Source organism: Rissa tridactyla, chromosome Z (genome assembly GCF_028500815.1).
Source record: "Rissa tridactyla isolate bRisTri1 chromosome Z, bRisTri1.patW.cur.20221130, whole genome shotgun sequence".
Lineage (NCBI taxonomy): Eukaryota > Metazoa > Chordata > Aves > Charadriiformes > Laridae > Rissa > Rissa tridactyla.
This window is the reverse complement of record NC_071497.1, coordinates 78,035,418-78,299,331: the sequence shown is the minus strand read 5'-3', so window position 1 is coordinate 78,299,331 and position 263,914 is coordinate 78,035,418. Positions and strand designations below refer to the sequence as shown.

General features: G+C 41.0%; 3 protein-coding genes across 8 annotated transcripts; 1 reads left to right on the top strand and 2 right to left on the bottom strand.

The window, feature by feature from the left end:
* Positions 1-54,793: 54,793 nt before the first annotated feature.
* KIAA1328 (KIAA1328 ortholog) lies at positions 54,794-230,747 on the bottom strand. 4 transcript variants are annotated; one of them, XM_054184650.1, is made up of 11 exons: positions 230,455-230,701; positions 226,615-226,650; positions 224,828-224,967; positions 220,726-220,820; positions 212,027-212,142; positions 161,108-161,235; positions 113,722-114,407; positions 110,745-110,840; positions 91,626-91,810; positions 84,488-84,596; positions 54,794-58,193 (listed from the first exon to the last, which is right to left on the bottom strand). In XM_054184650.1, exons 1-11 carry the CDS (start codon positions 230,564-230,566, stop codon positions 57,980-57,982), a joined length of 1,917 nt encoding a protein of 638 aa, XP_054040625.1. In that variant the 5' UTR covers positions 230,567-230,701; the 3' UTR covers positions 54,794-57,979. The 4 variants fall into 4 exon arrangements, with proteins under 4 accessions (XP_054040625.1, XP_054040626.1, XP_054040628.1 ...); XM_054184652.1 differs by having other exon boundaries at positions 58,058-58,193; positions 84,476-84,596; XM_054184651.1 differs by lacking the exon at positions 226,615-226,650 and having other exon boundaries at positions 230,455-230,747.
* TPGS2 (tubulin polyglutamylase complex subunit 2) lies at positions 230,713-252,529 on the top strand. Of its 3 annotated transcripts, XM_054184654.1 has the most exons (7): positions 230,713-230,901; positions 235,507-235,586; positions 243,602-243,689; positions 245,497-245,628; positions 247,252-247,365; positions 248,874-249,034; positions 251,040-252,529. In XM_054184654.1, exons 1-7 carry the CDS (start codon positions 230,829-230,831, stop codon positions 251,265-251,267), a joined length of 876 nt encoding a protein of 291 aa, XP_054040629.1. In that variant the 5' UTR covers positions 230,713-230,828; the 3' UTR covers positions 251,268-252,529. The 3 variants fall into 3 exon arrangements, 2 of the variants coding, with proteins under 2 accessions (XP_054040629.1, XP_054040630.1); XR_008463671.1 differs by lacking the exons at positions 248,874-249,034; positions 251,040-252,529 and adding an exon at positions 246,319-246,412; XM_054184655.1 differs by lacking the exon at positions 248,874-249,034 and having other exon boundaries at positions 251,040-251,182.
* A 132-nt stretch (positions 252,530-252,661) lies between these two features.
* Positions 252,662-263,506, bottom strand: LOC128902183 (aquaporin-7-like). The gene is made up of 6 exons (XM_054184657.1): positions 263,391-263,506; positions 260,153-260,279; positions 257,743-257,880; positions 256,886-257,004; positions 255,282-255,499; positions 252,662-254,420 (listed from the first exon to the last, which is right to left on the bottom strand). Exons 1-6 carry the CDS (start codon positions 263,478-263,480, stop codon positions 254,261-254,263), a joined length of 852 nt encoding a protein of 283 aa, XP_054040632.1. The 5' UTR covers positions 263,481-263,506; the 3' UTR covers positions 252,662-254,260.
* Positions 263,507-263,914: the final 408 nt, after the last annotated feature.

Genomic DNA, 263,914 nt, shown 5'->3' with positions numbered 1-263,914 from the left:
GTAACAGTAGTTTGAAAACTGTAGCAATCCAAAAAAAAGCAACCCCAAGAAAAGCCTCATTGTATGTCTTTTCAAGAATTCCTAATTCTAAGGTTCTGCATTACAGCAACTCCAGCCAAAATTAATTGCTCAGGGGGAGGGAGGGATTGTTTTGAGTGGGGAAAAAAACCCATACAGATCAAAAACCAAAATGCATCTTTTTGTTTACAACTGAAAAAGGGTCCTTGACGAGTGTTTTTTATTTTTTTATTCTATTATTATTTTTGGTGTTGTAATTGTTTAGACTGCTGTGTACGGTTTGCTGTTTGTTGAACCAACAGTGTGAAAACCTGCCAGCATGGATTGATATTCCGCATGACACTTTTCCACCAGAGTGGACCTTTTGCAGTTTCTAAGTTTCTTGATGTAATAAATCACCGAGTGTATAAGAAGAACCTGCTTGCTAGAAAGAGATAAGAGCTAATCCTTAATGATTAAGCATCCTACTTAAATGTCAAGCCTAGTCGGATCATGATTACATTTTTTTTAAATAACTTTTTTATTTAATAAATGTTAGCTTTACATTTTTTTTGCAAAAAGTTTATTCTAACAGTCTTTTTTTTTATTTAACCTCCTATAAATTGCCTGTTCAAAGTCCTACTTTCTGACATTCACAAAGGAGCAGATGTTAGTGGCAGCTATGTCTCCACAGAAAGCTTATACACTGTCATAGATGGCGCCCCGTTAAAACGTAGAACAATTATTTCTCGATGCCTTTCACACTACAAAAGCCCGCCAAGCAAGATTGTGATCTGGCATTGTAAAGTGGCACTTAAAAATAATTAAAATGTGTCTATCTGCACATACATAGTGATACAGATTTACGTGGACATGCCCTACTATTATTTTGATTTATTATTATTACTACTACTACTACTACTACTACTACTACTACTACTACTATTACTACTACTACTACTACTACTAGGAACAATTGTATTTTTCTCTATCATGATCGTGACTACCTTGCTCACTTTGGGTTTGATCCAGTTCTCACTGAAGTCAAGGGGAATCTTTCTGTTGACGTTGAGTGGGAGCAGAATCAGAGCCAATGCCTCCAAAAGCAAAACACCAAACCAGAAGCCCCATCCTGCCCAATTGAAGGGAGAAGAAAACAGCCCTTACTTTCAACAGGAGCAGGATTGGGCCCAAAAGAACAGGCTTATTTTTAATGTCTCTTTTATTTTTTAGGTCTTTTTCCCCCCATCCCAAATACCCCCACCTTCCCTACTTCCCCCTACCCTTTTTGATTTAATTTGCAATGATCTTCTTCATTTTTTTAGGGCAGCAGCTGAATGGGCCACATTTAGGAAAAAAAAAAAAAAAAAGTATATATATTAAAAAAAACGGGAACTGTTGGATTACACCTTTGACATATCAGCAAATATCAATCAAGCTGAAGACTTCAGACTTATTCTCTCTTTGATTGTTTAGACTGTAACATTTCTTCAAGAAAAGTATCACATCTGCTGACTTCGAAGGACATGCGCTTGAAAACAAACAAACACATAAGTAAAATCAGAACAGGAACAAGATCAACCAGGATTTTTGAAGAGACACTGATATCACCACAGCGGCTTTTCTTCAAACAGGAGATGCAAACCTGGATACTGACAAAGGAGTGCCTGTTTGCCACCAAGGATGCGGTTACCATGCGTGACCCATGGTAACAGTCACTGAGCATCTTTATCTGTCATTCCTTAGCTATATAGGGACCAAAGGACAAAACTTTTTACCGCAGACTTGTAGCTGTATGTAAAATATGGAAGTTCTTTCCTTTTCTCTAAGCTGTTCCTAAAACAGTTTTTGAGAGCAATTATATGAAATATATAAAAACTAAAAAAAAAAAATAATAATAATAATGCTTAAATGCTTTTAAAACAGCAAGATAATAGTTCTTTGATACTTTGGGAGGTTCTTTGGTTATACATTAATTAGAGTCTATGAAGCTTTCCTATGGTTTTCTGTATAATACGTAAGGATTGTGATGTTAAAGCAGGTAAGATGGATATCTATGAAAAGCAAAAAAAATTAAATAAATAAATACATAAATAAATACGTAAAAAGGCATAGGGAAGAGAAAGGAAAGATGGTTGATATTAAATGGAAAACAAAAAAGGTTTGTAAATGCTTCTAACTCTCCCCATTTAAAATCCTAATAGTTGTACAGAATTTAAAAAAAGAAAGTTTAAAATACCTATATAATAGAAAAAATTAGACAACATAAAAATAAAAAAAAAAAAAACAAAAAAACCAAAAAAAGCAAAAAAAAAAAAATAATACTACATAGAAGTTAGCGTTAATGCTAAAAACAAAGATGTTGTAGAACTGTAATTTTTGTAGAGTTTAGATTGAGCATAAATTCCTACTCTTTGCCAATTGCTGTTGGATGCTGTTATTATTTATCAAGGAGAAAAAGGAGATAAATGGCTACTTTGGCAGCTTTTTTAACTGCAAGCATTCCAGCTATTAAAAAAAATAAACACAACACAACTCCATTCTGTAGACAATGCAAACAGGAAACAAAACAGCTGTCTTTTTATCAGACGCTAGTTCTAACTTGAACAACAAAACACAGCTAAATGCTTCATGTCTTCATGATCTGCTGTCCGCAAAATTCCCATCATCCTATGCTTAAGTAGCTTCCATATTTGCTCTAGAAACCTTCAGGGCAAGGGATTAGCCTAGTACCTTAATCCTAAAAAAAAAAAAAAAAAAAAAAAAAAAAAAAAAAAAAATAAAAAGAAAAACCAAAAAAAATACAAGATACAAGAAGAAAAAAACAATCTCTTTGAAGATTCTCTGAAACTGTTTACAAGGAATTTTGAAAAACAGGGGGATGTTTAAAAAATAAAAAAAGATGCTGGCTCTCTGTAAATAAATTTGCATATTTTGTAGGACTTTTAATTGTAATGATAGAGAAAAAACAAGGAAAACTATTTAATGAAAGCACGATATTTATCTTTGGTAAATGACTTTAGAGCAGTTAAAAAATAAGACGTTGCTTTAAAAAATCTGACTCAGAAAAAACAATGAATTATTTAAGAACACATATATTTTAAAGTATATCATATTTATTATAATTTATTTTCACAGTCTTAAAACTTGATTTACATCATTCTCACACTTGTTTGCATCGACTGAGCAGTGTGATAATTGTTTCTGATTATTTGGTTTTACTCTGGTTTAATGTTCTTGTTTGTTTTTCTTAGTATTTTTTATCTCGATCTCGAACTTTCTTCCTTTCTCTTTCTTTTATTTTTTTTTAATTTTCTTTTAATTTTAATTCCCTATTGGGCCTGATCTTACAGTCCTTACTCTACCAGAACTCCCACTGGGATGTAGCGGGTATTTTGCCTGAGTAAGGACAGCCAGACTGAGCCCACAGCTAGGAAGTACAGATGTGTAATGCAGCTGCAGTTCCATACAACTGCTCTTTCACTGTCAATTCCCTAAAACTCCTTGTAATCTTCTGTAATTATTGAATGACGCTTTCCAGCTTAGCCCTAAATAAAGCACAGTTTAAAAAAAAAATACCATGTTCTTTGCTTCTTGATGGCTTTCCTTAATGTGTTTGCTTTGAGAACAAAATGAATCTATTTCGACTCTTTCATTAATATACATTGTTTGAGTATCAGAACAAATCCCTTTGTTATATAAAACGTAACTCATTGGATTGAATTAATGACACTGTTTCATTTAATGTCTGCTTGATATTCCACTGTGGTTTACCTTAAACCTAGTAGGTTAGAAGATCAAATAACGGTACATACAAATTAGAGTCATTGTAGCTCCCATTTGAAGCCTGTTGTTTGATTTCAGGCTCATGGTTTTTTCATGCTGATAAGTATAGAGGCCAAAGCTCAGGACATTGCTCCTTTTGCTGCTTTGGGACAACCTTGTGAAATTCAGCAGTCTCCAGAGATGGGGTTCAATTTCTTCCTGAGCATCTCTCACATCTTGTCTTTTGAATTATTATATTATTCCCCCTGAAATGGCTGTACCAGACCAGCTGAGCTGAGGACAGGGATGAAATCAGGAGCCTTTGCATTTGCTTCTCAGTTCTTGCAGTTGCGTCTGCGTTTGGACAAGTTGAACCAGCTAAATCCATCTCTAAATGGGGCTAATGGTGCTTGTCCATAATTTGAACTCCACAGATGGAAGGAGTTCTATTAGTAGAAACTCCTATTATTACTATTATGAGTTACTAATGTCTGTTCAGAGCTATAGAAATAAATGAAATGTAAATCAGGTGATGAATATAAGGAGAGAATATGGTCAGTATTTTCTTTTCCTCTGACGGCAAAGGCAAATACAGAAGAGCACATACATCAACCTCATCTCTGCCTTTGTCAGAAAAGATGCTCTGTAGAAGGATGAGTAGGCTAAAGATGTGGGAATTGGCCTCAAATGTCACTGAGCTAGAAAATGAAGACTAGGTCCGGTAGGAAGAGATTTCTGCTCCAAAGACCATTCAGTGTCCAGCTCTGAGCTGCAGGGATGAAGAGGACAAACAGAGACACATCCTCTGACCTGAGTCAGTTGGAGAATTAAGGGGGGGCTGGTGAAGATCATCCTTTGAAGAAGGAAAACCCCACAACAAATAGGCAAGGCTCCATTTCCCACAGTGGCACAGCAAAGGTAGCACTAAAAGATGTTGCCTGATTCCCTCCCCTCAGCCCCCCCCGAGACCTTTTTTATCCCCCTTGAGGTACGTCCTGATGTATCTGCAAGGACATGGCCGTATGGTCAGAGTAGGGTGGGCTACATTCCTGGGGCATGCAGCTGGGGACACCTCTGGCTGCCGAGACACAGCTGGGGGCTGTTGGCTGATGATTAGGAGACAAGATTTTGACTTTTTTTTGATGATTAGGAGACAAGATTTCAGACTTTTGTTTCAGGTACCCTGCAATACACAGAGATTAATGTATCCAGTGCTAGGGAGCAACCAGCTCCCAAGGGAAGACCAGAAAACACTGTTAAAGCTGCCTCTATGGCCCAGGGCAGTACCCCTACAAATATTTGACTTTGCAGAGACACCATTGAGGTGACTGGATTGGGGAACTGTGAGGACCAGCAGGGAGAAGCAGTGAAACAGGAGGGACCTCACCTTTCTCCCAGTACTTCCCCATGCATCATACTGACAAGCTCAAAGAGTGGGAAAATTTCCAGGTCCAGTCCCCAAAAAGAAGGGAGGCCCCACTGGAGGTTCATTTACATTGGTGTGCTGGGGAATGCACTGCTGCGACCACACTGCTGCCTGAACTAAGTGACATTTACTTGCCACGCTCAACTTTCTAGTTACAGCGGAGACACAGACTGAAGTAGGGTGGGCTGAAGCACAAATGTAGATACGGCCTTATGGTTGATTTAAACACCTTTCTCTGGGCTGTACAAACATACCAGCCCCCATTTAAGATTTAACTGCTTGTCATACAGAGACTCCATCCTTCCTTCCAAAGGAAGTGCACCCCTTGGTACTGTACGTGCTGTAAAGCAAAACAAATAAAGCTTTGCAGCACAGACCTGTTTTAGCATGGGACTCTATTGCTGGGTCTGGCAAGTAGCCAAGGTAAGAGCCCAGTCTGAAGCAAAGAAAATGAAGAGAAAGGCCAAGCCAAGCTGAAAGCCTGCAGCTGCCTGCCCATGCGCACCAGGATACAGTGGATGGGGAACACCCTATTACAGAGGTTCAAAAGCCACTGGCTGTTTGATGCTGGCTCCTCTCTCTTATTTGTAGCTGCTAAATCACATCGCGTGAAACTAAAAGTTTACTAAAGGTCAAGCATCCATCCTTTGCCAAGGTGCTCCTTGGCACCTGTGTGATTACAGTGAACTGTAATCCCATCCCCATGAATAGACGGGGGAAACCTTTGGTACAAGTACAAGGTATGGTTTGCAGGCATGCTTTCTGGAGTCCCATGGAGACACCTCAGCCAATAATCACATTTCTGTGTCTCTAAGAAAGAAGAAAATCCCTTCTTGAAGTCACTTTTCCACATCGGCGTTTCCTGACATAGCCACAGAGCCACTCTTCCTTTGCACACACAAGAGGAAACGATTCTTCTCCCCACTTCCACCCCATCCCCACTCCAGGCAGACATCCATTAGACAACTTTCTTTTATTAAGAGGTGATCTAGGCTTTGAATGAGGCTACAGAGCTCTGCCTGTTGTTCTTCCATTTAACTAACACTGTGATACAATTTGGAAATGTCCTTGTGAAGCAAGGTGATGACTTTTCCACCTTGAATATTCCAGTTTCCAAAAGCACATTTCCCCCGGTCCTGAATACAGCAGCATAGCAACGGCCCCATGGGTCTAGAAGCATGCAAGGTATTCACATTTGTGGTCCCAGGAAGAACTCACGCATTACAGGGGTTTGGCAGATGGGGAGACACATATCACTGGATGCTTCAGCACGATGTGCAAATGCTGCCCAAGCAGTTTGGGCAAGCTTGTGTACAGCATCTCTTGGAGAAGGAAGCTGCTGATGCTGTTGTTTGGGAAGGCCTCTTAACAAACTTGTTTTGAAACTGCCTGGCTTGTCCTGCCACTCCAGAGGTGATGAATAGGCCACAGTCTCAAGTCAGCCAGCTGTGGAGCCTGAAAATGCATTTTGGAATAGCACTGCTGTCCTACTTACTGAGGAAATCAGCCCTTAAAACAGGTTTCAATCCCATGGCTTCCCTCTCGCTACAGTAAGCACTCACAATAGGGCAAACACAACCCAAAAACACAAATCAGAGTCCTTGTGCTCCATTTATTAAGGGAATGAGGTCACTCTGGTGTCTCATAGAACCACAGAATCATAGAATAGTTTGGGTTGGAAGGGACCTTTAAAGATCATCTAGTCCAACCTCCCTGCACTGAGCAGGGACATCTTCAACTAGATCAGGTTGCTCAGAGTCCTGTTTCTTTGGACACTTGCACTCACCACAGTATTGTGCAAGGTTGAGTTAGTGCCCACTCAACCTTAAACGTTCCCTCATTGCTGATGAGAAACCTGTATAGCACTATTACTGGTAAACACGCAACGGGTTCTGGAGGCAAGGAACACCTGGGTAGCAAAAGTCCTCTCACCATGGCACTCATAAACCAACCTGAATTCTGGGTCTCAATCCAGTAAGTTCTGAACTTGGCGTGGACCACCTCAAGCAAGCACAGACTGGGGAAGGAGGTTCTTTGGACACATATACAGGTAAGCATGCCCCTTTCCTGTGAGCAGCAGCCTCATGGTGTACAGTGCATTCACACGGGATACAACAAGCACAGGTTCAGACTCTTCCTCTGTCCATCTGGAAGCTGGGATTTGTCCCCTGAGACTCCCATGACACAGAAGATGGCCCTATTTATACAATCATGGAGTAGTCCAGGGAGGTATTCACAACTCCTCTCTCTTACCTGCCTCATTTTGTTTAAAAGGTGGAAATAGAAATGGAAATGGAGCGAATGACTCCATAACTTCTCCTAGGAGACCCAGGCTCCTAACACTGTCCCCATGAGCGTGATGTAGATGGTACAGCACACAGGACACCTCGCCAGGAGAAAGGGACACAGATCCCGCCTTGGTACTCTTTAGTCTGCCTCTCAGGGCACTCTCCTGGGGCACATGCGTTGCTGGGTTGCGGCTATTGCTTTCAGCTCTTAAAAAGAAGAAATACGAACACACAAATTTGCAGGCAGCTGGTGAGTGGGTGGGTTGACTCTTCCCAGCGGGGAGCCACAGCATGACATCTCAAAAATGGGCACTTCTCCAAAGAGACAGAGGCCCTAAACTTCTCCTCACCCTTTGAGGCAGATTGAATCACGTGTTTTACTTTTTCCATGCACAGGGCAGAGAAAGCAATATCCTAATTCAGTGTTGTGAGACCTACCAGATAGCAAAGCACACACAAATTAGGCATCATGACTGTGATTCCTCCTTTGTGAGTCCCTCCTCTGGAGGGTAAGGGAGACGATTCCACTTCAGTGAGCTACAGAACAGACTCCAAAACTGGAACAGTTGTCAGAAGGCACATTGTACACAGATCCTCCTACCAATTCCTACAAGAAAAGATTACCTTCTTTCAGCTAGAACAAAGAGCTATTAAGAGAGACAATGGGCCTAGAAGTATTGGTGAACCATCTGTCATCAAGTGTTAGACATTAACAATATCTTTTTTAAGCCAAGCCACTGTTACAATGGCATGTAAGCACAGATGAAAAGCGTCAGCCCAGTTTCTCCTTGTTTTAACTCCTTCTGCTCCATCTGTTCTGTTATCGCTTCTTTCTGGAACAACCCCAGAGCATGCTGGAGCATGCGAATTTCGCACAATAATCATCAAGCTAACACTTTGCATCACATTTCGCACAAGTGCACTAGAGTTGGCTCTGGGGAGCAGCCTGGTTGGGTTTGAGGGCAAGCAACCAGGAGACTGATGACAAAGAGATAGTTGCCCCTCTAGACCTGACTCTCCCAACCCCAAGGGACAGCTATCCAGGATATCCACATTAGCATTCCACAGCCCAAATGCCAAACACAAAGGGGGGTCCGACTCCCTGTGCATACCTTCACTAGCTGATAAGCAGCAAGCAGCCAAGTTTAGGATATGAGAAGAAATGTGAGAATAGGCTGAGACAGATGGCAACCTGAGAAGAACAGGCTGGCCCTATGCGTGGTACCAGTTACTCGCCGCCTCTGCCCAGCCTGAGCACCCCACTCAGGAGATGGTTTGGTGAATGACATCAAAACATCAAAACCCCTCTTCTGGATGATTGGGTTGCACAGAGCAGTCCAAGCCAAAACAGGATAAAGAAATAGAGAACTGCCTGGGTCTGTAGATTAAGCTCTACAGTTTAAGCAGGAGTTGTCCTATATCTGGCTTATTTATATCTTTCAGTTTCTAGCCCAAAAGCCTGGTCTTAAAGGTTTACTAAGTAAATATTTTCTCTCCTTGACTACCAAGCTCTTGCAGTGCTGGGAGAAAGCTGAGTTTGGGTGAAATACTGGACATTTAAGGTGTTTTATTTTCTGAGAGGCAGAGAATCCACGTAAAACAACACACTTGCCGAAAGACTTACAGTCCAGATCCAGCTTAATCGGAGGCTAGGGAATTTTTCCTTCCATGAAGGGGCTGATACCGCCAAATGCTGAATTTTAGGAAGGGGTTTCATCCATCAGACTTAAAGGAGCACTCCTTCCCCACTAGCTGCAAATGGTGAAGAAAAGTGGGTAGAGGTCTTTGCAGCTGGGGACAGCTGGGGAGAGAGGACAAACTTGGCCTGACTGGGCCTTGCTTTGCCTCTATACCAGATCACTAGTGATAGCTACTTGCCATCCAGCTGGTCAGGAAGCCTTCCTACGTGAAATTTTTTTACGATCTTAGATCAGAGGGGTCTGTACCACTGCTCATTAGCCCAGCTGGTGTTTTTGTTGCAGTTTTAGCAGAGAAGCCAAGAAAAGGGTGAGATCTCACTTCTCAGAGATTAGTTCTTCGGGGCTTGCACACACAGATTCACCTTGCCTGTCCCACAGGTGATGGACGGATGGTCATGACCAAGCATTACACCTGGCTGAATTAGGAAACACTTCACTTCGGTGCAGATGAAAACCACTAAATTCCAGCTGGGAGGTAGTAACTGAGAGAAGCCAAGTGCAGCGGGAAGTAAAACAGATTAGCCATGGTTTGTGCTTACCATTTGAAATAGCCTCAGAGAGTGCACACATGGCCAGGTTCTGCATACTGAAGAGAAGTGCTGGAGTTTCTGTGCACCTCTTCCATGAGATGAGCAGTAGCCACTTCCAGCCAAAAGGCTTGAGGCGCTTTAAGACAAAGAGACCCCAGGTTCACAGAAAACAGGTTTCAGGGCTGTCAGCATGGCTTCTTTCCCTGTCAAGAAAGTTATTTCAAAGACAAAGACAAATATAGACCAGTTTAATAAAACAAAACTGCAATATGAGCCAGGGGGGCAATTATTGTTCATTTTCACCTGGCAGGAACAGAAATGATGTGGAACAGGGACTTTGAGAACTTCAGCCATTTGACTGCATGATTAACCTGTACAAAGTGACCGATGTGAAGACTGAGTAGGTGTGACAGTGGCATGGATAATTGCGCATGCAAAATAGATAACATGGCTTTTATATGGACTGCCCTGGTCACTGTGAAGTTGCACAATTTTCATGGTAACTAGAAATGCAAATGAAGAAGCATTCTGTTACTCACATTTTTCCAGTGGCTGATCCTTTGTGAAGTTCCTTACAGGCTTCTGCAAGTGGCGTTGTCAAAAGCATTCAGCAATGGCCTCTTTTTCTGCAGCAAAAAAAAGAAGTTAATAACACCATTTACAACTGCTTTCAGTGAACACCTTTCAAAAGTCAACAAGAAACTGCAATTTCTTTCCAATGTAAAGGTCATTTAGCATTGGATACAGGCATTTTAGTGTGTCATAGAAGCCAGAATATCCTGTCCCAACATGCCCATCTTTTACCCAAGAAAAACCATGATTGGTGTGACAAGTTGTAATAGACAAACAGCTATGCTCTGCCATTCTTCTGTGTGAAAAACTCCTTTAGCCCCTTACTTTATCAGGCCCAAAGTCAGTCCTTTGGCAATAAGATCAACAGAAAACTCTGCATTTTTCTTCCAACAGTTAAATTATTTATGAGCTTTGAAAATAATCCCACTTTGTCTTCTAACCCTAGTTTTGCATATATACATGTCTTTTTCCATGTCGACCCCTGTGAATTCTTCAGCTAAAATATGCATTCATTAGAAAAACATTTCAGGGTATTTTTTCTCTCCTCTTTATCTACTTGTTTGAATATGTTGTAAACTTGATTAATGTTGCCTTCTAATCTCTTTTTTTCTAGAGAGAACACCTGGAGCTCTTTTAACCTGCCTCAAATAAAAATAAAACTCAAAAGCCAAACAACCCAAGTTGCAATGTCACAACTTCACAAACCTTTCCTTTCCCTGGCCATCCGTTGCTCCTTTTCAAAGAGGGTGGACATATGGGCAAAACTTGTGGCAATGAACCTACAGAGTCCTGGGTTTCTTCTAAAGCCCCCTTCCTTATGCTCCCAGTAACCTGCTTAGCTTTTAGCCTCTCTCTGACTAGAATAGTTTGGGGAGATTTATGACAGCAATTCTTCTGGTTCCTTTCACAACGTGTTTTCCGTTATTCTCATCTATCGCTCTGCCAACATGCATCATTTATTTAATACCAGTCAGTAGCCACATTAAACTTTTTTTTTTTTTTTGAGGACATTTCCTCCTGTACCTGGGGAAATTGTGCAGGTAAATAAAGTTTGAGCCAACATTCTTGGACCTGCCTTTTCTGCCTCCATCCAAAGCCTTCCATGGGCATCAATCATCCTTGAACTAGGATTCTTCTCATTTTAATTATGCTAATATCACCATAATTTCATTCTCGTTAACAGCAATTGAGTTTCAGTCTCTGCAGATGGTGGAGCTGGACAGTTACCAAGCCACATGCCATCTTGAGAGGAGTGTATGGACCAGTTCTTAGCCTATGGCAGTGTTACTCATCATCGTTTCTGGGTTGCATCACTTCACTTTACCCATTTTTGAAATGACATATGCCTTTGCCTCTTATTGGCTTTGAGGTTTACAAAGGAGGTTTTTAAAAATGCAAATGAGAGTCCATTGTGCAACTAGCTCATTCTTGCTAAAATACTACCTTACCTGCTTTGATAACTTCAGGTGAAGGCTGTAGAGGAAATGTGTTATCGATTTAAAGTGTGACTACAAAGAAGATGGAGACCCTCTCTTCACAAGGAGTCATATGGGGAAGACAAGGAACAATGGCTACCGGTTGCACCAGAAGAGGGTTCACCTTGATATAAGAAATTTTTTAGAGTAAGAACAGAATCACAGAATCACAGAATCTTAGTGGTTGGAAGGGACCTCTGAGATCATCGAGTCCAACCACAAAAAAAAAAAACAAAAAAAACCCCAACACACCCACCTACTAAACTCCACACCCACAACCCCACACGCAACACCCCACCACAAACAATAATCTTGGGCACTAGAGCATGCCCTAAAGAGCCATATCTACACGTTTCTTAAATACCTCCAGGGATGGTGACTCCACCACCTCCCTGGGCAGGCTGTTCCAGTGCCTGACCACTCTTTCAGTAAAGTAATTCTTCCTAGTATCTAATCTAAACCTCCCTTGCCGCAGCTTCATACCATTTCCTCTGGTCCTGTCGTTATTCCCTTGGGAGAAGAGGCCAACCCCTGCCTCTCTACAGTTTCCTTTCAGGTAGTTGTAGAGGGCAATGAGGTCTCCCCTCAGCCTCCTCTTCTCCAAACTAAACATGGCCAGCTCCCTCAGCCTCTCCTCATAGGACTTGTTCTCCAGACCCCTCACCAGCCTGGTAGCTCTCCTCTGGACACGCTCCAGCACTTCAATGTCTTTCCTGTAGTGAGGGGCCCAGAATTGAACACAGTACTCGAGGTGAGGCCTCACCAGTGCCGAGTACAGAGGCACGATCACTTCCCTACTCCTGCTGGCCACGCTATTCCTGATACAAGCCAGGATGCCATTGGCCCTCTTGGCCACCTGGGCACACTGATGGCTCATGTTAAGCCGGTTGTCCACTAACACTCCCAGGTCCTTTTCTGCTGGGCAGCTTTCGAGCCACTCTTCCCCAAGCCTGTAGCATTGCCCGGGGTTGTTGTGGCCAAAATGCAGGACCCGGCACTTGGCCTTATTAAACCTCACCCCATTGGCCTTGGCCCATCGATCCAACCTGTCTAGATCCCTCTGTAAAGCCTTCCGACCCTCAAGCAGATCAACACTCCCACCTAGTTTGGTGTCATCTGCAAACTTACTGAGGGTGCATTCAATCCCCTTGTCTAGGTCATCAATAAAGATATTGAACAAGACTGGCCCCAAAACTGAGCCCTGGGGGACACCACTGGTGACCGGCCGCCAACCAGATTTTGCTCCATTAATCACAACTCGCTGGGCACGGCCATCCAGCCAGTTTTTTATCCAGTGGAGGGTACACTTGTCTATGCCATGATTCTCCAGTTTCTCCAGGAGAATGCTGTGGGGGACGGTGTCGAAGGCCTTACCAAAGTCCAGGTAGACAACATCCACAGCCTTCCCCTCATCGAGAAAGCGGGTCACATGGTCATAGAAAGAGATCAAGTTGGTCAGGCAGGACCTCCCTTTCCTAAACCCATGCTGGCTGGCCCTGATCCCTTGGCTGCCCTGCACTTGCCTTGAGAGCTCACTCAGGATGATCCTCTCCATGATCTTTCCCGGTACCGAGGTCAGGCTGACAGGCCTGTAGTTTCCGGGATCCTCCTTCCGGCCCTTCTTGTAGATGGGCGTCACATTGGCCACCCTCCAGTCATCCGGCACCTCTCCTGTTGACCAGGATTGTTGATAGATAATGGAGAGAGGCTTGGTGAGCTCTCCTGCCAGCTCCCTGAGAACTTTTGGGTGAATCCCGTCCGGCCTCATAGACTTATACGTCTCCAGGTGCATAAGCAAATCATTAACTACTTCCTCCTGGATTACAGGGGGGTTGTCCTGTTCTCCATTCTTATCTTCCAGCCCAAGAAGCTGAACACCCTGGGGGTAGCTGGTCTGACTATTAAAGACAGAGGCAAAGAAGGCATTAAGTATCTCAGCCTTCTCCTCGTCCTTGGTTGCAAGGTTTCCCCCCGCATCCAGTAAGGGATGGACATTCTCCGTCACTCTCTTTTTGTTGATGTATTTATAGAAACTTTTTTTGTTGTCCCTTATGTTAATTGCCAGGTTGAGTTCCAGCTGGGCTTTTGCCTTCCTGATTTTTTCTCTGTATGACCTAACACGATCTCTGTACTCCTCCTGAGTTGCCTGTCCCCTCTTCCAAGGGTGGTAAACCTTCCTTTTTTCCTTAAATCCCATCAAGAGCTCTTTGTTCATCCAGGCCGGCCATTTTCCCCACCCTTTAATTTTGCGCCTCATGGGGACAGCCTGCTCCTGAACAATCAATTACTGTAATCTCTAGGGACGTGGTAGAGTGCCCTTCACTGGAGATTTTCAAGATGCAATTGGACAGGGTGCTGGATAATCTCATCAAGGTTCCCTTTCCTACAAAAGGTTGGACGGGGTGATCTTTCGAGGTCCCTTCCAACCTAGGGTGCTCCCTGATTTTATGGTTCTCTGTTTGCTATAGATGTGCATGTTACTACTATGGATACCACCCCTCTAAACTTCCCCAACAGAACAGGTATAGAACCCAAATCACAGCAATGTTGATGGGAGGGGACCTCTGTGGTATTCTCATACAACCTCCTGCTCAAAGCAGGTCTGTATTCTGGCCCTTTGTTATTGCTATGAAATAAAACTATCAAAGGCTATACAGGTAGATTTGCACAACCTCAATTATACCTACATTGTGGAACAGACACCAAATGCAATCCTCTGCTCACCATTGTCCAACCTGATAGATTTACCAGGTTTTACTACGTCTCCTTTCTGGATTGGGTTTCTTTTCAGGAAAACCAATGTTTTACCCAAAGAAATGATAGGGCGTACAGATGGACAAGGACTTCAGTGCGAACTGTGAGGAACTACCCTCTCCTGCACGATAGTTCCAGTTCCACCTAGTGGAGAAGAAGTGGTTTCCCACATGCACATTGGGTAGCCTATCACTGGCTTCCCTCATCAGGCCAAGTCCAGCCTTACTAACTGTGAACTGAAGCCAGGACATGGTGCATGCACAGCCCTGATACTAGTGGTGTACTTTAGAAGGTAACGAAGCCTACCTTCTAAGGCAGAATTCACTGAGCAAGAGCAAAGAGCTATAAAAAGATTACAAGCCCTTGTGAAACAGGACACTTTGTATAAACAATACGCGCATGCCTTGCTCATGAATATACCCTTGAAAAGGAACAGAAAGCTGATAACAAGGGAACATCCTTCTGCAGGAAGCACCAAAAACCAAGAAACAAAGATCTGCAGTAACTGGGGGAAAGGTAAAGGCACAGCAGGAGACCGTGACCACTGAATCAATTAGAGACTGAAGATAACTACCACCCCACACTGTACTGGAGCATGCGCACGTCAATTAAAGGACATTGTAGCTTTAAATAAAAGTGAGAGACTGTATTAACCAATAGAAATTGTTAAGATAAGGTACTAACCAATAATTCTAATTAAGGGTACGTATTTCTGTGTTTTGAATCATATAAATATTCTGAAAAGTTTGTAGGCCAATGTGCTAGCTTTGTGGACTACCACCTAGCACCTATCTCTGTAGAAACAGTTTAAATAAATACCTGTGCTCTGTGCATGCATTGTCGTCTTGCACACTGGGTAAACGACCCCACTTTTGGGACAACACTAGAACTCATCTCTAAGCTGAGAGAAGGGTGACTTAAGGAATGGTAGCTATGCCTTGGCTGATATGCAGAGGGAACTCGAACTTAGACCTGTCTACCAGTCAAAAATCAGTACAGCGTAGACCAAACAGCACCAATCCTGCAGGAATGGCTTGACATCGTGACTGCAAGTATGAAGAATGATATTACATGGATTCAATGTTTTTTTATGCTGAGTACAAATTCTGGTATAGCTGATAGACATTATGATGGACTACTGCAGCCTTCTGGGCTGGAGAACACATTAAAATCTCTTCAGGAGGTGATATCTGACCAGCTTCTTATGCAACTGTTGCCTCTTCTTACTCCATTTGACAGCTGACTGCCCCAGTACTCTGGAAAACTGCACAGCTGAGGTAGACATGAAGTGGTCTCTGAAAGTTTAGAAGAGTCACAGTCTTCCTGTCCCTCTATGCTTAGAACACCCTAAATCAAACAGCAGTCTAGGATCCCAGACAGACCTACCTCCCACAGGCATTGAAAGCATGCGTGGAACGAAGAGGCACTGCAGTTGGAAGGATGGGAAAGTTTCACTCAGATTTTGTGTTGCAGCAGGTCTTCTGCAGACACCTTTAGGATATATTTTTAATCCATGTCAAGGACTTTGATTTTCTTTTATAGTTTCATATATTTTGTAAACGCACCATATGCAATGAGAGCGAATAAATGATCTACTAGTGCACAAAAGCTGGAAAAGGTGTGACATGAAGAGCAGCACAAAACCAACCATCTATGTCTCAGGTATAAACCAGTGGAATGTGTGTCTGCACTTTGAGGTAGCTGATTTGGTAGGAAATGAAATAAAACATGGGAGAGAGTCACCTTTTAAGGGCAAAAGGTCTTGAATTCTGCTTGCTGATCAGGATGATGCCCGTATTTATGCTGATGACCAATAAGGGCGTTTCTGACTCCAATTTCATTTCCAGAAAACATTAACACTACCTCACGGTGCATTATTTGAATCAGCACACGTTGCCAGAGGTTGAATAAGACGGTTTCTCCACACTTCACGACGGAGTACCGACACTTACTAAATTATGCTGTTAAATACTGTAGTATGGCTATAAAATACAATGAAGGCCCATGGAAAGATGCCAGCCCTTTTCTGAGAAAGAAAGAGCACTTTTTGGAACCCTGCCTGTGGCCCGTAATTTTCACTTCCTCCCACTACAACGTGAAGTGACATGAAAGGACTTGTAAAGTCAAGTCCAGGAGACTGGTCGGGATTTGAAGGAGTAAAGCTAAAGTTAGATTATCAATGGTAGCATTTGACCCACTGTAACTTTTTGGGGAAAGAAGGAGAGCGCCAAATCTCCCACACATCCCCCTAGCAGACCTCACTGGAAAAAAAAACAAACCCTGAATTCTATTCTGCAAAACGTACAGTTTTCAGCCCAGAAGGTGCCAGAATGTTCAAAATACAGAAACTTTTAATGGAGTAAACTGTTCATTCACAAGCTGTAAAACTTTTCTGGAAAGTTTGCAATTAGGAAGATATTTCAGTATTTCATGGGAAATAGAGTTCAGTGAAGAAGGACCAGTGGCAGCGGATGGAAGCCCGGCTTACGCAAACTGAGGCTCCTGTTAGGTACTGCAGCTGTTCACATGGACCATGACACAGGAACCAACAACAAAGTCCTTTGAGTCTGGCAGACTCAAAATGAATTTTTTTCTTATCAGTAATCACCAAGGAGGCGAAGGATGGAGGAGGAGTCAAGACTGACCTTTCTTTGTGGAAAATATTTCAACGGGGAAGATTTCTCCTTTTCCAGTGGCCACAATCTGACTTGTAACGCTGTATGGGTGCCTAAAATCCTTCATTGCAGAAACACAGGCCAAATGATGGTGCCTGATCCACAAAGCTTAAAATCTAGCTGATGAGTAACAACAACAACAACAACAACAACAGATGCCAGCTCTTCAGGTCAATAGAGTAAAACCTTACGACAGTGACTGACAAACAACAGATACAGTATGCTGCCTGCCTGTTTGCTACCATATTTCTACAGAGGATGGTTAGTTTACCAGGGGAAGGATGAATCAGAGATACAGAATTACGAGGTGGAGATGGGTGAGCAAAATTCCATGGGACTTGTCTTCCTAGGTCCATACATTACCTTCATGTATATCTTATATTCCTTCACCTGTAAATTTATACACAAATCCATCATCCAGTGAATCTCTGGAAATAGAACAACCACTCAGCTTAAAATGTGTATCCTTAGTGGTCTTGGGTGAAGCCTTCTTGCAGGTTGTCAAAACTGGAGAGCAGCAGAGTTTTCTTAGTGACAACTTTTAAACAGAAGTGGACTTGGACTTGCCCAAAATGCCCTACATTCATTTGCTGGGCCTGGTGTTGGCTGGAGTTGACTCTTCATTAAACACTGTTTCTAGAGCAGACCAAGCTTGAAGCATGATTTTCAAATTCATTACAAATTCAGAACAGCTCTGATGGCTGCAGAAACTCTTCTTGGGATTCCTAGGGATAACTGTCAGCAAAGCTCAGATCTACCTTATTCCAGCCAACCCACTACTTAAAACTGTCCAGTCCAGGCACATGTGGGCAGTGATTGCCAGAAGTACTTCTTAGGAAAAGGATTTGAAAGGAATTATTAAGGTTACTGATACAGGGCAGAGTAGAGAGCTCATGCCCAGACCTTCCTGCCATTACAAAGTATGAAAATAACACCAGAAAGCTCTTTGCCTTAGAGACAGGATTCCTGACACATTCACAAAACATGCACATATCACACAGGGAAACAGCTGCGATGAGTGGACCTAAAACGCAGCAAATGACATTCAGGAAGATGTTAAACCCTATCACCCAAAAAAAAAAAAAAGGTAAAACCAAACAAAATTCCCCGTGCCAGCAGTGTAGGAGTCACCTTCCTTCTCTCTCTTCAGCATTTTCCTCACCTCCACTGCACTCGTGGAGCAAAATTCTCGGTGCAATTGGTCAGAGCAGTTCAGCTGGGGACAGAGATGAGTATCAGGAGAGGAACAAAGTATGCAGGAGGGTCTCTCTTACATTTTCAGAGACACAGATTGCATGTTCCCCTTTCCCTCAAGCTCCATCACTTTGACTACAAGCGTTACTTGTAGTCAAAACTCCTACAAGTAGCACTTGGAGAGCAAAGAAAGAGGGGGAGAGGTGTGAGAAAGCTGAGCGGTACGCCTGGAGGAGAAGAGGGAACTGGCGCACTGGCAGATGAGCTCTGCAGACATTGCCATGGTGTCCTCAGGTCCTGCCATGTGCTTCTGCGTCCTCAGCCCTTGCCACGGGCTCCCTCAAGCATGAAGGGTGGTGGAGGAGGGTCCTGGAATGCTGGCCAAGGTCATCGATGAGATGCCAGGCTGGCAGAAACAGGCAGAGGTTTCTATCTCTGCTGCAGGAACAAAGGGTTGGTAATAAACCGCTGGGGATAAATGGCAGCACCTTCCATCACCACTGCTGTCTACTGCATGAGCAGCTGTTGGACCGTGACAGCGAGGGCAGAGAGAGGGATTTAGTGAACAGCTATGGTCTCCCTGACGGCATGCATCAAAAACACCCCCGTACACCAGCTGTCTGCAGGCAGGACTAGTCTTGGTCCCTGGTTTGTCCGGCTGCAGGATGTCATTTATTTCTCTACCTCATACTTCCCAACTTGACAATTTCCTTTTAGCACGAATCTCTTTCCTCCCCTCCTTCTCCCCATTATAAATATATGAGTATGTGTGTTTCTTATTTTTTATGTGATCTCTCATAACTGCCAAAAAAAATAAATCTCTTGACATAAATCCTTTTGGCTCGGGTTTCCTGACAAATATGCGCTAGTTTTTCTCTACCCCTCACATCTCTCTCCTCTCCACAAACTCTCAGCAAGAGTTTCTGCAAACTCTCAGCTCCCAAGTCCTCTTCATGAAGCAATCAGGAGAAGGCACTGTGCTGAAGCTAGGGCAGGAGAATGCTTCCTCTGCCCGTGAAGAATGCATGGGACAGGGAGAAGGCATCTGCAGCATACTCTCTCAGTAGATATTTGGTTTCCTACATTGCATACATCCCTCCAAGCACAGCTATGGTGAAAACGGTCCCATTTAGCTTCCAGTGCCTACACACAAGCCTCAGATCTACACCAGCAATTGGGAGAGCAGATGTCTCTAGCCAACAGACCTAGCTGCCTCATCCAACGGCACGCACAAAACCTGTGGCAGAACCGAGCTCCAAACCCCAAACCTTCACATTCTCCTTGAGTGATGCAGCCATGGGGCTTCTCCTCTCTGCCCTTCTTGGCTGCAGGCTGAGATGCAGCATTGAACTGTCCACCTGAACTGACCCTTCCTCGGAGGATTTGACACCAAGTTGGCCCATGCAGTGTAAGTCTGTATCCAAGCATTTCCCTCTGCGTGTGAGAGTAGGTAGTAAAGTAGAAAGCAGACAGAACAAGTGCGGCATAGAAAGAGAGGAAAGGAGGTCCTCACCCCTGGCATCGAGGAGTTAGCAGAATTGCTCAGCATCCAAGTGGACCAGTCAACAGTTTTAAATCCCCTACTGAAATTCAGACTGAGCTTACAGACCTCACTGGCATGGAGGAATGCAGTAGAGGAAGAGTTTTGCTGGGACTCCCCTGCACCTAATTTCTGGGTAGTGAATGAAGGAAATGCCTAAATTTCCTGTCTACTCAATAGAGAGGGACGAGTATTTTTCAAGGCCTCGGAGAGACTTCTGTTACTTAAGCGGGCAGACAGGATCTTGAAAAAACACTCTCTCTGATGGCTGGATAACAAATGCCAATGCTTCCGCGAGGGCAATGCCTTCACTATCTACCTAAAATACAGATGTAAGCCCGGTGCCTAAGCCAGGCAGGCCTGTTAATACTCAGCTTTTGTATTTTAACCTCACCAGAAGCTCCAGTTACGGTGAAATATATGGGGCAGCAGAGCACAGCAGCAGAGCTAAAGCCCATAGATCATGGAGTTAAATATCCTACTGTGGGCTAAAAGCGAGTGCACACAGTTTCAGCCCACGTGTTGGTTGAAGTTATGAGCATGCGAGAAAAGGGGATTTATAATGAGAATGGCAATTCAACCTCAATTATAGTGCGCCACTGTCTGCACACTATAAACTGGATGTTTAATAATGAGGCAAGTAGGCTGAAGGAGAAAATTTCATTGTGTCTGTTTCACAGCCTGGAATTCTTACTAAATTCATCAGATCACTTGAGTTCTCCTGACAACTGTAGCAGTATAACTAATTTTAAAGGGGTTTATTGTACATTAAGACCGCAACAAAAGATACAGGCAGAGAAAACCTCATAGCGAATAGGAACTCCAGATTGAGGACTATAATGTATATGAGATTTGAAAGAAGTAAGTGCTAAAAGATGTAGACAGCAGTTTTTCAGGGTCCTTAACCTTGATGAATAAATGAATAAAATCCCTTAAAAAATTGCAGTGTTTCTTTCAAGTGATTTCCAGCATGTTAATGATCAAGAGAAGCTAAGAAAATTGCTGGGAAAGGAGATGACTTTCCTCAATATGCTTTTACCACAGAGACTATGAGACAGACCTGAATTGTAAGCAAATAATATGCATTGCAAAATATGACAGAGGAAGGGAAGAACAGAGGCTCTTTAGCTGTCCATAGTGCATTTGCATACAGGTGTGTTGACTGCAGGACTTTGTGATGTTGCCAAATCAAAGCTTTAATGGAGACTTGGAGCCTTGCAGTTCTTCCATATCCAAGTACTTAGACAAGGCTCTCCTGTATCATATTTGTTTACCTTACTACCCCAAAAGAATGAGAATAGGACCCAAATTGAAAGAGGGCACAGAGAATACACAGAAGCCTTTATCTACCACTCTAAGCATCCCGTCCACTACGTACAACCCCCCACCAGCTAATAGTGAATGTCAAAGGGGCCTCAGTTGCCCACCTCCCTCATTTCTATCAGCAGAGTCTCCTACGTAAAGGAAAAGTTAAAGACACACCAATAGGAAGGACAGCATCTCACCCCCCAGTGCAGTCCACAAAGGAGGCACCTCAACGCCTTCTGCAAGACAGTCAGGGAATGTCTTGGTGTCCTGGAATGGCCCTGCCCCAGGAGATGCCAAGGAGTGGAGGAAGGTGCAGCTGAGGCAGGGAGCATCAGGTACTGATGGCAACTTGGCTGCTGAAAATGTGGCTGCTCCCAGATTAAACAAGCTGTCAAAGGAAATAACAAATGAAAAATGGCTGCTGAAAACTGAAATTTTGAAGATATCATCTCCAACAATATTTTCAGTTCTCAGTTTTACTGTCTGACAGTGCTTGCAGACAATATTCGTGTTTCTCTCTGTCTCTGAGCCCTCCCCAGCACCCACATCGCCCACACACCCCTTTTTCCCTCCTGGTCCCACCAACCTCTAGCTAATAATGTAGCTGATTAGATCTTTCATCATTTTTATTGTTATCCACCCGCAGATTAATAAAACAGCTCTCCGGCTGTTTCTGGCTGACCACGTTCCCTAATTTATCATAAAGGCTTCGCCTGGAATACTTCCATGTGACATGCGAAGAGAGTTGCAGTCCCTCCCAGCCAAGCATATCTTCAAGAGAGCATAGCACAATGGTCCTCAGTGATATAGCCGTATTCTCACCACACAGAGCAGAAGTTAACACTCCGCAACCAAGCCGCTAAAGAAAAATTACCAGAGATTGGTACCAGAGGCACAGAGGTGGAAAAATGGGGAGTTAACTCCAGCTCACTGGAGCACACTGCTTCATACCTGTACCATCTCTTAATACAAGGGAATCTGCTTTTAAAGCACTCCAAATTTTCTGTTTAAGACAGTAATTACAAGGGTGACTTAGCATGGCCTGAGGGACTACCCTACAAGAATTGGAAAACTTGATCCCTTAAAAGTCAAGAAGCAGGAGGAATCATGAGACCGGCAATGGATATTTTTTTTCCTAACTTTCTTCTTCTTCTCTCCTCCCCTCCTCTCCTTTCTGCTTGCCTTGCACTCCCCCTCCCTCCCCTCTTCTCCCTTTTCCCTCTTCTGTTTCTCTTTTTCCTTTTCCCTTCCCCTTCCCCTTGCCCTTGCTCTTCCCCTTCCCTTTCCCCTTTGCTTGTCTTGCCCTTGTCGTCCCCTTTCCTTCCCACTTTTCAGGGTACTGACTTAAAGAAAAGCAAAGCTCAGGTGTCTTGCAGCCCAACAGAGGATTTGAGCCCACAAATTCAAAAACAATCCCCACAAAATCACACAGAGCTCTGTTGAACTAATAGTATCATCCATTTACTTTGAGCACATGACATTCACTAGATGAAGCTGAGTTCATCTTTGCATGGCCGGTGTTACACTGGGGGCAACTGAGACCTACTCACTATTTTCCAACCCAAAGTAAGAAAAAAGTGAAAAACTTCTCTCAGCTAGACATTTTGTAGGACTTTTCCAGTTTTAAACTGAACATAAACCATTTTCAAAATACCAAGAGAGGAAACAAAACCAAAAGGTAAACAACTTTTTATTAAATAAAAAATGGAAAAATTCTACAGAACTGATAATGTTTTATAGAAAGATTCCATTTAATGAAAAAGTCCATTTTCTGCTGAGAAATATTTTCAGGGGATACATTTCAGGACTGTGTTACTTGCCTTTCGACCGCTGACTGATGCCCCAGCTCACATCCCCCATGCTAGATGCTGTGCAAAGACACAATAAGCAAGCTTTGGCTTATGGAGCTGGGACCTCATTTTGGGAAGAGCTGAGTGTAGCAAGAAGTGGGGTGGAGGTACAATAAGGAGATCCCAACATGTGAGAATAATCCATGGGTAGAACAGTTTGAAAACAAATAGCTGCCTTCCAGGCAGCTATGCCTTGGTTGACCCCATGCAGGTAATGTCAAAGATGTCTTCAGTGGGATCCAACGAAAAGTTTGAACTGAGAAAGGGTCTGTGACTTTTCAAGGCAGTGTAGTGCCAGCAATGTACAGAAGGACATGCAATGAGGATGGGGCAGGAACTAAAAAAACTCTAGAGCCCGGGCAGCAGTCATTGGATTTGCACAATGGGCAAACAGAGATGTGAGCTGTCTCCTCTTCCCAGACACACCTCCAGTTGACTTGCACTGCTCCTTGGTAAAGCCAAGCATCCTTATCCCCTGTAACACAAGGCCATGGAGAACTGCCATGATTGCTGGTCTCATTAGGAAAAGGTGAACATATCTCTGTGCGAGCTGAGAACAAGCAGGATAAGCACAGAGCCGTCAGTCTCTTCTAAGGAAAATAATTTTTCATCATCCTCAGATATCCAAAATATTAACCTCACTTGGATCAGCTTCTGGTGCAGTTGTACATTCCTCCCTTCTTTCTTTCATTTTTCCCTATTCCTGTGTCTCCTTTTCATTTTCATATGAACTATACAAAATAAGATATTCCATGAACTGAAGAACCAAGACTGATTTCCCATGATTTCACAACTCAAGGCAAAGTCCTTGTGTGTGTGTGTATGCACACCCTTCATTGTCTTACAGGAGTTCTGTGCTTATCATGACAGGCTGAGAAAGCTGGGGTTGATCAGCCTGGAGAAGAGAAGGCTCAAAGGAGATCTTACTGTGCCCTTTCAATACTTCAAGGGCGCTTGCAAGAAAGGTGGGGACAAACTTTTTATCAGGGCCTGTTGCAATAGGACAAGTGCTAATGGCTTTAAACTAAAAGAACGAAGATTAAGACTAGATATGGGGAAGAAATTTTTTACCATGAGGGTGGTGAAACACTGGCACAGGTTTCCCAGAGAAGCGGTAGATGTCCCATCCCTGGAAACAATCAAGGTCAGGCTGGAGGGCGCTCTGAGCAACTGGATCTAGTTGAAGATGGCCCTTCTCATTGCTGGGGTGTTGCACCAGATGGCTTTTAAAGGTCCCACCAGATGGCCTTTAAAAGTCCCTTCCAATCCAAACAATTCTATGGTTCTATGACCTATCCATTGGCAGGAGGAGACAGAGGGATGGTACATGTGAACATCAGTAGCAGCTTAGAGGAGACCTTTCCTCCATGCAGATGCCTATCTTCACAAACCATGCAGGACCTTAGTATCTTTCAGATTTCTTTGTCCCCTGGCTAAAATTTCTTCAAGGGAGTTTAACATTAAAATGAGAGGGGCACCAAGCAGCAGGCCGGCACATACAGTGCAATTGCATTAACTCTTCCATCCTTAGGAAGCCAGACCTTGGTGACACACAACCCCCGCTCTGTCTTCCTGCCATGCGTCCTGCCTTGCTGCCTCCAGACCCAGGATACCTTATATCCTCTGCCAGTCTCACCTCCTCCTCCCTTCCTCTTTACCCCTCCAAAAGCCAGGTGAGACAGAAAAGAGCAGTTAAAAAGACTATCAGGAGATGGTTTCTGGAACAGAAACCTGAGCAACAAGTCCCTCACAAACAAATGATTCTCTGCCCAACCAAAACCAAAGGAAACCCTGACAAAGTCAGCCTGCAATGAACAAAATGCAGTTTTGCTTAGCTTCCCCAGGCCAGGGAGGACATGAGTCTAATTTGCAGCTCACAGCTCAGCTCCGCAGTGACAGATGCTGCCTGGAACTGAAGGAGAAATGATGATGCAGGGCCGTTTCCTTCGAGACGCCGTTCTGTCACCATGGAGGCAGACAGCATGCTCTCAACAAGTTTATCTGCAAAGTAACATGAAAATTCCTCACAGCAGGAGAGATTTGATGGGACGTGCCTAGCACAGCTTTATAAAAAGGTTTCTTCAAATGCTTCCAAATCCCATGCATCTTTTTCTTTCTTTATCATCCTTTTCAACATCCTTCTTTCTCTCACTTTTTCTTTTTTCTAATGCCTCCACAAGGCACGTTTATCAACATCAAAGCACATTCTCATACAGCTCATTTTTTTTCCTCTGAATCCCCTCTTGCAAAGTCCAAACCTACTAGTACTCTCCACAGACAGTGACTTCACCAGGAGCAAAACTTACCTCTGTGCATGAAATCTCCTTCAAAGTCTGGGCAATACCAACGTTCTAATGTAGGGACCAAGGTCCTTTCCACCTAGGCGAATTCCTCTGAGACAGAACATTTGGTTTTGATGCTCCTGCAGGCTCCACTGTGCCTGGGCTAAATTTTGATGACTGTCCTCTCCATGCATTTTTCCACCCTCCCCAACTAAACCAGAGGTGCACAGCAGATTATATCTGTAGGCTGCATTCTGGATGATCAGCCCAGACAAACAAGTGCTCCAGCTCTGTGCTGTTACCACCAGAGAGACACCTAAGGCTTGGTCCTATAACCACCACACTGCCCTACAGGCAGCCTGAGCTCAGGTAACCCTTAAGTCCCCTCTACCATAATAGTAAGCAATGGTCAAGTCCTTCCAAACCAGTTTCATGACCAAGCACAGCACATCCAGCCTACCCACGCACCAGGGCATGGATGAGTGTGTGCTGACAGGTTGCAACCACATGTTTCCTTCCCATGTAGTCCTCAGATTTTCTCGGGTGACAATTACTTTAGGAATATGTGTCTACACAGCTGATGTGAAGGCAAACTTGGACCCAAAGACAAGTCTAAGCCTCTAGTCCCATGCCCTCAAAGCTGCGTATCTGCTGTTAAAACTGCTCTTCCTCTCCCTGATTTGTTCCATTTTAAGGAAGAGCTCAGCCATTCTTCATCAAGCTCTAGAAACATGAGTGTGTTTGCATGGCATAGATAGGAAGATTTTTGATGTCCAGCACTGATCTGTAACAATATTCCAGACAAAGCTGCCTCATACAGGTCTGCTTTCCTAGTGTGTTGTTATCATTAAAAACACCAAGGCAAGACCTACAGGATCTTTTCGCTGTCTTTAAAATCTGAACCTGGATCCGAACTGGATGATAAGAGAGCCGTCATCCTCAAATCCTTCTCCTCTGTCCTTCTTACAGCACGTGACTTGGCTTTATCACTCTAGTGTCTTTGTCCCAGGAGAACCCCGGTGTAAAGCAGAGCCTTACACCTCCCCTCCTTGGCACTGGCACTGTCATGGGGAAAGGTTGGGCGCACGAGCAGCCTCAGTGCACCTTCCTCCACCTTTTGGCAAATTCCAGTTGGCAATTGGCCATGGAAAGATGGAAAATGAGCTAAAGGATGTATATTCATTTTCCTCAGTGTGTAAAGGGCTCTGTGTGTTGGGGTGGCAATGGGAGGAGAGAAGGTGAAAGGGGAGTTGGGACTGTGAAGTTTGAAGGTGAAAAAAGTCTTTATATCTGGATTAGTGGAGTCCTGGGGCCTTCAAAAATAGTTAAAATTCCCTTTTTTGAGTAATGGAGAAGTAGTTTGCATTGATCTTAAGAATTTGCTTATAGTTTTCCCTGGAGTTCAATGTACTGGGGAGTGCAAAGCTGACACAGCTCAAAAGTTTTATGAACCTCAGGTAACAGCGTGAAAGGAAATTTTAATAAATATTACATTTATTTAAATTTAATTTTTTTCCTTGTTAATAATAAAAGCCAACCTTGGTCTTCTGGGCTTTTCTCAAATGCCTGCTTAATACGGCAGCTGAATCATGGAATTATTTATATTTTAACTTCGTTTTCAGTAAATCGTCAATCATTCACCTTTCAAAAGCATTAAATTCAGAGACAAACATCAGGGGAGAGGGAGCCTGAAAAATAAATATTGACTTTCAGGGTTTGTTTTGGGTATTTTTTAAACACAGGGTTAGAAATAGATGCTGTTGCGGGTGATGAGTAAAAGCACAGAAAAAGGAAAAGACATTTGTGCCTATAGATTTCTCCCCAGCCTAGACCTGCAGCTCTATTTCTGCTTCATTGGCAGAAAGCCACAGCAGTACCAATGGGCAGTGGCCCTTGCTGGCTTAAAGAGGCACTTAGCTGAAAATCTGGCGTCTGGTCATCATTGGATGAATGGTTTTCCTACAGAGGACACTGGCTACTAGCCATGGACACTGGTATTGTGAGCAATAGCTGAGATCCCAAGGAAAACCCAAGCAAAAGAGGCATGATAGAGTTAAGAAATCCATCAGGATTGCCATACAGTTACCCTTATGTTATGCAAAGTTTCCAAAGATTTTTCCTGTAAAGTTCAGCAGCCCAACAAATGCCTAAAGATGATGATGGGCTCTTGTTACTTCTGTCTTGGGACAGAAGGACCACAGCCAGCCAGCTGTCTCCTTGGCTGCTCTAGAAGCCTTCTTGTAGGGTTCTTGCCTTCCTGCGAATGAAGGCACCTCTTCAACCCCCAAGTAACAGCTGCGACATCCAGCCTCCACACCAATCATCTCCCCTGTCACTCCACCCTCTGATCTGCCTGAAATCCTAGCCCATGCTGGCTAAAAAGCAGCAAGAGAGGCTACCCATAGCCTGACAACTACGTGGAGCGCAGGCGAATGCTGTACATCATGTGTTGTGCTCAAGACTGCTTCAAGAACCACTCTTGTCAGAGCTAAAGACCACAGCAAGAATAGTCCAGCCTGCAATCTTGGACATCACAGGACACACCACTGCAGTGACACAACCAACAAGTTGGGTTCAACTACAGTTGCACAGTCTTGATTCAAAGATATCAGGAGAGGAAATCTCTAGCAAGATTTTTGGCAATTTGTTCCCAGAGATAATGACCAACAAACCAGGCACCTGGATTCCTACTCACGTCTATTTGTGTTCAGCTTCCAGGCGCTGGTCTGTCTTGCGCCTTTCTTTCTCTTTCAGATTAAAGAGTCCTTTTATAGCAGGTGCATATACACAGCAAGCTGTCACTTGAGCTTGTTGATGAGATGAACAAATTGCTCTCTTGGAAGCATTTCCTCCAGCCCAGATTTGTGTGGGCTTCTGCATCCTCTTCGATTTCTCATTGTCCCTGACAAAGCACATGTTCCCAAGCTGGAGATGGGTTTCTGTTATCTCTGACTTACACTGAGATAAAATTAGTCCTGTGTTTCACCAGTCTCCTTCAAGGTGACATTAGTTGGTCCCACCACCATAGTGAGAATACAGGTCTGGGTGAAGGACTTTCCTTTAGGACCTTTCAGTCTTCCTCAGAGTCATTGCCTTCCAGATGGACACCCACACACCACTGCACACTGTAGGCTGGCCAGCTAGAAAGCAGCTTTGCAGAGAAGGACCTGAGAGCCCTGGTGGACACCAAGTTTACCATGAGCCAGCAATGCATCCTTGTCACAAACAAGGCCAACAGCCTCCTGGGCTGCATTAGGCAGATCATTGCCAGCAGGTGGAGGGAGGTGATCCTTCTCCCCTACTCAGCACTGGTGAGACACATCTGGAACAGTGTCCAGTTCTGGGCTCCCCAGTACAAGACAGTACAAGACATTGGAGCAAGTCCAGCCAAGGGGCACAAAGACAATGAATGAACTGGAGCATCTGACATGCGAGGAAAGATTAAGAGCTGCGACTGGCCAGCATGTTGAAGGGAAGGCTTAAGAGGATTTTATCAATAGGTATAAATACCTGGTGTGGGCAAGTAAAGAGGATGGATCCAGACCCTTCTCAGTGGTGCCAGTAAAAGGAGAATAGACACAAACTGAAATACAAGAAATTCCACTGAAATGTAAGAAAAAGCTTTTTTACTATGAGGGTGCTAAAACACTACAACAAGTTACCCAGAGAGGTTATGGAGTCTCCATCCTTGGAAATATTTGAAACACAACTGGACATGATCCTGAGAAACCTGCTCTGGTTGACTTTATTCTGAGCAGAAGAGGTTAGAGTAGATGATCTCCAGAGATGCCTTCCAGTTTCATGTGCTCTGTGATTCTGTTGTTCACCACTCCATAGCTTCAACCTGTCCTCCTGGTTCCTACTCTGTCTCCCAGTTTGACGCTGTGAAAATGTATACTCTATGTGCCTGGACCACTGATGGACCCAGAGTCCTTTCCACACATTCTTAACCCATATTAAGCACTCCTCCAAGCTTTAGGTTATATGTACATTTTAGCCAGCAGCACTGTCTTTATTTATTTCCAGACCATTGATGGAAACATTAAATTGCATCTAAGCTATGACTGCCTTCTTAGGAACACTATAGAAAAGTGCTCATTAAAAAGATTTCCTGCTCATAATTTCCGTGCAAGATCTGTCAAGTACCCATTGCTTAATCTATTGAATATTAGCACATAAAAACCCCATAGATTTCCAGTCCATATAGTCTCTATGTCCTTTTTCTACCCATTAACAGCAGCAGACATATCAGAAATGACCGCAAGAGCTGTGACACATCCACCCACTGCCCACATATTCTTCCATCTTCTGGCAGCTGGAGGTTTAGCTGGAGGTTGGACTTCTTGTGGCAGTGGTAACAATCAAACCATTGTGTCCTATGGCCAGCAGTGGACCTGAATTAGTCTACTTCTTTTTAAAGGGTTTGCACTTTAGTTGTTTATTGTCATGATGAGTTCTCTAGCAGGATTGTATACCTCGAGGAAAACTATTTCACATCTTTTGTTTTAAACTTTCTTGATATTTTCACTGGATGTCCTCTCTGTGGTGAGAAGCAGTGAGTCATCTTGCCTTCTTCATGTAATCTCTAGCGCTCAAGATTTCATAGCCTTCCATTTGGGCCACCTTGCTGAGACTTGTCAATCACTTTGTGAGAAACTTGTTCCCAGGGCAGACAGTCTGTCCTTCCCACTGCTCCCTCAGACCTGGCATTAGACCTCTTCAGGTAGACAAGCAGGCTTTGTCCTTTGCAGCCAGGACTGCCACCACACCGCACTGCCTTTCCAGATCCAGCTGGCCCGAAACCACTTCTCTCTGGGTCACACCCGGTTGGGACAGCACATTTCCTTTGGTAAGCGGGACAAGGAACCTGTCTTGTTCACAAGGAAACAGGGGCTGGAACCCTTACAAGCTTCTGCCCTTTGCAAAAAAGCATTCTCCTCCCCCGCTGCCCTCCCTAGGCAGGCAGGCAGGAGCTCACCATGTGAGCAAGCAAGCAAAAGGGGAAACAAAAGTTAAACAGAGGTTAAAGGAATGGGAGAAGAAAAACAGATGACCCCCCGGAGTCTGGGGCTGAGTGGCATGAACAGTAGGAGCCCCTGGAAGCCAGCTCATCCATGCGCACTGCCCTTGCTGCCTTCCAGTTCCCAGAAGGGGGCCTAATAAATTTTACAAAAGAGCAAACAGATGAAAAATGCTCGTATTTAAAAATATATTGAGAGAATTTGCATGTTGTTCCCTTTTGTGTGGGGATGGCATTTATATACCCGGCGTTTCAGCAGCACCACATCTCAGAGCACTTTACATAGCAATTAATTACACACTGGTAGTGGAGTGACTGTCTACAGGCAACCTCATCAGCCATTATCCACTCGGCAACATCCAGCATACAGCTGTGAACATTTGCATTAGCAGAAAGTCGTCTCAGCTGCCATTAGCAGGGTGCGGGAATGTCAGGGAGGATGCTAGGGGTTGGCTCACCCCCTGCTCCTTCCCAAAAAGCCTTTCACAGCTACCGTCACAGCTTTCACAGTCAAGCTTGTGGCTCTTCCCTCATTTCACCCCAGCTTTGGACCAGAGAGATGTCACCAGCTCACAGCACACTGTGGTCCAGATCCTGCACCACAATGCCATCTTTTCCTAGAACACGGGAAACATTTTTGGGTGGAAGACTTCTGAGATGAAAGTGTACATGAAAGTGTAAAAAACAAATCTGTACAAGGGATAGCTTTATGTTATGAACTTTGTCCATAGCCTATGCAAGTTTCTTTTTCGTATCCTTGGTGTAGCTGGCCACAGTGCAGCCTCTGTGCTCACCGATCACTCTCAGCACCCCGCAGGTCTCTCCCTAAATCACCTTGGAAAGACATTGCACAACTGAATGACCATCTTCTGTCAACTACCATAACCTCAACACTATCATGAGGTAATTTGCAATGCCAGATTCTCTCCTGAGTCACTTTTTGCCTCTGCTTTGCCCACACCATGGCAAAACCATATGTGTGACTGCCACCAGGAGACTGGAGGAAGCCTGTTGGCAATGGGAAGAGTCCCAGCATTTCACTGGCCTTCAGGGGGGACCTGAGGACAAAAGATCAATTAGCAGTACTCACAAAGGACCTGGAGGTATTCTAGCTAGAGCTATAACATGAGCTCCCAAACTACATCTTTACCATCAGACTGAACAGTTGCAAATACGTCCCTGGACGTATAACTTGATCTGCTGTATTGGAAGCTGTTAAAAAACTACCTGGCATGTTTTTGGCACAATCTAACTAGCATTTTTCCCAAATGATGCCTAGACACAGCCTGGGAATTAGCACAGACTAGTGCCCATTCTCAGTAGGCAATTTGGATGCAACCCCCCCTTTTTTGGAGGGTGAGAGAATTTAATAGTACAGATGCAGGATATCCTGTGCCAGCTGGCCTCTGTGCAAGAGAGCAAACCCAGCTACAGTTAATTTACAGGTATAGATGCAGCCTCAGAGTCCTGGATAACATCCAGCCGATGATTGCATCCCCCTTCTTTCAATTCCATCAACCTGAAATGCAAAATAAAGCCACAATGCTTCTAATCTTTAATTGCTGCTGCTGTGTACCATTGAAACGTTTCTGTCTTTCGATCCTAGAGAAGATGATTGAATTTCTGCAAGTTAAGGAGTGTATGAAGTCTTTGAGGTTCCTTTGAAGGGCCACAGGAGATATGAGTGCAGCACAAACCACTTGGGTCTCTTCTCTTTCTGTCTTGTTTTTGTTTCATGTGTGCTAAAATATTCAAAACAATACTTCATTTTGCAAGACCATCATGTCTTTCTTGCTGAGCCCACCAAGCCAGCTCTGGTCACCAGAAGACCACGGAGAACCAACAGTCAGAATTATTATTGTCATTTGGCAGATAACAATTCTTATCCAAGCTGGAGATATAAAAAAAATCTACAGACCTGTGTCACGGTAGCACAGATCTCTTTCCAGTTTATGATTTATAAGAACACAAGTTAGACGGATGGGAAAAAAACTAATGGACTTGTGAGGATAAATATGCTCTTCTTACAAGTGCTGTCTTCGGCGTGCAAATCAGCTCTCCAGCTTTGGTTTTCCTCTCACCAAAAGCCCAACAAACCAGGATGGGACCCGCCTGAATGCAGAACAGGTCTCCCTGATCAACCCTCCTGCCTACCCAGTCCACAGCCGTCCAGGGCTGCAGGACCTGTGGTGAGCATATAAAAAGTCATCCCAGACCTTTTTGCGAGGAGGAGAAAGGAATCGATGTTTCGGTGACTGGAGAGGGGGAAAATTCTTCCAAGTAGCTGGTTTACAGCAAAAGCACAAAGTCTTTGGAAACAGAATAAGGTAATCTCTCTGGGATTTCCTTTATCTTGTCTTTGCTGCCAGAGGTAATTTCCTGATTTCCAACCCCTCCTTGAGATATGCACAGACACATTTTAATGAGCTTTTGGGAGATAGGGTGCTTATCCCACTGTTAAGGGCAGCCTGGATCCCGTTCTGCACGTGCCTGCTATTAGGTTTGTCTGCCTTTAATTACTTACTGGTTTCCTGTGTAACTTCACAACTTCTTTCCCAAACAGACCCCAAACCTTAAACTCCTTCAAAACCTTAACAACCCACGGAAATTGCGGACAGCCATTTGAGGTTTCAGTGGTGTGTCACTGTTCAGGGACTTCCTTGCAAGTAGTGAAACAAAGTCAGGAAAAAGAAAAGGATTCTCCTGAAGAGATAGAGGAACAGTAGATCTCACAGCTGTCTGTCCTCAAATCAGATGTCCACGCAGACTTCTGAGTAACCAGCTACCACGTTTGGCTTGGCAGCACTCACCCTGGTGTGGGAGTTTAATTCTCACGGGCTCCTGGAATAGTCTCTACATCCAAAGTAATATTTTTGCTGTTAGCCCTATAGGAGCTGAGATCAGGCTTGTGTATATTCCTGCCTAAGCATTTATATGGGAACAGCATTAGGAAAGGGTGGCTGATCCCCTGCCCTTACCTGCTGGTGGTAGCCTGTCCTGGTTCCGACAGGGATAGGGATAATTTTCACAGGGAGCTGGGACAGGACACAGCTGGGATGGCTGACCCAAAGTAGCCAAAGTGATGTTCAATGCCATGTGATGGCATGCTCAGTGTACAGCTGGGGGAGCTGGCTGGGGCGGGCAGGAGTTGCCACTCGTGAGCGGGCTGGGCTTTCTGGGTTCTGGTTGTATGGGGCAACACAGCACATGTTTTTGAGAAAGGGAATAAAACAGTTCAAATCATTGTGAAAGCCGGTTTTGCCATAAAATGAAGTAAGGTCAAGGAGCCTGCACAGGAGATCCAGCTTTTAGGAATAAAATGTCAAGATGGACGCTGTCAGATTCATAGAATCATAGAATGTGTTGGGTTGGAAGGGACCCTTAAAGGTCACCTAGTCCAACCCCCCTGCAGTAAGCAGGGACTTCTTTAACTAGATCAGGTTGGTCCGGGCCTCATCCAGCCTGGCCTTGAATGTCTACAGGGATGGGGCCTCCACCACTTCTCTGGGCAACCTGTGCCAGTGTCTCACCACCCTCAGTGTAAAGAACTTCTTCCTAATGTCTAATCTTAACCTACCCTTCTCTAGTTTAAAACCATCGCCCCTCGTCCTATCGCTACATGCCCTTGCAAACAGCCATTCCAATGGATGTGATCAACAAAAGAACAGCTGTGTCTCCACTGACTAATAAAAAGGAAACACAAGATTTCTTAGGGGTGTGGGGTTTTGGAGGATGGATATCCCAGATTACTGTCTAATTATAAGCCCTCTATATCAAGTGATTTGGAAGAAGAATAATTTTAAATGGAGCCCTGAGCAATGACAAGCCTTTGAACAAATTAAACACAAAATAGTCCATGCAGTAGTCCTGGGGCCAATCTGGGCAGGGCAAGATGTTAAAAATATGCTCCACACTGCAGCCCAGGAGAAAGGTCCTACCCAAAGCCTCTGGCAGAAAGCACCAGGGGAGACTCAAGGTCCACCCCCTCCTAGGGTTTTGGAGTCAAGGATACAAAGGATCTGAAACCCACTACATTCCAGCTAAAAAAGAGAGATCGGCAGCATATGAAGGGGTTCAAGCTGCTTCAGAAGTGGTTGGTACAGAAGCACAGCTCCTCTTAGCACCTCAACTGCTGGTGTTCAAAGAAAGGGTCCCCACCACACATCATGCAACTGGCGCTACATGGAGTAAGTGGATTGCACTGGTCACACAGTGAACTCGAATGGGAAACCCCAGTCGCCCAGGAATTCTGGAAGTGATCGTGGACAGGCCAGAAGGCAAGGATTTCGGAATGTCACCAGAGGAGGAGGCAGCACATGTAGAAGAGTCTCCACCATATAATAAACTACCAGAAAATGAGAAGAAATATGCCCTGTTCACTTGTGGGTCCTGTTGTATTGTAGGAAAACATCAAAGGTGGAAGGCTGCTGTGCAAAGTCTTACAAGACCAGTTGCAGAAGCCATTGAAGGACAAGGTGAGTCAAGCCAATTTGCAGAGGTGAAAGCCACCCAGCTGGCTTTAGACATTGCCAAATGAGAAAAATGGCCAGCACTTTATCTCTATATTGACTCATGGATGCTGGCAAATGCTCTGCGGGGATGGCTACAGCAGTGGAAGCAGAGCAACAGGCAGCACAGACACAAACCCACCTGGGCTTCCCCATTGTGGCAAGACATTGTTCCCTGGCTAGAGAATCTGGTTGTAAAAGTACATCATGTAGATGCCCATGTGTCAAAGAGTCAGGCCACTGAGGAATACCAAAACAACCAACAGGTGGACTGTGCTGCTAAGACTGAAGTGGCTCAGGTGGCAGGCAACATAGTGGCTCAGGTATGACTGGCAACATAAGGGTGAACTATTCATACCACGGTGGGCTCATGACACTTCAAGCCATCAAGGAAAAGATGCAACTTACAGATGGGCTCGTGATTGAGAGGTGGATTTCGCCATGGAAACTATTGCACAGGTTATCCATGAATGTGAGACATGTGCTGCAATCAAGCAAGCCAAGCAGTTCAGGCCTCCCCAGTATGGAGGGCGATGGCTGAAATACAAATATGGTGAGGCCTGGCAGATTGATTATATTACACTGACACAAACCCGTCAAGGCAAGCGCCACATGCTTACATTGGTGGAAGCAACCCCCTGATGGCTGGAAACATGCCCTGTGCCCCACACCACCCCCCAGAACGCTACCCTGGGCCTTGAAAGGCAAGTCTTACGGCAACATGGCACCTCAGAGAGAACTAAGTCGGACAACAGAACTCATTTCCGAAACAACCTCATAGACACCTGGGCCAAAGAGCATGGCATTGAGTAGGTATATCACATCCCCTATCATGCATCAGCCTCTGGGAAGATCAAATGATACAATGGACTATTAAAAACTACACTGAGAGCAATGGGTGTTGGGATCTTAAAACATCGGGATACACTTTTACAAAAGCTACTTGGTTAGTTAACACTGGGGGATCTACCATTAACACTGGGGGATCTACCAATCGAGTTGGCCCTGCCCAATCAAAAATTCCACGTACCATAGAATGGGATAAAGTCACTGTAGTGCACATGAATACGTTAGGGAAGACAATCTGGTTTGGTCCTGCTCCAGGCAAAGGCAAGTCCATCTGTGGGATTGCTTTATTTTGTGGACCTGAGTGCACTTGCTGCGTGATGTGGAAGAATGGGGAGGGCCGATGCATACCTCATGGGGTCCGATTTGGGGTGAGAACAGCCAATAAATCAAATTGTATGATGTTAAATGCTGAATAACCCTGCCACTGTATGTCATCACTATTACAATTGCTATATGGCATACCAATGGTACTACAATAAGAATCACCCAAATTTATGATGGATGAACTTAAATGAAACCAAGTAAAGTGCAGCAGTGATGGGACCAGAACTAGCTTCAGCAACTGGCACCCAGCAACTTCTTCAAGATTGATATCTTCAGCCCATGGACTGTGGGCATGGGCAGCACCAGATACATCAGCCGCAAACTCCAGACACAGCATGCAACAGTCAGCACTACACACCATCTCTCCTGCCCTGAGAGACTGTTCTAACAGATGGAGCCCAAGGCCATGGATTAAATGAATTCAATGGATGTTTTAGAGGGATGGCCCATAGTATCTGGATAGATTGATAGACAGACAAGATAGATAGACAGACAGACAGACAGACAGACAGACCAATCAAAGACAGGAAAAAGTTGTGGTGATTAATTGGAAAATGTAAGATTTGTGCATGGAGTAGATGGTATAGAATAAGGTGTGGAAAATGTCCTGGTTCCAGAAGGGACAGGGTTAATTTTCACGAGGAGCTGGGACAGGACACACCTGGGATGGCTGGCCCAAACTAGCCAAAGAGGTCGATACCATGAGTCTATAGTTGGGGATCTTGCTGGGACAGGCAGGAATTGCCGCTCGGGAGCGGTCTGGGCTTTCTGGGCTCCAGTTGGTGAGTGGTTGTACATTAATTGTGTTTGTATATTCCTTTAAAAGTATTATCGCTGTTGTTTTCCTCTTTCCTTTGCTGTTCTGTTAAACTGCCTTTAGCTCATCCCACAAGTTTTGCCTTTTTCTTCTGATTCTCCCCCCATCCTGCTGTGGGTGGTGGAGTGGGCGCAAACGGCTGAGTGGTTCTTTGTGGCCAGCTGGGGCTAAACCACCACATAGCCCTTTCCAGGGTTGTCTTCCAGACAGAGGAGGAGAGCTGAAGCTGCATTTTCTGTGATGCACGGCCACGTACTGAGAAGCAGAGCTGAAAACCACCAGGTAATTTCACAGATTCCACTAGAGACCATTTCAGACAAGTCACTGGGCCTGATAATGCTGATTTACATAGCGGTAAAGCTTCCCCCTCGCCGTGGGAATTGCTGGGTGGCATTCCCTGGCCTGTGCGGTGCCGGAGGTCAGGCTGCTGATCAGAACGGTCCCATCTGGCCTGAAAATCTATAAATTCAGATCTGGATGAAATTGGGCAATTTTGGATTTGGATAAGCATTCGTGAATTTAAATGAATAAATAATAATATAATAATAAATCATTCATCTCGCTGTCTAGCATGCGAGTCCCCTCGAAGACCTGCAGTTCAGATGCAGCCAAAGTTTGACTACCTCTGCAATTAGAGCCAATGAATTTCAAATAAGGGGGAGGGAAGGGGAAAGAAACAAGAGAAATGAAATGTTTGGGGGGAACATTCATCCAAAGTGACTTTCCCCTCCCTGCAGGCCACACAAGGACAGGATGCTAACAAACTCATCCAACTGTTGGTGCAGGGTAGTGGTGCCAGTGAAAGCTTCCAGTTCCCACTATGTATACTCGGGACAAGCAGATCCCATAAACCCAGCTAGTCCCAGATCGGCCATGCCAATCCATGCCAACAGAAAGCTTGCTGTCTTCACAGGTAGCTCCACTGGGCTAGACTCAAGAGTCCCTGATTCAGTCCCAGGCGACAATGTTGGGCAAGTACAATTCCTTTTGGTTAGATACTGATGAAAAGAGCTTTGTGCTGCTGCAGAAGCTGTAACAAAAGGCTCTCCTCGCCAGGCTACAGCAAATGCTGCGCACTGCTCAGATTCAGGCTTTCTCCTGTGAGCCACAGGTAAATTTATGGGCAGCCACCACAACGGAGAGGAGAGGAGGCAACAGGCTGGGCTATGCTTATCACGAGCAACCTCCACACCTGGTCTCTCTCTACCAAGAACTGCCTCTCCATTCCTGCCGATGGGTCTTCACCAGCTGCTCACTGCTAGTCCAAACGCCTGGCACTGCTTTATCCTCCTTCTCGTCATACCCCTGACCGTTATATCCCCTTGAACCATCCCCAAAACACTCCTGCCCTGATTCTCCCTGGCGTGTTTCTGCACTCCCCAAACTCTTTGTATTTTATTTTCTCTCTAAACCAGCTCTTGCAGCTTTCCCCAGTTTAGCCTCCTCCACTCATTTCATTAACATGTTGTTTACTTCTGCTTGTAGATCATTAGCAACAATATTAAACAACTGGCAATTTGCCCAGGAGGCTGCTATCTCTGGGGTTGATGACTTGTTTTATTTTCCCTCCCTGAGAGAGCAGCAAAAGTGGCAGAGATGGGTGGACGTGGAAAGGCCTGATCCACGAGCCAAGATGAGAGAGGCGGCTTGCTTGCCTTTACTGGTAGATCTGCTGCTCTGCTTTGTCTTTAAACTCCTCAATCAGGTCCTCCTCTCCCGGACATGATTGTGATACCTTTATTGTGGACCTTTCACTTGAAATAAGCCCCTGACACCCCTTCAGCCCCTGAAAATCCCTTGGTTTGGAGTCAATGAGTCCATATCCAGGACTGAATTTTAGGGCAATCTCTTTCCAGGCTCTTCCTGCTTTCCAGCTAAAAACTGGGCCAACAAACTTACTGACTAATTCCAGCCCATCGTCTAACCTGCTCTGGCTCAAGGATTTAACTCCTTGCCGGAAAATCCACTTCCATGGCTCAGACTCCTGAGGTTTTCCTACCTTTCCCTCAGGAAAATAATTCCAAGGAACTTTGCAGACATGCAGGAAAAGTTTAGGAATTAAGAAAAATCTTCAGGAACTCAGAAAAATCTTCAGGAACTCAGAAAACCTTGTTAGTAACCCAGACTGAGTACAGAATGAACCCAAGGCAATCCTTTGACCAAGGATGAAGCTCAGACAAGGGCAAGGTGGCTTGGTCCCCTGCAACAGCTCTGCTGTTGTGAACAGAGCAGAGAACCGGCTGCAAATTGTCATTAAATATTCATCCCTTTTCTTTCTAATGTGATTTTTTTTTTTTTTTTGACCGGGAAAAACTAGAGGGAAGGAGGGATGAAGGAAAATTGACATATTCAAAATCTTCTAATATCTGACAAAAATGTCAACAGAAAAGTGACTGGAAAATTCTAATTCAGACAATTTTGGTCGTCTCTGATAATGACATTTCCAGTGCTGCTACACGGGTGTCGTGGGCTGTTGGCCATCTTCTCTTCACACACCTAGACTAAAAATACTATCTGCATAGGACTTGCAGGAACCTGCTGCTGAAACCGGTCAGCCCATTAGCACCATAATAATTTCCAATGCTAATTCTGAGCCTTCTTTAGAATATGCTGCTTTTTTGTTCCTTCTGTTTTCAAGATGAGGCTGTTGCCAGCCAACACCACAAAAGGATTGGAAAACTACATCTAGGTTCCTCACTCAACTCAAGACCAGTTTACACCAGCTTGTTTCTGCTCTAGTGTTGCCATAAACCTCTTCTCCTCCTCTCTGCCCACAAGGTTCCTCATGGGGAACCACTGGATTCCCTCTTGGACCCTGGTTAGCTAGTTTAAGCAAGCCAAGCTCTTTGGACTCTCTCTACCTGAAATACCATGACTCTCCAGTTCAGCAGATCCTGCCACTAGGAACTGAGCTGGTGCGTTCGAGTGGAATGCCTCCTTTCCCAATTTTGTGCAGCTGCTTCTAAATGTCCCTGTTCTGCTCAAGTAACTCTCCTCTTGATGTGCTGTAATTTCAAAGACGCTTGGTAGTGTTTTTCACTCAAAGGCCCTCCATGAGAGGCCACTCATGGGGCACAGACCTTTTTTGCAGTGTTTTTGGCATTACATATGATTATTCTTCTCCTCCACATTGCTGCCAGCCTTCCCAACACCATCCTGGCCAAAGGTATCACACCTTTGGGTGCTCCTGACACATGGGTGCTCCTGTGTCTACCCCACTATGGACAAAGACTGCTGTGTCCCAGCTTTCAGCAGTTTATGGATGAGCTGTATGACAGGTAGAAGTTGAATTTGCTCTTCAATTCCCCACCAGCCACCTAAGTGTCCTAATGTGGCCTTATATCTCAGCTCCCTTGCCCGCTTGTATTCCTTCAAATTATTCCCAAGCCAAACGTCAAGCTCTAATTCCCTGTTTGTCTTTCCAACCTCCCCAAATCCTTTTGTTTTATTTCCTCTGTCCACACCAGCCCCACTAGCTCCTCCCAGTTTAGCTTCACCCACACATTTCATTAACATGCTGTTTACTTCCACTTCTAGATGATTAGCGAAGATATCAAATGGCTGGCAACCTGCCCAGAGAGGCCATTACCTTTGGGGTTGATGACTTGTTTTATGCTTCTTCTCTCAGAGTGGTGAGAGCAGCAGACATCAGCAGGTCTGGAAGCTCCTGAAATGGTGGGGGGAAGATCCACGTGTTCACCTTTTCAGTGCACCGGGGGGTTGGCGTTCTCACCCCACCACCATGCAAAGTCATCGTGTGCCCTGGGAAAGCCCCAAGCAGTGTCCTCTTAACTGGGGGCAAGCAGACGTGAAGACGAGAGGTGGGAGATACCACTACTGTTTCTCAGGGATCTCTCTGCAACCCAAAACAGGGCGTTAGAGGGCGTTAGAGGGGTGGCAGCTAAAGAAAAGCATACAAGACATCCTCTGGTGCTGGCGCACAGTTCTCTTAACACCTGTAACAAGTGGGGAGCGATGTGACAGCATCACACCTGTAAAACCAGTAAAACTCTACATTTCCTCCTGGACGCAAATAAGGGTGACAGGTTCCTGCAGGCCGCGAGCAAGGCAAGTGATTTAACTCTGGCTGAGCTGAAACTTTCAACAAAATACCAACAGGGCACTGATGTCTACCTGAGAATTAGGGAGCTGGGTAAAATCTCTTCATAGAGCCTCGCAGCCTTCACGAGTCTAAATGTGAGACAGACCAAGAGCTGTGACTTATGGATTGTGGAGGGGATGGTTTTACCAAGCTCCCTGGTGGGTCCGAGGACAAACGTGGGAGCTGACACCTTGACAGCTTCCAAGCTGCCACCTGGGACCTCTGCTTCCAGGCCACTTCTCCAGAGGGAAAGACACTTTACCCTGGAAGATGTCACTTTCCCAAAGCATTGCCCAGCGCAGAAAACCCTCCAGAAGGCAACTTACAGGTGGGAAACCTGTTTTCTGATGGTCCCCTCACTTGATTCAGTGGTCTTTGGAGCCTCTCAGCCTGCAAGATTAGTCTGGATGGTCACCAGAGCAACTCAGAGCAACAATTTTGACCAGCAGCTCTTCAGTACAGCAGTGGTTCCAAGCCAGAGCCCTTCCACACATGAGGAGTCCCATTTCCACTGGCGAGGCTGCTTCAGAGCAAGGACAATGCTGGTCACCCTTCCAGAAAAGCACTCTCTTTGGGGGCTTTTAGAAATACAGATCTTACCTGCCTTTTACACTCCTTTAAAGAACAAGATGCAAAGTGATCTCTTCCCCGATGAATAAAAATCACTGAATTGAGAAAGGAAATGTACCAGGTGGCTCCCGCTCTTTCCCACCTTTAAAAAAAGAAAAAAAGAAAGAAAGAAAAAAGGCTTTGAGCTGTTCTTCAAAGGCTGTCTGATTTGCTTTGAATAATATAAAATGATGATGAAGAGAGAAAAGAGAATATTAAACTCAAGGCTGTAAAAGCTTGGTGCTCAGCCTCAGCCACTGAAAAAGATCCATGTACACTTTTCATAAAATAACTACAATGATCCCTTCTTTTCTCCATAACAGCTGGGGGATCAGCGGCAATGCAGAGCTGAGTCTAAACACAGCATGAATAACAAAAGCCAGGGTGCTTCTTTCTAGGAGATGCTTCCTCTCCCGGGTACACCCAAGCGCCCCACACCTTGCTGTGGGTTTCTCCACCAGCTTCCCCAGCGTGGACCCTTCCTGGGGCAGAGCTCCCAGAGACAGGAGACCCGGTGCAGAGAAGAGGGAAAAGAGAGACACACAGAAAGAAGGGGAAAATGAACGAAAAAGTATTTTCTTCTGAGCTCCCCTGAGAAAATTAGTGCAAAGCAGGAAGGAGCTGATTGCTGTCAAGGCCTGCCAGAGCCCAGATAGCCGGCTGCAGTCCCCAGGCACAAATGTGATAATAGCCAACAAGCTAAAATCATTAACAGTAACGATTGCCTCTGAAAAGACCCCAACACCTAGCAGGAAAAACCAGTGAGAGGAGAGGAAGAAAAAAAATAAAAAGGGAAGGGAACAATTGTAATTCCCTCTTAGCATTTCTGCACTCTGCTTTCCATAACCCTCTGATCCCAATAAATATCGCCTCACCCAGTCATGGCTTAGTCCAGATTTCTGCAGTCACCACTCCTATGAGCCTTTCTTCTCCCTTTATTTGGTGTTGGGAGAGCACAGGGAATCAGGGTGAGGGAGGAGATGGAAATATTTGGTGAAAATAGACATCGCCTTTAGCTGTCTCCTAAGGATGCAAACTGATTAAAAAGGGATCTTCTTGTTCTTGGCTGGATGATCCCAGCCCACAGGATAAACAGCTGTGTTGTCCCCACACCCATGGCATGTGGCGCAGTCAGAGGGCAAAAACTAGTTTCTCCAGCAGATCTCTAGGATTGCTTTGGAGGCCTTGTAGGTGGTCCTGCAGAAGCCCAGATCTGCCTATCTGGAGATCAGATGAGATCAAAACTCATTGTATCTCCCCTTATCAACACTGAGCTCCACCAGCCAGAGAGCGGTGGATGCCATTTACAGTCAATATTCTTGGATTCAAGCTAGGAGAGACAATCTGGATGGGTGCACAACCAGGTAGGTAAAGAGATGGTTGAATGGCTGGGCTTAGAGTGTCACAGCAGAAGGATCATGCTGTACATGGAAGCCAGTGATAAATGGAGTACTGCAGTGGTCTATTCTGGGACCGGTTCTCTTTCACTTCTTCAACAATTACTTAGAGGAGGCAATAGACTTTGCAGATGATGTTGGACTAGGTGGACCAGTCTGAGATAAGCTGAGAAAAGAGAGGCTTAGGCTGAATATAAGGAAAAACTTCTTCCCCATGAGGACAGCCAAGTGTTGGAGAAGGCTACTCAGACAGCCCATTCATCCCAGACCCCATGTCACCTCCATCCTTAGAGGTTTACAAGACCCAACTGTATAAAGCCCTGAGCAACCTGGTCCAAACTCATAGCTGACCCTCATTTTAGCAGAAGATTGGACTAGACTCCTCATGAGGTCCCTCCAAGCCTGAATTATCCTGTCATCTGGATCAGATGCTGATGCCTCTCCTCTCAGGTAGCCCCTCGGTCACACAGCCAGCTTCACCCTTGCTCAGAAAGGGCATCTCTGTCCACTCCAACATACTGATGTTCCTGGGAATGGCTCTTTCCCACTGAGGAATTCAACCAAAATTGGGAAGAAGGCCATAATTAGTTTGAATGCTCCTCCTGCTCTGTGTCAAAATGAAACATCCTCAGATTAGCCCCTCATTTGAATCTTAATTCTCATTTGAACCTTAAATCTTTCTCAGTTCATGGACCACTCTACAAAAGCTCAAACAATTTCCTCTTGTTTCTCAACTCCTTACCATGTCCAGATCTTCTCTTTTTTCATCCTTCTTTGAAAGAAAACTCCACGTGAGCAGCCTTTGGTCAATCAACTGCTTCTACAAGGAAAAGAAAATAACATTAGCTTTTAAAAGTGAAAATAGCAGACTTTGGCTCCAGTTAAATTTGTGAGAACATTTATCTGGCACAGAGGTATGGGATTTCATGTTTTATCTTGGTACAGTCCCACGTACCAAGCGGCTGTATCCCATCCAGGGGTAGATGTGCCGCATGATGGGAAGAGAGAAAATTATGAGATTGCTTGTAAAGGGAGTGGAGTACACTCACCCTAAAAATCCCCAATATAATGCTAAGTTCATTTTGGACCCGTTTGCCTTTTTGTAAACAACAATTCTCTGCAAAGCTGTGGCCGACATTCAGGAAAGAGCAATGGAGCGGAGCACCAGGAGCTTTTTGCACCAGCCACTGAGCCCATTGCTAAGCTGCTTTGTGCAGAAGTTGTAGAAATCGCATCCAGCACTGATGCTCACCTTCTTGGGGAGCTGGCGGAGAGAATTGGATTCCCTTCCAAAGATTGTCAGGGCCCAGAAAAGCATTTAGCAAAGCCACACTGAACCTGTTTGGATGCAGTTGGAGTTTGTAAAATGGGGAACCCTTCTTCCAAAATTAATTCCTGGCTTTGGATTCACCTGATGTCAACAGCGTAATTTTCCAGCTCAGAAAACACTGTGCTGTTCCTATAGGGAAGGGATAAGAGAGGTCCCCAGCCTGCCTGCCCAGGAACAGCAAAACTACTAATTTCCACGCTCTTCCTGTGTAGTTTCCTCCTGCAGCTCATTTGCCCCATAGACCATCTCCAAGTGTCCTTCCGTACAAAGTTACAGGCTCAGTCAAGTGCTAGGAGAATGGCACCCACAGGAGTAACCAAGTGAGAAGTAGCGTGACCTGGTAGCAGGGAAAGCAGGAGGTGACCTGCAGGGTTTGTCTTAGCTCCTCCATGACCTGCTAAATGACCAGCATTGGATAAAAGCTGGATAAAGCATATCACATTGGATGACCTCTGCCCTTAGCACCCCCAGTCCCTCACAGGACTTGTCAGAGCAGCACACCCCACTCAGGTCTTTCAGAGACCCTGCAAACCCTCACAATCCTCCCTGGTGGCCTTGGTGCAACTCACCTCATGTGCCCAGGCTCCCCAAAGGACCTCAAAGGCTGTCCCAGGCCCACTCTTGGCATTTTCCAGGGGGTCCGCAAGGGGCTTGGGCAGCTCCTCCACAAGGCGGCGCATCTGGTGCCTTGCACTGGCTTCTTGACTATTGATCAGGAGACACATGAGTGGGTTTTGAGGTGGCATGGTGCTTTGTGGAATCTGTCCTTCCCCAGCTGGACTTTACATGGAGATCTTGGAGGCCTGCTGGCAGGTTCATGACATGGGTGGAGCTTGAGCTCCAAGAAAGCCACAGGATGTTCCTCAGATTTTCCTCAGATGCTCCACAGGCACTCAAACTCATTAACTTAATAGCTTTGTTTGGAAATTAGGAAAATCCTGTGTGAATTTGCATTGGTACAAGGCTTGAAGGAACAATCTCATGAGCTTCCCCAACTCTGAATCCCTGTGTCCCAGGAAGGTGAGTTGAGCAGTTTTCCTCTTAAAAAGAAGTGTCGTGAATACTTTACACATTGTTTCCAGGACACCGAACCACTCATGTCAGATCCCCAGTTTGAAGGGATCTGATTTCCAGAAGAAAACACAAAGGGGCATATAAAAACATAGAAGTAAACAGAAACTCCTTATCTTGAAATAGGAACCAAAAGGTGGAGAAATCCCACACCACCAATTCCATTCAGAAATCTTGGCAAGGGTTACTTGACTTCACAGCCAAGTAACTGATGGCAGGGATAAGAATAAGAATCTGTCAGAAGTGTAGATAGCGCACACATCACCTTGGTATCTAATTAGCTAAATGAGTTTGAGTCTTCACTCAAACATAAACTTTTCTCAATAGTCAAAAAAGCTGATTAAAAAAAACCCAACGAAGAAACAAGGTATCTTAATCAAGGTGATAGGGGACAAAACTCCATCGCAACAGCAAGAAATTTGGGGCTATTATCTCCAGTTTACCTTCTCTGCTGAGATTTTCCATGCCAGATGAAAGACCTGCAATTTTGATTGTTTAACAGTATGCCTGGGCATTTGCTCAACGTGTGAAAGCTCCACTGCATCAGTGTGGCTCTGCACAGACTAAGATTTGCCGTTTCATTTTATGGTGCATCATGCTTCTTGTACACTTTCTATCCCCTCACAAACAGCAGGGAAGGCAGATACTCCCAGTACCATCACACCCAGTCTCAACAGTCTCAGGGCTTGTCTACATTAGGTTGTTCAGCTTGAACTAAATAATGTATAAAGTAAAACAGATTAGTCAAACCACACCAGCAGCTCCTTGGACACCCTCATTTGATGTCAAAGAGGTCTCATCTCTTTCAGTTCATTCCCTAAAATGTAAATTAAAGGGGTCTTACTTCAATTTATGTTAATTCTGAGTGCTGAAACGGGGTCCTGATGCAGTTTAATTAATCTTCTTTAAAAGTGAATTTGACTTAATTCTACCATGGGTCTCAAAGTAGACAAGTGCCCAGACATCACTACATGGCTTAATGTTTAGCATGAGATGAAATACTTTCAAGGTGAGCTACTAAACCCTACATGAAGATTTCATTTTCCTTATTTCTGGATGTTCGAGGAAATGTTTTAATTCAGAGAGCAATTACAGGCAGTACTGTCATGCTCGTGGTTTGATGGTAAGCTTTACGATGAAGTGGAAAGGTCACAGCTCTTGGAGTCAAGTGGTGGCATGATATTCCCACCTGCCCCCTAAGTTTACAGCTCTAACAAACATTGAAAAAAACTTTGACCTCAATGTATTAGTTATTTTTCTGAATCACACATTTTTTCATACTTGTGGTTGGCAATATAACGTACAATAGCATCTGCAAAACAGTAAGTACTAGTTGAAAAGACCACATGCTGAGGAAGGGAGCCAGAAAAATGTTCATAGCAAAATTTACCAGCCCTTAAATTTAATTACAAATCCAGAACTAAAACTGTGTTCAATGCAAATTTCACTGTGGTGGGTATAGCGGAGATGGGCCCTAGCCAAAAGGTAGCAAAGAAGAAAATCCAGACCTCGGAGGTGTTTCTCGGGCTAGGATCCTGGACGTTGCTCTGAACTTCAGAATTGTGCAATTGGACTGAAACACCAGACCTGAGCACCGCTTAGTTTGGAGAACGCAACATCTGTGTCAGACCTGAAGCTCCTCAGCTGAACAAACCTTTCACATGAAGTGGGGCCACGCTGTGAGAAAGTCAGATGAGACTCACCAGCTTTGGCTGCACTTCACATCATCTCTCTGCTTTCCAGAAGAATCCATTAAATAGCAAAAACTGTCCTCTCACCCAAGTTCATGATACGCCACACCCATTAGTCATGTTGGTCGACATGGGTTGGTACCACAACATATTGACTCACCTCTGTCTTTGATGGGAAGAGTGTTATTTTTTGTGTTCCTGGTGGAAGCAAACAGGCATTCCAGTTTTCCCTCTGTTTGGTCACCAAGGGTGGCGGAAGAGCATTTTCAGAGCCGAGGGACGCACCGCGAACCCCGGTGCGCTGCTCGCACTCCCTCCCTGCCAGATGTGTTAGTCCCAGCTCCGATGGGCATTGCCAGGGCCACCGAAAATGTGAAATTTGGCATCACCGCATGCACAGAGGAGGCAGACAAGTGACATCTGGCACATGCCAACAACTGCACACTGACAAACATTTTTGAACCAGTCCTTGCCAACAAAAATCTGACTTTTCCTGGCTCTTTCTTTTTCCCTCTCTCCAACACCTCCCCACCTCCCACCCAGTGGCCAAATCCACAATGCTTTCAGTGACTTTAAGGAATTTTGTATTTGTTTCTCCCTCTACCAGATCTCACGGGGGTTTGGCTGGCCAGTGTCTCTGTTCAGGGAAATTAAAACAAGAAAACGAAAAACCAGAGGCAGGTCCATGGCAGTCGGTGAGCCTCAACTGTAGACAAACACCGGGCACTGGGTCGCGTGCAGTCCTCTTGTGCAGCAATTGTCCAGCAGAATAGATGGTCTTGCAGCTCCGCAAGACTGTCCACATTTATTAAACGAAATCACTTCCTGCTTTCTGCAGCATTAGAAGTGAGCTGGAGTACAACGTATTTATCGATCACTACTAAACACATCCTGGACCTTCCTCCAGCTCCCCCTCCCCTGTTTGTCCAAGCAGAGCCCAGAGCCCAGATAGACACCTGTATTCCCAGGATGGGCTGTCCCCTGTCCACGGAGCAGGGGACCTAAAACTGCTGCCCAGACCTCTGTGGTTCATCTCTCATTAGTGGCGGACCTCCACAGAGAGGGACCAGGGAGATGGAGTCACAAGGCAGGAGTGGGAGAGATGAGCTGGCGGTGGGGCCGCTGGGCAGGCAGGACACATCTACTGGAACTGGCAAGGAGGAGGAGATGGGATTAAAAGGAGAAGCACAAATGAGGAAGAACCAGCAGAGGGGCTGACGGAGGTGTCGCCACAGCTTTCCTTGGGCTGAGTACCAGGAGCAAGAGCAGTGCTGAGCCGGCAGCAGAAGCAGATGCCAGAAAGGGCCCTTGGCATTGCACAGGATGGAGGGGGCAGAGCAGGGGTCCAGGTCCAGGCACAGCTCGTAAGCCCGGGTTAGCCCAGCAGTGACTCCCGCTTTGTTACTGCTCCTTGGCCCCCTGGGGACCTACAGTGGAGAAACGAGCCCCTGGATTTATCCCCCTTTTCCAATTAGCCTCCTTCCCCCTCCTCCTCTCCCTCCGCCCGGCTGGAATCAATCCTCGTCCTGGCATTTTAAAGGGCAATGTGCACGTTTTATGGCCGTCCCCTATAAAACCATTCTACATGATAACACATCCAGCCCTTTATTAGGGACGTTTGGCAAGTTTATTGGCCAGGCATTTTTCTGCGCTGACAGATGAGGTCCTGCCATCACTTCTGCGAGCAGGAGGGGCCCTCTCCCGTCCTCTCCTCCCCTCTCCCGAGCCGCACAGCCTCTCGGTGCTGGCAGCCCACAGCCATCCTCAAATGACAGCCCCATCCCCGGGCAGCTGAAGTCCTTGGGTGTCCTACATCTCACCTCCAGCCAGGCAGAGCCACCCGCGTCTGCTGGAGCACCAGCAGCATTCAGTCACCCCCTGCTGCAGACACATCTACCAAAGACCCATTCAGATTCTAGAGACAGGGAAACGCTCTTGTCTCTGTGCATGGGCATCCTGCAGGGCAGGTTTTCACATCACGGCAGGATGGCTCTGCACAGCTTCTCATTGCTTTACAGCAAGGCTGCACGTTGGGGATCTGGAAGGCTTTTAGGTATCCCAGGGGCATAATCAGTCTCATTATATACTAGGAAACTAATTGGCCTTTGCTGTTTAGGGCACTGCGACCCTTTGTCGCACTCAACCCTTATCCCAAGATCACCAGAAACATGAGACCCCGTTCCTGCAGCACTCGGTGAGGAGATGAAGCAGGCTGGGACATAAAGAGACATTTACACAGTGCAGAGGGCCACCCCGCTTTCCAAGAAAGCCACAACCACGCTGCCAAAGTGGATTTGTCTCAGACCTCAGATGCTGGCGTCACCAAGGCTGTCTCTGTGCCCAGCTCCTCCTCCGCCCGCCCATAAGGACCCCCGTGAAGCCAGGAGGACACGATGCAAAGCCAGCTGCAGGCTTTATCGTCTCGTGTTCACAGCTGTCCACGTGTGTAAGCAGCAGGGCCAGCAGAGGTTTATTGAGAGGTCAAGGATTAACAACAGCGACCAAAATTTATCTAAGTGCTTACCTGGCACCTCCTTGCTGCACTTCAGGGGTGCTGGCGGCCGCTAAGGGATCTGCTCCCCGAGCACCATCATAACCAGGATGGACAGGTTCCCTGGGAAAGGGCTGGGCTGGATGCCTGAAGTCATGGAGGAGAGGGTGACCCCGGGCAGGGAAGCAAACCTTGGCTCGGGTTCCGCTCCGCCGGGGCAGCGGTTCGGCAGTCAGGTCACAGCAGCCATGTCCAAGTCGCCTTTCGGGTGTTTCCATCGCACGTTGTAGGGTACAACCGAGGCGAAGATAAGGCTGCGCCGTGATTGCCAGCCTGCAGGGAGCTTTCTGCCCAGCCATGGGTTTCGCTGGCCCATCTTGACCTGCTGTCGCTGGTTTTAGCCGCAGCCGTGCCCGCGGGAGCGGCGGTGGGCTCCCTGCGCTCGCCAGCCCCCTGCCCGGTGTTGGTTCACGTGTCACTTTCCCGGGCTGTGTTATTCTTAAGTACTGTAAATCTCTCACTATTATTCTCCCACTTGATATAGTGAGCCGTGTCATTTTGAAAGGAAATACATAACAGTATATTAAAGAAATCATGGATCTCCTCATTCATGTTTAAAACAAATTTATTACAATGTAAGAAACCCTGAATAGCATGAATTTATTATAATGATTTAAGGCTCCTGGCACTTGAGTTAAAAATGTCTCTCAATAAATAACTTTCCCTTGAAAACACAGCAAATTAATATAGTTTACCATTTCCAAAGTTATATAAATCCAAGAGGCTTAAATCAACAGTATGCTGGATAAGATTACTGTTGCTCAGCCAGAGCCTGGTATCGCAGCTCAGAAGGATGGAAAAAGTAGTGAAAAATGGATAAAATGGATGGCTTTTTTTTTTCTTTTGGTCACCTTTCTCTCCCTTCCACCACCCTAGGCTATGTCTGTTCTGTGAAAGTCAGACTAATGTGAAATGGATGAAAGCAGCTGTGGCCTTTGCACACAGGTATCATTAAAACCGAGCGGCTACTCCGCCATCAGACTCAACAAGCGCCGCGCTGAGATTTCCCCAAAGCGCCTCCAACACGCACGGCCCCGCTGCTTTCGGTAGCAGCGTTTTAATTTGACTGCACACCCAGGAACCGAGGTGTCTCCAGCTCGGCTGCCTCCAGCTCTGCTGCCGTCTCTCCTGTCCGGAGCAAACCCGGGGCTCTCTGCTCCGCAGCACTGGGGACTTAGTCAAGGTTTTAAATAACCCTCACCGCGAGGATGCCATGTCGTTATTCAGGTGGGCCAGCATGCCACCTTCCCTCTTCTCAGGGGTCTCCAACTCAGAAAAAAACAGAGTGCAAAGGCTGCTGGGGTTCGGCACGGTATCAAAATATGTATTTAGTGGGTTTGCACAAATCAGAGGGGAACTATCTGCACAAAAAAACTATATGCGCGGACACCCACCCACACCCAGTGCCGGGTCCCCACGGGTGAGGCAGTCAGTTGGACAAGGCCAGGGGACATCCCGCCTGTCCCGGGGCTGGATCCCGCTGCGTTGGGGCAGTAGGACGGGAAGTGAAACCCCACAGGCAGCCATAGCCATGGGTGAGACCGGCAGGGTTGTGGGTGGCACAGAGCTTGCCCCAGGAGCCACCCACGGAGCTCGGCAGCTCTCGGGGACGGCAGCCCGCGCACACGTGTGCGTACAGGGAAGCAGAGGTTTTGCTCCGCCGGGCGCACACCTGAGTGCCACCAGCACCCGCCTTGTGCAGAAGAAGGCTCACACTTGCTCCCTCTGGATGGACCTTCCCCCCTGGTCACCGCGCGGGCAGCAAGAAGGGCTCAGCATCACTCTCCGAACAACCCGGGAGCCCTCCCCAGTCAGCCCTGCTCTCAGGAAGGTCTTCAATGGCCTTTTTATTTTGTGAAGGTCTAATTTTTTTCCTTTTACTGTCAGCATGTCGATTTTTTTTCCACAACACGGCTGATGACTATTTTTTTAAACAAAGTACAGTACCAGTGACATCCTGACAGTGTCAATACAGACAGAGTACGCCCACCTGAGCTTTTCAACATGGGAAGTTAGGGCTGTTAAGGGTCAGATTGACAGCCTTAGTAAATTCAAGTCCTCTGTACAGCAGACAACGAGAAGTTATTAGACACAGACAACACTTTCAGGTCATGCAGTCCATCTCCCACCCCACCTTTTAATTGTCTCTCTCACCCGAGCTATAAATACCTGACTCTTCTCATCTTGTTTCCTCATTATGTCAATTCTAGCAGTCCCTGATCATTTTTATTACTCCTTACTGAAATCCCTCCAATCTGCCAGTAAACTCTGTGGTAATGAGATCCCTGTGCTGAAGGCACCAGTGCAAATAGAGGGGCACCGGACCCGCTGACAAGGAGACGTTTCCTCTGCAATTTGGAGATGTCATCGCCTCCTCACCTGCAGCTCAAAAGTCTTCTCGTCTGTTTTTGTTGCTATCAGATATCATCACCTCACACTTTGTTCACTCTTCCCCTTCTGAGGGTTTCTGCTGTCTGGGTCTCCCCCATCCCATCAAGCGTGTGTCTTTCAGATTGTTTTCAAGGTGTCTGAGTTCACAGATGCTGCAACCCCAGGTTCATGCTCCATGCACAATTGGATCCTGCAATCTTTCTTTTTTTCCTGCTTGCTATCTCTACTTCACATTATTTCTTCCTCTTCAACTCTTCTAAATTTAGCAGGGTCTCCTGGTTTCACTCACAGACTTTCTGTTTCCAAGAAATAGAGCAGTAAGACCAGGCACCCAGCCCAACACCTCCAAACAAGGCTCCTGAAAGTGTCAAAAGGCAAATACTGCGCAGATGAGGCCACGCTGTCATCGTTCACAGCAACAGCACCTGCTCTAGTGTAAACCCTTCAAGATGCTAAAATGCTGGAGAAAGTTCAAAAACAAGCCCCCCAGATAATCCAGCGGCTGGAAGACATTAGGACGCAGGGCATAAGGGACTCCATCTCATCAAAGAGAAGGGTGAACCAGGAGATTATTGCTGTGTGGGGGGTACTCACTTTCTAACCACAGGGGAACGCTGCAACCTTGCTTCCAAAGGTATGACTAAGAGCAGCAGCTGGAAATTATAAAGTCAGACAAACACAACCTCAAAATAAGGCAGTTTCGTAACAGCAAGGATAATAAAACACTGGGAGATTTTGACAAAGTTCTTTTAAAATTTCAATGCAACTTTCTCGTAGTCAACTCTAATTTGAAAAAGAACGAGCTTTTGTGTCTGTGAATTCACCTCGTCCTTTCCTTGCTTACCAGGTCTAGCAGAGGAGTTCCCGCATCGTCCTTAACGTTCACGACACTCGACACGTTGTGTTTGGACAATGGCTTTAGTCAAATCCACACTTCACTGTTTTAAGGTAGTTGCCAGTAAGCAACCAGGAAAGATATTTTTCTCCCAATTTTTCACTTCTGTCCCGTCTGCAGACAGGAGACCAGAAAGAATGAGCTTACAGTCTAAGACTGGTTACTGAATGCTGTGAGTGAATAAAGTGGGGTTTTTTTCACATACTAAGAAAGACTCCTGAATTAAGGAAACTAGGAATTTATGGCTCTCATTGCAGCTTGTGGATCGGTTTGTCTGCTGGGACCCTCTGGCTTTCTCGGTCCTCACATATGTCACCTGTCAGTGACATCTGAGTTTCTCCAGGTTTCCCAACGCCTGAAATCACCCCTTCAAGCTGCGGAGGGAGGTAAATGGCTTTTCCAGAGCTGGAAATCAAATCCAGTTCCCCCATGTCCCCATCCTCTTGCTGCAGTAGCATCCCCTGGGAACAACTGTGGGAGTCGTCAAGCACCAACACCGACCAGACCAAGCTGAGCTTCTTGATGTTTTTTACCCAACTTCTGCTTCCCAGCACCTTCCCCGAGGATCACGGTGAAAGCTCGGCTACACAACCATGCCCAAGATGCTCAAGGTAGGCTGTTCTCTCACAGCTATGTGGAGCCCCAATACCGTAAAACATTTACTGTCATTGTGAGCAGAGAAGCCTTCAAGAGATGCAGGCAGCAGCTATGGATCAGGAGAGGCATTTTCCAGAGGAGAGACACCCAGTCAGAGCAGATTTCTCTGCTTCTGCCAGTTTAAATCACCTCATTCAATATTCTGTGTTGTCTTATGTAGCATGCAGTTATGTAAATTTATAAATCATAAACTAATTAGCACACAATTTCATAAATTTAGTAAGAGTGAAAAAGGAGGTTTCTAACTAACCAGGCTGTGCTCTCTCCCCTTCAGATGGTACAATTTCAAACACTGCCTGGAGGTCGTATTTCAGAAAATCTCTGCTGCAACTTTAGAGTTTAACCCCGGGCTCATGTGCGCTTCAAGGGATATCTTTTAGGTACCTCGGGCTCAACCTCTCTCAAGCATAGCTAAGCCCTTTCCTCTCCTTCCTTAACACCAAGCCTCCACAGCTCATTGGATCACTGCAAATTTTGTTTTGCTTGTTTCTCCCTTATTCAGATTCTTGCTATGTCCAGTCTCACGTTCTTCTGTCGTCGAAGTCCACACCACCTTTCCTTGCTAGCAATTAAATTCAGTCCATGCCTGGGTTATACCTGGGTTCCACCCTGTCACCCTCGGGGCTCTGGCCTCCCTGTCTAGCTACTCTAAAGGGGAGCAGCTAAAGTTAGGCTACTGCCTTCTTTCCCTGATTTACCATGTATCCTTTGGACAGTATCTCCTCAAATGCAGGAACATGTTTTGAAAAAGGAGTGGGGAGTCATAAGCCTCTTCTGGGAACAAGTGCTTCAAGACACTTCTCCCTCCAGGATATAAGCACAAAATTTGCCTTCATCAACTTACTATATTTTAACAATTCAAGACTACCTTCTGACTCAGCTCCACTCAGCCTACACCTTCTGTCACCCTTTGGTACAGCTCTCTGCTTTGCATCCTAGTCCTTCTTGCCTTTACCTCCATCCTTTCTTCCTTACTCCTTAATTCTACCTTTTTGTCCCAAAGCACAGTGCTGGCTCTCCCCTTCTCTTCTCTTGTGTATTCTGAGAGGTCTCCGGCATTTCATGCTCCAAAGGAGGCTTAAAATGAGTTCCTCGTCTATCTTAGCAAACTGGAGATTCACAATATATACGACATGATGATGTAGGAAGCAGAACATGTTGTCAATGAAAAAACTGACATCTGAGCTGGACAAAACAAACCAGGAGGTAAGTCAAATAAACAAGAAGTCTGGAAGATTAAACGAAACCTCTAGATCATTTATTAAAGACCTCACATACATATATAAATATATGCTCGAGATGGGATTCAACAGCGAGACTGGAGAGACTAGAAGTGGAAAGGGTGTGACTGCTACAGGTGCAAGGTGCACAGACGCAATGACTACACAAACACTCAGCAAGTGTGTGTGTACGAGCCACTCGGGAAGAACACAAAGGGTGGGAGCCTTTGCAGAAGTCATGTTACTCCACAAAGCCTCATGTAAAACACAGCCCGATGCGTAGCTGAAGCATATTAACTGGGAACATTTTGGACAAACAATCTATGGCTGGACTAACTCCCCGGCGGCAGCTTCCTAATGTAGGAGCTTAAACTTAAAAGGACACTGTCAAGTGATTGCTTTTGCTAGTTTAATTTTTGCATTTCCTCTACTGTTTTAGCAGATGGGAAACAATTCCCCTCCCAGTCCCAGCTACTGATTTTGTCCTTTCCTATTTGACAATCATTGATTTTTTTTTCTAAGGCTATAAATGTTTTAATAACTTCAACTTTGTAGTGCCTCATGGCAAAATATCTTTGCTTGCACTGACTGCTAAACACTGTTCCTAATGTACTGCTGATAACTAGAGCAAGAGCCAGCATTATAAAAAATGATTTCTCACAGGGCCTACCAAATTAATAGCTTTTGTTTCTTCGTCCGCATCTCACAGACAGTTAAAACAGGCTGGTCTTCACCCATCTGACATTTCAACCACCTTAACTCTACAGTTCTTGGCTTCATAAAGGTATGCCTCCTGTGTAGCTCTGACTGATGGGCAGCACCTTGAGCGTAGAGCCCACAACCCTGGCAATGTCCTTTTAAAAAGAGCTACTACCAAAACATAGATTCAAGTCAAAAGTCACCATTAGAATTAGAATTGTTAATGAACAAAGTGGATCATAAGGAATCCTAAAGCAGTTAAAATATTGGCACCCACAAGAACCAATGAACAGAACGCTCCCACACAGTGTTCTCGACTGGGTACATAAAGGCACCTTTCAAGAGATATACGTGTAGTTTTTACTGTTTCAAAAGGTCAGTTAGCACTTATTAGAAAAGGCAATTAACGTTTCAGTCAACCTGGAAAAGAGAAGCAATTGGACTGAAAGCAGAGAACTGTTTCTTTACAAATGCCAAACCTTAACAAAAAAAAAATCCCCAACAAAACCAAAAAACACCAAAACCCAGCCCAAAAGCCTAAGATCTATGTGACGGTCTTTTCTTCATGGTTTTTCAGTTTTCCTGCTGCTCCGTGTACGTTTTTCTTTTCTTTCCCCTCCCTTTCCCTGCCCTCTTAAAGAAGCAGAATACTCAGCCAGCAGAATGAGAAAACCTATTTCCCCACCTGCTGTACCCGGGTCAGGGCACAGAATATATCTTCAGGGCCTTGAGAAGAAACCCATGCCTTCGCAGGCTCAAGGAGCAGAACAAGAGGGACGTTCAACAGCAGACGGACATACTAGAAAGAACTATAATACTTCACTGACAGCAGGACAGATCAAGCAGGGCCTTTCCACAGTAGTCATTTTCTGGTCCAGTAATGCTGCTTCACTCCTCTGAACTCCTCCAAGCAGCTTTTAAAATTCAGCTGGGATGCAAGAGAAGGACATCACCTAATTTGTGATTAAGACTGGGTCTGAATGAAACAGCCCAGAGTAACCTGAGGTTCACCCCCCGCTTCGTTCTGCCTTTGTTTCATCGCTGTAAGCGCACGGTGCTGCCAGGGGCTCATGCTAGATATCCTGCACTGATGCTCTCATGGGAGACGCACCAGGGGCCTCATCACTGAGCCTTGCGAGCTCCTTGCAGAGCACCAAACGCTGCACAGGAGCGAGCACGTGGGAGGCAGGCAGCGGCGATACCCCAAGGATCAGTACAGCAACTGGCTGCCATTAAGATAAGCAGGGTTGCCTAAAGAGACTGTCAGAAAAGCTGTACTGGCCCATGAAGTGGTGTTTGGGAGCAAATGGCCTAGAACTTGCCCGTACTGGCTCAATTCTACCTTTCCCTTGCTGCAATTTTACTGTGCAAAATGAGTATTTTAGCCTCATATTTCTAGGAACACATGCCGGTGGCTACTGTTACAATAAAACATGAACACTGCATTGTGGAGAAAATGACCATTAATCCTGTAATCTGCAGTCATTTTTACCAATTCGGCATATTTCTTTAAATAACCAAGTACATGCAGTAGATGGAAGTGCATTTAAATAAACTGAAATAGATACAGCATGAATAATTAAAGTCGGCAGGGAAATGTGCATTGCAAGCCGCTAGTGGAAATAATTACTGATTTGTCTTATTTACAATGGAGCCTGGATACAGGATCAAAATAGTGCAAGTTAGTGAAAATGTCTTCTGAAAGACTGTTCTTATACTACCACTGCTATATATTTAATCTTGAAAAGTACATCAAATAGGTTTTGGACCACTACAATGTCTGACTGTGTTCTGCTGTTTCAGGGTTAGGTTACCGAGCACATAAACTCTGTTGAACAGCACTGATTTCGAGAGGAATACATTTCAAATGGCTGCCTAGTACATCAACCTGCAATATCCTCTATTAATGTTATTAGACACTGTATAGTTGAGCTTACAATATATCCCCTAAAAACCCAGTGTGTTAAATATCAGAATATTGAAGGAAGAAGTAGATCATAAAATCACTGAAAAAAGTACTAAAGTGCTTGTACCTTTATAATATGCCAGGTTTTAAACAGACTTGTTTAATTAGAAAATAATCTACTTTGAACGTGGTGGTTCTTGACTGTTAGGCAGTTCTTGCAAACCGCTTTAGAGCTAAAAATCGATAATGAAATATACTTCCGATATGAAGCTGGCAAAACTGTGACTTCAATCTATTAGAAAATGTTGTAGATTAAAAAAAAATTCTATTTTAGAATGATTACTTGGCACGTGAAAGGTTTAGAAAAAAAAGGTTAACGCTTTCTGATTGGTCTATCCCAACAATGTTCTTGCACCATGATTACTAAAACCTAAATGAAACTGGATGCTAATTAGCTACGTTTTAGAAAAGAAAAGACAAGCAATTGTCACTCAAATAATTTAAAAAAGGTAATTTAACACAAACAAATCAGCAATAAAAAGGTCCTAAAAATTCTACAGAAGGGCTGTAGACCAATGAGGCATGTCAAATGAAAAAAATCTCCTCGAGGAGCCGACTCTCCTCTAGCTCATCTGCTCTGCTTCTGGAGCTGAGAGGGGTCTGGTACCAAGACGACAGCCTGTGGCTTGAACGATGAGGCGTGTGCATTTTGTTCTTGTTGTAAGATTCTCTGCAGAGGTGTCCTGGGGCAGATATCGGACTCATGGCTTCGACCAGGTCAAGAAGACAGGCTTCGTACCTACAGAAACACAAGAAGAAAATGGAGCTCCATTAAGTATCACAGCATCATGCAGGAATTGAAACCGGTCTTCCTGCCTTCATAATTCAGGCTGGACCTGGATTTGTCTGATAGCGGCCACCAGCACAGAATAAATTCTGGTGTATGGGCTCCTACCAGTAATGCAAACACAGAGGCAGTGAAAAAGAGGCGAGCAAAGCATGGGTGCTCAGGTTATTTTAAGCTGTTTCATCAGCTTTTCCATTTGAGGTGTGCAATGTCTTAGTAGCACTCCGGAGACTGAGGACAGACTTCAGAGAGATGACAGCCAAATACACTGAACAAGTACAAGGCAGACCCACACAGGTAATGGTAAAGTGACTTATACACATGCTGCACTTTTTCGAATAGACCTCTACACTTGATTTAGTTTCCCAGGGATTTGAAAACAGCAGGAGACTTTATTATTATTGCCACAGACTACACGTGCTTCCTGTAAATCTCTATGCACTATATGGTCTGTCTGGTGGAAGCACTGAAGGAATATAATCTAAGCAAGGCAATACGAAATCAACACTTCAGGCACCAAGAGAAAAGGCAAAGGTGCTAAACATTACTCAGGCTGTCCTTTAAGTGTGAGTACAGATGTGGGGGAAGGTTGTGAGCCAACATCAGCTGGTAACGCACACTGAATAATGGCAGTTACTTCAGACAGAGACTCCCTATTAATATTCACACAAGACAAGACCTGATCTAAATACCAGCAGAGGATTGATCATTACAATATATTTTCTCCTGTCCAATTTTAAATGTCTTAAACAATACCATTTCCACTGCTTCCCTAGGGAGACTCTTCTCCGGTCTAAGAGATATCACTCAAGAGTTTTACCCAAAAGTCCCCATTGTTCCATCCTGTTGTTAGAACCAATCTGCCTGATGTTCCCAATGCTGAAATAATTCACACGTTCAATGACTTATGTGCACAGAACATTATTCACAGCACTCAACCTAAGGTATCAGCATAGCTGGTTGGTTTCCATATGGTCCCTCTCTTGTAAGCAGAAGAGTTCATCCATAGTGTGAGGAAACATCTCACACTGTTTCCCGCTTGAGAAAAGCCTCTGTTTTTTCCTTTCAGGACAGTGGGAGCATAGGAAGACTAAGCAACTAAGTCAGACTGCTGGGGTAGGTTCCTTAATTCAGATGGGATGAAAAATACTTAAGTACAAATATTGACAACAGTTTATTGACATGAAAGATTAGCAGTGGCCAACGCATCTCCCAGAGGCAGACTACTTGTGCTGTCCAATAGCATCATGCAGCAGCAGCAGGTAAAGAGACTTCCTTCCCTAAACTACCAATACCATGCAAAATATCCCTCATTAGCTCCAGTGGTGGGCGTTATATCCCAACCATCATAAGAAAACTGACCACGACAAGGTAATTTGTACTTATGTCTGAGACTCAAAAATACTTCCTCAGCTCGAAGGAGTTAACTGTGGTACTGCTGGGTTAATACTGATGTTAAAGGCAACCACTGGAGTTATGCTATGATTGCTTCGAAAAGTCAGCTCTCATTTCCTTCAGTTTTTACTGTTTCTTCCAATCTGATGGTCACCATCGTTTCTAACACAGTTCAACTTGACATTACTGCCTTGCCTCTATTTGACTATCTATAGATTGTTTTATTTTCCTTCAGTTGTACTAGCTCGCATTACACCCAATCAGAAACCCATTTTTCAAATTTCTTTCTCACATTTTAAGCTTGTCTATGTGTCCTTCTATTATCTGTCTGTTTAAATCACGCATAATAGCCAAAAATACAGCTTTAGTTTTGTTTCAATTGGACTGCGTAAGTGGTAACCCTACGCAAATGGGATGCCTTACAGCTACCTTAACCAAGAATTTCAGGAGGACATGAGGGTTACAGGTAGCCAAGTAAGGCCATTTAATAGGGGTCTGTTGTTTGTATTAGCATTCAGAAAGTACCCTCTAAAAACCGAGGCCCCATGAAGATATCTCCAACGTAAATGGAATAAACTGCACTGATAGAACTAGCACATAGCTATATTAGACTTTTCACGTAAAGAAAGTTTTGGACTAGACTCTATATAGATATACACTGATGCTTTGAACCCCAGAGAAACCCAGTTAACACATACACTGGTTTCATTAGCCACACCTAAAACTTCTTTTTAGATTAATCTAGTCTAGCATACAAATGCTTATCTCCTCTGACTGTAGTGCTATCATAAAATTTCAATTTCTCCGGCAGCCACATTCAATCACAGATTAGGCAGGGGGAAACCAAACCAGTCAGTGCATTTATAGCAAACGTGCAGGCCCTAGATTTCAGCAGTACCTTCGAGTTCATTTCTTCTGCAAGTTTATCTAAGTTTTACAGCATTTCTGCTATCAGGCAGGCTAAATGATTTGGCAGATTACAAGCGCAGCAAATAGCAAAGATTATGTAAAAGACCAGGTGTTGTAAATCAGTCTATTTGACACCACAGTTATATATGCAATAAAGTGAATGAACTCGGCTAACAGAGCGCTATCTGATAAAGAGAATGCTCCTTGCAGGTATTTAGTGTTTAATCCCATGATAATGGTTTGCCCTGGTTTGTCTAGGCAACATCAGACAGCATCTGGCTGGAGGCAAAAGAGTAGACCTAGAATGGTTTGAAGCTCGCAAAGACAATTTTCTCAGCATTTATTTGTATCCATATATTTAAAGAGACACAGTCAGAATGCTCAAATCCTGACATGCAACTTTCTCTGAAACCAGGATATGTATTCCTTGCACGATCTGAATAAATGCATAAGTAAAAACAGGCTTCATTATTATTATTATTAATACGACAGTTAATGGCTTCAGTGAAGTCAAAGCTGCAGGATCAGGCACCCAAGAGTCAGAACATTTCAAACAGGAAAACTGATCTAGCAAATTTGGCTTGTGAATACTGAATGCTCTTTTAATGCAAATTAACAGCCAAGAGCACCCTCGTATTGTTCACGCTTCCCAAGAAGAAAAAATTCCCAAGTGTTCTGAGAAAGCACCAGCACTGTGCATTAAACCATATACAGAAGTTCCTCACATATAGATGTCCAGCCAACCAACCAAATGTCCCATCAGTGCTAGATGCTTACACACATTTTCTTTGATGGGTTTTGCCCTCTCAACAGAAGGAAAACGAGGTGGGCAACTCTCCCTTTAAGGATGGTGATAATTCAGTCTGTCTTCACCTTTTTGGTACATTTGCCAGTGTGCTGGAAAGTCAATGAGCACCTCCGCAACAGACTGGAAAACAATCTCTTTTCTAAGCCTGGTTTTAACACTTCCTCCATGTATATTCTTTCATCTGACTTTCATGAGCTTGAAAGTCTGCATGTTTCATCACAGGAGAAGAAAATTTGTAAAGTCTACTAGTTCAGATTAGAAGTCTACCTATTTAGACAAGATAAAGTTTGGTGAAAGTAATCCGACCATAAAATCGTCAAAAATTCCATCAGGAGAGGGAACACAAACAATTAGTGTACAAAGCATGAGGAAGGCAGGGCCACGTGCAAGAGGACAGAGATGGGAGCAGACGTAAACTTTGAAGCTCTTCTTTCCATGAAGAAATTTGACCTTTGCTTGTAATGTAGAAGGTAAAACTCCAAATATGGCTCAGAGACCAGCAAGGAGATGCACAAACAATCTGAGAGGTAGATACCACCAGGATCAAGCCAGTATAGCTGGGTCAGTGCAGAACTGTGACCTGGGTGGCTAAATCCATCCTGGTCAGGCATTGCACAGTGCTGGGACAGTATTCCCTTAATCTCCTCTGTACAATTAACACAGGTTGCTGGAAATTTGGCTCCTCAGCCACTAAAGGGATTTTGGAATCTTATTAGAAACTTTCAGCCTTGCCTCCTAATTAGATAAGTATTTAGTAGAATTTATAAACTTAATGTAAAAGAGTTTTGTAGTCCATCACTAAGGTAACAGGAAACATCGTAAAGCATTACAATTCAGAACAGCTCATTAAACATCCATATTTTAAAGAGGAAAACAGCACAAAAATAAACACAGGTTGGCACAGAGCCCAACCCTTCCTTCCACGGTATTTCTGTTTCGCTGCCTGTGCAGCAGGAATACAACTCTGAACATCTACAGGTGCATCTTACTTTCCACTGTGTTTCCAAATTGAATGGGAAGGAAGGCTTTCACGTTTTTATAACAAACACGCAAATGTGACTGTTGCTCTGGGAACTATAAGACCACTTATTCCCAGGATGGTTGCTGAGAAATCACCTGAAACCACTTGGTATTCTATCTAATAAAACCTGCTGGGCAATCACAGTTCAGACAGTCCCACAATGAACAGTACCTAAAAAATGGTCAGATTATGCAAAAGTGATGCAGAGAACTCATTACTGCGCAGGATATGAGAGAAAATGGTCCTCTTCAAGGTAAGCACAGAGCATCCTTGCATCAATTGGCTGAACGGTGATGTGTGTTTATTTATTTATTTAGACAGTTGGGATATGTCATTGAATTTTTAATGTTTGTCTATTTCCCATTGCTGGTAAAATATATTATATTTCTTACACACTGTTCAATTTTTAAACTACACTATTGTATTTTCATATTGCACAGTCCCATTTAACTAATAATATCATTTGTTCCTTCCTGAAAAAGTAGCACTACCCCAAACAAGTCTGATATTTGGAGGAGCAGGAATTTCCCCATGAGGCAAAATAACTGAACTTATTAGAATCATAAATACTGTGGCAGTGAGATATATGTATATTTCTTTAAACAAGCAGCGTCACATATTATTTGATCACGATGTTCACAGATATCTTTTCATTTACAGTCTCTGAAAATTTATTCTTCAACCATAAATGTGTACAAAACACACAGAATGTCTCTTCTGCAAGGTGATGGCATTTCAACAAAGCATACTGGCAATACGGTTTTGGAGATTAGTAGCTGTATAGGCTTACTTTATTTAACTGTATATACCAGAGGAAATAAAAAGGTTTATTTTTATACTACTGCTTATATTTTCAACATAAAGTTCAAAGTGATTTACTAATGTTACATGAATTGCCTTTGAATTACGGTACAGTATTGTGCTTAAGTACAAAGCCTAACGCTATTTTGTATTCATAAAACGCCGCCTGCCTCCAAGCACTTTACAGATGCTAAATACAGCTAAAAACACATTCAAGGGCTAGGGAACAGGCCCATTTTACAGAAAAGGAAACTGACCTTATTATTATTATAAAGCAAATATCAAATCCCTATTTGACTGGAACAAACAGGGCTAACAAAAGCAGACAAAAAACAGATGCTGGTAAGAAGTGGCCTCAGCGGTCAAACTACCCCAGACCTGAAGACACCACACTACACGCAGGTGATACAACCTGAGGTTATCTGGTATAACCAGCTGTGATGACTGAATACCCACCCCAAAGTTAACCCCAGCTCAATGGACGAAAAGCGAAAATCTACCCAAATTAAAGAGTCCTAACCACCTTCTGCCATCTTTATTCTTGCATCCACAATCATTGTATTAGGGATGCTAGACCTATGTCTCTGGCTTGTCTTTCAACATCCATGTACCAATCTGTTGTCCACAGACTTGCCAAATTCCTTTTTCAACCTGTTGCTTCCACAACGTCCTCTGACAGCAAGTGCAGGAAGTTCATTGCTATTGAAATACATAATTTTGTTTGTCTGTTTAATCTGATATCCTGCTAGTGTCATCAAGTGCTTTTTAAGGATTGACTGCAATTAGTCTCTCTCACATGGTGGGATCTGGTGAACTGTTGAATTCTGGATAATTTTTTCATTCAGTCTTTTCCTATCTAAAGGCATAATGTTTTGGTCTCTCCTTGTATGGCAGCTCCTTCATTCCCTTGATCATTTTAATTGTCCTGTGCACCTTTTCTAAGTTCTACTATGTCTCTCTTGAGGGGCAGAGACCAAAAGTATATACAGGAATCAAAATGTGGGTAGACGAAGGCTTGTGTTTCCACAAGCTTTTGTGAAGCTCTGGGAAACTTTTGACTTCACAAACTGTCACCACCTGCTTTGAGTGCAGTGTCATGTAGACATGGTCTTGATGACTCTACCCTAGGTAAATTAAGTTTTTGTCCACTAATTTTTTATGCCTTTTTGGAGTTTTTTTGCTATTGACATGGCATTTGACTATCTGAAAGAACTTTGTATCATCCACAAACATATTAGGTCACGCAGAAGATTTTGCTGTTCACTTCTTGCTCCAGGTCACTGATGAAGAACCAGCCCAGTGGGTTCCTGGCAGACTCCAATGCTGATTCTTCTGCATCGTGAAAAATGAACATTAAGTCCTTTTTCCTGCTCTCATTTAATCAGCAGTAAATCCATAAAAGGACTTTTCCTCCTTAAGGACTGTTTTCCTCCTTAAGGACTTATCCTGCTCTTTAACAACCTTTGGTGTGGAGCCTTGGCAAAGGCCTTTTGAAAATCCAAATGCATTATGTCCACTGGATCCTCTTTGTGTCACCAGATTTCCAGGTTCAGGATCCATAGCTCTGAGCTGATGTCTCAGATTGTTTCTCCTCTCCTTCCCTACTGTATTGAGTATAATCCAGGTTTTAACCAGCATGCTATTTGGCCCAGCAAGCCTGAGATGAACATGAGAAGGAATAATAAAGACTGGTTGGATAGGAAATGAAAGATGAGAAAGAAAAGCCGACTTTACAGTCGTTCCCTGAAAGGCCGCAAGTCAGGATAGGGGACCTTGCCTTTCACGTGTGAACCGCATCTCCAGTGACCAAAAAACACCCTGGGGTGGTATTCCCATGTACTGACTCTCAAGATGCTGAAAGCAAAAAAGGAACACAAAGTAGTGCAATTCTTGAGGCTGAAACATCAAGAGAATGAACAAGAATAAATCAAGAATCAGAGACAAACAGACTGTGCCAGTTTGGCTGTACTTAAGCCAACTCCAGGTTGGGACGTATTTCTTGCCTGTAATAGGTCTGTATTTTCCAAAGGCATCTTAAAGTTCTGAATTCTTAAAGAAAAAAGATCAGACTGCAGAATATTTCAAAGCAATTAAAAAAAGATCAGAGCCTTTTATTTAAAATACATCACACAATGTAAAACAGAATATATTTACGCAGTGTCCTCAGCAAGAGCCTCCCAGAGTACTGTAAAAACCCACACCCTCATAATAGAGAGCTTACAGTATCAGAGACTTTTAGTGAACTCTCCGAGGCGGTATTCACAGAATCATAACCTGGAGAAGGAAAAGACTTATTAGATCATCCAGCCATCTCCCTGCTGACAGAGAACCGTTCCCTACAGTGTGCTTCCTCACATTTGTTGCTAACAATCAGCCTCTCACTTTTCTCCTTGGGAAGTCATTCCACAGCCAAATATATCTCATGCTATCATTACCATTATTACTTATTTATAGGCTACCATATAACCTAAAGGGCCTTGATCAGGATCATGGGGACCCACTCTACAACCACTTGTAAGAGTGATCCTCCCTCTAAAAGAGCACGCAGTCTAAATAGATAAGGCCAAGTCCAGGGGGAAAGATATAACATACAATTAAGGAGATCAGAACAGCATGGAAAATGCCACAAATGTTCCATGAATTTTTTCTTCAGAGTTTGGTAGGAGGAAATGGTACATGTCACAAAAAGAACATGTTTATGATAGTCAGCTAGAGATAAACAAAAAGGATTTTCTTTCTCCCAGCTTCACATTATATTTAGTTATAACTAAAGATCTGGCACAGTAATGAGAAATCCGTCTTCTTTTTTGGTGCAAATACTGCTTAAGTATTTGAACAATATTACGTTTCTCCCTTCTGCTCCAGTCTCAGTCAACATTTATGTGAGCCACACGTACTTTAATCTTCTCTCATAAATCAATACCTCTAGCATAGCAACAGCTTTTGCCACTCTCCTCCAATCTTTGACAATACCTTTTCCAGTAAGCAATCACCCAGAAATGAGCACCACATTCCCCCAGTGGGGTTACACAGAAGCAGAGAGGAGATCAGCTGCCTCCAGCACTCACACAACACTTCTCTGTGTGGACTCAGATGACAAAAAGCAGCCTTTTTGCTGCCGCTTCATTGCTCCGCAGGTCCCATCTCACGTGTATGTATTGACACACCGCACTGCAACAGATCGCTGGATGCTGCAAGACCTACACCCCCAATGAACTCAATGCCTTGTTTTGCATGGTTACTAACAATTATCACCACATCTCGTGGAAAATGGAATCAGAGATTACAGCCTTGCAGAGGAGAACGTGGAGAGAAGCAGCAGAATTGAGTAACAACATCACAGCTCTGCTAACCGAAATGAGCCGTGATTGGCAGTGTTATGGGACAACCCTCCCTCCGCAGTGTGATGAATGGAGCTAAACAGGACTTGGACTTGAAAGGGGCTGAGCACTGCTGGTTTTCCCCTGGCATTTTGCAAACCAAGCAGAGACAGTGCGCCAAAGGACACCCGACCCAGCAACAGCATCTCAAAAAGCTCATGCCCTAAGGCAGGACTGATAAGAGATCTTTCCTCCTCAGTTTTCACCCTGGTTTCACCTGTGATAGCATCCAACCGGCTGTCATTACTGAAATAAGAGTTACTGTTGCTCTCATTCTTCCTTGCTACGCAAACAGGCCATTTTCACTTAGCTAGTAGTCAGAGACCAACACCTGCTTTCCTAACCTTTCCACACTCCCGTCTCAATGCTCCCAATCCTCAGTTAATCTACCTCTTTGCTGCTGGTAACTCAGCCTTTTCTATTATTTCCTCATCAGACTTTTGCGAAGACCCTGCTGCCATGTTACCAACCTGTCAAATACAACTGAAAGGGCTTCTTCATTAGTTTTCTTCTCTGTGTGCTTTTAGTAGCTAAAAAACAACAACAACAACAACAACAACAACAACAACAACAACAACAACAAAAACCCAGATAATTTCTTTTAAGGTACAGCTGCAGGCAGCTGAATTGGCATAACTAAGGTTGTAATAATTCTGGAAGGGGAGAGCAAACAAAGACATGAGTGCTGGAAGTAAAGAAACCTTTTAAATCAGATCTGCCAGTGAGGGAAGAAAAAATTAGAATGAAGTTTTAGTATAAAAGAAAGAAATTACAGAACCACAGAACTACCATGGAGTTTAACAACCATCTCTGCAATCACTCTGTTTGTATTGTCCTTTTCTCCCCTCCCACCCACACGTTTCTGTCTCATCAAGTCTGAAAGCTCTTCAGATCAGAAAATGAACCTTGGTGTACGTACAGCACCTGGGGCCCTGATTCTTCTGTGATATTACATAATAACTCTGCACTTCAGAGCATGTTTAGCTTTGATTCCCTTTAAGCGCTCTGTCATCACAGCATATCTTCGGCAAGATCTTCACCCTTCATTGTTCTGGGCCAAAACTAAGCTGTCATCATCTTTTCTGCCATACCTTATCCCCCTACTTCTCCTGTCTTAACAGCCTTTCTTCTCAATTTTTTTCTCTTACGAGTTTGTCCCCAAGCATCTTTCCCCTCAAAGCAAACTAATTCAATGAATCACCTTTAAAATTGTGCTTTTTCTTTTATAATGTACTAAAGCCTCTGACAAAGGGTTGCATATGTAAGTCACAGTGCAATTCTGCACCTCCTCTCTGCCAGCCTCAGTGTTGACCCTTAGTTTTTACTTCTTTTACACATTTCACCTCTTCTTCCTAGTGTGCTTTCAGCAAAGCTGAGACTATCTTACACCCTGTACTTTCTGGGTACTAAATAAGTACAAAACAATTTTAAAGGGCATGGCTTAGGGGGAACAAGAAATCCTCACCACTTACAGCTTACAAAGTCCATCACCATTTACGTGGATTAGCAGTCTGTCTTTTTTCGCAAGCTCAGTCCAAATTCCCAGCCTGCCAGAAAATAAATCAACCTTTTGCTTCAATTGTACAGTCACTGGGAGATCTGCATAGTTTTAGGTCAAGCACTTATAACCATTTTATGATTCCAAAGTTTTTTACCTTGTCATTTAGTTACTGAACTGTGAGCTTTCATTGACTTTCTAACCATTGTGGCAAGAATTGCTACTAGCTGTGCAAGATTTAAAACCTCATTGAGCAGAGGAGCAAAATCGGACTGTGGCAGTTTTAAGTACATACTGAGGTGGAATCGTGACCCTGTGGAAGCCAATAGAAGTTCTGCCACTGGTTCACTGGGGCTGGGTTTCTTCCCTGCGTACTGCCATTTGTTGTGTTGGGGTGAATAAGTATTGCAAGCTCCCCCATTTTACACCCTGGAAATGAGATGCCTCAGTGAATGCTCAGAAATTACTTATTTTGCCTTTTTCTTTTCTTTTTCTTTTTTTCTTCTGTTCTGGTGAAATATTTTCCTTACAGTCAATTGCTGTACCTAAACACCAACTCTTCACATGGATCTGCACAATCTTTCCTCTCCTTCTTGTCAGCTTAATTTCTTCTGCTGTGGCATGGAGTGTTTAATAGCAAAATCCACTCAAATTCTCCTGTTTCTTAATTATCTCTGCCCTGTCAGCTACATCAGTGAAAACAAGTTACCATTAGACAATTCAGATACCAGTAAACACCAAGTTGTGATAATACAGAGTCCTGTATTACTGTCATTATGGAAAAAGCTGTTTCAGGGAGCTTTAAAAAAATTAAATAAGCCTAGCACTACTAAATGGCCAAAAATCTAAAGATATCTTAATTATTCTTCAATATCTTAATCATTCTGTAGAATCATGATCTTGTATAATGGCCATTTTAAATGAAAGGTTTGCTGCTCTGCACAGTTGCCACTTCCGTCTAATTGTGAATTAAAGCATAATTTAGCATGGCTTTATGCCAGCATGACTAGAAAAATTTACAGACACTAACTCTGGTTGGAATAGGGGGGGAAAAAGCAGTTAGATTTCTTTAAGTAATAGAAAATCACTCACCAAGTTGTACTTTAAAACAAAACACTAGAGCTTTAAGTTGACAAACTGACTTGAATTAAACCACATAAAAAAGTGCTTGCACTGTAAATCTTACAGGGCAAAAGTGATGGTAGGTTATCATTCTGTTTATTAGCATGCACTTTGGAGAGTTCAGGGCAAGTATGGATACGCATTCATTCCATTTTATGCCGCACATTACTGAAAACACATTCCCCATAAATAATTCATAAATGCATTGTCTGAAATTTCAGATTCCAAAAATACAACACGGTTTTCAACTTTATGGTTGCTTGGTCTTCAAAACAGAAATAGACAATTGGATGGATGGACTTGGCAAACCTGATAAGAACCCATCAGTCAGAATTACACTCCAGAGGTAAATGCAAACACATCCCAGCTCCTGATCGCTGGAACAGCAAGGCCATGACGATAGCCCCTGTGCTCGTGCTAGCTGTCCCTTGGTAGGGAACAGCGAAAAAAAGAGAAAGGGAAAAAGTAACCAAGCCGCGAGAAGAAAGCGTACAGTCAGACGCGTGACTTTAAAAAGAACATTTATTAGGAAAAAACCAATGCCTTGCTGTTCTCTGTTCATGAGTTGGGTGCATAACAGGAGAGCTAGGAGAGAAAAGGATGTTTTACAGGCTGCTGTGGTGGGGAGCTAATAGGTTGAAACTGCCTAGAAATCCAGAGGAATTTAAATTTAAGGTAGAGTGACAGTCAAAATACAGAGAACGAACATACTTTGCCTTACAAAAAGCCCATTTTTCTGGCCAGACTGCAGAACAAACTTGAGCTTTGCTTGTTACTCTCAGCTTTTACTTGGTATCACTTCGTTAATGCTAATGACATAGTAACTGGCACCATCTTTTATGCCAGCTGTGCTAGCATAGGAGGGGTGGATAGGATGTTGCAGTTCATATAAAGTCTAATTTCTTCAGGGACCAGAGTGACCACAACATCCACTGAAGAAACTGAAGTACGCTTCATAGGCTAGAGCACCTAAGCTTTATACACCTTGTGGTTCTATATCTTGCTGACATTATATATGTAGCTTATGCTCAGTTGCTTCTTTTTCCTTCATAACCTACTCAGAAGCCTCACATCAGATAACAACTGCTTTTCAGACAAATTTGCATTCACTTGCTGTGTTCTACTCACGTTCCAGTGACAGGCAAATACAATTTCGGGTACCTTTATCTAGTGAAACCCTTGGTGCCTAGCCCCAGCAGAACAACCCACAATCTTCCTATTTGCCAGCTCTTTATTTGAACTCATTCACTCCAATTTGCCTGAGAACAAATGTTCAAATACTTGGCATCCCAACACATTGATTGCTTGGGCGCAGACCATACGCGAAGAAACAATGCTACCATAAAAATTGTATTCCACTACCCAACTGCTGTAAAACTTCCTACTCGGAGCTCGGTGTGGAAGGGTTGGGACTATCTGCCGCTCCACTCGTTTCCAGGTGTGCTGAACTCTCTGGGGTAATCTTTAAATCAGCTGAGATCTCATACATCAAAGATGAGGATACATAATTCAAGAGAAGCCACTGAGATAAAACAGTAGCTGTAAAAAATGCGGCGTGTTGGTGGTGCCTGGTTTAGCATGTCAAAGAGGAGTGACTGCTGGCGAGGAGTTGCCGTGTGGCAAAGCAGGTAGAGTCGTTGTAAGCTTCATAGGGACACAGGCACTGAATAGGCTTGACACAGTGCAAGTACCAAGTTAGAAGGCACCCTACAGAAAAAACACATCAGTAAAGCACGGAGTACAAGGCGCTCAGGCCTGGTGTCCCTTGGCTGTAGTCATCGCACGCTAACAACCTCTTTCAAAAACTTTACACAGGTGGTAGGTGTCCCACTGAGATAAATTACCTACTTTCAGTTGCTGAACAGATGGGCAGGGAAGTGAAATTTTAGTTTGTTCATTCCCAGCAGTAACTAGCAAAGATGATCTCGGGCTCTGCAGGATTACTTTTCGATAACCATACACCTGCGGACAGTCCACGCTTCTGTCAGAAACTACATAAGGTCATTGATGCGCTACAAAATAAAGGCAGGGCATTTAACGGCTCAAGAGACTGATGCTAAGGCTCTCACTCTCTCATATTCTTCTGAATATATTCCAGGCTGAGAGGGGCCAGAAAGTGTACAAAGAGGGACCTCAACAGGCAAGAGAAACGGGACCACAAGAATCTCACAGCATTCAGCAACAGGAAACGTGAAGTCCTGCACTTGGGGAGGAATAACCCCAGGTACCAGCACATGCCAGGTTTGCTGGGTGGAAAGCAGCTTTGTAGAGAAGGACCCGGACACTTGCTGTCCTGGCAGACAAAAAACTGAACGTAAGCCAACAAAGGCCAGCACTGCCAGCAGGTCCAGGGAGGTGATCCTTCCTCTCAACTCAGCCCTGGTGGCATGCAGCTGAGTGCTGTGTCCAGTGCTGGACTTTCCAGTACAACAGACATGGACACACTCGAGCAAGTCCAGTGAAGGGCAAGAAAGATGATTAAGGATTTGAAGCATCTGACACAAAAGGAAAATCTGAAAGAGCTGGGACTGCTGAGCCTGGAGCACAGGCAGCTCAGGGTGATCTTATCGGTGTGTATAAATGCTTGATTAGGGGAGGAAAGGAGATGGAGTCAGGAGCTTCTCAGTGCTGGCCAGTGAAAGGACAAGAGGTAATGAGCACAAACTGAAATACAAAAAATTCCATTCAAATGGAAATAAAAAAGCATTCTTACTATGTAGCTGACTGAACACTGGCACAGGTTGCCCAGAGTGGTTGTGGAGTCTCCATTGTTGGAGATACTCAAAGCCTGACACACACAGTCCTGAGTAGCCTGCTCTAAGCAGCAGCTTGGAATAGATGATCTCCAGAGGTGCTTTCCAACCTCAGCTATTCTGTGACTTCATAGTGGGGTATTTCTCCTCATAAACACATTAAACCTCACAGACAGCATACGACAAAAGGGCAAGGACTGACTAGCAAGGACTGGACTCTGACTTACCCACGCAGTACAGGAACAGTACAACCAGGGAAGTTTGAAATGCCAGTGCCTGCGAACGAGGAAGCCCCACAATCTAAACATTAACCAAGAGCTTCTGCCCAGAAAGGTTTGCAACTCATTATAATGAGATTGGATGTATGAAAAACCTGACGACAGGCAGGGTTTTCCCTGCCCTTCCCCACATACTTTACCAAATCGCTGGCGTCTATTCATGTAGAAATACATCATAGTGTAGCACTCAAACCCACATACGTTTTTTTTTTTTTTTCTTTTTCAATACAAAGGTCATATCCACAACTTTAAGAAACTTAGTAAAAATATTTTTAGTATCCGCACTTTAAGCTTGCAAATATTTTTCTGGCAGAAATCCCCAGCTAACTTTACAGCAAGACCTCTCAAAGGAAACAAAACTCTTACTTAAAAAAACCCAACCACCACACTACAAAATGAATGTGACCCAGGGACTTACCCTTCTATGCAACAACACGAGCAGAGAGCACAGAGACAGTGAAGTCCGCAGGGCGTGAAATTAAAATTTTCACACAAATACAATGAAGTAATGATACAATGTTACAACCTTGGCACAAAAATCTTCTGGTTTGAGTAAAGTCAATGTCATGTGATGTTACGGTTTGTGCACTGGTAGAAATGGTCTGCTGCTAAAAAGTTCATAACTAAACAGAAGGAGTGAAAGCAAGAAAATTGTACTGATAATTATAATAGGCTTATACATTCTAGTGATCTAGACGTTGCCTAAGATGCTCATCACAGTAGTATCTAGCTGTCACTGCAGGCTGAGTTAAGAAAGCACACTTTTCTTTCACAGCTAGAAATCTAAGAGCTGAGATGCCATTAGGAGATAGGAAAAAGAAGATCGAAAGAGATTTGAACACAGTAAGGAAGGGGGAGGGTTATTAGGTCGGTTTGTTGCCTATGAACGAGGTGGATATGCAAGTTCCAAATTCCAAGCATATGGATAAGAACAGGGACGCACAGAGCAATTAACAGAGTCAAGCAGAAGCTGGGATGAGCAGCAGCTGGAGCACTGTTAAAGTCCTTCTAGGAATTGCTTCACCTGTTACAGTAAAAGGGGAAGGTAGTGCTGGAACAACGAAGGCTCCTCAGCACGGACAAGGTCATTAGAACAAAAGCAGAGCTTGAAAAATTCCCGACAGATCCATGTACACGGCACAGACACAATTGCAAGAATATGCCACATTAGATTCAAGGCTTGCAAAGCAAGTTACAAACAGCACCCTTTATACTACAAATCTACCTACATAGTGCAACACTGAATTAGCAGATAATCTGCGTGTAGCAGGAAGCAGTTTACTTCTAAGAGTATGAAAAAGCCTGCGAACCCATAAATTATAAAGCTGCTTGTACATTATGATGTTTCACAGATACCTGATAGACTGACAGACTCTACAAAATATATTTATAGGTCTGAACTATGGGGGCGGGGGGAGGAAATAAATCTAAATTGAGTACTACTGCCGCTCTCAAACCACAATTTCGTGACCACAGGCACAGAAGTTACGCACACAAGTACTATTGGTAATGTGTTTCCAGTGACCGTTCTGGAAATGTAACAGAGAAAGTCAGTCTAACAGTGCAAAGGTCATTCCTTACACGGTATGTTTCTCACCCTACTGATCCAAGACGGTACACACAGAGAAACATACAGCCAAATGCGACTTAATAAAATCTTCAAGTCTTCAGCGTATTAATTTTTTTAAATTTTTCTCATTTCATTCCAGTGATTTCATTAGGTTAGACTTCTTCATCTTTATTAAAAAATAATCAGAACTGAAATGTTTCAATAAACCCAATTTCTGTTTTAAGTAGTAAAAGATGATTCAATGCAGATGAAGCAAAAATGGAAGTTAAAAGTACAATAGCATTAGAGGCTTTGAGAATCTCCTTTAAAAGATTTTAAATACACAAATTATATATTAGTACTCTGGAATGTCTTTGTTTTTTACCGAAAAAAGAGCTTTAAAAGCCTTTTTTTCACTATGTTCTTCAGGCATATGTGTCAAACCAAAATCCTTTAAAACTTAGGGGTGGGGAGAAGCAAGGGAGAAAACCAACACTTAAGGCATCTCTTTTAAAGCAGACAGAGCTAACTTTGTACAGGGCGAAAAACAAAGACAATATTTTCAATAAAAATCTTAATCTTCCATTATGTTTCAAATTATTTCCCTCCCAACATGTTCAGACACCACCCACCACCCCAGAAGGGCCATAATTGAAGTACCACCTCATAAACAACACAAAATGCATCAAAATTACCATACATGGCCCCAAATTACCTTGGAGCTAGAAGCAATGCAAAATATATCAGTATCTACAATTACATAAATGGTGAAAAAAACCCCTAAGGTACTGTTTTCCTTTAAGATTATCTAAATGTGGAGGAGACAATTTTAGTGATCTAGTCACAATCCATCACAAAGTCAAACTTAACAATGTTCAATAACACGTGTTTTTTAAAAGAAAATCTGGTCTCTGAAGAGAAAAAAGTGTCACCTACAGTAAAAACTGGTGCACTCAGCTTGAACAAAGATCTGTAACCAGGGACTACATCTTCAACTCCTTGTTTCCTTCAAAACTGTATCAGAAAACTAGGAGGTATGTTACATGATTCAGGGCTCCCAAAAGTAATGTTGTAGAGCCTACAACCCAAAAATATGTTTAACAGTTCAATAGCCTTTACACTGAAACACTGCCATGACTTTCCCTACCCCAATATGGAAGGTACCTTGGTTATTTCCCTACCCAGGGCCCAAATCTTCTCTTATTATGTCTCTTGACTATTATGACTATTGAACATTATGAAATTAAGACTTAAACCCAGATATTGTTTTTTCCACATCAGAAATGTCTTAATGAGGACATTAAGAGATGAACATGTATTTATTTAGAAATCATTATTATAATCCATATATTATGGATGACTTTAACTAAAAAGTTGTATAGGTTAGAGAAAACCCCAATGACAATCTTGGAGTATGTGGACTTATGAGCACAATAATGACATGAATTCAGGATACAGGCTAACTGGACCTCTGGTCTCTAGCTAAATGTTGCACACTCTGAATGTGCCATCTCCCGATTCTGATGACCACCAGTTTCTCCAGTAGACAAGACAATGAAGAATTGTTCCCTCTTCATTTTCTGCATGTCACTTTTGATTTTATGAACTTGTAATAGTATCCTAAACTTAGCCGTCTCTTTTTCAAGCTGAAGAGTCCTAGTCTGTTGTGGTGTTCATTCCAAAAAATCTCTATCACATCTGGGAGCAGTCCAGAGCAGTCCATTGTATTGCTCAGATGTAATGACCAAACATCAATGTGTGTAACCACCCATGTTATGTACTTAGATTCAATATGTCTATGGAGCAAAAATTCACTACAGTGGTCTTTCACTTCAGAAGAAGAAACAATACAAAAATGAGAAAGTTTGTTAAAAAAGAAATTAAAAGGGGCAGTTAAAAGCATAAAAATATTTGCCAATGGTACACATTTGTCTAATAGTTACACCAGGGCTCCAAAAAACAACACACAACCTATGGAGAAAAACTTCAGAAAGATTAGAGTCATACCACTTAAGTGGAACAGTAACGGAGACCGTTGTGTCCAGTCAGGTCAAATAAAGAAAAAAACAAATAACAAACTGATAGATCAAGAAAAAAAAAAAAAACAAACCAAAGCAAACAAAAAAAAACACTGAAGAAAAAAACAAAACAAAAAACGCCACCAAAACAAAACCCCATAATAAATCACAGCCAAAGACTAAAGGTCGTCCTGATAAAAGCATAAGGTCTAATAACAAATAACACTTTTAATACATCAAAAATAGAAGTTTGAGTATCTGTGAAAGCCAAGAGGACATAAAGTTAAAAAGGAGTACCTAAGTTTGATAAAGCCATAGGAGAAAGGCTCAATGAGCTGACACATAGTCACTCTGCAGGAACTTGGGAAGTTTCTGAAGCCACAGAGGACACGGTGGAAGACCTGTCTGAAGTTAACTGTCATACAAATATATTACAGAACAAATCAACAGAACGAACAATAATAAATTGCTGGGATCAGTTGGTACTTGCTCAAACTTCTGAAGGAGCTCAAGTATGAAATAGCTGAACTATGAACTGTAGTGTGCAACTAATTGCCTAAAACTGCCTCAGTTCTGGGGCACTGAAAGTTAGCAAATGTAGGCATTCTTTAAAGGGGTCTGGAGTGATGCAAAAATCTACAAATGAAGAGGTCTGATGTTTAGAACAAGCAGACTGACAGAAATTATAATAAAGAATTGATAAACTTGACATTGGTGAAGAGTCTTTATATTAAGTAGTAACTCACTGGGGACCTCTACTAGATTTGTAGACTTGTTATGCATCTGAAAAAGGAAAATAACGTATAAATAGTCTAGCTGCAGTTCCAAAAGCTTCCCAGCAAATCTATCACCAAAGACTTAAAAGTTGCCATAAACTAAGAGGAAAATCCATTAATGGATAGATAACTGTTTAAAAGACAGGAAGTAAAGAGAAAACATTAAAATTGGTCTGCTATAAAGTGGCCAGGGAGGTCACCAGTGGAGCCTCACAAAAATCTGTTAGGGCCTGAACTCTTTAATGCATTCATAAGTGGCCTAGAGAAAGGACAAATAATGAGATGGCATTCACTGCTGATTCTGTGCTATTCATAGTAGTAGAAACAAAAGCTGGACTTCTTTATTGAGACAGAGAATTAGAACATTATGAAGGGGGAAAAAAGTACTTATATAACTGGAAATGGGGCAAATCAAATAGTGTAAAGCGCTGGCTAATGTCCTTAAGTGACAGAGAAGCAAGGATTTCTTTTGTTAGTAGGCAATTCATCAGCTGGAAATAGTTGAGAAGGCAGAGCTGTCTCTGTCTGCTGAGACCGTCTCCTGATGCACGCTATGTTTGACTAGCAGAGGTGGGAATGGACGGGTGCAAGGTCCTGCTCAGACCTCAGAAACACTGCAGTATGCTGTTCACCTATGTTCAAGTTACAGGGCGTCACCACTTCATGTCACTTCCAAAAAGGATCCTTCAAGGCAGCGACAACTTCCATCCTTCCCAGCTTTCCATCACCACAACATTTATGAAACACGTTACCACATCTCAAGCTCACATTCCACTGAGGAAGACGCTGCACATTCACAATTACAAATATCCACTCCCTCTCCTAGAGCGTTCGGTTTGATTTACCCCTTTGATTTACAAGGCGAGCATTAAAAATGTGTTAATAATCAAGGCACTGACCGTGCGGCACATAGGTTAACCCTGCATTTGCCTCCAATCCATTATCAAAATATGAATGACAAACAACCTATTTTTAGCTCCACACATTCAGCTACAAGAGGGATCAGATGTCAGTGCGCGTTATTCCAGGCTTATTTTACAGTCCACGGGAAGACAGGTATCACCAAAAGGTGATTTAGCTGATTCTAAAATAAGTCATTGACCATAAAGGGAGCTGAGGGTAACTAGCTCAGTTGTCTCAAGATAAGCAAGATGAATTCCACCCTAACTGCACTAGCATCACAGTTAATCATCGTTATTACATGGACCAACCAAGCACAGAGATGCACTGTGCCAGGATCCTGCCCTGAAGAGTTTACAGCCTGAGAAGTCCAGGCAGATGAAGGAGAGAGAAAAAGGGGAATACATTAACATAAGAGCAAAGTGGAAGTATGACACAGCCGTATTTTGGGAGAATGTCTTCCTTAAGTAAGACGCAACTATTCTGTGTGTATAATTACTCGGTTCCTCCCATCTCTTCTGAAGGAGAAAGAGCAGAGAAGTGATTACAGTGCTAGGAAGAGAATCGTGCAGAACAGTTCCTTAGAGAACCATGAAGAGAGGAACCAAGACTAGTCTTAATTTTCCAAGCTCTGTAGAAAACACCATCACAATAATCAAGAAAATGCAAAAGCTCTAGTAGAGCAGTCAGAGTATCAGTGCAGGAAGAAAAGACAGTCAAATCAGGTTTTTTGACAAAGGAGTAAAGCAAAGTACAGAAGGAACATGAAAATATTTTTTCAAAAAATATTTTTTCAGAAAAATATTTTGAGATTAAGTTTTCATTGCTGTGATTGCAAGTGCAAACAGGAATCACAACCAGTGAATCAACATTCACTTAAGATTTAACGTGGTATTTGAAAATCTGCAAAAGCACAGGGGGGCAAAAAAAATGTAAAAAAAGGCAATTAAGATAACAATGAAAATGATAATAAGAAACAGACTTAAAGACTTAAGTCAGTTTCATAATATGATTTTACTCTATTTTCCTTTGCTTATTATTACTTTCAAACTACAATCAAGTTATTGTCATACCACTGAATGATGGAAACCTTGCCAACTACTTCAAAACTGACACATTTTCTGTTGCACTGAACATTCCCAGAAGACATTTCCCCTCATTTTAATACAAAATCCTGTCAGATCCACAGAGCTGAAGAAAAAAAAAAAATGCGTAAAGGATATGTAGCTGTAATAGACCTCCCCCAACTAGTCAACTTTGGAAAAAAAGACGATCAAAAAAGACTCCAAGATCCAGCGCTAGATTAATGCAAATATCTGCCTGTTTGCAAGTGTACTTTTTGATTAAACTGGCATACATCAAGTACAATTAGAAAGGTTATTTATAACTAAGAAATACATAATTCTGCATTTTAATGAGGGTGACAATTACAGCCAACAGTTGCTAATTAACATTAATCCTTTTGCACTGCAAGTCAGAATTTCCCGATATGATTTTCATTGTCAGCAATGGACACACCACAACTGTTATCGCAAAGCAGCTATTAGGTTGGCTGCTTTGACACAAATAGGTGCTCCTGTTACACAAAGTAAAGAAAAAGAAGACGATGACGTGTTAAATTTGATAACCTCAGATGTAAATACGGAATGTCATTTCAAAATTTACTTGATATATACCACACAAAATATAATCAAGGCTTATCATTTTCATGGCTGAACCCAATTCCAAGTTTCCCAAGAGCCAGGCTGCACAGGTGAAATCTGATTTCAACAGAAGCTCGAAAACTCCCATTGTTAAATTTGGTTTTGATCCCAGTCCTGGGTTCACATCTGCTTTTCACCCCTGAGATTTCAAAGCTTTTAGTGGTCGTAACCGAACAGCATAGATAAGGAGTAGCATTTGCCCAGTCTGTGTCAGTTTCTGAAGCAAGTACTGAAGATGGATTTGCTAACGTAGCATAGCCTTATTACAAATTTATTTTTTTTTTTAACATAGATTATCGAGAAAATTTTTGTTCGCAAAACGACCGAATTTTAAATCCTAATATTCCAAAATTGATCTAATGTATTTCTATTCATTGACTAAAGATTTCTCTGTAAAATGCCAAGTCTGTAATAACAAGAGTTGACCAAATTAAACAGTTCTATTTCTGACAGCCACAATCCTCTAAAAGAGAGACGATTTAGATTTGCTATGCATGTCTTTCCAAAAAGAGAATTTATCTCTGTTTTAGCCTCTCAGCCATTGTCTTTTCGGACAGGAGCACTAGAAGACTACCTAACAGTCTCTTTTCGTATTGGTCTTTAACAGGAAGAGAGACCTGGTCCAAACACCATCAGAGGCACAAGATCATAATGCAGCCAGTAAATAAAGTCTCTACAAGAGTGCTGAGGTGCTCACCATCTGGGTCAGGCAATTACAGTGGGATCAATGTCATATATAAGTAAATGAGAAGGCAGAAAAGGAGAATTGTGAGCACTAAGCAAAGAAACCTATAATGCACTTCTTACAAAGCGCTGTAAAATTCACATTTATTTTGTAAGTATGAGATAGATGGGTTATTTCTACATACAGAGGTGCCCAACTAAAATCAAGATAAGTGATATTAATGTCCTATGGTCAGTATTATTGAACCTCGAAAGCAATAAACTATGAGTCGATAAATATTACATTTGCAACATAGTTAACATTCTTCTACTGTCTCTGGCACTTATTACACATTGTAACCGCAAGTCTACAATACATTATTCATATTTGGGGTGTCACTGAGTGATGGATTGCTGTAAGAGAGGCTGTCCTTTAAATAAATCAACAAATAAAAATGCAAATGTTAACATTTTCAGCCACAACTTTTTCCATCTTGAATGGGGAATGAAAATTTCACATTATATCGACAGCCAGCAGAGAGAACAATTAACAACCTACACTGTGAATAAGAGAGATTAATTTGCCAACGTCTGGTTTTATCACTTGCATATGGAACTGTATTGGACTTTTTGTGCTGCTGGCTTTCTCAGGGAGTAGGCAAAACTTGCATCTCCTACCACGTTCAGCACCTAACTCACCACCCTACTGCAAACACACTTTTAATCCCTTTAAATGTTCTGAAACTAGATCTGGAATGAAGGTTTTCTCCCCCTCGTCCTCCTTTTGAAACTTGAATGGTGTCTAAGGAGGAGGAAAAAAAATAAATAATCTATTTCTTTGGCAGTGCTTGCTTAGACTCTACAGGAGAAGGAACTTCATACTCCCGTCTTAAGAGCAGAACCATATTTAAGCATCCAACATGCACGGATCTGAAAGGCAACTGCTGCACAAGTAAGGCAAAAGCTTAAATCTCATCACTGTCGTATTTCCTAGCACTCAGCATAACAGACCTACTCTAGACTATTCCAGTGTGCATTATTAAGTATACAACTCTGCACATTATATTTTACATCAGATATTAATTTGCTTAAAAGTCCCCGAATACACATTCACCTGAGACGTGCTGGGCAATTGGGTAAATAGTTTCGTTTTTAAAATGTCCCTAAACACAAATTTACACAATACAATCTGTTTATGAAAACTCCAACAGGCCACTGTAGTCTAACAGATAGTAATATAGCTCGAATATAGCATTCATATTGCAGGAACTTCTAAATCACTTATTTTAATGGCTACAAGAAACTTCACTCCAACACAATGCGTTCAGCTAGCATTAAAGCTCTGATTTTACTGCAACAAGAAAACACAGGCTTAATGCTGAAATCCCAGGCTATCACTCAATCCCTTAATTTACCTAACTGTTCTTAAATTCACTTCTTAGATGCCCAAAGTGAAAAATGTTACAGGAGAATTATCTGTTTCCATGGTGAGCAGAACAACCTTTGCCTGTGTCTTTTTAAGTGCTTGATTATCTGCAGCGCCATAGGACTCACCGTGCCAAACTCGACACGGCAACTGTTTCTGCGTGGGGAGAGCCTGACAATTGCACCAGGGTTGTAATCAAATTAAATGGTCTTCCACAAGGTACAATTTACAACACTTTTTTTTTTTTTTTTTAAAGGAATAGCTTAATACTTTGATTTAGAGCAGTCTCATTTCTGTTTTGCAACATATCGCTTGTTTTGCTGAAATCAGTACCTGATTATACCTCAGGTAAGATCTAGTCTATGCAAAAACTTCATTACCGAACGAAAGCACATAAACGCCACTACCTCCCCTTTCCAGCTCCCTTCCAGCTTACAGCCAAACACCAGAGTCTTTCTTCTAGGCAAACAACAGTTATGAAAAAGATGTCCCAGGTCACCAAAAAGGTGATGTTTAAGATCATCAGAGGAACTACGCTTTAGGGGTAAGAAACAAACGTACACTTCCAAATTTGCCCAGGCCCAACCTTGCCTGTGTTTTTTTTCCTCAAAATACACCAGCTTTGGTCTAGATAAATAAGCGCATGGAGTAGAAAAGCTTTCTAGACCTGCTGTGAACATCATTTCAAGGGGCTTGTGCAGGTGTAGACACTTGGCTTGAGAACACTGGATAACCAAACATTCAATGCTTGGCTGTACGACGAAAAGCAGGGACAGGCATGCACAGAAGCATGATGGGCAAACAACTCCACTGTTAGCCCAACTCAGGATGCCAGATAAAGAAAGGCTATTTTTCTTTCAGAGATATCACTGAAACCACTGTGCCCATTCATTCTGCAAGTCTGGTCCTTCTACAAGTCTAGCGCTAAGGCTCTCAAAGCACACACCTTTACCTTCTAGGGACACTTATTTCTTTGTCCCAGGCATCATTCATTCCGAGAGAAGGAAGAAAGCAGGACTGCAGCGATTCTTCCTCAAGCTGGAGGTAGCCGTAATACACTGGAGCCTCCAGCTGAACCCTGCCAAGACCGACTATCAAGCCAACGCATCTTCTACCTGCCATGCCTGCTTACCCAGCCAGCCCTCCCCAGAAGCTGCGCTCGCACCCCGATGCCTTGCGCTGGCAGGGAGCTTCTGTCGCTTTCCAACACCTTCTCCCTGGCAGGCTTTCCACTCCTGCTACTGCCGGGTGCCAGGGTTTGTGCTAGTTAAAGCTGGCACAAACATGAGTTGAATCTAGTCCTATAAATTTAAAAAGTCAAAAGTAATTAGGTTTACACGTACTGCCGAATAAATAAATTTGCTCTTAGGCTTTGTGCTGCAAGTTTCAGGCCTGTGCCAACTGTTGTGGTTAAGCTGTTAACCCCCTCCCAAATCACAGATTATAACAAACTTGCTGACAAACCCTAACTTTAGTGGCACAAAAGCAGCAATAATTCTCAATATTGATTAATTTAGTTAGTTAAACCTGCAGTCTAAGCTTATAACCATTCAGTGATAAATTGAGACTGACCTGCTGCCCAAGCAGGTTTTTTGATGAAGGATAGGATCAGCTTTGGGTCCCCACAGAAATACTTGTCCATTTACCATTTTCAATTAGAGAAGGCCATGAGTAAGGGAAAGCACAACATGGCTGCTTAACCTGGTCAATTATACTTACAGCACCGACAGAGACAAAGAAAGAGAGGAAGCGTGGGAGAGAGCACCCCCGAAATACAGGATCTTTCAAAATTTGGCATCAACTGGTAAAATAAACCTTTAAGGATGACAGCTAATCAGACTCCTTTTACTGATCACTTTATGCGATATGATTTCTAACAGCATATTTCAACAAATATTTTACTCCCCTCTGTGGAGAAGAATGGGCCATCAATCCTCTTGAATAAAATTCCTTTTTCTGAGCAGTTGTTGTATGATGTGAATAATTATATCTACTCCTCAGTGCTTGAATGGAATCTCAACTTATCACTATTAGACGGTATCAAGCAGTATCTTTACACACTCTTTACCTGATATTACCGGCTTGCAAGGGTAACCCTTGCTTCTAAGAGAAATGCTTAGGCAATCTTGTGCTTTCTGCTTGTTTAAACATATAGTTACTTGTGGGAAACAGAGTCCAATCTATCTCAGTTCTTAAATCCTCCTAGAATTATCATCCCTTCCTTCAGAAGAAAAAAAAAAGTGTTTCCATAGCAAGTAAGTACAAATTTGTCAATATTGATAGTGGTTTTTCACCTATTATATATCGCAAGTTCTCTCAGAAGATAGAAATAAACTGCCAGCTGCTGCCAAGAATACAGGGATGATATCAAGCATACATTTTCCTAGTCCACTGGGCCAAGAGAAGATTAAATCTGACTCAAGCCCTCTCCTTCTCCAAGAAACATTTAACTCTTCTTACGAATGGTAGTACATTCTTGTCATCCCACTGCACAAAGTCATCTAACTAGTGGTGCAAAATACAGCAAATTCATACTTCAATCTGCATCTACTTTGTTGCTTAACTAAAGATTTTATTATGAGAAAATCTGGGATACAATAAAGAAATGCAAGCATTGTATGCTGTTTTTCTAGGCACTTACTGCTAGAATTGTAATCCTGCCTAAAAAAGGCAAGTTGTTTTTAGACTCGTAAGTGGAACAACGATGTTGCTTTCTGTTTCTTCATTGGAGCAGAAGTGATAACGCTCCTTTTCCAGTGCATTTAGTGCAGATATATAGTATAAACGGGAATTGCTGACTTAATGTGATTTTGTTGCTTGTCATTAAACATAAAATAGTACAAAATATTTTAAAAGAAATGCCATTTGATAAAGTATGTGGGTGGGGGCGAACACAGAGGGATTAAAATCTTCAAGTGGATTTAAAACCTAACAGAGGTTAACACCATTCATTCAAATTATTTACAAATGTGTTTAACGTGTCAGGACTTGGAACATAAAATGCTTTCTGTTTAAAATCTAAGTAAAATTAAAATGTTAGAACTTGGCATATTCCTGCTTTTCTTATTCTAACAAGCAATTTTAAGGCTTACTATAAATGTCAAAAGGATATGGCAGTTTTTAGTTTATATTATCCAGCTCATGCTAACATGAAATATCATAGAAATTCATCCACTTCCCTGCATCTAGGAGAATTTGATGGTTGTGTTTGCAGAATCTTAAAAAAAAAATTACCTAGTGTCTTACCGGGAAGTGTCATGCTGGTTTGGTGATGTGGCTGCAGTTGCAAGCTCTTTGTTGCTGCCTACCAGCACAGGAGATATGGCTACATTCTTCCTAGGTCCTGAAGTTGTCCCTGTGGAATAAAGTGAAGACAAGCCAGACATCAGGAGCTAGCAAGTTTTGGACAGTTGTTTTGTGATTCCACATTATTACAGAACACTGGGACTAAAAGTTGCGACATTTTTGGAGTGCCATATATAGAGTGAAATGGCAATCGAACTCAGCAGATGACGGCACTACACACAGCATGCATTTCAGGATCCTGCGGAATCAAATCTGTAGAATAAGTCACACTCTACAGCCTCCATCTTACTGCCCAAAGTTTGACAAACTTGCACTGTTATCATTTCTTACAATGGTCCACAGGATTCAGCTTGTTTCACAGATGCAGTTCTCATGACATGTTACAAGATGTTAGTTCTGCAAGTGTAAATATCACTATAACAGTATTTTACTTTAAAGAAAATAGAACTGTTAGCCCATTCCTCCTTCCTCGTTCCCAATAACTCTTGAATTACAAAATAGTCTAGGTTAAAAGGTGAAGTCTGGAGGTCATGCAGTCCAATCCTCTACTCAAAGAAGAGCAAACAAGATCAGGTTTAAGACACTCATCCAGTAAGGCTTTTAATGTCTCCACTGATAGTGAACCAACCTCTCTGGGCAACTTCTCTGGTTCCAGTGTTTGACCACCCTCACGTTGAAAAACGTTTTCTGTATAGTTAATCAGAATTGCCTGAGTTGTAACATTTTCCTGTTGTCTCTTGCTCTGTTGCTGATGACTTCCAAGAACAGTTTAATTCCCTCTTCTCTACACCCTCTCCTTAGGTAGCTGAAGAAAGCAGGAAGATCTGTGCTGAATCGTCTCTTAAGGATGAACGCACCCAGCTTTCTCAGCATCTCCCAGCAGGTCATATTCTTCAGCCCCCTGACTGTCCTGGTTGCCTCTGCTAGACTTCCTACAGTTTGTCAGTGTTCTCCTTTCACTGTGGAGCCCCAAACTGAATGTATCACTCTACAGACACAGTCTCACCAGAGGGTAAGTGTCACTTCATCAACCTGATGAACACAATTTTGCTATTGTGGCCCAGTATGAGGTTTGGTTACTCCACCACAGAGGCACACTGCTGACTCACATTCAAGTTGCTGTTCAGAAGGTCACCGAGTTCTTTTCTGGCAAAACTGCTTTCTAGGTCAGCACTCAGTTGGTCCTGTTACATGAGACAGGTCCAACCCAGCTGAAGGAATTGGCACTTCCCTTTGTTGAACCTAAACAGGTCTCTGTCACACCATTTTCCCAGCCTGTTAAAGTCCATTGAATATTGGGCCCTACCCTACAGCATATTGACCACTTCCCCAGTTGGTGGCATCTGCAACCTTGCTGAAGGTGCATCCTGCCCCGCTGTCAAGGTCGTTAGTGTTAAGCAGTTAACTACCAGCAATTGTCTGTCAGATGGACTGATGCCGACCCTTTGAGGCTGGGGGCCAACCAGTTTTCCGCCCGTGTTCCACCTTTCACCCAGCCAGTTGAGAACTGGGTTTTACAAACAGGATTTAGATAGACGACTTGCAGACAGTAGTCAGAGGTAACTGGAATAGGCAAATTAGGAGTAATCTGATCTACTACACAAAAGCCCGTGTGTTTGGGCTTTTTTAATCTAGCCTAATTATCTCTGTCCAATGAACATCACTTAACTAAACTGTAAGTATAGGGAAAACTACAAGACTCAGCAAAAACTAAAGTCAAATCAGTGTTTAGCTCTTTAAGTAATCCTGTCATGCCTAAATATTTCTCAGCTCTGTGAACAGCAACATTATCTACCATCCATGCTGAAATATGAAGCAACGCAAGGTTGTAATTCGAGCTTCAGAGCAAAATTTACAGATGTCCAAGGGATTGAGGTTATTTAAAATAACTGCATTGACTTAAAATGCGTACAAATACATACAATATAGTAATATAGTAAACCCACATGTTTTAAGGTGCATTCTAGGGAGGCTAACAAAAACAATGGGTTCTTTTCGCCCTGCTATAATGCATTGTGCTTCCATACCATACAGTGAAAAAAATCTCACCTAACAAAGAGTTAATTATCAGCGAAAGAATATTTAGAAATATCTTGGGGATATATGTTGATTGTGTGTCCCTGGTAACTTGATAGTGTGCCAGTCCATGATCGGAAGAGTGGGTATGCACATAAAGACTGGAAGCCTCTTGCTTAGACTTTTGGCTTTATGATGGAATATGCGATATTTAGAAATCATTTCACGTGATAGTGGAATGAGGCTGATGGATTTTAAGAAACTAATACTAAAGTTATAAAAACCTGGTAAGCACGGGAGAATACATTCAATTCCTAACACGAGAAAAGGCTGGCATGCTGTCAACATACTACAATCATAGCAAAGTAGATGTATTTCTCAGAAAAAGAAAATATATGGACTCGGAGGTGGCCAATGCACCCTTAAGGGGACTGTTCAAAGACCCAAGTTTAAAAATATTACCAGGGCTAGAAATAGAAAGCAAGAAAAGGAACCAAGTAAGAATATACTGAGGCTGTTAGGCTTCACAGACATAAAGTAGAGGTAGCAAGAAATTCTATATAAGAGCATATATAAACAAAAAAATGTTTAAAAATCCATCTTGAAAAAAGCATGCAAGTCAACTGAGGGAAAAGAAACACCAAAAAGCAAGCAGGTCTACGAATACGTGAACAAGATTAAATCAATAATGATTCTAAAATGGCCAAGCTACTAATAATTATAAAATATACAATGAGAAAAAAATAAAGAAAAGGAATATTAGCAAGTAGAAGATAATGAAGACCATGTTGATGTATAATACCTGCCTATACAAAGCTGATGAAAAGAAATTATCAGGGAAAAGAAAAAGGTACAAATTCTTTAGTCTGAAGGATATATATTTCAGGGCTAAAGGGAATTAGTTAATGAATTTATGAAGTGACTGGTAATTATTTATGAAAAGTCATAGAGAACTGGGGTGATACAAATGACAGCAAATTAATTAGATTTGCAGGTGTTGGAAGACAGTATGAGACGGGAGACCTTGCAGATGATCTAGAGAAGCAAGAAACACGGAAAAGGAATAGACACATTCACCCTCAAAAAAAAAAAAAAAAAGCTTATATATGGTGTGCTAATCTAAATCCTGATACCGATGGAGAGAACCTGGAGTAGCCAACAATAGCAAAAAACAAGCTAGATGTAAGCTTGCAAAGCAAGCTACCCCCAAAGCAATTATAGATGTCTTCTAAATGGCAACATTAAGGATACTATTTCCAATTTGGTTAACTTGGTTTAAGAATGATTTAAAGTATATTAAAGACTCACTTGAGAAAATTCAAATAGCTGTATATTTCTGCTTGAGAAACAGACAACTAAAACATGAAGAAAGTGGGGAAATACAGCAGACTACATTTTGAAAGTGTAAACACTAAGAATGAAGACATACAGTTGAGGCTGGTTCAAGCAGTAATGGAATGAAAGTAAGCAAAGGCAAATCTAGGTTGATAATCATGAAAGAAATCTTTATGAATTGAATAATACTAATATTCATAATACTTAACATTTATATAGTACTTCACATCTTCAAAGCGCTTCACTAATATTAACTAATTGCTCTATTCGATTGTAGGGAAGAGTCTTCCCTCAAGGGAAGAAGTTCCGGATCCTGAATCCCTAAGAAGCTACACTAGAAAACCTACTGAAAAACAAACACTATATAGAAAAATCAGCCCCTGGAAAAGTACAGATTCTATGAGCTAAAATAATTTTTCTTCTCTGCCTTTTTCTTTTACATATGGAAAGGAAAGCTACGCATGCTATACAATATCATACAGATGCTCTGTCCCCCAAAGACATACAAAGGGAAAAATAGTTCGTTCTTTGTTTCAATGCAGAGATATTTCAGGAAGGGTGTGAAGACGAAGAAAACAGAAATGCAGAGAATTAAAGTGCCCAATATCGCAGAATGCAATGTATAGAATCTAGTTTAGTTTCCCAGCCCAAAAGCGAAATTTTCCGGGGCAGAAAAGAAGAGAAACACACATTTCTGTACTCCAGTGCTTTTTAACTAGACAAGTTGTTAGATTTTAGTACAAATTGACATAGCTGCTGGTGACACCAATAAAAACAATTTACTGCTGAAAAGATCTAAGAGTTGAGGATTGCTTCGTCTGCTTAAAGTTTTGCTGGTAAAACTAAAAAAGTTTGGCTACAAAACACAAACACCTGCTAAAGCACAGGAATAAAAATTAAGGAGCAAACAGAAATAGGACACAAAAAGCAACAATGAGAGAATAAACACTGATCGCCCAAGCTGATCCAGTAAGCTTCTACCCTGAAGAGAGGGCAGAGCTGCCCCTTTCACTCCACGAGGCAATGGGACAAGGTTAACAACGCGCTTTTCCCCATTACTAAACATCTGCAGGGAGAAAGGAAAAGTGGGTTTATTAGGAAATCACCCTTTCCAAACTCACTGCACTCACGGTAAGTGAGCAGTCCTGTGGGCAGTAAAGCCTTCCATCATTCCAGCATGTGAATGGTTTCCAAATTAATCATTTTATCTTCTCAAAAAAAATTAAAAATCTAAGACAACAAAGGTAGTTGAACAAGACAACACCAAAACCTGATACAACTGCCTACATTGCTGTGGTGGGACACTATCATGACTTGTACCATCGCCCAGATACACCCACCATTCCCAGTGGTACAGGGAGATTATACAGTGAGCCCAAACACCCACATCAGCACTGGCACTGCACTAAGGTGTGCTTGGGGAGAGCCTCCATCCTGAAGAATATACGATTTAAATAGACAAAACAGATCAAGGCACGAGAAAAACAAACCTCAGTAGCAATAGGTTAACATCTGACTGTGAAGAATTTTTCAGTGGATATGTGTCAATATACGGTACCCACCACTATGTTTTTTTGATCAAAAGGCCACCTTAAAGTATGTGGCTAAATAACATCATTTCATGCCTCAAAATGTGATCTTGTTGACTTCATTCCCCTTTCCCACATCGCATGGCTTAGCTAGAGCTCAGGTAAATGCACTGCAGCAGAGGGTTCGCTTCATATTGACACAACAGGTACTGACCACTGTCCGAACAGACACACAGGCTTGCTGGCTCAGCACTCTGATGCAGTAAGGCAAATACCGTATTTTTATAAATTTCACTACATAAAACAATGTTAGCATCCCTCATTTTACTTTTGCGAGATGCTACATAATTGCTTCCTAATAAAAATAAATAAATTCTGAAGCGGAAATCCCAGGTCAGGAACAAATGGGGAGATCCAGCAGAAGCAAGAGCAGAGACAGCTAAGACCAGAGCTAACTAGAATTAAGAAACTTGACATTGTGCCCTGGTGATCCTTAAAGATGGAAAAAAAACACTTCACAAGTATGTGTGTATGCTTGTTAAAGGAGTCCAAACATATAACAGAGGGAAGCCAATTAAAAAGGTACTAAATACAGAAGACTTCAACTTCAGTGATTAGTGCTAGGTAATTTGCCTCGTGATAAACAAGCCATTCAAATCAGTAATAGACCTGAGGTTGTTCCACAGCTTGAAAGCATTTCTCTGAACTTTATCTGGTATCACAGCAAGTGCCAATGTTTATAAGTTAAATTTTGCCGTGCAGCTCTACACTGTCAAAGCTAGCAACCCCAGTAAGTGCTTGCAAAAGATACCCACCATCTTCAGACACTATGCTGACCACTACAACCACTAAATCAGCATAGGCACAGCTCAGTTATGTGCAATAGCTAGGTGCAGCTTGGAACTTCTCCTAAGTACTGCAAAATGAAATGAATGAAGGAAGGAGAGGTCAGGTTGGATTATTTTTCCCCGAATCTATGGAAAATAAATTACTTTTTGGGGACTATCCCTATCCAAGGAACAAAACCCATCATCCAACTGTGAAAAATCTCAATTTCATCACTACAGTATTGAGAAGGAGGGGGGAGAAGGAAGAGGAAAAGAGAAGAAAAAAATAATGATAGCTGAAAAAAACATAAAAGAAAACCATCAGTGAAAATTGCCCCTGAAACTTTGCAGAATTGTAACGGCTTTCTCTTGCTTAAATTGATTGGTGTAGCAATGTTATAAAATGACTATTAGGATTCATTGTGCACAACAGAAAGTGTGAAATGTCAGCAGACTATACAGCAAAAGTAATGGGTCCTGAACCCCTGTTAGTCAAAAATGATTTTGTTTCAAATTAGAAATTGATTTTTTTGGACACAAGCCCTTTACAGGCTTCCAACTTTTGTAGCTGTGCCTTGGAAGAGATTAACCTCAGCCACTGTTTGGGTCCAGGCTGATGATACCCTTTTGAAAGTTTCTTCACAGGGACTGCTTTTTAATGTAGGTACGGTCTTAACCAATAACAGAAGTTATTTGTTCCTTTGAGAACTGTACCACATTTCTTCTCATTTTGCCATTTTCTTTATTTTTATGCTGACATATACAGCAAACTGGCTGACAAGTTAAAATAAAAAAAAAAAGGTAGCTCATAATTGAACCAAGGATTATGTTCAAGGCTTGGCAGTGAAACATCCAAGCTGCTTTTGTTCCCAGCCCTTTCTCTTCCTAAGAAAGACAGCTTCTCTGCCCCTTAAGTGGATGTACTAAGCTAAGTGGAGGTACTAAGAGCAGGATAGATCCTAGCTCTACAGACATCTGTGTGTAGCAAAATATCAGGTTGTGATAGTGGAGCCATTACTTGGGGAGGAAAAGAATGTGAAGAAGATTACATTCCAAGAGCAAGCCCCACTGCACTTATTCTCTGCTTGCTGGGAAAGGAAAAAGAATTGTTGAAGTAGCTTTTTGAGATTAAAGGGCTATTTTTATCCCGTCTATCAGAAATACCAACCAAGAAGATCACTTGTTATTTACAGGGCTTCCTATGCTTTTTATTACTTTAAAGTAGGTACCTTCTCTTGGCTTGTTTTAAGCCTCTTGCAGTCTTCTCCCTCTGATTCTGCATTTTACTGATATGCTCTTGAACACTTAGAGAAAATGTCTAAAAGCCATCAGCACACTCATGGTCCTGTGATACAGCATGCTTCCCCTTACCTTTCCTTGACTTGTTGCCTTCCTTTTTGGTTTGCATCAGAAGGGCTTGCCCATCTCCCACGTTTGCACCAAAACCGACTATTTTCTTCCCTGAACTGCTCCCACCACTACTCCCTGGTGTTCTGGAGGTTTTGCTCACTTGTGGCATCCTCAGAAAATAATCTTCGTGTTTCGACACCGGAACACTGGGAGGAAAGAAAGGTCACACTATTACATGATGCATTCAGACCTTTTAACACTGTACACAGCCCATTCCCCAGCTCACTCTCCAGAATCGTAACTGCCATGCCGCTGGTTAAGCTCTTGCTGAATCCATTCACAGTGTGTGAGAGCAGGATGCCCAAGGATCAAAGAGTTACCAACCTACCTCATCAGAAGTCTTTGGTTACCTGCAGCTGGCAGCATTCTGACAATTACATTTGGAGTTTTGTGGCATTTTGCATATTTCCTAAAGCATTAGGTCCTGGATTTCCTGAGTGGTTAGGAGAGGACGAGTGGGATGAAGATACAGAAAGTACTTTGTCCAGCACAGTGGAGCAAGGTTGGAAGAAAAAGTAATTAAAAAAAATGCTCACTTTGCTAGGATAAAAGGGAAACAGAGAAGAATATGTGAAGCAAAAAATGGATTCTAAAAGGGAAGCAGATGAAGAGGTGAGAGGAGACAAGACAAAAAGAGGTGAGATGAATGAACAGAGGTACTTGTAAACAGGATAGAAAATGTATGAGCAAACTGGTGGGAGAGTATCTGGTGCAGCAAGAGCAGCAGTTTGAGTAGAGTAAGAAAAGAGAAAGCTAACCAGAACCGGCATGGTTCAAGATGAACTTCTGCACAAGATCACAAACACTGCATAGATAGAACCAAGAGAGAAATTTGGTGACGTGGAACAAGCGTGACTTCAGTCTCTGCAGACACAGGCAACCACAAAACATTTTGGGAAGGCAGGAGGTTACGGAGATCCATCTTTCTGCTTTCAAATTCTGCTCTCTGGGGAACAACTACTGCTTTAACTGAGGATTCCCAACATGTCTATGTAATTAGCCCCATCACCATTATAAAAAGCAATTAAAAGCATTAAAAAAATCTTTGGATTTTACACGTGAAGGAGTACAATTCCTCCCAAGAATATATTGCTCTACTTGCAAGTATGGGAGTGACATACAGCTTTCCTAAGTTAACAGAAGACTAAAAAAATCTTTTTCCTGTAGAAGCAGCAGTTTTACACAGGCAACCCAAAGACTGCCACTGAGTATTATTTGGGATACAGCTTTGTGGAGGCTGATTCACACAAGGATCTTTTGCCCAAAAGCTTACACTACTGAAGTTACTGTACATCTGAGTAAAAAGCAGGTATCTGATGTTCCCATCAGAACATGATAGCTAAATTAAAAGTTTCAAATCAATGTGCTCTATAAGCCATTGTTTAATAGGGCCCACTGTGCCTGTTGGACAATTAGTATTACTCCTGTATTATTAATGCAGAACATTATATAATGGCTCATGACCTGTAATAACTGGCTGAAGTGTTGGATCTCTGAATAACCTCCGTTTACTTTAGGGCTTCAAACTGTGCGGCCACTAATAATATTGCAAAGTGTTTTTAAAATTTACGGTGGACTAAATTAGTATCTTATTTGAATTAAATTAAATTATTAACCTACTAATTTCCTGCAATCCAGAGTACAGCAAGAGGTGAGTTTGTACCCTAAAAGAGGCTTAAAGGTGTAATACTTGACCAGACTTCTCTGGTAATACGGGACTTCATATTCCATTTGCCTGTCCCTGGATGATTAACAGCATTTAAAAACATTGAGTCTGTCATTATTTGGATGCTTTCTGAGTTTTTAAAGTACATTTAATTACAACCTACAGATCTTCTGTGAAGACAGTGACCTTTGGCTTGCAGATGAGCAGGTGATTACTCAACTGGGTCACGGCAATACCTTTTACATAGCATGGTTACCTCTTGAATACCGAGTTCTGGTTTAAATAACTCTATGGCAAAGGAAATTCAAACAGAAACAGAAAGAAGTTACAGAAGCTAATTTATGAGGAAACAACAAAAGCAAGTGTATTTGCATTTATAGGTCACTAAACAATTACAGCCAGATTCTTTGGTATTTAAGAAAAGAAAGCTCACGCTAAAGTTTTGCACAAGTAAGAACACGGAGTCCAATCTCTAAATGACAAACACTTAATCTGACAGGTGTGCAGACTAAGGAGGGAAAGGGATAATGCAGAGATACAAAAATCCAATAATGAATAATGTACCAAAATTAAACAAAGAAAACATAAGGAAAAAAAATAAATCTATTTCAGAACATAGTTACTCGTTCACCTATGGAATAATTAGTAAAATGAATGATGTGACTATTGCAACCTGGAAAACATGAAACCAACTTCTGGTCCAAATGTATCAGTTATGTATAGCTAGAGAGATTAAGTGACAAAACAGGTCATTCTCTGATTTCAAATGCAGCAATCCATCGTATCACTCAAATGCAGCATGGTTAGTAGGACTTCCTGCGGGGCACCATGATATCCAATGAATTTTCATGCTATTCCCTGAAACTACACAGCAGAGAAGACTGTCTAAATAGAGACCTTATTAACCTACCTAACCTACATACTAAGGCAGGAGTTGTAGAGTAGCGTCACCAGGAAAGAAGGGAGTCTCAGCACTGCTGCCTCCTTATGAATACCGAAGTACATCACCAACAAAGGAAAGCACACCTTGAATGTTTTTTCCATTTTGTTCGAGCCTCATATCGCGATATCCCTGCTGAGCGTGAATGGCAAATTTTAAATGTCATTCAGGACCCATTGAATATTGCTAGTATTTGCATTCCTTAAAAAGTAGAAAAACATTAACCTTTTGTTTTATTGAATTAAAATGCCATGGAAATGCTGATGTAGTCTTCAGAGACTGAAATACTTTTACAAAGAAGAATAGCTGTCATTTATTAGACACAAAGAACAATTACTTGATAGGATGCTTTCTGACAAAAAGCAGATTGGTATTCTCATCATAGAAAAGGCATTGTAAAAAAACCCAGCACAGACCTCTGAGACTTGAATAATTTAAAGCTGCATTTGGTGCAATTTGAATTTTTCTTTAGGGAGGCAAAGTTAAATACCTTTAATTTGTTCTAATTATTTCAAATTTGCAAGTTAATTATGGCTGATCATTAAATAACAAAAAGGACTATCGTCTCCATAGAGTTTTACCTCCTACCCTCTGCATTACTTAAGCTAGATTTTAGTATGCATGAATTAACTTTCTAAATAATCACACGGTTTGACTAAATGGCTCAGTAAAATGAGCTCTGATCCTCAGAATAAGCATTAATGGACATTAGAAAGGCTATTGGGACCCATGTTACTTACATTATAAGTATTTTTAATGGGGTCTTATTTACTAATCTTTATGTACTGTTCAAGTTAGGGCACCACATAGATACATTATTCTGCTTTAATAGAGGAAAGTCAGTTCTTCAAGATACTAAAACAAATGTCCATTTAGAGCCAACTAAATTCATTTTTAAATGAATGCAGAAAAACTCTGATAGAATTTAACTTGGTTTAGCTGCATGATCATCCTGATGAATCAATCCAACATAATGGTAGCCTTGGTCTGCAAATGGAGTTATACACGTCTATTGAATCTCTAAGCAACTCAAGCAGCTAAGACACTTGCCATGGAGAAGCGTTTATTATGAGCATGTGTACACCCACGAGGTTTCATACTAGGTTCCATACCTAGCACTTACCTGACAGGTTCCCAGTCATTGATCCCAAATTTGGATGCTCACCTTTCACTGAACTCTGATGCCTCCATGCACTTTTCAGTGCAGATCAGTGGCATCCAGAGATCATGACTACATTATAACTAGTCAGGAACCCAAAATGCGAGGCAATTTGTGCCTCCAGTATATGTTCAACAGATGGCTGCCTTAATGGTACCCTACTGCACCCTGTTGAGGGAAGGGCTTGCGAGTTTAACCATTATCAAACTAACAGATTGTCGTGGTAAGTAAGCTCCAAAAGCAAACATGTTGGAATGTTATTTTCCTGTTCTGCAATTTCTGTTTTAAAAATAAAATAATTAACAGTTCATGTGTGCAATCTGCTGCAAGTGTATCAGGCCAAGAATGCATAACACTTAATGACGCAAAACTGGTGATAAGAAGACAACACAAGCAATACGTTTTTGTAGCTGGAACCGGTACTGCCATTTCAGATGCAGTTTGACAAACAGGGTGAAAACGTAGCTCCCCGACAACTTTGGCTGTGAGTTTTCAGCGAGATCAGCTTCCAGAGTCAGCTCCGTATAAAGCAGCAGTATCAAAAGTGCTGGGACAAAGAAGGTGTCACTATATCATGGGATCTTTTTTTCAGGAGTGGTCTAAATTTGGATGAGTTTAAATCAAGTTACCAAACCACACTTTTGAAAACCACCAGTTCGAAAGTGGGAGTGTTTGGGAAGCTGGTTGTCTGTGTGGCAAATAAAAAAGTATTCACACAGAAAAAAGGACTGTAGACTTTGGGTGAGTGGATCTAAAAAGCAATAATGTTGGTCTCCTGAGCAACCAAAATTTTTTCAGTCCTCTGAAGTGTATTGCGTTAGTCTGTAAGCCACTACTTCCAGAACTACCGAGTGCCTTAGATTTTTCAAGTGTTTTTTTCCAGCATGTGTCACGTAGGGCAGTGTAATTACCCTAATCCACAGGGCAAAGAAGATAAGAAGCTGATGCAGTAAAGAAGCTAAGCCCCTGGACAATGAGCAGGTCAGCAGAGGTGGAAGAGAACTGGAACCAACTCTTAAACACTCACAGAATGGCAGGGGTTGGAAGGGACCTCTGGAGATCACCTAGTCCAAGCCCCTGCCAGAGCAGGGTCACCCAGAGCAGGTTGCACAGGAACGCGTCCAGGCGGGTTTGGAATGTCTCCAGGGAAGGAGACTCCACCAACTCTCTGGGCAGCCTGTGCCAGGGCTCTGCCACCCTCAAAGAAAAGAAGCTTTTCCTCATGTTGAGATGAATTTTCTGTGTTCCAGTTTGTGCCCATTGCCCCTTGTCCTGTCACCAGGAGGCACCACTGAGAAGAGTCTGGCCCCATACTCTTGACACCCGCCCTTTAGATATTTGTAAGCATTGATGAGATCCCCTCTCAGTGTTCCCTTCTCCAGGCTAAACAGACCCAAGTCTCTCAGCCTTTCCTCATGAGAGAAGTGCTCCATTCCCTTCGTCAGCTTTGTAGTGCTCTGTTGGACTCTCTCCAGTAGTTCCCTGTCTTTCGTGAACCAGGGAGCCCAGAACTGGACACAGTACTCCAGATGCGGCCTCACCAAGGCAGAGGAGAGAGGGAGGATGACCTCCCTCAACCTGCTGGGCATGCTCTTTTCAATGCACCTGAGGAGACCATTGGCCCTCTTGGCCACAAGGGCACATTGCTGGCTCATGGTCAACTTGTCCACCAGGACTCTCAAGTCCCTCTCTGCAGAGCTGCTCAACTCATTGAAAAAAGGAGACACCTGAAATTAGTGCATACGCTATGTGTGTCTGCTTAGAGCTAATCATGAGGAAAACCCTGACAACAGAGGTATAGCTTACAGCCCTGCTTAGCACATCTCCATCTGCAACCTAGAGTCCTCTTCTGAGGGGACACATCCTGCCCCGTCTTTCCAGCAGCACTGGGGAGAAACACATAACGATGTACAAGCCAGCAGAGCAGCACATGGGAAGAGGAGGGAGGTTGGTCCAAGCACTCCTGCTTTGTGCAGGATGTGCAGGATGCAAATCTACAGGATGGCTGAGTAGAGATGGAAGAGAGGTACAAGTGTTGCAGGAAAGGAAGAGAAGCACAGTGTAAACTTCAGGGCAATCTCTCATCCCTGAATGCCATCATCCTTGCGTTCCATACCACAAAACCAATCTGCTCATGTCAGCAGATCAACAACCCTAAAAACACACTGTTAAAAATCTAAAGCCTATCATATTGAAACATAGAGTGCTTGAAAAATATCTAAGCTTAACATTTTCCCCCTCCTTTAAAAGCAGGAAAAATACCCTATTCTAATATGGCCCTTGAAGGCCATATTCAAGCCTAGAGTGAGATTTCATGGCCCAATTATGAAACCTGGCATTTTGAGGCTTATGTTAGATGCATCAGCATGTTAATGACACTGCTGGGATCCAGTGCATGTTAATAAGAAACAGCTGCTTTCCTTTCTGGAGAGCATGTTCATTTACAGTTTTGAGAATAGAATCATAGAATAGTTTGGGTTGGGCAGGAGCTTAAAAGGTCATCTGCTCTAACCTCCAGCACTGAGCAGGACCATCTTCAACTAGATCTGGTTGCCCAGAGCCCCCTCCGACCTGACCTTGAATGTTTCCAGGGATGGGGCATCTACCACCTCTCTGGGTAACCTGTGCCAGCGTTTGAGCACCCGTATGGTAAAAGATGGCTTCCTTGTGTCGGGTCTGAATCTACCCTCTCTTTGTTTAAAACCATTACCCCTTGTCCTATCTACGGGCCCTACTAAAAAGTCTGTCACCATCTTCCTTACAAGAGCCCTTGAAGTGTTGAAAGGGTGCAAGAAGGTCTCCCCAGAGCCTTCTCTTCTCCCAGCTGGACAACGTCAGCTCTCCCAGCCTTCCCTTCTAGGAGAGATGTCCCATCCCTCTGATGGTGCTTCTGGCCCTCCTCTGCACCCGCCCCAACAGATCCATGATCTTTGGGACCAAGTCCATCTCCTGTCTCACGTATTTTTCTAGGCAAAAAGCAGGAGGGCAGGGACAGGTGGGGCAACATCTTAGCAACCAGCAAGAGTTATGGAACTGAAATATAAATATTATCAAACCTGCTTGTAATGGAAGTATTTTTTCTCACAGAAAAGAAACAGTGATTGCCTACAATCTACATGTTACTATGCACACAATATACTGCCGGGGAATAATGCAGTTTAGTCTCTTACAGTCCTCTTCAGGATCAGCGTCCCCAAATCCAGTAATGCCTGTGGCTGTATCCGGTTTCTCTGTCGTTTCTTTTTGTTTTGTTTTGTTTTTTCTATTGAACTATCTCTCTTGGACCTACTGTGTTTGGTTTACTTTTCTCTCATCTTGGAGGAGTTACACTAGCCACTACGCTAAAAACTTTTCCATATATCAAGATGTACCAGGGTACACTAACCCATAGCATGGCTTCTCCAGACCACTCTTTCAGAGACCAATTTCTTCCCCATTCCCTCAGTGACTGGTACTTGGATATTTAATTCCACCAGCAAGAACTGAGGCCACATACACTCTTAATTAGCAATGACCTATTAGATCATACCAGCCATAGGTGAAACCCTGGCCTCATTGAATCAATCAGAATACCGCCTTTATCTTCAATGAAGTCAGGACTTCACTTAATGTACACAGCTAGAGGTCCATTTGTAGTAAGTACTGAGCTAAATTCCACCTAAAATTATATTCATGCCTTTCCTTTGAAGCCCTGTCCTCCTTCTGCTTTAAGGTAGCTACATTTCAACTCCTTACCAGCACCTTTCCTACATATCTTAGTTTTCCTAATAAACAGCAAAATGAGCTCTGATTACATTTCTCTCTTCTCTTCTGAATCCAAAGAAAATTCCAACATAAAGGTTTTCAGACAGTCATAGAGAAATGACCACAGAAAACAGACTGGCAAGGCTGCAGCAGGACAAAATGCTGTGATTGTGTGTTTGGCCTTTCTTATAGAGCAGAGCAGAGCAGCTGTCGTTCCAGCAAGCAGTGCTGTCAGCCTTCACAAAAGAAAGTCATGTAAATGTCAAGTCATAGGTATAAAAACAATCCTTCAAAACAGCGTCTGTGTATCTCAAAAGCCTGCCTAGCTGTCACCAGTGAAAGTACCATAAGGAATGATGCAAAAGCCTGTTTAGGACAAACAAAGTTTTTGAACTAAATCGAAACTTCTCCAGTAGATCAAGCCACGTCACTCTCTCCTTCAGAAGGAGAATCACATCCTCTTCAGCAAAGTGAATGCCTGTCATAGTGCCTTATCCAGAATCACTATTGTTTGGCTGAGAGCCATCCCCATTCACAAGGTGCCCATCGAAATGCCATATGCAAGCTATCTCCTGAACAAACATCTCCCAAATTAGATTGTAATTTGGTTGTGATAAAGGCATAGAAGAACAATGCATCATCCCTTCTCAACTTGGCTCACCCAGACCAAAAAACTTTACAGTAGTTGGGCTTCCCTACAAAACAGGCTGTTGCTGAGCTGTTGCTGCAGAGACCTGTCTGAGTGTGCAGGTAACCACCTGCTTGGTGCAAGAGTCCTTCTGTTTTCCTTCACTAAGACCACTGGTACATCAGCACTCTCTCTTCCATAGGAGCTTGCAGATAGGTGTTGATTACAGGAGCTTTCAGTAAATGAACAGCAATTGCAAAAGCCCTTTTTCTGATCATGGATCATATCATGGAGCAATAATTTGCTAAAAGTAACAATATAGCAAAGGACACAACAAGAGTTGGAAAGTAGATACTCATAGGGTTTCCAGTGTGCTCTACTAACAAGGCATTGTGAAGAGATGCCTAATTAGAGCAACAAATATTTGAGATTGCAATCCTGTGTGCAGGTATTATGAAGAGACATATGCACAGAAAATAAGAGTTTTGGAGGATCCTGTAGTGCCTATATGTGGACAGAGGAGCTATAACAGACATAACATCTACAGCTGCTTCTGTTCATTGATAAAGTTGCACTTGATAGATGCTAACTTTCAATACTCAGGATACTGGCATGATAAATTATCATCCCTGGTTTCTAAGTGAAGTAGTGAAAGAACATAAAGTTACAAACTTCTCATGCTGATAGCAATGAAGATTAATAACCACTAACCTGAGCAAATACACGTATTCCTAAGAATTCTGAGGTGACCTTCCAGGTCACTGACAGCTTCCCTAATATCAGAGAATATGTTGCAGGGAAAGCCTTTCATAACTGCATCAAATTGCATAATAAACACAATTAGAGGTTTCATCTTTCCTGTTCTTCTGAGGCTGCTGTCGTTGAATCTCATCTCTCTAATGATTAGGAGCCATTACCACTGAAACCAACACGGGAGCACCTTCACAGGACTCGTCTTTTTCCATGAAAAGTCTGTCCTCTTATTCTAACCATCTTTATCACATGATGATTGAATCAAGCATTTTGTTGTGGTTTCCGCTAAGTACAGATTACTATTGGTTTTTAAGGCTATATAGGTCTGTTAGTGTTGAAGTCTTTCAAAACTTGGGATCAGTGAATCTGGAGACTATAATGCTTTTCTTATTCGAAAAAGCCATCAAATGCTCAGTGTGTTGGCACTAGCTCAGATCAGGTACAAGGCACAGCCCTAACACGTCTCCTCACACCACACTACCTCCCCAGCCAAATACAAACCTGACGTGGTTTTTGATTTTGTTTTATAGTGATCAAAACCAATGACATGTTAGAATATAGCCACGTCTGCAACTATGGCATCCTAAATGCTTTCATACTAAGATCTTTTAAAATGGTGTCACACACTATCCCGCTTCTGTTGGAGATATCCCTCCTGATGCATCTTTACACTTCATTGGCCTTTTTTCCCTTGATCAAATCACATCTGCAGGACACGGTCACTCTATGATTAAGGAGTATATTAATGATTTACTACTACACTAGTACTCATCTATATTATATTGCTTAGTAAAATGAAAACACTGAGATTGTTTATTGATCTGCTTTTAAAAAAATCTTCTAGCCCAAAAAGAAGTAAATAGAGAATTTAGACTTTGGACTTTACTCACATTAGTGGATTACCATAGCCAACAGATGTAGATTTGACAAGGTAGCTCTTGGTGAAGATTTAAAATATCACTTCTTACCACTTCAATTGCCTTGAATCTACTGGTTATCTATTTCATAGAGCATGTTTGATGGTTAGTGACTGAAAAATCAGGTATTTATTGCAAGTGCAATACAGACTTGGATGTCTAACTGATGGCATACAACTCTAAAAACGACGGCCTAGGCCCCAGAAAAAACAACACACTAAAGATTTGCTTTCAGTGCATGGATTTTATGCAACTGTGACAGCACCACTGAGTATTGACTCAACCAGGATGTTTACAGAACAGATTTAACACTTTTTTGTATTCTTATATTCAGGAAATAGAGAGACATAATAGAATTGAAACCAGACAGAAATCATTGCCTCACTAAGAGGCACATATGAGTGAGATATGTATTGGCATGCTCTGATGTCCGGTATCAGGGGAAAGAATGAAGGGAAGATATCCTGGCATGGGGCTGTGGGCTCTACCCAGGCTGTGGGCCACCTCTTCCCTGCCCCTAGAAAATGAACATGACAAATACACCATGCACTTTTGTTAGTCCAGATACAAGTGATTCTTGCCATCTTCCAGCTACCGCTATTGATCTTAGGTCTTGGAAGTCTACCCTTGCACAAGTTTGTTATAACCTGTTTGGAAATGTCTGTCCAGAGCTGTTGCCACCAGTGCCACTCTGACATGGTGATGTGGGTTTAGAGGCTTTCATTATTTGTGTTGCCAAACAACTTCAGCCCTACTGAGTCTACCGCCAGTATATAAAATTAGCCCATCTCTCAGAGATATGATTTCTCTCAAAAAGGATGCAAGATGTAGAAGGAGATTAAGGAAGCACAAATATAAAAAGAAAAAAAAGGATTAACTACACATCGATCAAACAGAAGGGCATGTAGTTACACAAAGAGCTGAAGCCTGGCACTATTGACAGAAGACTGAAGATACTTGTTTTGTTTCAAGCTCTTGCATATGCTAGAACCCATATTTAAACTTCCCTACACAGAAGAGCTGACGATTTGTCCCTGCAGTTGAGTTACAATACCTCTCTCCCTAGGTGATTTTGAGTATGTTTTATATTTTAGGTGGATTTACCAGGCAGAGACCATCTTTGTGGTCAGTGGAAAGAGATGCATTAGTTTGAAACTCATCAAACTAGGATCGAAGGTGGGGAGAAAGAAAAGCACACAAACTCTGAAAGAGCTCTGGGGAAAAAAAGGGCTCAAAGAGGTAAGATGTGAAACAGAAAAGGGGTAGTCAGAACAGACAGACAGAGGCAGGAGTCACCATGACATGACTTAGTTGTTCCAAAAGCCAGAAAGAATTAGGGAATGTGGTAGGAGCACATGTTCGAAAGTTCATGCAACACCCTACGAAATGCTGAGTCCCACATAACTGAAGGAGTAAAGAAGATAAGGTGGCAGAAAAAATAAAATAAGAAACAGCTTAGTTACTTTCTGCAGAGCCTACAGACTGATACTGTAGACAACTGGCCTTTGAAGGAGGGGTTCAGAGAAACAACGGTGACCAGATCTCAATAGCAGCCAGGATACCCATGTGGAAAACTTATTTTGAAAGAGGGGAAAGAATACTGAGCAAAGAAATGTTTACAGTAGTCAAGGCGCAAGATGAGAGACTAGAGCAAGGCATGGTGTTTTAACTGTTGACACACTGAAGGCATGTTTTTGCAGCAAAGGAGAAGGAAGCCGGAATAGCTGTCAGCAGCCCAGAGGCATAAGGAGGAGAGTGACCCCAAGGTTACGAGTCTGAGCGACAGGGAGGATGTGGCGTTATCAAAATCAGAAGTGGAGAGAGATTCGGAAGAAAAAATGAGTTCTGTTTTGGCCAGATTAGGAATGATCTGAAGGCAAAACAACCAGGATTATGTGTCAGGGAGGCAGTCAGATATGCAAGACTAGACAGAACAGAGCAGAAGGTTTAAGAGTTATTGGCAGAGAGACGATAGCCAAATCCGTGTAACTGGATGTTGTCATCCAGGGACATGGGTATGGAAATCTCCAGGCAAATCAAGTAGTGACTAAATCCCTTCCTTGCCACCTCACAGAGGTTCTTACCTAGTTCCAAAAGAAATTATTTAAAATAGTGCTGCAAAAACATGCATAAAAAAAGCTGTCTCTTCATAAAATCTAAAGATCATACTGTTTCTAAAATTAGGGCAACCACTAAATGAAAGTTAACCCGAACAATAACTTTAGCTAAACTTCAGGTCACATGCATTTAATATAATGAGATGAAGAATATGAAAAGGCCATTCATAATGGAATTCATCGAGTTAGGAATGCCATGCTTAGCTGCCTTATAACATATAATTAATGATCCTATAAAAATCCAGCAGTACGAACTCTCCCGGCTGCCCGTAGAACCGTTCTTTATGCTGGGTAGGGCAAGCAAGCATCTGCTTCCACAAATACTGCCCTTTGAGAAGCTGAAAAGCTTTTTTTTCCCCTGCTCCATGAGGGACCACACTGCCATTTCCATGACACTCTGAGCTTTGAACCATTACCCAAATCAGACTATAGCATTTGGCAACCCAGTACACATCTGTCATGATAGACTGGTTATTGGTGAAATGTTTGAGAAAAAGTCATTAACTCTTTTCCATTGCTTCTAATACCCCACCTTCCTCAAGATTATTTATAATCCCCACTAAACCCACCCTCTTTTTATAGACTGTTAAAGCAACAGAGAAATATATACTGTCTGGAGATCTGTCTTGCCTTATACCACTCCCAACCATTTGGTACAACAAAAAGACGTTCTCTCTCCATCAAAGGCCTGATCCCTCCTGAAGCCTTGATGCTCAGATTCAAGGTTAAAGGATTAAGGCCTGAAGCATTGAGTACCAGAGGAAAGGAAGCCAAATATCAAAAGAAACACAAAAATCAATCCTCTTCACCGCAGGAGCAGTGTGAAGAACAAATCAGCTGGGCTGAATCTAAAATTTTCTCTGCATGGCTCTCAAAAATCAGCACTGTTATAAACGTAATGGGTAGTTCTGCAAAGCGTCAGCACCCATGCAAAGCCACAGAGTTCAGCTCAACACACCAGTGCGGTCTGCAAAGTTTTATGTCAGAATAATTCAGTGGCAAATACACAAAGTCCACTTGAGAGAAAGTGAGAGCTGGAGAGTGAGCAAAGCCTGCGTGCCGTTATCTTTATATGTAGTCTGTATATCTGCAAGTGGCAGAATCTAATATTTACTAGAGTTTGCCTTTTGCTTCAATTCTCTGTGTGCTGAAGCGCAGCCAAGGTCACAGGAGAGGTGGGGGAGTGGGTTTAGCTTAGTGCAGCTGTAATCAGGGCCAGAACAGCAGGGTACAGAGGATTTCTTGCTTAACTTTGTAATACCAATAGCTTTTGTTCTTAGTCCTGCCCCATCAGTTCTGATATAAGCTTTTAAATGGCATGAAAGTTGTGCGGGTGGGTTTAAAATCTTCTAATTTAAAACTACCTTCCAGAACATTTTGTTTTATAAGATTTTTCTTAACTTTTCCAACTGACAAATTTCTGGGACATATGAATATCTAGATTAAACATCATTGACTCTTCATCCAAGATTACATATAAAAATAAAAAGTAACAAAATGATATGTCTGAAAAAGTAATCAAGTCCAATTTATAAAAATAGAATTCAGGTTTTCAAAATTCAATTCAGGCAGTAAACTAACAGTGTCTAGATTTTCCCGTAAAGCAGGCATCTGCAAATGACTTGCAAAAATGTCTCTCACTGTCTGCAAATGTTGGCAAGGAACAAACTTCTTCAGGAGATGCATGAATTTTAAATATTTCAACCCAAAGAAAAAAAAAAATCTCAGCATTTTCAATTCTGATACGTGATATTACAGAACCATACTCATGCAGAAGACTGGCAGGAAATGCAAGTTTTGTGAAAATACCGAAGTACTAGAGTTTTAGCAAGCCTGTTTTCACTGCTTGCCATCCTATGCTTAGCAGTGTTTCTAACACCAGAATTCCTGTGCTTTTTGAAGACCTCACCTACAGGCTGGCTCCATATGCCTAAGGAAACTACTTATGGTATCTCCTACTTACATCTTAAACCTCAAGTCTATCAGTAGATTCAAGGTTACTTTGGACTGTAATGGAAATGATGTAATACTGCTGTGTGCAGCATACATGATCACGAGAACAGAATCAGCATAATTCAGGTAAATGTAAGACAGGTAGCTTCAAAACCCTGTCGCAGTTGAAAGTAAACCTGAAAATTAGATTAGCGAAGCAACCAGGTCAGCGGAAATGAACTCCTTGCTCCCCAGTCTGATAAGAATCACTGCCCATCTTAAAAAAAAAAATATGTATGCATAGATACATGTAAAAAATTGCCATCCCTGCCACCCCCATTCAGCAATAAGCTTTTAGTAACCTCATCAGCACAAAAGCCTTCACCTACAAAAGCAAGTAAACCTATCACCTTCAGGATCTGCACTGGCAGTAATGAAGAAAAAATGTTCACCTAACCCCAACTATACTCTCTCGTTACATCACAACAGACCTTAAGAAGACATCTGTTGAAGGGATGCTGTGCCATGGCCAGACAAAACCATGAGAGAAAACAAAACTCATATATGTACCTAATTCAGCATTTGCACTATTGGCAGATCCGCAAGCACTTCTTTTACCAGCCAAACGAGTGTTCACTCCACAAATATCCTATCTAAAAATGATACAAACTTCAACATAAAATTATCTGGAACAAGAAAGTAACTTGGGCGTTAAAAGGAGCACTAACAAGTGGGTGAGCAGCTTCCAGATACACAGATTTTATGGGCCATTTGCAAGCACAGTTGATTTCAGCCTGATTTAATGTGCCAGTCTGCCAAAACAGCAAAGAGATGAAAAACAATCCCAACAAACTGTGTTCAATGCATTCCTAAAAGTTGGCCAAGTACTATATAGATGCACCTCAAGAGACCAAGGAAAACTCATAAATCAGATGAAGCCTGGGAGGTCTTGGATGATGAGCCGGTTATGGCACTGGCAACGGTTTCTCCTCTAGAGGCTCAGGACAAGAGTAACAGGAGGCGATGCAAACCAGTATGAAGAACTGACAAGAAAACTCCAAACGGGAAATAAAATGGGTGCTACCATTGACACCAGTTTTTAAATACTAGTTCCCTTCAAAAACGGGAATAATTAGGCCAGTGCAAGTCAGGTCAGAGGTGGCTGAGCTGTGTGATTGCATGTGATTTTTGTTTACTTTTAAAATAGTTGGAAGGGGGGGATTGTCTGAACAAACCTGGATATGCCTGGGACAGCAGGGGGAGCTGTGAGTCTGCGTTCCTCTGCACGTCTGTTTAATTGTGCTGAATACTTTGGACAAAAACACAGAAGTATGCTTGCACATCACCATAGAAAGATGCCTGCATGTCTAACAAGCCGCAAAAAAAATCAAGTTCATAACAAAGCATTAAACAAGGAGCAAGAGATAATTGTCACCTTCTCTCACATGATAATAAAAATAGTTGCACCATAAACATAAAAATCTTTTAAAAGAAGACCCCTGACAGCATTCCCCCCTGGAACTATCACCATAGCAATGAGCATTCAAACAGGGGGAAAGTACTGCTGAATTCTGTGTTTGATATTTTCAGCTAACTAAAAAAACAACTGGAAAAATTACACACGGGTGATATAGAATGAAGCACACAAACATAAAAAACCTTCAACGAAATTAAAGGTGGCAAATTCCACATGCAAATCTTTAATATTGCAGGAAAGAAATCCTTTAACCAGGTAGCATACATCGAAGGAGTGCTGCAGATAACTGTAAACCCATCCGACAGCTGCTGTATCCAACAATTTCTATTTATAACATTTTGCACAGGTCACTGTAGAGGTGCAGTGGCAGTATTGTGTGAAATTTGAGGAAAAGATGCATGTTAGAGAGAAGGCACTAGAAAGCTGTACTGGCAGAGCCATATAGGAAATCTAAGAATCGGAAAAGCAGGGTACCTTGTATGGTAAGATTTAGGCACAGAGCAGAGCTCTGGAGAGGAGTGCTTGCAAAGTAGCGAACTCTATCTTCTCCAGTTGGTGCTATTAAATAGGTCTTATTTCCATGACATTCAGATCCAAAGCTAAGATTAAATACAAGACAGTAGAGTGGATTGTTTTAAAATTCCTCTCCCAGAGGCAGACGTCAGGAGCACACACAAAAGCAGGTGCTGGGTGTATTGATCCTACTGAATACGCATGGAGTGGGTACTTGAGCATGTACCAAGCATCTGCGTCTGGGAGATGGAAGGCGCTTTGTAAAACGCTGTTTTATGCTAAACAAATGCATCAGGTTATGTTTTTATTTTGAATATTTTAAAGCATCTTACACACTGGGGCAGGCTTGAAAAGGAGTTATACAGACAACTTGCCATTAATTGTACAAGTTACTGTCTCCTATACTATCTACTATAGCTGAAAATTGGCTGTGGGCTCACTTAGGAGCACTCCAAGCTACTGAAAACCATCCTCAATAAAACCTGCTCTGACTGCTGCACCTTAGAGAACTGGAGATCCTGCATCTGAAGACTCTTCAGGTCCCACACACCGACCCAGCTGCAAGCAGGCAAAGGGACAGACACATTTCTGCCCAACAGCTCCTCAACATACTCAGCAGGGAAGTGACAAATTCAACACTGCAAATTCATACTGGGACCATCCAAAGAGGCTGAGATGGACAACGCTTACTGACATTGATAATGAAAAAAAAACATAACAGCACATTTAAAAGAGAAAACAAAAGAAGCATCCATTAGCAAATTTGGCTATAGTTTGCAGTAGTCCCCAAGATAAAAGTTTTCCTTTTCATAGACACACTGTGACCAAAATCTCTATTAGAAATCAAACTCTGTACTGTATTTGCTTATGGAATCTTTTTTTCCTTTTTCAAGGAGGGAAAAAATTAATCCCTCCAGGAGATGACAAGATGCCTTTTAAAGTACATATCTCATTTCTGACTACAATTACCTTTCAATAGCTTGGCACAGCTGCACGCTCCTATTTGCTTTTTGTTTTTCATTAAGGGCTCCTCTATTATTTGTACCCATCCTATAGCATTTATGCCTGGCAGTGATGCATATTCCCTTGCCTACGATTCTTCCCACAGATAGTAGAGAATAAATTGCAATTAGATTTTCGTAATTGTAGATAATTAACTCAAAATGAGCTGTTAATTATAAAAAAACCCTATGTTTTTCAGTTCTTGATTATATTATTTATTTTACTTCTAAACTCCAATATCTCACTTCAGCAAGGTAGTATTTTAAAGGACTTTCACCATTTCCTTTAAAATACCAGAATACTTTTAAGTTAAGTTTTGCTTATTCGAAGACTGAAATCAAGTTTCATGCTGTGAGATTTGTTAGAGGAGCTCTCCTGTAAGAACTGGAAGTCAGAGAGGACTGGTTTTCCATTAGGGTTCTGATAGCGTTTGCTCTAAAAAGAGCAGGTCAATTAAAAAACAAATAGCATCAACAACAAAAAAAAAAACACAAACAAAAAAACCCAAAATAATAAACCACGAGACTGTTAAAAAAAAGGATATGTTCCTACCATCTCTCCCTCCTTTCTAAGCTCTAGCCACCGACTTGCACACTCTCTCTCGATACTGAAGAAAACAACACTTACATATTCCAATGCATAAAACAGACAAATGGACTTGTCTTCTGTAGCCTCTTTCAGCCTTACATTAGAGTAAATTATTTAGGGAGCATTCATCTGTTAACCTTTGAGAAACTGAAGATGGCATATAGGAAGAAAAACTTCCAAGTGTTTTGCTGCCAAACTTTGGAACCAGCTGGCATGGCAACTTGAGACTGCACAAACACATTTTAACTTTGAAAAATTACAGTAAATTAAACCAGGGGAATGAAGAGAGGGTGCGGAACCTTTTGAAATCTGGAACTCTCATTTTGTTAACGGCACAGGTTTTCCTCATTTTCCTGCTAGGCTATGTAGATTTTTGCAGGTTTTTGGTAAGCTGTTGCCAAGAAGCCCTACAGATGTTCTAGGTTACATTTTTCCTCGGAGGGGCTTAATGCTACTGCATCTTAAACATATCATGACTTTTTATCTCTTTTGTTACAGTGATCACACTTTGATCACTTCAGTCTGTGTGAAAACCAAACAAAAAAGCATCAGAATACAACAACGATATGCCAGTAACTCACAGCAGCCAAACACCTGGTTAAGCAGTGAAGTATTCCAAGGAAACTAACAACTCCTGTTGTTCCGGAGAAAGAAGTATTTTCCCTTTTCAGTGAAGACTTATCTCAATAAAATAAAATAAAATCAGTATCGCTTAATGTTAAAAAAATAAGAAAAAATAAAGCGTTGGACCCTTAGTTTACAAATAAATCAACAGTTCTTCCAATATTCTCATAGTGGAGAGAAAAGCCTATTATTTTAAAGACTTATCTTGTCACTACAAAAGGGCCCATTTGAAGGACGGCTGCTCGTCTTGTCCACCAGAGAGGCAATACTTTGGTCAAAAGAACATCTTTAGCTAAAGCACAGAACAAGAAGCTGTTACTTTTTGAGAAAGGGAGAGAAACCTTGTCGAATCCACAGTTTTTATTTGTTGCTTTTCTAGTAAGCCTGAATCTTCTTCCAGTGGTAACACGAAATGTGACAGGGTAGGACAGAAAGAAAGCACAATAAGGTATTGATTAGTTTTAAATGGCATGCAAAATTGAAATAAAGAGCTAAATATTGGCATCACTCTACTTACAGATATTTCAGTGGTAGTTTGCTCTGATTGCACTGAAGCAGAGTTGCAACACAGTATTGTTTAAAAAAAAGTAACTGTCACCAATTGTAAAACATCATTTCTATCTGGGAGCTAAAGGATAACGTATATTTTACATCAGGTCTGAATCAAGACTAAAGAGATGTTCTGATCCTACTTAAAATAAAAAACAGCACCTAGGACAAAGAACAAAAGGTAAGATTTTGTGAAAACTCCATTTTGCACTGGACTAGTTTCGTGTCCTTAAGAGATGACACACAAAACCTGAGACCTCTACAGGAAGTCAACCCTAAACCTTGAGTAATAGGTCAGCTTAACTATTGAGTTGACTCAAGATGCAGCAGCCAATGCATTTTACCTTTCCTGAAGAAAAAAGCTCTTAATCCGAAACAAACACATGAACAAATACACTTGGCAGCCAACAGCACACTGTCAAGAAGATATACCGACACTGTGAAGTACTCAGAAGTGAAGAGAGAAATTACCTTAGCCCCATGCTGTTGCTGTTCATCATCAGAGCTAGTTCTCCAGGTTCTTCATCAATGGGCACATCTTGTGAAACAGGTACATGGCCTCTAAACCTGAAAAAGCAGAGTTAGGTGGTTTTGCAGCTGGTCAAATCATCACACCAGGAACTCACCACAAAAAGGTGAGATGTGTGTCTACAAACAGGGCACTTAATCACGTTAAATGCAGAAGTTTCATGACTGTTTTCACACTTTCAAATATACTTTTGTATTGGAAGGCTGACTTATGTCCAATGCCTTTGCTTCTAAGGGTTTCCATTGGGAAAAAGATGAGAAAAATTTCAGTTACTGATTTGCAAGGACCTGCTCCCTTAAGAAAACGGTCACAGTGCTCAAAGGCATCGTGTATAAACTGCATAAAATGCAGAATTCGTTTCAGATGGTTGTGTGTCCTGAAATTATGGGCCTGGAGATGATGCTCCATTTTTAATATACTACACCACCTTTTTCTTTCTCTCCAATGAAGATAGGAAAGTCAACAATAGAGGTACTTCTCCCTTTTTATTTGAATAAAATTCCTGTTTCCAGGATTTACCCATATTTGTGTCTCTGGTGTGGCTGGCATCAGGAGTCACTGAACTGCCCCCTTCTCTGCACACACACCATTATTGACAGCCAAGCAATTGCTTCACATAGAGAGAAACTGCAAACTGAATGCTCACTTGATGCTTAGTAGGGAAATGTGGGAAAATAAAATACAGTTATGATGCAGCGTGGCCAAAAAAAGGACCAATTCATACTTTCGCTAAAAGAGCTGAAGAGTTAATAGCCAATAATTACAAATGGTCAGACCTTTTACTTGTCATTCAATGACAAACTTTCAGCATCTCAGAATGGACCTTAACCAGCAGTCCACCTATGCAATAAGGACAGACAAAAATAAACACTATCTGGAAATGGATTTTTGTTGTATTGTTTTTTTAAACCGTCATGATGTTAAGAGATGAACTATGTTAGAGCCTCCTGACAATGAAGTAAAGGGTATCTGAGCTTAGCTAAACAAATTTTTATTGTTTGTAGTAGATAAAATTACCCTATTATCAAGAGCAAAAGTGAATTATATACCCAGAACTGAAACAGAATTGTGATGCCCAAGAGATTTACCTGTAAATTTCAAAAATTTAATCCTGAAGAGACTGAATATTTTTTAAGAGCAAGCACGCTATATTCTAGTTGCTTTTCGTAGAGAGAATATGGCAAATGTGCTTTCACCTGCACCTCTGAGAAGAGATCATGAAAATACTAAGTCCTCAGATTAATCATATATGATTTTCTTTCACAGAATTCTTTTGGGTAACTAGAGCCATGTAAACCATGAAGGTTTTTCTAGAAAAAAAAAAAGGCTAAAATAGGCATAACGGCTTTATTATTATAAAATATAATAATATATATTTATTATATTGGCTATATATGTATTGGCATATATATATTATATGGCTTAAAAAGCACATCATTATAGATATATTAAAGGTCAACTTTTTTCTGGGCTTATCATGGCTCAAATGCTGAAAAATATCCATTAGAAACAAAAACACCAAAAAACTCGGTGTGTATGTCCTTCATATTCTACTTGTTTTTCATTAGAGGAGGGATGCATGCATAGAATTAAGGTATTTGATGATTAAGAATCCATCTGTTCCTACTTAATTCTCACCTGAAGTCATAATCCTTTGTTTGTGACCTCAGTCATTTTCAACACACACAATTGTGATTGCCTTCAAGGCAGGCATTTTTAAAGCCACATAAACACATTATTTTCAATGTAAGCCACAATCCAAGACAACAAACAAAAGAGCACCTAAATTATGGTGTTCTCTTTCAGAGTTTGAAAAGTAACCAGGGGGCTGGGATTAAGGAGAGAAAGTGATACATTCCTCCATGGTGGTTATAATACGTGAATGTAGGAAGTGGGTCACGTAATGCGGACTCTCACGGGATGCTGTCAGCAATTGCCATATTAAAAAAAGTATTGAAATGAGCATTCTTGTGAAACCCTCCTATTGCTTCTTCTAAAAGACTGCTACATTTTTCCCCGTTGCTTTCCTTTACTAATGCTGAAATTATAGTACTCAACTGAGTTACGCTGGCTAACTCAACATGCTTTAACTTGCCCCCTTTCACTGTTCCTCTCTACTCTGCCAACATCATACCAATAAACCAGTTTCTCCCTCTTTCCCAGAGATCCCATTTACGTTGTCAGGAAGGTACTACCTAACCTTCTGCAAGAAGCTTACAGGCCTTCCAAGCTGCATCCCATATTTCTATGGTTATTGCCTTTTCCTTCTTCTAGTTTTAAGCGTGCATTGGGCCTTGGTCTTGGCATTTTCCCTTCTGTAAACATCATTGGAAAGAAAATGACCATGCTACACGAGCTCCCTTACTTTTCCATATATATATGTGTGTGTGTGTGTATATATATATAAAAAAGATATTTCATATATATAAAATGATATCCATCTTTTCTGTAAAACACACTTCTTCCACTCCCTACCTAGGAAGGTGCAATACTTCAAAACTGACTTCTCTAAGGAAAGAAGGGAGAATGCTGCATCTATGTCATCCATGCTCACACTTCTCTCTTACCAAATGTCTGTATTCCTTCAAGTGCCTGCACTGATCAACCTCTCCTTTTCTTCTACTGCTCCTCTTTTCCTACCTGCTCTTGTAGCACTGCTTTTCTGGTGCCTTTCTTTCTACCACATACTGTTTTCCTCTGCTGCTTTCCACAGCCATCATGCTGTTTCCCAACAGTATATGCTAATATACTAAAAAGTTTCCTCTCCTCTAAATCACTGAGAGAGAGAATTTGTGCCACAGGTCTTGCCCATCTTGTTTTATCAGTTACATTCTCCCACTTTAATTAATGCTTTTTATCCCACTTTAATGCCCATGTGTTCATTAGATATTTTTTTTAAATTATAAATCACAAAATCACCTGTTATAATCCATACGGGATTGGTGTAATTGCTGTTGTTTTAGGAGCAGTTTTGCTTCTTGCTTAGCCAATAAATGTTGGAGTCGTTCCTTTTCAATTTCCAGCTCCATTTTCTGCAGAAGGAGCTTCTGCCTTCTTTCTTCATACAACCTTTTAGCCTGCTCTGTTTCCTTAGTCCCCGAGTCCACGCTGTCATTCAGGCCAGAAACTCGAGAGTGCCTAGAGTAATCACAGGTTTTGTGAACTGGCCCAGAGTGTCTTCTAAGCACCTGGCTGAGACGGTGGCTCTCTTGCACGCTCCCCGAGCTCCCTACATGCCTGCAGGCACAATCGTGACTCACTTGCTGAGGGCATGTGCTCTGAAATTCATTTGCTTTCCGGTCCATCTCCTGAGCCGGTTTTACACAGTGAGGGCTCCTCTGCTTGGCGGGGGAAATCATATTGTTACACTTTCTCTGCAAGTCATTTTCTACTGGATATTCCTTCAGACGCTCCTGATGGTTGTAATGGACTTCAGTCTCGTAACCGTGGTTATTCCTGCAAGGCTGAGACAATGCAACACGGGCTGGGCTTCCAGCCTTTGATGCTCTACTGTTCTTATAGAAAGTTTGAGGCGCCCCAATACCCAAGTAGGAACCATCGAGCTCCAAAGATGGCTGTCGGCATGATCTCTTCTTACTGGATACCTGCAATAAGAGAAACAATTTCCTGTGAATTACCAAAATTTTTCTTTTCTTCTTAATTTCCCTTGGTAAATGTGTTTTCTCAGAAACAGACTTGCTGCATCATGCTGATGGACATACAGCCAAACCCGAGACAATGTTTATCAGAAGACAGACCCAAATCTGCTTTCAAATCTACATTCCATTCCATCTATACAAGTATAATAAATGTAAAACTACTGCCTGCAGGATCCTCAGCGTAAAATGAGTCGCTTCAGAGTATCAAGTAGTTGTGAGCATCTAGGATTACATAAAATCAACTTGAAGAGTGGCAAAAAACATTAAATGTTAATGTTTGAAAATGTTTAATTTTGAATACCAAGCCAAAATATCCATTCAGCCACTATAAATACTCTTTGATTGGCCATTACACAGCAGGAGATTTGATGTAAAACATTTCACCTTGCACTGAATGGGATATTACTTACCACTGGAAATTTGATGAGAGTTTTTGAAATATCTTTACAGAAACACAGATAAAAACCAACTACTTTCTGTAAAAAATGGTTGTACATCAAAAGCTGTCATTTAAATACAAAACATGTTTAAATTCAGCTATAAACATAAGTGATTTTTCAATTAAGCTGGGCAAGTGATTATACTCTGATAAAACTCTGAAGAAAGCAAGCAACTGTAATTCACATTTGTCAACCTAGTGCAAGCAAATTCTAGTGGTTTTGTTATACTCGTGGATATTATGCAACAGACGCCAAAATCCTACTTACATCCTGGAGTATCTCTGCACTATGGTTCACCTAAGCAGTTAAGCATTTTAGATTTTATGCACATCAGAACAGCAGTGAATCCGGCACTCGCACTTCTTTTGCTAGACCCGTGCATTAATTCCAATAGCATACTGAATTTAAACTCCTCCAGCCTTTGGGACCTTTCACAAAGTTCTAATTTTTTTTAATTACAGAAGCCAGGTTTGTTAAAGATAACAAAACTACTGCAGTGAAAGTGGTTTAGCAGGGAAATTTGGTATCCACTGATGGAAAGAAAAGTATTATTTGCACTCTGGCAATGCTTGTAATAAATAGGTATTTTCCACACAAAGTGGATGACAGTCAGCAAGCCCCAAAACACTAATACTTAGGAATGCAAGCAAGCGTCCAGCAATGATTAGAAGAGAGATGTAATCCAAATCTATGCAGTGTTTATATGTATAATTTAAATTCTTTTTTATAAATAAACAAAATACCAAATACACTCTGCTGCCCTTCAAGACAACCAATTACAAGTTGCTTGTAGACTTCACAGAATGTAAATTAGCATGGATTAGCACCTGAATGCTGATATTTTATTATTTCCAGTTTTGTGGATACAAATATATCCTCTCTGCCATGTGATTGAAAGCCAAGGATGTAATGTTTTGCCCCAAAGGGCCCAATGAGTTGGAGGCATTTGCATTAATGTCAGTGCTAAATGTCTGAGGAAAGTCTGGTGCTTGGACTGGGTGAAAAGTGCAGGACATTAAAATATTTTAAAGTCAGAGGGCCTGGCAGGGCAACTGAGCAGAAATGCAACATGCTGCCAAAAAGACGGAGTTTTGTTATTATTTGTAGCATGCCATCCTTGTCTGCAATATTTTCTAGCCAAATAAAGGCTACAAAGCCCTTTTAATCTAAATTAGATAACAGATAAAGGGATGACTAGCAACAGGAAGAAATATTACAGAAGGAGGAAATAAGAGAATCCAGTGGTTACACTCTGTCTCTTATTTCCCACCTTACCTGCTTCTGGTGAGGACGCATTTAGGGCACCAGTGAAAAAGGCTTTCACGGTGGCCAGTTTCCCAGCGCCCTAGGGCAGCAGAAGGTGGCAGAGCTGAAGGCATTCTTAGAGGATCCTATCAGAGCTGGCAGCTTAGGGTGGTCTACAAAAAGCACACACCTACCCTTCTGCTGCCCATAAACAGAAGTAAAAATGAACAACAAAAAAAAAGACTCAAAAGATGAAATAACTGAGAATTTCTTTATTTTAGCAGTTTGTTTTATTGGCTGAAGAAACAAAAGAATGTTAAGAAATCGAAGCACATGAATGAAGATGGTTCAAAATAATCATCAGGAGCAGGTTTAAGAATAAAGGCCCACATCGCAAATTAACTTCATGGCTGTGACTCTATTAAGAGTCCCTGAAGGCCCTAAAAGAGAGGTTCCAGTTAGCATTTGTTGACCTTGGCCACCATTAAATCTGCCCTGATGGTCTCAGAAATGGCATTGACATTTAAAGACTTCATAACAAGGCAGAGAAACTTTAATGTTATTTCACACTTACAATATGTTTGCAGGGGGAAAATTCTCATTAATGTCATTGAATGTGAGTGGGGTTTTTTATTGCTTCAGAAGAAGGAGGTCACATTAGGCAGAAGACTGAGTTCCAACACACCTTTGACGGCTACTCAGTACTTTGCAGGGTCTAACCCCAAAGAAAAATTAATTATTGGGAGTCAGAAGTTAGTCAACAACAACTTTTTTAGCAATTTGTGTTTTTCTGTTAATTCTTTAATTGAAAACTACAGCTGGATTGTAGAGGCTGCAGGGAAAATGAACTGACGTTTACACTTATGAGGGATCAGATGAGACCAGAGCATGCCACAACAGTTCTGTAAGATGCAGACCAGGTAAAGGGGAAAAGTGGAAAAAATAAATAAATGCAAAGACCCACCTACTACCACGAATCCGAAGATGCACAAGCCTAACGAACTGGGTAATTTTACAAGATGAGTTTAAGAAAGATATTGCCTATGGGACACATGGAAACCATGACGGACCATGATGGAACAGCTGTGCTTTCCCCTCCATGGAGCTCTTCCATGCTTGCTGTTCAGTATTTAAAGATACAACTTCCTCTAACTGAGGCTTAAACAAACAAACAAACTCAGACTGCTCCTTGCAACATATGGAGTTAATAAGACTTGATCAGATGTGAAACTCTTGCATGGAAACACACAGATACTAAAAAAAAGTTCAAATAATCTTTAGAAGGGTTTAAAGAAGAAGACATGGGGGGAGCTCTACAAAATCTTTACCGCAATCACAGTAATTTTTGCTCAGGGATTCAGAGCAGAGCTTAAACAAACATCCAGTCCTTAAAACTTCCTAGAAACAGACAAACAGCACACCAGTTTTATGCACGCAGCATCATGATCTCTGCAAATTTTTCTTAACTGCAACTTGTGTGCTCTGCAGTGTTAACTCATGGCACTGGCAGAGAACCGTTTACAGAATGACTCCACCACACAGGGCTTTGTATCACATGGGATGAACTAGTAATGTGTCAGATCTTACAATCTCAATGCAGGCAAGGATCTGAGACACTTCACTGGGAGCTCCAAATGTACAAAATGTTTAAGAAATAGCCCAAAATCATCGTGCAAGTTCCTGCATGTGGGTTGGGGCAATCCCAAGCACAGATACAGGCTGGGCGGCGAACGGATTGAGAGCAGCCCTGAGGAGAAGGACTTCGGGATGTTGGTTGATAAGAAGCTCAACATGAGCCAGCAATGCACGCTTGCAGCCCAGAAACCCAACCACATCCTGGGCTGCATCAAAAGCAGCGTGGCCAGCAGGGCGAGGGAGGTGATTCTGTCTTTCGGCTACGCTCTAGTGAGACCCCACCTGGAGTACTGCATCCAGCTCTGGGGTGCTCAGCACAAGAAGGACATGGAACTGTTTGAACAGGTCCAGCAGAGGGCCACAAAGATGATCAGAGGGCTGGAGCACCTCTGCTATGAGGACAGGCTGAGAGAGTTGGGGTTGTTCAGCCTGGAGAAGAGAAGGCTCCGGGAAGACCTTATAGCGGCCTTCCGGTACCTAAAGGGGGCCTACAGGAAAGATGGTGAGGGACTTTTTATCAGGGAGTGTAGTAATAAGATGAGGGGTAATGGTTTTAAACCAAAAGATGGGAGATTTAGACTAGATAATCAGGAAGAAATTCTTTACTGTGAGGGTGGTGAGACACTGGCCCAGGTTGCCCAGGGAAGCTGTGGATGCCCCATCCCTGGAGGTGTTCAAGGCCAGGCTGGATGGGGCTTTGAGCAGCCTGGGCTAGTGGGAGGTGTCCCTGCCAATGACAGGATGTTGGGACTAGATGATCTTTAAGGTCCCTTCCAACTCAAACCATTCTATGATTACCTCAAGAAGTATTGCACTCTAAGGACAAAAGCTAGGGTCCTAGCAAATACAGTGTTGTTACGGTGAACAGCAAAATTCATACAGATGTTAAGAGCATTAGAGTTTACCCTATAGCACCTGGGTTTGTAGTGTGTAGTTGAAATATATTTGAATACAGAAAAAAAGACAAGGAACTAAAACTGTTCTCATTGTATCTTGAAAACATTCCCCTAACCTGGATTTTCAGCTCTGGGGTTTCTTTTGGTGTGGTAGTAACAGATGGAGAAACATGCAGGTCCAGAAATAGTCCATTGCGCTGATTTGAGTGTGGACCCTGGAGGAAGCCAAAAAGAATGAACAGAAGCAACAACCAGAGGAGAAATACAGCGATTTAAAGTTGAAGCAAAAATTTCTAAATGGACAAATGAGAGGCTACCATAGACAGGGAACCTTAAAGAGCACCAAGGGCACGTATTAGTGACCTAGCTGATACACTAGCTAAGATACACATCCTAAATCTGGAACTCAGTCACCACTATGCGTTGCTGACATATGGGTCCCATCTGAATAAAGCTTGCCTTTGGGTTTGCAGGTCTATCGACAGCATAAGCACTTGCTCTTGTCAGTAGAATGAGGAGAATATATTATAAATAAGCTCAGGAAGGATATCGGGGCAACAGGAATGCTGTTTTAAGAACAATTATTTCAAATGATAGGACTATTTGAAGTGCATTACTAGCGATTAAGGAGCTATTCCTTCCAAGAGATTGTAAGAATTTATCATGGAGAATGTAAAAACGTAAAGATTTTAAAGTAAATTAGTAGGATCTACTGAAGTCTATCAACTTTTTTTTTTCTTTAAATCATATAACCCTTTATTAAAATCTCTACCATAAGTAACCCAGTATCAGTCATTACAATGTGCCCACATAATAGTTCAGCAACTGTCTCTGTCAGTACCTAAGATAAATACAGTAGATAACTGGGAAGATAAGCTGACCATTTTTTCAAGCAAGATATAAAGCACCATTTTCTGTAGAAATTATGTATAGCTATGATTGCCATATTCCACCAAATAAAACAAGTGGTCTCAAATCAAAGAAACTATGTGAATGACAGTCACAAGCCTGTATTTTTCCTGTAAAAATCTCCTGAATGCAATATACCGAACAGGTGTAGCAAAAAAAGAGAAAATAATAAAACAGGATCACATCACAAAAAAGTGAATCTATAGCTGCTAGCTGACAGCAGAGGAACACCTCCTATGTTTGTGTTGCCTTCAATTTTTTTTCTCCTCTTTGTTAAGAGGGTTTGAGCTGGGATGCCAGGTGCACAAAAAAACCTGCATTCAAAGTGGCATGTGAGCATTTGCTGGCACTCAGCTTTAAGTGTATATTTTGCATGCATAAACATGCCACCCTTCTTCTCCAGCTACACAAATATTGTAGATAATCTTTAACAAATGCTTCTATTTCAGATCAGCAAACTGGTTTTACACTGGCTGATAAGGCAGTTAATAATACAGTGCTCCAAGAAAACTGAAGCGAGGAGCCTGTATGTTGAGTCTTGGAAGTAACTGTAAGCAGAATGCCCATTAAGCCCAAACAGTACCTACATATGGCAATGCAATACCTGACCACTAAAAATTAAGCAAACATGTTTGCTTTCTGAAACAAAACTGTATCGTTCCTGTTTGCACTATAGAAAAATGCCACTATACTAATCTTGACAGCACCAGGTCTAACTATTAACATTCAATGTGCTGCCAACATTATAAAAACGAAAAACCACAATCTTCTGACTTCAATTTTTTACTTCTGCCCTTTATTTTACTGAAGAATCAGTAGTTCAAGACCTAGATAAATATTTCAAAAACTATACTATTTGTGAGCAGAGCAGGTCACTACCATTTCCCAGTGCATTTGGAGTTCATGTGAAATAAGGGCAGAAGAGTGATGAGCTGCATTTTTAACATGGGCATACACAGAATAGTTGTCTAGCTGATAGAGAATGCGTAATGCAACATCTGCACGGTACGCCTTGCCAAAGCCCATCCCAAATAAATGTAGTGCATTCTCCCTAGTGCAATTAACTCTCGTACTCTGGCAGGTTTTGCTAGAAGATCATCAAGGTAGATTACCTTCCAGCATATGAACTAAATACTTACAGGTGTTATATCATCAGTTATTACTTACAAACTTCTGCATTTAACAAGACATCCAGGCAAATGAATGATCTAATTTATGAATTATTTATAAGAATTTCACAGCATGCTCCTGGCGTCATCCATGGCCTTTTCCAGGTCATATGACACCAATTAGAGCTGAATTTTAAATTATTCAATAACCTGAACTCTCTTGTCATTTAACATATAGATATCAATGCAGTAAACAAGTTAAGTCTAATGGGCCCTGGAGGTTTGCGTTCCTCCGCCCATCAGCAGCAGAGGCTGTATGCTACCACTGGAATAGAAAATAATAGAATGCAGCAGTCAAAAACATTTGCAAGGTTTTAATAAGTTATTTTGGCTCCCTTAGGGATTTTAGTATAACTTACAAGCACTGAATCTAAAGCATATTAAAGTCCTTAGCTATGTGCTTTTAAAACAAAATTAGGACATAGCAAAAGAGCAAGTCTGACACTAACCCTAATTTAGGCCCTTAATTTGAAATGTAGTGGAAATTATGGAGTAAGCAAGATTTACTATGCACAACTCATTACCTTCAGGCTCTCCTACAGTATAGCCAAAAATAGCCCCTCTCCCAACACATATACACCTGTCTGTAAAGATAAGGCGACACACAGGGAAATGGAAATGTTAATTTAACAGCTATCATTTGACAGGTATGCCTCGCAATCCTTAGCAATTGGGTGCAGAAGGGACCTCCAGCATTCCTCTCTCCTAACAGCACCAGAGCAACCTGCTCTAGAATTCCATCTGGATTTTGGTATCAGCTTTAAGACGTACAACATCAGAGGAGCAGTTTATGGACCTTTGTGGCACATTATAAAAAAAAGAGAGGGAATCTAACAGCCAGCACATTATAAAAAAAACAAAAGAGAGGGAATCTAACAGCCAGCGAAGCACAGATGAAATAAAAGACATCTTAAAATCTTCGTCTTCCATGATGACTACCAAGAAGAAGAAGAAGATATCAACAGCAATGGTACCTGAGATGAACAGCACGACCATACCTGATTCTGCCTCTATGTAGCGTGCAAGAAACGTACAGCAAGCATGTCACATCCTGGCTCCAAATCAGTTGCCCTCTGACATATCACAAACCTGTGACCATGTCTTCACAACTGAAGGGAGGCGTACAGACCCCCTATCCAGTGCTGATGTAGCCTAAGAAGTCCAAGACATATGCCGGAATACTTCTGAGACTGGGGGCAGCTCAGTACAAGCCTAACGCGTGCCCAGCACCAGCTGACTTATATTTATAGTGTCCTCGCCTGAACTTTCTGAATGCTGCTGTAATAAACCCCGGACCCACTCCCACAGATGGTGGCTTGCACACCCCTATCTTGGAGGACTCAGTGACCCCACTCCACCGCACACAAGTTTCTTTTGCACTCTCACTGTTTTGAAAGGATTAAAAAAATTTCCTGAGCTCTGTCCAACAGCAAGAGGAAGAGATGGAAAGTGAGATGTTTGATTTATCCTTTTAAACACTAGCAGCAAGTTCTCTAGCTACTGCTGTCAAGATGAATTCCAAAAGAAACAAAAATGTTGAGAAAACATCACACCAAATAAGTAAAAACACACCTATCCAAAACGTCTAGCCACGTTAGGAAGAATAAGGATTTAGACAAAAAAAACCCACAACATTGGATTTTCTGCCCCCCAACCTTATCACAGGATGGGGCTGCAAGAGAGCATTTTTTTTAACTTTATTTTAAACTTTTAAAGAAAAATAGCAGAGAAGGGGAAAAAAAAGACAACTGCCTAATCTCACAGCACACATTTTAAGAACATACAAAAATAGCTGTAAGGGATTTTATTTTGGTTACCAGCCAGATTTAGTTTCATTCCTACACTGGGCAGCATTTGATTATTTCACATTAAGGGTAGTAACATGTTGGATGATAAGAGGGAAGTTCATATTGGTTTTCATTAAAGAGTAATATCCACCACATATTTGGTCCTTCAAGGTAACTTTTTCAAAGTTATTTTAAAAAGCAAACAGTTTTCCACTTGGAATCACAAGTTTAGCATATCAGGGGCTACACATGTTCCCAGCTACTGCCAGTCTCTTCAGAATTCAATCAACATCTCCTCCAAAGTCATGCTTTCATAGCTCTAGACACAAGACAAAAGGGCAAATATACCGTGACCCTTCTAAATAGCCCTGATTATTGTGATCAAACAGAAGCCAGATACTTATGTGGATAAGAACGTGTAGAGTTTGATGTGTGAAGATTACTGCAGGAGCAGACATTGAATCAGCATTTGCCAACATGTACCTCACCATGACAGCCAATATCACCTTTCCCCTGTATTTACAGTAGGGATAACTCTAGTACCCATTGGCCAGCGATGAATTTTAAGTAACAGCCACTGTTCACTCAGAAAGACTACCAGAAAGTTTTATTTCCTTCAGAGGTAAGTGACCCCTGCAAAGTTCCTGGGGTACGGATGTAGGCTTTGAAATAGCTTTGCTTTACAAAGAAAAGAAATGGACAATATCTAAGAATTAAAAGCATGTTCAGAAGTAGGGACAGTGTTTGGGGGAAAAACAACCAGAAAGTTATTTAAATAACACAGAAATCCCACAAAAGCAAAAGCAGAAAATCTTTTGACTTTAAAAGTGGAAAGGTGTGCCCAAGTGAGTGCATTCTGTCAGGAGTGTCCTTGCACTAAGAGCCAGCCAGCATTTAGATTCTGCTAATGATCCCATCTCTGGGAAATAATTCATAAAAAGTAAACAGTAATTTTCATGTGCCTGCCCTTTTGATCTTACATTTGTAGGGAGTATCCTGAGGCTAGCTGTGGGCGCCCTTGTGGCTCTGCCTGATTGACCTCTAATCTGCCCCTCAAGTAACGATCATGCCAAGGAATGACAACAAGAGTTGCATGTAAGCAGACATTTCAATGCAATCCCATTAAAGACAGGCTGACTCACTTCTATCTTGTCAAAGAAGTTTCACTTAAGAAATAAAAGCTTTATAGAAAGACCCTTTTATTTTGTAATTATGCTGTTCCTCAGAGCAAAGACTGGAACAAGACCAACGCACCAGAATCTGACTGGTACATAGCTTTACATTAAATAGCCAAATACTAGTGCAAGACAGAACAACAGGCAGCCCCACGATTATGCGTTAAATAGTCTTGGTAGCAAAAAATTAAGAAAATCCTCTAGAAGAATCAGGTTAGAACCATGGTACTTGACACCTCCACATTTCGGAGAAGTATATATACCATTTATTAGAAAGCAGTTGTCTAAAGACTTAGACACTGACTGCTCATGGCCTCATCAGCTTTGAGATTACAGCTTGCATGTGATCACCAACTCTCACTAACCCATAGTAAACACAAGATGCTATATATGTGGTAACCTACATCTCTGTCACTAGGAGTGAAGCCAAGAGATAAAATATCCAGTCCAGAGCAGTTAACATGCTGAAACTTGCTGTCATGCCAAGGTGACTAAATTACCAGGAACAACTTCTTTAAACAGGGGAATGAGGAAACTACAAATTAATCTGCTAGAGTCCACAGAAATGGGACCACAGACTATTTCTATTTCAGAGTAATACCGAAAAAGGATCCATACCCCCAAAGTACTGAAGGGTACAATGCAACATATAGTTGGATCAACTGGTAGGTAGGTAGCATTGGAGTTACTACCAAGGTGCTTGAAATGGTGAGTCTTCTCTGAATGGTGGCAGAACTCCATCACAGGCAGATACTACATTCATATAATGCTTCCAGTTCCTGCTTCAGTCTTTCCGCAGTTACTTCATATACCTGTTTAATGAGACTTTTTTCAGATTCCCTTGCATTAGCAAGCATTCCATTTCTTACCAAAAGTCAATATCTTAGTCTACAGTTACATAGGAAGTCCGTGGAAGCATAAACAGCACTCCACAAATGGAAGGGATGTGAACATTTTTGACTAAGAACAAACATAGCTGGAAGTTTTGTGCAAAACACAACAACCCTTGGAGGAGTTCCGCCTAAGCAGATTCACAGCATGGTATCTCATAATGTTACCTATCTGACAGCCTGCGCATTGGATGGGTGTCCCCTGAGCAACAGAGGCAAGCTATCTCACTTGAGTCTGGAAGGCTCAGGTCCCTGACCATAAAAATTCAAGGTCCTCTTGGCACACAGGCTGTGATTTCAGCGAGAAAGGAAAAGTTTTCTATTTTGCAGGCTTGCAGTATCTCAAACAGGTACAAACCTTATGAAGAATGACTGAGGGAGCTGGGGTTGTTTAGCCTGCAGAAGAGGAGGCTGAGGGGAGACCTCATCACCCTCTACAACTACCTGAAAGGAGGTTGTAGAGAGATGGGGGCTGACCTCTTCTCCCTGGTGACAAGTGATAGGATGAGAGGAAACGGGTTCGAGTTATGTCAGGGGAGGTTTAGATTGGATATTAGGAAACATTTTTTCACTGAAAGGGTTATTAAACATTGGAATAGGCTGCCCAGGGAGGTGGTGGATTCACCATCCCTGGAGGTGTTTAAAAAAAGGGTAGATGGGGCACTTAGGGACATGGTTTAGAAGTGGCTTTTGTCAGGGTAGGTTAAAGGTTGGACTTGATGATCTTAAAGGTCCCTTCCAACCTCAGCGATTCTATGATTCTATGATTCTATAAATTAACTCATGAAGGATTGCAGGAAAAGTGCAATCAAGTAATAGGAGCAGGCATGGAACAAATAGCAATCTCTCATTCCCTTGGGATAAGCCAGCTGTTACCTTTTGAAGCTCACCACGAAGATGCTGACTTCAGAATACTCTCACCACACTTGAAATGCCACCAAGGATGTCTCAGCAGACCTTCCATCTATGGCTGAGATTCCTTAAGAGCTGAGGTCATTCTGCAGTGGGTTTAGTACTGTTGACGGTAACAACAGCTGACAAAGAAATGACCTCTGATATATCAAGCTATGAAGGTCAACCTCCTCTTGACCCATGGAAATGATCTTTTACAGTCCTGCTTGACACCATAAAGTATAACAATGGTATCACAGCTATTATTTGCATAAAATGGTCCTAGATATGGTGTGGAGGAGTTTGACAGCCCATCCTGATGGTTCTCAGCTGAAGAATATTGATATAAAGGCTCTTCTACAGTTACCATAGGCCATTAGGTTGTCTGAATGGACATCCATCACTACCAGCTTGTGTGAAGGAGAACATTAAGTTAAAAGGGCATGACCAAGCATAAATTGAAAGGCCCTCCACTACTCCAGGGCAGCAGTGACCTTGTGAGACAATCGCCTTCACTCTGAGACAATGCAGTCTGGACAGACAAATCAAGTAAAACCCACCCACTGGTTTATTAAAGTGAGTTTAGTTTAGAAAAGCTCACAAGTGTCAGCATTTGAAATAGCCTGAAAGGAAATCCTTGCACAAAGCCAGGCCTTTGTCATAAGCACACAAAAACATGCAAAATAACTAAATATGTGTTTATAGTCTTACCTCAATAGCTACCAAAACACAATGCCTTGCTTACACGCTGAAGGACAGGGGACATGGAGGGACAGTTTCCAACTATGAACCCCTACAGTACAGTTTCTCCAAGTTAGAATGAAGAATGTAGACCTTCCTTTCAACAGAGAACTGTTATTCTATTGTGCTGTGCCAGTCTAAGAGGACTGGCTCTACAGCTATGAGCAAGCCTCACATACCTCTTTTGTGTTCTTTCCAACCAGTACCCTACCAGCTGTGCATTTAAAAAAAAATAAATCTATTCCCTACTTGATAGCAATTAATGTAGCAGATATATGACATCCAAAATTTGACATTAATTATTCTCAAGTAGGGAACCAATTTTTGAAGGGATTTTTTTTCCCAGGGAAAACTGTAGAAGTTTATATTTTTATATTTCACCTTTGCTTTGGTTTATCATTCCCTAATTTGTGAAGTCGATCTATATGATAAGTCTGCACAAATGTAGAAAGCAGAAACAGCCCATGATGCAGAAAGCAGAGACGGGCACAGATGCCAAAAGGTATGAATTTTTGAAGTTCTGACAAAATTCTAATGCAGAGTGGAAGGTTCCTCTATCTGGGTTCCCAGGACACTTCTTTGGAAAGAGTTAGTTAATAAACGTATTCCGAGTACCAGGCTTAAGCCTTCCTTATTCCATCTGAAAGAGCTGCACTTCAGCTCTCCTTCTTAAACTCTGGATTCAACAAAGAATAGTAACGCTTTGAGGCTGAAAATCTCTAAAACCACTCAGTGCCAACTTTAACAGAAGCAGAATTAGGTCAACAGTAAAATTCACTCCCTCCAGGAACAGAGTTGAACCATCCAGTTGAGCACAGAAGAAATTCTTACTACCACATATTTCCATATCTGTGAAGTCCCTTGGGATTTGTAAATAGTAAAAAAATAAATAAATAAAAAAAATTATTTCCAAATATTGTTGTAGAGCAGGAAGCTCTATCCTACTGGAGAAGTAAAAAGAGAGATTGAGCCTCCCTCGCAGTTACGTATTGAATGAGTGCATGTTTTCAAGTACCACAAACTTGATGGGAGAGAAGATATGAAGTTGCAAGTATTCAGAAGAACTGGGGGGGGAGTAGGGGTGGGGGGTGTGGGGAGAAGAAAGGCCAAGAGTAAAGAAAAGAAGAAAGCCAAATCACATTGGTTCAGTCAGGTATTTAAAATGGGTTTTCTTTAATTAGCCGAACTGTAATACAAATTAAAACTGAATTTCTTGTTCACAGTATATTCATTGGAGGGGAGGGGATGCAGCTGGCTATCTCCAGAGCAGTTCAAGCTAAACCAGACTCAGTTCTGCAGGACTGAACAGAAGCCAGTTTCCATCTTTCTCAAAAGGCCGACAAGCAACTTGGCAGCAGAGAGTCTGACTGCAAGCTCCATCTCAGAAATACTTATGAAGCACGACAAACCTGTGGCGATTGTGACTGAAGTCATTAAAATCACTACAGATTATTTAAAGCTCTCATGCCTGACATTCAGGTCCTTTATTATGCTGTAAATGCCTAGGAAAAGAAGCCGTAGACATAGGGCAGAAATGAGTGCTTTCATACCGCAGCTGATCGCTAAGTGACCAGTAAAAGGAGTTTGGTGCCGCACAGCATTTTTGGCATGAAACGTTAAATGGGATTGATTGTAGAATTTCACTTTGTTTTTGAAATCTTTTGCTTTCTGATGACAGAACTGTTGATGATACAAATGCCCAAGCCCAGCTTTCAGTCTGGATAATGACCTGAAGCAAAGTAATCAGATCTCTCGGATCAGGGTCTGTTTCACGATACGAGATAAGATTAATAGTTTCATGCTGATTTGCCATTTCCTAGAGTGGTATTAAATTACAAATTTACAGGAGAGTGGGGAGGAATGTGTACTGTATGAAACTCTTAGAAAAGGGCAAAACCAAGGCACAGTTATCATAAGATAAAACCATAAAACAATCACAACCCTTGGGGGCCCAGAAGCTCTGTGCAGCCTCTCATGTGTCAGATCATCATAGGGTGCCTGGTTATTTTATGATAAGATTATCTAATGTTAATCTCACCACTAGAATTGCCTGGAATAAAAATGTTACCAACTTTCTAATTTTAATTACTGGGTTCCTGAAGATAACTACTTCGATTCTGTTTTAAAAAAAAAACCACTCCCCATGGTTTCTCTGAAGCTGGGAGTACTTCAAATATCAAACTTGTGGATTGGATGGCTTTCAATGTCTTTAGTTCTCTGATTATTAACTCCTCTCTTCCCTCCTATTTTCACCTATTCATCCTGACACAGGACAGTATTCTATGCATACAGGATAATGCAATTTCTGCCACTTCATTTCACAAACTACACCCAAAAATACCAAATACCTCAAAAGAAAACCATAATGCATCTATAAGTAGGCATTCTTGAAATAATGCAGAAGTGGAAAAGTTATTTCCTAACCCAAAGTTGTCAACATAATGACCTTGGCATTAGCCAGCAGAAGGAGCAACCACCACTTTAACAACTTGAACAGCAGAAGCGTACAAGCTGATTCCCTGGATGAGGTTTCTGTTGAGCAATTTCTTTAGAACTCACCACTAACTTACAGAAGAGATAATCTTATGTGTTGGTTACATCAACCAGCGCTGTAACACGCACACCCTCTTTGCACTCTCATACCTGTAAAGCTTTTTCAGCAAATATCTTTCTCCCACTATTCAATGCACAGTAGCAAATGACTGTAGAGCCACACAAGCTATTTATTGTCATAGGGCTCCAACTGCAGACACGAAATTTCAAAAGGAGATATCATGAAAAAACCCTTTAGGGAAACAGTTTTCAGAGGCAGCATGTAGTGGGGTTTCTCAGGAACAAAAAGGACGTGAAACATTTAATAGGAGAAAAAAAAAACAAAAACAAACAAAAAACCAACAAGCAGGAAAACTGAGAACTCAGGCAATTTCAAGAACCTCCCATTGTATCACAAAGCAGCTTGATCTAGTCCAAAACCACACTCTCACCAGGGACTTAAGTTAATTCATTGATTGTCCACAGTTTGGGTCTGACTTTCTATTTTTAATCAAACCTTTTTATAATCAAACTAAAGACATCGTGTTACAACATAGGGATACAGAACAAGTCTCTTAGAAGAGTTGTAACATAGTAAAAAACAAATAACTATGTCCTAGTCACACTGTTACTGGATATTATCCTATATTGTCACTTTCCATACATGAAACTAGAGAATAGAACAGTTGAAGACAATTTAAAGAATAGATTTGTCATGTTACTCACTAGTGCTATACAATTTGCTTATAAATCAGTTATTTTATATATGCATACATAATCTATTGTCTGCATTTCTCTTGTGCTTTTAGCATAAAAATGGTTAGAGAAAAATCTAGATGTCTATTTCTCCTGAGTTCACCAGTTCCTGCTGTTTGTTTCTCACCTGAAGTCATAATCCTGTCTTTGACATCATAATCATTTGCACAGCCACCAATTGAGATGTCACAAACAGAGGATTATGGCCAGGTGGGGAATAAGCAGCAGGAGCAGATGAACTCTTAAGAAACAAAAATCTTGTTTTCATGCAAATGTCCTTCATAATAGAGAACAAAAGAACAAAGGAAGAAAAACACAATGGAGAGAAAATACTAGAAGCCGGATTGTTTCTAAATACATGATCTCCCTGAAGTTTCCTCTGAGGAGTCAGCTGCTGATTAACAACTGCATAAATCACTACAAAAATAAAACAAAACTTGACATCGGATGATTGAACCTCCCCCACCGCCACCACCACACATACACACAGTTTTCTACTTAACATGAAATCAGCAGAAATGCAAGGCACTTTGAGAGAACTTGTAACCTTTAGAGGTATTTATATACATTATGCCTAAATATTCCTGGCAGTAACTAAGCACTGCTATCCTTGTTCTATAGACAAAGACACCGAGGTCAAGGAATACACAGGATCTCCCTGAATCTTAGTCACAATCAGATTGCTCAAGACAAAGAAAATTCAAAGAAATTCAAAGCTGAAGTGGCCCAAATTTTGGAGGAATAGAAAACCCATGGCTCTTGTTACAGTCCTATGGGAGGCTCTTACAGAATGGCTACTCTGGGTTAGCCATTCCAAACAGTTAAGAGAATTATGTACAATTTTTCTATTTAAAAAAATCATTCATAAATTAATCTGTCTGACATTGATTCTGACTATCAATCTGTATGCCAATATGCAGTCACTGAAAAAAAATAAGAAAAATCAAAACTGCAGTCTGCACCCAAAACAACAGAATCTTTATATGTAAGAGAAATCCAATCACCTACACTGATATCACTCACACTATAATGTTGCTGCAAAAAAAAATCTACCAGAAATTCTTCTGGTTCCATTTCTAGTCTCTTCTTTTATTTAGCTTTGGGTGAGAAGTGCTAAATTGTAAATTGGTTAAATTGCCATGTTTTTGGCACTGCTGCTATACCCTTACCAGCAAAAAAAATAATAAAATAAAAAAAGAAAAAAAGAAAAATCGGTGTTTCTGCAGAAGTCTAATTAATAAGAAATTCATTTTTGGAACGAGTGAAAAGCCATGGTGCTTCACATACTTGTGTTCTGCCTCACTATTGCCTGTGATGATGCTGAATATATGCCACTAAATGTGACAACATAGATGCCCTACAGCTCAAACAATTCCATCATCTGCCTGTGTTCTAGTTCCCATAAGGTCTTCTGGACATATCTCATACAGATCTTGTCACAGCACAGCAGATGTGGCAGCAGTAAAGCAGGGGAGGAACCCTAGCATAAAAATTATGCCCTCAGTCCTCTTATTTTTTCCCTTCTCCAATACATGGTGGTGCAGTATCATGACTATTTCAAGTTTATTTGGATTGTCCAAATAGCCTCCCTGTAAATAAAGGTGCCGTTTGACAAAGCAGTTAATTCAGTAGAAAAAACTTCTTGGCTTTGCCAATAATCACCCTGCATTGTGGAAACGCACCCGCATTTCCTCCAAATCTGAAACAACTACCAGCAGTCATAAACAGCATTCTAGCTTTTAAACACTAACCAGCATGAAAGCAGACTGCTAACACCACGTAGTAGTCTGGATGTCCATACAACACAATTACACTTGAAAAAAACCTAAGCACCATGTATGACATTTATTCATGACTTCAAGTAAATGAGTTGCTGAATAACTCGAGGCTAACCTAGGATTTTACACTTAGTAGACAAACATCTAAATATCCTAACCAGATATTAATCAAACTGTAATTGCTCTCAAGCTGCATTTAGCTTTGCAATCTACTGTTTCCATTTCAGACCTCAAAAAAAGTTTGGTTGCCCAGAACCTTATTAATTTTCCCAGGCATACCAGTCCAGTTTGATAAACGATATTATGTCTACGTAGAAATCTTGTCCCGCATTCGCTTTTATACCTATGCTGTGTTTTTAAAAATAGAAGCCTTACTCATCCACGGTGTGCTTTGGAGCATCTTCTTTAAACCTGTCGCTTTCAGAGTCCAGCTGGCAAAACAATGCTTTGCTCTTGTATAAATTTATGTATTATGTATTAATAAGGCTGAAATTCTGCATTTAGAAAGCAGATATGGGTATTTATGAATAACCTAAAGAGAAATGCTTTACAGAAAATACATTTAAATTCCTCCCTCTGTTATTTATAAAGGATGACAGTCATTTTGATATGATAGTAAACACTCTGAATGTGCAAAGTGATGTTTAACTGTGTTCATGTCTCTTATTGGTGACTTTTTCTGTTCATACCAAAAACAACAGACATACAAGAACATGGTCAAGGTAAGAGCAGGTAGCGAGTGTCAAAGTCATAGTTTTATGTCACCTGTACCAAAGCTTCTCTTCTAATGAGTAAACACTGATACTTTTAACTTTTCTTTCTCTAAGAATTTATAAATCTGTACTGAAAGCAAAAGTTCTATCACTTTGGAAAAAGCAATGTTGTGTTCTTATTGAATCTTTACTTTTAGGTGGAGGGAACACAGGGTGGAATCAATTCTACACTAAATATACATCCAAAACCTGTATTTCCTTAACACCTTTGTAAGGTGAGCAGCACCCATGCTGAGAATTCCACCCACTGAGAATTCCAAGACACAGCCTCTAGATAACATACTGCAGCGTTGGATAATGCATACTCTAGGAACAGGCTAACAGAAAAATGCCAGTTAAAATATTTCAACACCAAGGAGACAGTAAACCTTTAAGAATGAAAAAACCATCTGGTTCAAAACATAAGCGACCAACTACATTGTACTTTGCTCAAGGTAAAAAGAACAGAGGATGCAAAACCATTCTTGTGAAACCAAGGAGAGAAGGACAGCCCAACCACACCTGTACATAGTCTGAAGTACCAGTGTTTCATTCTTAGAAGCCGTCGGTGTCTGCTGTTCAAGGGAAAAAGTCTGCTAGGTAACAGTATAACCAATGTGCCTCCCAGCCAAAAATCCTTACTATTATAAAACTGATTGCTAAGCAGAGCTTTAAATAAAGTTTGGAAGTGAAATGCTTTCAAATGTTAGCCTGTGATTTCTGAAATTAGAGGTCAACTCTATTACCCCTTGATGCTTGACTTCTGAAATTCCTTAAAATATGGCACTTGCTTCCCATTTTCAGGAACGCACCTCATGCAGTCAAGCATATGGAGTCAATAAAGGTGTCTCTTCATCTGCCATCTGAAGCTTTATTTTTCTCACTTACAAATTACAACTGGTTTTAGTAATAGCAATGCCTGCACACATTTGAAATGCACTTCCATTTTCCACGTTGCAGAGCTATATGGCTTAGTAAATACAGGCAATTTAGGTTCAAAACCATAGCTCCAGGCACTACATATCAAGAATTTTATATTACTGAAAATTAATGCCTTTTTTGCATATGCTTGAGCAATAAATTAAAAAGCTATGTCTTATATGTATCAATTGGGATTTTCTTAGCCTTCATTTTAAAAAAGAATCATGCATATGGAGTTGCATTTCAGTTTCTTCTCTGGGCTTTTAATAAGAGAATATGAATTTATTTCAATTCATCAAAAGCAACTAACTAGACTTTAAGAGTCTCGTACTTTGTACTGAAATTTGTATGTGTTCAACTGCATCAATATCAACCCCTGAATTCAATTCTCCAATTGAAAAAAATTGGCACCTGCATGTACTGTATTCATGGTAGTACCCAAGTAGAATAATCAAAATAGTAGGCAGATTTTCTTTTAGCATAGAAAACTACAGTCCCCATATCAGAGTTGGGTGGAAAATAAATGAGGTTATGGTAATAGCTGGAAGGAGGGCACAAGGGCTAAATAATGCTTTGAAGCTGTTCCCTCTTGGAAAGCTCTATTCCATTCCAAAATCTGCACTATACCATGTACATGGAATGGAAATGCTTCTCTCCTGGCACTGCCTGCTCAAGGCAGAGGGATACGAAGGTGTTATGCAGGATTTTCTTCGGCCATGTGAACAGCAAACTCATAACAGATAACTGGAATTGAGCTTTTCCCTCAAAGTTTACTTTTCAGGCCCCTTGACTGCTCCTGCCTTACCTCAGCTTGCTACCAGAATCATCCTTCCAGTTACTTTTACTCCATCCGTGACAAGCAGCAAAATAGCATAAAATGGGCAAGTTTTATCTAAGCTTCAACCACAGAGGCTGTTTAGCACCTAGATTTTAGCATTTACTCACCTTGGCTTTTTTCCAGTGTGTGTTCTGATAGGCTGTGCTACATATTTACTATCTGGTTACCTACAGCAATGCACGTGCACATCTATCAATTCCCTAATCTTTACATACGGATTCCTGACATTGTCTGGAGCTATTCCATCTCTCAAGTGACATTTGTTCTAGGCATTTGGTTTATATTTCACAATTAATCCCGCCTGCCTCCACTGAACAAAAGGCATTTTTGCATTAGTCTTTCAGCATCACCCAGTATTACTCAACATTATTCTTCCTGTTTAAAAGCCTCTGAAATATATTATTTTCTCTGCAGTTGCTACATCTAACATTGCTTAGGTCCATGCCTACCACCAATCCCTTCAAAAGGGATGCATATCCATAGCGTTTGTGACTTGAACCTTCGGACAAGCCGAGGATAATATGGTTCAACAGTTTGTTAGGAATATAAGACCGCCGTTTTGAGTCAGAGCAAGCATCAGTCCAGCTGAGTGGCTCGTCTCTATCCCAGTGCCTCTCAGTAACCCCAGTGACAACAGCAAGGAGGAGCCACTCTTGGTGTAGAGGTGCCACCACGCTCTTGGTGCAGCGGGGACTGCCCACAGTTCCCGTGTGGCCTGCCAGCCACTCCAGAAGACGAAGTGCTGCTGGGATGAACTATGGGGCCTTGAAAATACTATCTGATTTATATAACTGAAATAAATAAAAAAATAAATAAAACCCAAAGTCAGTGGGCCTTGGGACTCTGGAGAACTAGCTACATTTCCTGCCCAGATGACAGACGGCACATGGATCTTATGCAAGTCATTTAATCTCACCTGGTCAATTTTATTCCCCGCCCCCCCCCCAGACAAAACTATGGCTATTACTGAATGCTTCTTGAAGGTCCATAAGAAACAGGGCAAGAGTTTTGCTCTCTGCTTGCTAATATAACCTTACAGCTTCTGTAGCTTTCTCTTTCCCACCCCAGGCTGATCAGTTACCAAGGTTTGAATGCCGCAATAAACCACAGCATAGAGACCCCTTCAAATTAACGCTACAGTGGAAGTGGCCCAACAGATGGCCAAGGAAAGAGGTGTGAAACAACTCTGGGTTCTTACTCCTCTCCCATCCCCTCAGGCATCACATACAGCACCCCACAACACAGAAGGGAGAGTCTGGAGCCAATTTAACCTAGCTAGCTAGGATGCCAGGACAGGCCACAGAAGACTCAAGGACAGAAAGCCTTTATCCTGAGAATCAGCAAGTTGTCTTAAAAAAACACGTCAAATATCTCTAAAACAGACCTGACTTGGGAGATGACTTTAATTTTTGCCATACATTAACCATAAAGGAGATAGAATTGGAAATTAAGCTCTTCCTTCTTCTATACCTACTTGCTGCACTCAGAATATGCCTCTGCTCAAAACTCCGATTTAAACTTGGGGATGTTGTGCTTCAGGAAGTAAAACTAATGTGGAAGAGATCAAAAAGAACTTTTGACATGCTATCTAATACAACAGTTTTGCCTCCTAAATACAGACAGAAGAGGTGCTTCAATAAGCCAGTAGTGAGGGGAATCTATTAGCTTATTTTCCTGTGAATTTTAGGAGTTAACATGCATTATTAGGAATTATACCATGCGGTTTCAGGGAATTCCACTAATTTTAAAGTGTCTTATTTCATAAAAGCTACAAAAATAATTATATAAATGGGAACGATTTAAAAATAAGTATACTCTTCCACTTCATAATGGCAATGAGTAAGCCAGGCTGCCTGCTTATAAAAGAGAGAACTAAAAAAACAGAAACATTTTTAGAAAGAAAACTTTAAGCCACTAATGCTTGAAAGAAGCACATACAACTTGTGTACAAAGCTAAGTTGAAATTAAAGTCTGTGGTTTGGGTTTGTTGGCTGTTTTTTAAATTCTTCAGACTGCAAAACCCATAGAGATGTATTTTGCTTGTGTTTTTGCAGCAGTGGAAACTCCTTGGAACTGGAACAGTGCCAAAACCCTCCGTTCCCACAAGGCTCGATCTCAGCAATGGAAGCCTTCCTACGATCACATTTTGAAGGTAACTTTCAAAGTCTTTCCTATGTCACAAATATGCTAAATGCACCAAAATATATTTTTCACTAAATAAAATTATATTCATCAAATCTTCAACCTATTATCCCACATTCTCTTTTGGAACAGACATGTCAATAGAACAGCATCGTCAATCAATCCGATAGATTTTAAGCGTATCCACAATGAATCTACCCTGCAATAAATTGGCTTGAGTCATATAAAAACTCATATCTTGATGTTAGGAGAAGAAAAATTATTATTTTGATCTATTCTTCCTCCCCTTAAAGCACCTTGGGCAAGAGCTAAGCATTAAAAAGAAAAATAACTAACAGTTGTGTTACAGCAATCAAGCCTAAATAAAAATGACTGATCAATCCAGAGGAGAAAATACAAAAGACATCATTCCATATCAAATACACACAACGATTTTAACTCAAAAGTTTTCAAGTGTGTGAAATGTGTTACAGTAATTAAACAAGCAGACAGGGTACCAAAACTGTAAGTAGTTTTGAACACCTACATTTTCCCCCTTTTCAATCATTCTCTCTAGATTACCAAAGCATTTAAAATTGTATCCTTTTACCAACACTATTTTATTAGGGTATTTAGCAGAAGCATCATATGAAATGATGACCCAGAAACTGGTATGTGGATTTCTCTGCTACTGGATTACAGTAGTAATTACATAGTGCTGGATTACAGCACTAGCGGAAGAGAGCCCAGGATTTTCTCCTCCCTCCTTTATTAGTCCGGAATTTGCAATTCCTTTTCAGAAACTATTCCCATTACAGTTCCTCCTCAATGCATGTTGCGTTACTTCTCTTGGATGAAGCCCAGTTATGTTGCACAGCATCTCAGACTCCTATCAGCTCATTTTAAAAGCTTGTTTTCCTTCATGAAATGGTTGTGCCTGAAAATACAGTTGCCACTTGAAAATATCATAATTCACTACAGTTTGATCCAATGGCACTGAGCAATTCCTTAACTCAAATTATAAACACAGAAGAAGGTTCACCAAAAGACAGTTTCTGCTGGCCGTATAAAACATGTTTGGCATTAAAGCAACTTAGTACTTTTGAAAGCTGCTGAGGAGCTGAGTGCTCTCAGCTTTCACCAATTTCAAAGAGGCAAGAACACTCAGCATCAGCACTATTAGTTCAAGCCCATGTCAAATCACTTTATCCGAATATGTACTTAAACACATAAAGTAAGCTACAAATGTAACTGAAAACAGCAACATGCGTAGAACAGAACTGAGGGCCAATTTCCCCAGGCAGAGGATCACCTGCAAAGGAGTAGCAAATCAGCCTTCCAAGGGCTAACCAAAAAGTGCTTCCGAAGAATCCCCAGCCAGTATTCCCTTACGCATGAAGGTGCACAAAGCTGGCTCTAACCCTTCTGATACTGTAAGATCACCCTAAGAAGTTTCCCCAAAGTAACTTTTAGACTACGTCTATCATTCTGTTCAAATCAATTCTCTTCAATACATTGCACTGAGGAAGACTGGCTGAGATACGGCTGGCATCAATGACAGCACCAGGAAAACTGAAAAATTACCTCTAAAAGCATTTGAGAAGAAAATGCTTAACGTTGTATTTCATATCACTGAGCCTGAAACAGAGCATGGTGTTCTATAATGCTCTTTCAAAGTACTACCATTAAAAAAAATTAAGATGTATCAGCGATAGACGGTAATTTACAACACCAGTGAGCCAGTTAAAAGACAAACACTTAAGAGAGAAACGTCATAGTATGCACTAACAGGTTAACACGAAACAATAGGCAATAGTTATACAGGATACTAAAAATGGGTGTAATATGATGAAACAGGAAATAAGGACTATAAAAATGCTTTCTGAAAGCAAACCACAACAGAATTCTTCCATGGGAAGCAATGGAAGCCAACTTTCACGCTATTTAGGCTGGACAAAATGTTTAAAAAAATAACAAAAAGAAATGTAAGGAGAAAAATCCTGCAGCAGCAAGGAGGGGAAAATGAAAAGGTTTGGTCATACACACACATTGAGAATGCAAGGATTAGGTGAATTACCAAAAGTAAAAGTGGAAATCTGGGAGAAGCCTAGAAAATTGGGAGAGGGGGGACAGAGAAGGAAAAGGGTAGGGAAGTTCTTTGTCTCTAATGCTTCTGATTTTTATGTCATTTCTCCAGTTTGATGAAAGAAAGCAACAACCTCCTAGTAGAATTAGCAACCACACACAGAGGAAATAAATACAGATTCAAAGTGCGACATCTAATAAAAGAAGAAAGTCTTTCTCTTTCCTGCAAATGGAGGATGATGATGATTCAAATGAAAAAAACCACAGCAAACAATATTCATAATATACAGTTTCTGCAGGCTACAGAAATCATTGTGAGGTGCTGTATACTGCGGAGTTTTATGACATTTTTTGGCTGAGTTCATGATTAGGAGATTACATAAGCTGTTTATTACTTGCTGCAGCCTATGGAGCGCAAAAAATGAACCGGTCATTTAATTTACACTAAATTTGTACCAGATAGCAGAAAAAGCAAAGCAACTCACTGAAGACAGAGCAAGCATTGAAATGCTGTGACTAAGAAAACAGCACCATTTTCCAATATTGTGTTGGACAGAGAAAATAAATAGTTTGATAAAAAATAATCAGTATAAAAAAGCCCTTGAACTCTGCCTGGACCCATGGATTAATGCCTAGCAACAGAAATGTCTGCATGTGTATTCACTTGCACACCTGCGTGAGCGTAGCAGTTGTGGATGGACAAGGGAAGAGCTTGAGAAGGACATGGGCAAAGGGAGGAAAAGAATGGCAATTCAGTTTTCATGTTTCCCCAAAGTCTCAACTAGAACTAATCAAAATGAATTCATCTGAATGTCTGTGATGGCCAAAAATTTAGTCACACACAGTCTGGCTGTCCAAGTGAATGGTGAGGAAAGGGCTCACATCAATCAGCTTCATCTAAGAAGATTGGCACAACTTCAATAGGGATTGACAGAGTTCAGTGCCTGCCAGACTGATGAGCCAAGCACCAAGCTGAAAATGTTCTGACTATTCATAATGACATTGCAGTCTAGAGCCTTTGATTAATTAATTCAGGAACTAAAGCTTTCAGTTACTGTAAGAAGAATATTTGAGGTAGCTGTTTCTCACCCCTTACAGTATATGAAATCCACATCCCACTGCTCCGCGCTCAAGCATGGACTGGTACCATTACTGCAATGCCTTTGACTGCTGCTACACAGGGTCTAATGTACACTCCAGTTCCTCCCCTCCCTCAAACAACTTACTTTCCTGCAAAATAAATAAAACAATGCAAATGTTCAGTGCCTTGCCTTCGAGAGATTTTGCTAAATGAGCCTTCTTCAAGCCACAAAAGAAACATTTGTCTTAATTGTTACTAATAATGTTATCTTTCGGTGCTCGCCAAAATTCTCTGACCAGCAGTGGGGTCCTTGCACAGCACTGCTAGAAATGTTGCTAGGTAGCATTACAGATGCAGACAGTTAACAGCTTAAAAAAAAGAAGGCTGATCATTTTATTGCATTATTGTTCAGACAGAAGAAAATTCATTTTCATTAAGGTAAGACCTTTCCACTCATTCTCAACCCTAAATCTGGTTAGAGGAAGGCAAGGTGTCTGTTATATTAATGTATTCCAATTAAACAAAATTGCGCAGCATAAATAGGAAACTTGAACAAGTTGCACTGAAGTTAGGGGGCTACTGATACACTTTCTGGGGCATGCAGTCAGTCACATAGACTGTGTTTATTAGAAAACTTGAAGGATTGAAGACATTATACAGAAGTCAGACTGATAAAAAAAAAAAAAACCTGTTATAAGCTCACCCCAACCTAAGTTATTTCACCAATATCACACATGTATTTGAACAGAGTACCCAGCACAGACTCAGTCCCAAAGCAGTTGCCATTTCTTTCTTCCAGCATACGTCGTTTTTCTGTTTAGTAATGCTGTTTTCTGTAGCATGATACTTTACTAAAGCTGCACAGAAAAGCATTTTAAAGGGAAGCAACAAGCCTGACAAACAGCAGAAATGAGATCCCAGACAAACAGCAGCAAGGAAAAAACCGATGATTAAAGCTGGGAGAGGTTATTAAATTACCTTACTTCTCCAGTATTCACTTTGCACCCAGCATACATTTATTTTTTTAAATGACACTTGTTCAAAAATAAAGACTTACATGCTTCTTGCTGGTACAAAGTCAATCATCAGCAAAATTGTGGTCCACAGAAAAGGAGAAATTTAGCTAGAGTCAGACCTGTGCTGGTTTCATATGAAAGTGAAAAAGCTTTTCCTTACTTTTCATGGCCTCTTAAATGGTCTTTTTGTTTTAGGGTAAGTCTCACCTGGCAGAAGACCATTAAGCCCCAAAACACCGAGGATTCATAATGCAGTGGCATGAAGGGCCCCTACCCGCCACATACAATGAATGCCAAAGGGAAATACACCTGGCAACAGAAGATGCATCAAACTCATTGGATTCACAAATTACATGATTCTCTGAATTACAATCAATTTGTAAGGCTACGAGGCCTATTATAATCCGAAAGGCATATTTATAAGCTTGCGGCTATTCACAGCTTTCAATTTAGATTTAGAAAGTTTCAGTTTCACTCCTGTTGTGAATAAAATATCCATATAGAAACTATTTTCTTCTCCTTAGCACTGGGAAGTATGACCTTTAGGACATTCTGGCTTAGTTCAAGTGATTTGGCTGCATTTCTCCCTTCCCTCATTCCTTCTCAATCGAAGGTTAGATAATTCATCTTCATCTGCAAACCCTAGGGAAGCCTACAGGTAGAAAATAGTGTATTCTACTACAAAGCAACAACAGGTAAAGAACCATTTATTTCCTCTTAAATACATACTTTCTAAAGAAGTGGTCTGCAGTAGTTTCTTGTAGGAAATAAGAGGTTCTGTAACGCTAGTGCCTAATTCTGAAATCAACTTTAAAAAAAATATATATTAGAGCAACAGCTACTCCAAAGCAGAAGGATGTGCACAAGACACTCAAGGAAACAAAAAGCCTGCTAATTTAAACTGAGTTATTGAGACTGAGCAAGTCTGGAGGCAAATGAGACCGTCAACAACTAAAGCAAAGTCCGCCCATCAAAAATATCTATACACAAACCCATACTAGTTTCATTTTGACCATACATAAGGTGACACCTTCCATTAAACTGCTAACAGTTGACATGGAGAGGAGACTTAAAATCTTTACTCCCTTCTTCTGCACTGCTGTCACTGCCTGTGCGCTTCAGCCTCCCTGGCTCTTGGCGCAGTCACCTCTATGAAAGCCACAGAAGTATTGCAAATTGACTAACAAGATTAGCAAATCTGCGCTTGACTTGTTCAATAAGGTGTTGATGCATGCAGATATATTTGCCGAAATGACTTCATCCAAGAGGCATCAAATCTCACCGGAGCCCCTTCTATTTTCAGTCCCTAATCCCTAAACCTTTGTAACCTGCATATAACAAAAAAAAAAAAAAAAAAAAAAAAAAAAAAAAAAAGGAGCTGAAAAGGAAGGAGAGGAGATAATGATGCCCGCCGCGAAGGCAGCCGATCAGGCAGTGCCTCCCCCAGCCCCTGCACACACAATCAGTGCCAGCTGTAGGCCAATTAAACCCAGCCGCTCACAGGTGTTCACAGAAATGACGAACACAAAAGAAATTCGCACTTCAGAACTGCAATATTTAAAAGCTTTGAGGTGGAACCAAGAAAGATAAAAGCCCGAATTAAGTTTATTGCCACCTTGTGCTTCACTCTAATGCAGGTTTTGAACAGGGCCTCCCATTGGTATTAAAAGTTGGATGAACATCTGCATTTAAAATACAGGAAACCAAGCACGTGAAGTGCTTTTAAAACACCAGTTGCCATAGTAGATAGGGGGCTTTAGTATATGTTCATTTATTATTATAGTTGTACGGCAATATGGTAAAATATATTTGCCAAGTGGGCAATACAAGCTCAACTCTAAGTCAACATAATATGCTAGATTGCTTAGATTTTCATAAATATTTTTGGTGCTTATTTTCTCTAAACATAACTCTCATTTCCCAAAATAGCAATTTCTTTAATTTTTAATGAGAACAAAACCATGGTAAGATCTTATCATGCTCTCTTACGTTCAGATTAAAAACCACAAGAGGGGAGAAAAAGGAAAAGAGAGGCAGCCCCCTGAAAACTCTCTGTGTTCTCTTAAGTGGTCGAGTGACAGGAACTATCCGGTAAGTGAATTCTTTCCCTCTCCACAGAGCAGCAAACAAAGTATCTGTAAAGTGAATTTCTCTTTATGGTCCTACACCAAAAATATGTATACAAATTAACATCCAAATGTCTTTAATTCCCATGATATGTCTATTAAGCAGCAATTCTCCATAAGGCTGTTTAGCTATCCAAACAGCAGCCTAAAATTATTATCTCTATAAGCTTCCCATAACTTATCACTCAGTTCCTATGAAAAGCCATTAATTTTGGCCTCTCTCTATCTTAGTCTCACAGGAAATATTCTGCAAAGGGATGTAATAAAAATGTGATTTCTGCCATCATTTCATTAAAATTCCCTGTTAAATTTCTATCTGAACAGTGTACATAATATAAAAAAACTCAGGGCTCTTATTAATGGTGCTGTTCCTTATGATATGGACTTTAAAAAATAATGAAGACCATTTCTTACTTGTAAGAATATTGTTCATTTTTCATTCCTATTAAAATTTAATCTGGAAGTTGTTTAAAAATGTTTAAGTTCCATTACATTTCAACATCTTAAGAAGGTGAAAGAGCTAGCGAGTTCATGAGCAGGAATGCAGTCACTCATCTGTCCTTCCACTGATACCTCAACAGTAAATCACTCGACCGATCTATGATTCAAGACATTGCAATACGTACCCATCTCACGGGAGTGCTGTGAGACAACGTTTCCTGAAAGAGCTTCAGCTCCACGGGTAGAGGATGATAAAGAACAGAGGAGCAAATTGCTTCCTCTGCTTATGAGTATCTTTGAAGTTTCAGGAGAGGGGTTTTTGGATGTTTTGATTAGAGTTGGCGTTTTGGTGTGGGTGGGGTTTTTTTTGTTTTGTTTTGATTGGTTTTTTGGGGGTGTAGTGGGTTTTTTGCAGGATTTAAGCAAGCCGAAATCCACACAGAAAATTGTGGTGAATACACCAAAAAAACCCCATCCAAATGCCACTGAGTCTTCAATATGAGAGCAACCACTTCGTAAGCGCTCTACTGAGTGAAATTTAAGAGGAACTGCCTTTTTGAAACTGGAGAGCCAAGTTGTGTAGAAGGTTAGGCTGGTTCTGAAAAGTGTAAACCAGGCAGCTCTCCCACAGCCTTTCATAGCAACACAGGTTACTTCAGATTTTAAGGGCTTTTTTAGATGGTACTAGTGGACTAACTTTAAACAGTCTTCTCTCTGCTTCCTTACCCTCAAATACTCAGCGGTGAGACAAAGATCCACACACGTGCTGTGGAGTCCCACCTACCTCACTGCAAGGGCACATCGCGCAGGGCACGTTCCTGCACTCACTTCATCAGCACTCAACACGCTGAAGTCAAGAGGATTAGACGCTTTGTGGCAACACTGAGTTAAACGAACTGACAGTAACCCACCAAGAAAACTAAAATTAAACTATCAGAACTAGGCCATGCATCCTCTACAAACATTGTACTTAAGCATTTTCTACAATCAGGTCTTTTATTCCAGGGTCTAATTTTAGACATCTAAGTATAAAAATTCTGGCCCATACATTTAATGGAAGCGTGCGATTGCCAAGCTGAGAATGTTAAATCTAATTTTAGTTTTTCTTTGCATACTTGTTTTTTTTTTTTTCCACACAATTTCTGCAACTGAATAGAAAAATATCCGTGATATTTTCTGGATCACATTCACAATATTCATTTTAGTTGTTGCATTTTGAGTAGTTATAAAGCCTACTCCAATGAATTGGAGCTTTTTCATTATTCACAGGGAGACCAAAATTTCATTCTCTGCTATCAAAGTACTTTCTGGTAAATTTTTTTAGTCCTGGAAATATTTCTATTAAAATTAATGTTAATACATTGTGATCTGCACACATCCTAAATTAGAAACTTAAACCTCCCTGAAAGTCTTCCTTTTAGATCTTTTTATGCAGTTATCATCCGGCTATTGTGCTACAGGCAAATTTTTGCATTTTCTTCCTCACATAGATGGTTTCATAACAGGGATATATTGATTTAAACTAGTTTCATTACTACTAATGCTCTGCTAAATTTTAAAGACAACGCAATATTGAACAGAGTAATGTGTTCTATTAATAAGCATACTATTGAAATACTGAGCAGATTTATTGCATTTGGATGTTCAAATAAACACGACGATCATTTTCTATAAATCATCTCCTGCCTAAAAAGGTGACTGAAATGGGATTTGATTTTTTAAAAAGTAATAAAAACAATGAAAACTAGTTTGAAAAATTAACCAGTGGATTTTAATCAAAAAAGGTATTCTGTAATCAGACATGTTCGGGCCTTGTTGAAAGCAGTACTTATTACCACATGTACAAAGGACCTTTAAAGGCACTGGTTGTAGCAATAGTTTGAGGGAAGAAGTTTAAAAAGAAATTCAAGCTCTGTTTTGTAAATGAAATAAAGCAGAGATGGCAAAACTTTAAGTCCACACAACACAGTGCTTGGCTCTTGCACGCATACTTAAGCTGGCTCGGGAACCAGGAGCTAAGTATCCATGTCAGTGCAGTATCTGCTTGAGCCTGCTAATTAAGCTTGCTGAGAAGAACTAATTACTGATGCAGCTTTACTGCTTCTGGGAGCTGAGCTAATACCACTATGCAGTACAACACATCAGCCCATTTGGAGCAGGATCAGGTAGCTGACCAAAGCAGGGCAGAAGCATGCCCTTAAGTAAATAATTCCTGATATCAAACAACAAATAAAGAGTCTGTTTCTTCAGCAGTGACCCCATGTGTGATCTCCCACAGACCTCCTCCTCTGTGCCTCCTCTGCCACATACGGAAAAACACTCTTGCAAGAGTGCCTGAGCAGGGAAGGACTTACTGAAAGACAGGAAAATAAGCACCTTCTGATTGGTAGCGTAACTGTGAACGAGGGTTTGCACACACTGAAATCTTCTTCATTAACTCTGCAACAAAGCATCCTCATTTCCTGAGTTTTTGATTGCCACAAATACCATACTAAGTGCTCTGGTTAAAAAAGAATGCTTTAAGCCATCTTCCCCACACGGATTTCAGCTGCCATAAAACATTCGCTTCCTATCTTGCTCTAACAGTTCTCCATAAGAATACTACTAAAATTACATGGGAATCCAAGCTGAGGGAAAAAAGCAAGATTGTAATCAGAATAGCAAGCCCTGTTAGGGCTAACAACAACTGCCGGTTACTACTGCTAGAAGATAACAGCAAGGCAGGCACAGTGCACCGCTGTGCACTGAGCAAGCACATACGGCAATATGCCTCTGTGGTCACCCTGTCTTTCCATCTCAGCTATCATCAGTACATATTTTCTTTCCTTTCTCTGTTGCCTGTACCCCAAACTGCAAGCTTTATGGGACAGGAACTCTGTTTTATTTACACATGCAGCATCTGCCTAAATGACTCCCAAGACTGACGACTGTGGCCCTTCCATTTCCCAGCTTCTCCACAGTGGCACAAATAAACTAGATAATCTCTGAATTTTGTTTCTAGTTTATTACAGCAGCCCACAAAGCCTGGCAGTTCTCTCAGTAGTTTATACTTATTTCCAGGCTCGGGACTCTGTCACCCAGCAGAGCACCATGCTTTGCAGCAGAACACCACCGGCTCCTTTGCTAAAAGAGCTAGATGTCACTGCCTGACTGCCTACTGCAGAGCCTAGATGCTCTGTGCAAGCACCAAGCTGTGCTTCTGCAAAATCACAGCATGGGCCAGAAGTCTCTATCTTCCTTTAATATACATACCATACCTGAAAGAATGGCGCTTGAGCTTCTAAGCACTGTCACAATACAAACAACGACAATAACTTTTTACAGCCTGCCATTTCTGCTTGCACAGCTGTATGGACTGCAAAAGGTTATGCATATAAAATTGTTAGGTTACAGTTATTATCTTGTTAGAAAGAGCATTTTAAGTGTTTGAGGAACGAGAGGACTTCTTTTTATTAATATTTCAGTAAAACTATGAGTGTGCAGTACTTGCTTCTGATGTAGGAAAAACTAATTTCAACTCAGCAATCCAGCATAACTACATCCTCAAATCCCAACGTGCCTCCAAAATCTTAAAGACATAAAACTGGGCCATGGTCAAACTCTAACCCAACCTTCACTACTGCAGCAGAGATCTTCCACCGCCTAAACAAGCTCTCTAATTACAACTACGTGGAAATCTCTGCATGTCAGATATCAAATCTTTATAATCCCAATACTGATTAAGCGTATTTTAAAACATTCCTAACAACTATCATCATTACGGAGGACCTCTGACTGACCTATGCTGCAGACTTTTACTCTTCTTCCAATCATTTCACTCCCTACCCACATCCCCTCTACAGCCTACCACAAAAGCATAAAAGCCTTTTTTTTATTAAACTCTCATCTTCGATGGGCAGCTGAGTTTGGCAAACTCATGACACCCACTGTGTAGGAAAGACATACGCTTACCCCTACTTACAAAGCAAGTGTCAGAGTTTCTTTAAGTTTGAGAGAAGTATCAACTCTGGCTCTCCACCCAACATTACATGCACTTATAGATAATCTGGACAATGCTTATCAGAGAAGATTACCCTCTCAAGAAACAATAACCTGGATGAATTCTTCTCCTGGGATTTTCTACTGAGATAGCATTATCACAGTCCATAAATATCATCAACAGACTACGCCATCTCCCCATTCCTCTGCTTGAACATATCTCCCTGTTTGTACCTTTTGTCTTTTTCTCATTCTAGTCTTATACTCCCATTTCCCGTATTTACTATTCATCTCCAGATAATGACTTCTGTAACAAACAAGTTACAACAAGTGCTCTAGGTAAACGTTATGTAAATGTCAGAGGTCTTCTGCTTATCTTCAATCATTCTCTATCTATATTGGCTTATTGAGTAAATTATTTGCCAACTACTATTAGCCCTCTTTTCACTTATGTGCTGAAACAAGCTTTAAAAATTAAGTTAATAAAAGAAATGAGGATTAAGCACATCGGGTCTCACTAACATACTGAGCCTTTAGCAAGTCACTCAAGATTATTCCATGCGCTCTTCCTTAAGGGGGACACCCCTCTCAGCTAGCATGCTTCAGGATTACTTCCCCCGGTCCCACTCCCTCTGAACAACCGATCAGATACACGATAGAGTGCACCTGACCAAGTACTCACTGGCATTAGCTCACCACCTAGCCAGCACCACTACCCTGCTGCTAATACTTTTATTTCCAAGAGTAGGCACAATTCAGGCACATTACTGCACAATCGGTTTGCTGAGATGTGAAAACTCGGGTTCTCGCTTGAGGTTCTTGGGCTTATTTCCGACCAAAAGGAAAAGCAGCATTCAAAAGCAGCAATCTGAGGAGACTAACGACCCCACTGGCATTTAAACGGTTTGCCATTTTGCATGAGCGCTTCTTATGGCTATTTTATATCTCATAAGTAGAAAAAAAATTAATAGACTTGATTCACCACTCTTACTCCAGGGCAACTGTGTTTATTTCAATAGAGGGCTCTGGTGCAAAGGAGTAATGCCATTATGAATCATGACAAGGGTTTGTACTTGTGGTTTTCATGCACAGAACTTGAAAAGCTTTACAAGCAATGGTGGGAAGCACTGTTAACCTCACTGTACAAATAGTGAACTTAGGCACAGAATGCTGAAGTAATTATCCAAAGGTCACAGAGTGAGTCAGTAGTAGATGCGGGACAAGAAGCCACTTACGTTCACTCCCAAATTCTCTAATGGAGCATCCCCGCCTTCCTGCAATGAAGTTTTAAGTGTAAATCAATAATTGAGGTCACTGAAAACTTTCTGCATGCAGACTGTAGTGAAGTCATTCTTTAGGAAAGCACTGACAAAAAGCACGGAGCTTAATGAATTTTTCAGTGGTCCTTATGTAAGGATACAGCATTCCAGGAGGAGGTGAGAGGAAAGGACACTTGCTCAGGAAGCCCTGTAACAGGACTGCAGTGACAAATCATTACTCCCAGAACACTGCTCAAGGAAATGTAATGCTGCCATTTTCCAAATGCTGGGTTATAAAACCTTTCACACATACAATATTTAAAACCATGAATTACCTTCGAGAATGTATCCAAACATCTAACGGTATCAAGTCATGCTAACGGTTATCTGTTTATAGGTCAGGAGGGCAGTAAATTATTGCAACGGAAAGTAGTAAAGCCTGCATTGTATCTAGTTGTGCTGTTTAACAGGTGATAGTGAAAAGTAGGTGATGCATGGAAACTTCCAAGTTTTTATAGCTCCTGCCTCAATCTGTATTCACTTATATAAAGATGTCACATTTTTAAACATTTAAAAGTCAAATTGTCTGGAGAATAGATTCATATAAAATTTATTTTCAGAAACAGATATTTAGCCTACTGCTATCAGAGTTGATTGCTCTTATGTATAAGCTTTATTCAAGTTTCTTACAGGTTTGAAAATACAAAGACTGACATTTCAGATCCCATACTCAAGTGTGTCATTAACCAGAAATTGAAATGGGAACATTTCCACTTTCTCAGAAATACTCGGTTTGTTAGGGTGATAACTGCACTAACTGCTTTTGAGTTTTTGTGAAGCTACTAAATATAACTCACTTCAACACAGACAGGAAGGAGGAGTCACAATGGCAAAAGAAAAATCCTGAATTGGTGCCTTACCCAGCACAATGTGCCTTGAGAACTGAATAATTTCAAAGCTCTGCCAAAACAGCTATTTGTAAGTGGCTAATGGCAAAAATGTTTTATTCTGTTTATGTCAAAGACATGTTTGTCAGGCACTGGACAGCCAGACAAATCAGGGTCCAATTAGTTCAGTCAATTCCCTCAGTTTTATCCTTTCAGTCTACTTTGAGTTATTAAAGCATCAGAAATAAAATGCTACTGAGACAGCAAAAAGGGAAATAAGATGTCAGAACTCTATTAACAATGGTATTTTCAGGATGTAATGTAAATAGAAAATCAAATTTATGCAAGAAATATATATCAGTAAGTAATACTCAATATAATCATCCTACATTTATCTTTAAAGGAGCTTTTATCTCCAACTGACTTAAAAAAAAAAATGCTTCAATACATAGACATATTGACTTCTTTGGAACAGTGACCATCATTCAGATTCAGATGCCTACCACTACAAGAGGATATTGGTCCCCAACTCAAATACTACAGTTGTACAAATAACAGTATGTGAGTAATTATTTATTCCACCCTTGACATTTAACCAACTTAGAGAGAAAGTGTGACAGTTAAGCAGTTGCAAGATAAAAAGAACCGGAAAATGCCACATTCAACTGAAATGACAGGAAATATTTAGGTAGACAGAATGTAATAAATTTGGCAGACTTATGGGAGTTTAATTGCCCCTTTGTGAAAAGGGATAAATACATGTAAAAACCGTAACTGAGAGGAACAGTTTTCTGTGAGGAAGAGCCTTCTCTTCGGGTTGTCAAAATCTTCATTACTTGAACACGACCATCACAGCAAGGACATTTTCTTGTCCCACGGCAGTGATGGTTGGGTTGGTGGCAGCCGCCTCCAGCTCAGTGCCAGGCTTCATGCAGGCACCAAGAGGACAGCGGCCTCTGGCCCCAGAAAGGCTGCCACATATACCAGCAACTTTCTGGCCTTACGCTGGCTCACACTTGCTGACGCAGATAGTGAGATGTTGGCTACTTCAGGCAGCATCTGTCACCCAAATAATTAAACCTCATTTGCTCCCAGTAGAGAGTAGGATGCACTTTTTTTCTCCCCCTTACCACTGTGAAATAGAGCTCATCTGCCATGATGGTTGACAAGTCCCATGTTAGCTCTCACTCAAGCGTCTCAAGTCACCTTGTCTGTCGAACCATGATACAGAAAGATTCCTTCACTAACACAGAGGGCAAAAAATATTGGTGATTTCACCAGCACCTTCATGCAATAAGGAGAGGTTTTTTCCTCTGCATTTGTTTAAAAAATTACCAGCTCCCCATTTTATAGTGTTTCTGACATTTCAAAACATTCTTATAATATTCTTAAACTCTTTCTTACTAGTTTATTATAACAGAAGTATTCATCTCTAATTTCAATGTATTAACTTTCTCCTGTTGTGGAAAAAAAAAGTTAAAAGGGCATAATGAACATCCTTGCTTTTGCTAGGTCTTTTTGGCAGCCTGCCACCTGGAATATGCTCCCACACAGAAGTTTACACTCATGGGTCCAAAAGGTTGAAGACAAATTAAAAGGAATACTTACAAGATTTACTAATATTAACAGAAGGGATTAGTTCATCATGTAAACAGCACTAATGATGTGTCTGAAAATCAACAAGTCACACCAAAAAACCCACATGATCTTACTTATTACTTAGGATTGTACGCTTTGTGTTCGGTGTTGATCATCTTAGTGATGATGCCACCTAATCATTCATGAAAAAATAAAAGGAGTATCTTTGTATTTGGTAAAATAATGAGGATTTCAGAAAAAAAAGATGCCCAGATTCTTCTAAATTGAATCATCATCTGGATTTGAGTCACCTTCTGGAGATGCCTCATACTTCCACTCTTGCTTTCTGCAGAGGGACCCAAGAGTGACTGACGGTCGTATCACACACATTGTTAGGAAGAAGGAATGAGGGAGTAACTTTTTTAATATGCTAGTGTTTACTGAGCTACATAGCCTGACTGACAAAGCATTAAAAAAAAAAATACAAAACCACAAGCTTTGAAACACTTTTTTTAAAGAAAAATCTGTAGTCTTCTACATTTACTTCTGTACCTATAAATAAGCACGTTGTTACAATAACAGTACTTTGGATAAACCGTTATAACAGAATTAATGCTTAAAGAAACAGATAATAAGAATGCATAGGTGCGTGTCTAGCCAATAGAAGACTCCAGTGTTTTTTTTCTCATTTTACTTACAGAAATGCAGGCTCTTCATTTCAGAAAACATGATCCTTTTTACCTCTGATTAATAAATATGCCCATGAAATGGATCATATATGTGCACCTGCCTTGAGTAATACAGCATCAGAGGTTTTTTCCCCATGTTGAGTACTTGTTCTTTGTAATCCAGCACAGTCAAAAAGACTACCTCTTTATACAAGAATTAACTTACGTACAGAGAAGTCCCGGACCAAGCGAGTTCCCCTTACAGTATCTTATACTTATTAACTAGACCAACATCTCATCTTTGCATTTACACAGCATTTTAAATTCACTGAGCTTACATGCTCTAACAGTGGGCATCATCTTCTACTTAAGGAGCAAGAAACTAAGACAGAAAGCAACTAAATAACTTGATGGCAAGACAGTAACAGAACAGAATTAGATCCCAATGCATCTGATTGCCAGCCCTCATCTACCTGGTAGACCACAGCAGCAGTCCCAGTATCACACTTGTGTGCAGAATTCTCATGGTCAGCACAAGTAATGAGAAATATTAATCAAAACTTGTCATGTCCCTTTAATGACATTCCCATGGATAAAATGAAAAACAAAGGCCTAAATATTTAAAGACCTTTCTGCACATGTGTCTGAAGTCTCCTTTCCTCAAGTGAAAAAAATAATTCCTCCATTTTACCTAAAGCTTCAGAATCTACACAAAGGACCTAAGATAACATGTCAAAAGGCTGATATCTGTTGATTAACTAGAACATTCGGGTGAAAAATAAATAAATTAAATTTAAAAAAAATCAAACTGGTACTCATTTCTGTGTTAAGATTTAGAAAAAGTAGAAAATAATACAGTTTCCCAACCACAGGCAGTATTATACTCAAGGCTTGCTTACATGTATATCAAATCGAGTCAGTCTGTCTATACATTCACATGATGGTTGCACATGCTCCCAGGCACACACAACAGGAGGATTTTTGCATTAGCAGTGCTGGTCAGATACACAAGCAAGTCCTTCCCACATATGGGCATGCATGCTGCTGCGTGAACAGTAGTGTGCATCCCAGGTCCTGTGCTCCTCTCAGCCACAAACTCCCTAGGGACTCCAAGGCAGCATACCCACACTCAGTGCAAAAGTTACAGATTAAAATAACAGTTCTGTCTCCATCAATCCCATGCCTGAATGTACACCCTCATTACAAGGAACACTATCAAATACTCCAAAAAACACAAATCAGCAGGAGTCCCAGAGTGCCTAATTGAATGAGCACTGATGGATAAATGTCCAAAAGGAAGAGTTGTGCTAAGAAGCTGTATTAACAGTGGAGTGTTGTGCTTCATGTAATGAATGTATGGATCTCAGGAAAAGAAGTGGTCTCCACAGCTATCAACTGAAATCCAAGAGTGACCTCAGTTGCTCACAGCCCGTTCTCCTTTGCAGTCTCATGAGCTCATTTAATGAGACAAGCTCTCTATTAAAATTTTCAGTCTCATTTTCTGTAACCATGAACATGAATGGTTCCTGACTTAAATGACGTTCTTGATATGACTCAGCTTTTGTGCTGAGGTTTAAAAGTGACATTAGCCTGCAAGAGTGGGTCCTTGACCTAGCTGTAGAAGGCACCAAGATCCATAGTTCTTCGTGAAAAGTCCTCTGTCTGAAGTTTTAGAGCAGAGCCTGTAAACTAACAGTCTTCAACTAAGGTACCAATGTTCATAAAAGAGCTCCAGAGAGTAAGAGGAGTTTTTGAAGTTACGCACCAGAAAACATCTGTTCGGCCTGCTGCAGCTAACAGGATTGCTCCTGCTTACAGAGATAATAGATGGGGAAAGATGTAACATGGAATCAAATGGATCTAGTACAGATTGACTGGAAATTACTTTATTTCAAGGCAGAGACCAACCTCAAGGTAATCCAGTCTTCTGAGACAGGTCAGGGGACATAATTTACTTTGCTCTACTCTAAGTCTTACGAAATAGCTCAGCCAGCCTGATAAACCATGTATCTGTGGGGTTAGCTTTGACTACTTTGCTTTCAGATTGGCAATTTTCTTGCATAGACAAGAGAAACTCATGTATCCCTGTTTGTGTTGATGGTACTGTGAATCACCATTGGCACATGATGGTCCTGAACGCCTGCATAGTTTGTTTCTACCCACATTCCAAGCTCCAAAATCATAACAGCAAATTTCTAAAAAGAAGAAAAATGCCCATTACTATACATCTGAAAGTGGGATATTTTTGACATTTTCTGGCATCTGCCATGAATAGATGGCAACCAAAAATTGTTATACAATGATATTTAATGCATCAAGTAGATCAGAGATAGGTAACCAGGCTGTTCTAAACCATAGTCACACGCAATGTGTATACAGTCTTGCAATAAAGCTGTAGATGCACAGTCTGCACTGATGCCACTTCACCAGATTTCTGCTTATATAGGGAAATGAGTCCAGCAGTCTCAAGAAATTTATGAACTTGTCCTATCATGGATAAAATCTCAGGAGAAGAGTCCTTAAAAACTTCAAATGGCAAACTGCATCAGAAAAACTTTAAGTTTGAACTTTTTGCAGCTCAAAATGAAAAACTCAAGCTAAATCTTAGGGTATTCAGAACTAACTCTGAGAGATATTTCTGCAGGCAATCATCCTGGTACAGACAGATAACGAATTCCCACCTTCTTAGCTGAAAGAAAATTACAGCCCTGGCTCTCATGAAAAATCTTTCTGCCATACAAAGACCAACTTATAGTGCCCTGCACTGATAATCACCTGGCTTTCATTAAATAAAGACACTTCTAATTAAACAACCTGAACAACACACAAAAATGTGTGCTTTGCAGGCAAGAGATGGTAAGCAATTTATCTTTCAATATAATAATCACTAATATCACACTATCTGTAATTTAAATTGATGAATAAAGGTATTTAGGTTATGAAGACCTAAATTAGTCTACAGCCTCTATTCGTTTCAATAGTAAGAAATAGGAACTCTAATTCTTTCTGCTTTAAGAAATAAGGGTCCAGTTGTTGGACTATTGCTACTGCCCCAGATGCATTTTCACTTTTTACCAAAACAGGTTCTCATAGGATGATCTTTCTCTTGAATAGGGTTGGTGAAGACAGAATACAGAATAGAGTCAGAAAAAATCAGGTTGTGAGAGAACTCTGCTAGTTATCTGGTTGAATCCTTCAAATTACATTAGGTCACTTGTTCAGTTAGGCTTTGAAGGTCTCCAGCACTGGTTTTCAACAAGTCAAGAACTTCAGGAATGTAATCTTGATCACAACATACAGGACCTGCCACACTTAGAGGAATCCAAGAAGTCTGTTATCAGGAACTGACGAATCAAGGAGGCTGGAATTACATGAGAAACTCAACTTTTGAAAAAGGCCAAAGACAGCAGTACCAAAGGGCACGTGCATAGATCAAATGCACTATACAACTGGAAGTGCCAGCATACGGGTCGGCAGCTGGGATGCTTGCACTCCCAACAGCTGTCAGGTAAACAGGTAACTCCACAAAGTGAAAGGCAGAACAGACGTTTTCTTAGAATCATAGAATATTTCAGGTTGGGTGGGACCTTTAAAGGTCATCTAGTCCATTCTCCCCTGCAATATGCAGGGCCATCTTCAACTGGATCCGGTTGCCCAGAGCACCCTCCAACCTGACCTTGAATGTTTCCAGGGATGGGGCATCTACCGCCTCTCTGGGCAACCTGTGCCAGTGTTTCACCACCCTCATGGTAAAAAATTTCTTCCTTGTATCTAGTTTTACACTTTATATGTTCCTCAAGGCCTGTAGCGTAATACAAAATCTTTCACTGCAAATGCAGTCTTATGAAGCCTTGCATTCACCTTACTCTCACTTCAAAGGGAGATTGAGAGGATGCTGGTGAGTACAGTCACAATGGTCTCTCCTAAAAGCCACTACGAGGGTTATACTGAAAAAACTGCAATATCTGATCTAAGAGTTTGTAAAGTGCTTCTCAAGGACTGGCAGTCCTGCTATGAACTTCCTTAATTTTCATAAAGATGCAGAGATACCATTTCACAATAGTAACAATATCGTCAGAAGTCTGCAAGGCCAAGAGAATGTTTTGCTGGAAAGGAAGGCACTGTCCTTTTTCCAGATTTATTCCTCAACTGAAAAAAATACATACCAGAGATGAGAGTCCACCTAAGGAAAAGATTTCCACAGGAGGGACAGTTTTTAAAGCTAAGTGGATGAAACTGAAAGGGGCATCTTCAAAGAAAAGAAAAAGAAAATCAAAAGACCCTAAAGAGACCAGAGACAAGGCTGATTAAAGACAATAGAACAAAGAGAGATAGTGAACTGGCACAGATCTCAGTTTAGCAGTGAACTGCTCACACCTCGCTTAAGCAGTGAGCTGAGAGTGAAGTGCTTATCACCACGAATACAGCATCACTCGCAGCATGCAAGTAGAAGGGGCTTTTATGCGAGCCAAACGGTTCTACTATGGCACACATTTCCAGGGGACTGAACGCAAGTGGAGTTCTATTGTGAATGTTACGCAGATATTTCAATACTGATGTTTCCTTTTCGTTTAAATATTTATGTCCATCTGCAATTACTGTTTGGTGTTAGCACTTTTTAGAAAAGACAGGTAAATTAACTATGACTTGGTAATCTAGAGGTGCAAGGAAAAAGGATGATTTTTCTTCACCCTATTACAAGGTAATCTACTCCAGACCACTGTAAATTTGAAATATCATCTCTAATCACTTTGAACACACATGAAGCAGCACCCCAAGCCCGACAGTCTCAGCAGAAAACAGAAAGAATGAGGACAAAAACTTTTATCTCCCTTTTACAGATCAGAGAGGCACAGAGAGAGATTGGAGGATTTGCCAAAAGTAACACAGGTAAGGCAGGGCTATTCCCTATATTTACTCATGCTAAAACTCTGCCTCTGTCTGGCCTCGTAAAATTATTCCAATACCCTTGGGTCTATAGTCAAATTAGTTATTTATTATCCCAGTTCTCAAGTATCTTTGATATGGGCTCATCCATTGTTCCCGTACAGCTGGGTAAACAGACAAAGTCAATTCTATCATTCAGGTTTACCTTATAGCATTCAAAACCCTTTGCGTATATGGGATTTTTTTTTTTTTTTCTTTTAGGCAAGATAAGAATGTGTTTAAAGGTGACCTGTGTTGCAATGAGGAATGGGAAAGTTTGGGGACAATCAGAAAGCAAGGGCATCTGAAGCTTGACTTGTTTCAATATCCTTTTCAAAGGAAAAAAAATAATAAATCAAATAACCAATGTTTGAAGCTTTACTATGTAATCACCCTTATTAAGGCAAAAAATGACAATGATACAGCCAAGAATTTTAGTCACTGACATTAAAAGAAAACGAGGCTTTCTAGTCCTTGCAAAAAAAGGTTTCCTTTGGACTTTACTGTGAAATGACACCACAACTGTGTCAACAATTTTTAAGATGAACAAATGATTCAAGAGAAATAGTAACGTTCAAAAAACATAAAAAATATCCTCCCCACAAAACTTAATCTTCTTAAGATTTTTCACAGTCTTCTCAAAGCAGACCATGTCTTTCACTATGCTTGCACAGGGCTTTAGTACACCACAGTACCTCTCCTGATGAGGGCCTCTGGCATCACTGAAATACAAACACCAGACAGGATGCAGACAAAACAGTACACAACAAAGGGGGAGAGCAGATATCCCATTAAAAATAAATTCTTGATATTCCTTTCTGTCTACGATCCCACCCCATATCTGGGCCATTTCTACACAGAGGGAAGAAATGAAGCTTAAAACACATACACAACAAGAATCTATGTAAATCAAGGGAATTAGCAGATGTGTTGATAATCTTCCACAAATAAGAAAAAAAAGCTGCCAGCTGTACTTGTAAATACAAAGATTAATATTAATAGGCAATGCTTAGACTACAGGTATTATCTCTCTTTGAGGTGAAGTAGCTCAAGAATCCCAGTCCTGCAGAAATTCAGGCGCCTGTCCAACTTTTGTGACTCAAGTCCTACCCTACACTGCAGAACATCTACAGACTCATCAGCAAGTGACTTGCCAAAGTAAACTGGATTCTTGCCACTGTTTGAGATGGCAGTGAAGCAGCAACTACGTAAGTAGGGCAGACCTGATTACCTAGAACAAGGGCAACTTTCTTTACGTCTCTGTGTAAAGCTTATGAAAATGGCAAAGACTGAGCATTTGGGAGCTGCAGAACATCCAAAAATATTTTTTTTATAGAAGTTGTTTAACTCCATTTTAATATGGATGGTATTTTCTATTAACATCAGAGCAGGAGCCTATTGTACAGTAGAGCTCTTCCCTTCCTTTACACAAGAGCTATCTCTTTGAATCTCTCCGAGTCAACTTTAGTGACCACTTTAATATTCACTTTACAATTAATGCCTCTTTTTATGGGTTAGAAGAAGGTAAACCAATTTCAGTTGGGCTTCTAGGTATTGAATTTATTATAAAAAGTTATGTACTTAAAACTCCTATAATGAAACCAGAGGCATCATGAGATATTAACCTAGAGTTAACGCTGAGAAGGCCAGTTTGAATAATTCAATTCATGTCACCTTAAGTATCTTTTCAAATGGAATTAACTTTATCTCACAAAAAAGGAAGCTCCATGTTCCAGTTACTGATTATTGACTCCATGAGAGTTCTGTCTTAAATCATCTCACCACCATCTTCCCAGCAATTTTATTTTACTACTACCAGAATGCTTCTTTAAATTTTGAGGGCTGACTTCTGTTATAAAGAAGCAACATTAGGTCAGAGGAAAACGTGATTTCAGAATTGTTGTTACCAGTAGCTCATGCTAAAACAGACAAAAATAAATGTTAACACCAAAGTAGCTGCATTAGTTCAATAAACCTGCAAGCCAGGGCTGCATTTCAGCCACATGCACACAGCTACTGCAGTCGTTTGCCTCCCATACAACTCCACCTCCTCTTGCAACAATGCCATAGATGTTTGTTAACACTGCAGTTCTCTTGCCCTGTTAATTGTCTCATTCTAACACAAAGCCAAGCACTTAAAGATAGAAAGGAGATGCTTTCAAATACCTGTCTAAGCCCAGGGGAAAGTGACAGCTCATGGTCAGCGTTATTGTACAGTAAGAATGAGGGAGACAGACAAGCAAAAAACAGGTGATGTTAAGATATAGGTGTAGCATTAGAAATAAATTAAAACAAACAAGTAGGAAAAAGATGGGAAAATTAACAGAAATAAGAAAAAACAGCTCATAACAGGCAGAACAAAGAAGTGCTTCAGTGCAGAGTATAACTGTGCAGTCCTATGTTCCTGGACGACACAGGAAAAATCAGAAAGACATCTTACACTGAAGCACAGATACCCTGGTAACATCAACAGTCACCTGAAACAGGAAACGCTGATTACCCCTCCTAGACAGTTCAAAGAAGTGAAAACTAGGTAGCAAGCTACTATGTATTGATTTAAAGCCAGACATATCCAGGATTTCCTTAGCCCAGTCAAAAACAAACAATAGGGAAAAGATTCCCAATGATCAGGATTCAAACAAAACTCAGAAAGACTTCCTTTCGCTTAGTATTTAAACAAGGTGGCTTTTTTCAAAGGCGAGCTTAAAACAAAAAGAGTGAGAGCATAAAAGCTTCAGCAGGGCAGAGCAAGCTGGCATTGGCAACACTCAGAGCAGGAGGAAAGTCTTCCGAGTCTGTCCCCCTCCCAGTTCTTACCTCCCAAAAATCCCTCCCTGCTGCATTCCCCAGTGATATTCCCCCACGGAGGCCGACACCAGAATGCAAGCCCTGTGCCTGCCTCAACTACGGTGTTAAGGCAACACACTAACAGAACAAAAAGACCGACTACAACCCTAACAGCTCGCAGTTCAGGTATTAAGGCAAGAGACAAAAATACAGCAGCAAAGAGTGTGTGAAAATAACAAAAATAGTCCAGCAAGAAGTAGTCCGGTGACTTTTCTTTTGTTTTGATAGCTATCGTGTGAAGGAGTGGGTCAGGAAAAGAACCAACACAATGAGGCAGTCCAGCAAATGCCTCCACAGTTTGAGCTGTGAGGGGAAACATAGCATGAAGTGCTTGTTTGGAAAAAAAGGTAACGATTTATAAAGCCAAACGCATTCAAGATATAAACAGCTCTATGCCTACCAGGACTGCATCGAAAGAAAATTGAAGAGGAAGGCTAGAAACAGTAGAAATATTTTGCAAGCTGAAAGAAAAAACAATTGCAACATGCTTTGACAGGTTTTTATCTATGCTTTGCACAGGGCAAGAAGGCCAGGGTAATTTCCAGGCTGAAATGTTAAGGCAAACCTCAATATATCTGAATTTGCATTTGTGGACAAAAGTAAGTATAGAGAAAAGAAATACTGGTATCAAACCTTGACAGAACTTTGCACATGGAATCAGAAAACAAGTTCAGAGAAGTCTCTGTGTACACACTGACAGAGTGATTAGGAAGGCAGAAGAACAATAGGAGATGAAGGTGGATTGCTGTACCATCAATGCTGATTTGACAGTTAACAGGCTGAAGGTTTCTTATTATCTGCTTCTTCTATACTTTAGCACTGTAAATGTGATTACACCAGATACCTTTACACGAGGTGCTAACCTAGTACAAGATATGTGTATTTAAAGTTGAAAGGCTAAAGATGAAAGGTTAAGCACCACAAAGTCAGTGAGAAGTATTGGCATCATCCCGAACACAGCTGCCACAGACTACAGGTTGGAATATTTGGGCTCCTGCAGACTGTTTTCCACAGATATCCCCAGCAAGTTGCATAACACAGGCAAGAACACAGGCATCATCCATTCTCAGAGAAAACGGTTCTTGTTCTGAACTCAATGCCATCACAAAATGGATGGCAGATAAAAGTACAAAAGAATGGAAATTAAATGTTTATAAAGGCTAAAAGCCTGACAAACACTTCAATGTCCAACAACACATTTTACAAAAAAAATTCCCAAAAAATAACAAAAAAACCCTAAACCACCAAAAGCATCAGCAGGAAAAAAATTATTCTTGAAGCTGATGAAGTCAGAGAAGTATTGCTACCTGCTTCCTGAACAGCATTGGAAATGTACCCCTTCCTTCACAGGCTCCGGAGATGAAGTATCTGTCTCTGCAGTGCTGTTAGTAGAGAACCACTGAGCAGCCAGAATCAGGCCACCTTCTGGATACTCTGTGCTGATGGCTTTACTTCTAGCCCTATTATAAGCCTTTAAGACTCTTCCAGCAAAAGAAAGGATCAAGGGCCCAACCTATTAAAAAAGGCATAATCTTAGGTAGGGTAGACTCTAGATATCTGCAGATGGAAGCTGCTTAAAGAGAACAGCAGTTAAAAACATTAGGTAGAGTACTTGCATAAGTAGCATTCATTTCCAGGGTATAACCCGCTATAACTGGGGATTCAAATCAAGACTATCCAGCTATCAGAAAAAACTCTCAAGCAACCATGTCTGCAAGTCTTTAGGCCCATGCATCTGAGAAACATTTTATCACTTAAGTTAACATGTTGTATCTCTCGACAACATCTTCTGTTTTTCAACTGCATATATAATTATAGGTAGCTCAAATCAGATGGGGTGCCTCACAGACTTGGGAAACCACTTATGACTAAATACATCATCTGTAATGTCCTTTTCAATCATCAAAAGCCACAGGGAAAATTTGAAAGGCTGTATCTATAGTGATTGCAATTATTTTACTGTTTAAGAAACATGACAGAAAACAGAAGAGTATCTTTACTGTTTCCTTAGCAAAGCCATGGGTTCCTATAATTCCTACTCCGTTACAACATGGTCAGTTAACTTCACCCATTTTATTGACCCAAAACACGGGCTTGTTTTTTTTTTTTTTTTGTTTTCCTGCAATCCACGTATTAAGGCAAAGACTCATGGAAAGCCAATCACAAAACAGTATTAAACGGTGTTGCAAGACACCACACTTAAAGTTGCAGTTCTAGTAAAAAAGAAAACGTGTCTTAAAGATGTCATTAAAAAGGGAGATGGGAGAAGAGAACTTACCTTCTGCTCCTTTTCCTTGGCAGCACTGAGTTCAGAAAGGGAGAGCGATAGTTTTTCCTGCTGCTCAGCTAGGTACTTCTGATAAAGACTCAAAAGTTCCTGGCATTCTCTGTACTGCTGCTGCAGAGGTGAGACATCAGAAGTTAAGGGAAAAATATTCTTTAGCGAACAGTAAAGAATCAAATAGATACCAACTTAACTCTGCGTAAATCTGATTTAGATCCATAACAGTTCAATTTAAAAACAGATACTGTGTGTTTGAGTACTGCCTAATGATGATAAATCTGCCTAGAGATGAATGTTCAAGTACAACCTTTTTTCTACTCAGAGAGTGGAAAAAGAAGGATTGCACCAAATTCTTTTATCATTGGAAAAGGGACAGCAGCAGGCGGCAGGTGATGACATTGTTTCAGCTGGAACAATTACAACCCTGTGATTTGTATTCAGCAAAGCCAGACATTACCAGTGTTTATTTATAAATAAATAAATAGCCAGCCAAGTAAGTAAATAGCCCATTTTTAAGCACAGACATGGATTCACAAGCCCACATGCCCAAATCCAATCTCTTTGCTTGAGCACCAACAGCTCCAAGACCCACAGCCACAGATGCAGCGCTGCAGGCCTTTCAGAAACCAGCAATGATTTTTGGACAGTAATCTGGAGAAGCAGCAACTGTGGTGTTTGCAAGGATATTAGCAAGCAACAGTGTCCTGCCTTGCTTGCAGCATTGAAATTCCAACAGGAGATAAATCTGCTCTTCACCTGTCATTGTGTAATTCCCTCCCTTGCTCATGTAGCATGGTAAACCATTTATGCTCCCCTCTCTCCCCCCTCACTTTTAATTATGCATGCAGATGGCATAAGGGCTCGCTGTCCAAAGAGATTACTCTGAATAAATACTTTAATAACAAGTCACCGCAATTAAGGTAGGGAACAAAAACTTCTTCAATCTATAAAATGGTGTTGAGTTACAGATTTCCTTAACATTTTTATGATCTAATCATTGCTTCTGGGCAAATTCATGTTGCAATCATTTTTGCCAATCATGGCCGCATAAATAACTCACTGCTTTGTTATTCCCTGTTATGACCCTGAGTTTTTTCTTTTTTTCTTCTTTTTCTTCTTGTTCTTTGGGAGGATGATGGGGGGGTTGCCAGGGGTTTTTCTTTGTTTGGTTGGTTTCCTTTCCTTTAACTGAAAGGCTACACAGAGAACAAGTGAAACATTTAAGGAAGGAATGGGAGGTTATTAAACCCCAATGTTTAAATCAATCAGGAGAGCTCCTAGAATATCTTTGCTCAGCACCTGGAAATACGGGAGGGTACAAACAATGGCCTAAACAAGCTAACTGCTTTCCAGAGCCAGCCTGCCTGAAGCCTGAGCTGTTTTACATTTCAGTTCATTTCGTCAGAGAGCACCAAAAGGCTGAAGTGATTTGTGGTGGTCTCAGGAGTATCTGCCAGCTATGATGTATATAAAAGGAATTTTTTATTCCGGTTGTAACCATAGGCAGTAATGTTTATAGTAGGTGAACATATTAGCCTGGACGCAGGGCATGAATTTTACTCTAGAAAAAGCCAGTTCATTTATACAGCCTAAGAGTTAAATGTCGGTATTTGAAGACAAATTATAGGGAAATTCATTTAAACCCATGTTATGTGGCAGAATATAAAAACAGACAGTCCTATCTTTATCAATTTTTTACGGCCTTCTTAATTCAGTTTCTTCCAGCAACCCCCTCCCCACAAAACAGATTCTACTTTCTTCTCCCTCCAGCTAGCAGACTGCTGGCAGAAGGAATGAGTACCCTAAACAGCCTTGGGGCACACAACTGATGGCCACACACCTACCCTCACTCTTGCCACCCTGTTAATATCAGTCCTGTTGGAAAGCTAGCCAAGATTGCCCTCACTCCCCAGCTTAAGCTTAGCACAGACATGGTGCAAGTGTGCCATAAAAGAGATGCCCAAATTGTGCTTTACAGACTGCAGAGATCTTGCTGTGCACATGATGCCACCACCTCTTGTTTACAGCTGCCAAATTTATTTAAAATACAGCTTAAAACATGACATGTAAAATTAACATTAAGAAAGCATGCAAGCAAAATCCAGATTGTCCAAAGGTCAATTACGCGATTATGAGTGAGAAGGGCAATAGTTAACATGAGCTTTAACGGCAGCTGAGATATCCCCGAAATTATTCTAAGATTCCGTCAACATCGTAACTGTTAAAGCTTCCTGTATTGGAAGATTAAAACCTTATTCATTCACACAATCAGTCTACATTAAGCAATGTATTTTTACAGACAACATAGTCTAAGAGTCCGAAGCCCTGCTTTGCTTACTAAGTAAGTAAACATGAAGCTTCAAATAGGAAAAAAAACTATGTTCATCTGTTTAGGACACATACAGAATAGCTCTAGGTATGATAATTCTCCATAATGTTCTGGTACATTTACTGCAGAATATGTTCTTAAGGAAAAAAAAAGCCTTAATATTAGATCTCACTCTTCCGTTCTATTGAATTTTTGCTAAAAGCAGCAAGATGATATCTTTTTTTTTCCCCTAGAAATTAGCCAGGCAATATACAACACTGCCACAAAAATATTTAAGTCATTCAGGTAGAATAAGAGCATGCATATACTGTGGCAATACAGTCTCTAGACAAATACATAGGAAACAACAAATATTTTCATAATTTGCTTCTTAAATAAAGTCTTATAAGGGTGTAAAAAACCATATAGGACAACAAGTCCTACAGATTTGCATCCATAGAAAAAGTAATATGCCTAAATGCTCACATCAGATATTTCTTCATGTGTTCAGCAGCACAAATATTGGATTTACAAGATGTTAGTTACCTGAGAGAAGTGGTACTTGGCATTTCACTAAACTGTAATTTTATGTCAAGAAATATGCCTTTGAATGTATCCAAGTAATACATTTTATGCAGTTTGTTAGTAAAGTATGAAGGTTGTACATGGCAGGGGGAAACAACAAAAAAACCACCACAAAAAAAATCAGAAATGCAAAGGTTAAGATTTCAACAGCCATATTTACATGTCATGCTGCAAGTACTATATATTTTACAGAATAAATTAATTAATTTCATCATTGAATGTAAGTCACAGAATTAAGAGTTCGTTTATGGCTCTTAAGAGATAATAACCTCAGTGGAGATAGAGTTGGCTTTGAGAAGAGGGACGGCTAGCATGCAGTGGTGGCACACTTACAGAGGCCAGGAACAGATTTCCAGGGAGAGGGGTGTTAGGCAGGGAACAAAGAGCTTTTTCTTAGGGGTGAGGTTTCATGAGAAGGCACAGCCAGCCTAATGCTCAACTGCTGCCAAAGACACACTCTCGCTTACCCCGCAGTCTCACTCCCTCCATCTGCACCAGCTCTGCAGCTCTCCCAAACCTCTTACTCGCTCCAAGGGCTCAGCAAACTGACCCAGAAACACAAAGGGTCAGTTAAGCGCAAGAGCTGGCACGAAGCGAGCAGAGGGAATAGGTTGCTGGGACAGGGGGACACCTCTTCCAGCAGCAGTGACCTGTCTCGTAGGGTCCATTCACCTTACAAAGTCTCAACCCAACTCTCTCTCCAGTTCCATTCTTAAGTCTCAGGCTTTTACATTTAACACCAGCTACTCCCAGCTTACCCATTGCTGAAATGTTTTTAGCCCTCTCAAGCTGAAGTGTGACAGACAGCTACAGTTCCTTGCTTCCTCAGAATCGGGGGGGGAAAAAGGTGGGAGGAACAAGTACCAACCACTAGCATACCCACTGACCTCCTGTACGCTGCTTCCACTGCCTCTTTGACTATAAGTAAAGCCCAGCTTAAAATATGAAGCATTTTGGTTTAGAGCATCCAGCGATTTCCTAGAAAGCTTTTGAGTTCCACACATCAGCCTCCGCATCCTTACCGTGAGCAGTGTCCACACTACAGCAGTTCAAACACCCACTGGTCTCTTCATCTAGAGTCAATGTTTTAAAAATGTTGCCAATTCCAGGGTGCTCTGCAAGGGCAATTTGCTGAAGTTCTGCCTTTCTCAAATCGCTTCTTGTAAGAGGGGAGGGGAAAAAAAAAAAAAAAACAGGAAAAAAAAGATAGAGGACTTTTTTTTTTTTAGAGATAAGTTTTTTTAGCTTGTGTCATTCAAGGAGAATTGTTTGGGTTTACCTCCCTTTATTTTAAAGAAACAAAAAAATTAAAGCAGCCTTCAATCACAGGAATTTGAGGCTGGAAAAAAGGTTTCAAAAAAACTCCAAGGGATAAGAACACAACTAATGAAATTTTTTTTTAGCAATCAAACTAATAACAAAGGCTCCGTTGTATTTTCAGAGCGGTTGTGAGGACTCCTCACCTAGTGACTCCTTCCTCAAGGGCTTGTCACAAGCATTTCTGGGACAGGCATAAGCCCTAGTATTCCCTTTTTAGGCATGGAAAAGCTGTGGCACAGGGAGTCTTCAGGCATGTCTGTGCACCCAGAGGCAGCCCAGGAGCCCCATGCTCCACAAGCCAGCACCAGTACACAGGTCTTGCAGCTGCAGGGGAAGTTTGCACAGCTCAGGCACAGCACTAACAGACCAGATTCATCTTGCACCTGATTAGCTTAAAGTGCACTTTGCCTGCATTCACCCATGCAGAAAAGCCCTAAGAGACTTCCCAAGCATCAAACAAGATGCCCAGGGATGACCGATTCCCATAGTCCCTGACTGTACCTCTGACTTGGACTGTCCTTTCATTCAAGGCTGCATAATCTTATCTATGTACAGAAGAGAACACAAGAGCTAAATCTCCATCTTCAGCAACAAGATGCTCCAGTCCCATCAGCCCCTATATCCAACAGGAGATTCTCTAGAGAGTCAGAGCTATTACAGAGTTATGCAAAGATGAATAAAGCAAGCAAAGGAAGGAAAAAGTCAAACAAGAACAAGTTAGATTTAAATTTAAATAAGATGGCAATAACTTACACTTTGTGGTAGAGATACAAGAAGCCTTCAGGGATATGATTTCAGCGCATGATGAAGAAAGCTTTTTGACATTTGCAATCATAATCTAGTAGCCACAAAACACTTTTTTTTTTTTTTAAATCTGTGCTTAAGGACATGCATCTAGAAAGCCAACTAGTTATCATCATATTGGCAGTTTCAGCAAAGACCAAACTTCTTCACTGCCTCAGGTAGTCCCTTCAAGACAAAAGCTGTGAAAAAAAACAGACGCTCAGGAAGTACCACGGACACTAAGTTGCTGGAGCGAGGTTGAACACTGGAAGAGACGTCTCCAGTCTCCAAAGAAAAATCTATTCAGATAAGTTGCAGCCAGACATGAGCTCTTCTGTCTGCCCTCCAACTAAGTGTGTATAAGCCAGACCTATTCAAGGAGCTGCACACAGCCACAGTACCAAGCATTTCTTGCCTGATGTAATTTACCTTGCTTTGATATTTTAGTGGTTTGGGTTTTTTTTTCAGTTTGACTGCAACACCAACTCTACACCATTTCCAGAATGCAGCTGGACTGTGTCTGGCAACTTGAACTGTGTAGACACACCTCTGCATCTATAATGTTGACTCTTTGTATTACTCTGGCATCCCACTGCAACATTACTTAGTAGCCCAAAAATACCTTAAAATGCTGCTGCAGTAGTAAGAAAGCATTACACCAAACTCAAGCAAAGGCTAAGACCCAAAACAGCTGAGTCTCCAAATAATAGATACTATACCTGTATCTACATCTAAGGCTCAAGCTACACGTAAATGCTCCTGATACAAGGGAACAGAATTTGCAGTCTGCAGAGCCCCAAAGGCCTGTGATGGCATCATGTCAAACTCCACTACAAGTGTGCTGAGTTTGAAGTGGGCCCACATTTTTCCATGCATCATCCAAGCATATATTTTTCAGTATTTTGACACATGAGGCAATGAGGTTTATTTTCTACCTTAATATTTTGCATATCAATAGGAGAAAGATACCATGCCTTTTGGGAAAGAAGCAATATGTATGTCATTCTGATTTCCACCTGCAGGCTCTCTTCTTCCTAACCAAAGAAAGGATTAAAATAATGCAGCTTCAACTACTTACATATGAATGTAAGTCATATGAATAAACTGCTGGTATTAATGAATTAACATCTAAAAGGAACATTTTAAAATATAAACTAAGATATTCTAAGCTCTTTCCTTTAGCATTAAACAATTACTCACTTCATTGGAAGCTGACCCACATTTAATTTTAAAATACAGCTTGTGTTTAATATATATACCAGTCCTGCACTCTCATCTCAGAAAAGCAACAACAGGACTGCATTTCGGAAATCAGAATATCCAGGCAACAGATCAAAGTCAACCCTAAAACGTTTCTTCTGCCTTTAAAATTAAGAGAAATAAAATAAGTGGCCTGAACCTATGTGAATCATTGTTCTGTGAAAGGGTAAAGACTAGTAACTTCTATGAAGGTTTATTATCTAAACTCTGAAGAAGCTGCAAAGACGGAAGGTAATAAAATGTTTTATGAACAACTTCACTTCGCTCGTTCTTATATAACTGAGTTTATGTGGACTCCTTGGCACGGTGTTGCTAAGAACCTGTAGGGAACTTTCTGCACATCCACTTCTCAATGTATTAAAGAAATCATCTGGTGCGGGTCTGAACCTTACGAGCCTTTAATTCAAAACACAATCTCTTTCTGCTCCAAAATCCTCAGGAAGCACATTTCTGAAAACACTATAAAAAAGCAAGTCACATACAATAAGATAGAGAGATCTCCAATCTGAAGCCCAACAGTTACATTTTAATTTACACTTGAATATTTTAATGTTGTTATCCAGGCAGTAAATTAACTCAAGATGCAAGAATAAAAAGAGAAGATGCATAGGGAAAAAGGTCACAAGGTCCACAAAAGTTAAGAACTTCTCTTCTCTTTGAAGCATCAGCATTATGTTGTTGAATACCACAGCTCTCATATAAAGGAATTGCTTAATACATTCCCATTCTGTTTGAAGGGAAATTAAATTTACATTCTTTGGGAATATGGTATTGTAATTAGTTCATGACTTGATTACACTTTGAAGTGAGCCAAGACTGCATATGGCGCATACAAATTAGTTAAGTTATGGTTACCTACCTAAAGAAAAGCTACAGAGTTAAGAATAAAGTTAGGGACAAAGCCAGGATGGTCCTTTGGAGCTTTCAAGGAAGCATATGTAAAACACCAAATTCAAATCTAGTCTCTGGACTTACTGATGTCAGGTGGGAACAGAAATAAAAAACTGCAGTTTCCTAAACAGCTGAATTAGTTGTTTTCGAACAATAATCTTTCCATCTCCACCTATACCACCTGCAGGGCAACTGTTAAAATTGATCCAAAAAAAAAAAGGTAGTAAAAGATAAAAGATTTCCTACACTGGTTAAATTTGCCCGTATGATTTATTCCTGTTGCTTATAATTTTTTGTTAATTTCTTTTATAGATGGTCTGAGTTTTATATCATGTACCAAGATGCTCTGTTCCACCCAGATGATGAAATTCCCCAAGTTCACTTTAAAGATACTGAAGAAATATTGATATGCACAATACAAATACAGTGCATCTAAAATTGGTGAAACAAAAAGGTAGCCAGTATGATTTCAAGAGAGCAAGGAAAGCATTTAAGCCTAAAACTAATTCCCAACATAGCACATGAACTCAGAGAAGTTTCTATCATACCTTCAAAATGCAAAAGCTGTTTAAGGTACCAGATTTGATCCTATATATTGAAAATCCTTTCCACAGGATATGCCAATCAAACTGGACAGCTTATCTGCCATGTTCTCTGGTTCAAAGGTGGGTAAGGACAAAAATATCACACACCATCATATGCCAGCAGATGTGCCTGGATCAATAAATGCAAATACCATCTCAGAGCTTGCACTTTCCATTCCAAGTGGAAACGCATCTCCAGCCTTACCTTCATTAATACAAACAAAATGATACTTACAAGCAAAGAAAAAATAAAATAAAGGTTTATTCTGCAGTCTGCCTGTGCTAACAGCTTTCTTCTAGTGAAAAGGAGGGAAGAACAACACAAAAGGCAAGTTGTGCCACTGTGCACACTGGTAAAAACATGCCTTTTCATAACAAAGACCATAATAAGAATTCTTATATAAGAATTTTCGTAATAAAAACATACCAGAAAAAATAAGAACCTGAATACACAAAATACAGATCCCACATATCTGTAAGGCTACTTCCTGGCATGGGCCACAATTTTTTTTTTAGTTTTGGATTAAGACCTGCAATGGCAGGAGATCTTCTTTCACTAGCAAGAAAGAGTTCGTTCAGAACATACTGGCTCTTTCAGGGGAGCTCTGCCAACGTCTATAGTGACTTCCAGGATTTAAAGATTTCCTTTGGTATTTGCTTAGACGGCACAGCTACCCAGTTTCTTCCACTGGAAACTGTTAAGAAACTTGTTACTTATGTATTTGTCTATCAGCCAGTAAATGTATGATCCTTTTTTATGGAAAAAGGGAGCCTGGAGACTCAGCCATATACAATTTCTGTGCAAAACAGTCCCAGCATCTGAGAACAACACCACACATTTCATCATGTACGACAGAAAATAATCTCAACCTGTGCTGTGTAAGAATATGAAGCCAAAAAAAAAAAAGTAACACACCTATCACCATCCACACAAAAAGAGTGCTATTTTTGCTTTTTACATATTTAGAGTGCAAAATTAAACAAATAAAAGGAACACTGCATAATTTAGCTTTCATTTTCTATCAAATTGCTCATAATTGTAACCATAAAACGGTAATATTCTACCATATGTGCATCTGCAAAGCCGACAAAAGCACTGGTCAGCCCCTGCGACAAGAAAAATGAACCTGTCGCTCCACCTAGTGACCTTGCTGGATATTACCACTCTCCTAACAACTTGCACAGAGCCCTTGTCAAATTTTGAGGTTAATTTTGTTACAGAGAGGGATCTAACACACCACTTTGAAAGAGGAAAAATCCACCGTGCAATCCTCCTGCTACCATCCTTCCTCAAATTACACTCCCCTCCATCCACACGGGCAGTCACAGCTTTACATAAAATACCCACCACTGGAAATACCTGCTGGTTTAGTCACAGGTCTTTGTGAGAATTAAAAAAAATCTTTCACAGTAGCCACCGTTACTGTTTACACAAAGCCATTTGTCATATCAGTGCTACTCGATATTAAAACAGCCATGTTCTTCACTCTAATTTGACAACAGAGCTCCTGGCAGAGGCCTGAGGAGAGATAAGGTGCTTTTAGCCTATATGTGAATTGAGGTATCTGAGAGAGGATGCTCAGCCTGTTATGTTTAGACACAGCAAGAGGAGTTATTTAACAGGATAAATGTAAGCTCAGAGTCAGATGCATGGAGGAAAGGGGATGAAGAGGCAAAAGAGAAATGGAATGTAAAATCTGAACTTAGGGAGAGCAGAGCTACAGCACCTCCATCTCAATTAAAGAACATGCATAGTAAATCAAAAAGGTGTCTGCTTTGCAGGCAATGAGAATGTAAGATCACAAAACATCAACTCGTTTTATAACAAAGCTAATCAGGTTTGGTCTTGGTTACTATCAGAATGGGGATCACCTGAGAATACACAGTGGTGTCTGTCTTGTTGCTTCCTTGCAGGAAACAATCCATCATCACTCTTAATTTTATATACTTGATGTGTCTCACTGAACCTTTTCCTTACAGCCTTCAAATGGGAATAATGCTGACGGAGAAAAGCAGACTCTCCTTCAGCCAAGCTTCCACTGCTCTCAGAACAAGAGATTCCTCATTCGGGTCCATACAAGAAAGGAAACCTGGCCGCTATGGGGAATTCTTGTTTGCTGCTTCCTCACGTGGTTGCCTCTCTGTATCGGTCTGCATCCGGCTTGGGTATTCCAACTTTCTTTTTGCACCCTTTTAAACTAGGACATACTCACACAGAAGGACATAGATTTTAATCTGACTATCTGCAAATGGTGCAAGAGGCAAGATGAAAAAATCTGTAAATGTTGCTGGACTGAAACAGAAAAAAAAATAAAAACCAGTGAGGCAAGAAATCTTGCCCTTTTTACAGAACCACCTTCAGCATTATAGCTAGAACAGCACAGCATGTAAAAACCACAGAGCATTCTAGAAAATTTTGTCTTTTAAAACTATTGCTATTTTGACAGTCTTTCTAACCTTGTTAGAACACAATCTGTTTGCACGCTGTTGATGAGAAAAATGCAATACTCCTTTTCCTAAAAGGCAGCTGAGGTCAAATCAGACTCCATACAAGTGCACTGATTTTTAAGGAGGTGTCCCCAAAAGCAAAAAAGGAAAGTATCCCATGTCAGAGTGCTCCAAAGATTTTCATTTCCATCACATACTATACACATAATTAGGTAAGTATTTCAGAATGACATCAAAGGCCTCAGAAAGTTGGTCCTTTCTTGTAAAAACTGTCCTTAAACATGCCAAACTGAAAAGCACTGGTTTCACTGAACTGAAGCCAGTGAAGAAAAGATTTAATAACAGCCTTATAAGGTTCATTGTTGTGGGACTATTTAATATACAAGATTAACACATCTTATCTCATGCTTTCACTGAAACCTATTATACCCTTCATTAATACATGCACATTTCTACATCATTTACAGCGCTGAGGTCCCAAATAGTATTGTCTGAAACAGGGTGTGTTCTGCTGCTCTTCCTGGTGGTAGGCTCTCTTTGCAATAACAGTACTTAAAAATAAGCTTCACGGCTCAATATGGAGAACATTGTTAGGTAAACAGGGTTGCTTAAAACTGAGAGAAATTAAAAATAGAAATAATTTGTTTTGCCAACACTCCAGATTTCATTTCTTTACTTCAGATCCCTCACACCCAGACCAAAAGGTGACACATCCACCTGTTGTAAGACAGGAAACTTCTACCTTCCCAACCTAATGAATAACAATATTCTTTCCTCCTGACAACTTGAGATTTAGAAGTAAAGTGAACCACAGCTCCTCAAATTTACAGGCATTTTAAAATTCTTCAGATCTGGATCGCTGGAGAAGAAAAGGAAGCTGTATGGTACAGACAGTACAACGCTGTCCCAGCTTACGTACATTTGCGCTATAGATACACCAGGACAGATCAGAAGAAGGTACATTAGTATTACATGAAGGGAAGGGAATCAGATAAGGAAAAATACACATTTTTATGTTCTCAGTAGACCAAAGGAACCAGGTTGGCCCTTTTTCTTGCACAAACAGGAGAACTCTTCCGAGCCAGAAAAATAACAGGATTCATCAAGACAGAAAATTTCTATTGGAAGCATTTCAGGACAGAAAATACGCATTTCTCCAGCAACTGAACAGACAGATTCAGGTGTTTACAAGCTCGTCTGTACTTCTACCCACCAGGTCCCAGACAAAGAAATGGAGGACATTTTTCACAGAGTTCCCCTAAGCTGTGGAACTGCTCTCTGCAGGAAGCTGTAAATGTTTGAAGTTTACATAGACTCAGCTAAACAAATTCATAACAACAAAAAAGTCCATCTAGTGATATCAAACACAAACATTCTGAGTATATTTTTTAATTACAGGTTTCTGGACATTGTAAGCAAGTATTACTGTTTGCTTACCCTGTCCTTATGCTTTGCCACATGCTTGTGGCCATTGTCAGCATTAAAACACCAAACTTGGTCATTTGACACAGGATGGACATTTTATGTTCTCATCATACTACAATTAACAGGTCAAGTATATTAAAACTTGATAAGTATACTGAAGATACCTCTTCTCCAACCACCTGAAGAGATTTGTTATCACTCGTAAATTGTTAGAAAGCATGTTAACAAAATTCCCCTCTCCCTCACACTTGACTTTCTGAAGCTACCCTATCAAATGGTTAATATTTATTGAAGAGGAAGAAAACAACTGACCCGGAATGATTCTACTGGGAAGTATTGGTAGCAAAGACTTAACTTCCAGGAGCCAAACATACAGCCCCTGGGATTTTTCTATTGTTCTTGGAGATAAAGATGCTTACTCTGGCTGATTAGTTTTGTATTAGAAAAAGGGTCTTTCCGTGAGAGGCCTATTCCCAGAGCGACACTGACCCATTCACATTTACTTTTGTCCTTTTGGAAGTTCTCATGCCTTCAGGTAAAAAAAAGTTTCATGAGGCTCTGGAAGCACTATCCCCTGCAAGAAAAACACTCATTTCATCCCTATATCCTTGTATTTATTACCACAGAAGAACAGCTGGAATTCTGGAGGTCTTCTTGCATTCTTACATGGAGCATACCAAGATATCCAGCTAGATATATGTATAAACCAAGGAAGCCTAATGTATTGGTGGGGAAGAGAGAACCTTTTCTACGTAGCTATGACTTTTTTTCCCCCCGTTATAGTTCTCCATTCCTCTTAGAGAAACATTGGTAAGCGTTAGCCTTGAGGATTATCAGTGCTGCAGGGCTGTTACTCCTGAAAACAGGAATTCCGAAATCGAAACTCAGAAGTGCTCATCAGAAGAAAAAACAGCTGAAAAGAGTTTGCATAGAGACAGTTACTGGCAGCAAGAAAATGGTACTTTCAGATATCCTCCTCTCACAGGATTAATATTTGAGTTAGAAAATAGTTCTTCGGCAAATTCTTTCCTTTTGGAATACAGACAGAATCAGTCAGATGCTTCCATGCATACAGACACTCTGCATAAAAACAAAATCAGAAAAGTCTGTGATCCAGTGGGTCTGCAGATAATGCAGGGCTCACCATGGATGCTTGAAGAGCTTAGTCGTCAGGTACTGAAAAGGCCTCCTTGTAAAATGCAGATTACAATAAATTTCTGAGCCATCAAACCAAAGACATTATAAGGAAGTGGGGGAAAATATTCAACACTAAAAGATTCTACACAACAGGGACCTATAAAAATCAGAGAAATTAGGCGTATTTAGGGGTGTATATATATATTTATAGGTACATATTTGGAATATATACTGGAATATATTTTCCAGTATATATTCCAAACAGGTGACCAAGGTAACCTGCACACCAAGCTATATGCTAACACCTGTTTCTTGCCAACAAGTAGGAAAGGAAAATAAGTATATGTGAACACCTTGCAAGGGCGCTAGACTAGGAAGTCACTGACTCTCAAAAAAAGGACCGGAAATAAAAATAAATAAATCTGTGCAGATACTTTCCTCACAGAAGTTCAAAACACAAGACAGGAAACTGTACAGTGAGCAGTTCAGTGAACCGGAATACAAGATCCTACAGGTCTCAAGCAATACTTCTGCCAAGCCCAAGGCACAAGAGCATGAACATTCAGTGAGGTGTTCTCATTGATAAACATCATGGAGACCATGGAGGGGTGATAGCTCCCAAAGAATTAACTTTTGAAGTGCAGGACTAATTTAGAAGGCAAGACTGCAGCAGAGCTGCTCAGTACCTCCCCTTCATTTCAACAGATCAAGGAAACACCCATACCTTTTCCATCTCAAATGGAAACTGGCTCCTGTGCTAATAGCTAGGAAGGTTTATCACTGCAGCATCTGAATAGCTTACAGGTATCAACGGACTTACTGTCATCATTCTTGCATGTTCACTCTACAAGGAAGGTCACATTTCATAAAGGAGAAGGCGAAATACAGAGAAGGTACGCGATTTACCTAACTTCACAGACATCTGTGCAGCGCAAGTAAAAGAATTCACGTGCCTTAGATCTCAGAGTGCTTCCACAACAGCTTGCAACGCCATTATTTCAGGACCATTTTCTGAACTGTTGTGTCCCTGTACTGGTGATGTAGCTTTGCGACCTGTCTCCCTAACAGTCTGATCTCTAGCTAAACCAGAAAAAAAAGGAACCTGTGCTTCCTTTTTTTTTTTTTTTTTTTTTTTTTTTTGAGTTTTCTCAAGTAAGACATTTTATAAATTTTTGACTTCACTTCTCTCACCTTAATCCTTGGAAGGAGAAGCAAGATAGGGGCAAAAATTAAAGCAGTAACTGTACCATAACACATCTGCCTCTGAAGTGAGAAGGAACAGACAGCACCAAAACATCTTCAGATCTGACAGGTTGCTCTGCTACCAATCTGCGCTAACAGGTGAGACATGTCACTCCATGACAAGTATCAGAAATAAAGGAGCTTAATGCAACTGCAAGGGTTTTAAATGATTTCTCTCTATCATGCAACAGGAGACAAGCAGTTCTAACAAAACACGTGGAGATTTTTCTCTGAGCTGCAAAGCTTTAAAATTAGCACTTCATGTGTGCTTGTTCTTTTAATGTCTGCATTTATTAAGGAGCAAAACAACTATGCATCTGAAATGCCAGAGAAATATGGATCCATAAATAATGCCACATTCCTGTTCGCACCTAATCTAAATATTTATGTAGTAATTTACCAGCAAAAGATGCAAACTATTCTTTAAATGTTACATTGTATTAAAGGTTAACCACATGACATATTTTATTATCAGGCTCTGAATTATGTTTAAGACAAGTTTTTATTTTCAGTGGAAGTTCTGGTGTTGAAATGGATGGACAGAGGCAAGGAAGTCTAGTCACCTCTCAAAGATGAATACTGAAGTTCAGACTTATTCAATACTTTTTCAGTCTTCATAGCCATAGGCCATGCAACTCAGCAGCATACTGATGGAGAGAGGAAGGGCCACCTTCTTCACAACTAGAAGAGCTAGAAATAGATCTATTAGCGAGGCTTGGTTGTTATGGCAAGACTGATGATGCTGAGTTTCACTTAGAAAAGCAATCTCCACCACAATCAGCACCAAATCAAAATGGCTGTGTGCATACCCATAAGAGAAGTGTCAAATGTAACAGCAGAACTACCCCCAGTATAAACACGTCCTCGGATTTCATACATCTAGATGTAGCCTCTTGTCAGTGATGTAATGCTTCTCTGCCCAGTACCTTATGCAGAAATCCATGATCCACTCCTCATTCAGTCCTACAAAATCCAGCTTCTCTTTTATTTCATATCCTGCTACAGTCACCATCACATATTTATGGTCTTAACTGTTCCTTTTGGTTCCTCCTTGAGCTCTCACCTTCATGCCTTCTGTTCCTAAAACCTTTAACATTAGACATAGTTTCCAACTCATCTTCTATTTTCTCTGTAATACAAGGCTTTCTTTAGAAATATTACTTTGCTGACTTCGTTTCCAATTCTCTTGATCTCTGCATGATCTTCCACACTGAATACTTTCTTCATGTCATTGCTTTCCTCAGATGCGAGACCTTTGAAGCTCACTACAGACTCAGCCATGTAAGAACCGATACAAATATTTTCTTGTGCTTTGCTTTTTCACTAACAGAGCTCCTTCCATTTATACTACACTGAGTATGATCCACCCTTGTGTGACTGTTTTGAGACTATCAGTCTGACAGTTTCCAAGGTTGTAAAATGGAGGAGGGAAAAAAACCACACACTTAAGTTTATGTGGTGTTCTAGGAGGTAAATATTTTCTAGTTTGGAGAGCAAAAACAAATTGAGCACTATTGCCAATATTACCACTTCCTACCCTGAAACCCTTGTGAGAAGAGAAATTCCCCAACTCTAAACACAAGGTATTCACAAATAAACACTATGACTCTTTTAAAACATACTCAAGTAAGAATATAAACAACTGGAATGGTTAGAAAATACTGCCCAACTTTCTCACATTTCCTTTGTGACTTTTAAAACGCGTACTTCTAACTCATGAGCAGGAAAGGCTCACATTTTCCAGATATAGCTAATGAGACAGAGTAACACGAGGAGATCTATTAATGTTCCCTGCTTCAGCGAGACATGAAGTGCAGACATATTGATGGAATCTGCATTTTTGGTTCTCATTTATTCTGCTCGAATAAGCTCACCAATCTGAGGCAACATTTTCAGACACTGGTGTTTTGAACAGTGCTGATCTCTGGGACTATCCTTTTCCTCCACCTCACCATATCTAGATCAAAGAAACCTTGGAAAAAAAAAATCTAAGAAGCTGGAAGCATAGATGTTCATTCTTAAGATGCAGTAAAATCTTTCATTTCAATGAAATACAGAAGTACTTGGGATGTAGTACAGCTGATCAATGCAGAAAAGAGGTATAGAATACCACTGAAAATAGACCTTATTTGTATGCATGCCATACAAATATGTTAAAATAAGCAGTTAACTATCTTGTTGGAGTTAAGTAGCTTTCATAGAAGAGAATCATTGCAATTATCAGTGGTAATAACAAATCCTCTCCGATACAGATGTTTACTTCCTGTTCCAAGAACTACAGCAGGAAACAGCCCTGTTAAAAATATTTGTCTAGCACTAGCCATAGCGTTCCTATTTGTTACCCTTAAGTGTACAACCCATAACAAAAATAGGTAGCTTTTTTCCATCCCCCAGCATAACTCAATGAACTTAAAATATTTAGTCAACAACCAAATGCCTGCTCCCATATTTTGTTACAAGCCTTCTCTGACTACAGTCCTATCTCCTTTGTTTACAACTGGAATAGGGAATTAGTCATCTCTAGGAAACAGATACCATTAGCTTTTCATCACAAAAAGCTCAATTAAAACCCATTTGAGAGAAGCTGAGCCACTACTTCACTGTATTTTTCTCTTTCCCTGCCTCTTGATAGCTAGGCTGAACCTAAACATCATTAACCACTGTGAACGCTAATATGCAAAGCTTACCTACAGATCTATCTATAGCAAGTGCATCTACCAGTTTTGTTGCATGAGAAAAGAAAAGAGGGAAAAAAAGAAAAAAGCATTGACAATCGTACACAGTTTTTTCCCCGATGCCCACACATTTACTTCTTGCCCATTTCTTTTGGAAAATGGTAGAGGTGAAACTGTCTGTTCAATTTCTTAGATTTCACTGTGCACCTTCTATTTCTTAGAACATGGCAAATACTGTCTCTACACAATATCCCTAGTACTTATAATGCAAAACACTTTATGACACTTCTAGCTCTGGGAGAAGAGAAAATGAAGCATGAAATAAGAAATATACTAGCAGAACAATATTCATTGACACTAGTAAGCCTGTATACTGCTACACTGGGAAGTATTAGTATTTGGGGTTTTAGGCTTTTTTTAATATAAGTTTGCCTGGCTTTTCTGATGTCAATGGTATGTCAGTCCTTGCAGCTTTTCTCATGTAACATGCAACCCAGAAGCCAAACTCATCAAATCATGCTCAAATCCAGCAGATTTATATGTTCTCACTTAAACTACAATTATTTTTTTTTTGGCTATCTGAAGTAAGCCAAGTAAGAAATTCTCCTCACAGTTCTTCAGAAATCCCCCACCCTTGCAAAAAGATGATCACATTTTTGGAAGTCTGAACCCAAACACAGAACTAACAGTAATCTTTTCTCTCCTAGCAAGAGGAAAGGAAATTTTATTACTAGTTATTGACTAGCAAGAGACAAGATAACAGATTCACAAACAACAAAACCGTAAATACAGAACAAAACCCATAAAAGAACAGTTTGACTGATCAAAGATTGACCTTAGTTGAAAAAGTTTTTAAAAATTATCCTTTGTTTCTTGTAGCCTGTATTGAAATTGAAAGAAAACGTCACAAAAAATATCATAATCTTAAAGTTCAGTGTATACAGGCAATGTACAATGTAACCTCTGCTAATTTGGTCAATCTTACACTGATTTGTATAACATGCTCTCACACTGTTTTTAATGTACAATAGCTAAAAATCCTGCAGAAACATACACAGGCACTGACAGAACTCCCAAAATGGTCACAACTAACAAGTAAGAGCTGGGCAAACTACAATTAAAAAAAAAAAATGCATTGCAGACACAAAATAAATGCTTTTCAGGGCAGACTTCTGTAACGCTGTCCCAAACAGGGTGTGATCCAAATCAGCACGTCCTGATCTGCCATTTGGCAGGAAAGCTACGGGGGAATCCACTTGCCAGAGAAAACGTATGGAGGCTGGCACTTCTGCATCAGGTATACAAAGCAGAAGCAGATTTACTTACATCAGGCTAATCAAGAGTGGAATGGATCGTATATGGCCACAAACTCAAAGAAGTCTGAAAACCACAACTCGCTTTTCTTTTGTATTAATAGCTGGTACAAACCCCTTCAGACGCCACTTGCACTGCTGCCACCTTCCTAACAGCTTAGGGAAGATAATGCCTCTTATTTTCTTTTACATGGGAAAACCCTTCCATATATTAGAGGGAGGGACAAGACAGTTCAGCACATCATTGGGTGAACTACAGCTCGAAATTTGGCTAGAAGTCGTTACCACTAACCAACAAAGGCTTAAATCCTTTATTACTGATTTGCTTGAATAATACATTAGACTTGCACTGATGTAATAGGAAACTTGGAATATGCAGCCCTGATTTACCAAGGAATTTCATCAGGAATTACTTAAAGTAAAAAAAAAAAAAAAAAGATATAAGTGACAAAAAAATAAAGATAAATGTTACAACATTCATTACCACCAGGCCCAGTACAATACATCAGCTAAAGCATCGGAAATGTACACTGTGAACAAGCAATAAAGATTTAAAAATCATTCCGCATATCTCCACTTTTTTGTTTTCTTTCACTGGCTCGGGGAAGGATCATTCATACCTGCAGTTCTACCCCCCTTCAAATCTACCCGGACTTTCTTTGAAGGGAAAAGTTGATATTTCACAGCTTCTAAACCATTTTCAAAGCCTACCACTTTTGTCCTGACATATTTCCAAAGTACAAAAGCAACTACCCCAACAACCCTTTACATGCTAAAGAAATATAACTGCACAATTTAGGACATCAAAAGAATTTTCTCATACATCGCAGCAACCTTATTTATAGACTGCCACAAATGGACAACAGTCTTTTAGTCAGTTTCCGTAAAGCAGGAGGAATTTGATACTGTGAGTGGAGACGGCAAAAACAAAAGACAACTTTCAACATCCAGCGTAGGTAATGTTATATAGATACATTTTTCATTTTGCTCCCCAAAAATTATGGACTCTTACTCCTAAGAAGCCATATTGAAAAAGGGTGCCTAGTGCATTCTTTGCATTGAGGATAGTATAAATTTGGTACAAGTGTTCATTTCTCACTACATTAATGAAGACATTGACTAACCACCCTAAAATAATCTCATACTACGAACACCACACACCGCTCATCACAGCTGAGATGCTGACATTTGCTGCAGGGCTAGTAGTGCTGCACTGAACTTCGGTACATAATACACCTCTTTTCTAATTTAACTAGAATCTATTCTAGTCTGTAGAAGAACTGCAATCTTAACTGCACAATATGTATATTTTTCCCTTGATTGCGCCTACTTGTTCTTTCAAGGGCATTCCCATTAGGAACAAACACTTCTCCATCCTCTCTCCCCCTTAAAGCAGAGTGAAAATAATCATATCAAGGGAAACTTATTACTGTTTCCAAATTGCGTCTGGCTCTCAGCAGGCACACTCTCCAGGCAACAGTTTTGCCGCTACATTATGACTAATTTTTTTTTTTTTCCGGATGACATTTTGTACTATAAGTAGGTAGAGGAAGGACGGATATATGTGATTTGGGATATGACAGAACCTCTTGAGTCCAGTGAAAAAGTAGTGTCTCCCCTCACTCCGCAGCCTCCTGCAAAGAAATTTCGTTTTCACTCCAGAGAACGATTTCTTAGCACATTGCACCATGCGCAAACATACCCTTTCACAAATTAATTTTGCGAGAAGGATGAAACCTGTAGTTTGTTCAAATTTGGAGCTCCTGGTTACTTTATATAACAAATAAATAAAAGAAAAAAGGCAAAGGAGGAGAACAAAAGAAACCCAAAAAGCAATCATTTCATTTCTGGCTACCTGGACAAAGCACACATTGTCTAATGCTGCCATCTGCTGTCTATATAGCATGGCAATGTAGCTCTGGTTTAAAAAAAAAAAATAAAAAATTAACAAGTATTATCCAGACTGTTCTCTTCCACAACTATTATCTCCTGGATCACCATTTTGAAAACAACAAAACATCTCTCGTTCCTTTTCAATTTATATTTATGGCTTTCCACAATCCTTACAAATAGATGTAGCAGAGTGTTTTAAATAAACTGTTTCTGCTAAGGAAGAAAACACAACAAAACCAAGCCATATTCAACAGAGCAAAGTGCTGTGCATGTGATTTTCAGGGAGTAGATAAAGAGAAATTTTAAAATTAGTTCAAACTAAAGCCACTGAGCCTGCTTCAAGATCAATTAACTAAAATGCCTCAAAGTCACAGGTAATACTGCTGAACAAGGGGGAAGCCTATCCAAATACATACCAAGGAATTTAGATATAATTTCTAGCTATTAAAGAGAACATATTCGAACACACAAGCTTTACCTACAGAGCCACATGAAATTTAACAAGATGAAACAACCATTTGAATCAACAGAAAGGGCTTCATATCTTAACAAATTCTCCTGAATAAAACAAGCAGGAGAAATAGATACTTCTTTTGGGACAGGACAGAGAGAGCCCAAGAAGAACTGCACAGTAAGAACAGAGATTTGTTTACGTCAGAACGCCACTTCATAACCAGATTGAAGATAGGTTGGTAGCCAGCTTAGAGCCTTTATTCTGTAAATCTAAGAACAGCAATTCTCACCCCACCTATAGAAAGGCTATACATTGTCATTCTATCTACTGGTAACCCTGATAGCCTAGCTCCTACTTAGAAGAGCCTTAGCATAAGGGCAGGTTCTGAGGTATTATTTGGGCACATCACACTTAACTGAAAGTTACACTATTCTGCATTTCATTAGCCTCCCAAAGCAATTTAACTAGACACATCTCTGTCCCTTCCCACCGCATGCTCTTGTGTTCCAAACCTGAATAAGCACCCATGCTCCTCACCACACCTCCCCAGGCACCACCAGGATCCCCTTCCCCATGCAGAGGCACTTCTGAAAAGCTGGAGCACTACTCTTGATGCCACAACTCAGGCACGCAACCCTCACAGATTCCCAGCATCAGTACCCTTCCTGCTCACAGAAGTGAGAAACAAATGCCTACAAAATCCAATGCTTGTAAAAATCTTAGGAAAATGTACTACAGCCTTGAAATGAAAAAAGGACTCAGTTAAAAGACAGCTAAGCAGCATCCCAGGCCTATTCTCTAGATGATGCTTAGACCCAACTTCCCATTTTCTGCACAGTGCCTTTTCATGTCAAATACAACATAGTTATAAGATAGTTGCTTAAAAATCCTTTCGGCCAACAGAGAGTAAGACTTCAGAAAAAAAGTCAGAAGAAGAAAGTAGTAAGAACTATACCATAGCTGAAGTATCAAATTTTAAAAATTACTGATGCAGTCAATTTGACTGTGGTGGTGCCACAAAGACTGTCAGGAGTGACAAAGCTTTGAAGCCACAAAATCCGCTTCGAAGCTTGGCTCCAAGCAACTATCACTTTTAAGTTCCAACAATTCTGTACTGCAATTTTAAGTGAAAGGGCCTGGCAAGCCTGAAGCACTTTGAATAAATAAATAAATAAATAATAATAAAAATGGAGATCCTGTGATTTAGCTCCAGCTTCAAAAAATACAAATAAGATGACTTATGCCATGCTTATTTCCTTAACCGTATGGAGGGCAGGACTTTGTAAAGCACATGCAAATTTTTCTAAGTAATGTAAATACTGCAGATATGAACAGCCATACTGGTGCAATACAGGCCTTTCTAATTCTGATTTCTGTTTCTTATGACTAGCAAGTACCATTAAGCAGATTTAGTTATTTCTTCTTCTACTTGTCCAAAAATAGGCTGACCTTGGTCACTAAAATCCTTCATTTGATTAAGTGAAACAAAACACTTTTTCCTTATGAACTCGCTGCATCCTTCAACACAGCACACAGTCCCTGCATCCTCATTCTGGCGCCCCTTCATTTCCAAATATGTCACAAGTCAGGAGGACAATCAAAATCAAATCACTTTTCCCTCAGCAGGTCTCCACAGCACATTCAGCTTGCTGTGTTTTCCATTGTTTTAAATCTGTAATGTCCTCTTCAATTTGTAAGTTTTTAATTGGAACCACAAGACAAGCAATTGTTCTCCCATTTCTGTAACTCTTGGGGACCCTGTAGCGCTATAGTCTTGTTATTCAACATTTTACTCTGTAGGGTCTGCCAGCTTGATGCAACTGTTTTCACTACCTTTTTTGTCACAATCAGTAAACCCAGATTTCTACCATCCTATCCACTCTTTTACTGGAGTCAGAACTCACTGTTCACTGCTTGTATCATTCTGCCTAAGTACCTACTGCCTTAGAAATTCAGGCATAAAATGGAAAGGTGGTACTTGCTCCAAATATTTTACACTTGAGTAAGATTTGCAGTAAGCTCTCCACCTTGTTTCTCTCCTCACCCTGATCCTGAAGGCAACTGCTGAAGTTTGTATCTTCTCTGAACAAGATTCCCCAACCCTATCCTGAATTAAGTCATCTAAAGTTATCCATTACCTTAGTTCGATCCAATGCTCAATCTTGATCGTGTCTGTGCCTCAGCTGTCACTTCTTGACTTCTCCACCTCTTCCTATCACTTCAGTGCTTTGCTTCTCTACCTTGCCATCCGCATTGTTTTCAGCCGTTACTCCCATTGCTCTTTGGACTTGAAAGAGAACCTACATCTGCTTTCAAAGACGTTCTGCAGAGGAATTAACATCAGCTTGCCCTCTTCATTATTGGTTACACTACAACCTCATCTATTAAGTTGCCATTTTTAATTATCTTCATTTGCAAGATCTTTGGACAGCAAATGTACTTGTAAAACACTGTAAATACGCATGATTAACACAAAAGCAGAAATACAGTTCCAAGCAAGTCACATTTGAACCAGAAAATATAAGACTGCAAAAATAAAACACCAGTACTTTGAATTAAATTTTCGATAAAACGAGCCAGTAGATCAGAGATCTCCAGTGTGCCATGCCCGATATAGCTCACATTGCTACAATAAGCAGCACGCAGTGCTCTAGCAGAATATTCCAATTGGCTTTCCAAATAAATCACAAGTAGGGGGTGCAATAATCAAGTTGGTAAACTCAATTTGAACATGAAACGTATTGATTTCTTCTGTGGCTAATCACCATCATGATTCTAAATTATAAAGATCAGAAATTCTCTTCTCCCTCAATGCATACAGTAAATTGCAAACCAACAACAGCCCACAGAGCTGTAATTGCTATCCTGACAGGATAAAAACGCCTACTTGTCCTATTGTTTTTGTCAGTCCATCTCCTCTCTACCCTTTTCCTCTGCTTATTTTACGTTTGTTCATCACAAATGTGAATTTCGGGGCTGTGAAAATGAAAAAGCTTTTTCCAGATGTTGCCATAGAGGAGCAGAGAGGACCACCTTCTCACTCCACAAACAGGGTACTTCCTTGGATGCCCCAAGAATTGCACAAACTCAGCTTAGTCAATAACCAAGATTAATGACTAATGTATCCCATGTATTCCAGTATTACTTCTGTGTAAGCTGCACACCATTTCAACTGAGTATCTTCATGCATTCTGTCAAGCACAACCCTTCTTTTATTTTTCTTAAAGCACAGTCATCCCATTTCAAGTTAATACTAAAATAGAGAAAGTCCTGCAACACTTAACTTAGACAAGAAGATAAGCATTACCAGAGGTATTAATTCAAACTCAGAACTAACAAGGCCTATCATAAATATCTTTACCTTGTTTGGGGTATTTTGCCACATTTTAGCCCCCAAATTTCACCTCTAGTAGCTATTTAAATTCTAAGCCCTTCAGGGTTATTACCAGCCTGAAATGTCTAACACTTTTGATACCATTAATACATACCTATGACACAACTTGGATTATTTTTCCCAACTGTATTAGCTTGTGGTTCTTTCCAAATTTAATACTACCATATTATTATCTACTTCTACTGTCTTGGTTCTTTAAAATATGAACTCAGTTTTATAAAGGTAATGTTTCATGCAGGTAGTGTTTGTATTATTTGACATTGAAAGACATGGATAATCATAACTAAGTGTGCCTGACAAGACACCCACAAAAGAAAGCCTTACACATCCTTGTTGGGATTACTGCAACAGAAATCTAAACTCTGTCCGAAGACAGTATCTTTGAGTGAAGTACAAACAGCACCCAACTGTGGTCTGGGAAGAACAGCAGAGCTTTATTTTTGCTTTTCTAAAAGATATCATCATGCAAAGCAATAACATCAAAGCTGTTCATTCTGAAAAGAATCTACCACATTCAAAGATCAGGACACACAATATAGGAAACTAAGCTTCAGTAAGTAACTCAGATTTGGCTCAAAGTAAGGATGGATACAAATGGAAGTATGACAGGCTGCAGCTTACTAGAAGATCCTGAACTATGACTGTCATCTTTAACTTTAATGATTAGACAAAGAATGACAAAAATTATCCGCTGGTAAAAAAAAGTCTTGAAAATTATAGGAGGAACAAGTATTAAGAAAGTAAGTGAAGGTAGGATATTTAACAGGCATCTGCAAAGGTTGGAACAGCAGGATATTTAACAGTAGGATATTTAACAGCCAACTGCAAGGTTGGAAGGTATGGAATGTCTTTTTTCAGAAGGACAAGATACCCCTCACATGGTGCTTATTCTCAACATCTACCACAAGATAGCTTACATCTTCCTGTATTAACCTCAAAACTAATATTTCAGCATAACTGACTACTTTAACAAAACAAAAAAAAAGCAGCTCCTTTGAACAGAACATCCTGCCTCTAGCATACAACACAGCATTCTTGTTCAGACAGTGTAGATGATACATTTGGGGAAAGAACTGTACTTTTAACCAGAGCAACAGAAGCATTTTTCCCCCCAAGTAATGTCTTATTTCTGGTGCTTTACAGTTTCTGCAAGAATAACCTACACAGAAAGGCTGAGGGCACAGGGACTGTCTACTCTTCTGCATCTCTCACTGTTCAGAGAATACACTTTCATTCTTATCATTTCCACCCTATCGATATTCAGGAGTCACTCCCCCTTCAAAAACAAGACTGGTTGTGACTTTTGCAATTCCAAAGTCTTCAGCAGCTAGATACAGCTTTGGCATTAAAAGACACAGGGATGCCGACACTTGAAAGGAGTCTATTGGGTGTCATTGTCCCCAGCATTTGCACAGATGAACTGGTAACAAAATAATTCAGACATATTTTCATTTGAACTCTAAAACACCCCCAAAAGCTCCAATTCTGTGACAGAAATTCCACCCTCATGGGCTTAAGAAAACGCAAAGAGGAATTCATTTGCATTCTCCATATAAACAAGCTTTAACAACTGGAAGAAAAGAAGGCCCTTGCCTGATTTTTAAGGAAAGAGGAATATTGTTCAGATCACTTTTTATCCACCACTGGCTCCTTGCTCACGTGAGTGCAAGCCCAATCTAATCATTCTTAAGTTTTGATATTGTGAAGAAATCCTGCTGAGAATTTGTTTCCAATTTTAAAAGGAAACTCAAATTTTTCGTACCTTTCACTGCCTACATACCCCAAAACCACTATATCTCTCCATCTACCAAACCGGGACTTTTGCATTTTAGAAGTGCTCCATTAGATCCCTACAATTTAGGTCTTCTGTTAGGCCTGGATCTCACCCAAATCTGCCTGATAATGGAGGCTTCCTTCTGAGAGCTAAGTATGGAAAAGTGCCCTAGCATTATCCACTTGGTCAATTCTCCCACTGCATAGTTACAGCTCAAACAGAAACCTGTGTACCTCCCACCAACCAAGCAAGCTGGGTCATAAGCCCCTCCCCGCTGCTACATCAGTCTTTTCTTTCCTTCCTTTGGCAGGAGAGAAGGAAGCAATGCTTCTTAATAATGGCAAGAATACAAAATTGTATATACAAAGAAAAATTACAAAAGCATACTCCAAATATTTGGAAGATGGAAGGTGGAGGGGCAACTCAATAGAGTAGCCATAATCATTAGCAATGAGCCAAGAATTTTTACACAGTTAATTTTCCAATAGAGATAGGAATACCATCTTTGTAAAAGAAAAAAAAAAAAACCAACCAACAAAAAAGAACCAAACACCAAACCTACAATAGAAAAACAGGAGGAGAAAACTAGAGTTTTTCTTAATTGATCAAAATTTTAAGGACAGCTATATCATTCCAAGCAACTCTTTGGACACAGCTTGTATGCAGCTTCATAATACAGACTACAATCAATCCAACTTCCCGGAAAAGTAAGGTTTCAACATACAGGTATTAAGACATTTTCTCTGATGTAAATTCCTACACCTATTAGAAAGCCTAGGTTGCCAAAGGTGACAGATACCATATTGTACTTACTGCACCTCAGATAATAGCAAATTAAGGTGCAATATGAAGTTATTCAAGAACAAGATAAAATATCAGCATCCACACATCCAAACAGATATTTAACATGGAAATGGCAAAAGACACTGCTTCAGTTTTAACCATTTGATTTCATAGAAACCCTAAAGCTGCATAAGGAATTAGACAAACGGAAAACGCCTACTCAATGTTCCACAAGGAGATAAAGGCCAAGTCTGAAATGAAAATACAGGAAGACGAAAGCAGCAGTAACTTGCAAGAATCAATATCAGGTAGGTTCTTGCAAGTAGCAAAAAGATATTGTTTGACACAAGCAGGTTTAATACAACCAAAGCATCTTTAGAACTTAGGACTTGAAACAACCACACACAATCGGGAATCTTAAGTTCACTGTTTTTGTGAGCAAAAGGTTTTGGGTTCTTTTTGTTTTGGGTTTTGTTTTGGTTTTTTGTTGTTGGGTTTTTGGGTTTTTTTCAGACTACTGCAGGTTGCCCTAATTGGCAATAAAACTCATCTTCCAATATTTTTAAATGAAGTCCTAGCCCTTTTGCTTTCAGTGAAGGCAGTTTTCACCCAAAGCACTCATTGTGCAAGCTCAGAAAGCAGACATAAAAACAAAGGAAAACACAAGTGCCAGAATAAAGATATCCGAGTTTTAAACATAGCTCTGCTACAGCCTTCCTTTAATATGTTGAACAAATTCTTAAATTTCTACTTCATTTTCTTCATTTTTATGAAGATGAGATGGCAGCAATACATTTCAACTCACAGAATGAGGACAGAATTGCAAGCATTTGCTAACTACTCTGATCTTCTTGAATGAAAGGACCTAGATTGGCACAACACACTATATCAATCCTTAAAATGAGCTGATTTTAAGTGAGCAGCAGCATTATGTAAATTAGTTACAAGAAAGTAGAAATTAGAAGGAGATGATTCAAATATAGTCAAAAGGTTGAGTAAAGACTCTATACAAGGTTTAGTACAGATACATACCCATTGGCTCCATATGCACATTTTATGTTTCCACATACAAAATAGAAGTTACTGCATCTCCTAGTTATATTTCAAAAGAAGCTGACCATTCAATGAAATTTCAACTACATTATTTTAATTATGTTCTCATAAAGCATGAAATATCTACATAGACACACAGATGCATTGCCTTCCTAATTTTATAATTACTGAAGGGAAAAACCACGATGTATACAAATCAAAGTTTCATACTGTTTTTTCCTCAATTGCAAACCACAAAAAAACCCCTAAGATTTCCCATCTCTTCAGCAACACTCACCCTTTCCCCCAAAAATTAGGTGTAATTTTGCATTTAACAAACACATGCAATTTTGCAGTTCATGTAGAGTCCTATACGACATTATTAGAATCTGAATAATTCTTAGAATTACCAAAGTTTCTATACTCGCAAGCTAAATTGCAGAGTGCTGACTATGTCCAGAAAGTAAAGTTATGCATCAGGTTGTTTTTACGGTTCATCTTCTGAAAAAGGCAGAAGTTGCATGGGAAAGAACATAAAATGCTAGGTACAGTTTAATATCCACAATTTCATGTTTATGTATGCTTAGCCAGATCACAAAAAACTGATAGCAAAAAATAAATCAATTTGACCTGCATAACCAGGATATAACTGAGAAAAGGTCTATTTTCAGGATGGTCCCAGGGAAATTATTAAAACTAGTTACAGAAATTAAAGATGTGTGAAGGTGCCTTTCTATAATGACAAGCCTAGAATTATTGCCTAGACAAGCAATAATGACAAGCCTAGAATTATAGCTTTAGAATATAAATTCTTGTATATTCTCAAGCATTTCAGTGAGCTACACTAAAGTGGTCTCTTTCAAGACATTGAATACTTTTTCTGTGGCTCTTACGGCAATAATGTAAGGGTTGTCAACTTCACTGAAATACATCAAAGCCTAAGGCAAAATAAATGCAAAAAAATTTAATCCACTGCTAAGGTTCACAATAAGAAAGTAACAAGCAGTGAGGCACACAAAAAAATCAAATTTCAGTATAAACATTACTCCAATTGTGCTACGTAGTCTGTACGTTTTACAACATATAGTTCACTAAAAACAATAAATTCATGTATAACTGAAAAAGGAAACACATCAAAAATATATAATAAACATATTAACACTCCAAACAAAAAAACCTCCACTGTAAACAACTCTAAAATTCCAAGAGTGGTTTCACTAACAAATCCACCCACATTTTGGTTCGTGTTACTGCATATTGGTAAACAACCAACTACTCATGGTCCATCTCACATCTGTCATAATCTGTAGTTAACATCTCCAAACTTCACATATCCTGTCCCAAACTTTCAAATGTTCTCTTAAAAGGAATTGAGCATCTCAACTCCTATGGCCCCTAACAAAAGTCATGGCAACCTGGGAAACTTTAACCACAATTTTTCTACCACCCTATACACCTTTATAATCAGGAGATTGGCTGAATTCTTAAATTGGGAACCTAGACTTAAGCAAGGAGATGCATGCAGTGAAGCAATAAAAATCAAGGCCATCTCCATTCCTGTACATAGGCCACAGTCATAAATGAATGCAGCACACTTTCAGAGAGCATAGAACCCTTTTGAAAGTCATTGGAAACGATACAAGTCAAACCTTTGCAGTATTCAACAGAATCAGCTGCAAATATGCTTCAGACTGCCACTTAAGGGCAAATTTAAAATGACAATTTAAAGTGTGACTTTTCTTTTTCCCCAATTAAAGTTTTTGGAAAAACTCCAGCAAGTTTAGTTTTTAAGACAAAATACGTGTGCCCATCCTCATATATTTGCTCCCACTTACTGATCTGTACAGTTCCTCTCCTTATCGCTGGAAAAACCAAACTCCCATTTGTGATCTGCAGCAATTCAAGTTTGGGAATTCAGGAGGCTGACTACCACCACAGAGAACGGATGTCTTCAAAGAAAGATAAAGTTATGTGTGGCATAACAGAGCCTCAGCCAATGACTGTTGGTTTCACCTTACTATCATGAATTGATAATACAACACAAAAATACACACATGCTGAAACCTGACAACATTCAGTTCACACATGCACACAATTAAACAGAAACAGCCCAGTTACTAGAACATGAGCTTCTCTCACAAGATTGATGTTATTATTTTAGAAGACAATCCCCAATTTCTATTATAGCAGTAGTCTGTAATATGACTTGAAACAGATCCTTATATGCCTATTAACAAGTGAATGGAAGTTTCTTCTATGCCCAAATGTTTATTAATAAAGAATCTCAGTTCTGTTCAGACAAAAGCTTTAGACTCAGAATTTTTTGACTAATTAAAGCTACTTTGCTCATGAAGTACAGATTTGCCATTTGGATGCATTTCTGTAAGACAGGAATGGAAGCTAGAAAAATATAAAATAGTAGTAGAACTGCATTACATTCACATAAAGTGTATGTAAGACAGGAATGGAAGCTAGAAAAATATAAAATAGTAGAACTGCATTACATTCACATAAAGGGTAGTTTAATAATTCAAGGTTTATTTGGAGGCTTGTTTGCAACTGTAGAAAAGGTCAGACCTTATATGAATAAGGTATTAAAGTTTGCACATAAAGTCTAAGGTAAAGATAAGTAACAAGGCTTGTTTACCATCCAGTTGCTCAGAGTGTGCAGAGAGTTAAGATTTTTAAATCAACGCAGTGATATCAATATGGATTACTGAAAAGATTTTGCATAGAGGTCAGCACACATGCATCCAGAGTTCAACTGGAAATCGTAGTATCTGATAAGACATAGATTGTGTGAGGGAAGTTTTATTGTTTTAAGAGATATGTAGCTTTGAATTACACTTAGCGTCCTTATCTTAGATTTTTCATTCTTCTTCCTCGCACTTCTTGGATTTAATATTTTACCAGGCTGACTCCCATGCTTTGGCATTGAACATTTCCCACACCGTTTAGTGGCAATCCGATACAACAAACTGGTAAGTTTGGACCTGGCCCGTGCTGTTCAAAAAAATTCTCATTATACCAACATGCATCTACTTTGGGCATCCGTAACTGGATGCAAAGACAGATATGTATCCAAGAGGATGCAGAGATACATACGCACTGCAGCTTTGGGACTAGTAGCTAAGTATTTGAACACGTACCCGTGCATCTTCAAGTATGTGCACATTTTCAAGTCTAGTTAGGCTCAAACCAACTCTTACCAAAAGCAGTCTCAAACAAGACAGTGGAACACTAAAAACAGACTCAGAGTCTGGTATAAGCAGGAACGCAGACATCACTTATTAGTAGCCAACAGAAAACAAAAATATCCCACAGCTGCAGAAAATATAAAAAGCATGTTTCAGGAAAAACAAACTTTGGGCTTATTCAGAAATGCTTCCATATTATCTACTCTAGTTTGGAAGGAAAGTAAACATGGAAATTTCTAAGCCTTGAGGAGGAATTATTTCTGTTCTTCTAACCAAAGCTCCACTGATCAAATTCACAGAAGTCTTAGTAGCAGAAATTTAATTTCATTAAACCCTTTTTGCCTCTTGATCTAACAAACAGAAGCGGCTGCTTCTCCCACAAACCCCTACAATCTATCCTTACCATCCTCTCAAGTGTCTTCTGGTAAGAAAGACAGCACCAGAGGAGATTGTACACTAGCAGAAAGGACCACAGCACCAGACTGCATCTAGAGAGTTCACCTGCTGGTAGGAATACTTTGACCGTTCCCAGTATCTCTAGCTCTCTTTCAGGTCTGAAGCAAGAGCAGAGGACCCTACACGTTGGTTCAGCTAACTGCCAAGCCGCTAACCGACAGATTCAGAATACGGAGCCACCAAGCCTGTGCTTCACCATGTCAACACAGTGCAAATATAAAAGAGGTACCTTTAACTGTGGGAAATTATATGGTAGGCATCATCTGGCAAGCCTCACATTCATCATGAAAGATTTAACTAGTCTGCACCTACTTTAACCAAGAATCTACAATTATTTTATCCTATGGCTTGCTTTACTTACTTGCACTTTCATATCAACATGATTTTGTTCTGTGGTTTAAACATGATTTATACCCTCAATTTAACTTTGATTTATAGTTTCTAATAACATTAGTCCATTGTCCAAACACTGCAAGGGGATATTAAACACGAGTAGATGGTCTGGGGAATTTGCCCACTAACGTTAAACACTGAATAAGTGGTTACCATAATCTTATTTTAGATAACTGTTTCAGATAAGCAAAGTATAACTGTGATGTGCTTGCTCTGAACCAAAAAAAAAAAATTTAAAAAATTAAAAGTCTGTAGGACATTGCAAAAACTTGTATTATTAAGACACATCAGAGGTTATAGGTTATTCCAAAGAACTGTTACCCAATTTCAACAGCAGAATTATAAGAGCAGAAAAACAATCACAAATAAAAATTTTAAGTTTTATGAGTGCCTACTGTCCACAGCTCAATGTGAAGCTGTATTGCCTTTGTCTAGGTGCTAGCTTGCCTACTAGCTGCCAAATGTCACCCTCAGGAGCATATGTTAAATTATTAGTTTTTTGAAAATTCAGGCAGCTGGTAATATATATACACACATATATAAAAAAAATAAAATTAACACCATGCCGAATAGGTACACAAGTTGGTTTTGAACCTTCCTTATTAATGGGTAAACTTCTCTATAGAATAAAGAACGCCCTAAAACTGAAGTGTTGAACAGATGGCTTTTTTAAAGTGTGAATTAAATATGTGGCACATGCATGACATGTGCCTTTTCTTGATTTTCCAGACTCTAATTGTTAAATAAGACTTCTGATGTACTCATAAATGCATTGAATTCAATAATCAGTCAAGTATTTAGACACAAAAGAGAAGTCAGCAGAATTTTATGGATAAACAAAAATCAACTTACCAAAACTAGAATATCTTCTGTACAAAATACATAGTCAGCACTATGAAAAAAGGTTAGAATAATATAAGTGCTTGTGCACATACACAGAGAAAAAAAAAGAAATTGTTTCCATTTCACACCTAAAAGCATAAATATCTTTTAGAATTGCACTGTTTCCTTTAAAAAATCTAAACATTAATAAGGAAATTGTTTATGAGAAATCTGTTATTTTTCCCTTTAATAGGGGATATACTTCTTTGTCCCAGCTGTCTGATACTTTTTTTTTAGCCTTCCATATTGAATATTCACTTGCCTTTCATCCATCTCTGTATCTTGGGTTTGCCACTCAGTTCTCCTTTTCTTCGCCAATGCTCCTTATTCCAAGCACTCTCCCCAGCATAGTTTCATCAATATTTTGTGACTATACACTCCTGCACACACTGATTCAAAATACAGCAAGCATGCATACTCCATACTTGCACATATATCGTTAGGAGATTTTTAGGATGTTATCATGTAAAACCATATTAAAGTGACATTTTTATGGCTAACATTCCATTTTCTCTAAGCTTATTTTGAGTAGACATTTAGTAGAAACGTCACCCCATTCAGGATTTTAATCAAGAGAGAAAATTAAGAAAAAGTTAAGTCTGCTATCTAGGAAAAAGATCTATTAGGTCTCGTCTGGACTAGAGAAATATATTCTTCTAAGAATCAATTTAGTCTTTGCAATACACTTGTAAAATGTCACACGTTCACACACAGAAAGCATTGCAGATAGTGTTAAAACTAGTTTCATTAACTTGAAATGCTATTTCAGTCGGGCTGCATTAATGCCAGCTAAGTTAAAGGTTCACTGGCATTGTAGGTTCATCCTGATCAAACAGCGTATCCGTCACTTTCCCCACAGTGTACTCATGGCCCTTTGAAATCTGCCCAACTTCACTATTTCTGAGAACTCTGCCAGAAATCTGTGGGATAGGTACCCAAACTGCAATGCTTTTCACAAAACGCAAGTGAGGACAGAGCAAATCTGTGACAGCTTGGAAGGCTTATCAGCAGTGGACACTGCAGAGCTTAATTTGTTGAGTGAGAAACAATTCAAATTCCTAGCCTAGAGAAAAGCTTACAGCTATGGCAAAGGCTACAAATTGGAATGAAAACTTGAAGTTCAGGTTATCTGGGCAAAGAACTAGAAGGCAGAGAGAAAGGCAGGCTGTGATCTATCCTCTATCGACAAAGAACAGGATGTCTAAAGATCTCTTTCAGGTCTGTTTTTCTAACGTATGCTTCTAACATAATACCAACCTTTTGTGTAAACCACTTTTCCACCAGAAAAGGAAAAAAAAAAAAAACCAAACCAAAAAACAACCTGCTGAAACTTAAGAAAATCCTCTCTATTTCCAAGAGCAGGAAGTTTTCATTTTGCATCAGATGTTCAGTTGCTTGTTGATATTTTGTATCATCAAATACAGAAATTGTCGTACCTTACTCATTATAAAAAAAGTCATGATATGGCAGTAGCTGAAAGTCTAAAAGGATGACTGACATTCAGTATTGACATACCATGTATATTGCAATGAAAGACTGGCACACTTTTTAAAAAATAAATAGATCACTTCCATTATGTCAGAGCACAATCATCAGGATAGCAGGATCACAACACTCATCTCTCACTAGGTCATGAAAGAACTTAAAACCAAAACATGGCATCACAAAAAGTCCTTGAATTTGTTTGAAACACATTTTAGTGTAACAAAATTGAATTTCAAAGTATTAACAATCCCCGCAAAACAGAAATTTAAAACATTGATCAGCTCTAAATGAAAAAATAGTTGCCTGCCTTTTATTTTCTTTGGCTGCTCAAGTAGTAATATTACATAAGCAAAAAGGCTAACAGAACAGTTTTCTATTCCTGATCTATGAAACAACTGTAAGTCAAAGAATACAATCTATAAGAAACTAGAAGTTGTTTTCTTTTCTACTCAGGATGCATCATAATAGAATGTTAGGACCAATTAACAACAATTTCCTAGCACTGCACCAACACTGTCTAACCACTATAAATTCTGTTGTAATTTTTGCTTATAACGCTTTATTTCACTAAAACGTTGTTGATTCGAGACCATAAAAACTGTGGGAAACTCCTTCTGTACATGAATCTCAATCAAAATTTGTTTTCTAACATTGCTGAGTTTTCAAAGTCTCCTAATACATCCTTTTCACAGCATTCAACATTCCACATGATATAACTATAGTAAAATTGACATTGTGGCAATGGAGACTACGTCTCTATTAAACTTACAGAACAAGAAGCCAACTGAGTTTTGAATAAAAGATAAAGCATCACATGATTATACTAGGAGTCTCATGTCTGTCAGCAAGTCTGTTCCCAGCTGACCAGGGTTCTGACAGATGATTTGGTATGCAGGTTCATTATAGAGTCTGTCCACACTCTGTACCCTTTGTACTGGAGCTCTGTCAGGCCAATGAAAACAACCAAACATTTTGCAGTGTGACACCATCCTCTCTATGTATCTGTTTTATTATTGTGCATCCAATGCAGCTTAACGTATGAAAAAGTTAGAGTGAATTACTCTCCTGTTATGATAGGCTTATCTTGACATTAGGCTTGATACTGATTCTCAAATTGGATTTGTAAATATGAAATTCTTATGTTCACAGCCCTTAAAAAAAAAAGTTTAATGATGACAATAGTTCTGATATGAAAGTTTGCAATCATGGAAGAATTACTCCCCATTACCCACAAATCCAGGCAAACTCTAGAAGCCTCACTCTGCTTGAGATCCAAGAATCTAAATCCTACAGGGGAATAACAAGCTTTAACAAACACTAGGGGAAATACATCTTATATTAATAGACTACTACTAACTCATAGTTTCTCAATTTTTTGCATATTCAACACTACATGATTGACAAAAAGTGGGAGGGGAGCAGGAAAGATTAAATACTGTGTGTATCCACATTGATTTATAGGTGAGTCTCCTCAGTAGAGAATAATGATTCACAGAATCACAGGATGGCAGAGGTTGGAAGGAACCTTCAGAGATCATCTAAACCAGCCCCGAATTCCATGTGCTGCACTCATGATTTGCATCGTGACTGGGTACTGCACTACTTTCTGGACATCTCTACATTACAGACACAAAAGGCACCTCTGAACACACTGACTGCAGGACCACCCATAGTGCTGGATCATAGACATGGCTGGGATCAAGTTGGGCAAGGCAAACAGCACTAAGGTTGAAGGGGAAGAATGAGCAAATCAGACTCCAATGCATCTCTCCAATGAGCTCAGCACACCTTAGACTGCAGAGATAGTAAATAGGTCACAGCTTATCCTTATTATTTAGCAGGGATAACAGAAAGTCTCAAAGATAAACATCCAGAAGCATGATGTTGACAGAACGTCTGGAGTAGAAACTCTAAAAGGTCACCTCTAGTTCTATTCATATGATATAACAGCATAACTGCAGTCCGCAAGCGAGAGGACCGCTTATCCTCATTCATGCAGTTGCCCAAGGAAACTCTACGAAGTCTTGCGCAGAACTCTTCCTGTAGGCTTCACTAAAAAAGTTTAGAAGAAAAGCCATTACATGGCTCCAAAAAAAAGTCTCTTTAAAACTTCTGGCCCCCTCCTACATCCATATTTCTCCTGACCAAAAACCTTTTTCACTCCAGTGAAAAAACAGCCAACTTCAATAAATTAGATGTTAAATTCCAAAATACACAAAATATAGATAACTGACACAAATATAGTGATTTACACTTTTGCCTTACTGAATCCACCTATAGCAAATACACGACACAACGCTAGCATCTAGCATTGAAAAATAGATCCACATCAGGCACCACACTTCCTGGAAAATTCAGAGACTATGCCTACCATACTATCTTCCTGAATAGAAACACCCTTTCCTAGGGAATGAAGTTTCACATCATTTAGTAAGCAGATCCAAAGAGTGAAGGAGAGTTTTTTTCTTTATGTATAACCTCTTCTTCATTAATCTTATCAATATAAACTTCTGGCAGATTTACTAATCTTCCATAAGTCTCCAGATTTCATAAGTTCTATTAAAATAAAATTCTTGACATTGAAAAAAAAAAAAGAAAGTAGAACACCACCTTCAGCGATGCAGTATTATAAAAAGAGAAGAGAATGAACCACTCTTTGTTATAGCTCACAAACATATTTTGGGTTGCTTTTGAAGCCAAAAGATTTATGAGACAAAATACCACTGATTCAGCATGCCCACAATAATTCTATGTCAAAACTGTGAACTACAAAGCAAAGCTTCTGCAATGCAACAGTTACCCATACTTTATCTATTTTGAAGCAGCAGCAGAAAATATTGACTCTTTCAATAAGATATAAATTGCAGAACTTTCCTTTCATATGTTTTTTATGAAATATTAGCTAAGAATCTATTTTAGTGTCTACAAAGAGAAACAGACATGCCAATGGAAAAAGGCTGAAAGTCATCCCAAAGAGGGATAGATGTAGACGAAGACTGAGCCCAACTAAACATTCAAGGACAGCATTTAGCAACACTGAATTAATAACCAATTTTCCTATATTTTCTTTCAGAATGGTTTCAGACATGTGTTTATTTCCTCATGCACAATGAAAAAACCTACATGAAAAGCAAACACATGACTCACTAAATGCATTATATGAAATATAAATCTGTTGCAGATCAAGATCCCAAACTTATGACTACTTTATTATTGGTATTTAAAAGCAAAGGATCATGACTCTGCGGAGTAAATCCTGACTTTGTTGTAGGCAGCACCATTAACAGATTTGAGACACCAGTAGCGACACAGCTAATGCAAGTCCAGCTACATGATGCTTTTTCTCTCCAAATTTAAAGCATTCACAACAGCTCTATGTCCTTGAACAACTAACAAAAGAACAGCTGCAGTGGTGTCCCCCATCCTCCCTGGCTGATGATAAAGCAAAACTGAACAGGATTCCTAATGAAAAGAACTGACAAGACACCTTTGCCATGGTGGAAGTCAAGAGGCCCATTTAAAGTCACATCATAATTTGTCTGCTCAGTTATCTCAGTTACTTAAAAGCATCAACCTTTAATCATAGGTTATACATGCATTTAAGTTTGACCTTTCATGACTTTCCGTAACACCGACCAGAAGTTTCACTACGTAGCTTTGCAAAGATGAACTTTATCAAGACAACTTCCATATGCAAGAAAAAAACCAAACAAATCCCAATTAGGACGTGTTACTGTTTGGACTTTGCTAAGCTCCCTGACCTTTCAGTCATATAATTCTTCCCAACTTTGTACCATTTCACCAAGATTCCTAGCTTGTTCTTATGCAGAAGTCAAGCAGTTACCATCACTCATACAACATGTCTGTTGCTCTAATCCCTCCTCCATAAAGATTAAATAGAAGGAAGATCTATTTAAGCAAAACATTGGCACAAGAACAAGCTGTGACTGTCTGGTTTGGAAGTGAAAAGGCATTGAAAAAATATTAGAGGACCTTTTACAACGATGATCCTTCAAAAAAGGGCACAGTGGAGAGAAGTAACAAGTGAATCGAGGCATATATTTACAGCTTTATGAACAGAAAAATGTTATGAGGACTCTTCGAGAGAGCCAGAAGATTCCTCATGGTCATCTGTCCCCTGCACAAGATGCAGGACAACCTCCAATGCATTCGCTATTCAGTCAGAACAATACAATTATATAGTTGTTAAATTCTCTGGACTGTCATGTGGCTGTTTCCAGAAAGAGGACTGCAATATACACCATGAACCTTGCCAACATGGCATAAGTTCAATATAAACAGTTCATTAAAATCAACTAGGATTCACAGGCTATGAACAGATCTCCCAAACTTCACAGCAGATGTACCTAGGGCAGTGTACCAAGATGGCTTTCCGGGGAAACGAAGAGGCTTTTCAGGGTAACCAAAGCTAGTCTCACAGTACCAGAGCTAATGCCATGCAATGCTTCCCACAATCAAACTCTGTCCTGAAGATAAGTGTGTATTACTTGCTCCCATAACTTCTCTTTGCAGGTAATTAGAAACTTAACTCTAATTATTAATTTCCCTCCATTCATAGGACAAATTTATTCAGTAGGTTTATTGGCAGGTTAAAGCAAAGAGCATTGGCAAGTTAAATACAGTTATTTCCATTGAAACAGAGCAGTAAGGCCTCACAGGACTTGTCCAGTTACCTGAAGCGACAGCTGGACATCAGGAGCTGTGCTCACTTGAGTCTTATTCTGCACAATTAAGAGATGATGAGTAACATCTTTAAAAGCATCTAAGGATCTTTCATCAATGTGACTACCAATATTTATAGCAAACAAAAAAGTTCTCCCTGAAGATAATGAAATATGAAGAAAACCACACAAGCATCTGAGCAGTGTAACTGGAAGATTTCACGTACTATGAAGGCTGTTAAGTACTTTGTTTGCATTTTTACATAATTACTGAAGTTCTACTCTCTGAAGAAACTACATGAAAGCAACACCCCCTTACTTCAGCATCCTGTTCCCTGGATGTAAACAAAATTAGACCTGCCAATTATTGTGACCATAGTACATTTTATTTATCACTTTTTTTTTTTTCATTTTGGAACCTGAGCCACATTCAGTCCTCCTCTTGATGCTTCATAAACAATTTCAAGGTGTCATAGCTTAATGTGCACAAACCTGCTGAAAACGATGTCTGCAAGGGGATTACTAAATGCCCAAATTGCATTCAAAAACTTCATTTACAGGACTTCAGAAGACAGCAAGGTGCTGCTTTACTGTCAAATTCCAAGTTGAGTTTATAGAACTACTATGCAGGGGGAAAAATCATTTTTACTAACAAGGACTTAAAATATGCAGACGTCAAAATGACAGACCTTCACAATGGCATTTTCAGTTTTCCAAACAGTAACACTAAGTAGTTCAGATGGTAAATATGTAGTTTCATTTATCAAAACATGTGCCAATCTAACAGAAATGAAACTGTACAGGGATAATAAGAAGCCTGGCTCACTGCAAACTGATGAAAGACAAGACACATTGCTACATCAATCATATTTGAACCTTGCTGGTAGATGAATCCAGAAGCAATAGTCTTGGCCTGGCAATTAAATTTAAGCATAATCATCATCTGGCACACTTAAAATCATAGATCAGGATGCCGTCACAGCATGCGGATTATTCCCTCGCTGCACCTGCACTGGCAGCGGGCAAGAGACAGTCACTGTAAACTAGGCTACTTTTCGATTTCCTGGTTCCGTCAGCCAGGAGGGTTTGAGAAAGTTTTGATAGCCACAACTGTTTTATTCCATTTTATTCTTGATACTTGGGATATACATCCTTCAGCTGGATCATTTTTAAATCACTTCAGTACTTAAACTGTCACACTTGATGCATAATCTGACACCACAGAGTCGTAGTTTGAATATTTCAGTTCTATTACTTTTAATTCTCTACCAGTTAATCATATTTTATTTAAAGGTAAAATGTTAATCTTCTGATGTTAAAAATCATCATACTTTAACTTTTTATGGCTGCATATTAAAATAAGGATACTTGCCAATTACCTAGAGCCTTCTATTCAGGATTCAAATGAGAAGTTGACAAGAGGTCAGCTCAGGATCTCTTCAGCACAACAGTCTGCTCTGCGTGCCAGAGGTGCTCTCTTTAAATTCCCCAGTACTTCAGAGCTGAAATTAGCACGTCTCACCAATTGCTACCCCACTTTGAAGCCTCCTATTTTAATCCTGAGTAAAAGGTTTACCAAAAAACACCTTGCTCCAAATGGTTTTGTATAAACTGGTTGCATGCACTATTGTAAGCTCAAAACTGCAATAGAAATACTTCAAAAAGCCAATAGTTCTCTCTGAGATAATGAAAGCAAATTTTTTGTTGTTGTTTTAATACTCCTATTTCTCATGACTTGAAATATAGCTCTACACACACCACCAGAATGATGTCTTAGACTGCACGCATTTCTCAGCAGGGATTTTTGTCTCTATACTTGTCTGCAAAGCAACTAGTAAACTGTTAATCATCTATAATTAAAGACACCATAAGCCCAGAACCCATCAGAGTATATCTCCAGTTTGCTCACGTGGCCCTTTATGCATAAAAAATGCCCTTTCATTTCAGTCCAAGTACCCTTTTCCATTTGGGTGACTCCTTCAAATCTTCTTCCATGACATGCCCAAGAAGAGAAGCATTTTTTTAACATTTATTTCTACATATAAACCACAATGAAAATGATAAATCTGTGTGGTGCACTTCTCAGTCTTTTGCTTGACATGAATATTTTTGATTTTATACAAGATTTTCAGATCTGTATATACAATGTTTGTATTGCTCAAGATTGAGGGTGTCCGTGAAATGCCATAACTAAGCAATGTGCATATATTTAACTTTTCGCATCACACAAAGACCAGCAAGCAGTACCCCAAATTTTTAAACAGGTAAGTAAGAGAGAAGACAACAGAGTTGCCCAATGTCACATTCGGTATGTCAGTAAAAGTGTAGAACTGAGCTGGAGATTGACTGGGTTTCCATGCTTATTTACATGGGTCATGTCAGGTTCATAAGCAACATACTATACAATTTGATATTTGCCTTTTCCCATGACTTCAACCATATATTGCAGTTTGCACGCATCTGCTCTACCTCTGGCACTCTATTTGCAACTGCAGGCAAGTCATCCTAAGCTAAAGCTCATACAGAACAAGATGCCACATATTAATTTCATTTTTAAAGGGTAGAAAAGCAGAGTGGGTTTGGTGGTGGTGCTGATTTTATTTATTTTTGTTGTGTCATTTCCACATTCAGAACTGCAGTTACTGGCACTATCTCTTAGGGTTTTGATGCTCTCCTTCCACTGTTAACTTCTGTGCAAGTATCAAAGCTCTTATACACATATGAAGAATCAGAGCAACACTGATCATACAGCAACCACCATCCCCACTTAGTTAGCAAGGGCTCATATACCTCCACATGCCTGCATAATTACAAAACAAAAAAAACTTATTTTAAATGTAAAACTAAAAACATGACAGCGTACAATTCCAAATGTACTTCTGCTGACTAGCACCGAGTCTAGCAGCTGAAATTGCTCCCTTCCTGAACCTTCCCTACCGCAATCATCTGCTGCCAGGGAAGCCAGTCCATGGACCACTGCCTCAATAGGCAACTTGCTACATAAGGCTCCATGCCTTACACATGAGGCAATCTCAAGGTTACAGTCTTTATTTTAACACACCATTAACTTGAATTTTAGAAGACTCTTCCTCCTTCATGCAGAGGATAGTCTCCCACCCTTCATAAAGAAGGTATCTGTTACAACATTTGGAAGTGACTAGCAGGGGTGAAAGTGAAGTTTCATTTCTTACAGATTCTTTAGAATGAAACAAACTATATCTAAAAAGTGCAGATATGCTTTTTTATTTCTTTTGCAGTTCAGGGGAGGGGGGAGGGAAAAGCATCTCTGATTTGTATATTAAAGCGCAAGCATCTGTCCTACTGATGATATTCTAGGGAAGCACATTAGCATAAAATTTAACGATGTCAAATAAGTGGATGTGAAATAGGGACTGCGTAAAGACACTATTTCCAAGCCTGACAGAAACATCACTGTTTAGAAATGCAAATGAAACCATTATGTTCAATAATTATATGAAAATATGAACAGTTCAGCATGTTTTCCAGCCCTGATGGCGGTTAATGGGATGTACGCTTATGTAAATAACTACTATTAAAGCTAATGCTGAAAAAAACTAATAAATTCATACTAAAGCAACTGATTTAGTACGCTTTTAAACCCCAGCAGTGCTCACTTATTAGAAAGGAGTGCATTCTTATGTTTAGAACTCATTACTGTTACAAGTCACTGCAACTCCATCAATTACCATGCATTAATGAAAATGGGACACGTACAAAAAAAAATTATTGGCTCTCAGCAGTTTTCTTTAAAGACAAAATATAGGGGTATTACCATCATGGGGCCTTGAGGGGAACTTATCAGCAACATAATCTTTATTACTTCAACTGTATTCCCTATGCTATAACCCTGGGGTATTTTTTGTCCCGAGAAGGGGATAACCTTTATGTAAAACGCTTGACATATATGCAATGGAAGTGACCATACTGCCATCAGTAAAAAAATTACCATTTTCACAATTAAAAATACATTTAAATAAACACATACACGCTAGTATGTGAGCTGAAAAATGTAGATGTGAAATGAAAAACTACAATTCCCAAAGCTAGAGCAAGGAGGCGTAATACAAGTAGAATTAAGGATAAAAGGTACAGATGGAAATCTTCTATGAAGTTCTTGTATGTGGATAAATTCCATCCAGTTTTACACTTACACTTTTAATGACCTCCTAGAGAGCCATGGAATTAAGACTTCAAGGACACTGTTCATTCCTCTTTAGATGTTTTCTCCAATTCCTCGGCATTACTCAAAAAATTCTCAGCCCTGGTTAAACATCACAATTGAAAGAGGAAACAAAAACAACACACTGGTATTATAGCAATGAATCCCTACAGAAATTAAAAGCTGAGATTTATTGAATGTCTATAACTCTACAACTAACCCACTTTCATTTTCTAAGTGGTCCCTGAAAATGGGATATAAGGTAACATCCACTACATCCTAAAAAGTTTAGCAAGGCTGAAAATGCTTTCATATTAATTTGCATTGACTGGTAGCTTAAAATTAAGGATGGGTTTGAACAGCCTTACAAGAGACCATGGACAAAGAACTGAGGCCAGATGGAGAAAATTCACGAAGGACAGTTACCTGTCCCGTCTCAGCTGCTGTAAAACTTCACTCCAAGACGGCACTCTGCTACTAAAAGTCACAGCACAGGCTCAAAAGTCATCTGGCTACAAAAGCATCATCAATAAGAACTATGAAACCCCATAACAATAGAAAGGAGGAAAGAATAGTTTTCATCATGCATGAACAGTGACAAAATTCGTATATCCCAGCGTCCAGTATAATAGCCAATATTAAGTTAATGCTATGTTTAAGTGCAACGTACTCTCCACAGCATCAGGCAAAAATAAAAGCTAGCCCAGCATGAAAAAATTACATTCTAAAAGCAGGTAGCAAAACTAGGCTTTCAGAGGGCCGGCAACTGACAGCATACAACAGCAAACACACATATGATGACAGTCAGTGTGACAAACGTTTGACAGGGGAGCAGCAGAAGAAAAAAATACAAAACTGTCTGATTGCTTTCACTAAACCTCTGTTGAAAGAAAGGTATGAAGTGTTTTGCTATCTAGACCATTAAAATTATTTCATGAGCGAAGGCCACTCTAAGGTTAAAAACAGTAAGACAAATCTGCTAGTGATTAATAATAAAGCCATTCATTTTATTCTTCAAATCTAAAGTAATTACAAGCCAGGGCATGGCAAATGGATTTAGCAGAAGCCATTACGTCAGAAGAATCCTTTAAAGGAGAACAGTAATTTAAAAGACTAAACTGAATAATGAACTCTCCTGAACAACAATTATTATGAGATTGATTTATTGAAAGTGTATTTAATCATGCAAGAAGTGTTTAAACTTTCCAAAATAGTTCAGGAAGACAGAGAAACCAATAGCAGAGTCAGACCAACGTCCTCATTATTGTTGAGAAGCTGAAGCAGATGGAGAATTCATTTAGTTTGGAAGGATAAAGTACATCAATTTCTCTGAATCCACATTTCTAGTCAATTTGTTACAGTACCAGCTTCAACAATTAATGATCTCATTTTCCCATTTATGCCTCCTTTTAAGAGATCTCAGTCTTTGTTTCTGAATAAGCCAAATGTCATAAAGGAAAATTTAACTCAGAAAAACCATCACTTTAATAGCTCACATGCCTAAAGCCAAAAGTTTCAGCAATAGCCACAAAAGCAGGGGCCAAATTCAGTCAGGTAAGTGGCCTGCTCAGTTTAAGTGCCTGAAAAAAGAAAGATCAGCCTTCTCACCAGCCTGACTTCTACAGAGAAATACCTTTTACCTGACCTCCTTCAGGTTTTTTCCATTATGGTAACTGATGTTACCATAAGGTAACATACAGGTCTCTCCCTTTAAGTTCAGACAGGGGCAGCTCATCATCATATCCAGTTCTGAGATCCACACCACATAGTTAGTATAGATAACACCATGTCTGTGCTTAACCTCCAGAGCTAGAAGACAGGTTGCCTGTGAAGCACATACCTACCAGCAGCTATCAACAACCTGGCAGAGTAGAACTCTAGGTCTTTAGCCAGTAAGACTGCAGCTCAGAAACATCAACTCTCTAGCACCAGGAACAGATCTCCGCAGTACAAAAATGTCATGAAATAGAGGAGATGCAAGAATGCCACTAGCCCTCAACACTCACCTCAGCAGGCCTCCAAAATTCTATGCCAGAGCTGCTGGGTGGGAAAGTCTTCAGCCAGGGACACACAGAACAATGTCATTTCACACTTTACAGCATAAATTACAAAGCAATTCTGCTTCTCTTACTCCACAGCTACACCGCTGTATTGACAGTACTGTCTCAAAAACAATCCTGCCCCACTGAGTGTGAAGTTTTAGGGCAAGAAGCCTATCTAGCTCATATTCTACAGAGGTTGATATTGAGTGTTTAGATGCTGCCTGTTGATTCTGAATAATTCCATAACATGGGCAATGTGGCTAGCTTATGCTCTAAGGCACTAGCTAGGATTAAACACAGAAAGCTGAGCTTTAAATGAATCTCCAGTCATTGATCCATTTGAACATTCAACATTACGATATGTTTCACCTTGTTTTAGTTTAAAAGTTCATGAAAAATTCAAAATATCTTATTTACCCAATAGTCCTTGACTGATTCTTCTACATTTACGAAGTTCTTAAATACATACATTATTTAACCAATACTGCTGTTACAGAATAGCATATAAATATTCAGGGACTTTTTAATAAGTTCAGCTTTTATTCAATAGACCATAATGGTTGCTTAGAAACATTTACTAGTAGGAGACCTATAACAACAGTAAGGGAAACACCTTGCATAAAATGGAAGGAAGGAGCAGAATACTATTTTTTAATTCTCCTCACATGCCTTCAAACAAATGATGATGCACAGAAAGATACATAGTATGCATTCACATATGAAAAATACAAAGGGAAAAATGTAAAACAATAAGCTGAGGGAGACAAGTTAAGAAATAAAAGAAAAATGATGGTCATTCCAAAGCCTCACTTTGTAACTTGTCAGAAACTATACTATCAAGAACTATACTACACAAACTATAACAAAAGCAAAAATTACCCTTAGACTTAGATAAAGTTAAATTCTAAAATTGTTACTGACTTTTAAATAAATAGCCTGACTTTCAAAAGCAATAGGCATGAGTTTCCTGCAAACAGCAATTTTTTTCTCTATATAGAAATTTTTTTCTTTCCTTTTATTATTTTGGGGGAGTCAACAAAGCAGGGATCCAACTTTCAGACATACATGCTTAACTGTATTGTTAATTTCCATACCCCATTTCACTATGACACTCTGTGTTGTCATTGTGAATTCAGATTAAGTGTTCTTTTGCAAACAACAGCCCTGGGTAGGGGCACACATATATATCTGTTAAGCAGGACACAAGGACCACATATTCAAAGTACTTAGCCAAAAGTTTTCTGTGCAAAACCTTGTGTTTTTTCTCTACCTGTGATAACAACTTGGTGGGTCAGATTGAAAAAAGAAAGGAAACAGAAGATGTGCCTATTTCTCTCCCTGTTTTCAGAAAAGCAAATTCAACATTATAGAGAAAAGTAAGCATGACGGAACAAACAAGTAAATTCTGTACTTTGACACCTGCTTTTCTGCCATTATGCTCTTTGGCCTTAAACAAGTCAGCAACTAATTTTTTCCTGAAAACTAATACTAATTCTGCATTAACACAGAAAGACAGTAAAAGGAGAAAATATGTAAACAGCACTAATTTATGAGTATATGCAAAAGTAATGTAATGAACAGTACTATGGCAAAACTAAAAGCATTTTATTAAAGACTCCACATAATGCTTATAAGATGCCCATTATTCTTCCAGCAAATTAATATTCTAGGTCTCACTAACAATATCAGCAAATGAACTGTTTTAGTTAAATTAATATCCATGTTAACTGCATGCAAAATCAACTAATTAAAAAGTCCTAAGTTACAGTATTAAGGACATATGTAAACAGAGGCTGTGATCATTTTTAAGACTAGCAAAGTTAATCATATGGGATTTGTTGTATGAACTTGGCTGGGTCTTCAAATCAACCAATCATTTTCAGTCAGAAAATAATTCCAACAAAAACCTTCGGTAATCTAGGTACATTCTAAATAAAACAAAAAGTTCAGTTTAGTAGGGCTGGTGAGTTTATGTTTACAAAAAGAAAAAAATATGTTTGTAATAAACAGAAACTCTTCTTCCCTTTATCTTCCTATTCTTTGTCTCCAAAATGATAATTTCAGCATAGATTACAATTAAATAACCATTTTTTTGTATTTTTTTTTAAAAGAAGTTCCCTCTTCCCCAATTAATAAATCTTCACAGAAATGTTAAATCTGTTTTTACTTCTTTGTTTATGCAACACCATCAAATTTAGACGAAAACAATCCTTGATGGTGATAACAAGAAAAGCTAAAGAAGATAACATAATTTCTTTGGGCTCTGAAATAACAGTAGTATTTGTTTCTTAATAATCTCATTATTATCCTTTTTTTCCCCTAAGACATCTATGATGACAGTACTGGGGCATCTTACAAAAGACATTTTCCAGTTTCTCAAATTAAATCATATTTGGGACCTAAATTAATAATAGGTGCTCGAAAATATGCCAGAAACAAAAGGAAAACCAGAAACTTTACTCTTAAGAGCTCCCAGTAGAAGTGGAAGAAGGGACAGTGCAAGTAGCCTAAGAGCATGATGTGGTGCACGCTGCTCATCCCTTATTCTGAAAACGCAAATGAAACAACAAAAATAAGAACATTGAACTTGCAAGTCAAACACTCCAAGGACAACACCAGAATTTAGATTGCTGCTCGAAGCACAGTTCAGTCACCCGGTATGTATCCATCATGATCTGGGAATACTGAAGGAAAGAGGAGACAAATACTAAGAGCAGATGCTGAGGAAGACACAACAGTAGCCTTCTCACATGAGCTTAGTCCCAAATTCTCTTTTGAAGTTTGGAGGGTGCTAGAATACACTAAACAGACACATCCCTGCTTTCAGCAGCTGTCTCACACTCGTCTGACTGATCTCAAACACTTTTGAACTTGTCAGTCACAGGCTTTACTTCTTTTATATCAGCCATGCCCAGACCAACATCCTTTTCCAAGTCCTTGCTTCCAGCCAGGTTCTAGTTCTCACTTCCCCAGTACAGCCTCCACTTACATATTCCCCTCTACCTCCTGCTTGATCTTCCCTTTCAGAAGATTAATTTTTTCCATCATTTTCTCATCCTCATAGCTATAAGATGCTTTCATTGTGAAGGGCATCAAAAGAAGGGGAGCACCTGTTACTGGATTTTCTATTTTGGCCCAATTGGGCGGATTTGTGTAAAAATAGCAAAAGATGTCATCACAGCATGCATACCTTATACCACTAAGCATCACATCTGCAAAGAACAGCAGCAATAGAGCTTTTTGGAAAAAAGGCTACAAGAGTTTATTACACACAAAACAAAGGTTTGGTCCCCTTATGCTTCTGGAACTGGCTGAAACACTTTAGATCAAGTGTTTCTTATTTCTTTTGAAAAAAGTCGGTTTCAAGTGGGAACGCCCTGTGAGACACTAAGCCAAAATATCTACTTTTAATAAAATTATAAGATAATATGACAGGTTTAATGATACTGCTTTAGGGAAAAGAAGTAGACCAGATGACTACTTGAAATCCCTAATTTTCCTTAATTCTGTGATAATAAGTATTTGGCAACCCTGACAACAGGCTGGCCTATTTATGATTCACAGCATGCTCATCAGAGTTGTCCTCCATTAACTGCATGCCCTAGTAAGAAGTACTCGAATTTCAAAGTTTCAACTGCAATGGAAGGATAGAGTTTACTTGGAAGTTTGCATGAAATTTTAGGAGTTGTTCCCTACCCAGAAAGCACCGACCAGTTCCAAAGCAAAGGTAAGCTTAGACTGCAGACAGATACTGTTTTTTCAATATGTAGTTACTCAAAGTTTTGCTGTGAGATCATTGCAAGCCACCTAATCCCCTGCCCCGACAAAGCTTTTGTCATGGTTCATCAGAAATTAATTCTAATAGATGCGTCCACATAGCTTCTCCAAAAAATAAAATAAAATAAACCACAACAAAAAAGGAAAATCTGCCTTTAAAGTAGGGATTTCAAGCACATAAAGCATACCTTTGCTGCAAGAGTCCAAATAAGAAAAAACCCCACAACAAACAACAAAATACATGTTGCTGAAAAAAAACCCAACACACTACCCATCCTATTCAAATTAAACCTTTACCAAGTTGAAATTACACTTCACTTGATAGCTACAGTTATATCAGAATTACCGATTTATTATTGTAGGGTAATTTTAAATACTGGGCTAGATAAAGTAATTTTACAGAGAATAAATTAGCTTTGGGGGAAGAAAGAAAAAGAGGTAAATAAAATTCATTTACCAGACTTGAAGTTTTTTTCTTATGGTATTCTATCCTTGATATCTTATTTGTAACTGAAGTCTGTACATTTCAGAGAACTTGAAGTATTTCAAGTTGCTGTACTTGAAAATAGCCAGAATTTATATTCAACTTTGGCAAGTCATTTCTACCATTTCTTGTCTCTGCAACAAGCTTTAAGATAAAAAATTAACTGATGAGAGGTACATTGAGTATCTTGAATCATTCATGTATGATAGGCAAGTACTGCAGTAGTTAAAATTATATTGTTTTAAATTATAACCTTGTTTTATATTTCTAGGTTTTACAGTGTTTTATGAAGTGTAAAATTGCATGCATTAACCTTCTGCCATGTCTACCAGACTTCTGAAAAATATTCATGCTTGTGCAATCTATTTCTAGTAAAGGAAAAGAAAAAAAAAACAAAAAAATAAGCAAGCATGCCTACTTCCCAGTAGTCAAATAAGCCTCAGATGAATTAGTGAAAGCTCTATGTGCATAAATTAAAAAATATTAATCAAGAACATACATCCCACCAACATTTGTGAGCTAAGTGAATATGCAAGACACAATATAGAACAAAATACTAACTTCAGTGAAATCAATGTGAAAGAGTTACAGTTACATCCAATGGCTCTTAAATACATCATATTTACTATTTTCCAGGAACTGTTCCATGCTGGGATAAGCTTATTGATGTGTGTATTATTCAGTACAAACAGACCAGATTCTGTCTATCAATACATGTGCCACTATGCCTCAAGGGATCTTCTCGGTCATCCAGGGCAATCCCCTGCTGACAGAGCGAACATACCACTGAATTCCCTTCACAAGCTAACCTAGCTTCATCATAAAAAGCCTTCTTTTTTTTTTCCTTAAGCCTTCCAGTGCTAAACTGTGAAGTGATTGCTTGAATTTTCAAGAACCTTCCTCTAACTTCATGTTTAAGTTTATGGACTGTTTATCTTCATTTATTTCTGTTCCAAAACTTGTCTCAGCATTGTCTCTCCTATTCACCTTACCACAATCTCAACCTACTTCTATATGGCCAGTCACAATCCATACGCATACACATATACCCTTTAGTCTCTTCTTAAAAAATAGCTTCTCCAGGCCCCTCATCATCTTAAGTGGCTCTTCTCCACAACTTTTGTCACTAACTTCATTTTTCGCTTGAACAAGGGATGACTCATGACTGAAAATAGTATTGCGCACTAGGTTTCATCAATGATTTTTAAAATAGCATTAGTATCCTCCCTACTTGAAATACAGCTCCTGAGGAATCACATACTATTTGCTTTTCTTGCAGTTGCAGCACTGTCTCTTCCATATCCCACTGTAGTCAATCATTATCCTTCTGAGGAATTAAACAAGAAAGCATACATATCAAAGATTTGGAAGAGAGATGAAGAAGAGAATTTTGTAAAGGTCTGTCACACCACATTGAAGGAAAACTGTAATTCCTGGAACATCGACTTTTCATGTGATATTCCAGGACTGGAACTAAGCATACGCAGCTTAAAAAAAATGGAAGTCACAGCCTGCAAGAAAAGAGATTCAACTAACTTTATATACAAAAAAAAAAAAAAAAAAAAAAACAAAAAAAACACACAAGCAAACAAAAGCTACACCAAAGAAAGTCTGAACTGGCTAAACCTCTTAGTACATACATACCATTTATACACCTTCAGTGTAAGTTGCCTTTCTCTCGACACAGAGAGCACTGGAATACCATGCAAGTTTTAGACCTCAATTACAACAACCTAACAGAATTAAGTAAAAAAAAATATAAATTCTATAACCATATTTTAATGCATAAATTCCTTATTATCACTTTTAGTTGACAAATATCTATTTCATAGCAAAACAACATCACAGGAACAGCTGGATGGCAGTTTTAAACTCAAATGAACCAGCATCACATGCTGACAAGTCATCTCTCTGATTGCTTTTGAATGGCAGCACATGCAGATTTATTCTCTGCCATAAATTAGAACAATTATTTCTCTGTAGTTCACTTTTTATTTCAGAGAGTGAGCCCCTGCACATATTTTTAAAGGATATCTTCCCTTTCCTTGATGATAAGTTCATTCTGCTCCTCAAGCTGTCTGATCTTCTTCTCAAATGACTCCTGTTCGGCTTTCAGCCGTTCTTCTGTCACCTCCTTTTCTTCACTTACCCTGAAAAGAATTTGAGAGAAATAAAATATAAGCCCATAACCACAGTTCCTGACTTCCAACTGCTCCGCTTACCAGGTAAATGGATATCACCCTCTCCACCCTTAAACAGGTTAGTTCCTCATAATGTTTATTTTATTATATTACATTGGAAGATGCATATGACTTTATGCAATACATCATTTTTTCAAAGACAGCGGTCTCAGTAGAGTACATGCACATTAATGGGCAGCATAGAACCACAAAGTAGGGACCTGAACCCACAATTAGATTTGTGCAGTCTGACTCCCTGCAGCCATAATGAAGATACACTGGGATCCTTACAAGCCTAGGGCCTGTAGACAGAAAACTCAAATTGGAGAGCTTAGCTGCTGAGACAGGAAGGAAATTGAAAAACTTTTCTGTTTCTTAATCTATAAAGTAATCCTTCTTTCACATTTACGGGTCAAATAGAAGTCCAGGAAAGGAATCATTTTTCTTGTTAGTTTTCTCCAAACAAAACAGTTTGTCCTCTTCTGGGGATTTTAAAATATCAAGCCACGGGAGTAAATTTTCCTTTCTGTCTGGGCCACAGCACCCTGTATCTTTCTGCTCAGTATAAATAATTGGATCAAGATTAAAAGATGACAATGTGAGAAAGGTTTATAATAATCATTTATTCTTCACCTCAAGAGCAGGCTGTAAAAACAATTATTCTGGTATCACAAAGGCAAGAAGACCATTATGAACAGATGATCCTGTAACTATGCTAAAAAACATGGCTTAGAAATCATGGTTCTATAAAAGCTCTACAAAAATATTAAGTAATGAGCTTAGACTAATAAATATTATTGCTCTACACTTAGGCAATTTCTGTTGCTGAAGGCTCTTAAAGTTCAGTCTTTAATGATGATGAAACAGCTGCTACAACACAGGTGACAGGAGACCAAAGCAGTACAACTTTTAGAAAACTTCATTTTTAACTTCTTTAAGTGGAACCATACTACAGGAAGAGGAAAGCAGGGGAAAAATATATATTTATATACACATACACACGTATATATATACGCATTGGACTAAGCCTTCCACTCATCCCATCAGACTCATTGACATTCTTAACAGAGAAGCCCGTTCAGAGACTGAGCCATCCATTTGACATCATGATGCGTCCCTTAAGAGGGCACAGATTTGCTTTGATATTCCAGTGGAAAAGCCATAAATACCACAATTGGGTCACCTCCCTAGGGTGAACTAGAGACAGGCAGTATTCCCCAATTCTAATATCAACCCGTAGCCCTTCCCACAATAGCTCATGCTGACTGCATGAAGTTGGAAGTAATTGATATTACTGAAACTCACACCTTTTCTCTACAAACCTGGAGGGAAAAAAAATAACACGTAGCATATAATCAAATTCTGTAAATTAGGGCAGTTTGAAAGCTTGGAACAAACTATTAATTGGAAAGTTTCTAAATTACACAAAAAAGAAATTGATTTAGCCTAAAAACATTCCACTATTCATATGCCCATTTACAATCCTGTCCCTGGTAGTGTTCATCAACTCATTCCTAGGCCCCTTTCCCACCACTCAAAGGCTGCCAGAAAATAAGCAAGGGAAAAAACGCTGTATTAAGTCTGGATCCATCCCAACACCTATGTACTCCTTAGTTAAGCAGGTAACAAATGTTTGAAAACTATCTACCATACATCCTTGCTCCCCAGTGCAATTAGACCTACAGTACATAGGCACAGGCTGCAGATCCAGACTTTTGCATCTAACCATAACCAGTTCATTTTCTCTGAATCTAGAGCAATCAGGTAAGTGACTAAAGCATATACAACCTTCCTTCATGTAATACATACATGACCTTCCTCCATATAATCAGTGAAAGACGCAAGAATGCTTCCTGTTTCTTAGGGGAAAAAGAAAAATAAAATTAGAGAACAGAGAATAAAAACCATCAAATAGAAAAAGACAATGAAGACAGCAGTGACCATGTAGATCAAAGACAGGAAGGAAACAGGAACAGGAGAAAAAAAAAGATCTGAAGGGAAAGAGAGGACAAGTATCATCTCCAGGGCACTATATAAGGAAGCAAGCTTGCTTAATAACTGCAGGCATTAGAAACTGCATTAGAAAAAAAGTTTCAGGACCCCTGAAACACTAGGCCATGCTAGCACCTAAGAATATTAAAATCAAACAACAGCATAAGAAAATACAATAGGTAAGAAAGAACAGAGTTCTGGAGAAATTAGACTAAACCTAGCAGGTTTTACCATCTCTAGATTCTGTGATTTGCTGCTTGTATCAGTCGACATCACATTCACGTGCTGTGTTTGTATTTAACACAGATCACAGCAAGCTGTCATACTCCTAGACATATGAATATATCGTGCAACATATCTTATGCAGTAAATGACTGAGAACAGTAAGTGATCTTAGAAGAAATGTGACAGTATGTGTTTATGTATCACAAAGCAGGAGACAGCCCATAAAGGGCAGGCGAGATATAGAAGACAGTTACTCACAAGAGGTGGCAAAAGGAAATTAGAGAAAAGGAATACGAGGATGTCATCAGATTATGCTGGATTTATGTCACATCCTATATATAGCTCAGTGAGATTTTTTTTTTCTATATACTTATTCTTTGCCTTCTGGCAGTAAAGAACAGATGATTTTTCGCAGAACTAGGAAGGACTAATGCCAAACAGAAACATTACAAGGCTCATAATGCTTCTCAAAAGGATTTTCACTGGTTTTTCATCCGCTCGAGGTCAAAAAAGAGCAGTGAAAAATGAAGACACCGCAACTACAAAGGGCACAACTGCTCCATTGGGCAACATGCTGGTGTCCAGCTCTGTTGTTGTTTACAGGAACAAATAGAGGACTGACAGCAGAGACTGAAGATGACAAATCAGCAGAACTATCCCTGCTGTTCAGCGCCTGCAACATTTTCTTGCATGCAATTTACATTCACCTATCTTGTGTCACAGGATACACACCATCTTTGTTCAAGATTTGTTTTAAATTTAACACTTCAAAGCTTATGTAATTTTAGACACATCTAAATAAAGATTTTAATTTTATTTTACAGGAGCCTCTGTAGGAAAAGAAAAATTCATAATGCAGATATATTGACAAAAAAAACTCCTAGGACATCAGCCTTAGGGTTAAAATTAATTCCTGTTTCACCAGTTCCAATTCTTGTGGTGTGTTCCCAAGCCCACTGCTGATACTAGCAGTTCTGACTGTCTGATCTGAAGAAGGAATTGATCAACAAGTTTGCTGATGACACTGACTCATTCCACCGAGTAAGCAGGATTGATGCTTTCCAGGTGGAATTCTTGAAGCACCGCACAGGTCAACAGCACTTCAAGTTTCATTTGTCTAATGAAAAACTGTCATGCATGAGAGAGCCATGACAATAGTCATGGATACTCTACACTAGGGACAAAACTCAAAAGAACTCTTCCAGACTGATGGCACTTACAATATTCACAAAAGAAAAAAGCGCTGAAAAAGCAAATTCAGAAGTAGTGTCTTCTATTTTTAAGAAAATTTTAGGAAAAAAAACCTGAGCTTTTACTAAGTGCAATATAAATGGATTAACAACTGTGGCTGAGCAAGTTAAGACAGAAGACAAAATAAACAAAAAGCAGAGACGGACACTGGAAACTTCGCTGATCAGTCCTATATTCGTTGGGAACATTTATCTTTCAGGGAACACTCATCTGATATTAGTCTGCCAACTAGCTAGCAGAGACAAAAATATTTTGGTGACCATTCTCAAAAAACACAAGTTTTAAACTCCAAGCAAAGAAAGGTGTCTGGAACAGGCAAGACCACAAGGGAGGAAAAATGGGTCAAGGACCAATATAAAGGCATCACGCAGACCCCAGCATACCCAGAAATCACAGAATTAAATCAAGTATTCCAAGTGAAAGATGCAGTCCAAAAAGAGGAAACAAGAAGTTTTCATGCCAGAGTTGATTACAACATGCCTCTGGCAGAACTGAACAAAGTGACTTTTAATGCCAGCGCTGCAGGAAGAGATAATGGTAGCATTTTTTTTTGTCTAAGGACACTTTTCACAAACCTGATACATTTTACTCAAGTATCATGGACAGTATAAATTAAAAAAAAAAAAACAACAAAAAACTCCAGTGATCCCAAAACGTAATTGAAATTGCTGCATAATGGATAAATTTTATGATATGCAACTTGCAAAACACAAAACTAGATCTCACAGCATGAATTTATAGCTACAAATGACTTTTTAAGCACAAAAGGTAAGTGTGATTGGTGATACAATAATCCTAGGCATGCTTTACCTATCAACAAGAAGTAATTTCCAGACAAGCTTAGGGATATCTCATTTGCAGTCTCACTGCCTGACCAATTAAGAGAAGTGCAGCACAATATTGCTGCTAAAGTAGCACAAAAAAAAAAAGAAAAACAGATCTTGACATTGAAGTTAAAGCCAGGTAACAATTTGCTTAAATATGAGGTAACGTAACCCAGGAGAAAAGGCAACCCAAGAGGCCAAACACTGCAGATTTGTAATATGGGCTTCCACAGACAAGTTGTCCTTCAAAGATCCTAAGTGCTGGAAGAAAAACACTTAAACAGCACATATGCACTATGAAAGTTTTTACTGTCCTCCTTTGTAATGTTTTCTAGTTCTGTAATCAAATTAACCTGTTTTGATTCCCATTTTCACCTTTTGTTGGAAAACTTCAATTTTAGTTGGTCAATTTCATCTTCATATCAGGATAAAAAGTCCACATAAAGCAGTGCCAGTAGAAAAGACTAGCATCCCAGACTGCCAGCACTCTACAAAGGGTTTAGGAATCCAAGGTCTTGAGAAGCAGGAAGCAATTTCTCAGTGAAGGACGAAGGGCCGTCCGAAGGCTGTTTTACTAGCTGTCGGGTACAAGTCATTCTGGGCATGCCAATGCTCTTTGTCAGAAAGAGACTATATCTGATAGCAAAACCCATCTTGCATCTCTTTTGAAAAAGGGCAATCACTCCCTCCCTTGGGTGGATAAGGGCATTACAATACCTTTCTACCTAAATTGCTCTCACAGATTTGTTTGCAAAGTCTAGAGGCAGACAGTTCTACATGTTTATCTTAACTGAAGAAATAAAGAATACAAGTAGTTAAATACCAATTCTCACCACTAGAAACAAAAATTAAACTTTCATGAACCATCCTACATCATGTAGTCAATGCCTCTGTTCATTCAAAAGCAAACTGCATATGTGAGCTGTACAGGCCTATGTGAACTGTGCAGGCAGCAAAGAAGTATTTATGATGTAGACAGTACTATGGCTATTATTTCAGTGAGGAGCGAGGTGAATGCTTGCAAGAACACACTCGCTTACTCTCTCTGCAAAGGAAGTTATGACCCTCTCCATTCAGGCAAATGCCAAGACAGAAAGAGCTCTCAAAATCTGCATATCACTTAAAATATTTTCCTCTAGAATACTTCATAACCATTCTTGGTTTGGTGTCTAGCAAGTGCCTAATGGTCAACAGTCAACTGACTAGGTCCCAGATGACCCTGTGCTGCTCCTTCTTAGACGAGGCTAATGTATCCTGACATCAGCACAGAGTGTGAGGGTAGGAATCTTTCAGCGTCTTCACCATGTCACTGCTCGTTTCATTACATAAGCTGGTGACTGCTTCAGGAGTAGCCTGCAGTAATAAAAGCTCAGAGAAAGTCTTTTGTGCCTCTTAAAAAAGACTCTGTTTGTAGGGAGAGCTAAAATCTGCTCTTCCTGTGCCTGCCACTCTCACCACCATGCCATCAGCACCTTGCTGAAACATAAAAGGTGCCATGCTGGCTATTTTTGAAAATAATGGCTGATGACACTTAATAATTTCCCACTTACTCAAAGCACTTTGTCATTCATGGGGCTTGATTCATTCTGCTCAGAAATTCCCCTACGAAAACAATTTGAAAAGAATCTGCTGTCACAATAAAAAAAAGTTCAAATTTACAACATTGAAGTCTTTTAAACTTTGGATACAGTTTGCCTCTCTTTTTTCATCTTAGGGAAAATAGACTGGATATGTTCAAAGAAAGGCAAAATAATGGTTAGCTTTACAGATGGGAGCACAGAGCAAAAACTAAGATTATTTAGCCTAGAAAGGAGGATTAATAAAGGACAGAGTTGAGTCCTTTCTTTTGACCCTGTCTCAAAACTCAATTTCATAAAGTCCCTAAAAGCTAATGTGATGTCAGCCACTGGAATCCTCAGCAGCAGAGCATTACAGACCAGTAACTGATTTTTTTCCAAAGTAAAATATAATAATATAGCCAGCATTGGAATTTACTCACACCAAGACCAAGTCTGACACTGCAGCATGGTGGCCTAAGCACACACCTTCCCAATGTTCAAAAGGTGCATTGGGAATGAGTGTTAGAGGAAGAGAATAAAAAAATAGGAAGAGAAAGAAAAAATTAGCTCTCCTTCAGCAGTCACAGAAGTCGGCTGAAAGACCAATATCCTGAACTGCTCAAGCAAGACCCGGTTGAAATTCAAGCCCCAGAAGTTAATCATATTTTGCTACTGGTTTCCACACAGACAGAATTTTACCACTTTACAACTGCCTTCATGCAGACGGTTATTGACCAATCTATTTCTGTCCACCGTCCTGCAATAAACATGCAAGAATTAGTCCCAGCTACCATCATTTTCATTCGTAAATAGTAGCAAAATAAGGAACAGTGAAGTATAGCTCTGGTCAAGTGAGATCTTTATTATTCCAAGTATTTACTGCAGGACAGTCTTCCTGGAAAACTTTCGGCATTCTGCTGGTTCTTTTTCGTCTCTGAAACAGCAAAGAATGTTCTACTGCATGTAAAAACCCTCTTTATCATTGCACAACTAGGGATGAAAATTATGGGGAGTTTTAAAAAAGTGACGAGGTGAGCGGAATTAAAGTTCAACTTCCTTATTACTCTGCAAAGGACTTTTAATTACATCCAATAAAAATATGATTAGGTTTAAAAATAAAAGAGAACTAAGTATAAAATAATAGTGTTCCACTAATTTTACTTTTCAAAATTAATGTTGCTGCACCTTCTATTTTTCTTCGAAGAAATGTCAGGCAGAAATATCAAACTGTCCTCAGGGAAAAATCACAGCATCTGAGATTTAAGAAGAATCCCATGCTCAAATGAGTTAGTGTACTACTATTCACTAGGGAGCAGTGTATTATGAGGAACAATGTAATAAAAGGCTTTTTTTAATATTAGAATATACCTCTATATATCAATAGTGGCAACAGTGTCCGAATAGCTCCAACATCTGACAATTTGTAACCAGACTTCCCAGCAATCTACTCTTTATGACAGCCTTAACTAGACATTTTCTAACACATGAGGTAGGATAAAATGGAGTTGCAAGCATGAAGAACTTCAGAAATTACTAAAATACTGTATAGCAAGAAATCCTATATTGGTACAAATTATTAGCAGGCAAAATGGTCCACTGGATGAGAATAATCAGAGAGAACATATTCCTATCTGCACCAGAGACTTATTGCATGACCTTGAGCAAGTAACTTAATTTCTCTGCCCAAATTTTCCTATATAAAAAGAAAAAGGACAGTAATGCTTGCCAATTATTGCACAGACATATAAAATCTATGGCAAAAAGCATTTCATTAATACCCAAGAACCTGCATTTTGTTCTAAAAAAACCAAAAACAACAAAAACTTTGCTTTTATAAAGTCTTAGTATGGACACTAACTTTTAGCCAAAAATACCCAATACCATCTCACAAGATTTTCCCCTCTGATGTTGTGTGAATACCTGCCAAAGTCCCATGTGCTGCTTCTCAATTTTACAGCAACTATGTAAGAAGCAGATTTCCAGAGATCCTGAAATATCAGGGACACAGAGCAGGGGTGGGGGGAAACTCCTCACTCAAATTGAACTCATTTTTCACATCATTTATCTTCGTGAATACAATTAACACTGAAATGAAACTTAGAAAAAATATTTTGATGAAGCTGAGAAACTTGCACTATTTCTGCCTCTCCTTTCAAAGAATAGGGAGAACCTGAAGAAATGAAACAAAGCAAAAGAAAGTTTGGCTAGGTCGGTTAAAATTACACTGTACTCTATTGCTCTATGTGTGCAAACATGGGCAAATATTGATGAACACGTTCTAGCCACAAGATCACCAATTAACCATTAACGTGGCATTCCATATAAAAGCCTACCCCTGACAAATAAGCACCACAAAGTTTCATATCAACAAAGCCTGCTATTTCCAAAAGACAACATGTATTTAAAGCACATGATACAAGCAGCAAACAAAACCCTATCCCTGTGACTAGGTTTGTATAGATGAACTACCACAGGTCACAAAACTTTAACTCACGTTTTCAGTAGGTTTAGGGGACTTTGGATCAGGAAGCAAGGAAAAAAAAACCACTATCAGCCTGCTTCATTGTTCATACCTCTTCTAGCAAGAAAAATTACCTTATGCAAATATTCAGTTCCATAATGCAGTTCTACACTGCTTAATGTTAATTAGAGGAATGACTCTCCTTAAACATAATGGATTTCCAGGTGATGCTTACTCTTACCTGGCAAGTTCTTTAATTAAGTTTGCAATGCGTCTCTTGTCCTCGGGACACAAATCCTTTAAAGAAGCACTCTTCATTCCTCCTTCATTAGTGACCTGAAAATTTAAAGTAACATTTTAGAAAGTACTCTTTAAAGGAGAATAAATATTTCATAAGATATTAAAAGCATTTCAAGACCTAATAATTAGAAGTTGAAAGTAGACAAATTACAACTGGAAAGAAAATATGTATTATTTTTTTTAACTATAAGTACAGTTCAGTGAAACAAATTACCAAATTGTGGAGAATTCTTTTAAGACACTTGTAATTCAAATGCCAGCTGGTAGCTTCAATACTAAATATGTTAGGTGAAGTTTTAAAACATACACTATTCATTGATTCATACTAGATAAAGGGTAGTAGGTTCTCATGACTTGGAAATCTAGTGCAATGATATCCAAATCCAAGTTCAAACTTTATTATATTAGGATCCTAAAATAAAGAGTAAGAAAAAAACATTCTGCCTTAGCATTTATGACCAAAGCAAACAAAACAGAAAAAAAAAGTTACGCAATATATTTTTAGTAGATAGTAAGTCCTTATTTCAAAGGATATTTTTAATACACAGAAAAGTACACATCCTTTCACACATTGTTTGGTTTTAATAATTTATTTCTACCTTCGTGCTTACTATTCCTTCTCAACACAAACGTTTAACATACTCCACTATTTCACTTCTTTTAATGCATCCCTTTATCCCACTGAGAACTGCAGTATTTATTATCGATGTCCACTAGAGGGCATATTGCTGGTCGTGTCTGCAACAGTCCCTTGTATTATTGCAGTTACTGGCATTATGCATTTTGGGTGTTTCCAAGTAGGAAACAGTTCTAAGTTCTCAATTGTTTTTATTTATCAAAAATTTCTGTCATCGGTGACTCAGTTCTCCAGTGGTTGCAGTAAGCACAAAATAAGTATCCCAAGATGAAAGCAGCAATAAGAGCTATAGCCTGATGTCCAAGATTTTGGCAAGTTTCAATATCTACGCTTCGTGACTTATTTTCAGTTTAGACTTTTACAAACCTATAAATTTTACAAACCTCCCCGAGCACATGCAGTGCTTAACATGAGATACAAGAACGCTAACAAATGCCTTGCACTTTGGCCAAGCTAACACAACAGAGCATAGAACAACCTCTGATCATACAAGGCAAACACTGGGCTTCTCTCCCCTCATTAGCAGTAACAGCAGCTGATCTACACATAGCAGAGAGGAAGTGCCCCCTTCCATTCTCAGCTAATTGCTTCTTAAACAGGGGTTTGAAACAATTAAAGGATTATGTTGCTTTTGAAAGAGGTGATGATTTTATATACTCATATTACACCTACCTGACCCTTCAGTACACTATTTTAACGTCAATGTATTTTTGTCAAAAAAAATAAATAAATATGGTGTTTCACAAGGCAAGTTAGACTTCAGGGCATATCAAGGGGACATTTGATTTCAGTCTCCTTCACAAACATATGCTATTTACAGTCATACAAATGAAGAGAGCACATCTTTAAGTTAACTGAATTTAACTTCAACTAAACACATGGTTCAAGGATTTCCATTTCCCATGCTAAAAACGCCTGAATATTTTTTTAGTGGCTAGATGATAAAACTTCTTTAAGAAAAATAAAGAGTTACAGGACATTTTTCACTCAAAAAAGAGGCAGAAGCTTGATCACATTAGTAAAGGAGATTTTAACAGAAGGTGCCTCAAGCTATTACCCAAAGCTATGTACATACTGTCAGAAAAACATTTGTGGAATGATGAGGAAAATCTGAAAAGTTTGTCTGTGCTTTTTTGTATCACCAATAGGTATGGGTAGATGGCACACAAAAAGTTCTCAAAGGCAAGCTTGTACCATAACACATGTCAAAATGAAACTGTGGAATTACATACAGCAACAGCTCCACCACCAAAACAAGATGACAAATGAGATAGAGCCAAAGACTGTATCATCTCATTTTCCCGGATTTCTGTCCTTTCTACACACCTCAAAGTAGAACACAGTTTGTAACTCAGTATTTCCTGGATGAAATGTACTACATAAATGGAATATTCTCTCACTTCATAAACCACACCTTGGAAGATGTCAATTTGTTCAAAAGAAGCAGACAATGCCTGTCAAACGGGAAGTAGGAAGATGGGAAATTTTGGTAAAGACCAGTATAGCAAACCACTGATTTATTAAAAGTAACAGAAAAGCTCCAGCACTAACAAGACCTTTTGAAAGTCTTTTCCAAAACTCTCATCCTTCTTTGTGGTACTCAAGGCTATCTGACTGAAAAAAAGGTAAATCAGTTCTGCCAAGATTCACATTAGAGCCAAACTCAATCCACTCTCTTCAAAAGAGGATTCTGGTAAATAGTAATGGTGAGCTACCTACAAGTAAAATAGTGTAAGTATGTTAGAGTAAAGCAATCAGCTCTCCCTAGACATGCATACAACACCTTGAAGAAAATTAGTTGTGCTGATGATGAAAACTCCTTGCAAAAAAACTCTGGGAAAACTTCTTCCATAAAAAGTAAAATGTGCTGTTCCTTTCAACTAATTCAGGGCTTATCTTCAAAGTTAGAGCACAAAGTTTCTATGAGGATTTGGCAAGGTAAGAGAAAAACAGGTTAAAAAAGCAAAGAGAAAAAGCTTTGAACACATTTTATTGTCAATATTATAAAAGCACATCTGAGTCTCCAATCAAGATTTCACATATTAAGCATTACATAAAAAGAACAAAGACCATTTCTACCCCAACAGCTCTCACAGGGAAAAAGGAGTAAAAATTCTTTAAACAAGTAATACAAACAACACACCATGCAACAAAAGAGATTTTAATGTGACATATGAAGGCATCTATGAGGCAGCGGGCTTGTAGCTACTTATGAAGAGATGCTTCTACATAAAGATTCTGCATATCTGAGAAATTTCTGTGCATGCCACTTAGCAGCATCATTTACGAAGTGGAGGTACATACCAGCCTTCTAAAAGCAAGTATTGATAAACACAGAAATGGAAAGGGACAAGTCCAGCACCGGCCCTAAAAATGAATACTAGTTATTAGTGTCATGCTAAAGGATTCGAAGAGCAGTGACACTGTCAAAGCAATGAGAATTGAGTGATCTGTCTTCACATCAGAGTTTTGAATGTGCATGTGAGGCACACAGAAGACAGCGAAGGGCATCAGCCCAGATGAAGAACAAGATTTAACTGCGTGTGTGCAGTGATTCAGTAGCAGTCAAAAGTTTTAGATCCTGCCTGTAAGTGGGAGGATACCAAACCCCAGTGACTTACAGACTTGCACAAGACGACTACTAGGGAGGAGAGTTAACTGCACTCAAATAACTTACACAGTCACTGTACTTTACAAATCGTGTTAGAAAAATGGCATCTCTCAACAGATTTCTGAATATCACAGTTATTATCACGATACATAATAACCTTCCAAAGGAAACCCCACTGCTTTGAAATTTCTAACACAATAAACTGTAGGAAAAACATCACCTATTGTCACAGGAGTAGACAAGACAATTCAAAAATAATGTCAACTGACAAAGCTACTCCTATTACTACTCAGATGCATTTTTAACTTTCACTACCAAAAACAGAAAGTGATTTTACCCTACTAACATAAGCAACCACAGCAAAAAGACATCTCAGAAGAATTTTACAAATCTTGTTTTTAAGTGATATGACAAAAGCAATGAAACTGAATAGAGTGAAACAATTTCTTGCATGTTTGTCTAGTAACATATAGATATGGGGCTATTTGAAGCTATACTCTTTCTCTCTGTACTTATACACACATAGAAATACATATAATTTGGATTGCATAGCCCCAGTTACATACTACTTACATAAATTAGCACATTCAGCCTTTGCTGCCTTTAGGTGGGCAAGCGATCTCAGTGGAAAATTAATTTTTGCCAGCAAGCTACCATTTAAGTGGGCTAAAAGTGTAAAAGATTGCAAAAATAAAAGTACTCTAAAAGTGTTTAAAAGTTTTCAGTTCAAAGATTTTTCTGACATTTTTCTACTATGTGCGCTCTTAAGAGAAAGAAAAATTTGCCTTTACTGACCTGCTGCCCTGTCAGATCTCCCGTGCTTCTAACAGGATCCATGGAAACAGAAGCAACAGCTACAGGCACCTTTAGCTCAGTTTTACTTTTTTGATATTTTGGCAAATACCTTGTTCTTAAATTTCCTTTTGTAGGCACTCCTGTAGATGAAAGACAAGCAGAACACACAGATTATGAAGTCAAAAGGGACCCTGCCTCCTACAACAGGACGTCCACAAAGGCATCCTTGCCTTAGCAGCTCTTTTTGAGCAGAATGAGCATTTCAGGTGTATGTTTGCAGTTCCCCTCAGCCTCTCACTCCATACAAAATTTTATTAAGATGAATATATCAGCAGAAAGAGAGGCGCATGGCACTGAAGAGCACCCAGCCACAATGAACATCAAAGTAAGTTCTGAAATGCACGTGTTGTCTTCTGACTAATGTTCATTGCAAAAACCTGTGCTTGTTTAAGATGCAAAAACATAAAATTGAGCTTTTGCTTTGACACTTAGAGACAACAAGGAACTGAGCAGCAGTAATGCTGTTAGAAGGACCACTCATATGATAAAATATAACTTTTTTTCTGTTATACAGCTAACCAACTGATTGCTCAGGCTAGTCGTTCCTTCGAGAAACTGGCATGTGAGTAACGTAACACTGCAGTGCACACTTCACAGATCATCTGTAAAAGGCTTCCTGCCATAATTAGAATTAGTTCATCACTACCAACTGTAACAACACAAAAGCACTGAAAATCCTGGTCCTGCAATTATAAAGTGCCAACAACACTGACAATACCACTAAAACCTCCCAGGCCCAGACAAAAGTCAGTACCTTCAGAACCGCAAAAAGTTTTGAACAAAAAATATTGGTTTTATACTAGCAGATAGATTACATTTATTTGTCTAATGAATTTCAGAAGCATACCAGCAATTCAAGTGAAAGAACTAAATTAAAAGTTTAAACATCTCTATGCTTGTACACAAGGGAAAACAATGTTTCTGAAATTCTGTTCCATGGAAGTGGAAGAATATTGCCTAGAGTGAATTCATTTCCATCATTTAGGATCATTGTTTTCTTTCCAGGGCACAGAGTACAACGATCTGACATGGCCTGGCTTGAACTATGATAACTATGAAACAACACGCAGAGATTTTTAATAGAGCTGTTGAGCCAGTAGTTTTGAAAGATAACCATGCTACTTAAAACCTAGAGTAGGATTCCTCAAAATTTATTGCTGCTGGGCATACTCTGGACATAAACACAGTTTTACTAATCATCCCCAGATATGTTTTTCAGGTCCTGGTGTCATTGTAAAAGCTGTTTGAAAACAATTAGAAAATTCTGAAGGGGGCCTAAGAACACCACGTTTTTCCCCAGGGATGTACACAAGCATGCCCTCAGTAAATCAAGGTCAAAACAACTAATAATTTTATTTTTTTTTATTTTTCTTTACACAATGAATCTCCATTTTAATTGTTCTCTTTGAAATTTACAAAAGACCTGAACATCTCTAATGCTTCAACATTCTTTGGAGACCACATTAAAAATTCAACTTACCTTATAGATTGGATAAAACTATGCTGTATCTGCAACAGAAGCAACCCCCTGAAACTGTTCATCTTACACTGTATGCTTATCTAAGCAGCAGAGCAAAAACCTTCTGCTATAATCCTGTATGTTCCATTACAACTTGTGATGACTGTACCTGACACACGTAAGTACACAAATCACATACCTGAAAAGACATTGCAAAGTTTAGTATTCACAGGAAAAAACTTTGTTTACAGCTATTAGAAGGTCATACCTGCAACAGATGCCATTGGCTGTTCTTCATCAGAAACTGCACGTGGCTTTATTAAAGGTAATAAACAAAAAGAGAGCAAGCTTGGCCCTTTAAACAGAACTATAAAAATAAGTATGTTTGCTCTTAATTTTAAAAGACTGTTGATAAGAAAACAAACTGGTAGCACTTTGGGAGCATGAAAAGCAAGTAAAACTTGACTAGGAAAAAAAAAAAACCACACAAATTGCTAAAACAAAAACTACTCCTCCTTCATTCTGCATTAACGTTCAGCCTGTAAAGATTATCTCAGAGGTCACCTTCACAAAAGTTCCCAGGGACCAGCCCCAGTTACAAGTGCAATTACTAAGATAATGAAGTCATAATATTTATTTAAATTAGAGCAGGTTATCATTATATAAGGAACCTCTTGATAAGTAGGGAAGACAAATTCTGAAATAGTGTATAGTCATACTGCGATGAAATACATTTTGTACAATATATTCTAAGAAACATAAATGAGGATAAATGCAAAAGGTTTCAAAGGAAATTGGTCATTCTCATCTGAGCATCACATGATGAATAACAAATGAAAGCCTGAGAACTGATTTTCTTTAAGAAGTTTCAAGAACTTTCAAACAACGCAGAGCTTTAACTATAAAGTTATTTGACTGCAGAAAACACTTAAAAATCATAAAGGACTGGGCACCATATTATTTGTGCTGTGTTGGCATTCACTGAATTTGAATCCTTGCCTCCTAGAAGTCACTAAATATAGGACTCAACACAAGTCACGGAAGGGTGTAAACTAGTGTCTTCCTTAAAGTGACAGTTTCATTTACCCGAATGTAAAGATTTTTATTCCCACATAAGTAACTAACTTTATATTAAAGTGAAGAACAACAGCACAGGGCACAAAATTCTACTCCACTATCTTTTATTTGTACCCCTTTGCATTCCTCAGTCTTCTAAGGTTGGCCAGTTAACTCAATTATCTAATTTCTGTACTGTTTACAGATAAATGCATTTACCGTTTTGCATCTGTCTTCATACAATAAAGTCAAATTGTGGAAAAAAAATAATCAATTAACCTATACAAACTTTTGCCTTAGCTAAAATTTTTTATTTGGATAGTGCTATCTCAAAAACTTAATTTAATAAATTATTACATGGTGGAAAAAACTAGCAGTAACCTAGAAGCTTCCTCCTGCGAACAGCAACTTCAAATTCAATCAATACTCACTATCCATCACACAACTGGTAGATGGCACATTGGAAGGGCTTGATCACAGACTTACTCATGTTCTTGTTGATCCACTTTATCACTTGTAAGCAATTATCACTCATCAGTCTCACACCATTTGAGAATATGTTCAATCAGTACTACTGTCAAAGCCATGTATCTCTCTCTACAAACACTGAAAGTACTTTTGTTCTCACCTGTAAGCTGCAGCCTCCTATCTCTACCTGTCACAACACATTGTGGGGTCATGCCATGAACCAGGCAAGAAAGCTGGATAAACGCTTAAAGTAAAGCACTGTGTCCCCTCTTTCCAAAAAGCGCCAAGGTAGATAAAAAGTCAAGTCTAAATCATAGCCCAGCCCAAACAGCTGTCTCAGCACAACTGCAACAGCAACCTGCAGGACACTGAGGAGAGCATCTTCGACTCATACTGCTACAGGAAACAACAAACTTCAGCACAGGTGAGTGCTTCTTCAACTGACATATGGTTAATCTAAGTATCAACACATGGCTATAGGAAATAAAACAGGTTTGCCTAAACAACGTTCGGCTTTTGAAGGCTGCCTCCAGTATTGGCGCTGTTGTGGATAGATACCTAGTAGCAGGATGAAAAAAATTAGTCAAAGCTGTTGCTGTTACTCCCCCCAGCTACCAGGGCCACCCTCTTCTGAAGGTTTGCAGCCTAGTGTATTAGAATAAACCAAAACCAGATCAGGTTACCATAATCAGCTGGACTGAAAATGGCAGTGACTCAGGACCTGATTCATAAACAGGTCCAATGTCCTTGTTTCAGAGTGAAAGACTAGGGACAGTACCAGCATCAACCATTTAACATTAATCCACTGCCATGTGCCTCTGAAGACTCCCAATAAGGTGACCATACACATTATAAACTTTGTACCACCATAGCCAATGCTCAAGGCAACAGCAGAGACAGTCATCACAGGCATTGGAGAAACTGAACACCTTACAATGCTGTATGGCTCCCCTACAGCAAGCAGCTGTGCATCTGCCTTTTTCTACGCTGTATCTATTCAGCAATTCTAGAGAGAAGTTCAGTTTTCCAAAGCTATTAAATCAACATTACCAAATCTCCCAAATTTCCCACCCCCACCTCCCTGTTTTGAAAGCATCTGCTATTATTTGCTCTTGTGCCATGTCCATTTCTCGGTATTTAAACTTTTCCAAGACCAGAGGCAACACTACCTACTTGCAAAAATATGTAAAATGAAAATGGTTGTCAGGAAAAGCCTCATTCCTTGGAATGTCACAATGCATGAGGACACTGATAGGCTCAAGAAACCATATTTAATCATGGGAAACAACCTGTCACACTAGTAGTTACTTGATAAAAATACAGTTATTGTAACTGCATCAACACTTCCACAACTGAACAGAACAGTGACAGTGTGGTAACAAATCTGATACATGACTACCAACCTTCACCCTATCATATCACAGAGAAAGTTGTGGGCTATTTATTTTATTAATTTTTTTTTTTTTTTACACAAATGGAAAATTATTATAATATGCTCTGTAAACAGTCCATAGGATGGTTGGCCCATTTCATTTGTGCATTGTTTTCCAGTGGGTGTGCAATCAAACATAAACATAAGAGCACAAACACGTACTCTTCAATCACTTCTAGCTGATGCTGGAATCCCACTCTCAGTGTGAGCAACAGCAATGCATGAAGTCCCTCATACCTACAGCTAAATTCTCAGTTCTTAAATTTCCACCAGGCCAGACTGCCGGTTCCACCATAATGTCTTCAGGTAGCTGAGCCTATAACTAATCCACATGAGCCCAAACATCAGTGCCAACTCCTTCTGGTTCTCTGAACCATGCAAGCGCATCTCTCTCTAGCCAGGCTTTCACAGGCTGAATCCCCAACACCACAACCACCACCTACTCCATCTACGTATCCAGCCCCACGTAGTCTCCCACAAATGGAACTTACATGCCTTCTGTAGACAAAGGCCTTGTCTCTCCCACTTGTCCCTCACAGATAGAGCCCTCCAGCCTCCACGTCCCTCACAGGCTCACCGTAAATGTTATGCTTGTAGTCAAGCTGAGCCACCAGTCACAAAAGACATCTTTTTTCTTCCTGCCTGTTCATTCTCTAGCCTCAGTTTCCCTCTGTTGATTCCCTTCCAAGTTTCCGTAAGCTGAACCCAGTTCCCCCATTTCCTCAGGACTTCACAGCTAAGCCACACCGAAGGTGGACACCCAACCCCCTCCCCCCTCCTCTTTCGGGCCACTTTTGCTTTAAAATTTAACCCCTGACTCCATGCTCTCAGAGACATGCACAACCTCCCTCCCCGGTCTGAGCTCCCCCACACTCGCAAGCGCAGTCCCCCTGCGCCACGCCCGACCGCCCCACAGCCCCGCATCGCCTCCAGCCTTCCCCACAGCAAAACCCCAACAATTGCCCTGACGGCATCCCCCCCCCAGCCTTCCCCACCACCACCACCACCACCACCACCACCACCACCACCACCACCACCACCCTCCCGCCCCGCTCCCCTCCACGGCACTGCACAGACCCGGGGCGGAAGTCCCGCCACGGCTTCTGCCCCACTCCCCGGCCCAGGAGCCGCCCCCGCTCTACGGAAGGATACCGTCCTGACTCCAGTAAACGCCTCCGCCCGGCCCAGCGGCCACCTCCGCCATCTTGAAACAACCGCCACTCCCAGCCTGCCCCCCGCCGCCCCCCCAGCGCTGGCCGCCCATTGGCTGCTGGGGCCCCGCGGGCAGTCGGAAGAGAAGGGCATGCTGGGAGTTGTAGTCCTTGAGCGCCAGTGGGAAAGGTGGCCGCCCTCCCCGCGGAACGGCCACTCCCCTCAGACCTCCTCCGGCCGGGAGAACTACTACTCCCGGCGCACCTCGCGGCGCGGCCGCCGCTACAGGGTGGCACGAAGGACATACAGGGTTCTTACCCACACGCCCCGAACGGTCTCGCCGTCGCGCTGAGGGTGAGGGGAGCCCGCAGAGGATGGAGGAGAAGCCCTCCGCCAGTATCAAGCCCTACCTGGACAAGCTCACCCTGGGGGTCACACGGATACTGGGTGAGTGGGGCTGCGGGAGAGCCCCCGGGGCCGGGCGGGGGTGTCGCTCCTTTCTCATGGAAACCGCCCGATGGCGGGAAGGGCCGCCCCCCCTCAGGGCGGGCCCGGACGCTACGGCCTGCACCTCGCCCCGGCAGCTGTGGGGCCGGGCCGGGCCGGGCCGGGCCGGGCCGGGCGGGGTAGGGGAGGGCAGGCCGTGCCAGCCCGAGAACCGGCCGGCAGCCCTGGCCTGCGAGGCCCGGGCGGCTGTGGCCTGCGGGAGCGCCGTGCTGCTGGTCGGACCCCGGCCACACGCTGTCTGGTGGGTTGTGTCGGGATCTCCCTTCCGTCTGGGATCACAGAGCTGTGCTTCTTCTACGCGCAAACACAGACCTCCCTGTTTCTAGCGTCTGAGTCAGCGCAAAACGCCTGAATCTCTTAATGTAAGAGACCCGTAAAAATCAAAAAAAAAAAAAAAATCAAAGAGAAAGCAGTGTTTTGTTCAAGATTGTACGTCATTCTTAGCCTCTGTTGTAGGGTGAGCAGGTGGCGTGCCCAATGGAGGGAGTTCGGTGTGGTGCAGTGTTCTGGCAGAAGGCTAATCTGTGCATCTGCTCAGGATCAGCTCCTCATAAATAATCACCCTGCAGCTTATTCCCATACCCTGAGACTTTTTCCACAATGTGCCCTGCTTCTCATCTCTGTTTTTTGCTCAGATCTTGAGCCTTCTTGCATCTCTGCAGTTCGATTTGAAGTTCAGCAAGAGTGCAAGGCATTCAACAGCTAAAATTAGGGCTTCTCAGACAAAACTTTACCCATGGCAGTAGAATCACAAGAATTGTCGAAAGTATTTGCACGTGTAAAGGATTTTAGCATCAGACCTTTCGTCTCTTAGCAGCTTGGGACAAAGAATTGTCGTATTTGTAGGGCTGGAAAGCAATACATATATCCCAAGTTTGCATATAACAGCATTACAAATTACATTTCCAGAATGTCTTCCTATGAATTTTAAAGCTGGAGGTGACAGCTGTAATTACCTCACCTACCTGCTGTTTTGCGCAACAGCAATTTTCATCTGGTAACCTAAGTGTATCACTAAAAGCATATGTTTTTAGATAGCTGCTCAGACAGGCAAGGTTAAAAGATCAGAGCAAAATTCTTGCCATGGGCTTCAGTGAGGACAGGATTTCATCGTTAATCTCTGCTCAGTGTTTTCTTACTGACTTTATAATATTGGGCGTCTTGGGTTTTTCTTTTTGGTTTGTTTTTTCTGTTTTCCAGTTGTGAGGTCAGGATAACATTAACATTCTACTTGGTGAGAGCATTAAAAAAGTGAAACTACTGATGATCAACAATCCTGGCAAATGCTTCTCTGAAGTAGCTCTTTGTAAAACACTACTAGCCCTGCCTGCATTTTCACCACCCAGACTCAGATGTAAGAGATCTGCATGATGTTAACTATGTCCAAAAGAAATGTTGCCATATAAACTGTTTTGGGTAGGTGTGTTATTTACACCAGCAAAACATGGGAACGCAGGTTTGGCTTTGAAAGTCTGGTAGCGTTCCATTCACAAGTAAGGTGTTTCCTGGTTTGTGTTTGGGTGTTTTTGTTTTACTGCCTGGAACTCTAATGATTTGTATTGTCATTAGAGTTGCAATTATATTGCAATATAGCAATGTGTACCCCAGTCTGTTGCTGTGACGTTTCGCTCTGGTTCTTTTCTCCATCTCTCCACTGCTTCTGGGAATTTTGTGCTTTTTTTCCCGGTGAAGAAGTCCAAAGCATGTGAGTTGTGCCACCGTAATAATTAGAATTGCTTAGCTAATTGGCAAACATTACCAGTCTGTTCAGTGTTTGTTTCATTCAGATAACAAAGGGTATCTCATTCAGAAAGATGCCATACTCAGTAGTTTGCAGCACTAGAAACAATCTTATTTTAGATCTTTTTTTGGGAAGTCTCATGAAACCAGTAGATACTTTTCTGCCTATCATAACATAAAAGCATTAATAGGTTTTTAACTCTGTTAAGTTTGTGAAACAGCTTTTTCAGGAGATAGAGAAGGTCATGTAATGAAACTCAACATATGCCTTTTAAGCAATTTTTTGCTTAAAAATTTTTGCACCTATGGTAGATGAGAGCTTGCGGCCCAATTTTCCAGTCCTTTGTGAACAAATTTTCATGGCAACATTTCAAAAACCCTCCTTTAAACAAGGGGTTTAACGGTTGGGGGCGTTGGGTTTTGTTGTTTGTTTTTTTTTTTTTAACTTGTAGTCTCTGTGGAAGTCCCTACAAGGTGGGAGATTTCTCACAAGTATTGTGGAAGTTGTAATTTGAGGGAAAAAGAGAGGCATCTTTCCCATTGCCAGGATGATTCATTTGCTGAAGTTCTGTGACTAATAGCAAATTCTGGAAAAGTTGATTGTTCACAACTAAATCTGAATGGGAGGTGTTAGCTGTTCAGGACTATACTTCACTATTTACAGTCTTTATTAGATAAGAATTTAACTATTCAGACCTTTTAAAAAGATGCTGAGAGTTTATCCAACTTATAAGTAGTATTAGCAGTACTGTACAAACCGATAATCTTGTGGTTTCCTGCTTCAGCTTTATGTCAGACCATCACATCGACGACTCCTGATTAATACCGCACAGCGTTTTTGGAAGCTCGTAGATGAAATGTACTAAAAATAGGACAGAGTTTACTGTGATCTTTATTCAGAATAGTTAATAAGGAGGATTCTCCCGAACTAGTTAAGCTTTATCCTGTGTCTTTTGCCTAACCTAGGTGGCTTCTTTATTTCTTCCATTTGGAAGAAAAAGCAATCCGTGGCAGGCTTCCTCTTCTCCTCATTAACGTTTAACGGAGCTCCCATCCATTCTTACGCACATCCGTTTAACATGGTCTTCAGTTTACCCACAGGATATTTTTACTATAACGTTCAGGCTTTTAAAATGGAATTTCTCTTTCTTTTGATCTTGGATTTGGTTCAGACTTCTTTAGAAGTTGCAGTTCTCTTGTTCCTAGACATCGTCTTTGACTGATAAGATATTTAATCTTCCGTCATCCCAGCTGAGCCGTTGTGCATGATGAATTAAACATCCTTGCTGTTTTCTTTGATCACAGAAATAACAATTACTCTGTTATTATAATCTCTTAACTTGTCATAAGACTTGCAGAGTTTAGATGGAAAGACTGGTTAGATCATTGATTCCGCACACTTATTTAGAAGCAGAATACATATGGACAGCTTATATTTGAGAAAGAGACAGATCCCCCCACCTTGCATCCACCTGTTTGAAGTGAAACTTGGCAAAACATCAGGCTTCTCTATGTTGAGACCCGCCTTCGCCAGACAGATTACCTAGGTGATCTACTATGATTTTTTTTTTCATTTTTCTGTCTTTAACTTGGAGTTTGGTTTTCTGGTGCTATGTTTTGCCTTTTAAATTATCTGACAATGTAACAAGCAGTACTTCCAATTAAAGAGAAATTTAGACTTCCTGAAAGTGAGCGCTGCTCTTCCACCAGCAGAACAAACAAGGGCAACACCATTGCTAGAACTAAAAGCCCAACGCTGGAGATAAAACCCAAACCAAAGCTCTCTGGTGCCTGCCTTTCCTGTCTAGTGCACTGTGTGTGTGTTTTACCAGAAAGCAATTATTGTATGTGTGACTGCTTTGGGACCCAATACTTTCACAGCAGAGCTGGTCTTGAAAGCCCTGCATAGCGATCACTTCTACTCCACGGCCCTGTGTGCCTGGCTTGCAGTTCCCACAACAAATTAGTAGTCTTTCTGGACCTGATCCAAAATGAATGAAGTCAGTGGGAACTATTTCAGTTGTCTTTAGATGAAGGAAAGCATTATAAAGTAAGTGCAAGGGAGACTGTTCTGCCATCACACACCTGCAAGAATAGCACCATGTAGATTAGTAGCTCACATTTATATAGCATTCTTCCCCATAAAATATTGAGGTGATTTTTATAAATGAAGAGCTCGGTGCTCATAACAGATGTGCATCTGTCCAGCTGGGATTCCTGATGTTTGCTCATGCAGGTGCTTTCAGCAGGATCAGATTCTTTGTCTGATCAAACCCGCTGAATCCAGTGCTGAAGTGTGCCCATCTTTGTGGAATATAGTTTTTAGCAATTTACAGCAGCACTACACAACATCTTGTGTCAAGCTAAGAATACCCTACCCAACTGAAACCACAGGGCATGCTTAGAAAGAAAGATTTGTCTCTCTTAGAGTTTGCCCAGGAACCCATGGTTGATTTTTTTCATGAATCCTTCTGCAAAAGATCACATACAAAATGTGTGTGTATATGTGTGTGTGTGTATATATATATATAAAAAAAATATATATTATATAAATTATATAAATATATATATATATAAAAACCATCAAAGGATAGTATCATGTGCAGCACTAGGCATCCTCATGCCGAGAAGACATGCTGAGTATGGTTACACAGAAAAGAAAGCAAGCTTAGTCACCAGTACAATGCCTGGAGTCGTTAATGCCTTTTCCCCAGTTGTCAGTCAGGTTAACTTGCTAAACTGTCTGTCTCACAGTGCTTGGTGTCACCTGTGCAAGCTGCAAACATGCTCCTCTTTCCCTTTTAGAGACTTCTCCAGGAGTTGCTGAGGTGACTTTTGTGGAAAAGGAGCCAGCCGAACGCCACACAATCGTTTCATGGGAGCAAGTGAGTATTTTCATAATACTGCAGCGAGGTCAGTCTAAATGTATAGCAGCCCATGGAGAATTTCAAATGCCATGGCTACCGTGTGAGACAGCCTGCTACCAAGTCTGATGCACCGTGGAGCCTAAACAGATTTATTTTTTTTTAAATCAGGTATTACTCCATGTTTTAGGCTATCACATGCACCTGATCTGTTAGCGAAATTTCATCAGTGTGGGTATATTCAGAATGACAGCTCTAAGAAGAAATCACATAACTGCAGTAGGCAGCAACCATGGTGACTCAGTGGAGAACAAATATTGTTCTGACTCAGGTCTGAAACCATTTTCCAACACCCTTGGAGACAAAATGAAGAAAATCTTTATTATTTATGGCCACTAAAGGTAAAGGCCTCAAGCTGGAAAATACCACTGAGCCACCCAGTTTGTTCCAGTTACCTATTTCTCTTTTCAGTTTTGGCTATTCACTTCCATTTCTCATAGCCTTCCTTCCACCTCCTCTTTAGCCAACAAATCCAATCTTTTGGTCAAGGCATGTCCCATTGCCTGTTCCAGAAGACTATGAAGGGCACGTGCTACCTTGAGTCTGCTGACCTCACTGCATCAGAGTGTGTGACCAGAGGGCTCCTGAATACCGTTGTGTGACTCTGGCGGGCAGAGATGGCACTTTTTGTGTGTTTTTCACTCCCATGACCATGGGGGAATAATTGTTATCTAGGTCGTATCTGTGGAAGGGACAGTAGAATCTGACTGGCCTTTGGAAAGGGGCATGGCTGAGGATGGAGTTGAGTGAATTGTCCTCCCTCTGCTGCAGCCCTGGCTATGCCCTAATGCACAAGCTCCCAGGGACTGCGCTTGCTACCACTACGTAAAATAAATTTCCAATTGATGATATCTTGCCATTTACAGTGTTTCCTAAACAGTAGGGAAAAATCATTCAGTAGTTTTGGTAACGCCCCATCCCAATTAATGATATTTATGAAGAATTTATAAATCCAGGTCAGAATGTATGTGATGTAAACCTGTGTTATTTACTGAATCTTGTACAGTAGCCAGCAACTGTGGTCAGGCAGAAATGTCCGGTTTTTCAGGTTCGTGCAAACTGATTCCTGGTATCCTGTAGCTGTTGTTAAGGTGTCAGGTTAACTTTGCTGGAAAGTCTGAGGCACCCTGACTGTGAGCCAGCTCAGGCCTGGAAGCAGCAGAGCGACATTCGCTCATTCTTCTTTTGAGTGCAGGGGACTGCTTCTGCTGAATGCGGTATTGCTCTCACTTTCAGGTGCTGCTACTCCTCCAGACTAAATTGGGTTTGTTTCAAAATTGAGCTGTTCTCGTAAAGCCAAATTTTTAAATGCTGTAGCCAAAGCACTTCACTCCAAAGATATAAAAACAAAACTTCAGCTCCCTCCCTGCCCAGTGATGGACTAAGTTAATTGTGGAAGTAAACGGTGAAAATTAAGTAGATACAGTTGAGCTGGACTGCTAATGGTGAAGGACTTCGCTATCTATTTCTTTGCTTTTGGTTGCAGTTGCACTGGCAAGCCTGAAATCTCCCTTCTCGAATTAAAAGATTACTATTTTTTTTCCTTTTTTTTCCTTGAGCTTTGGTAATGAAGTTTGATATCTAACACAGTCCATGCAATTGCATATGTCCTGCAGTGATGAGTAAGTGTAGAGCACTCAGCACCTCACAAGGCCCTTCCAGGATGAACTTGCACTTCACTTTTCCTCAACCTCATCCTGCTTGAATTTGAATACAAGTTTATGTGTAACCAGTGTTCGCCGTTATCGCTGTGTCGGTTTTTTCTGTAGCCACTAGGTGGCAATACTTATGCACATAATCATTCTCCAGAGTAGAGATTTTAACAAGATCTTGTCCCAGTCCGTATTTTTAACTCCTCTCTACGTCTTTGTTTATGAAAGTTTTTGCAGGGCTTTTTGTGTGTTGTAGGGAAAACCGGTCAAACTATTCCCAAAATTGTGTTCTTTTTCTGAAAAAAGCTCTCTTTTCATTGGGACTTACCAAATAAAAGCTCTATTCTTAAGATATTTTTTTTATGTTTTTTTTTCTTGAACCATTTTTCCAGTCCTATTTCAGTTTTACAATGGAAAGGTATTTCTTCTGACCGAGAAAATCTATGGTATTCAGAAACTCATAAAAGAAAATCAACCTTTTATTAACGATGATTGATTAAATTTACATTCTTATAATGCTGGCAATATGCCTTTTTTTTTTTTCCTCAATCAGCTGTGTCCGTTAAATTGAGCTGTGCCCGTGTTGTGCTAGTATTTAAGTGGACGCTACAATGAAAGTTTTAATATCTTAGATCAGCCTCTTGGGTGTCCGTTAACTGCCATGAGGCTTTGCAGGGGAAGGTGAGCTTCCTGGCAGGGAACAGTGCAGTAAGACAGAAGGAGAGTAGAAGAGAATTTTTCCAAGGGTTTCTGTAGAGGCATAAAGAGCTGCTAAGTCTTACACTTCAGGAAATCAAACCTGAAATCAGTTATTGGAAATCAGCACACTCAGAAAAAATATTTAAGGTATATGATTGTACAGTGTTTACATGGGTAGCATCACTTCCCCAAAAATTTCAAGCACAAAATATTTTAATAAAACCAGATAATTTTCTCACCTCTGCTGATACTTAGACCTACCAAGATGTTATCTTTTCCCCAAGAAAGTGAGACAAGCAGTAGAAGGGGAGTAAAGACAGAGTTACCAGGTCACTGGAACACCAGTGCTAATAACGGCGTATTATCCTACGAACAAAATTAGGTTGACAACTGCCCTGCTGCCTTCCATGTGCAATTTTTAAAAGTACGTGTTATACCAAAATATTGCTAGGAGGCACTCTGGTATCTTCAGTGACAATGTGTGAGCGACATTTTCTTTTTGCCTCAACCAGAAGAGAAATAAGTCACTCTTATTGTGAAGAGAAATAAATCATTGGTTTTGGTTTTCAAAAAGCGTTATGGTGAGCTGGAGGTCCCAGAACTCGGCACCAGAGCAGGCCAAGCAAAATAAAGGGGGTCATTTTGCCTGTTCCTCTAATTGGCTTGTTAGCAGTGTCTGAACTGCCCCTGGCTGCCTGTAAGCAATCCCTGCCCACTGCACTGCTGGAACACTGATATTCTACAACTCTGCATGGGAAATTTGTTTTCTCCTTATGCACTTTGTCTACAAAGACTTATTTTTTCTGTAATAAAACTATAAAAAAGCCCTCAAGCATTCTGGTGCTTTCCTGTTGTGGACAGTCTTAGGCTGCCAGACAATTTAGAAACTCTATCTGCACGTATATCGCAGTGGGAACTGCAATGGTGGTTCCTGGCTATTCTAGAAGTCTTCCTTGTTGCTTCTGCCATATCTCCTTTTGACTCAAAAGTATGCATGCAGGCACGTGCATCCACAAGGGCCCTTCTTGCCATCCTCTTTGTGATGTCCTCCATCAGCATTAGGCGAGCCTGCCATCCCTGATTCCCCAGGAGCACAGGATCTGCCCATCTTGAACCTGCCTTGTGGCCCTGAACATGGGAGAGGTGGGGAAGTGGATCCAGCAGAACCAGTGCATGAGGAAAGGTGTATTTTTTGAAGCTGCATACTGCGGGAGAGGCTGGAGGACTTTTGGGAGGTGGATAGTGTTTTTGACACAGTGTTCCCCTCCTGTGGGGCCTCGTAATATGCTGATTAAAAAAGTGGCTACACAACACTATCCTCAAGAGAATTGCTAAATCCTGTTCTCTGTTGCAAGGGACAGGGCTACCCCAGCCTCATATCTTTCAGGGCAGGAAATCCAAGAAAGGTGATCTCTTGGGGATGCCCCCCACCAGATCAGATTTATAAAAGGTACAACAAGAAAGTCTCAGTAGCTTACATAAATTAACATCTTCTGCATTCACTGGCAGCTAAGGCAGACCAGTTATAAAGCAGCATGACATTAGGGGGAGAGAAAGGTGGCTGCTGACGTGTTCTGCTATGTGGAAGCCCTGAGAAGTGACATAAATCCCTTCCTTCTGTCCCCAGAAGTTGAATAAAACTCATTCAGGTTTTTAGAGAAGTCCCTCTAGAGCAATATGCTTTGATTGCTGTCCTTTTCTTTAGTATATTTGCTTAGGATGCATTGTTACAGCAGTGCTTTAAGTGAATTGCCATATGTCAGTGTTTTAGCTCTGGATCTGGTGTTGATCAGGTCTTGGCAGCAAGGCTCCCCTGGTTCTAATATTCTTCTCTTTCCTCAGTGGACTGTGCTTTCTTGGGGGACTATTTGGGCATATTATGGACAATAAACAAAAGAAATATAACCCACACACCATATTGGGCACTTGAGATATTTTGTTTTGTGGGCTGATGAGTGTAACCAGATGACTGGAGTGAAAATAGCCTGTTGCCAAGGCTGTGGTTAAGCCACTTCTGGCACGTTGTTAGGAATATTGTATTTTATGGAGCTGGAGATCACAACCCTGGAAGCTACGAGTTGAGCAGGAGGAGTATAGAGCTTGAGAAGCCCTTTTTAAGATGTAGTAGTGGCTTGTTTTTCTGACTCTGCTGTCAAAAAAACAGTTTTGAAGTCATAGGATCATGTGGCTAAGCATAATCTGACAGATTAGTCAATCCTTTCCATCAGATGGGAGAAATGGATATTAGTGAAGCTTTCTGTATGGATGCCTTTTCCTATAGACCCCATATTTGCTCTGGTACAGCATTTTCCACCCATGTATTTTGCACCAGCATTTGGAAAGTCATGCAAAGGACATGGTTAGAAGAATCTTAAAATAAAGTGGGGAGGGCAGCCATTTGGAGAAATGTGCATGTGTTGATCTTTGCATCCAGAAAAGGAGGATTCAGAGCAGAAGACCTATCCAGATGTGATTTTTCCCTTGTCTTAGTCAGCTGTGTTTGTTAAATTGGTCTGTGCCCATTTTGTGCTAGTATTTAATTGGATACTACGGTGGAAGTTTTAAAAGCTTAGATTTTGTCATCCCAATGGACCTGGTTCTCCTGCTTAGAGGAGAACACCCACTGAAGTCAAGAGAGCAGCTCTTCCCATATATATTTTTACTGCTGGGGTAGATTACTGAAAGCTGGGTGGGTTAAAATGGACTGAAAGTGGTGTGTAAACATTTATACTCTCTGAGACTTTGTAGCAGGTCTGTCATAGTTTCTTTCTTCATAGTTTTAAACCTAGTCACTGTGCTTACAGCTACAGCTTGAAATTGGAAGTGGTGAAAGCACAGCATGAAATTATAAATATTTAGGACTGAGAAGAACCCACAGAAGAAGGTGTGTTGTTAAAGGCATTTGAAGAACTTCAGATATGTCTGTGTGGTTTAGTAATCTCCTGAAACTAACCACCAGGGCCTCAGCCATCAGCAGACCCTTATCAAAGGATGATAAATTCTTCTCAAAACAAAGTTTCTACAGTATTGGATTCTTTGCTTTAATACCTGTTGCATCTGGAGATTTTTCCTACCTGGGGTAGGAGAGCACTGTGACAATGACCAGGCTGCTGACAAGCTGCAAAGCCGTCAGTGTCTGGGACTCATCAGTAGCAGTCTGTTGGCATAAATGGATATGCTTAGAAAGTAAGCTAACACGCAGGAGTGAAAGTTGTGGGCATGTTAGAGGGCCCTGCACAGCGTATACACCACAATTTAGGGGACAGGGACTGTAGCAACTCAAAGAAAGTGACTGTGAATAAGGCTTTAACAGGGAGAAGGACTGCCCTGGTCCTAGGGGAGGGAGAGAATGTGCACAGGAGGCCGCCAGCACCTTCCCTTGCTCATGCCAGTCACCGATGACCAGAGGCCAGTGTTGCAGCTGGATGCACAGGTGGCAGGTAGCTCCTGCTGGGTAGATGCATTGAGGCAACATCAGGGCAGATGACTGGATACACACAAGTTGCAGACATGGCAAAGAATCTGATCGGTATCTGAGATGTTAAAAATCCGTGTCCCGGGTGAAGCAGAGCTACATGAACTGCATGTGCATGTTTCTTTTCCTTAACTACCGGTTATGAGAATATTTTTCCTTTATTTTATGAGACTTTGAATGTTGCATTTTCTGGTAGCTGTAGGGAAGTAGTTCCAGCAGAGGCATGGTATTGGAAAGCTGTTAACATCTCACTCCTCTGCTTTCTCCAAAGCAATTCCGTAACTGCTCCAAAACCCACCCGGGCCTCTGAGGCCAGGCTGTAAATACCTACCTGAATAATGTGTTGATCTGTGGCAGGTTAAGCTTATATGAGGGACAGCACTACTGACCTATAAATGTTCTTAAAGTTTGTATTTCTGTCTTTTCTTGCTTTGAGTGTCAAACTTAACTGCACAAAGAACAGGACATGTCCAACAGCATGTCTTTAAAACTGGCTTAATGAAAGAAATACACATTTTTTAGAAAAGGCTGAAAATCCTGTTGCAAAAGTGCTTGAATTTTCAGACATGCTGTGTTGCAAATCTCACATTATTTGTCCATTTTCCTTGTAAAATGTGGGTCCCAGAGTCCTGTGATTATCAACAAGTCTCAGATCAACATTTTAAAGAAGTTGTCATTTCCCCTCCTGGTTTAATGACAAAGCTTGACCCTAATGGGGCTTATTTGTCTTTGTTCCTGAGCAGATTTAAAAGAACGTGGGACTGAAAAACGAGAATGACCACAAGTTGCAACTTGGAGCTCAGACTGCAATTAGGAAAACTTTTTCACAAGGAGGGTGGTGCAGCCCTTTGACAAGTCAATGCAGAGATTGTGGAACCTGCATCATTGGAGACTATCCTGAGTTTTGGGGTCTGATTCTTTTGGAATCTTGAGTTTGAAGATACTTTAAATGCAAACTCACTTCAATATTTCTCAATATGTTTGGTTTTGTTTTATTTTTCTCTAAAACAATTACAAACAAAGCAACTCCTTTAGTCATGCATGTTGCTTGTCTTATTAAAACTGACAGGCTTCTCTACTGTTTCATTTTGTGTTCTTAACGTGTCAACAGGAATGGAGGGTCACAGAATCACAGAATGGTTCGGGTTGGAAGGGACTTTAAAGATCATCTATTTCCAACCCCCCTGCCATGGGAAGGGACACCTCCCCACTAGACCAGGCTGCTCAAAGCCTCATCCAGCCTGGCCTTGAACATCTCCAGGGATGGGGCATTGACAACTTCCCTGAGCAACCTGTTCCAGTGCCTCACCACCCTTACAGTAAAGAATTTCTTCCTGATATCCAGTCTAAATCTACCCTCTTTCAGTTTGAATCCGTTGCCCCATGTCCTGTCATTACACTCCCTGATAAAGTGTCCCTCCCCATCCTTCCCGTAGGCTCTCTTTAGGTACTGGAAGGCCGCTATAAGGTCTCCCCGGAGCCTTCTCTTCTCCAGGCTGAACAACCCCAGCTCTCTCATCCTGTCTTCATAGGACAGGTGCTCCAGCCCTCTGATCATCTTCGTGGCCATCCTCTGGACCCGCTCCAACAGGTCCATGTCCTTCTTGTGTTGAGGGCTCCAGAGCTGGACGCAGTACTCCAGGTGGGGTCTCATGAGAGCAGAGTGGAGGGGGAGAATCACCTCTCTGGATCTGCTGGCCACGGTTCTTTTGATGCAGTCCAGGATGTGATTGGCCTTCTGGGCTGCAAGCACTCATTGTTTGCTCATGTCCAGCTTTTCATTCACCAGTACCCCCAAGTCCTTTTCCGCAGGGCTACTCTGATCTTGGAGTGACTGTTACTGTCAAAGGATGATATGTCATCTCAGTTGGGGAACAATCCTGTAATAATCATCTCATGAGTGGGCTGCTTATTGTGAAATTTTCCCAAGTCATCTTTGCTAATACAGTAGCACAGACCCAGGAAATACACAGTTTTCTCTCAAGGTTTTAGGATGACATATTTGAGCTGATTTGAGTCATCTTGGAGTTCCTTCTTTTTCCTAACGAAGATTAATGCCTTTGGCGGCAAATATTTCTGTACCAGTATTCAGTGGTTCTTTGGGTTTGAGGCATGTTCTTCATTTTCCCATAACACTTTGTAATTTGCAGAAAAACTCCTGCGTATTGCCAGAGGATTTAAAGAATTTCTATCTGATGACCGATGGCTTCCAGATGACCTGGAGTGTGAAGACTGATGGTGAGCCCATATATTCCCCTCCACTGATACCCTCATTTCATTGCAGCCAGCCTTTCCTTTGCAGAATCTCTTTAATTTCAAAATTACTTTCTGCACAGTCAGTACACATCTGTCAGCATCCTGCATTGGTCTGAGCAAAAGCATGTGCAGCAAGTAATTTTGAATGAAAAATTAGCACCATGTATTAACTTGCAAAAAAACTAAGCAGTTTGTTTCTGCTAGGCAGCTTGATCAGTGTCTAAAGAAAACTGACCTCTGAATTGGTAAGTGGCTGCAGTTCTGCATTGTGGTTCGGAAAAAAATATGACTGCACATTAGAGATCCCTTCCTGATGCAACAGGGCATAGCCTGTTGCTTGCATGTGCTGGAGTTCCACAACAGTCCTGTACACTGAACACTGGCTAGAAACCAAACAAGTCTTCATGTCATAAATACCATTCTGTAATACACTGGCCATCTGTTGACGCTCAGATTTAGATATGTGGTTTAAATCTTGTACCTAGACTCCCTCTGTAGTTCATGGAAAGAGCAGCTCTAGCACATTATCCTATCATAAAGAAGTAAGAAGAGTCATCATCTGATAATGGCTCTTTCTCATTAAAAAGCGTATGTACATGTCAGAGCCTGGTTCTGCTTTCCACGATCTAAAGTCCATTCACTGCAGTTATTTCTGGAGTCAGTGGTGAACTGAGCTTTATTGTTCATCGTCATTTGTCAAGAATCAGGCAGTTTGTTCACTCTGCACTGGAGCCGTGCAACTATTAACCTGTCTCTCATTGCCTTCAAGCAGGGTTGTCACATTGGGCTGTGAACACTGCTTGCTTCTGGAGATAGGTGTCAAATACGGGGTTTTCCTCAAGAAGTGGAATTTCATTTCAGACAGTTGACTGGGCATGCTCTAAAGGGCAGAGATTGTAGGTTTTTGGGGGGTTTTTTTATTGTTTTTTTTTTCTTTGTGTGTGTGTATGGTTGGACTCGATGATCTCAAAGGTCCTTTCCAACCATGAAGATTCTATGATTCTATGACATCAGGGCTCTAGCACCTGACTGAGTCACATCATGTTTCAAGTGGGATTTAGTGTGTTGTGACCTCTGAAGAGTCTTGTTTTTAGGGCATACAAGAGACCAAGGCAGCTCACATAACTATCTGGTTTGAGCAAGCATCCAGTAGTGCCTTCTGAGGCTCTTCACACTGGCGCGTGGCTGAACAGGGTCCTTGTTGACTTGGTGTCTGGTAATAGTACTAGTCCTCAGAAGCAAAGACAGGTGACAAGTCCTCAAGCATTCATTCAGGAGCACGCACGTGTTGACACACTGATAAAATCCTGTGTTGGAGTGGAAGCTAAGAGGATGCACCGTGAGCATATACATGGGGTGGAAGAGGACAAGCTGCCCAATAAGCTCTGAATGGGTGGTGTGTTTTATAGTAGGAAGGACAGCATCAGGGAAGAGTTTTGACGAGGTGGCTGTAGCTAGCCGGGATTTTTAATAGCCAGTTTCATAGGAGTGGGGTAACAGCTGCAGCTTAGGCTGCAGGCTAAGCACAGGCTTAGCCAGCAGTGTAATTCTCATAGATGCACGACTCTGAGATGGTGTTGTGTCACCTGTAAGTGTGATTCTTTGTTTGAAAAAGCTTAATTTCTGCTCCTGTGGAGCCTAACTTGGCTAAGTGTCCAGGCCTGCTGGGTATATCCATCTTTTCTCCCCCTTTGTGTTTTAGAAGAGGTTGAGTTGATGTGTGGAGGAGAAGAAATACCTCCTATGCTTTCCTGACGCTGGATGTGATTAATGATCAGTTTTATTGCAGATACCCCAATGCCCCTGGGCTCCATGGTGATTAATAGTATCTCAAAGCTATGTCGGCTTGGGGGTTCCTCTATGTACACTCTGCCTAATGCACCAACTCTTGCTGATCTGGAAGATGACACAGATGAGGAAGGTAAGGTCCTGTTAACAAGCTAATAAATGTGGTCTGTCTCATCCCTTTTGCTCTGTTAGGGTAATATTAGCGTATAGCACATGGATATATAGCAACATAAAAGGTCACTCCACATAGATGTTGGGGGTTTTTTGTCTACTGGGCTGGATCTGCTATTATGTCCTACTAGTCCCCTGCAGCCTTGACAGGTAGACCTGTATGTTGTGAGCCTCATGGGGATTGTTAATGCTGTCAGTGGCTAGTATTATTTACATGTTCTTTCAGCAGCCTGTCAGCCCTCCCATTCTGCCTTTTCCCTCTTTAAATTTTTAAGTGAGGCTTCCTCCAGTGATTGGGCTTCTAAAGTCTTTGTGTGCTTATGGGTTTATGTGAACAAAAGATAACAGTTTTTGGCGTGGTAGTGAAAAGGCAGCTGGATATGGAAAAATAAGTTTGAGGTGACACTGGAAAATATGTGTTTCCAGACTGCCTAAAAAAGCTGGGCATCCTGCAGAGAAAAAGAAGACAAAAAGTCCAGTCTTTTTCTCAGATCTTTCAGTCTAACAAGACTGGAAGAAGTAAGAAGATAAGAACAGAGCCAGGTGTCATGCTGACTCCTTAACCAATTGCTATTTGATTTCAGTCTTATCTCTGAATCTCTGTAGCTCTTGTAGCTTCTAAATGTGGCTGAACATTTTTTGCACATTGCAGCTTGGCTGCAGACCTGATCTTCTAGCAATTGTAATGAAATGGCCCAATTCTGCTTCCATTTAGCCACTCAAACCTCCACTGGTGCACTTATAAGGTACACTGAGAAAAAGTTACATCCCCACCAGTGTTCTCGTCCTGACTTTCATGGAAGGCTGTTCTGAAGAGTACAGCCCTTGTGGCCCCCTTCTTCCTCAGCAGCATTAGAATTCAGAATTGTATTCTGTAAGAACTTGCAGCTGCACGATTCCAAAATAGTCCTGTAGAAGGGCTATGTGGTGGCTGTGGGTCAGAAGTTGGATATGAGTCAGAACATGTGGCTGTTGAGAAGGATGGTGATGTCACACTGGAATAGATGAAAAAATGGATATGTCTCCCAAGTACATAAAAGTCTTCTGTCAAGAGAAAAAGAATAAACTGTTCTCCCTGTCCTCCTTAGAAAAAAAGAAAGTGGGGCAAAAAAGAGATGGTGGATAAAACAGAAGTAGTGGGCTTCAACTGCAACAAGGAAGATTCAGGATCCACATCAGGAAAATTTCTAAGTGGTAACAATGGATTTGGGTTGACTGCCTGGAGTTTGTGGCATCTTCAACACTGGAGGACTTTAAGAAAAGATGAGACAAACGCTTCTCAGGAGTGACATCTGTAAAGCTGATCGTGCCTTATGCCAGGGAAGGACTAGAGGGTAGCTTGATGTCTTTTTTCAGCCATCAGATTTTGACTCTGTGTTTTGTTTTCCTAATGAAGATTAAATTTTATTTATTCTTTTTTTTCACACAGGGAACTTAATCCTTTCTAACAAGTATAAATATAATAGTTTGATTTAGTTCTTCCTCGGCTGATGTATTAATAAGTATCAAATAGATTGACTCTTTGCACCTGATGCACAGTCACCTTTCCAAACATGTTTCGTTAAGATTTTTTCTCTGTTTTCAGGTAACGGAGACAAACCAGAGAGGCCACACTTTGATTCTCGTAGTCTTATCTTTGAATTAGACCCATGCAATGGGAATGGGAAAGTTTGTCTTGTTTATAAGCATGCTAAACCAGGTAAGACTGAAAAGAGCAAAGTTAGCCATCTCTTGTGGATTGTATCTGGAGGCCACATGCACAGAATCAGCCTACATTTCTGATCTTCTTTGCAATTTGTAGATGAACAATTGCTGGGATGTCCTGTCTCCACTGAAGTCAGGGGCTAAACATTACAGCGACTTAACTGGAGCTAACATTTTCCCTCCTTTTAGTGTTTGAATCTGAGTTATAGCTTACGATTTCTGCATGCACAGCATACTTGCATACTGAAACAGGAAAGCATTCACGTATGACCTACAGACAGTTGTGTTGAAATAATGCAGAAGGCTGGAGCTCAGCCACTAACATATCTTTGGTTACTTGCCTGTCTTGAAACAATTCCCTTACATTTTGATGAGAAAGACTGTAGTGCTGCTTAGAAGCAAAGGGTAGATGTTAAAAAAGGTCCTTAGCTGACTGAGACAGACTTAGACTGGTTCTTCCACTTTGTGCATGGATGCAGAGCCTCCAGGTGCTAACTAGGTCAAAATTTGGCAGGAAGGGTTGAACAGGAGAGCAAAAGATGTGAGCTGAGCTGTTCCTTCTGACAGATATAGAGAAAACTGCTGTCAGTCAGGTGTTAGTGAAATACCCAAGTCACTAGTACAGTAGTTGTCATCTGACACAGTGCACAGGTCACTAGGTGTATGTGTATACCCGTATGTTCGTGGTGTGGAGCTGTGCCATTGTGATATACCTATTCTTAAGAAAACCCTTTCGTTGTTATCTTGTGTCTTTCGTTGGGTGTGACTGCCACACCCAAGGCAGAAACTTCTTACTTGTCCTCTTGCCTTACAGTCTTAGCGATTTCGCAACATGCAATGGATAACCAGGGCAAGGGGAGGGAGCGTTGTTTACAGGTGTTGATGTCAGCACAGGGGGCAGTGTGTTTAATTGACAATGTTCAGCATCTCAGTTTCCCAAGTAAAATCACTTCTTTTTATGCTCCAAAGGATGTCACCACCAGAGAAATATTTGATCACTGTGGAAAGATTGTGCAAAATGTGTTTTTGTTGGCAGTACATGCTGCTATGAGTTCCAGACTCTGGACTCAGTTCAGCAATCCAGATGACTGACAGTTGAGTTAGTTGCTTTTTACTTTGTGGGGTAGATAAATGTTTGCCATAATTTTACTTTGAACTTACACTACAAAGTTGTTGATGTCCAATCATGTTCCAAGTAGAACATCAGTCCCAAATTGGGAAGGAATAGCATTGGATCCATTTTACAGTGGGGAAAATTAATATAATGGCTACTGCACGAGTATTTTTAGTAAGACTGGGAGCAAAACCAAGTCCTTTTCAGTCCCCATCCTCTAACTGTTAAACTGCATTGCCTCCGGATAGTCATCTATGTTAGTCGGGGATGCTGCATTTTAGAAGCTGCAGCCTTTCTGGTAAATGTGTTGTGTCTTCCACCTGACAATGGACAGGGGTTGATCTTACCACTACAAAGCAACAGTATAATTTGTATTTGTTTTGTTCTAGTTACCTCCCCAGACACAGAGATATGGTTCCTGGACAGAGCTCTGTATTGGCATTTCCTCACCAAAACCTTCACAGCCTACTACCGCCTGCTCATTACCCACCTGGGTCTCCCGCAGTGGCAGTACGCCTTCACCAGCTATGGGGTCAGCCCCCAGGCCAAGGTAGGACAGCAGGATCCAGCTCATCAGTATCTCGTATAAGTATAGACTGGAAAAACATCTTCCTACCTTTTGACAAGCAGACTGTAGGCTCAAGTGGGCCTCTACAGTGAGCTATGGAAAGGGCCTTGAGTCTTTCCCCTATAGAGTGTTAACAGTCATTTGTTTATGTTAGTGGATTTACTAACATTGTGTTAACCCTGCTTTTCTCACCCGAGTTGGGCTCTGCCTTTGACCTCTAATAGCAGTCAGTAGAACCCCAATTATTTCTTTGCTTTCTTGACTCTGAAACCAAACGCTGCTTCCACGAGTGCTGGCAAGTTAGGAGATGTAAAGCCATTCTTCTCCACAGCTACATAAGATTTGTCTAGATCAGTTTTCTGGGCATAGCACCAAACAAGAACCTACTGCTCTCTGGGTGGACAGGAAAGTCCAGGTACACATTAGGCAGAAGCCCAGAGGAAGACCATAAGCTTGAGCATTGCCAAGAATATTAATTCCTTTGCATCCTCCTCAGTTATGAAGGGATGCCTTGATAAAAATGGTGCCCAAAAAGGGGCAATTTAAATGCTAACAGTCCTAAAAATAGTTATAGGAGAGCTCCAGGTACAGCCCGGTGACAATTCCATCCCCTTATTATTATTAAAATTGCTATTCTGCTCTGACGGAACGCTACTATTAGAGGCTCCTGCCATTCCTCTGTGCTTGACTTGGCCTTCAGCCCTGCTTCCACCTTCTGAGAGGTCGGGGAATGGACCTGACAGTATTACCAAACACAGCACGTAAGTCTGTGCAATCTCTATGCATGTTGGCAAGGTGGATCTCAGTGAGTGTCCTGCACTTCACCCAGACATGACAGCTGTCTTACCAGCATGATGCTTCTTGGTCCCACCTCAAGCCTGTGCGTACATCAGAACTACCCACTAAAATCACTGATGGCTTCCCACCTATCAGTGGCTTCTAGAATTTGGCTCTTCGTATTTCCGGTGTCTTCCCTTTTACACTGTGCTCTACTTTATCAGTTAAGGCTGTGTACATGGTACTCTAGCATATGGCTGTGCTCTGCCTTTCTGTAACTTTCCTGCTAGAATATTTTATTATGTTCAGTATATTCACAAACCCTAGTGAAATCATTCATCTATTCCGTAATCATGCAGCCTCTGTTAGTTAAAATCCTCCTAGTATGTTAACCATTATCGATTTTAAAGGTCTTCAAAGGTGGTGTATTAAAGCTGGTTTTCCCTTAAGTGGTACACTAATAGATTGCCATCTACATTTTGATATTGATCTTTTGTTTATCTTGTCCAAGGCTTTGCTGATGGTTTCAGTGATGTTTGTAATACTGTAGCCCCTACAGTTTTATTTCCTGACTTTGTCAATGGAAAACTGATATGAAAAACACTAAAAGATGAGAACTGCAGGGCATAACATTGTGGTGGCATCCGGGAACAAAAAAAAAATTGTTGTGGTCACTTCTTGATGTAAAATCAGGCCGAAGAGAAACAAAAACAAAATCCTTTGTGTAAAGAGTTAAAAAAACCTGCATTTTTGTATGTGTGAAGAGGGGAAGGGAGGCTATATTTTGAGAAGTTCAACTCGTTTGGTTCCAATTTATAAGCTCTTTTAAATGCCAAGGTTTTTTAATCTTTTCTGCTTCTCTGAATCTAAATAAATGTGGTTTAGTTTCATCCCCTCTCCCTTTGCTTTTCCTCCTGTGGTTTAAAGCAGGAGTTGCTCCTGATAGGAGTTACACTGCAGGAAAGGTAGTGTTAGGTTTGTGTCTGGTTCTCCTCTTCCTTGTCTGGAATGTGGGGCAGTTCCAGGGCTGTAGCTGTAGCTGAGCCCTTGTGTATCCTTATCACGAGGCATTCTGTGCAGGCCTGTAAACTGCAAACTGATAAGTGGTATATGATTAAAATCAGATCTGGGGTGTGAGGGGGAACAGGGTGGAAATATCTAATTGTAGCTTGATTTTAACCTCTTCCTTCCCCACCATCCTGCCTTTCAGCAATGGTTTAACATGTATAAACCCATAACCATCAACACAGCTCTCCTTTCTGAAGAAGCTGATTCCTTTGTGAACAAGCTGGACCCCAATAAGGTATTTAAAAGCAAGAACAAAACTCCAGTGATGAAAAAGAAACCACCCTCCCAGCCAGCAGGCTCCCAAAAGAGTCACACAAGCATGACCTCCTCTAAGACATCCTCACTAGCTGGGAATTCTTCAAGGAAGTGAGATCCCCCTGTATCTGACCCTGGACAGCATTTGCAATAAGCTTTGATGTTCTCTGATGCAGAGTCTCAGTGGTTCAGACCAAGTTCCTTTTGCATGAATAGATGTGCCTGTGGAAAACACTTTGCAGCATTTGCATGAAATATAGCCACGATGTACTTTGACAAAGGAGGGAGGTAGTTCCTGGAGACTCTGAGAAAAAAACTTGAGAAGTTGATTTTATTCCCTTCCACTACTTCCAGCATGTACTTTTCAGAAGGCATGAAGGAGCCCTTGATGTCCCTGCTCTATAGGGAAGCTTTTGTTCCTGTGCAGCTACAGCAGTCAAATTAAAGCAAATGTAAGTCACCATTACTTGAATAGACCCATGCTGAAATACGGCATATGAAGATATTTCTGTCATCTCCTTTGAAAGAAACCTGTCCTGACCTTGCATGCCATGGGAGCAGGGTGGAACCTGCTGAACAAGTATCTTCTGCTTCAGACAGAATGAAACTCCACACTTCCCTGTGCTTCTTCAAACTTCTGCTCTGAGATTCATGGCACAAAGGGACTTGGGGCGTCCATGTCTCTGCATTGGCCTAGTCACTTGCTCTACAGCCCAGACCACTTCTTGGCCCTTGTGCCGTACCTTTTTGTACAGTGGCGTCTGTGTGCTGTCCTTCCCAACAAGCCTGAAAGCAGCCAGAAGCTGCAAGATCCCTCATTGCCTCTGCTTTCTCCTCTTGTGGGAACTGAGCCAGGGCAGATCGGTGGTGTTAAGAGTCCCATAAGCCAAGAGGAACCCTTGGTTTGTCACACATTCATTTGCAAAGTTGACCATTGTCACTTTTCAATTGGGCAGGATCTGACCAGGGGCCACTGAGATCCTACAGCCTTAGAAGCCCCTGATGCTGTTTTCTGTACTGTAAGTTTTCAGGTTCGAACTGCACTTTAACCCATTCACTACTGGTTTTCAGTTATATCCAATTGTTTCCATTACTTTTCTATGCCATTCTGTCTTCTTAGATGTGCTGGAAACATGGTACCAACCAACATATTTTTTGCCTAAGCAGGGAAATCAAAGTCACCGTATTCAAATAAACATTGAGTATTTAAATAGCATCATATTTTATTTATGAAACAGTCACATAATTACATAAGAGAAACCTACCTCACAGGGATGTTGTGAGGCTCTCACAAGTATTTGTATGGCCTTCAGAAAGACGAAGCCACCCTGTAAGTGCTTAATAGTATTTTAATAAAGATTTTAATATTTTCCTCCAGAGTGATTGGGTATTTGAAGATACTTTTGGGAGCACATGCACAAGGATGTATGGTAAGAACAGGGTGCAGGCTGGATTGTGTGGGCATCTTTTTTTAAGGCAGTGGAGAATCTCTCACTGAGAAGGGATGGGTCACAGTGTCCTTTTTAGCTAATTCCATCTTGAGCTACTCTGAAGTTCCCAGTTTAGTTCACAGGGACCAAAAGACTCAGCTGTGTGACAGCTCTTCCACTTCTGTCCTGCGCTCACTGTTCAAAATCTCTGCAGCCGTCAGCCCCAGCTCTGACATGACTGTGCTGGCTTCCAGCACTGCCCAGGGCCCACCCTAACATGCAGTTGCTGCATTACCTGGCAGCTGCCCTCTGCCACCCCCAAATGAGAGAAAATCCTCTGATGCTCTTCAGCCCTCTTAAGCCGATGTGCATCTTGTGCCAGGTGAAGATCTGCTGTAGCTGCTTTGCTAATATAAGGTCAGCTCTAATGAGGAAGCAGAGATGTCAGTACGTACCACCCCACCCTGTGCCATAGAAATACATTAGTAATCCTTTTAATAGTGAGATGTGAATAATCAATAAAGCCCGTAAATACCATTTGCAGAATTCTGTGCAGTAGTGATGTTCTGTCACTTCCTACTCTTGGAAATCTCTGTGTTGTGTGTTCATGGTACCCAGCCTTGGGACTGCAGTCACGTGTTTGACATATGTACCATACTTGCTTCAGCATTTTCTGGAAAATTTAAGACTGTTGTCTCCCCCCGGGAACAGGCAGCTTCTGTTACTGTTTTACTTTTAATCCGATGGTACCTCAAACTTGTAAGGCTGTTGCAGGCCCACTTCCTCCTTCAGATGGAGGTGGCAGAATTCCTGCAGGAGCAGAGCATCCTCTTCCCACATTTCTCTTGCATTCAGAGTGGAGAAAAGGCTTGGTATTTTTTTTTATTTGAGCGTTTGGGGATGCTGCCACAGAAGTTGTCTGAACCCTTTCCTATGGTGGTAGTTAAAGTCTAGCCTGTGAGTAATACACATGGTTCCATGACACCAGTGTGTTCCAGCAGAGCTGTGCCAGGATTCAGGAGACCCTGTTTAAGTTTAGTTTAGTTTACTAATTTTTTGGTGCTTCCTGAATGTTCATATCAATAAACAAAACCAGGCATGAAAGAAAAAAATCAGGTTCTTGTTTTTATGTCAGACTGTCCTTGCTTTTCTCTTCTTTGTGCTCTTCCAAACTGGGTCTTTGTTATTATGGCAGATTAGCAAATGGAAGCAAGCGTCGGCCCCTGATCCATCAATGTAGTATCTACCTCTTACCAAAGAATATTCAAGATCAAAATTTCTGTAATTAAGTTGTTTCTGCCACTGTTGGATCCTGTAGTTTGATTTCTATGAACATACAGATATCTGGAGTCTTGCAGCACTGCTTTGCTTTTCTCCAGAATGTGGTGATTTATTATTTGGTAGATTTTTACATAGGGAGGTTGAATAATTTCTTCAGGTCACAGACAGGTCTAGCCCTACCTGGGTCTGCCCAGTGTCCCAGAGACTCAGTTTGTCTGGTTAAGTAGAGTCTGTTATTGAAGACTAGTCCCTCATTTCTCCACCAGAAGGGTGGAGAAACGGTGTGCTCCAGCAGCACCATTACTTATCCCCTTATCCACTTAGTTACCCTTTGGCTGTCAGTCCATACATCCATGTAGGCTTTGCTGTCATGCCCTTTCCTCAGATCGCGTGGCCATCACAGCGTAGAAGTCTCCACCACTGTCTGTCCTTTCTCATTTCCACTTTTTGGGTTGGGTTGGTTGTGAAAATCAATAAAGAGTTTGTGGATTAAAACACCAGCTAGACTTCCCAGAGTCGGAGCTGTGATTGGGACCCACCACCAGTGATCTCCAGCCCTAAAATAAAACAGAAGAAGCAGCTGGTGAGGCAGACTGGAACCACTGCCCTGCCACTGCACGGCACAGGGTGAGGTGAGCTGGGTCTGCTGGGGCAGGAGTGAGCTGTGTGAGCCACTTCACATACTGGGCCCTGCAGCTGGCTTAGGCGAATTCTCTATCCACCAGTGTAATTGCTGGAGGGAGGTTCATTTCCCCCATCGGCCTGGGAAAGGGGCTCTGCGCTGTCTGCAGGTCTCTCGTTCTACCGAAACAGACTGTGTGATCCAGATGAGTGTGCCTGTCAGACAGGCACACACACACACACTCCCCTTTTCCCTCCCCATTTCCAATAACATCTGCACCTCCTCTACCGAGCTCTCACAGGTACATTCTGGAAATATAATGAAAACGGGCATCCGGGAGACTCTGCTAATGCCCTCCTCATGGGAAAAGCCATAGCATGGCACAATCTTACTAGTTAGGGGAAGGCAGGGTTTCATCTCCAGATTCAGACATCTAAATCTAGGAGGGCTATTCATCAATGCAGCTGTAAGTACCTGCTTTCAGGTGAGCTGAATTGCTCTCTGGCTGCAATAACCAGCCAGATCTCCAGCTAACAGGTAGCCAGTTTGGTGCCCAAGTGGAGGTATCTGAATGTCAAGATGAATCCCATGCTGGAGAATTAGTGTACCCCAGATTTTGTGTATGTAATGCATGGGGCTGCTCTATGCACAGCCCTTGCTCTCTGAGCAAGGAGAATGCACTCTGTAGCGGTATCATCAACTTGGTCCGAAGAAAAAGGCTTCATGAACATTTTATCTTGGTCTTATTTCCTCTCTTTGCGAGCTGAGCAGTGTAAAAGCAAAATGGGTCACTCACGTGAAGACATCCATTCCCCAGCCAGCAATTGCCGTGAAGACCCTGGGGGGCAGGTCCCGGGAGGGGTTTATGGCGTAGCCTGTGTTCAACCCCATCCCCAGGCCAATGCCCAGGACCAGGATACCCGTGAGCAGGGCCTGCGTGCCTTTCAGGGCTCCGTTGTTTTTCTCGTCGTGGATGACCAGAATGCCCAGGAGTAGCATCGCTGTTGCTGTAAACTGCAGGAGGAGGAAAGGGGGAACGGGTCAGGAGAGAGAATGGGGAAGGCAAAAGGATCCTGCTCAGCAGAAAGGAAGAGACTTCCCAGAATGGAAAAGCAGGTGGGATTCATGGTCTGGTCAAGTCAGGGAGGACCCCAATGTTATTCCCTCCTCACAGATGGGCTGAAGAAAAGTCTTGACTCATTTCCCAGTAAAAACATCTCCACTTTATCACCAAAAATGCTCTAGGACTGATATGAACTTCTCAGTACTGTCCTCTCCCTCCACCTTTCAGGTTAGGGACATGAGTTATTTTGAGTACATTTCATCTAACAGAGGCAAGCCATAACAAATTGCTAATAAGACAAATCTGATCCTCCCTAGAGGGAGTGATATTTTATATAGCCTGTTGCATTTGCCCTTTCAGGACTCACAGCAGATACCAGATTCTCATCTGGGAAACTGAATCTCCCATCTGACAGTATGTAGCTGGCATTTGTAGATCTGCAGTGCCCAGGACGTCAGGAACAGTGGTTTGAATAGAGCTGATGATTCCTGTCTTTCTGCTTCAGAAAATGTAGCTGGAGATCCTTGGACTGCTTGCAGAGATACCAGCAAAAGCAGAAGCTCTGCAGCTCTTGACAGCGCACTGTCACTGTCATTTGCTTGTCTTGTGCAGCAAGGGCACGGCAGGCTCCACAGGACGCCGAGCGATCAGTGACATGTAGGCTCTCCAGTTCTCACTGTCCTTCTCATCATGCCCAGGCAAGTTTTGTCATCTCAGAGACAAAAGCACAGGCTTCCGCAGTTTCAAATTAGAAGTGAATCTTCCTTTTCCAGTGTCCCAGTGCGCCACATCCCCTGAAGCATCCCCTTCCTATTTGTGGGCATCCGGACATTGTGTTGTATGCTGGGAATCAACTGTACACACTCTAAATTGGACTGTCTGGACCCTAGAGGTTCAATCCAGGCTGTGTTCATATGAAGACAGTCTCGGTCCCTCTGTGCTGATGGGAGCAGCCAGCAGAGCTGCCTGGGAGCGTGGAGCAGGTGTAGGATCCAAAAAGGGGAAGAACAGTTCAGGGAACTGCCCAGAGCCCAGAAGAGGTGGTTGCTGATATAGCTCAGCTTCTCACTTCCCATTGCCTGGGCTGTGTGCAGGGAAGGTGTTTGGAGGGCACTCGGACCAAGCTGCGGAGCTGCCTGCAGGACTTACCCTTTAGGCTCAGCCACCAAGGTGCCTCGGATCCTACCTGTCAGGCACCTGCCTGGGTGGTGGGCTCCTTGGAGTAGAGGTTGTGATTGTGTCTGCACGAGTAGCACACTGAGCCCTCTGTTGCAGACCTGCAGCAGCACCTATTACCACCCATCTTCTCCTAGCACACCACAGCCATCCCCACTGACCTCTGTGAAGAAGGCCCCTGGTAAGGATACGTAAGGAGCAGGGTAAGTGGAGAAGATCGACGCTGTGGCGGTTGGTCCCGTCACTGTAAAGTTCCCCTTGGTGTAGTCATACAGAGCATCTAGGAGAAATGGGAATTACAGGAATTAGCACAGAGTTCATCCCACATGGCACGTACGCAAGGCCACCCGTTAACAGCCAGTACGGACACCAAGTAGGCAATGGGAGATATGATGGAGGTGACACACCCCTTGCAGGGCATGATCTCACTGATATCTGTTACCCGCAGACTTTGGTCTGCAGTTGCTTCCTTAGGCCTACCAGCTCCCTATCCCTGCCCCCAGGAGCCTGGGGCAGGCTGGGTGCTCTGGATGCGCTGGAAGCCTCCACCTTTCTGCCCCTTGGAGTCCAAGACGTGCTGGAGCCAATGGGTGGTGGTTCCTCTGCTCACAACTCAAAACTACAGATGACTGTGTTCTGTTTTCCACACACCAACAGAGTCGCCCAGAGCTCCAGCTGTACCTAATACATGGTTGTCCATGTAACTTAAGCCCTTGCAGGCCCTGGAAACAAATTGCTCACAAAATGCAGCTACTGGCCTTGAGTTGGGGACAGGTATTGGCGATGGGAATGCCCTAAGCAAAAGAAGCTGTGTTCTCCAGGAACTGCACGTTCTTCCCAGAGATATCTGGGCCCTACTCTGTCCTCGAGCTATGAAGGTCTGTCCCACAAGCCAGGAGCTCGCCCTCCTCACCCAGACATCATGCTGGGTTCTGTAAAAGGAAATATTTTTGACGAACAGTGAGTTAAGAGTGAAATGGTGCCCACAGCAGCCCCTGTGATAAAGACACAACCGTACCGTAATAGAGGCCAAAGACAGTAGCTGCTGCTGTAAAGGAGCCCAGGAACTGGCCAATCAGATAAGCTGGGAGCTTTCTCCAGGGGAGGTTTCCTAAAATGCAGTGTGTGATGGTGATGGCAGCATTCAGGTGAGCTCCTGCAAAATCACAGCAAAAGAGAGTGTCCTCAGCGCGGATGCAGCTGTTTTGGAGCATGCCCCACGCCCCATAGTAACCATCCAGACCTTGCTCCAGAGCACCAAAGACTCTCCCAGGACAGGGTCTCCCTCCTGCACAGACTCAAAACGGAGCCATTTTTCCTGGGCAACTGAACGATTCAGGGCAGAGAGCTCCTAGCTATAGTCATCTAAAAACCAGACCACCTATGCTTTACTCTGTAGACCGCAGGCTGCCTCAGTCATCTCACCTGTCAGAGACACCTCTCTTGGTATGGCATGAGTTTCTCTCTGTGTGAGTTTCTCTCTATTCAGCTTAAAGGGAGCCCAGGACTTAAACTCATCGCCCACCTTTTTACAGCTACAGGTAGATGAGGCAAATCTTACCCCAAACAACCACAAGGCCTTCTGAAAACATCTGATAGACAAGGAGGGCCTCATCCTGGCAGAGCTGAGCACCCCAGCTGATGGGAGCTGTGGGCCCTCAGCACATCTTGGCAGGTAAGGCATGAGACGGCAGGGAAATGAACTGCAAAATCAACCACTGATGCGCCGGATCTTCATGTCTGCAAAGCAAATCCTATGCAAGGCTGTTGGCAGGGTCTCAGATTAGCTCTTAGATGTCACTGCATTGAGAAGGGGTTACCAGGATGGGACCCCAGACCATGGTTGCTCCCACTAGTGTGGAGCAGACCTTTTCCTTTCCTCGCAGAGTTTGTAATCTGTGACTGCATTTCTTTACACCTTTTAGTACGCAGCTTTCATACAATCCAAGACCAGTTTTCCCTGCTTTGGGAGGACACTTTCTGTGGAGGAAGTTGGTGTCAAAATCACGCTTTTGGAGAAAGACTAAGTGGATCCAGGTTTGGTGCCCTCAGTACAAACCACATTTGTTCTCCAGACCTCATGTCCCCATGATTCCAGAGGAAATAATTGCTTTTTCCTGCCTAGTAGTTGTGAACTTTGGGGGTTAGTAAATACTTAGTGGCCTTTTCCTAGTCCAGACTCAGAAAAGGGTATGAGCCAGACACACATCATCTCTTCAAAGTACAGGACAGAGTGAAGTGAAAGTGCACATACTGCTGGCTACAGTCCCACAACCACAACTGAAATGGAGGGAGACCCCTTTTTCTTTGATCCTATGATCATTTTCAGGCACAACCCACCATTTCAGAGATCACAAGAAACATCTTGTGACACAAATGAAACCAAATTGCAATGCCAAGAAGCCCCAAAGCTGTCTCCAGAGGCAGCCTGTTGCTGGCTGAGCTGAGACCCTTCCTCTCACCTCCCAGCCCTCAGCAGATCACCTCCATCTCAAACGTCACCTGGGACTGCAGGGACCTGCTTTCCTCAGCCCACTTTCCCCAGGATATCTCCACCAGCTCCAAAAGGACAGGGAGACCAAGAGATGACTGTTTGTGTGGAAAATTTTTTCTTTCCCAGCCAACCCCAGCCTTGGACATCTCTCTGCTTCAACCAAAAGCAAGGACTTGCTTTAATTTTCTGCCCACTAGAGCCCTTAATCTCTTCTCTTGGTGCAAATAAAGGCAGAAATTGCACAAGGCAAAGGTAATGCTCTGTCATGTGAGCGGTAGAACCCCATGGCCCTGGAACACTGCCTCTTGTGTTCGCATGGGGCGTGTGCGCATGGGTGTGCATGATAAGGAGAAAATTTTCATACCATTCCTTGTTGCAACATCAGCAGTAAGCTCTCCTTTGCAATAAATGATTTACTTCCCCGTGGGTCAGATTGGCAGCATGTTTTCAGAGCTCCTTATCTCCTTGGGCCATGATGGCATATCCCAAGGCTTACCGGGGACACTGCTGAAACCTGGCTCCACTGACCACAACAGGAGGAGGTGGCCACGGTCTGCTGCTCTCCCTGGCTGGCTTGCCCCTGTCTTAGTAGATGCTTTTGGGGTCAGCATACTGAAGGCATGCTGTGCCTGCCTTGTCCCCAGCCTCTCCTGACCTTGCCATGCCATCGCAACTCCTTGGCTTGATCTCAGACCTGCCTCCCCCCTGCAGACTTGGCTGTGATCACCCCGTCACAAGGCTGATCCTGGTTACAGTCACCAGACCTGCTCAGCTCTTCTTGTTGGAGACCACAGAACTGCATTTTTTACCGGTGAGGTCACTGACCCACCTTGCCGTGCCATCACCCACCCCTCCGCAGCCCACTCCTGCCGCCCTTGACTCATGTGGCCTTGATGGGACATAGGAATGTCCTGTGCTCGAGTGTCCTGCTCACCAGAGATTCCTCCGGCAGCATGGATGCCCAAGGTAACACCAATTCCAAATGCCAAATTGATGCTCAGATGCTGCCCAAAGTCTCCGCTTCCTAACACCACTTGTGCCACTGAAGACAGGCCAAAGACCTAGTGCATGGAAAAAGAAAGACACAAAGCGGTGTTAAAAGCAATGTTCCCGCTGTGGTGGACTGAGCTTATTTGTTACTTTTTCTACAATACTAACAAACTCCCAATTACAAATCCGGGACTTTAAGGTGCCCATGGTCAGGAGGTGAAATGAGAATGGCCCACCTCTGCAAAAATGGAATGGATAACTGGATTATTCCTCATCGGTGACCATCACACAAAACCAGACACTGCTGTGGGTTGGCTACAAGGGAGACAAACCCCAAACACCCGCACTGAGGTCCCAGGATCGACTGGGATCACTCGCACAGCCATGGTAAGGGTGTCTGCGCCTGAAGCCAGGGGCACGAGCCAGGGGAGCATCCCCACAGACCACCCAAAGGCAGCACCCAAGCTGATGGAAGGAGGGTGGGCAAACTCTTTTTGTCTTTCTTCTCCTGGGCTGCAATTTATTGACTAAAAATGTAGCACATTGCTATTTGCCAAACTCGACTCTAATTTGGTAACTTATTCTGGCAAAAAAACCCTTTTCCTTTCAACACATATACTTCCATTTCAAAAACAGCAAAAGCATCAATATTTTTTTAGTGACTAAAGGGGACCTGGGAAAAAAAATTAAAAAGTAAACACTCTCCAGCAGGAGAAGACATTCAAGAAATTGCTCTGGACTGAAAGTAAATTCTATTTCATTTTTTTAATGTGGTCAGAGGGCGGAAAAATGAGGTCTCTGCACAGCTCTTAGACTGAAATCTGGAGCAGGACAAAGCTGCTCTAGAGGTCTCTGCCTCACAAACCACTTAGGGCTTGGAGAGTGTATCCTGTTCCTTGTGCTGCACCGACGTTTATCCAGGATGACATGTCCCTCCAAGACAAAAAAGTCAGTATGCATCTAAGTTTCTGCTCTGTCCTGTCTTGTTTTGGCGTGGATCTTTACTGGCTGCTCTGCCTGTATCGAGATTTTATCTCGTGCATCTGGTCTCCCTCTTCCCTTTCAGACAGCACCTAAATCCCCCGTTCCCCAGAGACACTGTTCTTATCTCTCTCGTATACACAGACCACACTCTGTGCTCTGTGTGGAGTTACAGCCTGCACGCTGTGAGCCCTTCTCTCAGTCTGCCTCAGCAAACGCCCCGAAAAGCAGTGCCCGGGATGTCCCCCAGCATCTGCAAAACCCATATAAAAATTTTGCCTGCTCATCTCTGAGCTTTTCCAAAGCCACATCCAAGAGAAGCCAAATGCATAAGGCACAGGTTTTGCAGGACAGCACGCAGGTGCAGGGAGGAGACGGCTGTTGCAGCTGAACAGCACTATCCTCAGAAAAAACAACATGGGACAGGCCAGAGAATCTGTTTTTCAGTACAGATCCAAACCTCTGGTCTCCTCCTCTATTCTCACCGTCCTAAAATAGCCTTTTTTTACTTCCTACCTCCCTATTCCTTGTGCTGCTTACTCCTGCTGCCTGGTTCCCTCCTTTATGAACACTGCCTGTCTGTTAAAGCAAGAGGTCCAGCCTGAGCACTATTGTCCAAATAACAGCCAACCGGGTGTCCCGGAGATGCATCCAGCCCATTCCCGGTTGCAGTAAGGACCAGGGGGTTACCAAGGAGTAGGATGCTGGATGGTACATTTGGATGCTGGATGCCGTTTGTGGCCAGCATTTGATGGGGGTCCTTGTGCAATGTTCCGCCTCCTGCTCTGTTCCCTCTTGGGCATCCAACATGAGCTGCAGACTCCAAAATCTGCCTTGGACTGTCAGAGTGCAGGGGAAAGTCTCCTCCTCATGTTGCTTCCCAGAGACAGCCCTGGCAGGACACCCCTGGACTTGATATTTGTCACCTGGAAATTCCCACCCAAAAAATAAGGGGACGGAAAAGGAAAATGGTTTGCTCAGCTCCTGCTGAGGAGTCCGAGATGTCTGTACTCTGACTTCCAATGCATGCAAAACTACCTGTGTAGTAAGGAGTGAACTTCAAGGAGCTGGATGTGCAATAAGAGGTGATAAAAAGCAAGCATCCTTTGCACATGCATTGTCACCTTTGAAAATAAGCACATTTATCTGTACAGACAGCTGTGTCAAAAGGTCCCCAAGCTTACACAAATCTTATCTTCCTCTTGTGCAAATCTCCAAGTGCGAGTTATTTAGATTATCCCCAGCCCTTCCACGCCAGCCTCTGTCCAGTCCAAAGCATCTCTCTCAGCCCAGCAGCGCTTGCAACCTGAGTCCAGGTGTAGCAAGTTGGCACAGACACTTGCTGGACCCTTTCAGCAGGAGGATCTCATTTTGCTATGTTGGTCCTCACCCCCACCAGGGATCAATTCTGACTGCAAAGCCTTCCTTGCCGTCTTCACAAACATCTCTGAAGCAGCCCAAGAGCTCAAAACCACTTCACTTTTTCTGCATGAAACAGATCTCTCAGGCAAGTGGGGAGTTTCTGTATGATATAGGTAAGCACTATTCATTTGCCAGCGTAAGAAACCCAAAAGCGAAATCCTGGCATGTTTTACACCTGGTAATTATGTTTCCTAATGGTGGGTTGTGGCTCCAGCGAGTTTCACTGGCATTCATTACCCTGGCAACCCCAAGAAGAAGATGGATGAGTGCTGTTCTCATGTCACAGAGGCTGTCAGTGCCAGAGGAGTCAGGGTCTGCTCCCCAAACTTGTGCAATACTCCCCAGTTACACTGTCGCCTCTGGCACGTCAGGAAGAAAAGCCTCCATTCGCTGCACAGGACTTTTCAGGGGGTTTGGCAGAAGCGTTGTGTTGCCCCACCTGACCAGACACTGCTCTGATTTCATTCCCAGACTCTTCCTCTTTTTCTTCCTAGAAGAGAACTGAAACAGCGGCTGATCCCTGCCTGCTTCACCCTACCCCAGCACCCACCTCCCACCCTCCACATTGCTTCTTTCCTTCAGAAGGTTTTTGGTAGATGGTCTACCTGATGGGAAGCTGCCGCTCCAGCAGATCAGAGGGTTGACAAGTAGCAACCAGCTGCTGAGCAACCCTGAGGATGTGGTAGGAAACCATTGACCTCACGAACTGCTGCTGTGAAGGCTTACCCTCTCCCCAGCCCTGCACACGCACACACACACATCTGGGCCCGTCTCCTTACCATGAGGATGAACATCCCCAGCGCTTCAGCCAGCAGCTCCCTCATGGTGCTGCTATGGATCGTGAGCGCCTTCTGAATCTTCTCCAGCATTTTGCCCTCCGGCTCCAGCCTGCAGCCACGGGAGCTCCTGTTGTGACAGCACACTTCATTGCGCTGAGCTGAGTTACCCTTTGAAACTTGGCACCCTCCCTTCACCCCCAGACACCTCCATTCATTTGGTTAACGATGAACAAGATAATAAAGCAGCAGCTAGCTTCAAAGTCTTCCCACACACACATACCATCCCTTCAAAACTATATGGTAAGGCTGGAATATTTCTGTTACTGGGGCATGCAAACTCTGCACCTCTGCCCAGGAGCAGCCTATCACCAGAGCGGTGGTGCTATAAATAGCCTTGGTGTGCTCCTAGTGCCTCTGTCTTTCTCCATAACTTTTTCCACAGGCTCTGAACAGGAATTTTGGCTGTGCTTTGTGTTCTAAGTCACTGGCTGGTGGTTTGGTGCCATTTGTTTTTAACAGGTGTG

Bases quoted from the DNA above. Each gene is read 5' to 3' on its own strand.
- LOC128902183 (XM_054184657.1), bottom strand. From the start codon at position 263,480: ATGCTGGAGAAGATTCAGAAGGCGCTCACGATCCATAGCAGCACCATG. The intron at 257,005-257,742 runs GTACGGTTGTGT...CATTTCTCCTAG, and splicing joins TGTCTTTGGCCTCTATTACG to ATGCTCTGTATGACTACACC. The intron at 255,500-256,885 runs GTCAGTGGGGAT...CTCCTCCTGCAG, and splicing joins CAGGGGCCTTCTTCACAGAG to TTTACAGCAACAGCGATGCT.
- KIAA1328 (XM_054184650.1), bottom strand. From the start codon at position 230,566: ATGGGCGGCCAGCGCTGGGGGGGCGGCGGGGGGCAGGCTGGGAGTGGC. The intron at 212,143-220,725 runs GTAAGAGTAAGC...AATTCTTTTCAG, and splicing joins TTAATTAAAGAACTTGCCAG to GGTAAGTGAAGAAAAGGAGG. The intron at 161,236-212,026 runs ATATCCTTTAAA...CTGATGTCTCAC, and splicing joins TATCATCAAGGAAAGGGAAG to CTCTGCAGCAGCAGTACAGA.
- TPGS2 (XM_054184654.1), top strand. From the start codon at position 230,829: ATGGAGGAGAAGCCCTCCGCCAGTATCAAGCCCTACCTGGACAAGCTC. The intron at 243,690-245,496 runs GTGAGCCCATAT...GTTTTATTGCAG, and splicing joins CTGGAGTGTGAAGACTGATG to ATACCCCAATGCCCCTGGGC. The intron at 245,629-247,251 runs GTAAGGTCCTGT...CTCTGTTTTCAG, and splicing joins AGATGACACAGATGAGGAAG to GTAACGGAGACAAACCAGAG.